At 45.5% G+C, this 288,358-nt stretch overlaps 2 protein-coding genes across 2 annotated transcripts in view; one reads left to right on the top strand and one right to left on the bottom strand.

The window, feature by feature from the left end:
* opn5 (opsin 5) overlaps positions 1 to 5,230 on the top strand; it is a 17,503-nt gene extending 12,273 nt beyond the window's left edge. The window contains 5 exon segments of the mRNA XM_070884201.1: positions 1,467 to 1,635; positions 1,723 to 2,056; positions 3,673 to 3,716; positions 5,099 to 5,154; positions 5,157 to 5,230. Coding sequence (XP_070740302.1) covers positions 1,467 to 1,635; positions 1,723 to 2,056; positions 3,673 to 3,716; positions 5,099 to 5,154; positions 5,157 to 5,230 — 677 coding nt within the window.
* Positions 5,231 to 81,449: 76,219 nt separating this feature from the next.
* ptchd4 (patched domain containing 4) lies at positions 81,450 to 209,967 on the bottom strand. Its single transcript, XM_070884434.1, has 3 exons — positions 209,359 to 209,967; positions 197,272 to 197,749; positions 81,450 to 83,086 (listed from the first exon to the last, which is right to left on the bottom strand). Exons 1-3 carry the CDS (start codon positions 209,965 to 209,967, stop codon positions 81,450 to 81,452), a joined length of 2,724 nt encoding a protein of 907 aa, XP_070740535.1.
* Positions 209,968 to 288,358: the final 78,391 nt, after the last annotated feature.

Here is a 288,358-nt window from a genome sequence, read left to right as displayed (position 1 = left end):
GCCGCGTCTCACTCTGACGTTCACCCAGGTAGCGCTCCCGATCCTGCCCCGAGAGGAAGTGGAGCGCGCGACATTGTGTACTACATCCTATCAGGGGCGGTAAGCCCAATTTTGCTTCCAGGTCGGTGCAGAATGTCTGGCCTCAGAAAGGTTACCGTCCTCAGTTAGGGCGATATGCAATTTCGGCCCCTAAGCCTCTATTTATGAAGCCCAGGATCCCATATGCTTTTTTAACCGCTTTCTCAACCAGCCCTGCTACCTTTAAGGATTTGTGCACATATACCCCCAGGTCTGTTACCCCTCTCTCTGTTCCTGCACCCCCGTTAGAATTGTACCCTTTAGTTTAGATTGCCTCTCCTTCCTACAAAAATGTACCACTTTGTACTTCTCTGCATTAAATTTCATCTGCCACGTCTCCGCCCATTCAGCCTGTCGACATCCTCTTGAAGTCTATCACTATCCTCCTCACTGTTCACTATACTTCCAAGTTTCATATCATCTGCAAATTTTGAAATTGCGTCCTGAACCCCCACATCCAAGTCATTAATATATATCAAGAAAAACAGTAGTCCTAGTACTGACCTCTGGGGATACCTTGTATACCTTGTATACCTTCCTCCAGTCTGAAAAAAACCGTTCACCACTACTCTCTGTTTCGTGTCACTTAGCCAATTTCATATTCATGCTGCCACTGTCCCTTTTATTCCATGGGCTTCAGCTTTGCAGGCAAGCCTATTATGTGGCACTTTATCAATAACTGTATTAAAAAAAGAAAGTTACAGTAAAGAAAAAAAAGTAAGACGTTCAAACCACAAACAGAAAATGCAGGAAACCCTCAGCATCTGCGGAGAGAAGAGACCCGTTAGTGTTTCGGGTGTGAAGCCATCTTCACAGTGTGGTCAAAAGTCCCACCCACAAGGTGTCGGGCATTAAATGCACCTGGGATTCAATCTTTTATAACTTTAAACCACTTCTTTCACAGAAACAATGTTTGTCTCGCTCCCTATTAAGTTTAATGACATCATAGGCAACAATTTCTGCTTTGGTGGAAAGCTGACATAAAGCCATTGACTGGGTTTTGTATCTGCCTGACTTCTCTGTCACTGATCTCAGTATATTTTCTGGCACAAGGCTTAGTTGGATAACTTTGGTTGGCTCCAGGAGGGATTCCCATCTGCACTCGCAAGGAAAATGTCCGATTGTGGTCTTAGTTGCCTACAGTGGTAGAATGGGGCTGACTGCCAATTTGGGAAGAAAATTAATGAAATTGCTAAAAATGTTTTTTTTAATAAAGGTTTTTTTAACGGTCTGTTTATTCAAAACTTTGAAAGGAGCATTTCAGAATTTCAAAGGTTTTAATATAGGGCCTTAATTACTTTGCTGTCCAATACAACAGTAAATAAGTCATATGTATCATATCCTGATTTACTAAATATTAATTGTACGGGTATGTTTTTCAATTGGAGGAAAACCCTTCCTGATCAGTTCTTGTTTTGCTCATCGATGGCTCTTTGGTTGGATTGGCTGCCGCTGGCACGGATGGCCTGGGTTTTTCTTTGGATGTGGGAGTCTAATTACAATAATGTTTGTAAGTCTGGACAGATACCTAAAAATTTGCCATTTAAGATATGATAAGTAACACATAAGTTTAGATTTATGCAAACACAATCCAGTCATCAGCTTTTAAAATAACTATTGTAAATTATTTTAATACTTTTGCAGGTGTTTGGCTTCAAAGGCGCATACCTTCATGGGTTTCGGTTTCATCTGGCTTTATGCTGCATTTTGGGCGACTATTCCCCTAGTTGGATGGGGAGACTTTGTGCCTGAGCCTTTTGGTACATCGTGCACTCTGAACTGGTGGTTTGCACAGACCTCTGTGGGTGGACAGGTCTTTATTCTGCGCATACTATTCTTTTGCCTTGTGCTTCCAACGGCCATAATAGTATTTTCCTACATAAAAATCATAGCCAAAGTAAAATCATCTGCCAAAGAAGTTGCACAATTCAACTCAAAAATTCAAAGTAACCATTTTCTGGAAATAAAACTTACAAAGGTAACTAGTATTTTGTATATTTATCTAGTGATTTATGTTTCAATTAAAATGCTAAAGATACAATAAAAACAAAAAGAAAGTACAGTAATATCGGAATGTCAGAGTGGCACCTTTCCACAATGTAATAGGGCTGCAATTCTGGTCAAGGATAATTGTACAACACTTCTTAAAATCAAAGTTATTGCTTCCCCAGCTTGCCGATCGATTGCCTTTGAGAATCCAGCATTTGAGCAAATGTGGGCCACACTTCCTCTAGGAATTGATCCTGACATCCAATTGCACCTGGATCATACTTAGCATTGGGTGCACCGGAAGTGGAACTGGCAGTATACCTAATGTATGGCATCATCCCAACTGTCCCACTTCCTTTGATGAAATCCATATGGAGAGGTGCAGCTGTAAGATGCACCCACCTCCACTTCTGGCAGAATGCGCTGTCATTGAACGGTGAAGATCCAGGCCCAGCCCAAATTCCAGTCCACTCTGAATGTGCTGCTGTTGCACTAAACTTTCACCATCCCCAGTCCAGGAAGTGTGTACCAGGAATTTACACAATGTGGTTGATTATGTGCACTTCAATAAAGTTTCTTAAACGTTCATGGACACAGAACTTTCCCTCAGAAGATTAAATCAATGAACCAGAACCCATAATGGGTGGATTGTACACGGTCTTTTGAAAGTAAGGGTTGTTGAATCAAAGAGTCCTTCCTTGTTCCATGCTATCATCGTTTTCCTAAAATATTCATAGTGATACTTGAATGACAAGGAATAACAGAGGTTTAATTTTAATCTACATAAAGTACAAATATATTGATACTCGCTCCCTGAAGCACAGCTGAAAACAGAAGTGACATCATATAATGTAACACCTGTTTTTAAATATTTAGAAAGCTTATTTTTGATTAATAAAAGATCATATTAGTGACAATACATGTGATTGTGGTTTTCATTTTAACAGGGTTGGGTCATGCCGGGTTAAACTCACTGATCCACCAAAATCAAAATGTTTCTAGTCGCACTAACTCAATGAAAGTTACAATACTTAGTGGTTAGGATTTCATATCAACATGTCTGTTACTAATATTGAACAAGGTTTCAACTGTCAAGGTCCAAATCCCAGATTTCAGCAATTCCAATGCCGCTGTGCCAGTCGGCATTATACTGAGTGGCCTTTCCTGATCAGTTTTCCACGTTCCATTAAATCTCATAATGAAGATGTATAAGGACCAACCCCACCCTCCCACGCATCCAGCAACACTTGCAGGGATTGCATGGCAGAAAATCGCAGGTCCACAGTTTGTGACTTCATCTATTGAATAATGCTTGTATGCAACTTCCTGCATTCACACCCTGGTGGAAGAATGTGAGTTCTGAATCAGCCCTTTAAATTCTGACATGAAATGAGGCAATTGAAATGCTTCAGGGTAAAATTTCTTGCACCAGAATTCAAAGCTAGGTGTTTAGTTGTGAACCTGCTATTTCAAATCTATCTCTCTGTCAGCTAATTTCAGCCTTAAGTAGTGTTCTGATATTTTCTATGAAGTATTGAAATCTTATTTACTTATAGTGTACATCTGTGACTGCTAATAAACTTGTTTTTCTTTATTCCACACTAGGTGGCGATGTTAATATGCGCAGGATTCTTGATTGCTTGGATTCCATGGGCCCAAGTTTCCACATGATTCGCGCCTAATTTTTAGGAGCAACTGGTGGAGAACGGACTATCTTAGAAATTGCAATTCTCCACATTTTTTTTTCTGCAGTTCTAGTCAGGTAGAACAGTTCTACTTTGGAACAGAATTTTTTCTTCAAAAGGGGGCGTGTCCGGCCACTGACGCCTGATTTGAAAGTTTCCACAGTGAAAACGTACTCCAAACTAAAGTAGAATGGAGCAAGTGAAGATTTTTGTAGAACTGAAAAAACCTGTTCTACACATTAAAAAATCAGGCGCAGGTTACAAATTAGGCGTCCAGAACGAGGTGGGGGGGAGAGGGGGGGGAAGGGAAGTCATTAAATTCTATAATAAATCCTTATTTATACTTATACAAATCTTATACAAATAAATCCAACCTGAATAAACATTTATAAGCAAAGAAAAGATTAAATAAACCATCTTCCTACCTGTGTGAAAGTGCTTCAGGCAGGCCTTTCGGGACCGAAGGCTGAACGGGCCGGCCCGAGACTTCGGGCAGGGCCCATCCCCAGCACCAGATTTACAGGTAGGTGGCGTTGGGTTGGGTCGGGTCGGGTCGGTTCGGTTCGGGTCGGGGGGGGGGAGGGAGGGAGAGAGAGAGAGAGAGGGGAGGGAGAGAGAGAGAGAGAGAGAGGGAGGGAGGGAGTGGGGGGAGGTCAGGTCGGATCCAGTCCGGGAGCGGGAGTTGGGTCGGGTCGGGTCCAGTGGGGGGGGGAGGTCGGGTCGGGTCGGGTCGGGGGGCGGGAGCGCGGGTCGGGTCGGGTCCAATCGGGGGGGCGGGAAGCGGAAACAGGAGTGCGGGTCGGGTCGGGTCGGGTCCAATCGGGGAGGCGGGGAGCGGGAACAGGAGCGCGGGTCTGGTCGGGTCCAGTCGGGGAGGCGGGGAGTGGGAACAGGAGCGCGGGTCGGGTCGGGTCCAGTCGGGGGGGAGGGGGGGCGGAGCGGGTGTCGGGTGTCGGGTCTGGTCCGGAGGCAGTGGGGGGGGGGGGGAGCGGGTGTCGGGTCTGGTCCGGAGGCGGGGGGGGCAGGGAACGGGTGTCGGGTCTGGTCCGGAGGCGGGGGGGGCAGGGAGCAGGTGTCGGTTCTGGTCCGGAGGCAAGGGGGGGGCGGGGAGTGGGTGTCGGGTCTGGTCGGGGGGGGGGAAGCAAGAGCTGGCTTATTCACGTAGCCCCAGTGAGGCCATTCGGCCAGGGCTAGGGGCTGCGTGCTGCTGCACTGAGCCGAGGGCCAGAGGACCTGCAGGGAGGTGGAGAATACGGAGGATTTTTTTAGGCGCACTTTGTGGCGCGAAAAACGGGAGTCCAGGTCGGGACTGCGCCGTTCTAGGCGCGTGTGGAAACTTGGGCCTTATATGCTGTTGTTTCAGTCTGGTCAGCCACCGGTACTCCTGACTCAGTGCCAGTTAAAGTTCTTTAGTACCAGCCTTGTTTTCAAAGTCTACATCAATGTATAATCCTATCATATATCAGGTCATTGACTAGATGTGGCTTTGTAAAGATTTGTTCCTGCTTCAGATCATCACATCCAAAGTCGTCACTCCAGAATTCTCGGTAAATATCTCATTGAGACAATGATATTTGGGCTTATTGGACCAGAGTTTGATTGAGTGGGGCATCTCGCTGCGTGCCCTGTTAGTTAGACTTGTCCATGCATGTTTAGGTTTTAACTGGTGTGGCGAGGACAAAAAGGCAGCTGAGACCTTGGGGAACAACAGGACAAACATTGTATCTCCTTAATCAATGAGATTAAAGGATTGAGAAATTAGCAGAAGAAGGACTGAGATGGAGGGTGAATTAGAGTGGGTGAATTCAATGTCAAATCAGGTACAGAAAGAGAAATAGAGGCCGGAAATTTTACCTTGGAGTCGGTTGGGTGCATGCGGGCCACGTAGCGGGTCGGGAACCCGATGTCCAGGGCAACTTGTATTTAATGGCTCCAATTGAAAGACTCATGCGCGTTTCCTGGCCTATTAAATGGTGCGGGTCTGAAGACGTCATCGATAACGCGTTGCCAGCAGTCTTGCACGGAACTCATTTGAAGGTTGCTAGAGGAGGGTGGAACCTGACAAACAAAGACCTGAGTACTGTTATAAAGTTGCAAGGATGGATAGCCAAAGGCAGAGGGCTGCACCACGCTTTTCAGACTCATCCCTGCATACTCAGGTGGAGGCAGTCAGAGCAAGCAGGGAGGCCCTTTCCCTGCTGTTAGGCAAAGGAGACCTACCCAAGAGACCAAAAGAGCCTGGCTGGATAGAGCTGAGGAGATCAGCAGCAGGGATGTGGTGAGGAGGACCTGGATCCAGTGCAGGAAATGATTCAATGATCTCATGAGGTCAGAAAAGATGAATCCTGATGTGCCTGTCAACACATTCCCATCACTCTGCCTTCCCAAGCCTACATCATTCCTCATACCAACCTACCTTTCACACCCACCCATCCCTCTCTCTCTCTATGTATATACTCATGTCTCCATTTGACTAATCATCGCTCACACTCACCCTCATCATAATGCAATCATAGTAAGTAACAGCACAGAAGGAGGCCATTTGGCAATGGCACCCCACTCCCTCATAGTCACCCTCAACAGGTGTAAGAGGGAGAGGGAGAGAGGGGAACGTCCTAGCAACCTGGTGGCAGAATTACATCACATACAGCCACATGGCGTACAACAGTCACTCATATAGTGACTGATGTCAGCAGCCAATGATATGTCATCATGTGCATAATGGTTATCCATTCTTATTATAATACTTCTAATTCATCTCTTTACTTTCCCACAGGTCCATAAAATGCCCCTCTGCCACTGTCCAGCTGCAGGAGGAAGACGACTCCTCAGAGGAGTCTCCAGTCTCTGAGGGAGCACCGTCAGCAGACATAAGTGCAGCCAGCACCAGCGCAGATATGCACACCTCGGTGGGTCCAGTGCGAGATAGAGTAGTGTTGTCACCTGGTGTCTCACAATTCAGAAGTGAGCAAGACAGATGGTGATGACAGGGACAGCAGTGGAGAATCCTCGCCAGAGGGCGCAGGATGCTCCAAGCTCTGCTGAGCTACATGCAGACGCTGAGCCTCGGGAACCATCGAGAAAGAAGGTGATCCTCGAGGGGCAGCAACAATTGTATGAGGCTCTGGCAGCTTTTGCAGCCATGATGGAAGTGGCTTTGTCACTTGGACTGAATGGTGAGACATTACTTAACCTTGAGCACTGGGACTTTGGGTGAGAGGAATGGCTTGATCATTGCAAGGATGCTTTATGGTGTTGTTTGAGGGGTCAACTTGGCACAGCATGTGACAGCTATGTGGCTGCATTGGAGCAAATTAAGTAAATCTGGCCATGATGAGGCCATCCCGGGCCTCCTGGGCAGCAATGTGCGCCACTGCTGATGACATCTCCACCTCAGATACCTCCTCCTCATCTTCCACTTCCTCCTCCTCCTGTTCTGATGATGAGGCTGTGATGCTGTGCTCCTTGCTCCATATACAGCTCCAATCCTCTCTGCTACGCTATGTTGTGCAGTGCGCAGGAGGCAACAATGATTCTGGAGACCCTGGCTGGTGCATACTGAAGGGTTCCTCCAGGTCTGTCAAGGCATCTGAAGTGCATCCTCAGCATGCCTATTGTTTGCTCTATGGCACATCTGGTAGAGATGTGACTCTCATTATAATGCTGCTGGGCCTCAGTACTTGGCATCCTTAAGGGTGTCATGTGCCACATCCTCAGTCTCCAAGCAGCCAGCCGATAAGTCTGTTTGGATGTGCAAAGAGCAGAGGGAGGGTGGACTGGCGAGCATGAAAGAGTCATGACAGCTGCCAGGAAATCTGGCATACATGCATGATCATCGTTTTATGGTTGCAGACGAGCTGCACATAGAAGTTCTTGTGGTTCACAAATACTTTTGGGTGATGTGGGGGTGACTTCATGGCCACATGTGTGCAGCTGATGATGTCCTGCCCTGTGGGATGTCAGCCAGAGCCACAAAGCCGAGCACCCACTGAATAACACTGGCGTCATCCGTGGCAAAATTGTTATAATTATCTGACTTGTGAAACATGGCATCAGTCACCTGGGTGATGCATCTGTGGGCAGCCGACTGTGAGATCCTGTAAATGTCTCCTGCAGATCCCTGGAAGAAGCCTGTGGCGAAGAAATTGAGGGTGGTGGTGGCTTTGACAGCCACTGGTAGGGAGTGTCCAACAGGTCATCTAGGCAGCAGATCTCGTTGCAGAAAGCTACAAATGTCTGCGACGACCTGGCGCGATAGCCTGAGCCTCCTGAAGCACTGCTGCTTAGTCATGTTGAGGAAGCTCATCCTCTGGCTATGTTGGGGGAATTGCCTGCGGCACGCTGCAGCCCAATGGTTGCCCCCTCCTGTGAAGCATCATGTCATTGAGGAAAAGGCTGTTGTTGTGGTTGCCGCTGCTGATGCTGTTGCTGGGGCTCATCTTGGTCTGATTCTGAGGACCAAGGTGAGACAGTGTAAGCGGCAACCATGCTGATGTAGTAGATGGCAGGTAAAGCGGAGATCACATGCCTCAATGTTGTGATAGTGAGGAACAATGTGGTGCGAGTAGCTTCCAAGGTTTCAAAAATGACCTGCAAACTGCTCACACGCAAATCTGTGGATGAAATGGAATGAGCAAGAGCCTTTCCATGAGGCAAGTAATGAGGTGTAATTGAGTATTTATGTGCTTTTCCCAGCTGCCAATGAATGAACTCACCAATGACCACTGGTCTTCCACCTCCCCTTCACGTGCAAGGTACCCGAACTCCGTGAAACACGTGCTCCTGGAGTTAAAGTCAAAAGCTGGCATTAAAATCACTAGAAGGGTCTCTCGACAAGCACATAATGATTCCAAAGAGGTCGCCGCCCACCCCTCTGCTGATCAGGTCCGTGTCGCGCCTTCACATCTGCCCGAGTTGAATATGCGAGGCGGTGGGATGGCACCAGAATTCCGACGAGCTCGCTATTTCCAGGATTTTTACTGCAGTCCGCCATTAAACCCGCACCATCGGCAATGGAAAAATTCCGGCCAAAGAAAGGGAAGAAAGATTAGATTAAGAGAAAGAAAAAATGATAGAAAGGAAAAGTAAGAAAGAAATTGCATTTTAAAGTCTGACATTTTTAAAATCTCTTAAAACAATTCATAACCTAAATGAATGAGACTCCAAACTTATAATTGTTCACTTTCTGGGCCAGAAAGGTTGATTGGCAGTCATTAACACTTATCGCATTGTTATAAGGATACTTATGCTGTTAATTACAAGACTTAACTTTCTGTGGTGAGTTTAATGGGCAATTAAGATGCAAATTATGCAAATTCATGAAAATTACAGGGCAATTAAGAGCGAGATGCCATTTTCACAAAGAAATTTCTAGCAATTTGGAATTCATGGTGTATCTCTTCCATATGTTGCTCGCCAATTTATGCGTTAATAATTGCATGCGTCATTCACATGCCGTTATTTTTCAGCAAAATCTGAGTCTATTAGTTTTAATCATACAAATGTCAAAGTTAAAAGGTATTGAAAATATATAAATAAGTATTCCTAAAAGACAAATATTATCCCCTTTTGTGATATGTCTTAAAACAATATGAATGTTTCATGAGTAAGGAATTAGGAGCATCTTTTTCTTCTTCTTCTTAGTCGGAGTCGAGGATGATTTGCTTCCACAGTAATATAAGTTCTCAGGTGACTGACGATTCCAATGTGGGATCTACAGTCTCTGTCACACGTGGGGCAGAGGGTGGTTGGAGGGACGGATGGCTGATGTGCCTGGGTTGTCATGCGCTCCTTTGCACTTGGCTTCCATGTATTCCCGGCGAAGAGACTCGAGGTGTTCGGTACCTTCCCGGATGCTTCTCCTCCACTTTGAGTGGTCTTGGCCCAGGGATTCCCAGATGTCGGTGGAGATGTTGCACTTTTTCAAGGAGGCTTTGATGGTGTCCTTGAAATGTTTCCTCTGCCCACCTGGGACTCACTTGTTGTGTCAGAGCTCGAAGTAGAGCGCTTGTTTGGGGAGTCTAGTATCAGGCATGCGGACGATGTGGCCCGTCCATCAGAGTTAATCAAGCGTGATCAATGCTTCGATGCTGGGGATATTGACCTGAGTGAGAACACTGACGTTGGTGTGCCTATGGATTTTTAGGATCTTGTGGAGGCAGCGTTGGTGGTACTTCTCCAGTGCTTTCAGGTGCCTGCTATACATAGTCCATGTCTCTGAAACATATAGGAGGGCAGGTATCACTACTGCTCTGTAGACCATGAGCTTGGTGCCGGATTTGAGGTCCTGGTCTTCAAACACCCTATTCCTCAGACTACCGACGGCTGCACTGGCACACTGAAGGCAGTGTTGGATTTCGTCATTGACGTCTGCCCTTGTTGACAGTAGGTTCCCGAGCTATGGAAAATGGTCCATATTGATAATCAGGGGCAGTACTGTGTGGCGGGGGCAGGTTGGTAGAGAATTTTTGTCTTATGGATATTTAGTGTAAAGCCCATACTCTTGTACGCTTTGGTGAAGGTGTTGACGATGGTTTGGAGTTCGACCTCCGAGTATGCGCAAAAGCAAGCATCGTCTGCATACTGTAATTCAATGACAGAGGACGGGACAACCTTGGAACTGGACTGGAGGCGACGGAAGTTGAACAATTTCCCGTTTGTTCTGTAGATTCGCTCCACTCCAGCAGGGAGCATTGAGGGTGAGATGGAGCATTGCAGCAAGGAAGATCGAGAAGAGCGTTGGTGCGATGATACAGCCTTGCTTGACCTCAGTCTGCATGTGTATTGGGCCTGTGGTGGATCCGTTGGTCAGTATCATGGCTTGCATGTGATGGTGACAAACTTTTGGAGGCAGCCAAAACGGAGGAGGATGCTCCATAGTCCCTCATGGTTGACAGTGTCGAAGGCCTTTGTGAGGTCAAAGAAGGCCACTTTACCCTACTAGTGAATGTGGTACGATTGCTTTTTGACCCAATGGGGTAGATTTTAATCTTTACCACCTAGGTGTAAAACATCACTTGGAGTGGAGCACAGAAAGAAATAGCTAGCAGGCAGAATTGCACGCTGGTAATATTGAAATTAGTGGAAGGAAAGTCTGGTGGATCATATAATGAGTGTGCAAACCTCCCTACCAGAGTTCTCTTACTCCGGAAGGTAAGGTGTGGGACTGTTGTTGAATGGGGAGTTTGGGTTCCTTTCACTAGTACCGTAGTCAGATGAGTGGAACACGGACCGCCCTGTCAGAAAGGAGCTGTCTGGGTTACCTTCTCTCTTCCACTTCCTCCTATTCCGCTTCCTCCTCCTTCTCCTCAGCTGGTCGCATTATGTCTGGTGGCAAGGGTTGTGCCCTCATGACGGCCAGGTTGTGGAGCACGTAGTAGACCACAACAAGTTTTGAGTCATGCTCAGGTGAGTACTGCAGGGCTCCTCCAGAAGTGCTTTTTAAGGAGTTCAATGGGCTGCTTTATCAGATACCGTGTGACAGCATGGCTTTTGTTATATGCATGCTGCTCATGTGTGCGTGGGTTACACATTGGAGTCAGGAGCCACGTGGTCAGCGAATAGCCCGTGTTGCTCGGTAACCACCCTCTGGTCTGTTGTGATGGCTCAAAGACTGATAGTACAGCGGACTGCCGCAATATGAAGGCATCATGACTGCTGCCAGGATACCGAGCATTAACTTGCATGGTGAGTATGGCCGCACACCAGCTGGACATTGAGGGAATGGAATCCTTGCCAGTTGCAGTACATCTCTGAATTGAGTTGCGCCGGTAAAGTGACGGTTGTGCAGTCAATGGCCCTCTGCACTATGGGGAAGCCCACTATCCTGGTGAAGCTGCGTTCTCGCTCCACCTGCTTCTCTCTCTGACAATAGAGAAGGAAATGCATTCAGCTCTCCTGGCATACAGAGCCTCACTCACCTCCCTTACACAGGAGTGGACGGCAAATTGGAAGATGTTACAGATGGCACCTGGATGGAGCCCGACAGAAAGAAGTTCAAGGCCACGGTCACCTTCACAGCCACTGGCAATGCCGTCTTCGCCCTGGTGTGCAGGTGGCAGATTTCAGTGAGCTCCTCCTTAGTAAAACAGAGACACTGCACACACTGTCCCTCGCTGAGGCTGAGATAGGAGAATTTCTTCCTGAAGTCCAGATATGGCCACCTGCTGAGAGTCCTTTCCCCTCTCCCCTCCTCCTCCTGCCTCTTCTAGTAGCTTGTCCTGCTCTGTGTCGCCTCCTCTCATTCTCCCTGTCATGCTTCAGGCCAAGGGGGAATCAAACTACTGCACCCATGTCTAGGAGTAACTGGCCTGAGCACACCTCTTACAAGTCAGCACCAAGCCCTTGAGCACGTGCCACACCACTCCTTGTAGGCGTTAGGCAACTTTAAAGAACATTTCCATATTTGACATAATGTCATTCCACATTTACACCACTTGGTGGCAACAGAGAGGATTTTTCTCTCAACTCTGGAACCTTGTTATAAGAAATCGGAGCAGGAGTAGGCCATACGGCCCTTCGAGCCTGCTCCGCCATTTAATATGATCATGGCTGATCCGATCATGGACTCAGGTCCACTTACCTGCCTGCTCCCCATAACCCCTTAATCCCTTATCGGTTAAGAAACTGTCTATTTCTATCTTAAATTTATTCAATGTCCTGGCTTCCACAACTCTTAGCAGCGAATTCCACAGATTTACAACCCTCTGAGAGGGTTGGGCTCATTTCACGTAAGGCAGCATTTGAATTAAGTTTTTGATTGTTAAGTGGAATTTCTATTGCTGAATTTGTCATTTATTAACTTACTTTTGCTTTTTTCAACCCCATGACTCCATTCACAAACCCTTTGTAGATAATTTGCCCTCCTTTGCTGCCCTTTAACCCTTGTCCCTACATCTCCAACTGGTCACACCAACCTCGACCTTGGTTTCTGCTCTCTATCTTAGCTTTGTCTTTCCCTCGCTGAACTCCCTCTGTGGTCTGAAGCTCATCCAGTTTCTGCCCTTCACCAGTAAACTCCTTTTAAAGTATGAGTGGGTGGAATTCAGTAATGGGCTCCCCTGTGATAGAGGGGGAAGCCTTGTTATATAATACAATTCCAGTTTTAAATAATGACCCTCTCTAATGACAATGGGAACCCCTTTAAAGAATCTCATCTCCTCCCACTTTGAAAGCAAGTTCCTGGTGAAGAGTAGCAACCAGCCTTTGAATTACAAGCAGGTTTCATTCACCAGCAGAGTCCAGTCTAACTTTAAAAAAAACCTGTTGTTGAATATAAAAATTGCCCCCAGGATTTACCAACTGGGAAACCTCTGTTATTTATATTGAAAAGGTTTAATTAACAGGGTCTTCCTCAAATCTGCAGCTGTGAACAAAAGTAATATTCTTCATCCTCCCAACCAGGTTCCCATTCCTCCCTCACTCTTTCCTTCTCCTTTCTACTGCCTCCTGCTCCGAGCGCCCATTTCTTTCCATTGCTTGCCCTTTTGCTCTGTCTGTTACTGCCTCAATCACCCACATCCTAACTTTTCCCTCCCTCCCTTTCACCCATACATTTCCACCTCTCACTCTTTCTCCCACTGTATCCTGCTCCTCACTGCATCTCTCCTCAACCAGTTGTGCATATTCACCATCAGAAAATATTACCTGCGTCATATATCCCTCCCCCAGACTGCGACCCACTAGCCTATAGCACTGCCTCTGCTCTTTGCCCGCCTGACATCCCTTTCCTTTTTTCCTTCGATAGCTACCACCTTCTGCCACAAACATAGGAAGGTAGGAACAAGTTTAGGCCATTCAGCTCTTTGTGCATGCTCTGCCGTTTGATTTGATCAAACACCCACTCTTTCCCACTGCTTATCTCTTTCATCTCCCTCCTATTGCCCCCTGCTACAGTCATCCCAAGCACCCATGCTTTTTTGCCACTCACCCTCACCCTTTCCTTGTTCTCCTCCCCCTTCTACCTACATTCATTCCTGACCATCATTCAAAGACATCACCAGAAAATGTAGTCTCGGGGCCTGATCCCTTCCCTGCCCATGAACTACAGATCAAAAGGTATCCAGGATCTACTGGCCTGCACCACTGGCCAGATGCCTCTCCACCCATCGCCACACTTGTTCCAAAAAACTACCTACAAAGGCTACCTACAAAAGCGACCATCAAACTCACACTATGCAAAACGACAGAGACGGAAGACCTAAAAACACACAGAGAACAATAATAACACAAGAAAAATAGATACAGAAGGAAAACAAGACAGAGAGCCAGAAAACAATAGGAAGAGAAAGAACTAAAAGAGAAAAGAGGTACAATCCAAAGAGGAGTGTAAAAGAGAAGCTCCAGTACAGAAACAGGTAGCACAGCAAACATATCCTCCTATTTATCATGAGCAATGCCACAGAAGATCTTTTAACATGATGTCAACATAGAATAATAGGTCCTGAAATTCCTGATGGCCTACTCAGTCCGCACAAGTGCAACACAAGTACAAACCTGCCCATCCTAGTTTCAAGCTCGATACCTGGCCCCAAGACTCGGGAACTGGCACATTAGTGATGTCTGTCCCAAAGCACCAGCCGGAATGTCAGCGGTGTCATGTCACTTCAAAGGTGGAGAGAATGCTCAGCATGACCTCAAAGAAAATTCTCCTCTGCAGATCTTCTGTTTCTATTGGTGCAATTTGGGAAAATAATTGATCCCCTCTTGGGCCTCTTAGCTGCCAGCCACAGCTCAGTTGGTAGCACTCTCGTCTCTGAGTCACAAAGTTGTGGGTTCATTTCTGGGACTTGAGCACAAAAATCTAGGCTGACACTCCTGTGCAGTACTGAGGGAGTGCTGCATTGTCGGAGGTACCGACTTTCAGATGAGACGTTAAACCGAGGCTCTGTCTGCTTTTTAAGGTAAACACAATCTACAGGCCTACAGACCAAGAGCTGGAAACTGGGATTAGGCTGGATAGCTCGTTTTCGGGGGGCATAGACACAATGGGCCAAATAGCCTCTTTCTCATCGAACCATTGAGTCATTATGGCACAGATGGAGGCCATTCAGCCCATCGAGTCCATGCTGGTTGTCTGTAGAGCAATCTAGTGAGTCTCAATCCGACGCTCTATCCCCGTATTGTGCTGTACATTTCTATGATTCGATGAACTCAGTACCTTATCCTACCTAGTTTCTACAATAAAGTCACTCGAACTTACTGGTTAAACTGACATTTTTGAAAAAAGTAAATGGGAATAAACAAACAAAAAATGGTTTATTATAATCTATATATTAAAAATCTTTTGTGAAAAACCACTTCCTGATCATCTACTTCCTGCTGTCATGATTGTTGTTACATTTTTAATATACAACAATGAAACTGCCTATACAATAATTTAATTTATCAGCTTTTCCAGCTGAGAGCTGTCTTAAGTCCCTTAAGCAAAGACCTACATTTATATAGCATCTTTCACGACCTCAGGACGTCCCAAATTGCTTTACAGCCAATGAAGTACTTTTTGAAGTGTAGTTACTGTTGTGATATAGTAAATGCAGCAGCCAATTTGAGCACAACAAACTCCCACAAACAGCAATGTGATAATGGCCAGATAATCTTTTTTTTTGTAATGTTGATTGAGGGATTAACATTGGCCAGAACACCAGGATAATTCCCCTGCTCTTCTTTGAAATAGTGCCATGGGATCTTTTACGTCCACCTGAGGGCAGACGGGACCTCGGTTTAACGTCTCATCCAAAAGACAGCACCTCCGACAGTGCAGCACTCCCTCAGCACTGCACTGGAGTGTCAGCCCAGATTTATGTGCTCAAGTCCCTGGAGTGCAACTTGAACCCAAAACCTTCTGACTCAGAGGCAAGTGTGCTGCCTGCTGAGCCACAGCTGACACTAAGATGAATGTATGAGTACCCAAGATGAATGCATAATTACTTTTTCTGCATCCAAATTTCTCTGGCTGCAGCACTTGATCAGATTTACTGACTGCAAAGCTAGTTATTGAGGGTTTGGACTAGTGCCTGAAAGCATGGTTCATAGTCTATTGCAATGGGCAGGAGAACATTGGTGTAACCTTACATATAAGATGAGACGTTCATACATCAAATGCCCAGTTTCCTCAAGTGTTGATTATAAAGCAAGACCTTAACAGCTCAAGTCAATAATTCCACAATGTCAACAATTTCATATAGTTCCAAAAGGGCCCCAGCTGCAGCAGGCTAGGGTAGCACATTTATATCACACTACTGTCTTTCCAAAAATGCAGGAACATACTGACTGTACCTTATTGTTATGCATTCCTCCGTTTACAATGTCTTGTCCTAAATAAATTGCAAGATCTTTTACTTTTTAAACCTCCAGCTGGTATGTGGCCACCAGCACAGAATCATTAAAGGTCAGTGCCCATTTCCCAGCGAGAAATCCGCAGTGCCACCATTGTTTGAAGGGAAAGAAAGATTTTGGTTCTTTGCAGACCTTGCGTACCAGCTGTAGAGATGGCTAAAGACAATTTCATGCCGAGTGCAGGTATAACAAGGCCAGCACAAGGATTATCATTGAGTAGGGATTGAAATCCTGAAGCAGTGCTTCCAACGTTTAGATCCATTAATGGGGGAGGGGGTGGGCATTGAGTACAACCCCTACAGACTCCCCAGAATGATCCATAACTGCACAACTTTGCTTTTGAAAGGGGTCTCACCACAGAGCCAGCAGTGTAGGGAGCTAGGCTGGTGCAGCAAGCACTTACAGTTGATTTCTTCCAATAGGTCCAGAAGATAGCCTTTAAAAAGCTTTACATTCAGATCTGCTTACTAGCCTTTCACATCCTAATGTTTACTACAATTTTCCATCTATATCATCAGTTACCACAGCAATTGGTTTGGTGCTGCTCTCTCCTGAGCACCCTAACAGTGTGTTCAGTGAATGCTGTCAGTGTAATTTTACACAGTGCTTTTCCCTGGTACTCTCTATGAATGTGCCATAGAACAACTAGTATTTTGCTCTTCAGTGACTCCCAAATGGAAGGAGTCGTTGTGCTAACTGGCTGTGTGGTTCTTCTGAGAAATGGGATTGTGATGGCATGATGACCACAGGAATGTAAAAGACAGGAAAGACCTTTGTGGTCCAACTGACTGGTCCAAATGTCTAGAAAATAATTTCCGATATGTGTCTTAACTCTCCAGCTACTTGTCCAATTCTCTCTTGAATTTGTTGATAGAGTCAGCCCTCACTGCCTCCCGCAGCAGTCGATACCATACTTTCATCACCCTCTGCCTAAAGTAGTTAAATCTAACCATTTTACCTTCTCTCTTCTAAGGTTGAGACTATGTCCTCTTGTGGAATCTGTGACTATGTTAAACATTTTGGCCTTGAATTTCTGTGGCGTTTCTCCTGATCGCCTGCCATGCCTTCCAAACTGTTGGACGAATCTCCTATTGGCACTGTGTCAAAAACGTTGCTGGAATATAAATAAACAATGCCTGTACCATCAATATTGGCAATAAACGTTATAAGTTAGTAGACCATTGTGCTCCCCAATTCTCCAATGGCAAATTTCTGCCACAATTTGCTGGGAAACTAATTAGAGCACGTTGCAGTGCACATAGTGGCAAATCTGAAGTGGCGCGGCCAATGAACAATGTATTAATCCTGCTGCCAAACTGACTTGCACCAGAGGATGAAGGAGCTGAAGAAAGAACACCGTTACTGGTTTATTTAACAACAACCAGCAGAATTATACAAGACTATTAAAAATCTAGTTTTGCTGTCATGCTGGACAATGAACATAAGAACATAAGAAATAGGAGCAGGAGTAGGCCATACGGCCCCTTGAGCCTGCTCCGCTATTTAATACGCTCATGGCTGATCTGATCACGGACTCAGGTCCACTTCCCTGCCGGCTCCCCATAACCCCTTATTCCCTTATCATTTAAGAAACTGTCTATCTCTGTCTTAAATTTATTCAGTGTCCCAGCTTCCACAGGTCTCTGAGGCAGCGAATTCCACAGATTCACAATCCTCTGAGAGAAAAAGATGAGGATTTTACTGCACTCGCCATTTCATTATTTTTTTCATTTTAATAATTTCCTGCTGTTTTACTGGCCGGTCTTGTCACCTGAGATGGTCACTAATTTTTGAAATATGTAAAGCACAGAAAGATCCTTATTCTCTGTATATGCGATGCAAGATATTGCACTTTTAAGCAGGCATCTCACGGTCTTACTGTTTTCTTTACACCCTATCTAAATAGAAGCCAAATATTGCGTGTGTATTTGCAATCAAGGCAACTAACACATACAATTATAATCAAAATAAGTAAATGTGACAAGATGTTGATGAACCTTCTCCTTCTACAATTTTGTGCTGATGATGCTGCCATGATAATGTTCTGTAGGGAATTCCAGGATTTAGACCGAGCAATAAGAACATAAGAACATAAGAATTTGGAATAGGAGTAGGCCATCTAGCCCCTCGAGCCTGCTCCGCCATTCAACAAGATCATGGCTGATCTGGCCGTGGACTCAGCTCCACTTTCCCGCCCGCTCCCCATAACACTTAATTCCCTTATTGGTTAAAAATCTATCTATCTGTGATTTGAATACATTCAATGAGCTAGCCTCAATTGCTTCCTTGGGCAGAGAATTCCACAGATTCACAACCCTCTGGGAGAAGAAATTCCTTCTCAACTCGGTTTTAAATTGGCTCCCCCGTATTTTGAGGCTGTGCCCCCTAGTTCTAGTCTCCCTGACCAGTGGAAACAACCTCTCTGCCTCTATCTTGTCTATCCCTTTCATTATTTTAAATGTTTCGAAAGATCACCCCTCATCCTTCTGAACTCCAATGAGTAAAGACCCAGTCTACTCAATCTATCATCATAAGGTAACCCCCTCATCTCCGGAATCAGCCTAGTGAATCGTCTCTGTACCCCCTCCAAAGCTAGTATATCCTTCCTTAAATAAGGTGATCAAAACTGCACGCAGTACTCCAGGTGCGGCCTCACCAATACCCTATACAGTTTCAGCAGGACCTCCCTGCTTTTGTACTCCATCCCTCTCGCAATGAAGGCCAACATTCCATTCGCCTTCCTGATTACCTGCTGCACCTGCAAATTAACTTTTTGGGATTCATGCACAAGGACCCCCAGGTCCCTCTGCACCGCAGCATGTTGTAATTTCTCCCCATTCAAATAATATTCCCTTTTACTGTTTTTTTTTCCCAAGGTGGATGACCTCACATTTTCCGACATTGTATTCCATCTGCCAAACCTTAGCCCATTCGCTTAACCTATCTAAATCTCTTTGCAGCCTCTCTGTGTCCTCTACACAACCCGCTTTCCCACTAATCTTTGTGTCATCTGCAAATTTTGTTACACTACACTCTGTCCCCTCTTCCAGGTCATCTATATATATTGTAAACAGTTGTGGTCCCAGCACCGATCCCTGTGGCACACCACTAACCACCGATTGCCAAACTGAAAAGGACCCATTTATCCCAACTCTCTGCTTTCTGTTAGTTAGCCAATTCTCTATCCATGCTAATACATTTCCTCTGACTCTGCGTACCTTTATCTTCTGCAGTAACCTTTTGTGTGGCACCTTATCGAATGCCTTTTGGAAATCCAAATACACCACATCCATCAGTACACCTCTATCCACCATGCTCGTTATATCCTCAAAGAATTCCAGTAAATTAGTTAAACATGATTTCCCCTTCATGAATCCATGTTGCGTCTGCTTGATTGCACTCTTCCTATCTTGATGTCCCGCTATTTCTTCCTTAATGATAGCTTCAAGCATTTTCCCCACTACAGATGTTAAACTAACCGGCCTATAGTTACCTGCCTTTTGTCTGCCCCCTTTTTTAAACAGAGGTGTTACATTAGCTGGTTTCCAATCCGCTGGTACCTCCCCAGAGTCCAGAGAATTTTGGTAGATTATAACGAATGCATCTGCTATAACTCCCGCCATCTCTTTTAATACCCTGGGATGCATTTCATCAGGACCAGGGGACTTGTCTACCTTGAGTCCCATTAGCCTGTCCAGCACTACCTCCCTAGTGATAGTGATTGTCTCAAGGTCCTCCCTTCTCACATTCCCATGACCAGCAATTTTTGGCATGGTTTTTGTGTCTTCCACTGTGAAGACCGAAGCAAAATAATTGTTTAAGGTCTCAGCCATTTCCACATTTCCCATTATTAAATCCCCCTTCTCATCTTCTAAGGGACCAACATTTACTTTAGTCACTCTTTTCCGTTTTATATATCGGTAAAAGCTTTTAGAATCTGTTTTTATGTTTTGCGCAAGTTTACTTTCGTAATCTATCTTTCCTTTCTTTATTGTTTTCTTAGTCATTCTTTGCTGTCGTTTAAAATGTTCCCAATCTTCTAGTTTCCCACTAACCTTGGCCACCTTATATGCATTGGTTTTTAATTTGATACTCTCCTTTATTTCCTTGGTTATCCACGGCTGGTTATCCCTTCTCTTACTATCCTTCTTTTTCACTGGAATATATTTTTGTTGAGTACTATGAAAGAGCTCCTTAAAAGTCCTCCACTGTGCAACCGTTTAATCTGTGTTCCCAGTCTACTTTAGCCAACTCTGCCCTCATCCCACTGTAGTCCCCTTTGTTTAAGCATAGTACGCTCGTTTGAGACACTACTTCCTCACCCTCAATCTGTATTACATATTCAACCATATTGCACATGACCAGATCTAAGATAGCTTGCTCCCTTGTAGGTTCTGTAACATACTGTTCTAAGAAACAATCCCATATGCATTCTATGAATTCCTCCTCAAGGCTATCCCATGTGATTTGATTTGACCAATCGATATGTAGGTTAAAATCCCCCATGATTACTGCTGTTCCTTTTTCACATGCCTCCATTATTCCCTTGATTATTGTCTGCCCCACCGTGAAGTTATTATTTGGGGGCCTATTAACTACGCCCACCAGTGACTTTTTCCCCTTACTATCTTTAATCTCCACCCACAATGGTGATGAATATGTGCAGGTCAGGTTAGTGTGTCACTTGCATCTTGTCCTTCTTGGTGGCAGAGGTCGCAGGACTAGGAGTTGACGTTGTAGTAACTTTGGTGAATTGCTGCAGTGGATCTTATAGATAATGCAGAGCTGGTCTCCAGTCGTTTTGGTTAATCCTTGCCACTGGACCTAGACCTGTGTGGTGGCTGGTGTGCAATGGCCACCACACATTAAAAAAATTCACGCACAGGCGTAGTCCATCCTTCAACATGTAGTTCGGGGCCTGGAATATTTAGGTCTTTCATTGCAACACCTGTGAACACATCCCTTTTCGGTGTGGAAGCAAGTCATCCTCGATACGAGGGACCATCTAAGAATAGATAATGCATACTGCAGCGACAATTTGCTGGTGGTAGAAGGGATTGATATTGAATCCAGTGGCCAGAGGCCTTATTTAGTGGACTACTTTATCCTGGGTTATGTCCATCTTTGAGTGATGTGGGTTCATAATATTCCAAATGCTGACTTGAGCCTTGTTGATGGTGGAGAGGTTTTGAGAAATTAGGAGGTAAGTCAGCCATTCCAGCCTTTTTCCTGCTCTAGTGGCCATGTTATTGATTTTGATGGTCCAGTTAAATTTGTAGTCATTGGTGATCCCAAAGGATATTGGTGTTGCTGTCAAGGGAGATCAAGGTCAAGGGAGGCGGTTTGGTCTTTTGTTACAGTTGGTTATTGTGGAGCCATTTCTGTGTTACATGCCACTTGTTTGAATTGTTCTGTTGTAGGCTGGCATGAACTGCTTCATTATCAGTGGAGTTGTGAATGGAGCTGAACACCCCACAATCATCAGTAAACAGCCACACTCCTGATATAAAAATGGAAGGAGGATCATTGATAAAGTAACTGAAGATAGTTAGGTAAGGATGCTGCCCTGAGGAACTCTTGCAATCATGCCCTGGGACTGTGATGATTGGCCTCCAACAACCACAATCATTTTATGTGTCAGGTATGACTCCAATTGCTGAAGGGCTTTACCTTGACCCCACTGACCTCATTTTTGCTAGGGCCTCTTGGCTCGATACCTGGTCAAATGCTGTTCTGATGTCCAGAACAGTTACTTTTGCTCTTTTCTGGCCTTTAGTCCCAATCTTCATGCCTAGATCAAGACTGTGATGAGGTTTGGAGCAGAGTGGTTCTGACAGAACTTCAACAGAGTGCTAGCAAGCAGATTATTGCTGAGTAGATGTTTCTTGATGGTGCTGCTGATGACTCCTCCCATCACTTTGCTGATTGGACGGAGACTGTCAGAATGATAATTGGTTGGGTTAGATTTTCCCTGCTTATTGTACCTAGCACAAACCTGGGCTAATTCCTGTAACTCTACTGGAGTAGCTTGGCCGGAGGACAGCTAGGTCTGGTTTATTCGTGACTGATTCTCCCCTGTGCTTATGATGAGTTTCACTGGAAACACATCTTCACTGCAGATGCCACTGATTTTGTGACATGTTACATTACTTATTGGCACTGAATTATAGGAAACTCTACATAGCTACAAAAATACAGAATTGCTTTATTTTTTGTCACACGATATAACAGAAACGATGTAAGCAATGCGCAGTAAACCTTCATTAATATGAAACATAAATTTCTGGGCTCATGATTTTTGATTGCCTCCATTCAGAATTGTACAATGATGACTACTGAAAATGTTGGATAAATGATCACTTGCAACAATGTGACAGAAGTGTTAGCTTAAAGTACCACAATGTAATGCCATGTAAAAAAAATAGTTATCAGTACTGAAGGTATACTGAAAATGTTTAGCCCCTGTCCTGTTGAATGAACAAGGACTCCACATGTTGAGCACAGGAAATGCAACTAATGCAAGATTGTAAGAACTGAAACATAACATTTTAATCGTAGTTTCATGAAACATTACTTTTCCCCTCATTGTTGACTTTATTTTGTTTTAGAGCCGTCTCAGTGACTGGAGGTGGCGGTTACTTAGATGTGAATGAGACAAAGCTAGAAAACTGAAATTGAACTGAACTCATTCTGTAAAAGCTTTCCCGATTTCCACCTTAACAGTTGATAATCAGCTTTTTCTGGAGAGATTCCAATGCACGAAGACTATAAACAGAAAATAAACATGTCTTGAATGGTAATTATAGCAGTTTGTAGTTATCAATATAGAAAACAACTTTTGCTTTTCCCTGTACCTATCTTGGTAAAATCATCCAAAACCAATGATGCAGTGCTATTTTTAGTAGAATTTTAACATAAATGTTTTTTGGCAAATCATATCTAAACACTGTAACATTAAATGACTACTAATTCAATATTTTAAATTGCAACTCTCATGCATAGTAATAAACAAGCTTGCTTACTTGTTTTGCTTTAAGTATACAGACTAAGATGTGTTATTTTTCACACACATTTAGTATGTGAAATTTCTTATGTCAATAAAGATTGTGGTGTTCCAGGCAAGAACTATTTGTGGTTGATGTAACTGGTATTTTCTTCATCTTACGTTTAATAGCCATCATTAAGTAAAGATATTTGAAACATATTGCCTGTTTTGTGGTAGTATCTAGGATTGTGCAATAAAAAATGATTTAATATTAATTTACTTCCAATGTACAAGTAATGTTTTATACACAGTCACATTGCAAAATAAAAAAGTAGTAGTAAACAAAGTATTTAATTGCTGATTATAAGAGTGATAAGCTGTCATGGTTATGAACATTGTTGCTGTATAAAAAGTATCTTCAAAATATTTTTTCTTAAGAATAAAATATATTCTGAATAAATGTCAGTGTTAGTATAAATATTAACACATATGTTGATTGCTTTTTTCCTACTTTTAACTTCACCATTCCTACCACTTATCACCAAAATCTCTCCTTCACTTGTGCCATGTAGTTACTTCTTCCCAAAGTGGGTGCTGCTCCACAACTCTATGTGGCAGCCCAGCCAAAAATGGAGAAATATGTAGCCAGTTACGGCAAGCAAGCTGAGTTGACTATGGGGGGTGCTAACAGGGCACAAACGACTTTTCACCCAGGTGTGGCGATGCTAACGACTCCAGTGAAATTCCGCAGGAGTTTAGCAGTGGCGGTAACTGGCGACATCATCACCGTGTGCAGTGACCCATTTTTACCACGAAGTGAAAATTCAGGTGCGCTCCCTGAAGCTGTGCTGGGTGATGCCAGCGACAGCTTCAGGGACCGTGTACTGGGCTATAGGCCGCTCGCGGAGCGAAAATTAAAGGGGAGGTGGTGATTTCAAAAAAAAAATCAGCCGACGTACCGGTTGCAGCCTGCTGCATGTTGGATCGCGCGGTCTGTGCCGTGATCTTGCAGCTCGGTACTCAGCTTGAGTGCTGGGCTGATGCCACGGCACTCCCTCCCCGGTGGTCCAGGTAGAGATCTGCAGAGTTGGCAGCTTGGCCCACCTCTTTAATGGGCCCAAGTTTCGACAGGAGTTGCTCCTATATTTTTAGAGCAACTAGTTTTTTGTGGAGTATCTTAAACATCGCAATTCTCCACGTTTAGTTTGCTCCAGTTTCAGTGAGTTAGTTCAGTTTCTTTTTAGTTCAGTTTTTTTTTCAAAAGGGGGCGTTACCAGCCACTTATGCCTGTTTTGGCCATTTAAGCAAGTTTAGATAGATAAAAGTTACTCCAAACTAACAAGCCAGCATATGTGTCCACTTTTGTATGCTCAGAAAAACCTTGTGTAGACTTAAGAAATGAGCGCAGGCAGTCAGAGATGGTGGGGTGGGACGGTGAGGTGGGGGGGGGGGGGGGGGGGGGGAGTTAGAGGATTTTCCAAAGCATTAAACACTTCACATTTAATAATAATAAATGATAAATAAATCAATAAATAAAACATTTTAAGTTCCTGCCTCACCTACTGTAGCACGCAGTGCCTATCCGTTCGAGCCGTTCGGCCAGGGGCTCGGGGCGGGAGAGCAATAAGCAGCAGGCTGGGCTGCAGGAGGGAACTTAAAGGGGCTGCAGGAGAGGAAGAGGGAGACAGAAGTGACATCACTGAAGGGGGGAGGGGGAGAGAACAAAAGACCTTTGGGTGTGGTCCATATATCTTGTGGAGAGGGAGAAGTGCTGTGCTGCCATTTTTCACCATTAACCTTTGAAAGTTTAAGTTGTACTTCAAGTATGGGTGCTGCATTATCAACGCTATGGATTTTGCAATGGTTCTGCATCATTGTGCTATGTAGGAGAGAATTGATAAGAGCTCATCGCATCAGGAACATCATAGCCCATAAGCTGCTGGGTAGGAGGCCTTACCCAACTCGGCAATATCGAGTCAAGCGTTCGTACTTGGACTTGAGTGAGGCAAATTGTGTCAAAAGGCTGCGTTTCCGCAGAGAAGCTGCCCTTGAGATCTGTGAGTTGCTGAGACCAGATTTACAGCCGAAAACCAGAAGGTGTACTGCCTTGTCTGTTGAAGTGAAGGTTACAGCTGCACTTTCCTTTTTTGCCTCGGGATCATTTCAAGCTACAACTGGAGATGTGTGCACTATCTCTCAACGTGCAATACATGTCTGCATTCACCGGGTCACGGCTGCACTGTACGTGCGGAGGAATGACTTCATCAAGTTCCCAATGACCATCCAAGCAATGAATGACAGGGCTGTGGGCTTCTCAAGGATTGCTGGCTTCCCAAAGGTACAGGGCTGCATTGATTGTACTCACATCGCCTTTCGAGCACCTGTGGAGGATGCCGAACAGTTCAGGAATAGAAAAGGCTTCCACTCCATTAATGTGCAGCTCGTGTGTGACAACATGCAGTGCATCATGTCAGTCGATGCAAGATACCCTGGCAGCACCCATGAAGCATTCATCCTACGCGACAGCGTTATATCTGACATGTTTGAGCAACAACTAGAAGGGCAGAGCTGGCAACTGGGAGACAAAGGGTACGGCCTGGCCACCTGGTTCATGACGTCCCGAAGTGTAACTCGGACGGAAGCTGACCATCAATACAACATGTCGCACATTGCGACGCGCAGCATCATAGAGAGGACCATTGGCATCTTGAAACAGCATTTCTGATGGCTGGACCATTCCAGAGGCCACTTGCAATATTCCCCCGAGATTGTCGGTCAGTTCACTGTTGTGTGCTGCATGCTGCATAATTTAGCCATCATGAGGCAGCAGCAGCTGATAGTGGAACAAGAAGACCCACTTGCGGTGAGAGTGCTCGATGATAATGATTCGGATGATGACGACGATGAGGAAGCCATGCAAGTGCTTGAGGCCGGAGCACGATGTCGGAGGAGGGCGGGCCATCGTGCTCCTTTAACGATTGCTCGAGCCTTGCGCCAGCAGCTCATCCATGAATGCTTCACTGATGCCTGAGGGCTCAGCGACAACTGTTCCGCATGGACATGTTTATTTTTATCCGTTCCTAAATGTTGTGTTCTGCTAATGGAACATGATTCAATTTTAATGTAAAATATATTTTATTGAAAACTTTACAATGTATTTCACTTTAGTGTACTAAAATAATTCTTGTATTAAAATTTACTTTAATATGACTCTTTAAGATCACTGTAGAATTTACCAATATATCGCAAAGATTCCTGGTACCTTTCCCCTGCAGAGGAGAAGAATCCCTTTCTGGACTTTTAAAATGGAAGGAAAAACTTCGGGATACAAATGAGTTTAAAGGGGGAGACGAGGCCTGCAGGGGATAAAAGGGGATGCATTCATGGAGACTGCCCCCCCCCCCCCACAGTGTTTGGACTCATAGGAAAGGGAATTTAATTTGGAACTATCTACCAGAAAGTTTGAAATCCTAAAGTGCACATGGAAGAAACTACGAACTTTAATCGAATTTGGGATTTTTAAAAGAATGCTGAGTGTTGAGTCTGCTAGAAAAGGGGTGGGGTCAATCTCTAAAGGGCCAGTTTGGACATTGAATCAAATTGTCTGGGAACTGTTTACCCTTGAAACTTGCCCCGAGAAAACATTAGCATTTAAACAATCGACCATGGAAGAAACATTATCACCCCACCACCCAGAGGACCCAAATGTCACATACATATTCCAAAACCTTTTCAACAGGCATAGAAATAGCTGGCTCAGGCCAGACTAGCACAATGGATGAGAGCTCATCAACTTCAAAAAGCCTATTAACGCCAGATTAAAACCACTTAATCAAGTTTCAGTTAGCTAGGCTGCAAAATCGAAACAAAGAGCTGGGCCAGATCTGGTGGGAGATAAGGAAACCTTTTTGGGGTATATCTATTCCCAGTTTTACCAGGAAAAGACACAGACTCGAACACAGACACAGACACAAGCAGCCGGAGCTGGGGAGTGAAGAAATGGAGTAGTGAAGGAAACTACTAGAACTCTTCAAGAACTGACCGAGCACGAGGCCCACGAAACAGAAGGTTGTCAGCAACCAAATTGACAACCCCTCTACAATCTACTTCTGATCGACCCAACGGGTGAGAAATTAACAAAAAGGACTAACTAAAACTATTCCTAACCAAAGAAAGTGGGTACTTACCCCATACATCCAAAATGCAACTTACCGCATCAATGGATGCACCCCAACCGAAGACTTCGCAGTCCGAAGTCCTCTCCTCCGTCCGGGGTATGACTCGCCTAGAAGGCCAAGTGCAGCGAGCCCCGAAACTGCGATTCACCGGCAACTGCCAAAAAGGATTGGTGAGCATAGCCCCTGAACCCCCAGACCTATAACTTAGTTAGTTAGGGGAATTGGGAGGGGGGAGGTTGGGATAACTTGTGTAGATGTATCTGCATTCTCCTCTTTACCCCATTTAGAGTTTAAGCTGTATTCTTTTCCCCACAGGCTGTAATTTGACATTTTATTCAATGTGTTGTACCCCTCAGTGTATATTGGTGTTAATATTCTGCGTATGTTATTAAAGGTGTGCCTTTTACTTCTTTTTAGACACAATAAAGCCATACCTGCTTCCTACCTTGAAACCGATTGTCTGTCCAAGTCTGTCACAGTCCCTTCATAATTCCAGTGTCTAGAACCAAGGGTGTGGGAGCGATTCGGAACCACTCAAATAAGGTCAGAAGGGAAAGCTGACCCCCTGAAAACCACCCCTTACATAATGGTGACGCAGATGGGACACTGGTACAAGGGACGTGATAAGAGAGACACTGGTTTCAGGAAGAGAAGCAAAATGGAAGAGGGGATTTCCTCGTATGTGTTTAAGAGGGTAAATGTGGCTAAGGAGTGGGTACTCGATCTATTGTATGCTGAGCGTCCAGAAGATGCTGCAGCTCAATGGACCGAGAGCAAGGACCATAAAAAGTCGATAGAGAAGGCCATTTGGCTAATTTGCCTTCAGCGACAGATCCGGCTTCTAGATGAGGAGAATGAGAAATTAAAGGAAGTATTGAGACAGGCAGAAGAGAGGTCCAGCGCAAGGGCCACAGTCGGGGAAAGGCTGTGGACAGGGGTGGGACAGTTAAAGGAAAGTAGAGAGCTCACTAAAGAAAGGCACAAAACCCAACTGGACCTTTTACAGTGTCAGATTATTGAAGCCAAGAATAGCGAACTGGCGTTGCGGGAAGAGAATTCCTGCCTCGCCAAACAAGTTAAAGAGTACGGGGAGAGGGTGAGAGACATTCGGGTAGCCTATAAGGTAGCCATTACCAGGGAATTTGAGGCAGGAGACCACGGTCCCTGCCAGCAGCAGACCCAAAACTTGAACCTTGCTCTATCCCAGGCTAAAGGCATGGTGTGCCTGATAAACCCGGGTTTAGCCCAGGAACACCTGGTAGAGCAAGGAGAAACCCCTCAGTCACCGCCTGCAGCTCCCGGGAACGGCCCGGAGCAGCAGGGGTGTCAGCCAGAGTGCGAGGCAGGCAAGGATTGCGAACTATCAACACCGGCGGCCCCGAGTTTTAACTCGGCTTGGCAGCAGGGGGAAGCGGGCGAGCCAATACAAGAAGGGCCGGAACCAGGGCCAATGCACCCGGTCCGGCAGCAGAAGTTTGGCCCGCCTGACGCTAATGGGGCAGCAGGATCCCTAGAAAGCAACTTCGTAGTCCCCCACGACACCCAAAAACTGAGGGCTATGATAGGCCACCTAAGTAAGCTCACCCAACAGGGGGATCCCTCGGTACACTTCCTGGAAGTGGAACACACAGGGGATATTAACGGGTGTGATGATTCGGAGCAGGCTAAGCTGTTGCTCTTCTCACTAGACACCAAGCTGTGCCATTCCCTCTCTGCAGACAGCAGAAAGGGGCGAAACACGTACGCTACGGTCAAGGAGGAGGTTCTAGAGGCCATGGGTATGAACGATGGGAGTCCTTTCTCCCGAGTGGAGAAGACAGTACAGCTCCATGGGGAGACTCCACAGGCTTTCGCCGACAGGTTGTGGCCAGTCTACGAAAGGGCCTGTAGTGGGGTTCTTGACCGGGCCCACCTGACCCCTAATGAGCTGGCTCACTGGCTCCGCAGCCTGGTGCCAAACAGCTTACCTGGAGTAAAGGCAAAAGCCGAGGTCTTGTTCGATCCAAGAGATCCCAGAACCACTGAGGAGACAGTGGTCAGACAGTTGACTCTTGCTTACCAGAACGGTGGAGGGACAGAGGAGCCCTCCTCTAAAGGGAGGGTCCATGAGATTAAACCCAGCCAAGGCAAGAGAGAGTGGCATCAGGAAGGTGGGAACCCTCCCCACAAAGAGGGCAAGTGTTTTGGGTGTGGGAAAAGTGGGCACTGGAGGAAGGACTGTCGGAACCCCTGGAAAGAGACTAAGGGAAAGGCCACTCCAGCCCCAGCCCGTAAGGCCGGGGCAGGAACACCCGACTCATATGAGACACTCGTAGCCGCCCTACAAACACTCATAAACGGACAGGGAGCAGTAGCTATCGCAGCCGGTGCAGTAGCCGGTACGGTAAAACCCTCTGCTCCAACCCATCCAGATGCATGACTAGAGCCAGCGCAGCCTGTGTACCTGTGTTCCCTAGAGTACGATGCCTGGAAGAGACCGTGCGTTACGATGGAGGTGGAGAAAGTGAAATGGACCTACCTGCTAGATACCGGTGCTTCCAGCACCCTTGTATATGCAGATAACCCAGCTACCTCACCTTTATCGAACGGGGTCCCGTACAGTCTAGTGGGGTTCACAGGCAATGAGCAAACTGGTTCGTTTTCCATCCCGCTCACCATTCAGTTAGGGACACTCAAAACCAAATGGAAATGTGTTCTGATGAAATGGGAGCAGAAGGGAAAAGGGATCCTAGGGGCTGATTTTATCATTGGCCACCAGATCCTAGTGGATCTCAGGAACCACTGTCTATGGGGCGCCATAGGGACAGACAGGGAAGGTGAGGTGGCGGTGATCCCAGTAAAAGGGGCCAAGGGAACGTTGTGTACCGTGAAGCCAAAGGAGGATTACGACTTGGAATTACTGGTCATTAACACCCCAGTGGAGTACCAGGCGTATGTACGGGCACACCTTGCAGCATTCGCTACCCACAAACATGACTGTGGTAGGGTAACAGGGGTGGAAGTTAGTATAAAAGGGGACCCCATGACCTGACCACAGAAGCAATATAACTTCCCCAGGGAGGCAGAGGCAGACCTGACAACGGCGCTGGGATCACTGGTAGAGCAAGGGGTGTTAAGACCGATAGCTACCCATGTGAACTCTACACTGTGGCTGGTTAAGAAACCAGACAACTCATGGACTATCAAGTACTAAATAAGAATATCCCTGCCTGTGCACCGATTGTAGCAGCCGTAGCGGACCTAATAGAGAATATTCCAGCATCCGCGACCATTTTCACGTGCTGGACATTTCAAATGGGTTCTGGTCCATTCCTTTAAAACAGGAGGACCAGTACAAGTTCGCCTTTACCTTCAAGGGCCAACAATACACGTGGAACTGTCTTCCCCAAGGTTTCCACAACAGCCCCAGCATTTTTCACCAATGCATGGCGAACTGTTTAAAGGGCTTTAGCAGACCCCAGCAGTTGGTGTAGTATGTGGATGACCTGCTCCTGTTTACCGATCAAGGGGAGGAACATGGCCCACTGCTGGTCGAGCTGCTGGAGCTGCTAAAAGAAGAAGGGTTTAAAGTAAACCCCAAGAAGGCACAGATCGGCCAGAAGGAAGTCAAATTCCTGGGGCTGACTGTGCGCACTGGGGAAAGGGCCATAGACAAGGCTAGAAGGGAGGCAGTACAGGAGTTACCAGCCCCCAACACAGTGACAGGGGTAAGATCCTTTCTAGGACTGCAGAGATTTTATTGAGGGTTATGCAACCACCGCAGCCCCTCTGCTCAGGCTCCTACACAAGGGTGTAGAGTGGGACTGGGATCAGGGTTGCGAGGCAGCATTTAATCAGCTCAAGAAGGACTTGCAGACCGCGCCAGCCTTAGGAGCGAAAAAATGTAGGAAAGGAGTTTTTCCTGGAGGTGGCAGCCAGCAGGGACAGTTTGAGCTCAATGCTGCTTCAAGAGCGGCACGGCTAGCTGAGACCGGTGGTTTACTCCTCCAGGATCCTTACAGATGTGGAGAAGGGATACTCCAACTGTGAGAGACACCTCCTAGCCACACATTGGGCAGTGAAAAGATCCTTGATCTTCACGGGAGGGTCTCCTCTAACACTCCTAACCCACCACACACCTACTCAGATGCTCCTAGATGGGAGGATTAAGGATGGGATGGTGAGCAGTGCCCGCATTGCTCGCTGGACCCTGCTCGTCTCCCAGATGGACCTCAGAGTAAAAGGCCCCAGCGAGCCAAGGCTCACAGTCAAACTAATCTACCCAGGGAAAGCCCACAGGTGCTCCATAGAAGGGGTATGGGAGGTGAACATTGGCCTTCGGGCTGGGTTACACCCTACAGGCCGGGACATCTACGTGGATGGGTCCAGCACGGTGTCTGCTGGCGAGCGACTCACCGGGTGCGGAGTCTATGACCCAAGGGCAGGTATTGCCCTGGCAATCAAGCTCCCCAGCACCATGAGCGCCCAGCATGCTGAACTGTCCGCCATAATGTACGTGGTGACCCACCCCGAGGAATTCCCTACCCCGTACACGATTTGCTCGGACAGTATATTCACCTACAATTCGTGTACGGAGTACCTGGCTAACTGGTCCCATCGCGGATACACGTCCGCTGACGGGAGACCCCTGGCAATCAAGCCCCTGCTGGAGAAAATCATGACAGCGGTGGGGGAAGAAGGAAAGGTCTACATACATAAGGTGAAGGCCCATTCAAAAACCGAACCCCGTGCAGAGGGAAACCAACAGGCTGACAAACTGGCCAAAGAAGGTGCCCGCACGGGAAAGTTCTGGGACCCCTATGACACCGGCCGCATAGCACCGGTCAAGAATAAGAACAGGGCAGCAGAGAGTACAGGGATAGCTTAGGCCCCGGACTTAAAAACAGTTCAGGCACAGGACCCGGTCCTGAAAGCTGTCCTGACTGCGCTAGCTAGAGGAGAGAGAGTAGAAGGTCCGTACGGCACAGCAGCCATTACCGTTAAGGAAGGCATGCTGTTTAAAGAGGGACAATGGGTCGTGCCACAGCAGCACCAGAGGGAATTCCTAAAACTGGCCCATGAGGGTCCAGGAGCGGGACACCCCGGGCCTGAGACCACCTGGCAACGGGTGGAACAGGCAGGATGGGAGCCGGGACTCAGGGAGGACGTCCGCGAGTTCTGTGCGAACTGCCTGGTGTGTGCTGCGAACAACCCTGACCACCAGAAAAGGAAGGTGTCCCTGGGACACGTCAGGAGGGTAGAGGGACCATGCCAGTCAATCCAAATTGATGACATCGGGCCCCTACCCACTGCCCATGGAGGCTACAAATACTAGCTAGTCCTGGTGGACGTGTTCTCAAAATGGGTTGAAGCCTTCCCCTGCCGAACAGCCACCGCACTAGGGACAGCTAAGATTCTAGTGAGGGAAGTGTTCTCCTGGTGGGGACTCCCACAGTATGTGGAGTCGGACCAGGGCAGCCATTTCACCGGGCAGGTAATGCAGGCAACCCTTAAGGTGCTCGGCATTGAGGGGAAATGGCACATTGCCCACAATCCACAGTCATCTGGTATTGTGGAGCGTTTAAACCGCACCATTAAAGAAAGGCTGCGGAAGGAAACGGGAGACTCACCCCAAAAGTGGGTGGAGGTCTTACCGTTGGTCCTAATGGGGATCCGAGCCAGCCAGTCAAAGAGCACGGGGTATTCCCCATACGAGCTCATGACTGGCCGGATCATGCGGACCCCCACCCGTGTCCTAGCCCCGGTGTTCACAGAAGGTCAGCTCAGAGAGGTGAACCGGGACCAGTTTGTCAGGAACCTGTTTGAACACCTCAGACAGATTCACTGGCAGGCTGCTAGTAACATGGGCAGACAGCATCAGGGGAACCAATTGCTGCTAGATCCCATCAAACACCACGAATGGGAGATAGGGGACCAGGTCATGGTGAGGAACTGTGCTCGGGTAGGAGGTTTTGAAGCATTATATATAGGGCCATACAGCATTGTCGACAAGGCAAGCCTGATGGTCTATGCCATAAAGCTGCCCCGCCGTACTAAGTGGTTCCACATCAACCAGTGCAAGCTGTACAACCCAGGGTCAGCCAAGCACAGAGGGCAGCCGGGAGGGGTGAACCGTCCTCAGGACGGGGACTCTCCGTTGGCCGCCCCCCGAGGGTGCACAGGGAATGTGGCAGGCTCAGAAACCGTGCCCATAGGGGCGGTGAATTGCAGTACTGGAGGGGCTATCCCACCCATCGTTTGGGATTAGGACGCACCCCCAGTAACCCAAGCCCTGAGAAGGACCCTCCGTACACCTCGGCCAAAGATACCGTGGTCACCGGCATCTGAGCCTCAGCGATTCTACCCAAGGAGAAGGGCAGCCCGACAGGGAAGGCCAAAGGTCAGAAGTACAAAGGCCGCTCAGAGTCGGGACCCCCAGCCAGCCGCCTCCAGCGGTGAGGGTCTCACAGGAGCAGTAGCAACGAGCTGTCCTCGAGACAAGGGTCTCCAGCTCACCGGCTGCGGGGAAACCCTAGCATCCAGGCGGCTATCAGGCTGCAGAAGGCATGGGCCTGACAGGGATTAACCAGGCCCCCCCGGAGACGGGTGTCGGTTGTACATAGCTCTAATTTTTAGTTTAAGACAGCTGACTGCACCGTTTTACATTTTAAGTTTAGTTTAGAATTAAGGTTAATGTTGCAGTAATGTTTAGGTGATTGTTTTGAGTTTTGTCTTGTGTGTCAGCCAGCCTGAGAGCAGTTCTCAAGGGCAGGGCGGTGTGTTCTGTGTGTTTTACAGGAGTGGAAAGGAGGGAAAGAACCAAGATGAGAAGGATCCTGTGTCTGCTCGCCCTGGCAGGGGTAAGCATCAGGGACCGAGGTGACGTGGAGGAATCCCGCAATAATGGATGCTTGGGAGGGAGGGTACCAATGGTGACTACCGGAGGTGGCACACAGAGGGTGGAGGAGATTGCTGTTTATTCCCACGAGGGACGGTGGCCAGGGTGGCTGGGGTCTAACTCCACCCGATACTCCAGCCAGGACGGGTTCACCTACGGGGAGGCTTCCATCCCATGCCCTGTACAGGCCGTTGCGGCGCGGGTTAGTGTGACCGAGGAAAAACGGGTATGCCTTACCTGTAAAGGGCAGATTCCTCTGGATAGGTGGTGGTGACTCAGAAAACTGAGCAGTGACATGGGAGACTTCACTGCCGATTGGGAACGGCTGGGGAACGATACCTACCGACTATCACGGGGACACAGGGGTGAGTGAGTGTGTGTTGGGATAAGTGGTGGGAATCGGAACAAGGGATCTATGTCTGCATGTGGGGGTCAGAGAGGGTCTGTCCCGCAGGCATGTCGATCGCCTTTGCCAGAAGATGGCAAGATAACAGGGAAGGGATGGGATGGGACACAAGTCTGTTTGCATGTGAGGTCCTATATGCCCCGGTCCCAGTTAATGCCACTGAACTGCTAGCACGCCCCAAAAAACCCCTGCCTACAATCCCGATTGGACGTACAGTAAATGATAGGTGTCCTACCACCGCCGAGGGACCAGGGAATGGGCTAGTCCTCATCCCAACCGACAAGGTACTCTACCAGGGGGTACACTACGCTGCAGCTTCAGTCATCCTAAACCTAACTGAGGTGCATTTACCTGTGCCCCAAGGAAACAGAACTACTATACCAAGCATTGCTTCGAGACATGTTTAAAACATTTTACAAGTTAGACTTTGGCAACGTAGATAAAGCAGACTTATATACATTCTATGCCAAAATCGACAAGGGTACCGGGAGACACAGGAGGGGATCCTGGAATGACATTTTCACAGCATATAACATGGGATCCTTAGTGGTGAATAGTCTAGATGACATGGAACTACAGCCACAAATAAATACTCGAAAGAACCAGCGACGTAAAATCCTAAAAGGGGAAAACACACTGGTGGGCTCGGAACTACATGAGTATCAGGCAATGACAGTTCATTTAAAAGAAATCAGAAGAATTAGAAAGACACGCTAAAACGATAAATGCACTCATACGGGAGGACAGGAATGCTTCAGATCAGGCTGCACAGAATGAGGTGTGCGTGCTGTACGGGGCATGGTTGCTGGGTGTGGGTCGCAGCAACCTGGAGGATTTAAAACTTGGTTTAGTCCCCTCCTGGATCAGCAACAAGCACCTCGCAGCCCTCCACCCGTTTAGCAATTCGCTGAACCCGTGTCAACTCCGTCTAGCTTCGGAAGCCTACCCTATCCCAGTGGACTGTGGGCATTCCAATCACACTATCATGGGGATAGTAGTGAGGATGCCGGTCATGGGTGGGACAGCCTGACCCGCACCAGTATACAGGGTGGAGAATATTGGGGTCATAAGAACATAAGAACATATGTTCTTATGTCACCTTGGTCACCTTACTTAAGGAAGGATATACTAGCTTTGGAGGGGGTACAGAGACGATTCACTAGGCTGATTCCGGAGATGAGGGGGTTACTTTATGATGATAGATTGAGTAGACTGGGTCTTTACTCGTTGGAGTTCAGAAGGATGAGGGGTGATCTTATAGAAACATTTAAAATCATGAAAGGGATGGACAAGATAGAGGCAGAGAGGTTGTTTCCACTGGTCGGGGAGACTAGAACTAGGGGGCACAGCCTCAAAATACGGGGAGCCAATTTAAAACCGAGTTGAGAAGGAATTTCTTCTCTCAGAGGGTTGTGAATCTGTGGAATTCTCTGCCCAAGGAAGCAGTTGAGGCTAGCTCATTGAATGTATTCAAGTCACAGATAGATAGATTTTTAACCAATAAGGGAATTAAGGGTTACGGGGAGCGGGCGGGTAAGTGGAGCTGAGTCCACGGCCAGATCAGCCATGATCTTGTTGAATGGCGGGGCGGGCTCGAGGGGCTAGATGGCCTACTCCTGTTCCTAATTCTTATGTTCTTATGTTCTTATGAAAGCAGTTTTTGCTTTAAACCTGAGGCAGAAGTCCGGGTGGCCCAATTCCTGAACCCTCCACTATTCACTTCACTGTAACAGAAAACTTTACCAACTTACAAAACTATGTCACATATTTCAGTTATGCAATTCCTCCTCTACCCGAACATCTTATCTCTTTGTTGAAATCTGTGGAAGTATCGCAAAAACATTTCTACACACTAGAGCAAAAGACAACTGTAATACAGAGTGAGATTTCAGACATCACAGTTCCATCCTGGTGGGACATTCTCAACAATATAGAAGTCCCTCCTTGGATTAGGATAGTCTCCCATCTTTTAGTGGTTTGCCAGCTTGAAATAATTCTGTATTTAAGGTGTTCTAAGTGTAAGGGGAGAAAGCAAAAGTGACGATCCAGACATTACCGGGTGATGGACAAACCTCAGGCGCCCAATTGATGTTGTTTAATTTTAATCTATGTTCTTCCTTCTGTAATGTGGTTGTACGTTGCCTACATGCTGGTGAATATAATGTAATTGAAATGAAATGTAACTGTGCTGAAATGCAATTGTAGTGATTGAATCCCCCCTCCAAGCTGGGAGGGTGTAAATGTAAAAAGTTTGTACCTGTAAAGGGAAAAGTGTGTAACTATGGTGATGTTGCACAAGTATAATGCATATTTTGGGTATTAGTTTAGTTAATTTACAGGGAAGGTTATCTCTTGGGAGTCAGGAACTTTGCTCACCTGGAAGATGATGCCATAAGTGGTATGGTATCACAGGGGGGAGTATAGAATTTACCAATATTTTGCAAAGATTCCTGGTACCTTTCCCCTGCAGAGGAGAAGAATCCCTTTCTGGACTTTTAAAATGGAAGGAAAAACTTTGGGATACAAATGAGTTTTAAAGGGGGAGACGCGATCTGCAGGGGATAAAAGGGGATGCATTCATGGAAATCCCCCCCCCCCCCACCAAGTGTTTGGACTCATAGGAAAGGGAATTTAATTTGGAACTATCTACCAGAAAGTTTGAAATCCGAAAGTGCACATGGAAGAAACTACGAACTTTAATCGAATTTGGGATTTTTAAAAGGTGAATGTTGGGTCTGCAAGAAATGGGTGGGGTCAGTCTCTAAAGGGCCAGTTTGGACATTGGAGCTAATCAAATTATCTGGGAACTGTTTACCCTCGAAACTTTCCCCTAGAAAACATTAGCATTTAAACAATCGACCATGGAAGAAACATTATCACCCCACCCAGAGGACCCAAATGTTACATACATATTCCAAAACCTTTTCAACAGGCATAGAAATATCTGGCTCAGGCCAGACTAGCACAATGGACGAGAGCTCATCAACTTCGAAAAGCCTATTAATGCCAGATTAAAACCACTTAATCAAGTTTCAGTTAGCTGGGCTGCAAAATCGAAACAAAGAGCTGGGCAAGATTTGGTGGGAGATAAGGAAGCCTTTTTGGGGTATATCTATTCCCAGTTTTACCAGGAAAAGACACAGACACAAGCAGCCGGAGCTGGGGAGTGAAGAAATGGAGCAGTGAAGGAAACTACTACAACTCATGAAGAACTGACCGAGCACGAGGCCCACGAAATGGAAGGCTGTCAGCAACCAAATTGACAACCACTCTACAATCTACTTCTGAACGACCCAACGGGGGAGAAATTAACAAAAAAGACAAACTAAAATTATTCCTAACCAAAGAAAGTGGGTACTTACCCCATACATCCAAAACGCAACTTACCGCATCAACGGACGCACCCCAACCGAAGACTACGCAGTCCGAAGTCGTCTCCTCCGTCCGTGGTACGGCTCACCTAGAAGGCCAAGTGCAGTGAACCCCGAAACCGTAATTCACCGGCAACTGCCAAAAGGGATTGGTGAGCATAGCCCCTGAACCCCCAGAGCTATAACTTAGTTAGTTAGGGGAATTGGGAGGGGGGAGGCTGGGATAACTTGTGTAAATGTATCTGCATTCTCCTCTTTACCCCATTTAGAGTTTAAGCTGTATTCTTTTCCCCACAGGCTGTAATTTGACATTTTATTCAATGTGTTGTACCCCTCAGTATGTATTAGTGGTAATATTCTGTGTGTGTTAGTAAAGGTGTGCCTTTTACTTCTTTTTAGACACAATAAAGCCATACCTGCTTCCTACCTTGTCTGTCCAAGTCTGTCACAGTCCCTTCATAATTCCAGTGTCTTGGACCAAGAGTGTGGGAGCGATTTGGAACCGCTCATATAAGGTCAGAAGGGAAAGCTGACCCCCTGAAAATCACTCCTTACATCACTTAAAAACTTTAAGATCACTTATAAACTTGTAAAGTTACAAAACTTACAAAACAATTTCAATTTGAAAAAACTTACACTCTATAATCACTTAAACTTTAAGGTCACTTTTTAGTTGTAAATTTAAATAACGTACAAAATGTGAGAACATTTACATTCTAAGATCACTTAAAAACCCTAAGATCACTTATAAAGTTGTAAACTTACAAAACAATTTCAAATTGAAAACAGTAACAACAGTTACATCAAAGACAACAACAATAACAGCAAAGAAAGGCTGCACCCATCTCTCATCACATCTCGGTGAATGTGCACTTCTTCATGGGGGTGGTATTTGATTGGCCGGGCTGTGTGCCTTTATTGCAGCAGCTACCTCACACAGGCCCTCCCTGACGGCCTGTGCCGTCACTTGCATGCCCTCCCTGACGGCCTGTGCCATCATTTGCACTGCCTCTGACATTTCCTCCTTCATTTCCTGTGTCATTACTGCTGTTACTCCTGACAGTCCTGTTACCTCATCACCCACCGCACTGGCGGTGTGCACGAGTGATTGGGTAAGGTCATTAGTCCCCACACCCAATGCTATAACCTCAACCACATCTGTTGCACACTACATCTTAGGAGAGTGTGGTCAGATTCTCCTTCCCCTAGGCATGGGTCTGCCTCGCGGAACCCCTCCAGTGGGAGGCGCAGGCTGGGAGAGCGGGGCCCTGGGTGTTACAAGCGGCACCCCTTCAGTCGGAAGCGCAGGCTGGGACAGTGGGGCCCTGGGTCTTCCAAGCTGCATTCCAACACCACCACCACCAGCACCACCACTGGGACCCGCAACCTCGGAATCTGTGAAACCATGGAATGTCGCATCAGAACTTAAAGCACTAAGCAAGGATGGGGAGCTGACGAAACAACGGAATGTTGGACCAGAACCAATGCAAGTGTTTGGTGAACTGACGTCCTGTAATATGGACTGATCCATATTACGATCAACATTCTCCCCTGAACACATACCAGTGACCCCCCCACCCCCCCACCCCCTCCCAGCATTGGTCTGGATCGTCCACATCTGAATCTTCTTCTGCATCTTCAGGATATTCAGGATTGGCATCATGTTCTGCAAAATATAACAGAACAGTCAAATGGTTAGCAGCACAGGAGGGGGTAGGATGGCTGGCATGAGTAGTCTCACACGTAGCAGGCCAGGCAGCAGGTTGATTTGAAGGACCACAATGCATCTTCAGGACTTACCCTCTCCCTCGCGTGTGGGCCCAGCTTGTGCAGTACGGATTATTTTTCTCCAGGTACGACTCATCAAAGCAGTGACCCTCTCTTCCAAGGGTGTCAGTTGGTGCAGATTTGGCGGACCTCCTCCTGTTCGAGTTCTTTCCCTTTTGTTGTGGGCCAATTTCTTCTGCAAAGATTAAAATCTAACTTTTTAGAGAGGGTGTCTTTCTGCAGGGTGGGACAGATACAGGTGGTCACATTTATAATTGTAATTCCATTGAAAAATGAAAATATTATTTACACTAACTACTTGACCAAGGTCGTGCCATTTTTTTTTACACTGGCTTCGAGATCTCTTGGTATACACCAATGCACAGTAATCTTCTGCAATTAGGTTCCAGCGTTTCTTCATTTCTTTGGGTGCCAGTTTTGTGCGACCTCTGTTGTTCGTATCCAGCTCCTGCCATTTCTTCTCAATGACATTAACTAGTATCTCCACTTCATCATGCAAGAAATTCTTCGTCCTTGGTGCACGTTGTTGCATTGCTGTATTGAATTGACACTCAGTGATTTTTCAAAACACACAGTCCTTACTTTGCATGCACCTATGCAGCACTCCTTCTGGAAGTTTAGCAGCAACACAGAGCACTCACTGATTCCAGCAGCTGATTTCTTCTACAGTATTGCTAACAGCATGCCTTCAGGCACAACAAATCAATCAGAAGGCTTTCCACTACTCCATGCACCCAAAAATCACTTTGCAGCCTTTCCCTTTAAAAATGGCCGATTGCCAATGTTTGTGAACCATTGCGCATGCGCGCACGCTCCAATGTGCATGTGCAATGCTGCCGGCACTCAGAGCCCTAGCCCCGCCCCCCTGCTGACTGTGTTGACACAGCACATCCATAGCTCCTGCTGCGCTGCAACGAGTCCGATGGAGGCCTAATGAATGTCGAGAATACCACGGTAAGAATTAGGCGTACATTTTATTCCAGAAACTTCGCACGCCTCTCGGAGGCGCGCTGTTCTAAGGATCAATTGAAAGTTGGGCCCAATGTTTTCTCCCACCTTGCTCGTGCCCCACAGAGCAAGTGGAGCATGTTATTTTTCACTCTACTTGCTCTCGGGGGCGGTATTCTGAATTTAGATCGCAGGGCGGGACTTCTGCGCCTGGGGCAGGAAATCCCATCTCGCGGATGTTACCGCCCCCAAACGGAGTGCTACGCAATTTCCCCCCCTTAGTCTCATCACCATTCAGGAGGCTGTCAGGTGCACTGTCACTAGAGTTGTGCTTTGACAACTTGCAATAATTGAGACTAATTGATTGTTATTTCACCTTCACTTTATAAAATACTTTGTTATTAATGGCCCAAAGGTTTCTGCAAAAATAACGATGAGGCTAATGGCGCTCGCTGTTATATATGTACAAATACCATTGCGAGGGAAGGGCAGATACGCGATTAAATGCAGGAATCCAAAAGATGTTGTTCAAGCTGCACCGCTCCATCGTTAGCTTCACGAAAACCAAATCTCGCTGTCTGGCTCCCCATTCAAATGTATTGAGTGGCATGAGGTTTCTGTACTTGCACGGTAGATATGAAGTAAACTTGCCACAGGAAGTTAAGTCAAGCTATTTCAAGTCAAAAAACTTTTTTATGACACGATAAGTGTTAATTACTGCCAGTCACTCTCTCTGGTATTGAAAATTAACTATTACAGGTGTGGAGTCACATTCAGCTTTTAATTGTGGTTAAAGATTTAAAAGGAAATTTGAAATTAATTAAAAAAAACCTTTTTCCTACTGTCTCTTTTCTCTCTGTTAACCATAAAATCATAAAATCATAGAATGGTTACAGCACAGAAGGAGGCCATTTAGCCCATCCAGCCCATGCCGGCTCTCTGCAAGAGCACTTCAGCTAGTCCCTCTCCCTAGACCTTGCGCCGCAGCCATGCAATTTTTTTTCCTTCAGGTATTTATCCAATTCCCTTTTGAAAGTCATGACTGAATCTGCCTCCACCATTCTTTCAGGCAATGCATTCCAGATCATAATCACTCGCTGCATAAAAAAGTTGTTCCTCATGTTGCCTTTGGTTCTTCTGTCAATCACCTTAAATCTGTGTCCTCTGGTTCTCGACTCTTCCGCCAATGGGAACAGTTTATCTCTATCTACTCTGTCTCGACCCTTCATGATTTTGAACACCACTATCAAATCTCTGCACAACCTTCTCTGCTCTCGGAGAACAACCCCAGCTTCTCCAGTCTTTCCACATAACTGAGGTCCCTCATCCCTGGAAGCATTCTTATAAACCTTTTCTGCAGCCTTCCTAAAGTGTGATGCCTATAATTGGACACATTACTATAGTTGAGGCCGAACCAGTGTTTATAAAGGTTCATCATAACGTCCTTGCTTTTGTACTCTATGCCTCTATTTATAAAGCCCAGGATCCTGTATGCTTTTTTAACACTTTTCTCAACTTGCCCTGCCACCTACAAAGATTTGTGCACATATACCCCAGGTCTCTCTGTTCCTGTACCCCCTTTAGAATTGTACCCTTTAGTTTATATTGCCTCAACTCGTTCTTCCTTCAAAATGTAACATTTAGCACTTTTCTGCGTTAAATTTCATCTGCCACGTGTCCGCCCATTCCATCAGCCTGTCTATGTCCTCTTGAAGTCTTGTGTCATTTGAAAATTTTGAAATTGTGCCCTGTACACATCATCAACCCTCATCAATCCTCTCTGTTACTGTTAATTTAATCAAGTTAATTAAACATGATTTGCCTTTAACAAATCCGTGCTGGCTTTCCTTAATTAATCCACACTTGTCCAAGTGTCTGTTAATTTTATCGTTTCTAATAATTTCCCCACTGCCGAGGTTAAACTGACTGGGCTGTAGGTGCTGGGTTTATCCTCACACCCTTTTGTGAACATTTTCAATTCTCCAGTCTTCTGGCAGCACCCCCAGAACTAAGGAAGTTTGGAAGGTTATGACCTGTACGTCTGCAATTTCCACCTTTCCCTCAGCAACCTAGAATGCATCCCTGGTACTTTATCTACTTTAAGTACAGCCAACCTTTCTGGTACCTCCTCTTTATCAATTTTAATCCAGTATCTCAACTACCTCTTCTTTCACTATGACTTTGGCAGCATCTTCTTCCTTGGTAAAGATAGATGCAAAGTATTCATTTAGTACCTCAGCCATGCCTCTGCCTCCATGCATAGGTCTCCTTTTTGGTCTTTAATCAGCTCAACCACTCCTCTTACTACCCATTTATTATTTATATGCCCATAGAAGACTTTTGGATTCCTTTTTATGTTAGCTGCCAGTCTATTCTCATATTCTCTTTGTCCCTCTTATTTCATTTTTTACTTCTCCTCTGAACTTTCTATATTCAGCCTGGTTCTCACTTGTGTTCTCAACCTGACATCTGTGCTACACCCCCCACCCCCCCTACCGCCACCATCCCCCCTGCCCTTTTACTGCTTCATCTTACTCTCTATCTCTTTCATTATCTGGCTTTGGTTGCCCTACCTTTTCCTCTCATGGGAATGTACATCGACTATATCCGAACTATCTCCTCTTTAACAGTAGTCCATTGTTCAATTACAGTTTTGACTGCCAATCTTTGATTCCGATTTATCCGGGCCAGATCTCTTCTCAGCCCACTGAAAATGACCCTTTCCAAATTAAGTATTCTTACTCTAGATTGCTCCTTCTACTTTTCCATAGCTAATCTAAACCTTATGATACTATGATCACTGTTCCCTAAATGTTCCCCTACTGACATTTGCTTCATTTGACCCACCTCATTCCCCAGAAAAAGATCCAGCAATGCTTCCTTCCTCGTTGGGCCAAAAACATACTGATCAAAAAAGTTCTCCTGAACACACTTCAGAAATCCCTCTCTGCCCTTTACACTATTAGTATCCCAGTCTATATTAGGACAGTTGAAGTCCCACATTTTTAACTGTGCTATGGTTCTTGCACCGCTCTGTAATTTCCCTGCAAATTTACTTCTCTATATCCTTCCCACTAGTTGCTGGCCTATAGAATACACCTATTAGTGTAATGGCACCTCTATTTTTTATTAACTCTAAACAAATATATTCTGTCCTTGACCCCTCCAGGACATCTCTCTCCAGCACCGTAACATTCTCCTTAACCAATACTGCTAACCCACCTCCTTTCTTTCCTTCCCTGTCTTTCCTGAATGCCTTATATCCAGGAATATTTAGTACCCAATCCTGCCCTTTTTTGAGCCAGATCTCTGTTATTGCCACAAAATCATATTCCCATGTAGCTATTTGCGCCTGCAGCTTGTTGGACAGCTTTCTTGCTTTTTTTTGTTTTGTTGCTTTAAACGTCAGATTACACACACACTCAGTTGTAGTAATGGCAGGATCAGGTCTTTATTAGAACTTCATACTACACAAAAACCAGTATGAAAGTACTGAGACATACACTTCACAAAACCAGTGCATGCTCCCTGCTTGTGAGAAACACACTCCAATTCTCGTGTCTCTGCCTGCTCTCGAGACTCACACATTCCATTTTCCAGTGTGTCTCTGCTAAAACAATGTTCACTCACATCTCTGATACAAAATCAGGTCATTGAACTTTATATTCCATACATACTATCAATAAATCATGGTACATCAAAAGTACATACAAATACTAACAGAATGGCAATGTAAACTAAACAACCAGCTACCCAGTGACCTGAAATTGCCGCAATCGACTCTTGCCATGAATTATATTACTATAACACACAGGTGACCAAATTGACACAATCGAATGGCATCTGTTTCTGTGGAGACATTCTCTACTTTGATCTCAACTTTAATGTACAATCCATGCTCATCAGAAATGATGCTTAAACATTTAACCCAGCATATGTCATCTCAGACTGCATCGAAAACGATGTATTCCAGAAATATGGGCTTTCTCTCCCACACAGCTCACCAAATTTATTTACCACACTTCATGCATTTACACACTTGCACTGTAAACCTCTCTTTGACCTTCTTGTATTCTCTCTTAGTCTGATCCCACCTTATACCATACTATTTCTCAGTCTCTCCCAATCCTTTGTGCACCTTGTTTTTCCTTTTTAATGCTATATCCGGCTGCCCATCCCACTGCCAAATTAGTTTTAACCTTCCCCAATAGCACTAGGAAATCCCCCCGCGATAACATTGGTCCCAGTTCTGTTGAGGTGCATCCTGTCTGGCCCGACAAGGTCCCACCTCCCCAGAACTGGTCCCAATGTCCTAGGAATCTAAAGTCCTCCATCCTGAACCATCTCTTAAACCACACATTCATCTGCTCTATCCTCTTATTTCTATACTCACTAGCTTGTGGCACTGGGAGCAAACCAGAGATTACTATCTTTCTGCTTATTAATCACTTCCCCAGTTTCCTAAGATCTGCTTGCAGGACTTCATCCCCCTTTCTACTTAGGTTGTTGATACTGATATGGTCCACAATCTCTGACTGTTCAGCCTCCCCTCTCAAAATGTTCTGCAGCCGCTCAGTGACATCCTTAACCCTGGCACCAGGGAGGCAATATACCATCCTGGAATCACGTCTGCGGCCCCAACTATTGAATACCCTATTATTGATTTCACGAGCTTCCTCCTCCCCGCCCCCGTACAGCTGAGCCACCCATGGAGCCATGGACTTGGCTCTGGCTGTACTCCTCAGAGGAACCATCGCCCTCGCCAGTATTTAGAACTGAATACCGGTTAGAGAGTGAGATGCATGCAGGGAACACCTGCTCTACCTGCCTGGTCCTCCTTGTCTGTCTGACAGTCACCAATTCCCTCTCTGTCTGCGCAATCTTACGCTGCGTGGTGACTGTGGGAGCGCAGTCCCGCATTTCTGAACTCTTTGCTTCAGCACGCGGTCTGAAGTTTGGATTAAGAAAACAGGAAGTTTGAAGTTTGGATTAAAAAACAAGAAGATTGGAAGTTTGGATCGAAAAGAGACTGTTAGTCAATGTGGTGCCTTCCAGCCATTGAGATGAGTGACTGGTCATGTCTGGATGTTAAATATTTGAGTATCTTGTTACGGTGGGAATAATGGAAATTCATGACTAAATGATTTGATGATGTCTGTATGTTAAGTATTTGAGTGTAACTTTGTTACTATGCGAGGAAACAATTCTGTAGGTTAAGTATTTGATTGTACCTTTGTTACTATTTAATGACATCTGCAGGTTAAACAATTAATGTTAAGTATTTGAGTACCTTGTTACGGTGGGAATAATAGTCTGTATGTTCAACGATTCAGAAAGCAGTTAGTCATGATTGTCTAAATGCAAAGAATAAGAGTTCAAAGGCTTTTTAGATATAAAAGATGGAACTGGCTTTTGTCACACAGACACTTATGGACTGTAGAGACACTTGGACTGTAGAGACACCGAAATCTCAAAAGGTGTGTAACTTCTTAAAGAGCTGCCTTTGCAAGCAGAATTGTTGGCTTGTGAATGTCTGAATATCTAAATAAAGATCCGCCCTTTATGACAACTGAGTGTGTGCGGGTAATTCGATGTTAAAAGCAACGAAGCGAAATGAGCAAGACAGCCGTTTACAACAGTGACCACCTCCTAAAAAATGCTATTCATGTAGCTCTCAACCTCAAAGACACACCGCAGTGACGCCATCTGCTGCTCACGCTCTGAAACCCAGAGCTTGAGCTCCCCCAGCTGACGACACTTCCTGCAGATGTGGTTGTCCAGGACAGGTGAAGCGTCCTGGAGTTCTCACATTGCACAAGATATACATTCCACGGGGCTGAGGTGCCCTGCCATACCTCTATTTCATAGACTATTCATTAGCTTAACAGAAATAAACTCAGGATTAAAAAAAATAATCTCCAGCTACTCACCAATCAGCTTTTTCATTTGTGCTGACATCACTTTATTTTTTTTTACCTCACTCCCTGACGCTCGCACTCCCTTCACGCTTCGGGCTCTGGGCTCTATCTCATTCTGGCCACTCCTCTCGCTTTCCAATCCAATCTTTCTTTCACTCTGTTCATTTCTCTTTCTGTCCCTGATTTGACATTGAATTCACCCACTCTAACTTACACTTCCTCCTCAGTCTTTGCGCAGTTTATTTCAGAATCCTTCAATCTGATTGATTAAGGAGATACACAGTTGCTGCCCTGTTCACTCAGGAGCCCTGTAGAGGATGCCACAATGTTTCCATCTCGCAATTCTAGAAACTTGCTGTGCAAAATATCATTGACATTAAACGGGCAAGGGGAAGTGGGCGCCGTTCATTGACCTGCCACAGCAATTTTCAGGCCAATATCTTTTTGTTTCTTATGATTGTTATTATTGGTTCAACATTCCAGTCTGAATTTTGCTGAGTGGCTGTCAGACCTTCGAACTATTGATTTACTCCACTGATTGAAAGAACAATGAAGATCCTGAGGCTAGGCAACTTTTCTGCATTTTTAAAAAATTATTTGTTCATGGGATTTGGGCGTTGCTGGCAAGGCCAACATTTATTGCCCATCCCTAATTGCCCTTGAGATGGTGATGGCCTTCTTGAACTGGTGATGGCCTTGTTGAACTAATGATGTCCGTGTGGTGAAGGTATTCCCACGGTGAGTGAGTTCCAAGATTTTGACCCAGCGATGATGAAGGAATGGTGACAAATTTCCAACTTAGGATGGTGTATAACTTGAAGGGGAACTTGGAGTGGTGGTATTTCCATACCCCTGGTGTACTTGGCCTTCTTGATGGTAGAGGTTGTGGGGTTGGGAGGTGCTGTCGAAGAAGCCTTGGCGAGTTGCTGCAGTGCATCTTGTAAATGGTACAATCTACAGCCATAGTGCACCGGTGGTGGAGGGAGTGAGCATTTATGGTGGTGTATGGGGTGCCAATTAAATGGATTGCTTTGTCCTGGATGGTCTAGAGCTTCTTGAGAGTTGTTGGACTTATACTCATCCAGAGGAGTGGAGATTATTTCATCACACTCCTGACTTGTGCCTTGCAGATGGTGGAATGCCTTTGGGGAGTCAGAAGGTGAGATACTCCCTGTAGCATACCCAGCCTCTGACCTGCTCTTGTAGCCACAGTATTTATGTGGCTGGGCTAATTACATTTTTAGTCAATGGTGACCCCCGGAAGTTGATGGTGGGAGATTTGGTGATGGTAGTGCCATTGAATGTCAAGAGGTGGTGGTTCGACTCTCTCTTGTGGCAGACAGTCATTACCTGGCACTTATGTGGCATGAATGTTATCAGCCCAAGCCTGAATGTCATCCAGGTTTTGCTGCATGTGGGCATGGACTGCTTCATTATCTAAGGAGTTGCAAATGGAACTGAATACTGTACAATCATCAGCAAACATCCTCCCTTCTGACCTTATGATGAAAGGAAGCCATTGATGAAGCAACTGAAGATGGTTGGACACTGTCCTGAGGAACTCCTGCAGCAATATCCTGGGTGTTCTACATGAGCAAAAAGGGTCAAGGCTGAAACATTGCTTTCTGCAGAAGAAAAATACATCCAAGGCAGCAAGCCACGGGAGGGGGCCCAACAGTGGTCATAGATTTGAGCAGCCTAGAGGAGCGTGCCTTGGCATTGGTGGGTGACCACCGCCATGCCACAACAAAGGGTGATGCAGATCCCGCGCTAGAGCACGTTAAGGTTATACTAATCTCCGGTGTGCGTGATGCTCATGTCATGAAAGGTCATGCAATTTTAAGTCAAAATCGTTTTAATGCACACTTTGTTGGCCATTATTGGCGTGCCCATGTAGCGATGGAACTCCTTGATGGCAAACTGTGAGATTGAATGGCTCACATGTCATCTTGACCAACCCCACCCCCCCAGTTATAGACTGAAATGCTGTCCTCTACTTGCAGGTGGTGAGTCAGACCTAGGTTGCGATCTGCTGCAGACCATGGCTGGGATAGCTGCCAGCATTGCCACCTTTGCTCAGCAAAGTACTGACAGCATGGAGCGGCTCATTAGTGCGGTGGAACGCAACAATGAGTCTGTTGAGGTGATGAGGCAACATAGAAACATAGAAAATAGGTGCAGGAGTAGGCCATTCGGCCCTTCAAGCCTGCACCACGATTCAATATGATCATTCACCTCAGTACCCCTTTCCCGCTTTCTCTCCATACCCCTTGATCCCTTTAGCCGTAAGGGCCATATCTAACTCCCTCTTGAATATATCCAATGAATTGGCATCAACGACTCTCTGCGGCAGAGAATTCCACAGGTTAACAACTCTCTGACTGAAGAAGTTTCTCCTAATCTCACTTCTAAATGGCCTACCCCTTATCCTAAGACTGTGTCCCCTGGTTCTGAACTTCCCCAACATTGGGAACATTCTTCCCACATCTAACCTGTCCCGTCCTGTCAGAATCTTATATGTTTCTATGAGATCCCCTCTCTCCTTCTAAACTCCAGTGTATAAAGGCCCAGTTGATCCAGTCTCTCCTCATATGTCAGTCCAGTCATCCCTGGAATCAGTCTGGTGAACCTTCGCTGCACTCCCTCAATAGCAAGAATGTCCTTCCTCAGATTAGGAGACCAAAACTGAACACAATATTCCAGGTCAGGCCTGACCAAGACCCTGTACAACTGCAGTAAGACCTCCCTGCTCCTATACTCAAATCCCCTAGCTATGAAGGCCAACATGCCATTTGCCTTCTTCACTGCCTGCTGTACCTGCATGCCAACTTTCAATGACTGACGAACCATGACACCCAGGTCTCGTTGCACCGCCCCTTTTCCTAATCTGCCACCATTCAGATAATATTCTGCCTTTGTGTTTTTGCCATCAAAGTGGATAACCTCACATTTATCCATATTATACTGCATCTGCCCACTCAGCTAACCTGTTCAAATCACCCTGCAGCCTCTTAGCATCCTCCTCACAGCTCACACCGCCACCCAGTTTAGTGTCATCTGCAAACTTGGAGATATTACACTCAACTCCTGCATCCAAATCATTAATATATATTGTAAAGAGCTGGTATCCCAGCACTGAGCCCTGCGGCACTCCACTAGTCACTGCCTCCCATTCCGAAAAGGACCCATTTATCCCGACTCTCTGCTTCCTGTCTGCCAACCAATTCTCTATCCACACCAGTACATTACCCCCAATACCATGTGCTTTGATTTTGCACACCAATCTCTTATGTGGGACCTTGTCAAAAGCGTTTTGAAAGTCCATATACACCACATCCACTGGTTCTCCCTTGTCCACTCTGCTAGTTACATCCTCAAAAAATTCCAGAAGATTTGTCAAGCATGATTTCCCTTTCACAAATCCATGCTGACTTGGACCGATCCTGTCACTGCTTACCAAATACGTTGCTATTTCATCCTTAAAAATTGATTCCAACATTTTCCCCACTACTGATGTCAGGCTAACCGGTCTATAATTCCCGTTTTCTCTCTCCCTCCTTTTTTAAAAAGTGGTGTTACATTAGCTACCCTCCAGTCCATAGGAACTGACCCAGTCGATCGACTGTTGGAAAATGATCACCAATGCATCCACTATTTCTAGGGCCACCTCCTAAGTACTCTGGGATGCAGACAATCAGGCCCCGGGGATTTGTCGGCCTTCAATCCCATTAATTTCCCCAACACAATTTCCCGCCTAATAGGGATATCCTTCAGTTCCTCCTTCTCACTAGACCCTCGACCCCGAGTACATCCAGAAGGTCATTTGTGTTTTCCTTCGTGAAGACAGAACTAAAGTATTTGTTCAAATTGGTCTGACATTTCTTTGTTCCCCATTATTAATTCACCTGAGTCTGACTGCAAGGGACCTATGTTTGTCTTCACTAATCTTTTTCTCTTCACATATCTATAGGAGCTTTTGCAGTCAGTTTTTATGTTCCCGGCAAGCTTCCTCTCATACTCTATTTTCCCCCTTTGTCCTCCTCTGCTGAATTGAAAATTTCTCCCAGTCCTGAGGTTTGTTGCTTTTTCTGGCCAATTTATATACCTCTTCCTTGGATCTAACACTATCGATAATTTCCCTTGTTAGGCAGGGTTGAGCCACCTTCCCTGTTTTATTTTGACTCCAGACAGGGATGTACAACTGTTGAAGTTCATCCATGTGATCTATAAATGTTTGCCATTGCCCATCCACAGTCAATCCCTTAAGTATCATTCGCCAATCTATCCTAGCCAATTCCCGCCTCATACCTTCAAAGTTAGCCTTCTTTAAATTCTGGACCATGGTCTCTGAATTAACTGTTTCATTCTCCATCCTAATGCAGAATTCCACCATATTATGGTCACTCTTCCCCAAGGGGCCTCGCACAACAAGATTGCTAATTAGTCCCTTCTTATTACACATCACCCAGTCTAGGATGGCCAGCTCGCTAGTTGTTTCCTCAACATATTGGTCAAGAAAACCATCCCTAATAATTCCAGGAAATCCTCCTCCACCGCATTGCTGCCAGTTTGGTTAGCCCAATCTATATATAAATTAAAGTCGCCCATGATAACTGCTGTACTTTTATTGCACACATCCCTTATTTCTTTTTTAATGCTGTCCCCAACCTCACTACTACTGTTTGGTGGCCTGTACATAACTCCCACCAGCATTTTCTGCCCTTTGGTATTTTGCAGCTCCACCCATACCGATTCCACATCATCCAAGCCAATGTCTTTCCTTACTATTGCATTAATTTCCTCTTTAACCAGCAACGCCACCCCGCCTCCTTTTCCTCTCTGTCTATCCTTCCTAAATGTTGAATACCCCTGGATGTTGAGTTCCCAGCCTTGATCACCCTGGAGCCATGTCTCTGTGATGCCAATTACATCATATCCATTAACTGCTATCTGCGCAGTTAATTCGTCCACCTTATTCCGAATACTCCTCGTATTGAGGCACACAGCCTCAATGCAAGTGATGGCTTCTGGGCAGGTCATGCAAGCCCCAGGCTCCACACCCTCAAAACACACAGATCCCGAGGAGCCAGAGATGCCGGCGCCTTCAATCATGCCCCCTACCTTCTCGCCAAGATGGCCACATCTGCAGAGATTCGGCTGCCCTCCTGCATAAACTGATCAAGCAGAGGCGGTGAGGGGCAGGGGTGCAGCACGCCCTGTTGAAGGCGGAGCGAAGAAGAGGGCGATGGGCCTCACATCGAGGGGGGGAATAGAGGTGGTGGTGGCGGGTAGATGGGTGTGTGTTGGTGGTGCATATGTTTGTTAATTTTATGATATTCTGTCACTTTTGGAATGCTGCACTTTTCAATAAAGTCACATTGTTCACCCACTCTTGATCAGTGTCTCATATTTACATAATGTGTGATGCCTTCTGAGAAAAACACAGCTCTCCCTCAGGTGTTCTGATGTATGAGGAATATCTTGCTCTCCACATAAGATTGTACTGTATAATGGGTCCTGCCATCATGCCATCTCAACACGACAAGTAAGGGTTACCAATGCAGGAAGGCTTTCATTCAATGAGAGTCCAAACTGGGAGGGTAAGCCCTGCCTGGTCTCTGAAAGCAGTCGTGTGAGTTAGAAACATAGAAACATATAAAATAGGTGCAGGAGCAGGCCATTCAGCCCTTCTAGCCTGCACCGCCATTCAATGAGTTCATGGCTGAACATGAAACTTCAGTACCCCCTTCCTGCTTTCTCGCCATAACCCTTGATCCCCCGAGTAGTAAGGACTTCATCTAACTCCCTTTTGAATATATTTAGTGAATTGGCCTCAACTACTTTCTGTGGTAGAGAATTCCACAGGTTCACCACTCTCTGGGTGAAGAAGTTTCTCCTCATCTCGGTCCCAAATGGCTTACCCCCTATCCTCAGACTGTGACCCCTGGTTCTGGACCTCCCCAACATTGGGAACATTCTTTCTGCATCTAACCTGTCTAAACCCGTCAGAATTTTAAACGTTTCTATGAGGTCCCCTCTCATTCTTCTGAACTCCAGTGAATACAATCCCAATTGATCCAATCTTTCTTGATAGGTCAGTCCCGCCATCCCGGGAATCAGTCTGGTGAACCTTCGCTGCACTCCCTCAATAGCAAGAATGTCCTTCCTCAAGTTAGGAGACCAAAACTGTACACAATACTCCAGGTGTGGCCTCACCAAGGCCCTGTACAACTGTAGCAACACCTCCCTGCCCCTGTATTCAAATCCCCTCGCTATGAAGGCCAACATGCCATTTGCTTTCTTAACCGCCTGCTGTACCTGCATGCCAACCTTCAATGACTGATGTACCATGACACCCAGGTCTCGTTGCACCTTCCCTTTTCCTAATCTGTCACCATTCAGATAATAGTCTGTCTCTCTGTTTTTACCACCAAAGTGGATAACCTCACATTTATCCACATTATACTTCATCTGCCATGCATTTGCCCACTCACCTAACCTATCCAAGTCACTCTGCAGCCTAATAGCATCCTCCTCGCAGCTCACACTGCCACCCAACTTAGTATCATCCGCAAATTTGGAGATACTGCATTTAATCCCCTCGTCTAAATCATTAATGTACAATGTAAACAGCTCTGGACCACTGTGAGCTTTGGAGCTGGCTGTCAATGAATGGATTAAATTATACATTGCTAAGTTCTTGATTACTCAGGCAGGCAGGATCTAATTCCACATTCCAGACAAACTGTTGGGTGTGTCTTGTCCTCGAAGGGGACCAATCAGAACTTTGGTGTTACAAATAGTTACAGCCAAAATATAAAAAGGAACTGCCAGTCATATAATATTGAACTAATCATACAGCATTGTTAAAGTTTGTAATATTTCCCATAATAATTAAAATTGCAGCATTGTACTGAGTTAAGTTTGATTCAAAAATTTGAACCTCCTGGCTGCACAATAAGGTGAGTAAAAGTGGTTAAACTTACTTTTTGGGTGTCAACCTCCAGCGATTCCTTTAAGGGCTACTGATTTGGCTACTGAGCATCTGAAGAAACTGCACAATGTGTGCTGCAGTAATTCGCAGACGAATCTCTCACCGGGACCAGAAACAAGCAACAGCCCTATTGGTACAGTATGTCAGTTTCGGGTACGCATTCTGGACACCGACTGAACAGCCCTAACCAATATGATGAGTGGCGCGCTTCCAGTGCAGAACGAGCATGTGGATGTGGTGTATTTGGACTTCCAGAAGGCATTTGACAAGGTGCCTGTAAAAGATTACTGTACAAGATAAAAGTTCATGGGGTTGGGGGTAATATATTAGCATGGATAGAGAATTGGCTAACTAACAGAAAACAGAGAGTCGGGATAAATGGTTCATTCTCTGATTGGCAACCAGTAACTAGTGGGGTGCCGCGGGGATCAGTGCTGGGACCCCAACTATTTACAATCTATATTACGACTTGGAAGAAGGAACTGAGTGTAACGTAGCCAAGTTTGCTGATGATAAAAAGATGGGAGGAAAAGCAATATGTGAGGAGGACACAAAAAAGCTGCAAAAGGACATAGACAGGCTAAGTTATGAGTAGGCAAAAATTTGGCAGATGGAGTATAATGTTGGAAAGTGCGAGTTCATGCACTTTGGCAGAAAAAATCAAAGAGCAAGTTATTAGTTAAATGGAGAAAGATTGCAAAGTGCTGCAGTACAGCGGGACCTGGGGGTACTTGTGCATGAAACACAAAAGGATACTATGCAGGTAAAGCAAGTGATCAGGAAGGCCAATGGAATCTTGGTCTTTATTGCAAAAGGGATGGAGTATAAAAGCAGAGAAGTCTGGCGACAGCTATACAGGGCATTGGTGAGACCACATCTGGAATACTGCATGCAGTTTTGGTTTCTATATTTATGAAAGGATATACTTGCTTTGGAGTCAGTTCAGAGAAGGTTCACTAGGTTGATTCCAGAGATGAGGGGGTTGACTTATGAGGAAAGGTTGAGTAGGTTGGGCCTCTACTCATTGGAATTCAGAAGAATGAGAGGTGATCTTATCGAAACGTATAAGATTATGAGGGGGCTTGACAAGGTGGATGTAGAGAGGATGTTTCCACTGATGGGGAGACTAGAACTAGAGGGCATGATCTTAGAATAAGGGGCCGCCCATTTAAAACTGAGATGAAGAGAAATTTCTTCTCTCAGAGGGTTGTAAATCTGTGGAATTCGCTGCCTCAGAGAGCTGTGGAAGCTAGGACATTGAATAAATTTAAGACAGAAATAGACAGTTTCTTAAACGATAAGGGGATAAGGGGTTATGGGGAGCGGGCAGGGAGGTGGAGCTGAGTCCATGATCAGACCAGTCATGATCTTACTGAATGGCGAAGCAGGCTAGAAGGGCCGTATGACCTACTCCTGTTCCTATTTCTTAAGTTCTAAAACACCCGCCATATCCAAACCCTAGGTGCCCATTTTACACCTGTAAAACTGATGTAACACCATTGAATTTCTAGATTGGTTAGCTTCGGTGGATTTCAGTTCTGGCAATGCAATTTCACCACAATTTATATTAAGTTCAGCCATCTTCTCAAAGGAGTTAATGTTGATCCCATTGCTGGAGTTGATCTGTTGAGGGTTTCATGGAAGTGCTCAACTCTCCTGTTTATAACTTCTGCTTTGGTGACAAGAAAACTTTGCTTGTTTTTGACAGGATCTTCGCTGTGGTATGTCAGGTCTCTTGCAAGTTTCTTTGTGGCCTGATGGAGTCATAAAAACATAGAAACATAGAAAATAGGTGCAGGAGTAGGCCATTCAGCCCTTCTAGCCTGCACCACCATTCAATGAGTTCATGGCTGAACATGCAACTTCAGTACCCCCTTCCTGCTTTCTCGCCATACCCCTTGATCCCCCTAGTAGTAAGGACTTCATCTAACTCCCTTTTGAATATATTTAGTGAATTGGCCTCAACAACTTTCTGTGGTAGAGAATTCCACGGGTTCACCAATCTCTGGGTGAAGAAGTTTCTCCTCATCTCGGTCCTAAATGGCTTACCCCTTATCCTTAGACTGTGATCCCTGGTTCTGGACATCCCCAACATTGGAACATTCTTCCTGCATCCAACCTGTCTAAACCCGTCAGAATTTTAAACGTTTCTATGAGGTCCCCTCTCATTCTTCTGAACTCCAGTGAATACAAGCCCAGTTGATCCAGTCTTTCTTGATAGGTCAGTCCCACCATCCCGGGAATCAGTCTGGTGAACCTTTGCTGCACTCCCTCAATAGCAAGAATGTCCTTCCTCAAGTTAGGAGACCAGAACTGTACACAATACTCCAGGTGTGGCCTCACCAAGGTCCTGTACAACTGTAGCAACACCTCCCTGCCCCTGTACTCAAATCCCCTCGCTATGAAGGCCAACATGCCATTTGATTTCTTAACCGCCTGCTGTACCTGCATGCCAACCTTCAATGACTGATGTACCATGACACCCAGGTCTCGTTGCACCTCCCCTTTTCCTAATCTGTCACCATTCAGATAATAGTCTGTCTCTCTGTTTTTAACCACCAAAGTGGATAACCTCACATTAATCCACATTATACTTCATCTGCCATGCATTTGCCCACTCACCTAACCTATCCAAGTCACTCTGCAGCCTCATAGCATCCTCCTCGCAGCTCACACTGCCACCCAACTTAGTGTCATCCGCAAATTTGGAGATACTACATTTAATCCCCTCGTCTAAATCATTAATGTACAGTGTAAACAGTTGGGGCCCCAGCACAGAAACTTGCGGTACCCCACTAGTCACTGCCTGCCATTCTGAAAAGTACCCATTTACTCCTACTCTTTGCTTCCTGTCTGACAACCAGTTCTCAATCCACGTCAGCACACTACCCCCAATCCCATGTGCTTTAACTTTGCACATTAATCTCTTGTGTGGGACCTTGTCGAAAGCCTTCTGAAAGTCCAAATATACCACATCAACTGGTTCTCCCTTGTCCACTCTACTGGAAACATCCTCAAAAAATTCCAGAAGTTTCGTCAAGCATGATTTCCCTTTCACAAATCCATGCTGACTTGGACCTATCATGTCACCTCTTTCCAAATGCGCTGCTATGTCATCCTTAATAATTGATTCCATCATTTTACCCACTACTGAGGTCAGGCTGACCGGTCTATAAATCCCTGTTTTCTCTTTCCCTCCTTTTTTAAAAAGTGGGGTTACATTGGCTACCCTCCACTCGATAGGAACTGATCCAGAGTCAATGGAATGTAGGAAAATGACTGTCAATGCACCCGCTATTTCCAAGGCCACCTCCTTAAGTACTCTGGGATGCAGTCCATCAGGCCCTGGGGATTTATCGGCCTTCAATCCCATCAATTTCCCCAACACAATTTCCCGACTAATAAGGATTTCCCTCAGTTCCTCCTCCTTACTAGACCCTCTGACCTCTTTTATAGCCGGAAGGTTGTTTGTGTCCTCCTTAGTGAATACCAAACCAAAGTACTTGTTCAATTGGTCTGCCTTTTCTTTGTTCCCCATTATGACTTCCCCTGATTCTGACTGCAGGGGACCTACGTTTGTCTTTACTAACCTTTTTCTCTTTACATATCTATGGAAACTTTTGCAATCCGTCTTAATGTTCCCTGCAAGCTTCTTCTCGTACTCCATTTTCCCTGCCCTAATCAAACCCTTTGTCCTCCTCTGCTGAGTTCTAAATTTCTCCCAGTCCCTGGGTTCGCTGCTATTTCTGGCCAATTTGTATGCCACTTCCTTAGCTTTAATACTATCCCTGATTTCCCTTGGTAGCCACGGTTGAGCCACCTTCCCTTTTTTATTTTTACGCCAGACAGGAATGTACAATTGTTGTAGTTCATCCATGCGGTCTCTAAATGTCTGCCATTGCCCATCCACAGTCAACCCCTTAAGTATCATTCGCCAATCTATCCTAGCCAATTCCCGCCTCATACCTTCAAAGTTAGCCTTCTTTAAGTTCTGGACCATGGTCTCTGAATTAACTGTTTCATTCTCCATCCTAATGCAGAATTCCACCATATTATGGTCACTCTTCCCCAAGGGGCCTCACACAACGAGATTGCTAATTAATCCTCTCTCATTACACAACACCCAGTCTAAGATGGCCTCCCCCCTAGTTGGTTCCTCGACATATTGGTCTCGAAAACCATACCTTATGCACTCCAGGAAATCCTCCTCCACTGTATTGCTTCCAGTTTGGCTAGCCCAATCTATGTGCATATTAAAGTCACCCATTATAACTGCTGCACCTTTATTGCATGCACCCCTAATTTCCTGTTTGATGCCCTCCCCAACATCACTACTACTGTTTGGAGGTCTGTACACAACTCCCACTAATGTTTTTTGCCCTTTGGTGTTCTGCAGCTCTACCCACATAGAGTCCTTATACCTTCCCATGCTGCAGACATTTCTGCCTCTTGAATTTTTTTTATCAATGTCATTTCTTTTGTTTTTGCATGTGGAGCATTTAACTGTCCTGTCATTTTTGTTGAATTCGTATTGTTTCCATTTTATATTGGCTGAGAAATCCAAGTCGGTCTTCCTGCTGGCGAACGACAGAAAAAGGGAGTAAAGATGCGTACCTACCTTCTCCTGCTGCACCCTTGAGAAATCCAGGTCCTGAGGTCTCCTCTCCCTGCGCATCGGAGCGCGTGCACGTCAGGATGTCCGTAAGCTGGAGCTGGAGTCACATGGCTCTGGGCAACCAATCCAGGTACAGTATTTTCTCATTCATTATAGTGGAAACTCCGTAAGTTGGAGTTCTCATTATTATGATTGAGAAACAGCCCCCAAAAACAAAAATAATTAAAAAAATAGAAAAAAATACACTACATATTTAAGATTAACTTAAATTAAAGTTATTAATGTCTTATAAAAAAAATATACTTTTCCGACTTCTTAAAAAGTTTTTAAAATTACGGTTTAACATAAATTGGCTGTAGTGGGCAGGGTTTTTAATAATAAATTGTGTTTTTAAAATCTTATTTTGTTATGTTTTTGTGTGTTTTAAACTCTTACTTCTGTAAAAGTAGGCTATGTGCCTGCTTTTATCAGGCGCAAGATTTTTCAGGACATCCGCTGGGCAAGATATGGGTAAATACCACAATTTTTCCCATTTGAATGTCCTGGGTGTGGAGATAGAGGATCTGTCAAGTCAGAGCTTTTGCAATGCCTTCCTGGGTCCATACACATTCCGTACAGACCCGGGGAGGCCACAGTTTCTAGGCCATCATATGGATCAGATGCATTAAACAGAATGAGTTTGTCCTTTGTCCATTCAGCAATTGCATGCCAAGTGTTAGTACTAAGCCACCCTTGATTTTGCCTTTAATATGGTCCACTACCAATTTGGTGACCTCAATGTAGATTTTCTTCACAGCCCATGCATCCTCCATATTGTCAAACATGTTTTCCATTTCCAAAGAATCAAACCATTTTCATAGCTGCAATTTAAATTCTGCATTGAAAACCGGATCTTTCAATCGAACAAAGTTGATTCTCTGAGCTGCCTTCTACTTTTAGAAACATAGAAACATAGAAAATAGGTGCAGGTGTAGGCTATTCGGCCCTTCGAGCCTGCACCACCATCCAATAAGATCATGGCTGATCATTCGCCTCAGTACCCTTTTCCTGCTTTCTCTCCATACCCCTTGATCCCTTTAGCCGTAAGGGCCATATCGAACTCCCTCTTGAATATATCCAATGAACTGACATTAACAACTCTCTGCGGCAGAGAATTCCACAGGTTACCAACTCTCTGACTGAAGAAGTTTCTACTCATCTCGGTCCTAAATGGCTTACTCTTTGTCCTTAGAGTGCAACCCCTGGTTCTGGACTTCCCCAACATCGGGAACATTCTTCCTGCATCTAACTTGTCCAGTCCAATCAGAATTTTATATGTTTCTATGAGATCCTCTTTCATCCTTCAAAACTCCAGTGAATACAGGCCCAATCGATCCAGTCTCTCCTCAGATGTCAGTCCTGCCATCCGGGAATCAGGCTAGTGAAGCTTCTCTGCACTCCCTCAATAGAAAGAACGTCCTTCCTCAGATTAGGAGACCAAAACTGAGCACAATATTCCAGGTGAGGGCCTCACCAAGGCCCTATACAACTGCAGTAAGACCTCTCTGCTCCTATACTCAAATCCCCTAACTATGAAGGCCAACATGCCATTTGCCTTCTTCACCGCCTGCTGTACCTGCATACCAACTTTCAGTGACTGACGTACCATGACACCCAGGTCTCGTTGCACCTCCCCTTTTCCTAATCTGCCGCCATTCAGATAATATTCTGCCTTCGTGTTTTTGCCCCCAAAGTGGATAACCTCACATTTATCCACATTATACTGCATCTGCCATGCATATGCCCGCTCACCTAACCTGTCCAAGTCACCCTGCAGCCTCTTAGCATCCTCCTCATAGCTCACACCGACACCCAGCTTAATGTCATCTGCAAACTTGGAGATATTACACTCAATTCCTTCATCTAAATCATTGATGTATATTGTAAATAGCTGGGGTCCCAGCACTGAGCCCTGCGGCACCCCACTGGTCACTGCTTGCCATTCTGAAAAGGACCCGTTTATCCCGACTCTCTGCTTCCTATCTGCCAACCAGTTCTCTATCCACAACAATACATTACCCCCAATACCATGTGCTTTAATTTTGCACACCAATCTCTTGTGTGGGACCTTGTCAAAAGCCTTTTGAAAGTCTAACTACACCACATCCACTGGTTCTCCCTTGTCCACTCTACTAGTTACATCCTCAAAAAATTCTAGAAGATTTGTCAAGCATGATTTCCCTTTCATAAATCCATGCTGACTTGGACTGATCCTGTCACTGTTTTCAAAATACGCTGCTATTTCATCTTTAATAATTGATTCCAACATTTTCCCCACTACTGATGTCAGGCTAACCAGTCTATAATTCCCTGTTTTCTTTCTCCCTCCTTTTTAAAAAAGTGGTGTTACATTAGCTACCCTCCAGTCCATAGGAACTGATCCAGAGTCGATAGACTGTTGGAAAATGATCATCAATGCATCCACTATTTCCAGGGCCGCTTCCTTAAGTACTCTGCGATGCAGACTATCAGGCCTTGGGAATTATCGGCCTTCAATCCCATCAATTTCCCTAACACAATTTCCTGACTAATAAGGATTTCCTTCAATTCCTCCTTCTCACTAGACCTTCGGTCCCCTAGTATTTCCGAATGGTTATTTGTGTCTTCCTTCGTGAAGACAGAACCAAAGTATTTGTTCAATTGGTCTGCCATTTCTTTGCTCCCCATCATAAATTCACCAGATTCTGACTGCAAGGGACCTACGTTTGTCTTCACTAATCTTTTTCTCTTCACATATCTATAGAAGCTTTTGCAGTCAGTTTTTATGTTTCCTGCAAGCTTCCTCTCATACTCTATTTTCCCCCTCCTAATTAAATCATTAGTCCTCCTCTGCTGAATTCTAAATTTCTCCCAGTCCTCAGGCTTGCTGGATTTTCTGGCCAATTTATATACCTCTTCCTTGGATTTAACACTATCCCTAATTTCCCTTGTGAGCCACGGTTGAACCACCTTCCCCATTTTATTTTTACTCCAGACAGGGATGTACAATTGTTGAAGTTCATGCATGTGATCTTTAAATGTTTGCCACTGGCTATCCACCATCAACCCTTTAAGTATCATACGCCAGTCTATTCTAGCCAATTCACGTCTCACACCATCGAAGTTACCTTTCCTTAAGTTCAGGACTCTAGTCTCTGAATTAACTGTGTCACTCTCCATCTTAATAAAGAATTCTACCATGTTATGGTCACTCTTCCCCAAGGGGCCTCGCACAACAAGATTGAGAATTAGTCCTTTCTCATTACACATCACCCCGTCTAGGATGGCCAGCTCTCTAATTGATTCCTTGATATATTGGTCTAGAAAACCATCCCTAGTACACTCCAGGAAATCCTCCTGCACCGTATTGCTACCAGTTTGGTTAGCCCAATATATATGTAGATTAAAGTCGCCCATGATAACTGCTGTACCTTTATTGCACGCATCCCTAATTTCTTGTTTGATGTTGTCCCCAACCTCACAACTACTGTTTGGTGGTCTGTACACAATTCCCACTAGTGTTTTCTGTCCTTTAGTATTCCACAGCTCTACCGATACAGATTCCACATCATCCAAGCTAATGTCCTTCCTTACTATTGCGTTAATTTCCTCTTTAACCAGTAATGCTACCCCACCTCCTTTTCCTTTCTGTCTATCCTTCCTGAATGTTGAATACCCCTGGATGTTGAGTTCCCAGCCTTGGTCATCCTGGAGCCATGTCTCCGTAATCCCAATTATATCATATTCATTAATAGCTGGCTGCGCAGTTAATTCGTCCACTTTATTACGAATATTCCTCGCATTGAGGCACAGAGCCTTCAGGCATGTGTTTTTAATCCCATTTTGTCCCTTTAGAATTTTGCTGTAATGTGGCCCTTTTTGATTTTTGCCTTGGGTTTCTCTGCCCTCCACTTTTACATTTCCTCTTTCTATCTTTTGCTTCTGCCCCTATTTTACTTCCCTCTGTCTCCCTGCAATAGGTTTCCATCCCCCTGCCTTATTAGTTTACCCCTTCCCCAACAGCGCTCGTAAACACTCCCCCTAGGACATTGGTTCCTGTCCTGCCCAGGTGCAGATCATCCGGTTTGTACTGGTCCCACCTCCTCCAGAACCGGTTCCAATGTTCCAGGAATTTGAATCCCTCCCTCCTGCACCAGTCCTCAAGCCACATATTCATCTTAGCAATCCTGCAATTCCTACGCTGACTAGCACGTGACAGTAGTAACAATCCTGAGATTACTACCTTTGAGGTCCTGCTTTTTAATTTAACTTCTAGCTCCCTAAATTCAGCTTGTAGGACCTCATCCCATTTTTTACCTATATCTTTGGTACCTATATGTACCATGACAACTGACTGTTCACCCTCCCCCTCCAAAATGTCCTGCAGCCACTCCAAGACATCCTTGACCCTTGCACCAGGGAGGCAACATACCTTCTTGGAGTCTCGATTGCAGCCGCAGAAACGCCTATCTATTCCCCTTACAATAGAATCCCCTACCACTATAGCTCTCCCACTCTTTTTACTGCCCTCCTGTGCAGCAGAGCCACCCATGGTACCTTGAACTTGGCTGCTGCCACCCTCCCCTGATGAGTCATCCCCCCCAACAGCACCCAAGGTGGTGTATCCGTTTTGGAGGGGGATGACCACAGGGGACTCCTGCACTACCTTCCTTCCACTGCCTGCTGGTCACCGATTTCCTATCTGCCTGAGTAACCTTTACCTGCGGTGTGACCAGCTCACTAAATGTGCTATTCACGATATCCTCAGCATCGCGGATGCTCCAGAGTGAATTGATGCGCAGCTCCAGTGCCGCAATGCAGTCTGTCAGGAGCTGCAGCAGGATACACTTCCTGCACATGTAGTCGTCAGGGACACTGGGTGCGTCCCTGACTTCCCAAATAGCACAGGAGGAGCATGACATGGGTCTGGACTCTCCTTCCATGACTTAACCCTTAAATTATCTTAATTTGGCAACAGTGTCAGAGGTTACCTACTGATAAGGAAATAAAATAAATTAAAAAAAATTATATTAGCTTGTTCAATTTGATTTTTGTGGCAACAATGCCTAGTTGGTGATCACTGGTAATCTCAGCACCACAAAAACCCAAACATTGCATAAAGAGGATATCAACGATTTATGGATGTAGAAATGATCAATTTAAGTCCTTATGTTGTTATCTGGTTATGTTCAGAATGCTTGGTGAATGTTTTATGGGTAAAGAGGGTGAATTTTATAATCAAGCAGTTAAGTGGACATAGGTCTATGAGTATTTCACCATTTTCATTTCTCATACCAATTCTGTGTTCCCAAAACTTCAAAAATATTCTCAATTGAGGATCCAACTTTGGTGTTCAAGTTCAAAATTGTGGAGCCTGCAGCAAATAACAATGAATCCCAACATTTGCAAAGGCTCCCATTGTCTTTTATGTTTTATGTTTTCATACCTCTAATGCATTTAAATGCTAACGGCATTGCCCGACAAAAATCTCCCACCTGCCGCAGGTCCCTCTGTTGCTCACTTCTGGTTCAGCTCCAGTGAGAAACTAGCATTTAGGAAAATGGTGGGCACATGGGTTTAGGACTTCTGATTGTGTGAAGGACAAACACCAAGAGACTGGTTGGGCTGAATGGCCTGTTTTTATGTTATAATTTCTATGGAGTTCTATGCAATATTCCCTGCAACAAATCGTACTTTGTAAACTAGTCTCATTTTCTTGGCACTGCAAGTCAGCCAATTCAAATGGCATTTGAGAATTCTTTACTGCCTTTCCTTGGTACAGCTGCCACTTCCACTTTTAAGACCATTCTATTTATGCTGGTGAAGTAACTGATATTATTATTGGAATGGAAGGTTTCATACTTTACTCTTCCCCTTCTGTTAGGTATAATACTGCATCTTGATTCAATCATAGTATCATAGAAATGCACCACATAAGTTTACAGGACAGAAGGAGGCAATTCAACCAACGTGGTAGTTTTTCAACTTGCCATAAAACTGACATTGCAGCTCAATTGTCCATAATAGAAATCGCCTGATTTTCATTCCTAGTGAAAACACTGGAAATGATCATTGGACAGGTTCCAAAGCGGGCAGCCGATTGACAACCTCAGTTTTATGCCGTACCCAGTATCTTGACCAGTCTGAAAGCATCCTGAGCCAACTTTGTCTCTATTCACAATTTCTATAAATCTCTCATTAGACCTCCTAAGCATTACACCTCCTTTTGTTGAAAGGAGGCATCACCTGATGTCTTCCTCGGCCCCTCTTGCAGTCATTATATCTGTTTTTTTGCTAAAGTTATCTCTCTGTAAAACATGTAATCATACAGCATAGAAGGAGGCTATTTGGCCCATCGTGACTATACCAGCTCTTTGAAAGAGCAATCCAATTAGACCTACTTCCCATAGCCCTGCAATGTTGCCCCTTCAAGTATTTATCCAATTCACTTTTGAAAGTTACCATAGAACCTGCTTTTACCACCCTTTCAGGCAGTGCATCTCAGATTGTGACAACTCACTGCATATACAAATCTCTCCTCATTTCACCCTGTTTTTTTTTGCCCATTATCTTAAATCGGTGTCTTCTGGTTTTATAGTCAGGAAGGGGCCTCACCATTATTTAAATGTTGTGGTCCAATGACATATTTTTGACACCAATGCAATTTTTACTCTGGATCGCAGCTACGATGCTCAGTGCTGAGCTGACGGTGAAACCTAGAGGATGGCAGGATCTTGGCCGGAAGAGGTCCAGGTAAGTTGGAAAATTTACATTTTTTAAAGGTTTCTTTGTGAGCCAGCAGGAGCAGGAGTGCTCCACAAGTAAATTTTGGACCTTCCCGTCCCGCCGTTAGCCCATCCCCACCCCCAACCCCAACCGCCCTTCCCCTGCCGCGATTCCCATCAGACACCAACAGATGATATTCTTTAGTGCTGAGGGCTGTTCTCTCATGACCTGGCAGTGGCCTCCTGCCACCCAAAATCTCACTCCCACCTGCTGTGGGAGACTTGGCTCCATTTTGAAGATGAGGCCTGGGAGTTATAATCTACCAGGTCTCACACTGACATGGCCATCAGAGCTTCCCACTCAAACAGGCCCATGCATATTCCAGCTGAGTTAAAATCGGGCCTAGTCACCATCGTTTGCCTTGGTCACAAACGTACTTATATTTATTGATACTATTAAGGTCAGTCGGCCTTGGAATTTTCTTGTCTTATTCCATCTAAGATTTAAACATACTGTCCTAAGGTGCTCTTCTTGATCCCTATATCACCACTGTGTTGAAATCAAGATGAATAAGTCCCGATTTTAACCTAACCTACTCAGCAGAAATTAGTCAGATTAGTTCAGACGCTCTTTTAAATCCAGGCTAATTACATGCTCCCTTTACGTCTCGGGAGTGGAAAATCGGACAGATTGTGCAACAGGTGTCCAACCTAAACCTGCCATGTTCCCATCGGGCGGGTTAGGTTAAAATTGTCGCTATTGTCTCCTCCTGTAACTCATTCTTCAGCAGGACCACAAAAGTGGAACTCTTACCTCCCTCAGTCTTTCCGTCCTCCTGCAATCTTCAGGCTTGGTGTTATCGATTCTCTACTTCCTGATTTACCTGTCTTTGCTTTTAGTCTTTTCAACCTTGATTGTGACCTGATTTATGGGTTCTTCACCTTGGTTTCTCAATGTCCATTTAAAAAAAATTCCATGATAGAATAAAACAAATATTATTGACTCCAAAGAACAGAGACTGATTGGTTGATATATAATTTTATTGGTTGGAAGTGTGAAAAGAGAGAAATAAATTGCAGAGTGTAAGTTGAACGGTGGAATTAAGCTACCAAAAGAAAAATAATGAAAGTTATCATTTTTGAAGTTTAACAGTAAAACAAGAAAATTAATTAAAACAATACTTTCCTACTAAACTATTTTGTGACAAAAGCATCTTATTACAATGTTTGTTGCAGCCATTAATGAAAATATTTCATATCCATGGCTTTCCTTATTCTGTTTTTGTGTGCTGTAAATCTGCTTAGCACCTATCACCATACTAAATTTCTACTTTCCAAGCAGTTCAATAAGTTACTTGACAAGTTGAAGTTGAAAAAAAATCTTTAATCTGGCAGCTGAAAGTGGAAAATTCATAGCCTGTAACCTTCTGCATATTTGGGCAAAATACTTGTAAATGGGACCCTCACTACACAGTTGCAACTGCAGTTGCAAACCCATCAGACCCAAAGCCCTATTAGAATTAACATGTTACCACCCGCTTGGAATTAACAACTCACCCTTACATGGCTGCCGCATCTAACTGCCACTGAAATGGAGGGCATCGGTCACAGAGGAGGATGTGATATGCTTACAGGACAAACCATTCCCACACTTTACACATCATTTTTTTATGTCTCCTATACCAGTATGTGCAGTTTGTTATTGTGGCAGCTTAATTGTACATACTCAACACCAGAAAGTCCATCATTTTCAAAGTACTGTAGTGAGTGCCAACACTGCAAGTAAAATGTTACGGTAAATATTATAGGCACTAGCTTCAAAGATATCGGTAGGAAAATGAAATGTTATGGTGTGTTAATTAATCTTGTGTAATGTAACTGCTTTACCCGCCTGAACTGTGACCTTGTTGTTTATTCACCTTATGTGAATCATTTTATTCACTTCATTGATAAGTGTAAGAATTTGAAAATTTCAACTGCCAAATATGTGTATGCTGACGAAGCAGGCCTAGAGGTTTAAGTGTCAACTGTTTCAAATTATGAATACAGAATAAAATGAACGAATGTACTGTAACATCAGCTTTTTATGTATTGAGAATATATTTTGCAGCTAATAATATTATAATATTAACACTAATTTTTGGGGGCAGATTTCCTCTTTTAAGCATGGGTGTTAAATAATTGTCTGGGCTGAGAGGAAAATTGGATGGGAAACATCACACAGCCGTAACGGAGCCCATCTGATTTTTCATCCATTTTGATTCTTTAACATCCAAGTGCAACTGGGGAAAATCTCCCGCATCAGTGTGTACTCTTAAGGCATAAATACCCCATGGGTAAAATGGTCCAACTGTGGCTAACAAGAGAATTTAAAGATAGTATTAGATCAAAGGAAGAGGCTTATAATGTTACCAAAAAGAATAGTAAGCCTGGGGATTGGGAGGATTTTTAGAATTCAGCAAAGGAGGACTAAGAATCGATAAAGAGAGGGTAAAGAGAATATGAGAGTAAACTAGCAAGAGACATAAAAACAGATTGTAAAAGTTTCTTTCGGTATGTAAAAAGGAAGAGATTAGCAAAAATAAATGTGGGTCCGTTACAGGCAGGGACAGGAGAGATTATCATGGGGAATAAGGAAGTAGCAGAGACATTAAACAAATGCTTTGTGTCTGTCTTCACGGAAGAGGATACAAAAAACATTCCAGAAATAGTGGGGAACCAAGGGTCTAGTGAGAATGAGAATTTAAAGAAATTAGTATTAGTAAAGAAATAGTACTGGAGAAATCAATGGCATTAAAAGCCAACAAATTGCTGGACCTGATGGCCCACACCCAAGGGATTTAAAAGAGGTGGCTGCAGACATAATGGATACATTGGTTTTGATCTTCCAGAATTCCCTAGATTGTAGTATGGTTCCCGAAAGTTGGAAAGTAGCAAATGCAACCCCGCTATTCAAGAAAGGAGGGAAAGAGAAAACAGGGAACTATAGACCAGTTAGTCCTAAATCAGTGGTAGGGAAAATGCTAGAATCTATTATTACGGACATGATAACAGGACACTTAGAAAATCATAATGTGATTGGGCAGAGTCAACATGGATTTATTAAAGGGAAATTGTGTTTGAAAAATCGAATAGAGTTTTTGAGGTTGTAACTAGCAGGGTAGATAAAGGGAACCAGTGGATGTAGTAATTTGGATTTTCATTAAGCATTCAGTAAGGTGCCACATAAGGAGTTATCACACAAAATTATGGCTCATCTGATTGGGAGTAATATATTAGCATGGATTGAGGACAGAAAACAGAGTGTAGGAATAAACGGGTCATTTTTGGGTTGGTAGGCTGTAACTAGTGGAGTGCCACAAGGATCAGTGTTGGGGCCTCAGCTATTTACAATCTGTATCACTGACTTAAATGAGGGGATCGAATGTAATATATCCATGTTTGCTGACGATACAAAGTTAGGTGGGAAAGTAAGTTGTGAGGAGGACACAAAGAGTCTGCAAAGAGATATAGACAGGTTAAATGAATGGGCAAGAATACTGCAGATAGAATATAATGTGGAGAAATGTGAAGTTATCCAGTTTGGTAGGAAAAATAGAAAAGCAGAATAATCTTTAAATGGTGAGAGATTGAGAAATGTTGGTATTCAGAGGGACCCGAATGTCCTTGTACACGAATCACTGAAAACAAACATGCAGGTTCAGCAAGCAATTAGGAAAGCAAATGGTATGTTAGCCTTTATTACAAAAGGATTTGAGTATAAGAGTAAAGAAGTCTTACAGCAATTATATAGGGCCTTGGTGAGACCACACCTAGAGTACTGTGTACAGTTTTGGTCTCGTTACCTAAGGAAGGATATAGTTGTCTTAAAGGAAGTGCAACAAAGGTTCACCAGACTGATTCCTGGGATGGGGATTGTCTTACGTGGAGAGATTGAGGAGACTAAGCCTATATTTCCTATAGTTTAGAAGAATGAGAGGTGATCTCATTGAAACAAATAAAATTCTTAAGGGACCTGACAGGGTAGATGCTAGGAGGATGTTTCCCCTGGCTGGGGAGTCCAGATCCAGGGGTCACTGTCTCAGAATAAGGAGTCAGCTATTTAAGATGAGATGAGGAGCAATGTCTTCACTCAAAGCATTGTGAATCTTTGGAATTCTCTACCCCAGAGGGCTGTGGATACTCAATCGTTGAGTATATTCAACAACAACAACTTGTATTTATATAGTAAAATGTCCCAAGGTGCTTCACAGCAGTGTTATAAAACAAAAGAGAAAATTAGGGCAGGTGACTGAAAGCTTGATCAAAAAGATAGGTTTTAAGGTGCATTTTAAAGGAAGAAAAAGAGGTAGAGAGGTGGTGAGGTTTAGGGAGGGAATTCCAGAGCTAGGGCCTAGGCAGCTGAAGGCACGGCCATCAATGGTTGAGCGATTAAAATCAGGTATGTTGAAGCGGCCAGAATTAAAGGAGCACAGATATCTCAGGGGGTTGTGGGGCAGGAGGAGATTGCAGAGATAGGGAGGGGCGAGGCCATGGAGGGATTGGAAAAGAAGGATGATAATTTTAAAATTGAGGCGTTGCATAACCGGGAGCCAGTGATTGGTGAATGGGACTTGGTGTGAGTTAGGATATGGGCAGCTGAGTTTTAGATATTGACATTGAAGACAGAGATCGATAGAATTTTGGATATTAAGGGAACATAGAAACATAGAAACATAGAAAATAGGTGCAGGAGCAGGCCATTCAGCCCTTCTAGCCTGCACCGCCATTCAATGAGTTCATGGCTGAACATGAAACTTCAGTACCCCCTTCCTGCTTTCACGCCATACCCCTTGATCCCCCGAGTAGTAAGGACTTCATCTAACTCACTTTTGAATATATTTAGTGAATTGGCCTCAACTACTTTCTGTGGTAGAGAATTCCACAGCTTCACCACTCTCTGGGTGAAGAAGTTTCTCCTTATCTCGGTCCTAAATGGCTTACCCCTTATCCTTAGACTGTGACCCCTGGTTCTGGACTTCCCCAACATTGGGAACATTCTTCCTGCATCCAACCTGTCCAAACCCATCAGAATTTTAAACATTTCTATGAGGTCCCCTCTCACTCTTCTGAACTCCAGTGAATACAAGCCCAGTTGATCCAGTCTTTCTTGATAGGTCAGTCCCGCCATCCCGGGAATCAGTCTGGTGAATCTTCGCTGCACTCCCTCAATAGCAAGAATGTCCTTCCTCAAGTTAGGAGACCAAAACTGTACACAATACTCCAGGTGTGGCCTCACCAAGGCCCTGTACAACTGTAGCAACACCTCCCTGCCCCTGTACTCAAATCCCCTCGCTATGAAGGCCAACATGCCATTTGATTTCTTAACCGCCTGCTGTACCTGCATGCCAACCTTCAATGACTGATGTACCATGACACCCAGGTCTCGTTGCACCTTCCCTTTTCCTAATCTGTCACCATTCAGATAATAGTCTGTCTCTCTGTTTTTAACCACCAAAGTGGATAACCTCACATTTATCCACATTATACTTCATCTGCCATGCATTTGCCCACTCACCTAACCTATCCAAGTCACTCTGCAGCCTCATAGCATCCTCCTCGCAGCTCACACTGCCACCCAACTTAGTGTCATCCGCAAATTTGGAGATACTACATTTAATCCCCTCGTCTAAATCATTAATGTACAATGTAAACAGCTGGGGCCCCAGCACAGAACCCTGCGGTATCCCACTAGTCACTGCCTGCCATTCCGAAAAGTACCCATTTACTCCTACTCTTTGCTTCCTGTCTGACAACCAGTTCTCAATCCACGTCAGCACACTACCCCCAATCCCATGTGTTTTAACTTTGCACATTAATCTCCTGTGTGGGACCTTGTCGAAAGCCTTCTGAAAGTCCAAATATACCACATCAACTGGTACTCCTTTGTCCACTTTATTGGAAACATCCTCAAAAAATTCCAGAAGATTTGTCAAGCATGATCTCCCTTTCACAAATCCATGCTGACTTGGACCTATCATGTCACCATTTTCCAAATGCGCTGCTATGACATCCTTAATAATTGATTCCATCATTTTACCCACTACTGAGGTCAAGCTGACCGGTCTATAATTCCCTGTTTTCTCTCTCCCTCCTTTTTTAAAAAGTGGGGTTACATTGGCTACCCTCCACTCGATAGGAACTGATCCAGAGTCAATGGAATGTTGGAAAATGACTGTCAATGCATCCGCTATTTCCAAGGCCACCTCCTTAAGTAGTCTGGGATGCAGTCCATCAGGCCCTGGGGATTTATCGGCCTTCAATCCCATCAATTTCTCCAACACAATTTCCCGACTAATAAAGATTTCCCTCAGTTCCTCCTCCTTACTAGACCCTCTGACCCCTTTTATATCCGGAAGGTTGTTTGTATCCTCCTTAGTGAATACTGAACCAAAGTACTTGTTCAATTGGTCTGCCATTTCTTTGTTCCCCGTTATGACTTCCCCTGATTCTGACTGCAGGGGACCTACGTTTGTCTTTACTAACCTTTTTCTCTTTACATACCTATAGAAACTTTTGCAATCCGCCTTAATGTTCCCTGCAAGCTTCTTCTCGTACTCCATTTTCCCTGCCCTAATCAAACCCTTTGTCCTCCTCTGCTGAGTTCTAAATTTCTCCCAGTCCCCAGGTTCGCTGCTATTTCTGGCCAATTTGTATGCCATTTCCGTGGCTTTAATACTATCCCTGATTTCCCTAGATAGCCACGATTGAGCCACCTTCCCTTTTTTATTTTTACGCCAGACAGGGATGTACAATTGTTGTAATTCATCCATGGGGTCTCTAAATGTCTGCCATTGCCCATCCACAGTCAACCCCTTAAGTATCATTAGCCAATTTATCTTAGCCAATTCCTGCCTCATACCTTCAAAGTTAGCCTTCTTTAAGTTCTGGACCATGGTCTCTGAATTAACTGTTTCATTCTCCATCCTAATGCAGAATTCCACCATATTATGGTCACTCTTTCCCAAGGGGCCTCGCACAATGAGATTGCTAATTAATCCTCTCTCATTACACAACACCCAGTCTAAGATGGCCTCCCCCCTAGTTGGTTCCTCGACATATTGGTCTAGAAAACCATCCCTTATGCACTCCAGGAAATCCTCCTCCACCGTATTGCTTCCAGTTTGGCTAGCCCAATCTATGTGCATATTAAAGTCACTCATTATAACTGCTGCACCTTTATTGCATGCACTCCTAATTTCCTGTTTGATGCCCTCCCCAACATCACTACTACTGTTTGGAGGTCTGTACACAACTCCCACTAACGATTTTTGCCGTTTAGTGTTCTGCAGCTCTACCCATATAGATTCCACATCATCCAAGCTAATGTCTTTCCTAACTATTGCATTAATCTCCTCTTTAACCAGCAATGCTACCCCACTTCCTTTTCCTTTTATTCTATCCTTCCTGAATGTTGAATACCCCTGGATGTTGAGTTCCCAGCCCTGATCATCCTGGAGCCACGTCTCCGTAATCCCAATCACATCATATTTGTTAACATCTATTTGCACAGTTAATTCATCCACCTTATTGCGGATACTCCTTGCATTCAGACACAAAGCCTTCAGACTTGTTTTTTTAACACCCTTTGTCCTTTTAGAATTTTGCTGTACAGTGGCCCTTTTTGTTCTTTGCCTTGGGTTTCTCTGCCCTCCACTTTTCCTCATCTCCTTTCTGTCTTTTGCTTTTGGCTCATTTTTGTCTCCCTCTGTCTCCCTGCATGGGTTCCCATCCCCCTGCAATATTAGTTTAACTCCTCCCCAACAGCACTAGCAAACACTCCCCCTAGGACATTGGTTCCGGTCCTGCCCAGGTGCAGACCGTCTGGTTTGTACTGGTCCCACCTCCCCCAGAACCGGTTCCAATGCCCCAAGAATTTGAATCCCTCCCTGCTGCACCACTGCTCAAGCCATGTATTCATCTGCGCTATCCTGCGATTCCTACTCTGACTAGCACGTGGCACTGGTAGCAATCCTGAGATTACTACTTTTGAGGTCCTACTTTTTAATTTAGCTCCTAGCTCCTTAAATTCTTTTCGTAGGACCTCATCCCTTTTTTTTACCTATGTCGTAGGTAAGCCATGATGTTATTGAATGGTGGATCAGGCTCTATGGGATGAATGGTCTACTCTTGCTCCTATTTCTTATGTTCTTATGTTCTTAATTCTCAATATAGCACTTTGAAAATTGCAAACTTTCTAATACTGAGGTTGGACTCTTGGGCCAGTGTGATAATTAAATTCTTTACTTCAGTGGCAATCAGGTTGGCATGACAGAAAGAGTTTCACAGAATGACCAGGCCTGGTCTGAAAGCTGGGTTGGATTGCAAGAGCAATGGTATCATCCCCCACTATCCACTATGCACTAATTATGATCTCTGAGAGAATTCCGGTGCATATATCTCTTTCATTTCAAACATTAATGCCAGGTCTAATTACATTTACTCATCAGAGAGTTCTTTAACATTACAAATCATGAAATCAACCATATTTTCCTCAAACGTTGATTATGAATATTGTAGTACTAGATATTGAGTTTTCATTCCATTTACAATTAAGGATGACATTTCGCAGCAGTTCACTAATATGAAACTTTTTTTTCAACTTTACACCCAGAGGAAAATATGGGCCAGTGCCCACCTTTAATTTACTAATTATATTAATATGGCACATAGGATATTCTTATATTCATTGTTTTATGTTTAGATTGAGGTCCACTGATAATGAGGTATTACTATAGTTTCAGATTGCTGATTGATTCCAAACAATTTAAGTAGCTAACGTCATTAGAGTCTAAAGTTTGTCCAGTATTGTCAAATTATTAAATAATGAAATTGCTGGTGTTAGTATTCAGATTATAGAACCCATTAATCAATAATAATAGATTTTTCTTTGATAGATATTTCCCTGTCATGCTAAAATTGTCAATAATACTTATATTGCAGGTTGATATTGCTATGAAATAATAATTACATTGACAGACCACTGCTTTACATACGAAAAGATTCACACTTTCATAAAAGTTTAGAAAAATATTATGAAACAGATTGATAGAACTTTACAAATATACTAACATGCATATGTGAAAGGTAATACTGTTGCCAGTCTTAGCACAGGTGCAGAAAACATTACTGAGATTCAGACCAAAAAGAGTTTCAGACAGGGTGTCATTTAAAAAAATGATAGATACATGAAGGTAAGCAAGGATTTCCTGAAAGATAACCTATTGTACCAAAAGGATACGTGGGTGATGAAATGAGGATGTTTTTTTTGGTAAAACCACTACTTGCTACTTGTTATTTAGTCGGTTTATACTAGTTCTTAATCAAATTAGTAATAGTTCCTGCAGTAACTTAGGCAAGAAATTTGTGACTGTTGGAAGCGCTACACATGTGGTATAATGTAATATTCAGTATTTACTCCCAGCAATCTATCCTTCAGGTGCTATGCAAAAGGTGATACTAGTAATATCATGACTATTTTATTTGTTATATTGGTTTTTTAGCAATTATTTAATAGTATATACAGTTAGTTATTGAATATCAATGCAGTTATGATTGCTGTATTTTGCAGAAGATTGTTTCTCAGGAATTTCTCAAACAAATCTCATGACAGTGGTACTAGTAACAACACTGACATCGTTTATCTTGTTCTAAACGACAGACAGTTACCCTTTTCTTGGGAAGGATCTTGCAGATCAGAGGCAATTTAAAGTAAAGATGTTAACTTGGCTCACCCAGTAGAAACGGGATGGTGGTGGGGTTAAAAATGCTGTACATCGTTACTGCTCTGCTGCTATATTTATGGTACATGGGTGAATCAGATGGGAGCCTCATTGCTGTATGCAAATTGGGGTCCTATAATGTACATAGGACTCCTAGAGGGACAACTGGGTTAAGCGTGCACCATGCATTCCCCGCCCAAATAAACCATGCGGGCAAGAGGGAATGGTCCTAAAACTGTAAGGAAATAATTATTTTTGTGGGGAAAGTAGATGCAGCTCTGGGCTCCACAAGAATAATGTAGGCCGCCGTGGCTCTGGCCTCTTTCCACCACCACACCACCACACTACCACAGCCCTCCCCAATTGTTCTCCCCACCCCCACCGCCCTCTGTTGGTCAGTTTGACCTTCAGGCTGCCCAGATCTGATGAGTTGCAGCAGGACGACTGTTCCGGGCATGCAGCTCGCCACTGGCATGGTAATGAGTTCTGGTCCTCTAAATGGACCTGGTGCCTGCCTGTTCCATGCTTGGAGTTAAAATTTACCACAAGATCTCTTTTTTAGTGGCTTATTGTTACAACAAACATTACATTCTAGCTCGAAGAATAACAAAAATGTTGCTGTTTCTGGACAAGATCTCAGTGCATAATTGTGCACACATGCAGTGCCGCAGAGTGGCAAGATAACTAGTGAAGGACAGGTTCATATCGCTAATGACAGACAATGCTACTGATATCACTAATATCACCATTAAAAATGTGTACAGCTCTTGAGGAAATGTTTTGCTGGGGAAAGAGTACAAAATACAATGTACAGAGTGTATTTATCCATTGTTAGTCACATATGTGTTTTAAAATAAAAAGTATATTTAAAACAGTAACATATTGCTGTATTTGCCCTAATTAACTTATATAATTATGTAAAAGTGAACTAACTATGAAACCAGCTATTGATTTATAGATTTGAATATTGTATCTGTCTACATTAATCAGTGCTCATTAAATATTCATTAAATTCATACATTTGGAGTAGCTTTCTTTTAATATGCTGTATGCTATAAAGCTACTTAACACACTTCTAGATCCATAAAATGTGAAATTTAAACATATTTATTTTAAGGATTATCATATTATATGGTAAGGTTTCTCAAGATCAGTCATAACCATCTGACTTTCATTATTCTCTTCACTGTACCAGTCTTTGAAAGAGTATTTTGTTTCAAAAACAAATACAACTTACATCAATTCTTTCAGAAGTAATATTTCAAAAGCAGTATGTAAAATTTAATTCATAGTGTGTTAATAGAGCACATCTTCATTTTGGTTGATACAACGAGTGCCTCCTGCCAGTCAAACCAGGTAGAACGGTAAACACAACATTGAGCAATTGTATCTGTGTTTGTAACTGTACTGTCAGTCTGGAGTAAAACGTATGGAAATTTTAAGAGCTTATCTAACAGTAGCCAAAAAGGAAGGGTTCCTAGTTCCTACCGACAACCCCAGTGCTAATAATCACTATTGTACATTGGAGCCAAAGGCACAAACAAAAATCTTCTGCTCACTCTATGAAAATGTCTTAAGACAGGTAACGACAGAAAAATCTGAAAATTCCAACGCAAAATAAAGATGGCTGCTTTGCTTTTGTCTATACTGAAAATAGAAAACTGAACATGTTGGTGCTTGAGGGAGAAATGTTGGCCAGACCACCAGGAGAACACCCAGCTCTTCTGCAAATAGTGCCACAGCATCTTTAAATTCCACATCAGTAGTCAGACTTAGTTTAATACTTCATCCAAAAGACAGCAGCTCCAGCAATGCAGCATTGCACTGGCAGCCTAGATTGCGTGTCTAAGTCCTAGAGTGGGCCTTGAAACCTCAGCCTTTTAATCTCAGAGTTGTAAGTGCTCCCATGGAGCCAAACTAACACTTAAGTTTTAGGTCAATAGTCTCTCAATGCTCATATTGGGCCCAAATTTGGCCCACTCATTTTTTCGACACACTCACGTGAGATGCGGCAACTTTCTAGGATAAGAACAGCGCCAAAAAGTTGTCTCTGCATTCTGGCTGCTCTGTGGCCTCTCCCATGGCTTGGCGCGACGTGGCAATTCAATTAAGGGGCGGAGCTAGGGCCTTGTACTCAAAAGAGTGCCGGCAGTTCAACGCGTGCGCAGTAGCTCCTCTGCAGCGTGGGACCCGATGTCCCGCCCCTATCCCAGGCCGAATGGCCTCACGAGAGAAGTCAGCAGTCCCTCGGAGGAGAAGTCAGCAATCCCTCGGAGGAGAAGTCAGCAGTCCCTCGGAGGAGAAGTCCACCAGTCCTTCGGAGTTGACTCCTGCAGCCTCTGTGTTCTGCGAGCTCAGCCTGCTGTGTGTTGTGTGTGGCCAGTTCCCTGCACTCTCTCTCCCACCCGGGCATCCTACCCACCCGCACCTATCCCCGGCCGAGTGGCCTCTCGCACTGGCAGGCCCACTGACCTCCCGGGCCGAGTTATGAAGGTAGGACTTAAGTGTTGTTTTTATTTATTTATTTATTATTATTGATGGTTTTTATGCTTCTTGAATGTTGTTGTGAAGGTGATAAGTGCTTTGCAAGATCCTCTCCGCTTCTCTCCCAACCCCCGCCCCCCCCGCCCCCCCATCTCTGGCTACCTGCGCTGATTTCTTAACTCTCCGCAAGGGTTTTCTGTGCGGCCATAAGTGGCCACATACACTGGCCTAAGTTAGTTTGGAGCAACTATTAGCTGTTCAAACTGGCTTAAATGGCCAAAACAAGCATAGGTGGCTGGTAACGCCCCCTTTTGAAAAAAAACTAAACTAAAAAAAAACCTAATTAACTCACTTACACTGGCGCAAATTAAATGTGCAGAATGGGGATTTTTAAGATACTCCAGAAAAATCATGTTGCTCCAAAAGAAAAGGAGAAACTCCTGGGCAAATTTGGACCCATTAAGAGGGGAATACTCAAACAAAAGATGTGTGATCAACATAATTCCATCACTAATGATACTGGAACAGAGTTTTGGCAGAGAGGAGACTTCTTAGAATTAGCTCACAAGATATATATATCAGACCAGTCAAAAACAATCCATGAAAAGTGACAGCGGGACATCGTCCCTTATTGAAACCTGGTCAGTATTGAATTATTCCATGAGAATGAAGAAAACAGGTAACAAAGACTGCCCAGATTAAACTACATTAAAACAGATCAACAATAACAACAGTTGGTATTTGCATAGAACCTTTAACATACTTCTATGGCAATTCACGAAACTGTAAGGAAAACATGGACACCCAGCCAAATAAGGAGGTAATAGGATGGGTCACCAAAATAACTTTAAAGGAAAGTCTTAAAGGGTGAGAGGGAGGTTAAGAGTAGGATGACCTTAGGGAGAGAACTCCTGGGTGTGGAACCTAGGTGGCTGCCAATGGTGGAACAAAGGGAAGATGGAATGCACAAGAGCCTGGAGTCAGAGAAACAGAGAGTTTGGGGTAGGGGGTTGTAGTGTTGGAGGAGGGTACAGAGACAAGGAGGGGTAAATCATGGAGGGATTCAAACTAGAGGATGAGAATTTTAAATTTGAAAAGTTGGGGTACTAGCAGGTAAAGTAGGTCAATGAGGACTTAAGTAATAAGTGAGTGGAAATTGGTAAGGAATAGGATATGAGCGGCATACTAAAATTTACAAAGGGTGGAGATTGGGTGGCCAGCATTAGAATAGACAAATCTGAAGGTGAAGTATGCATGGGAGAGGGTTTCAGCAGCAGATGGGCTGAGGTAGAGTGAAAATGTTGGTTGATAAATGACTGTGGGCCAGGCCCTTTCCCGTCACCCACATTGGACATCTTAGGAGTAAGTCACTGTGTTTGCCTTTTAGACAATTGATGCTTTCTCTTCTTTCCAACTTCAAGATATCATGAATGAATGAATTTTCTTAAATTGTGCAGGGATTATTTAATGTGTCTTCCTGGTATGTTTGTTTCTTCTGCATTGTGAACAACTCTATTCTTGTTGCACACGTGCTCTACTACTCATCAATTTGAATTTGTCACCGAGAGTGAAGAGAGAAGTTAGAAAACATGTCTTTACACAGAGAGTTATTAGAGCATGGAATGTGGTTGAGGCAGAGACCATTGTATATTTTTAAAGGAAAAGTGAATAAACATTTAAAGCAGAGTGTGGGGAGAGCAGAGCAACAGGATTAATCTTAGAGTGTTTCAGCAAAGAGCTGATACAGACATGATGGGATAAATGGCCTATTTCTGTATTATAAACTTCTATAATTTTATAAAATGGGTATGTTACAAAAGTGGGAATAGGCAGACTTTATGATGGAGAGGATATGGGGTCAGAGTCAGCTGAGGGCACAAACAGTTTGGTTCAGCTTAAGACAATGACTGGGGAATGGGATGAAGTCAATGGCAGGGGTTTGGAATTTGTGATGAGGTCAAAGATGGTAGCTTTGATCTTCCCAACGTTTAGCTGGAGGAAATCGCAGCTCATCCAACAATGGTTGTCAGACAAGTAGTCCGGCATCACAGAGGTAGTGGAAAAGTTGAGAAAGGTGATGGAGAAGTAAAGTTAGGTGACATTGGTGAACATGCGGAAGCTGGTCCCATGTCCGTGGATGATATCGCCATGGGCAGCTTGTATATGATGAGGAGAAAGGGGCCAAAGATAGATCCTTGGGAGCCTCCTGAGGTGACAGTACAGGAGTTTGAAGAGAAGCTTTTGCTATGATTGGAAAGGTATGAGTGGAATTAAATGAGCGCAGATCTACAGAGTTGGAAAACAGAGAAGAGACAATGGAGATGGATGTGGTTGACTGTGTCAAAGGCTGCAGAGAGGTGAAAAAGAATAAGGAGGGATAATGAACCATGGAGAATGTAATTTGTGACTTTGATTAAGGCTGTTTTGGTGCTATCGGAGGGGTGGAAATTTGATTAGAGAGATTCAAACAGGAAGTTTCAAGAGAGATGGACATGGATCTGGGAGGCAATAAATTTTTCAAGAAAATTGGAAAGCAAAATTTCACTATCAATCTTCACTTTTTAAGGGATTGACAGATTTAGAAATACAGATGCATAGTTTATGAGCAAAGAGAGAATGAAATATGTGTCTTGAAATGATCTACTGTCAACATGACAAAAATATTTCAATGCTGAGATTATTTCCTATAGTGGAACTGGAATGGACACTTAAAAAAAAAATAACTGAAAGATTCAACTAAAGCATAGACAGCAATTACACACATTGTGACCGGAAGCATTGACTTATAGTGAAGCACATAACCCTGCTTCACATGGATTCAATAATGAAAGATCAGAGGTCCAGTTTTCGTTATATATAAGTAATAATTTAATTATATTTTAATCATTTGCATGGTAAGCAGTTTGTGATGTTGTATAAGTGCAATTTCACCATGTCAGAGTTCAGTATAAGATGATTATCACTGTTTTAGTAATATTACCACTACAGTAGTAATATTATCTATTGTAAGTTAACTCTTAGTCATTTTACTTGCATTTCTTAAAGCAATTGTTGTGAACAAAGCGGAAATGCTAGGAATACTCAGCAGGATAGAACAGATGAAGTAAGGCTACATGTGTGGATCCTTCATCAAAAACAAAAAGAGAACCCATGAGTTGATATTTCTGGTTTGGACTCTTTGCCTAAAACAATGCAGAACAAATGGACCTTTTGATGAAGGTTCCACACCTGAAACATTAACTTATCCGTTTCTCCCCACCAGATGCTGTCTGACCTGCTGAGCATTGCCAGCATTTTCAGCTTTGATTTCAGATTTCCACTATCTGCAACATTTTGCTTTTAGCAATTGTTACTATTTTTTTTTAGGTTTCTTTAATATTTGGAATATACCTGCATGGATTTTTAGATTATTATTTTCAAAGGGATCACATCTTATTTTTGCAAAACTCATTAAATAATAAGCAAAAGATACTGCAAAAATTGTTTGTGGAGATCTCTTCTGAAACAAGATGTATGAATTTAATGAGATTTATAGTACCCTTGCTGAAAAATAATGAATGCACAATTAGAAATCTATGGTTTTAGTTTTTCAAAAATCTGCACGAAAATAATGGCTGATTTCCTCTTACACGGACCTCATGTGTATCAAGTACACTTACAATTCTTAACTGCCCTTTGGCTTAGTTACAAGAGGGAAGAAAGTGCTTTTATTGTTGCCTACTATCTTCAGCATTAATTCTCCAAAATTACCATTTAATCCTAATTCTATCGAAGATACAGCACACCTTTATGGAAAAAAATGTCTGTGCATAAGGCTTTTTATTGTGAATATTTTCTGATAACTAGCTTTTTGCCATTAACAATTCTTCGTGATGGTCCATTTGTGAGACGTTCATGCAAAGACATATCTTTCTTATACAACTCTTCCCAATTGTCCATTATTTCTGCGTTCCAGTTCAAAGAAGGAAACTACCAAAGAAAGAAGGTGGTAAGAAATAGTACATTGCCATTTTTTCTTAAACCTTCAAATCATGATTGACAATTTACTAATTAATTTCAGTATTTCACTTTCAATGCACCCTTAGTGTTATGTGGAACAGGTTTGTTCTTTTGAAATCTTTTCTTGATTGCCTGTTTAATGACAGAACATTTCAAATTACCCATGCTTCCTTAGTTCTAGCCTACTGGCCAGCACAAGCTGTCAGGGTTGAAGTAAGCTCAGACCTTACCAGGGAGCCAAACCACCTGTTCTGTTCTGATGCAGATCTTTCCAGTGATATTTTACTCAGGTGTTCAAACTGTGGTGACGTGATCAACCATTCCTGAATTATCTCGTATCTCCACACATTCAATCTCCTCTTTCCTTTCAGCACGTTTCTTTTTCTTGTGTCTTTTCTTGGATGGAGGAAAAAATGTTAGAAAGACAGGTAATATAACAAAACAATGTAGCAGTGTACAGATGGCTGTGAGAAGTAAGCATTTAAACAGTGTGAAGGTCAAATTTGAAGGCACAAAAACCAGGGGCATTAACCCTAAAAGAAAACAAATATTACTCTGCAAGATGGCTGCTCCATTCCATTCTAAAGAGTTTTTGATACATTCAGTCCTGGTGCGTTCTTTTTCTAATACAAATGTAAAAAGCAGAGGTGCACAGTGGTCTATGGCATAGTTCAAAGAGTAGATAAGGCACAAGACTGAGATGTTGTCCATATCTACTTTCCATAGTGTCATCAGTCCAACCACACCAAACTCCATTGATGTTACGCTAAGTATCACCCAAACATTACCCAATGCATTGATAACCAGAAAAACAGTCAGCACTAGAATGATCAAGGCGCTAACACTGGAGTTTAGGATTGGTGAAGTGATGGAGGAGCTATATCGATCCATGAAAACAAAGGTTGGATTGAACACTATATACTTTATCCTAGAAATGAGGGAATGTTTCCGTAATGTTTCCAGTAGATCAATCATTTCTTCTTGCATATTCTCTGCAGATCTGGCCACCATGTACACACGGGAGGCAATGATGTCTACTTCTTCTGACGTCTTTGAAAAAATGATATCATCCATATAGTTTTGAAATTCCGGTTGTTTCAAAAATGAGTTAGCTAGAATGTTGATGAAATCACTTTTGGTTAGTACTGTAACATTCAATTTTTTCAAATACTGTAAGTAATGCTCAATCCATGAGATTCTGATGAAACCCCTGCTGATTACTCGCAAGTCTTCCTGTATTGTTATATTCCAGTATTCTACTGGCTCATAAATATAAAAACCTATGACTGGGCTGTAGTTGCTGAAGTATTTTTGCTGGGTTATTGTAAAGGAAATACTTTGTGAGTCACTTGCAAGCATATTAACGAGATTTGATCCATTACTGATTTGTAAACATCCCATAAAGGAAAATGACACATAAATCAGGTACAGTAACACAACAAAAGGCTTGACGTATGTATTAATGATCCATTCAGTGTAGTGCTCCCTCAAAAAACGCTGAATGAAATGTTTTTGATATGGATCACATTCATGAGAACTGGACTGCTGAAATCCATCATTCATCATAGTTTTAAACCAGACAGGCCTGGAAGCTAAGTATTCAGGTGAAGGAATTCGACAGCAAAATATACTGTGGTAACGGTTCTGTTCCAGTTGTCCAGCAAAGACCAAGCATGAACCATAAAAGGAAAAAACATAGAAGTAGTTCACTAGAACAGTGACACACATGTTCTGACAGAAGATTTTAACAGATTCAACATTCGTGAATGGACTTGCACCCATACCGAAGGTGATGATGTAGAGTGAACTAGTCATTGTGTAGGACACCATCACATCAGAATATGCAGCTGCTATTCTTTCCTTAAATGGCTGATCTTCTTTTGTTCTCCGCCATCCAGCTAGAAGCTCAAATACTCCCTTAGTTCCATGGCCTTATAGAAAGTAGAAGATAAAGCTGTTAGCATATAACAATGCAGTGTGTACACATACTTCTAGTGACTTCGTAAATATTAGTGTTAGTTGCTTAACTTAACAATGTTTCACATCAGTATGTGCCTTATCCAGATACACAAGGCTTAGTCAGGAATAACTGAACTACATTAAATATGAAGGATGCAAAATTCACGAGAATCCCCCCCAGTGTTTGGGCTCATTCGAAAGGAAATTTAATTTGGGACTATCTACTGAAAAGTTTGAAATCCTAAAGTGCCTATGGAAGAAACTACAAACTTTAATCGAATTTTGGACTTTTACAAGACAAATTCAAGCCTGTGGGTGGGCCTGGGGAACAAAAGAAGCCCACTTGATTATTAGAATTGTTTGGATGTTGAGACTAAGTTAACTTGTCTGGAGGAATGTACATTCAAAAACCCTTCTCCAAAGAGACATTTACATTACAACAATAACTCAGAGCTGGCTAGCCATCAAACCAAATGTAGAAAAGCCATCTTCAACATGAATAAGAACAAAGGGCCCACTACAGCCTGTATAAGAAAAACTAAGCACAAAAGGACATTTCTATTACCAAGCTAATATTTCCATCAGGAAACAAATTTAGAAGAAGCAACACAACCAAGACATATTAGCTTTAACGAGCCCGCCAAAATATTACAAAAAAAAGTCAAGCCCGCCAAATTTAAACAAAGAATTCTGAACTGATTTGGCGTGAAGATTAGAACAGCTCAAACCGTATAACTGGCCCCTGTTTTTAACAGAGGTTAGGTGTTTGGGTTGCTACAGGGTTGCTAGGTAGCTACAAGGTTGCTACTACCTCAGGAGACACGGGATGCCATATTGCTCATGCTATACTACGACTATGCCATCAAGACAGGGAGAGAAACCAACGCGACAGTTGTAAACTAACTTCTCCAGCCTCGAAGTCCTGAAGTCCTGAAGGAAGAACATCACCATCGCGGCAGCAACCGGGCACAGCCAACGCGGTACCAACGAAAAACCATCGCGATTGACCAAACTCGAAACAAAATTTCAACGGGAAGAAACCGAAGAATCGAAAGTTTCCACTCTACAATCTAAGGCCTGACTACCAACAGGTGAAAATGTTACCTAAAGAGACTTTGAACTTATTTCTAACGAAGAAAACCAGGTACTTACCCCATAGATCCAAAACGTGCCTTACCGCGTCAGTGGATTCAACCCAACTGAAGATTGCGCAGTAAGAAATCTTCTCCGACGTTCGGGGTATAGCAAGCAGAACCTACAGAATTCAACGAACCCCGAAATCGTGAACTACCGCTAACTGACCAGAAAGGATTGGTAAGCATAGTCCCTGCCTGCCCTGGAGTCTAACCTAGCTAGGATTAGATATTGCGAGGTGGGAGGTGTAATTTTTACTGTAACCCTCTTTGAATGCCTAATGTATTGTTCGTTATTAGAGTGATTATAAGTTTGACATTGTATTTTCTTGTCTGCAATAAAGTCAAAGTTCTTTTGCACCAAACCAGTTGTCCTTTGTACTTTATCACATCCCCCAAATAAACCCAGAGTCTAGAACCCAAGGGAGTGGGAGCGATTCGAACTGCTCAAGTGGGTCAGAGGTGAACCTGACTCCCGGGACCACCCCTTACAAAATGGCAACCGCGGTAGGATTCTGGTACAAGGAGTGTGATGCAGAGAGTGCTGGATTGGGGCAAAGAACCAAGATGGAAGAGAGGATTTCCTCCTATGTGTATAAGAAAGTGAATGTCACTAAGGAATGGGTGCTTAGTCTATTGCGTGCTGAGCGTCCAGCTGGTGCTGCAGCCCAGTGGACAGCAAGCAAGGATCAAAAAAAGAAGCAGTAGAGAAGGCAATTTGGTTAGTCTGTCTACAGCGACAGGTCCAACTCCTAGATAAAACCAATGAGACACGACAGGCAGAGTTATGGGAATGCGCAGAGAACTATCAGGAAAGGGTTATGGAAGAAGAAAGATTATGGGGAGAACCCTGTAAGCTAAAACAGGAAAGGACCCAGATAATGGAAAGGTTTAAAAACAGTCAGGACTATTTCAATGTCAGGTTACTGAGGCCAAAAGTAATGAAAAGTCACTGCAGGAGGAAAGCATTCGCCTCACCCGACAAGTAAAAGAACTCCAGGAAAGATTAAAAGATGTGCAGGCAGCGTATAAAGTAGCTAGCTCTAATGGGTTTGAATCGGGAGACCACGGTCCCTGCCAGCAGCAAATTAAAAGTTTAAACCTCGCTCTGTCCAAGGCAAAAGGCATGGTATGCCTAATAAGCCCAGGTACGCCCCAGGTAAACCTGGAAGAGAAGGAGGAAACTGTTCGACCACCACCTGTAGCACCGGTGACTGTACTGGTGCAGCAGCAGGAGGGGCAAACAAGCTGTGAGGCAGACAGGGATAGCCAATCACCACCTGTAGCACCTAGTTTCAGCTTGGCTTGGCCGCAGGGAGGAGAGGGAGGTGAGCCAGAACAGGGAGAGCCAGAACCAGGGCCAATGTGCCCGGTCTGGCAACAGAAGTTTGGCCCGTCCACCATTGGCGGTGGTCCAGGGCCCCTGGAAAGTCAGTTTGTGGTTCCCCACACTCCCCAACAGCTTAGGGCTATGATAAGCCACCTGGGAAAGCTAACTCCAAAGGGAGACCCCTCGGTTCACTTGATGGAAGTGGAACAGGCCGGGGATATTAATGGGTGCGATGATGCAGAAATAGCAAAAATGCTCCTCCTATCCCTGGACAGCAAGCTGTACCAGTCCCTCTCTACTGAGAGCAAAAAGGGACAGAGAACTCTTGCTGCCATCCAGAAAGACATTTTAGAAGCTATGGGCTGCAATGACGGGAGACCCTTCTCCAGAGCAGAGAGAACGGTGCAGCTCGCAGGGGAAACCCCACAGGCTTTCGCAGACTGACTGTGGCCTGTGTAGCAAAGCGCCTGTAGTGGGGACATTGACAGAGATCACTTAAGCCCGGACGAGTTAGCACACTGGCTCCGAAGCCTAGTAGCTAACAGTTTACCCCAATAAGAACCAAGGCTGAGGCCTGGTTCGACCCAAGAGATCCCCAAGCCACCGAACAGGGAGTGCTTAGGCAACTGACCCGAGCTTACCGGAGTGGCAGAGGGACAGAAGAGTTCCCACAAAAGGGAAGGGTTCACGAAATCCGACCTAGCCAAGATAAGAAGGAATGGCAGCACGAGGGGGGGCAGGTACGTTTTGCCCTGATACAAAACGTACCTGCTTCGGGTGCGGAAAAAGTGGGCACTGGAGAAAGGATTGTAGAAATCCTTGGAAGAGTAGCGCAGGAATGAGTTCTCCAGCCCCGGTCAAAAGGGCCGAGACAGATAAGCCAGTCCCTCCCCACTCATTCGATACCTTCCTAACCGCACTCCGAACCATGTTAGATGGCCCTGGGAAGGTAACCACTGCCATTGGTACCGAAATCCCATCTGCCCCCTCCCAACCAAAACCGTGACTAGGATAGGCGCAGCCTCTCATAGAAACATAGAAAATAGGTGCAGGAGTAGGCCATTCGGCCCTTCGCGCCTGCACCACCATTCAATAAGATCATGGCTGATCATTCCCTCAGTACCCCTTTCCTGCTTTCTCTCCATACCCCTTGATCCCTTTAGCCTTAAGGGCCATATCTAACTCCCTCTTGAATATATCCAATGAACTGGCATTAACAACTCTCTGTGGTAGAGAATTCCACGGGTTAACAACTCTCTGAGTGAAGAAGTTTCTCCTCATCTCAGTCCTAAATGGCCTACCCCTTATCCTAAGACTGTGTCCCCTGGTTCTGGAATTCCCCAGCATCAGGAACATTCTTCCCGCATCTAACCTGTCTAGTCCCGTCAGAATCTTACACGTTTCTATGAGATCCCCTCTCATCCTTCTAAAATCCAGTGAATAAAGGCCCAGTTGATCCAGTCTCTCCTCATATGTCAGTCCTGCCATCCCGGGAATCAGTCTGATGAACCTTCGCTGCACTCCCTCAACAGCAAGAATGTCCTTCCTCAGATTAGGAGACCAAAACTGAACACAATATTCCAGGTGAGGCCTCACCAAGGCCCTGTACAACTGCAGTAAGACCTCCCTGCTCCGATACTCAAATCCCCTAGCTTTACCATTTGCCTTCTTCACCGGCTGTTGTACCTGCATGCCAACTTTCAATGACTGATGAACCATGACACCCAGGTCTCATTGCACCTCACCCTTTCCTAATCTGCAGTCATTCAGATAATATTCTGCCTTCATGTTTTTGCCCCCAAAGTGGATAACTTCACATTTATCCACATTATACTGCATCTGCCATGCATTTGCCCACTCACCTGATCTGCTCAAGTCACCCTGCAGCCTTTTAGCATCCTCCTCACAGTTCACACTGCCACCCAGTTTAGTGTCATCTGCAAACATCTGTCCACTTGTGTTCCCTCGAGTATGATGCGTAGGGGAGACCGACCATTCAGATGGAAGTGGAAATGGTGAAAGGGACTTACCTGCTGGACAGCGGTGCCTCAAGCACCCTTGTCTAAGTAGCTAGCCCTGCCACCTCACCTCTGTCTAACGTGGTCCCCGACAGCTTGGTGGGTTTTGTAAAGTCCTGACCCTGCAGTACAGACTTACACGAGGCACATGCTGAAGTCAAGGTCATTCTGGACCTGCACGTTTATTTCACAACTCTCGAGTGCCGCACTTGACTGAGACCTGTCTTTATATACCTGTGTGGAACAGGTATGCAGTGTCTCCTGCAAGTGCACCCCTGGTGGTAAAGTATGCTTTTGGTTTCAGGTCATATCTAGTTACAGTCATGTATAGCATGGTAAGATACAGTTATATACAGTAGTGTGAGATACATGACATCACCCTCCCCCAAGGTCTTATTGTCTTTATAGGTTCAGTCTCTCAGGTGGTCTACGCTCTCGCGTGGAGCGTCTTAGTTGTGGTTCAGTTGTTTGCCTTGGTGCCTGTTTTTCTTTCGGTGTGATTGCTGGTATCTCGCCTGGGCTGTCTGTTTCATTCAGTATGATTGCTGGTATCTCGCCTGGGCTGTCTGTTGAGACTGCCCTTTCCTCAGGTTGTTCCCTCTGTCTGTCCACCAGGTGTGGTGTGATTTCCACATTGTAGTCTGCCTCTGGTTCTGCAGTGTTGTTGGTGAATCTACTTTTTACTTGGTCTACATGACTCCGGCAGGTTTGCCCATTGTTCATTTGTACAACCAGTAGCCTGTTTCCTTCCTTGCCTGTTACTGTCCCTGCAAGCCATCTGGGACCCCTGCCATAGTTTAGCACAAACACTTTGTCCCCGATCTCATTCCACCTCCCTCTCGAATTTCGGTCATGGTACTCAGTTAGCTTCCAGCGCTTTGCCTCAACAATTTCATGTATGTCTGGGAGGATTAACGAGAGCCTAGTCTTTAAGGTCCGTTTCATCAATAGTTATGCGGGGGGAACCCTAGTCAATGAATGTGGACGAGATCTGTATGCCAGCAGCAGTCGCGACAGACAGCTCTGCAGCGTGGGACCTTGGATTTTTAGCATGCTTTGTTTAACGATTTGCACTGCTCTCTCTGCCTGGCCATTGAAGGCCGGATTGAACGGTGCCGCCTTAACGTGATTTATGCCGTGGTCAACGATAAAATCTTGAAATTCTGCACTGGTGAAGCATGGACCATTATCACTGACCAATATGTCAAGAATTCCATGCGTTGCAAACATGGTTCTAAGGCTCTCCACAGTGGTGGAGGTGGTGCTCGAGTTTAAAATGGTGCTCTCGATCCACTTTGAAAATGCATCGATAACTACGAGGAACATTTTGCCCATGAATGGGCACGCATAGTTTACATGCACCCGCGACCACGGTTTGGTGGGCCAGAGCCAGGGGCTTAGGAGGGCCTCCCTGGGGGTATTACTGAGTTGGGCACAAATGGTGCACCGCCGGATGCAGAGCTCCAAGTCCGCGTCAATGCCAGGTCACCAGACGTGGAATCTGGCTATGGCGTTTATAAGAACGATCCCCGGGTGCTCGCGGTGGAGCTCCCGGACAAATGCCTCTCTGCCTCGCAAGGGCAAAACTACTCGGCTGCCCCACATCAGGCAGTCTGCCTGTAGTGATAGTTCATGCATGCGCCAATGGAAAGGTTTGATCTCCTCAGGGCAGGCATCGCGAGCCTCTGCCCAGTCACTAGTTAAAACACATCTTTTGACTAAGGATAATGTGGGGTCGCTGGTCGTCCAGGCTCTGATTTGGCATAAGAACATAAGAATTAGGAACAGGAGTAGGCCATCTAGCCCCTCGAGCCTGCTCCGTCATTCAAAAAGATTATGGCTGATCTGGCCGTGGACTCAGCTCCACTTACCCGCCCGCTCACCATAACCCTTAATTCCCTTATTGGTTAAAAATCTATCGATCTGTGATTTGAATACATTCAATGAGCTAGCCTCAACTGCTTCCCTGGGCAGAGAATCCCACAGATTCACAACCCTCTGGGAGAAGAAATTCCTTCTCAACTTGGTTTTAAATTGGCTCCCCCGTATTTTGAGGCTGTGCCCCCTAGTTCGAGTCTCCCCGACCAGTGGAAACAACCTCTCTGCCTCTATCTTGTCTATCCCTTTCATTATTTTAAATGTTTCTATAAGATCACCCCTCATCCTTCAGAACTCCAATGAGTAAAGACCCAGTCTACTCAATCTATCATCATAAGGTAACCCCCTCATCTCCGGAATCAGCCTAGTGAATTGTCTCTGTACCCCCTCCAAGGCTAGTATATCCTTCCTTAAGTAAGGTGACCAAAACTGCACGCAGTACTCCAGGTGCGGCCTCACCAATACCCTGTACAGTTGCAGCAGGACCTCCCTGCTTTTGTACTCCATCCCTCTCACAATGAAGGCCAACATTCCATTCACCTTCCTGATTACCTGCTGCACCTGCAAACTAACTTTTTGGGATTCATGCACAAGGACCCCCAGGTCCCTCTGCACCGCAGCATGTTGTAATTTCTCCCCATTCAAATAATATTCCCTTTTACTGTTTTTTTTCCCAAGGTGGATGACCTCACATTTTCCGACATTGTATTCCATCTGCCAAACCTTAGCCCATTCGCTTAACCTATCTAAATCTCTTTTCAGTCTCTCTGTGTCCTCTACACAACCCGCTTTCCCACTAATCTTTGTGTCATCTGCAAATTTTGTTACACTACACTCTGTCCACTCCTCCAGGTCATCTATGTATATTGTAAACAGTTGTGGTCCCAGCACCGATCCCTGTGGCACACCACTAACCAGCGATTTCCAACCTGAAAAGGACCCATTTATCCCAACGCTCTGCTTTCTGTTACCAAGCCAATTCTCTATCTATGCTAATACATTTCCGCTGACTCCGCGTACCTTTATCTTCTGCAGTAACCTTTTGTGTGGCACCTTATCGAATGCCTTTTGGAATTCTAAATACACCACATCCATCGGTACACCTCTATCCACCATGCTCGTTATTTCCTCAAAGAATTCCAGTAAATTAATTAAACATGATTTCCCCTTCATGAATCCATGTTGCGTCTGCTTGATTGCACTATTCCTATCTAGATGTCCCGCTATTTCTTCCTTAATGATAGCTTCAAGCATTTTCCCCACTACAGATGTTAAACCAACCGGCCTATAGTTACCTGCCTTTTGTCTGCCCCCTTTTTTAAACAGAGGTGTTACATTAGCTGCTTTCCAATCCGCTGGTACCTCCCCAGAGTCCAGAGAATTTTGGTAGATTATAACGAATGCATCTGCTATAACTTCTGCCATCTCTTTGAATACCCTAGGATGCATTTCATCAGGACCAGGGGACTTGTCTACCTTGAGTCCCATTCTCCTGTCCAGCACTACCTCCCTCATGATAGTGATTGTCTCAAGGTCCTCCCTTCCCACATTCCCATGACCAGCAATTTTTGGCATGGTTTTTGTGTCTTCCACTGTGAGGACTGAAGCAAAATAATTGTTTAAGGTCTCAGCCATTTCCACATTTCCCATTACTAAATCCCCCTTCTCATCTTCTAAGGGACCAACATTTACTTTAGTCACTCTTTTTCTTTTTTATATCAGTAAAAGCTTTTACTATCTGTTTTTATGTTTTGCGCAAGTTTACTTTCGTAATCTATCTTTCCTTTCTTTATTGCTTTCTTAGTCATTCTTTGCTGTCGTTTAAAAGTTTCCCAATCTTCTAGTTTCCCACTAACCTTGGCCACCTTATACGCATTGGTTTTTAATTTGATACTCTCCTTTATTTCCTTGGTTATCCACGGCTGGTAATCCCTTCTCTTACCGCCCTTCTTTTTCACTGGAATATATTTTTGTTGTAGCACTATGAAAGAGCTCCTTAAAAGTCCTCCACTGTTCCTCAATTGTGGCACCATTTAGTCTATGTTCCCAGTCTACTTTAGCTAACTCTGCCCTCATCCCACTGTAGTCCCCTTTGTTTAAGCATAGTATGCTCGTTTGAGACACTACCTCCTCACCCTCAATCTGTATTACAAATTCAACCATACTGTGATCACTCATTCCGAGAGGATCTTTTACTAGGAGATCCTTTATTATTCCTGTCTCATTACACAGGACCAGATCTAAGATAGCTTGCTCCCTTGTAGGTTCTGTAACATACTGTTCTAAGAAACAATCCCGTATGCATTCTATGAATTCCTCCTCCAGGCTACCCCATGTGATTTGATTTGACCAATTGATATGTAGGTTAAAATCCCCCATGATTACTGCCATTCCTTTTTCACATGCCTCTATTATTCCCTTGATTATTGTCCACCCCACCGTGAAGTTATTATTTGGGGGCCTATAAACTACGCCCACCAGTGACTTTTTCCCCTTACTATCTCTAATCTCCACCCACAATGATTCAACATTTTGTTGATTAGAGCCAATATCATCTCTCACAACTGCCCTGATATCATCCTTTATTAACAGAGCTACCCCACCTCCTTTCCCTTCTTGTCTATCCTTCCGAATTTTCAGATACCCCTGTATGTTTAGTTCCCAGTCTTGGCCACCCTGCAACCACGTTTCTGTAATGGCCACCAAATCATACCCATTTGTAATGATTTGTGCCGTCAACTCATTTACTTTATTTCGAATGCTGCGTGCGTTTAGGTAGAGTGTTTTAATCGTAGCTTTTAAACCATGATTTTTAGTTTTGACCCCTCCTACAGCCCTTTATCTTCATACATATTGTCCCTTCCTATCACCTTGTGATTTACACTTACCCCAGTGCTACTCTGCTCTGTTGCCTCCTGCCTTTTGCATTCTTTCTTGGTGTCCTGTTCATCTGCGCTCTCACCCACTCTAACTAGCTCAGAGCCCTCTCCTGGGTTCCGAATATTCCTCGCATTGAGGCACCGAGCTTTCAGACTTGCCTTTTTATTACACTTTGACCCTTTAGAATTTTGCTGTAGGTTGGCCCTTTTTGTTTTTTGCCTTGGGTTTCTCTGCCCTCCACTTTTACTCATCTCCTTTCTGTCCTTTGCTTCTGTCTCCATTTTGTTTCCCTCTGTCTCCCTGCATTGGTTCCCATCCCCCTGCCACATTAGTTTAACTCCTCCCCAACAACACTAGCAAACATTCCCCCGAGGACATTGGTTCCGGTCCTGCCCAGGTGCAGACCATCCGGTTTGTACTGGGCCCACCTCCCCCAGAACCGGTTCCAATGAGCCGTCATGGGCGAACCTGTGGATTCAAAGGCATTGATTGCCATGACCATCTCACAGTCCTGTTCGTCGGACCCTTCCGTGGTCACCAGGGATAGCCTGCTAAGCATGTCTGTGCCTGGTTTGTGCCTTATTGTGTAGTCGTTAGACACCAGCATGAGTGCCCACCGAGGCGTTGGCGTTGATTGCCTTGCACTCGGATATTAGGGACGTGACGGGTTTGTGGTCAGTTTCTAACGCGAACTTGGCCCCGAAAAGATATTGGTGCATCTTTTTAACACGCACGCGAGCGCCTCCTTCTCAACCATACCGTACCCGCGCTCTGCCCGCGAAAGTGACCTGGAGGCATAAGCAATGGGTTGTAATTTACCCGCATCATTGACATGCTGTAAAACGCACCCGACCCCATACGCTGACGCATCACATGTAAGAACGAGCTTTTTAGCTGGGTCAAAAAAGGCTAACACACTGTTGGAACATAGAAGGTTGCGTGCCTTATTGAAGACGCGTTCTTGGGCGTCCCCCCAAAACCAATCGCCCCCCTTTCTGAGTAGCACGTGGAGAGGCTCCAGCAGCATGCTCAAGTTCTGCATAAAGTTCCCAAAGCAATTGAGTAGCCCGAGAAAGGCGCGCAGTTCCGAGACATTCTGGGGCCTTGGTGCCAGACGAATTGCTTCGGTTTTGGATTCTGTTGGGTGGATTCCATCAGTGGCAATCCTTCTGCCCAAAAATTCAACCTCGGGCGCGAGAAACAGACACTTGGATTTCTTAACTCTTAGGCCTACCGGATCCAACCGACTTAGTACTTCCTCCAAATTGCGGAGATGGGAGTCGATGTCCCTGCCCGTGATGAGTATGTCATCTTGAAACACAACCGTCCCCGGGATGGACTTGAGCCGACTCTCCATGTTGTGCTGGAATATAGCAGCTGCCGACCTGATGCCGAATGGGCATCGATTGTACATAAAAAGGCCTCGATGTGTGTTGATGGTGGTGAGTAGCTTAGACTCTTTGGCTAGTTCTTGCACCATATACGCAGATGTGAGATCTAGTTTCGAGAAAAGTTTTCCTCCAGCCAATGTGGCAAATAGGTCCTCTGCTCTGGGCAGTGGGTATTGGTCCTGTCGGAAGACTCTGTTTGTGGTAGACTTGTGATTTCCACAGATTCGTACGGATCCATCAGGCTTCATGACGGGGATGATGGGACTTGCCCAGTCGCTAAATTCCACGGGTGAGATAATGCCTTCCTGCAGAAGCTGGTCGAGTTCGTGTTCAATCTTTTCCCTCATCACATAAGACACAGCTCTAGCCTTGTGATGGACCGGTCTGGCATCCTGTGTGATGTAGATTTTAACTTTGGCCCCTTTGAAGGTGCCCACACCTGGCTGAAAGAGATATTCAAAATGACTTAGAACTGTTGAGCAGGAGGTCCGTTCCTCTGACGACATGGCATGAACATCATCCCATTTCCAATTTAGTTTTGCCAGCCAGCTTCTCCCCAACAGTGTTGGGAGATCTCCGGGGACAATCCACAGGGGAAGTCGGTTCACCGTTCCTTTGTGTGTGACTGAGAGCATGGCACTGTCAAGGACTGGGATGATTTCTTTGGAATAGGTCCTTAGTTTGGTGTCGATCCTTGTGAGTTTTGGTCTGTTGCTTTTGTGCGGCCACAGCTGTTCAAATTGTTGGACGCGCATGAGAGATTGACTCGCTCCCATGTCCAATTCCATGTTGACGGGTATTCCGTTGAGTAGGACCCTCATCATTATTGGAGGCGTCTTGTCGTAAGAACAGTGGACATTGATCATGTTGACCCGCTGTACCTCGGCATCCCGGGCACTGTCCCCACCGTCTTCTGGTCCGCTTTCCGACCCTTCTGATTCGTAAAGCAGCCGAGCTGCTGTTTTTCTGCACATACGAGCCAGATGCCCTGTACAGTTGCAGTTTCTGCAAACAGCATGCTGAAATCGACATCCCCTTGTTGAGTGCCTTCTCCCACATCTCCAGCACAGACCGCGTCCATTGTTTCCGAAGGATGAGCTGCGTCTGGCTGATCTCTCTTGAGCTTCTCTCAGTCTATAGTTGATTGCTCGCATTGTGGGTTGATGAGGTGTGAACGGCCGTTCATGTGGCCCTTGATGGCTTCTGGCACCACTGCCTGCTGTTGAAGGCCTGCTCTTCTGCCTTTGTCTGTGTGTGGGGGTAGCGGCATGTTTCATGCTGTGAACCCCTTGTTCCGATGTTTCGTTAGTTGTCGTACCCGCAGTATAGATCAACCTCGTTTCTTCTTCTCCTGCCAAGAATGTCTGTGCGAACAGTGCTGCTGCCTCTAGGGTCAAGTTCTTGGTCTCGATAAGTTTTCGGAATATGCCTGCGTGGCCTATTCCTTCAATAAAAAAGTTTCTCAGTACTTCTCTCCTTAGGTCATCGGAGAACTCACATAAACTAGCCAGCCTCCGAAGTTCCGCCACAAAGTAAGGTATGCTCTGGCCCTCACAGCATCTGTAGTTGTAGAACCTGTGTCTGGCCATGTGTAGGCTGCTCGTTGGCTTCAGGTGGTCTCTCACCAGTGTGCTCAACTCCTCAAACGACTTGCTTGCTGGTTTCTCGGGTGCCAGCAAGTCCTTCATTAAGGCGTATGTTTTCGAGCCACAGCTGGTCAAGAGATGGGCTCTTCTCTTGTCTGCCTTATCGTTGCCCAACCAGTCTTTGGTTACAAAGCTTTGCTGGAGCCTTTCTATTGTCCTCCCAATTGTCTCCAGCATTGTATTTCTCATCTCAGCCATTGGTAGCCATTCTGTGGATTCTGTGAGCCCGTAACTCGTCGCCACTGTAAAGTCCTGACCCTGCAGTGCAGACTTACACGAGGCGCATGCTGAAGTCAAGATCACTCAGGACCTGCACCTTTATTTCACAGCTCTCGAGTGCCGCACTTGCCTGAGACCTGCCTTTATATACCTGTGTGGAACAGGTATGCAGTGTCTCCTGCAAGTGCACCCCTGGTGGTTAAATATGCTTGTGGTTACAGGTCATATCTAGTTACAGTCATGTATAGCATGGTAAGATACAGTTATATACAGTAGTGTGAGATACATGACAGGTTTCACATGCATCGAACAGACTGACTCATTCTCCGTTCCGCTCTCATTTAGGTACACTCCACACTAAGGGGACTTGTGTCCTGATGAAGTGGGAGCAGGAAGGAAGAGGGATCCTGGGGGCTGACTTAGAAACATAGAAACATAGAAAATAGGTGCAGGAGTAGGCCATTCGGCCCTTCGAGCCTGCACCACCATTCAATATCATGGCTGGTCATTCCCTCAGTATCCCTTTCCTGCTTTCTCTCCATACCCCTTGATCCCCTTAGCCATAAGGGCAATACCTAACTCCCTCTTGAATATATCCAATGAACTGGCATCAACAACTCTCTGCGGCAGGGAATTCCACAGATTAACAACTCTCTGAGTGAAGAAGTTTCTCCTCATCTCAGTCCTAAATGGCCTACCCCTTATTCTAAGACTGTGTCCCCTGGTTCTGGACTTCCCCAACATCGGGAGCATTCTACCCGCATCTAACCTGTCCCGTCCTGTCAGAATCTTACACGTTTCTATGAGATCCCCTCTCATCCTTCTAAACTCTAATGTATAAAGGCCCAGTTGATCCCATCTCTCGTCATATGTCAGTCCTGCCATCCCGGGAATCAGTCTGGTGAACCTTCGCTGCACTCCCTCAATAGCAATAACATCCTTCCTCAGATTAGGAGGCCAAAACTGAACACAATATTCCAGGTGAGGCCTCACCAAGGCCCTTTACAACTGCAGTAAGACCTCCCTGCGCCTATACTCAAATCCCCTAGCTATGAAGGCCAACATACCATCATTGGCCACGGGATCCAAGTGGATTTAAGAAACCACTGTCTTTGGGGGTCTGTACGGGACAGGAGAGTAAGGTGATGGTTATCCCGGGAAAACAGGGAAAAAGGACGGTGTGCACCATGAAGCCAAAGGAGGTTTATGACCTTGAATCACTGGTCAGTAACACTCCGATAGAGTACCAAGAATATGTGAGGGAAAACCTTGAAGCTTTTGCCTCTCACAAACACGACTGTGGGAGAATAAACGGGGTCAAGGTTAGCATAGGTGGGGACCCCATGACCCAACCACAGAAACAGTACAACTTCCCCAGGGAGGCAGAAGCAGACATGGAAACAGCCTTGGGTTCTCTGGTTAAACAGTGGGTACTGAGACCAATAGCTCCCCATGTGAATTCTCCATTGTGGCCGGTTAAGAAACCAGAGAACTCCTGGAGGGTCACGGTGGACTATCGAGTACTCAACCATAACATCCCCGCCTGTGCACCCACCGTTGTTGCTGTCGCCAACCTCATTGGAAGTATCCCAGCCTCCGCGACCACCTTCACGGTGCTGGATATTTCCAACGGGTTCTGGTCCATACCTTTAAGAAGGGAAGATCAGCACAAGTTTGCTTTTACCTTTAAAGGACAGCAATACACTTGGAACTGTCTCCCTCAGGGCTTTCACAACAGCCCCAGTATTTTCCATCAGTGTATGGTCAACTGTTTAAAGAGCTTCAGCAGACCCCAGCAGCTTGTACAGTATGTGGATGACCTGCTCCTGTTCACCGATGAGTGGGAGGAGCATGGTCCACTGCTAGTTGAACTTCTGGAGCTGCTGAAAGAAGAAGGGTTAAAAGTAAACCCCAAGAAGGCACAGATCGGCCTGAAGGAAGTAAAGTTCCTGGGACTGGCTGTGCGCGCTAGGAAAAGAGCCATTGACAAAGCTAGAAGGGAAGCAGTGCAGAAGTTACCCGCCCCCAACACAATAACAGGAGTAAGATCTTTTCTAGGGCTAACCGGGTACTGCAGAGATTTCAGAGATTTCATTGAGGATTATGCAGCCACCGCAGCCCCTCTGCTCCGACTCCTACACAAGGGAGTGGAATGGGAATGGGACAAAGGTTGCGAGGCAGCATTCATCCAACTCAAGAAAGACTTGCAGACCGCGCCAGCTCTAGGGGCCATTGATGGGGGTAAAGAGTTTTTCCTGGAGGTAGCAGCCAGTGGGGACAGCCTGAGCGCAGTAATGCTGCAAGAGTGACATGGCTGGCTGAGGCCAGTGGTCTACTCCTCCAGGATACTCATGGATGTGAAGAAGGGATACTCCAATTGTGAGCGGCACCTCCTAGCCACTCACTGGGCTGTGAAAAGGTCACTGATCTTCACAGCAGGGTCCCCTATCACACTCCTTACCCACCATATGCCCACCCAAATGCTCCTGGACAGGAGAATCAAGGACGGGACAGTGAGCAGTGCCTGCATTGCTCGTTGGACCTGGCTCATCTCTCAAATGGACCTAAGGGTAAAGGATCTCTGTGAGCCAAGACTCGCAGCCAACATGATTTATCCAGGGACAGCCCACCGGTGTTCCGTAGAAGGGGTATGGGAAATTAACATTGACTTTCGGGCTAGGTTACATCCCAGGCTAGGTTACACCCCACAAGCCAAGAGATCTATGTGGACGGTTCAAGCACAGTACCTGCGGGTGAACGACTCACAAGCTGCGGAGTTTATGACCCCGAGGCAAGCATTGCCGTGGCGATTAAACTCCCCAGTACTATGACCGCCCAGCACGCTGAACTGTCTGTGGTGGTGTACGTGGTCACACACCCCGAAGAATTCCCGACCCCATACACGATTTGCTCGGACAGTATGTTCCCATGCAATTCATTTACGGAGTACCTGGCTATTTGGTTCTGTTGCGGATATACATTTGCAGACGGGAGACCCCTGGCAATTAAGCCCCTACTGAAAAAGATCATGAAAGCCATAGGGGAGGAAGGGAATATCTATATACATAAAGTGAAGGCACATTCCACCACTGAACCCCGTAGCGAGGGAAACCAGCAGGCTGACATATTGGCCAAGCAAGGTGCCTGCACGGGCAAGCTCTGGGATCCGTACAACCCAGGACCCATTGCAGCAGTCAGGGGCAGGATGGGGATGGCAGGGAAGGTAGGGATAGCTTTGCCCTCGGACCTAAAAACGGTCCAGACCCAAGACCCTGTCCTCAAAACTGTCCTGAACATGCTAGCTAAAGGGGAAAGGATTGACAGCCCATACGGCACCGCAGCAATTGTCATTAAAGAAGGCATGCTGTTCAGGGGGGAACAATGGGTAGTACTGCAACAACACCGGAGAGAATTCCTCCAGCTGGCCCCGAGGGTCCAGGAGCAGGACACCCCGGACCTGAGACCACTTGGCAATGAGTGGAACAGGCAGGGTGGTGGCCAGGACTCAGGGAAGAATTCCGCGAGTTCTGTGCTAGCTGTCTGGTGTGCGCAGCCAACAACCCCGACCCCCAGAAAAGAAAGGTGTCGATGGGACATATCAGGAGGGTAGAGGGACCCTGACAGTCGATCTAAATCGATTACATCGGGCCCCTACCCACTGCCCAGGGAGGCTACAAGTACTGCCTAGTATTGGTGGATGTATTCACCAGATAAGTGGAAGCCTTCCCATGCTGAACAGCTACTGCCCTGGGAACAGCTAGGATTCTGGTCAGAAAAGTGTTCTTCCGATGGGGAGTACCACAATACGTGGAGTCCGACCAAGGGAGTCTCTTCACCGGGCAGGTGATGCAGGAGACCCTTAAGGTGCTCGGCATCAAAGGAAAATGGCATGTCGCCCACAACCCACAATCATCGGGCCTGTGGAGCGTTTAAACTGCACCATCAAGGAAAGGCTGCGCAAAGATACAGGGGACTCACCCAAGGGGTTGGTAGAGGTCCTACCACTGGTCCTCTTGGGGATTCAGGCCAGCCAGTCAAAGAGCACGGGGTACTCCCCGTGCGAGCTCATGACCGGCAGAGCCATGCGAACCCCCACCCATGTGTTTGCCCCAGTACTCACGGATGGTCAGCTTAGGGAAGCGAACCGGGACAGCTTTGTCAGGAATCTGTTTGAACACCTTAAACAGATTCACTGGCAGGCTACTAACAACATGGGAAAACAGCATCGGAGCAACCAACTGCTGCTAGAACACCGCAAGCACCACGAGTGGGAGATAGGGGACCAGGTCATGGTGAGGAACTACGCTACAGTAGGGGTCTTTGAAGCACTGTACATGGGACCGTACCACATTGTCGACAAGGAAAGCCCCATGGTCTATATTGTGTTCCTAACACAGATGAGACTGCACACAGGGGGGTTAAAGTAACAGTGACCTCAGTCTTTATTAAGACACTCCAGAGTGAGGAACAGACCTTTGGGGCCGGCTTATATACAGTGCTCCCAGGGGATGCTGGGAGCCCTTTGGACTTCACCGCTCCCTGGTGGCGGAATATGGGAGTACATGCTTTACAGATACACAACATCACTCCCCCCCCCAAAGTCAAAGTGAAAACTATTTACAAGGTGAGGCGGTCAGGAGCCTTTATTTCCTTGGTGGACCGCCTCGGTACAAATGTCTGTTCTGGTGTGTTGGCTTTGCTCTCGCTGCGCTGGCGTGTTGTTGGCCTTGCAGGGCTGCTGGATGAGCCTGGCCTTGCTGGGCTGTTGGGCGTGATGGGTTCGATTTCCTGGTCCGGGGTGGTGTTGTTGATCCTTTGGGTGTGTGTTGTGGGCTCGAAAAGCGGTGTCTGCTGTGGGTTGTTCAGGGCAGTCTGTGAACCGCAGCCTCGCTTGGTCCAGGTGCTTTCTGCAAATTTGTCCATTGTCTAGTTTGACTACAAACACCCTACTCCCTTCTTTAGCTATCACTGTGCCCGTGATCCATTTGGGACCATGTCCATAGTTTAGCACATACACAGGGTCATTCAGATCAATTTCCCGTGACACAGTGGCGTGACCATCGTTTACATTTTGTTGCTGCCGCCTGCTCTCTACCTGATCATGCAGGTTGGGGTGAACCAGCGAGAGTCTGGTTTTTAAGTGTCCTTTTCATGAGTAGCTCAGCCGGGGGTACCCCTGTGAGTGAGTGGGGTCTCGTGTGGTAGCTGAGCAGTACTCGGGACAGACGGGTTTGGAGTGAGCTTTCTGTGACTCGTTTGAGGCTCTGTTTGATTGTTTGTACTGCCTGCTCTGCCTGCCCATTGAAGGCTGGTTCAAACGGGGCCGAGGTGACATGTTTGATCCCATTGTGGGTCATGAATTCTTTAAATTTGGCACTGCTGAAACATGGCCCTTTGTCACTGATTAGTATGTCAGGCAGGCCGTGGGTGGCAAACATGGCCCTCAGGTTTTCAATGGTGGTGGTGGCGGTGCTTCCCGAAATTATTTCACATTCAACCCATTTTGAAAAAGCATCCACCATCACCAGGAACATTTTACCGAGAAACGGGCCCGCATAGTCGACCTGGATCCTCTCACCATGGTCTGGAGGGCCAGGACCACAAACTTAGTGGTGCCTCTCTGGGCGCGTTGCTCAACTGAGCACACACGTTGCATTGCCATACACAGGACTCTAAGTCAGAGTCGATACCGGGCCACCACACGTGGGATCTGGCTATCGCTTTCATCATTACTTTACCCGGGTATGTGCTGTGGAGACCAGAGATGAACGTCTCCCTGCACTACGCGGTTACCCCACAACAGGCAGTCTGCCTGAATGGAAAGCTTGTCCTTTCGCCACTGGAACGGCTTGATTAGCTCTTGCATTTCAACAGGGGTGCTGGCCCAGCTCCCATGCAGTACACAGTTTTTTTTACTAGGGACAGCAGAGGATCTTGGCTGGTCCAAGTCCTAATCTGGCGGGCTGTGACAGGTGACTTATCATTTTCAAACGCTTCCATGACTTTCAACAAGTCTGTGGGCTGTGCCATCATCAACAAGTTTGCAGGCTGCGCCATTTCCACCCCCGTGGTGGGCAATGGTAGCCGACTGAGTGCATCCGCACAGTTCTCGGTGCCTGGCCTGTGGCGGATGGTATAGTTATATGCTGATAGCGCGAGTGCCCACCTTTTTATGCGGGCTGAGGTATTCGTATTTATCCCCTCGTTTTCAGCGAGCAGGGATATGAGGGGCTTGTGATCGGTTTCCAGCTCAAATTTGAGGCCAAACAGGTACTGATGCATTTTCTTTACCCTGAACACACAGGCTAATGCCTCTTTCTCAATAATGCTGTAGGCCCTCTCGGCCTTAGACAAGCTCCTGGAGGCATAGGCGACAGGTTGCAACTTCCCCGCAACGTTAGCTTGTTGTAATACACACCCGACTCCGTACGACGACGTGTCACATGCTAACACAAGTCTTTTACACGGGTTATACAATACAAGCAGCTTGTTGCAGCATAAAATGTTTCTGGATTTCTCAAAGGCAATGACTTGGTTTTTTCCTGATACCCAGCTCTCACCTTTATGCAATAACACATGTAGGGGCTCTAAGAGGGTGCTTAACCCCGGTAGGAAGTTACCAAAAGAGTTGAGGAGTCCCAGGAACGACCGCAGCTCTGTGACGTTCTGTAGCCTGGGTGCATTCCGATAGCCTCTGTCTTGGCGACTGTGGGCCGAATCTTTCTCCCCAAAAACTCCACTTCTGTTGCCATGAAGACTCATTTCGACCTCTTCAGCCGCAGCCCTACGCGATCCAGTCGCTGGAGGACCTCCTCCAGGTTTTGTAGGTGCTCGAGGGTGTCCCAACCCGTGACCAATATGTCGTTCTGAAAAACCACCGTGCGTGGTACCGACTTGAGTAGGTTCTCCATGTTTCTCTGGAAGATCGCTGCAGCCGACCGAATTCCAAATGGGCATCTGTTGTAGATGAACAGTCCCTTGTGCGTGTTGATGCAGGTTGTAGTGTCTCTGCACCTTGTTACAAATTCACATGAGGCATGGATATCAGACACGGTTACTCTGTGACCTTCACTTTATTGCTGGCGTAAGCCACCGGTTGGAGTCGGCCGTCATCGTTACCCTGCTGCAAAACACACCAAACCCCGTAGGATGACACATCGCATGTTAAAACCAGTTTTTTTACAGGGGTCATACAAAGTCAACAGTTTGTTGGAACACAGCAGGTTCCTCGCCTTATTGAAAGCCTGTTCTTGACAATCCCCCCAAGACCATTCACAACCTTTACGGAGGAGCATGTGTAACGGCTCCAACAATGTGCTTAAGTTCGGAAGGAAGTTCCCAAAATAGTTCAAGAGTCCCAGGAATGATCGCAACTCCGACGTGTTGCCGGGCCTGGGCGCCCGCCGAATTGCCTCAGTTTTTGATTCAGTGGGCCGGATCCTGTCTGCGGCAACCCTCCTGCCCAGGAACTCGACCTCTGGGGCCAGAAACACGCACTTGGCCTTTTTCAGCCGCAGGCCTACCCGTTCCAATCGGCGTAGCACCTCCTCCAGGTTGCGGAGGTGTTCCTCAGTGTCTCAACCCATTATAAGGATGTCGTCTTGGAACACGATCATTCCAGGGATGGACTTGAGCAAGCTTTCCATGTTTCGCTGAAAGATAGCCACTGCCGAACGAATGCCAAACGGGCACCTATTGCAAACAAATAATCTTTTATGTGTCGTGATGGTGGTCAGAAACTTGGATTCTTCAGCCAGTTGCTGAGTCATGTAGGCCGAAGTGAGGTCCAGCTTCATGAACAGCTTACCACCTGGCAGCGTAGCAAAAAGGTCCTCCGCTCTTGGGAGCGGGTATTGGTCTTGCAGCGACACTCGGTTGATGGTGGCTTTGTAGTCGCCACAAATCCTAACCGAGCCTTCTGCTTTGAGGACGGGAATAATGGGACTTGCCCAGTTGCTGAATTCAACGGGCAAAATTATGCCCTCTCTGAGCAGCGTGTCCAGTTCACTTTCAATTTTCTCACGCATCACGTACGGCACCGCTCTGGCTTTGTGGTGCACTGGTCTGGCGTCTGGAGTGATGTGTATCACTACTTTGGTGCCTTTGAACGTTCCGACACCGGCTTGAAAGAATGACTCGAATTTTTGAAATACCTGCGAGCATTAACTTTGCTCCACGGATGAAATAATGTGCACATCACCCCATTTCCAATTTATCTCAGCTAGCCAACTCCTCCCCAAGAGCGCGGGGCCATTTCCCGGAACAATCCAGAGTGGCAGCCGGTTCTGTGATCCATTGTGCATTACCATCAAGTTTGCACTGCTCAGCACTGGGATTATCTCTTTGGTGTACGTCCGTAGCTGCGTCTCAATGTGTTCCAATTTGTGCCTGCTAGCTGTGTGGCCATAGTCTCTCAAATTGTTGGGCGCTCATGAGGGACTGACTAGCTTCGGTATCCAGCTCCATGTGCACCGGAATGCCATTCAATAAGACTTTCATCATCATGGGTGGCGTTTTGGTGTATGAGCTGTGGACGTCGGCTACATGAACTCTCTGAACTTCAGCATCCATGGTTGCTCCCCAGGCCTCATCCTGCATTTCAGACCTCTCATCTGGTTCGTCTGTCTCGCAGACTACCTTGCTACTGCCTTTTTGCACATCCTGGCCAGGTGTTCCTTGACATTACAAATCCTACAGGTGTAAAGTTGGAACCTGCCAATTTTTGCAGTGTGTCTGCTCCCACATCTCCAACATGAGCTGAGATTGCTGTTAACAAAAGGACTATTCCCAGGCATTCCTCTCTGATGGCCCGTTTGGCTGTTTCGAATCACTCTGATCGAGGGTGTTAATTGTCTCATCACAGGATGCACTGTTCCTCGTGATGACATGAATTGCCAATCCCCTTTCCATTGTCCCTGTTGCAGGCCCGCCCTGGAGCTAATTGCAGCCTGGACGGTGTTGAATTGCCCTTGCCTGCCTGCCTGGGTGGTGTCGAATTGCCCTTGCCTGCCTGTGGGGTTCTGTGTCCTTTTTACAACATTAACTCCCTGGTTCATCACAATATTGAAACCAGGACTGTGTGCGTAAATTAGCTTGGTCTCCTCTTCCCCTGCCATGAAGGTCTGAGCTATCAACGCTGCCCCTTCTAAAGTCAAATCCTTAGTCTTTATGAGCTTCCTGAAAATGCCGGCATGATTAATGCCCTCGATGAAAAAGTCCCTTAACATCTCCCCCCTGCAGGCATCGGAGAATTTACAGAGACTGGCCAGACGCCGCAGTTCCGCCACGAGGTCCGAGATGTTTTGACCCTCCCGACGCCGGTGAGAGTAGAACCGCTGCCGGGCCCATGTGTACGCTACTTGCCGGCTTGAGATGCTCACTGATCAGCTGGCTGAGCTCTTCGAAGGACTTGTCCGCTGGCTTTTGGGGTGCGAGCAGGTCTTTCATCAGCACATACGTCTGTGGACCACAGCTGGTCAGTCGAAGCGCCCTCCGCTTGTCAGCCGCAGCCTCTTCCAGCCAGTCCTTTGTGACAAAGCTCTGCTGGAGTCTTTCCACAAAGTCGTCCCAGTCCTCACCCACACAGTAGCGTTCCTCTGTGCCACCGGTGGCCATCCTCGTGGTTCGGTGATTCCCGATTCTCGTCGCCAGATGTAGTGTCTCTGCACCTTGTTACAAACTCACACGAGGCATGGATATCAGACACGGTCACTCTGTGACCTTCACTTTATTTCCAGGACTGAAGAGTGCTGATCCTGGTTGGGACCTCCCCTTTTATACCTGGAAGCCCAGGTGAGGAGCTCACTCCCTGTGGTCAGGGTGTGCATTACAAGGGTACAAGTACAGTATGCATGAGTTACAGTTGCATACTTATAGTCATTGCAAGATGATGAAATACATGACTGAGGTGAGGCCCTTCAAAGACTCCTCCAGCTCCTGCGTCATGTAGGCCGAAGTCAGGTCGAGCTTGGTGAACGTCTTGCCTCCTGCCAGCGTCGCAAATAAGTCATCTGCCTTAGTTAGCGGGTATTGGTCCTGTAGCGAGAAACGATTAATAGTTACTTTATAATCTCCACAAATCCTGACCATGCCATCACTTTTGAGTACTGGAACAATCGGGCTGGCCCACTCACTGAATTCTACTGGGGAGATGATGCCCTCGCGTTGCAGCCTGTCCAGCTCGATTTCCACTCTCTCCCTCATCATGTGAGGTACGGCTCGCGCCTTGTGGTGAATGGGTCATGCCTCTGGGACCAAGTGGATCCGCACCTTCGCCCCGGAAAAGTTTCCAATGCCTGGCTCAAAAAGGGAAGGAAATTTGTTATGAACCTGGGTACATGAGGCCTCATCGACATGTGATAGCGCTCAGATGTCATCCCAGTTCCAGCGGATTTTGCCCAAACAGCTCCTTCCAAGCAGTGTGGGGCCAAAGCCCAGGACAATCCAAAGTGGCAGTTCATGCACCGTGCCCTCATAGGTGACCTTGACCATGGCGCTGCCCAGGACAGTGATAAGCTCTTTGGTGTACGTCCTCAGTTTCATGTGGATGGGGCTCAGGGCTGATCTGAGTGCTTTGTTGCACCACAGTCTCTCAACCATCTTTTTACTCATGATGGATTGGCTAGCACCAGTGTCCAGTTCCATGGCTACGGGTAAGCCATTCAATTTTACATTTAGCATTATAGGTGGACATTTCATCGAAAATGTGTGCACCCCGTGTACTTCAGCATCTGCCTCCTCTCTCTGAGGCTCAAAATTGCTTTGATCCACCATGGACCGATTTTCCTCTGCCACATGGTGGTTAGCAGGTTTTGCAGAGCTTGCAGCTCATCTGCAAGCTCGTTGGAGGTGCCCCATTGTTCCACAGCTCTTGCAAACATATCCTTTGAAGCGGCATGAATAGGCTGAATGGAAGCCTCCACAAAGCCAACATGGTGTGAACTGCCTTGCATTCATCCTTTGTTGCGGACTCTGTGTCATCTGGGTCACCTGAGGCCTGCTGGCAGTTGCAGACTCGTGGTTACTGCCCTGTACATTTCTGCTCGCAAACACAGTTCCAGTTAATTTATGAACATTGCTAGCACTTGTGTGCTGAGAGATTTGTTTGGTGTTATCACTGGTGGACATAAATGCCTGTGCTATCGCAATGGCCTTACTGAGGGTCGGTGTCTCTACAGTCAAAAGTTTTTACTGAACTTGAAGTTGTGTTTGACTGTATACCGTTATTTTACTGTGAAAACCGAGTAAAAGAGGGGCATCGTACCCCCTCTATGCTGTAACCGAATTATAGTGATTGTAAAAGGGCAAAGTGTGTTAGAAAGACAAACCTGAAGGCTCTGTGCCTCAATGCAAGGAGTATTCAGAATAAGGTGGATGAATTAACTGCGCAGATAGCAGTTAACGGGTATGATGTAATTGGCATCACGGAGACATGGTTCCAGGGTGACCAAGGCTGGGAACTCAACATCCAGTGGTATTCAACATTTAGGAAGGATAGACAGAAAGGAAAAGGAGGTGGGGTGGCATTGCTAGTTAAAGAGGAAATTAATGCAATAGTAAGAAAGGACATTAGCTTGGATGATGTGGAATCGGTATGGGTGGAGCTACGGAATACCAAGGGGCAGCAAACGCTAGTGGGCATTGTGTACAGACGATCAAACAGTAGTGGTAAGGTTGGGGACAGCATCAAACAAGAAATTAGGGATGCATGCAATAACGATACAGCTGTTATCATGGGTGACTTTAATCTACATATTGATTGGGCTAACCAAACTGGTAGCAATGCGGTGGAGGAGGATTTCCTGGAGTGCATTAGGGATGGTTTTCTAGACCAATATGTTGAGGAACCAACTAGGGAGCTGGCCATCCTAGACTGGGTGATGTGTAATGAGAAAGGACTAATTAGCAATCTTGTTGTGTGAGGCCCCTTAGGGAAGAGTGACCATAACATGGTAGAATTCTTTATTAAGATGGAGAGTGAGACAGTTAATTCAGAAACTAGGGTCCTGAAATTAAGGAAATGTAACTTCAATGGTTTGAGGTGTGAATTGGCTAGAATAGACTGGCAAATGATACTTAAAGGGTTGACGGTGAATAGGCAATGGCAAACATTTAAGGGTCACATGGATGAACTTCAGCAATTGTATATCCCTGTCTGGAGTAAAAATAAAATGGGGAAGGTGGCTCAACCGTGGCTAACAAGGGAAATTAAGGATAGTGTTAAATCCAAGGAAGAGGCATATAAATTGCCCAGAAAAAGCAACAAACCTGAGGATTGGGAGAAATTTAGAATTCAGCAGAGGAGGACAAAGGGTTTAATTAAGAGGGGGAAAATAGAGTACGAGAGGAAGCTTGCCGGGAACATAAAAACTGACTGCAAAAGCTTCTATAGATATGTGAAGAGAAAAAGATTAGTGAAGACAAGTCCCTTGCAGTCAGATTCAGGTGAATTTATAATGGGGAACAAAGAAATGATAGACCAATTGAACAAATACTTTGGTTCTGTATTCACGAAGGAAGACAAAAATAACCTTCCGGAAAGGGACCGAGGGTCTAGTGAGAAGGAGGAACTGAAGGATATCCTTAGTAGGTGGGAAATTGTGTGAGGGAAATTGATGGGATTGAAGGCCAATAAATCCCCGGGGCCTAATACTCTGCATCCCAGAGTACTTAAGGAAGTGACCCTAGAAATATTGGATGCATTGGTGATCATTTTCCAACAGTCTATCGACTCTGGATCAGTTCCTATGGACTGGAGGGTAGCTAATGTAACACCACTTTTTAAAAAGGGAGGGAGAGAGAAAGCGGGCAATTATAGACCGGTTAGCCTGACATCAGTAGTGGGTAAAATGTTGGAATCAATTATTAAGAATGAAATAGCAGTGCATTTGGAAAGCAGTGACAGGAACGGTCCAAGTCAGCATTGATTTATGAAGGGGAAATCATGCTTGACAAATCTGCTGGAATTTTTTGAGGATGTAACTAGTAGAGTGGACAAGGGAGAACCAGTGGATGTGGTGCATTTGGACTTTCAAAATGCTTTTGACAAGGTCCCACGCAAGAGATTGGTGTGCAAAATCAAAGCACATGGTACTGGGGGTAATGTACTGGCATGGATAGAGAACTGGTTGGCAGACAGGAAGCAGAGAGTCGGGATAAATGGGTCCTTTTCAGAATGGCAGGCAGTGACTAGTGGAGTGCCGCAGGGCTCAGTGCTGGGACCGCAGCTCTTTACAATATACATCAATAATTTGGATGAAGGAATTGAGTGTAATATCTCCAAGTTTGCAGATGACACTAAACTGGGTGGTGGTGTCAGTTGTGAGGGGGATGCTAGGAGGCTGCAGGGTGAGTTGGACAGGTTAGGTGAGTGGGCAAATGCATGGCAGATGCAGTATAATGTGGATAAATGTGAGGTTATCCACTTTGGGGGTAAAAACACGAAGACAGAATATTATCTGAACGGTGGCAGATTAGGAAAAGGGGAGGTACAACAAGACCTGGGTGTCATGGTTCATCAGTCATTGAAAGTTGGCATACAGGTATAGCAGGTGGTGAAGAAGGCAAATGGTATGTTGGCCTTCATAGCGAGGGGATTTGAGTATAGCAGCAGGGAGGTTTTACTGCAGTTGTACAGGGCCTTGGTGAGGCCTCACCTGGAATATTGTGTTCAGTTTTGGTCTCCTAGTCTGAGGAAAGACAGTCTTGCTGTTGAGGGAGTGCAGCGAAGGTTCACAGACTGATTCCCGGGATGGCAGGACTGACATATGAGGAGAGACTGGATCAACTGATCCTTTATACATTGGAGTTTAGAAGGATGAGAGGGGATCTCACAGAAACATATAAGATTCTAACGGGACGGGACAGGTTAGATGCGGGTAGAATGTTCCCGATGTTGGGGAAGTCCAGAACCAGGGGACACAGTCTTAGAATAAAGGGTAGGCCACTTAGGATTGAGATGAGGAGAAACTTCTTCACTCAGAGAGTTGTTAACCTGTGGAATTCCCTGCCGCAGAGAGTTGTTGATGCCAGTTAATTGGATATATTCATGGGGGAGTTAGATATGGCCCTTACAGCTAAGGGGATCAAGGGGTATGGAGAGAAAGCAGGAAAAGGATACTGAGGGAATGATCAGCCATGATCTTATTGAATGGTGGTGCAGGCCAAAGGGCCGAATGGTCTATTCCTGTACCTATTTTCTATGTTTCTATGTTTCTATGTTTATTTGCCTGTAAATTGCATTGCATTTCAAAGGGGGATGCACGTTAATGTTTAGCTAGGAAGGTTGACTCTCGGGATCAGGAATTTTGCTTCCCTTGTTTGACAGTCAAGTGTGTGGTGTGTCAACAGGGGGGACTGAAGGATGCAAAATTCACGAGAACCCCCTCAGTGTTTGGGCTCATTCGAAAGGAAATTTAATTTGGGACTATCTACTGAAAAGTTTGAAATCCTAAAGTGCTTATGGAAGAAACTACTAACTTTAATCGAATTTTGGACTTTTACAAGACAAATTCAAGCCTGTGGGTGGGCCTGGGGAACAAAAGAAGCCCACTTGATTATAGAATTGTTTGGGTGTTGAGACTAAGTTAACTTGTCTGGAGCAATGGACACTCGAAAACCCTTCTCCACAAGAGACAGTTACATTACAACAATAACTCAGAGATGGCTAGCCATCAAACCAAACGGAGAAAAGCCATCTTCAACATAAATAAGAGCAAAGGGCCCACTACAGCCTGTATGCAAAAAACAAAGCACAAAAGGACATTGCAATTATCAAGCTAATATTTCCATCAGGAAACAAATTTAGAAGAAGCAGCATACCCAAGACATATTAGCTTTAACAAGTCCGCCAAAATATTACAAAAAAAAATCAGGCCCGCCTAATTTAAACAAAGAATTCTGAACTGATTTGGCGCGAAGATTAGAACAGCTCAAACCGTATAACTGGCAGCGGTTTTTAACAGAGGTTAGGTGTTTGGGTTGCGACAGGGTTGCTAGGAAGCTACAATGTTGCTATTACCTCAGGAGACATGGGATGCCATATTGCCCGTGCTATACTACGACTATGCCATCAAGACAGGGAGAGAAACCAACGCGACAGTTGTAAACTAACCTCTCCAGCCTCGAAGTCCTGAAGTCCTGAAGGAAGGAAGAACATCACCATTGTGGCAGCAACCGACCACAGCCAACGTGGTACCAACGAATAATCACTGCGATCGACCAAACTTGAAACAAAACTTCAACGGGAAGAAACCGAAGAATCGAAAGTTTCCACTCTACAACCTAAAGCCTGACTACCAACAGGTGAAAATGTTACCTAAAGAGACTTTGAACCTATTTCTAACGAAGAAAACCGGGTACTTACCCCATAGATCCAAAACGCGCCTTACCGCATCAGCGGACTCAACCCAAATGAAGATTGCGCAGTAAGAAGTCTTCTCCGACGTTCAGGTTATGGCAAGCAGAACCTACAGAATTCAATGAACCCCGAAACCCTGAACTACCGCTAACTGACCAGAAAGGATTGGTAAGCATAGTCCCTGCCTGCCCTGGAGTCTAACCTAGCTAGGATTAGGTATTGGGAAGTGGGAGGTGTATTTTTTACTGTAACCCCCTTTGAATGTGTAATGTATTGTTCTTTATTAGAGTGATTATAAGTTTGACACTGTATTTTCTTGTCTGCAATAAAGTCAAAGTTCTTTTGCACCAAACCAGTTGTCCTTTGCACTTTATCACATCTCCCAAATAAATCCAGAGTCTAGAACTCAAGGGAGTGGGAGCGATTCGAACCGTTCAAGTAGGTCAGAGGTGAACCTGACCCCCGGGACCACCCCTTTACAAATAATCTAATTCTTCCAAATCATTTTAGGTTAATGTATGTACAAAATTAATTGCTTATTTTGTAGTATCATATATGGAAACATATGGTGGGAAACTGGGATGAAATTGTTATCATGTAACACAATGGAATGTGCAGATTCCTCTTCAGCAGAACAGGGACCAATCTTAAATGAAGTTATCTTTTCCCAGGTTTTTGTGAAGGAAAACTGCTCATACACAAGGTAACACACACAATAATGCATCATATCTTTATCTCTACAACATTAAAGGGAAGATTTTATAAACTTGAACTTCCAATACAGAGCTTTACATGTCAGGAGCGCATATTGAGAATTTAAAAGGAGGGGAGGTTCATTCATTTTATTGGCTGGGATTTCCTGCGAGGCCCATTGATGTCCTCACCAGAATTCCTGATTTGCACTCCCAGTATACAGGAGTGCAGATTCATGAAATTTATACTTATGCTACAAACAATCTCTTTCTATAATATATTAAAATGATGAATGGTGTCAAAATCACCAACATACTGCACCTGTCAATGTAACGTTATGAAAAAATGGTACCTTGAATGAATCCTCAGACTCAGCAGAGAAAATGTCAGCAGATGCTTTCTTTTCTGATAAAAACAGCCAACAGAATCCAGTTTTTGAAGTCCACAGAGGAAAATGTGGCTGTCTCCTCTCTGCTGAGCAAATTTCCTGGACACCCCTCCACCCCATCCACCCACACACATACACACACTGAGCAAGCTTTTGACATCCTCCCCCGTCCACTGAGCACGTTTTAGGTTTCTACTCCCAAATTCTCTCCAGAAAGTTTGCTCCCTGCCTAGCAAATTTCCAGCCTCCACCCACCTCCATTGAGTAACGTTTCATCCCCTGCTGAGCAAGTTGGAGGGCACTGAAGAAATGGTCAAAAAATGTTTTAAAATAGATATTTCTACTTCCTTAATCACCCCTCCTTTTCCCCCACCTCTTCTCCCTTCCACACTCCTTCCTTCCTTGCCTCCCTCTCTCCCTTCCCCCCATACTTTCCTCCCTTCTTTCCTCCTACCTTATCCTCCTACTCTATTACCTCCCCACCCCCTCGCCCCCCACCCCCCAGAATATGTGGGGTAGGGGTAGGAAGACTGGAACTCGGCCCAAAAATGTTTAAGATAGAAGAGTCACTGACATGTAAGGCCAAGAGAAAAGCTCAATTTTATCTTAAAAATAGAGTTGGCCCATGGTATGGCTGGGGGCTGATGGAACAGTTAGAAGGGAATGGAGCGAAAAGTTGAATATCAGTGGGAATAGTTTGGCTGGGAAATGGAGAAAAGGAGTTTTTAAAATCTAAAATTTAAAAAAAATACTCAATGACAGCAGCTGATATAGCTGTGCATAAGGAGCCCTGGAACCAGCAGGCTCCAAATGGTATTATAGAGGGGCGTTACAGATAAATCTTAAAATTAAGCTGGATATTACTATTAGAGTATCACTCATTGGTATGACAGAAAAACTAGAACAGATCAGCATAACAGCTGAATGTGGACATTTAAAGGGAATTCTCATTGGAAATGTTCACACAGCATTTTTTAAGAATTCACAATTCTATTAGTAAGTATTCTAATCTATTATAGATATATAAGGGTCTAATTAATGCATTTCTGGAGATATTTCTCATGTATCTTTCCCTAATGATAACACCAAAGATTAGCACATAACATTATAATTGTCATTTGACAATCTTTGTGATAATTAGCACTTAGTCACACATGCAATAAGCTGTCTGTACAACAACTATCAATAGACAAAACTTGTATGACAATGACAAATTACCCCTCTAGCAGAACCCATTCTAGAACAATGAAAATGGCTGGATCCCAAGAGTTACAAATGATGGTATGTATGGTGCTGGAGGCCTAGAAATTCAATGGTGTTTTCAGTGTAATTTCAACTTTTTGTGGCAGCAAAATGTGACAGAAGACGTTTACACTGGTTTTCTGCCACAAAATCATTCCCCCTGAATCCTCTTGATGGCTCTTCCAGCGATGTGCCTGCCAAGTTCTAAGTGAGCTCATTTGAATATCTTGCAATGAGGCCATTAGCGCTGCAGTTCCAAGTTTCCTGATTTTACACTCGCAAAGCATTCCTGGTAATGTAGACCTAAGAGCTACTAAGTTGCGTGTTTGTGGGGAGAAATTAGACCCCTATCTGCCATCTACTGCCTGAGGACCTGCAGCCAAGGTTATCTTCATGCACTGCTCTCTCTATGGCTGTGAAGGCGACCACTGTAATCAACTTTTATGGCACAGGCTCATTTCAGGCAGCTATGTAGATTTTTATAATACCAGCAGTGCAGGCATGCTTTTGTCTAGTCATTGACGCACTTTATGAAGTTGGGAGTTGAGAAATTCATCACCATTGGCATCATAGGAAGGCAGTAGCAAGATAGGGCCACCCGGTTTAATAGGGTTGCTGGTTTTTCCAAGCTCCAGGGTGCAATAGATGGTGCCCACATTGTTTGGCTTACTCCTGCTCCTATTTCTTTCTTATGTTTTCTGAGCTCATACGGAAATCTCCTCAGCAGATAGGTCTTCCACTCCCTGGATGTACATATTATGTGTGACAACATGTGGAGGATCCCATATCAGTGAAAGATATACTGGATATTGTCATAACGTTTTCATCCTTTGAAATTAAGTCCTACAAGATTTCTTAAGGGAAGAAAATTATGTCAATGGATGGCATGTGGGTGACATAGCCTACTCCCTGCTCCCATGATTAATGATCCCACTAAGAGTGGCCCAGACTGCCAAAGAGGAACACTACAACAAGATATATGCCTGTATAAGAGTTGTTATTGAGAGAACCATTGAGGTCTTAAAGGCACACCCTTGCTATCTTGACAGGTCAGGACTGGAGGGCATTTTAATGTGCTTCAGCTTATATGTCATGCATAATTCTAGCCTATTGTGTTTTGCACAACTTCAGCATACAAAGAAGCCTGGATTTGGATATTGCTGGGGAGGTGACATGAGCTGCTTTGGATGCAGAACAATATGGAGGCGAGCATCACAATGACCTCCATTCAAATAACTCCTCAGTGATTGCTGCAAGAGGCAACAGAGCGCAATACCTTGCTCAAGTTTTCTCTTCTGCTTAACAGTCTGGCCTAGAAATTCATCTCGGGCGGTGGCACAAAACAGGTGGTATCAGATTGGTAACCATTATATGCAGCGCCTGATATTCAGTTTCATTGACTGCATTGGAACTGAATATCAGGCAGCTCGTACAACGGGTGGCCGATGCAATATCACCTGTTTGGCATCATCGCCCGAGATTAATTTCTAGGCCTCTGCCTTCAGACACCTGTGCTTACCTCTTCTCTCCAAACTTCAAATAGAGGAACAATCCAACATCCAGTACCCATCCTAGAACATGACAACAAGCTCCAGTGAAAACAAGCCAATCTACTCTTTCCTAATAATGTCCTTTCCCTGGGTGGCGTGAGCAACTTTTTGGGTAGATCTCCTGTCATGGACATCCAGCACTCTGTGTCTCCTCTGCTCCTTTTCCATCGAGCAGATTTGTAGGTCGGGCTCCGTTAAATTGTAGTATGTTTTATGACTCAGTGCCATGCACTTGTCCCTTGTTTAGCTGACTCAATCAGGTTGCCCTGTATTAGGCACTCTTGTAAAGTGGCACAAAAAGTCAAGAGACATCCAGTCAAGCTAGTTGACAATCAATTCACTGAGCCAAGCACAATTCCTTACTTATGTAACTGTATTAGTGTTTAATTCACTGCCACTTCTCTTTTAGGAATGCCCACCTTGAAGAACATAAGAACATAAGAACATAACAAATAGGAGCAGGAGTAGGCCGTACGACCCCTCGAGCCTGCTCCACCATTTAATACGATCATGGCTGATCCGATCATGGACTCAGGTCCACTTCCCTGCCTGCTCCCCATAACCCCTTAATCTCTTGTCGGTTAAGAAACTGTCTATCTCTGTCTTAAATTTATTCAATGTCCCGGCTTCCACAGCTCTCTAAGGCAGTGAATTCCACGGATATACAACCCTCTGAGAGAAGATAATTCCTCCTCATCTCAGTTTTAAATGGGCGGCCCATATTCTAAGATTATGCCCCCTAGTTCTAGTCGCCCCTATCAGTGGAAACATCTTCCCTGCATCCACCTTGTTAAGCAAACCCCCTCATAATCTTAAACGTTTCAATAAGATCCCCTCTCGTTCTTCTGAATTCCAATGAGTAGAGGCCCAATCTACTCAACCTTTCCTCACAAGTCAACCCCCTCATCTCCGGAATCAACTTAGTGAACCTTCTCTGAACTGTCTCCAAAGCAAGTATATCCTTTCTAAAATATTGAAACCAAAACTGTACGCAGTATTCCAGGTGTGGCCTCACCAATATCTGAATAACTGTAGCAAGATTTCCCTGCTTTTATACTCCATCCCATTTGCAATAAAGGCCAAGATTCCATTGGCCTTCCTGATCACTTGCTGTACCTGCATACTAACCTTTTGTGTTTCATGTACAATTACCTCCAGGTCCTGCTGTACTGCAGCACTTTGCAATTTTTCTCCATTTAAATAATAACTTGCTCTTTGATTTTTTTCTGCCAAAGTGCATGACCTCACGCTTTCCAACATTATACTCCATGTGTCAAATTTTTGCCCACTCACTTAGCCTGTCTATGTCCTTTTGCAGATTTTTTGTGTCCTCCTCACATATTGCTTTTCCTCCCATCTTTGTATTGTCAGCAAACTTGGCTACATTACACTCGATCCTTTCTTCCAAGTCGTTAATATAGATTGTAAATAGTTGGGGTCCCAGTACTGATCCCTGCGGCACCCCACTAGTTACTGATTGCCAACCCGAGAATGAACCATTTATCCCAACTCTCTGTTTTCTGTTAGTTAGCTAATCCTCTATCCATGCTAATATATTACCCCCAACCTCGTGAACTTTTATCTTGTGCAGTAACTTTTTATGTGGTACCTTGTCAAATACCTTCTGGAAGTCCAAATACACCACATCCACTGGTTCCCCTTTATCCACCCTGTTCGTTACATCCTCAAAGAACTCCAGCAAATTTGTCAAACATGACTTCCCCTTCATAAGTCCATGCTGACTCTGCCTGACCAAATTTTGCTTTTCCAAATGTCCTGCTGCTGCTTCTTTAATAATGGACTCCAACATTTTCCCAACCACAGATGTTAGGCTAACTGGTCTATAGTTTCCTGCTTTTTGTCTGCCTCTTTTTTAAATAGGGGCGTTACATTTGCAGTTTTCCAATCTGCTGGGACCTCCATGGAATCCAGGAAATTTTGGTAAATTGCAACCAATGCATCCACTATCCCTGCCGTTACTTCTCTTAAGACCCTAGGATGCAAGTTCAGCTCTTCCCTCAGATGGGATTTCCGTTTGTCTCTCCAGTTCTGACGAAGGGTCATCGACCTGAAACGTTAATTCTGCTTTCTCTCTACAGATGCTACCTGACCTGCTGAGATTTCCAGCATTTTCTGTTTTTATTACTTACCTACTGCTTCCCTCAGCTGCTGCTGCAATCTTCAGCCCAAAGAGACTTTTTAAAGCCTGCACTCTAATATCAATGCACCCCAGCACATTACTTTTGTTTTACATGAGTTTTATGCCAATCGCTCTCCTAATGGATATGCAAATGAGCAAACCCAGGAAATTCTCATGTAATACCTCTCCAGACCATAGCATTGGTCTAGAAATCCCGGCCTCCCCGGATCCGTACAGAGTGTGTATGGACCCGGGAGGGCATCGGAAAAGCCGGTTTTCAGCGCACAATGCGCATGCGCTGAAAACCGGCTTTTCCGATCTGTCAAGCTCTGACTTAACAGATCATCCGTATCTCCACAACCAGGACATTCACATGGGCAAGATTGTGGTATTTACCAGCGAATGTCCTGAAAACTCTTGTGCCTGAAAGAAGCAGGTGCATAGCCTACTTTTACAGGCATGAGCGTTTTTAAAACATACAAAAACATAGTAAAATTAAATTTTTAAAAATATATTTCAATGTTAAAAACACTGCCCACTAAGGTAAGTTTATTTTAAACCATAGATAAAAAACTTTTTAAAAAATCAGAAAAATATATATTTTTTATGTCATTTATTAACTTTAATTTAAATTAATCTTAAATATGTGGTGTATTTTTTCTATTTTTTATTTGTGTTTGGGTGTTTGGGGGACGGGGGGTGTTTCTCAATCATAATAATGAGAACTCCAACTTAGGAGTTCCCATTATTAAGAATGAGAAAATACTGTACCTGGATTGGCTGCCCAGAGCCTTGTGACTCCAGCTCCAGCTGACGGACATCCCGACGTGCATGCACTCCGATGCACAGGGAAAGTAGGCCTCAGGACCGGGATCACTGGTGGGTGCAGCAGGATAAGGTAGGTGTGGATCTTATTTCCCTTCTTCTGTCGAGCGCCCGTGGGAACCAGAGGATCGGGATGGAAGGCTGTTATCTTTTGATAAATGTTTTATATCATTCTAAAACCAGTGCTGCTGGTTACTTGATTTATTTCCATTATATTTCAATAGTTTGGCATAAAGACTGCTGGCTTTCCTCAGCTTTGTGAAATAGTAATCTAAAGTAACTGGCATCAACTAAAACCTGCATATTTAGAGGTTTTTTAGCTTTGTCCTGTGTAACCACTCCCTCAACACAGTAATACACATCCTGAACATCAGTTCAGATTTGTATACCAAAAGAAAATAATGGAAATACATCCATACTAATTCTACACAGCATGTGCCATTCGGTGCATTTGTTTGATATATTACAAATAAACGACTACTATTGCCTGCTACAACTCATCCATTATGAGACTTAATCAATAAATAACATATGAAAAGTTAAATCTTTTGCCTGTTCCAAGTTGCTGCCATAAATTAACCAGACTTTGTTTTAATTTAGACAAATGCTAGTAAATGAATGATAAATCTCTTTATAGTCTTACACTAGCCCCTGCTAAATTAAAGGTTGTTATGAGACAAAGCAGCTCATATATTAGCCATCTGTATTCGCCATATTCATGAAACTACTGAAGAATGTGAAGTACATCAGCATTTTAGTCACGTTCAGTTCTGGCACAAACTCAAGCACTGCAGTGCAGGAGGATAACTGCACATTCCTTGTGTGTCAGTTTATTGTGACCAAGACTGGGTGAATTCCCAGTTAAGTTTACCCCAGAAGAAGGCAGATCATGCTTCTACTACTACTATTTTCTTGCCAAGATCCATCCAAGGACATTTTACTTGATCAGCAATTGAGGACCAGCGAAAATTATCTCAACTATTTTAAAATAGCAGCCTAACAGACTATCATCATTGGGAGCTACTGTAGTATTTTAATTCTAACAGCCATTTTATAGTGCTTTTATAGTGGTGGTCTGCGAGGGACTATGGAGCATCCTCCTCCATTTGTCACCATCCTCCGCTTGCTCCACAACAACGTGTAAGCCATGATCCTGACCAACGGATCCACCATAGACGCAATCCACGTCTGGACTGGGGTCAAGCAGGGCTGCGTCATTGCGCCAACCCTCTTCTCGATCTTCCTCGCTGCAATGCTCCACCTTACACTCAACAAGCTCCCCGCTGGAGTGGAACTAAACTATAGAACCAGTGGGAACTTGTTCAACCTCCGTCGTCTCCAGGCCAGATCCAAGACCGTCCCATCCTCTGTCGTCGAACTACAGTACGCGGACGATGCATACGTCGGCGCACAATCAGAGGCTGAACTCCAAGTCATCGTCAACATCTTTACCGAGGCGTACGAAAGCATGAGCCTTACACTAAACATCCGTAAGACAAAGGTCCTCCAGCAATCTGGCCCCACCACACAGCACTGCCCCCCAGTCATCAAGATCCACAGAGCGGCCCTGGACAACGTGGACCACCTTCCATATCTTGGGAGCCTATTATCAGCAAGGGCAGACATCAACGACGAGGTTCAACACCGCCTCCAGTGCACCAGCGCAGCCTTCGGTCGCCTGAGCAAGAGATTGTTCGAAGATGAGGCTATCAAATCTAGCACCAAGCTTATGGTCTACAGGGCTGTAGTGATAGCCATCCTCCTGTATGGCTCAGAGATGTGGACCACATACAGTAGACACCTCAAATCACTGGAGAAATACCACCAACGATGTCTCTGCAAGATCCTGCAAATCCCCTGGGAGGACAACATCAGTGTTCTTGATCAGGCCAACATCCCCAGCATTGAGGCACTGACCACACTCGACCAGCTCCGTTGGGTGGGCCACATTGTTCGCATGCCTGACACAAGACTCTCAAAGCAAGCGCTCTACTCGGAATTCCTACACGGCAAGCGAGCCTCAGGTGGACAGAGGAAATGTTTCAAGAACACCCTCAAAGCCTCCTTGATAAAATGCAACATCCCCACCAAAACCTGGGAGTCCCTGGCCAAAGCCCTAAGTGGAGGAAGAGCATCCAGGAGGGCGCTGAGCACCTCGAGTCTCATCGCCAAGAGCATGCAGAAAACAAGCGCAGGCAGCGGAAGGAGCGTGCGGCAAACCAAACTCCCCATCCATCCTTTCCTTCAACGACTGTCTGTCCCACCTGTGACAGAGACTATAATTCCCGTATTGGACCGTTGAGTCCCCTGAGAACTCACTTTTAGAGTGGAAGCAAGTCTTCCTCGATTTCAAGGGACTGCCAATGATAATGATATGTGCAAGCATTTAATTTAATTTCATCCCTTGATCCAAGACGAGATGACGGAGGGGCCCCCATTTTTCCCTTACTTGCCACCACCCTGATTTTGATAGTGCAAAGTCATTGTGCAAAGCAACTGCACTATCCACATCAGAGTTGTGATAGATCAGCTGTGCCGAGATTGACTGCACATGCACATTTTCATCTCGAAAGTCTTTTTCTCCCACAATATCAATTTAACATTGATTTTAATGTCAAAAATGTATGCAATGCTACAAGTTAGAGGGCTGCTACATAATGAGGGAATAAATGGAGATAGTTAGAGGCAAAAGGGAGATGAACGAACAACTAGAGCTCTAGGACTCAGAGAAGGATTGAATGAGTATTAGTCAGGACATGGAGAAGGACTGTGAAAAGACAAGTCTGAAGCTTAAACAAACCTTATGGAAGAAACTAACTTGATAGGCCAAATAGCTTTTTCTTGTTCCATTTTTCCATACATTTTTAATTTCCTTTTACTTGTCACTCCATCAAACAGGAATAAAAGGGGAGAAATTCAACGCACGGCTACGTGTTTTGCACCTGAAAAATGGGTGACTAGCAGTTGAATGTCGGGGGCAAACCTTTTCTTGGCTGGTATTGGACATAATAAATGGTCCATGGAAAGAGATGGTATGGTTGGCCAAATACTTTTTCATTATCAAATGACCTCTACTGGAACATCATCTGCGTGTGTGTAGAATCAAGCTCCACTGTGTTGGTCTGCACGACTCTGGCAGAAGCCGAGTTGCAGGTAGCTCGCCACCCCCACCAACCCACCCTGCCCCGCACCCCCTCCTCTCTCCACCTCCCCACCTCACTCCGAACCCCCTCCTCTCTCCACCTCCCCACCTCGCTCCGCACCCCCTCCTCTCTCCACCTCACCACCTCGCCCCACATCCTCTCCTCACTCCACCTTCCCCCCCGCCATGCACCCCCTCCTCTCTCCACCTCCCCACCTCGCCCCGCATCCCCTCCTCTCTCCACCTATCCCAACCCCCCACCCGCCCTGCACCCCTCTCTCCATCTCCCCAACTCGCCCCACACCCCCTCCTCTCTCCACCTCCTCACCTCGTCCCGCATCCCCTCCTCACTCCACCTTCCCCCCCGCCCTGCACCCCCTCCTCTCTCCACCTCCCCACCTTGCCCCGCATGCCCTCCTCGCTCCACCTCCCCCAACACCTCCCGTCCCGCATCCCCTCCTCTCTCCACCTGTCCCAACCCCCCACCCGCCCTGCATCCCCTCCTCACTCCACCTCCCCCCCCACCACCCCCTCCCCGCTCCACCTCCCCCCTGCCCTGCACCCCCTCCTCGTTCCACCTTCCCCCCCCACCCTGTACCCCCTCCTCACTCCACCTCCCCCCCACTAACCCCTCCTCACTCCACCTCCCCACCTCGCTCTGCATCCCCTCCTCGCTCCACCATACCCCTCCACCTCATCAGCTGCCAGTGTTTGGGGAATTAGATACAAAATGAATTGATATATCGTTCCCTGAAGCACAAGGCTGCGGGTTTAATTCCATACCCGCCTGATCTTGGCAATGCATTGTGATGAATTGCAACTGACCCGCTGTCATCATGAAAATATGTTTGTTTAACTTAAAGCTCTATTCTCAAGTCTTAGCACTTGCAAATGTCTAGCTTCCACCAACCATTCTAATCCTTGTCCCTTTTCTCTTTCTTTTAGATCCTTCACGACAGCAAGTCGGCTCCTGCACAGTAAGACATCCTCCCATGTACACACCGTCACTTGCTATATGTCTCCCAGATACCAGCTCTGACATTGACATGCTGCATGGGTTAGGTAGTGAGTCCGAGGACTTGTCACATGGTGAAACACCCAGTACAAGTGAACAGTAGCAAAACAGCGCAGGAGACAGCTCACCGGAGAGTGAGGCCCTCTCCTAGCTCTACTGAAGAGGACAGAGATGTGGACAATGAACCCAGATATGAAACGAAAACTGCTGGCTTCACAAGCAATTATACCAGATATTGGAAGGCATGATGCCAAGTAGATTCAGTTCTATGGCTGACAGGGTGGAGAAATCTACTTCCAGTCTTTATGAAGTAATTTCTCATGGCATCAGCACTCTCTGGTCTACCCAGGAGTGTGTGATCACCTCCAAGGATGCTGCAGCCGGGCCCTGATAACAGAGCCATGTGTGCATGTTTTGCAACTTTGGAGGAAGCTCAAATAGTTGCTAATATGTCATTACTATACAGTACAAACGCACACGAGTCCCATACTTGAGAGAAGGTCACTCTGTGACCAGTAACCTTTATTAGCCAGCACTGAAGTGAAGAAGGTGGGTGGAGCTTCCCCTTTTATACCTGAAAGTTCAGGTTTGGAGTGTCTCCCACAAGTTCACCCCCTCGTGGTCAGTGTTCTCACGGTGTACAACTTAGATCAACTTATACATGGGTTACAATGACAGTTGAATACATGACATCACCTCCCCCCCAAAGTCTTATTGGGATCACAGGTTAAGTCTCTCTGGTGGTTTACGCTCCCTTGTAGAGCGCCTGAGTTGGGGCTCCGGTTGTGGGCGCTGGCCTGCGTGTCTGCTGTTTGCGGTGCCTCAGGCCTGTCCGGACTGCCCACAGTGACTGGGCTCTCCTCCACTTGGTTCCGGTGTTCAGTCACCTGTGGAGGAGTGAACTCTACATTGTGTTCTTCCTCTGCTTCTTCTATGGGGTTGCTGAACCTCCTTTTTGTTTGATCCACGTGTTTGCGGCAGATTTGTCCATTGGTAAGTTTAACTACCAGAATCCTATTCCACTCTTTGGCAATCACAGTGCCTGCGAGTCATTTGGGCCCTGCAGCGTAGTTGAGGACAAAGACAGGGTCATTGACATCAATACATCGCAGCCTCGTCTTTCCCGTCATGGTAGTCACATTGTGACCGGCGCCTGCTCTCAACAATTTCTATCATGGTGGGGTGTATAAGGGATAACTGGGTTTTGAGCATCCTTTTCATTAGCAGCTCTGCGGGTGGAACCCCTGTGAGCGAGTGTGGTCAGGATCCATTGGCCAACAGGAGACGTGATAAGCGGCCTTGTAGGGAACCCCCTTGGGTTCTGAGCATCCCCTGTTTGATTTTCAGCATTGCTCGTTCCGCCTGGCCGTTTGAGGCCGGCTTGAACGGTGCCGTTCTGACATGGTTGATACCATTTCCTGCCACGAAGTCCTGGAATTCAATGCTTGTAAAGCACTGGCTATTGTCGCTGATCAAGACGTCCGGTAGACTATGGGCGGTGAACATTGCCCGTAGACTTCCTACCATGACAGAGGATGTGCTTGAATTGAGAATGTCACACTCGATCCATTTGGAGTAGGCGTCTACGACAACCAAAAACATTTTCCCCATGAAAGGACCTGCGTAGTCCACTTGGATGCGTGACCATGGCTTGGCGAGCCAGGACCAGGGACTAAGAGGGGCTTCCCTGGGCGCATTGCCCAGCTGGGCACACATGTTGCACCTGCGAACACAAAGTTCCAGGTCTGCATCTATCCCTGGCCACCAAACGTGTGACCTGGCAATTGCCTTCATCATGACAATGCCCGGGTGCTCATTGTGGAGTTCACGGATGAACATCTCTCTGCTCATCTGGGGCATAAATACTCGATTTCCCCATAATAGTCAATCGGCCTGAATCGAGAGTTCATCCTTGCACCTGTGAAATGGTTTAAATTCCTTAGGGCATGCCCCGTACGTGGCTGCCCAGTCCCCATTCAGGACACATTTCTTGACTAAAGACATCTGCAGGTCTCTATTTGTCCAGACTTTGATCGGACCGGCTGTCACGGGTGAGTCTTCGCTTTCGAAAGCTTCAACAGCCATGACCATCTCAGCAGCATGCTCGCTTGCGCCCTCGGTGGTGGCTAGTGGGAGCCTGCTGAGTGCATCGGCGCAGTTTTCAGTGCCCGGTCTGTGCCGAATTGTATAGTCATAGGCGGCTAACGTGAGTGCCCACCTCTGTATGCGGGCCAATGCATTTGTATTTATGGCCTTGTTGTCGGCCAAAAGGGACGTTAGGGGTTTTTGATCTGTCTCCAGCTCAAATTTCCTGCCAAACAGGTACTGGTGCATTTTTCTTACTGCATATACACATGCAAGCGCTTCCTTTTCTACCATCCCGTAGCCTGTTTCTGCCTGGGACAGACTTCTGGAGGCATAAGCTACTGGGTGTAACTGACCCTTGGCATTAACATGCTGCAACACACACCCGACCCCATAGGACGATGCATCGCATGTTAAAACAAGTTTCTTACATGGGTCATATAGCGTTAACAGATTGTTGGAGCATAACAAATTGCGTGCTCTATCAAAAGCCCTTTCCTGGCTGTCCCCCCAGACCAATTTGCGACCTTTACATTTAGCGGCTCTAACAGCGTGCTCAATTTGGGAAGAAAGTTACCAAAATAGTTGAGGAGCCCCAGGAACGAACGCAGCTCTGTCGTGTTGCGGGTTCTGGGTGCTCTCTGGATCGCTTCCGTTTTGGACACAGTAGGTCTGATCCCATCTGCTGCTACCCTCATCCCCAGGAATTCTACCTCTGGAGCTAGGAAGACGCACTTCGCCTTTTTCAGTCGCAGACCTACCCGGTCCAGTCTGTGTAGCACCTCCTCCAGGTTGTGGAGCTGTTCTGCAGTATCGCAACCCGTGATGAGGATGTCGGCATGAAAAACCATGTCCTTGGAATCGACTTGAAGAGGCTTTCCATGTTTCGTTGAAAGATCGCGACGGCTGAGCGAATCCCGAATGGACATCTGTTGTACTCAAACAACCCCTTGTGTGTCGTATTGGTGGTCAGCTTCTTCGACTCACTCGCCAGCTCCTGGGTCATGTAAGCTGAGGTCAGGTCCAATTTTGAAAAAAGTTTGCCACCGGATCGTGTTGCAAAGAGCTCCTCCGCTCTCAGTAGCGAGTACTGGTCTTGGAGTGACACCCGATTGATGGTGGCCTTGTAACCACCACATATCCTGACCAACCCATCCGCCTTGAGCACCGGCACAATCAGGCTCGCCCAGTCACTGAATTCGACTGGCGAGATGATGCCTTCCCTCAGCAGGCAGTCCAATTCGCCTTCTATTTTTTCCTGCATCACGTACGGCACCGCTCTGGCCTTGTGGTGTACTGGCCTGGCGTCCGGGTTTATGTGAATCACTACCTTGGGCTCCATGAAAGTGCCAATGCCGGGTTGAAATAGTGAGTCAAATTTGTCCAGGACTTGTGAGCATGATACTCGCTCCACAGAAGAAATTGCATTGACATCGCCCCATTTTCAGTTCATGACAGCAAGCCAACTCCTCCCCAGTAGTGCGGTATCGTTCCCCGGGACAATCCAGAGTGGCAACCTGTTCTCCAAGTCTTTGTGGGTCACGACTACCTTGGCGCTGCCTAGCACCGGAATGATCTGCTTTGTGCAAGTCCGTAGCTGTGCATCAATCGGCAATAATTTTGGCCTCCTGGCCTTGGACGCCCACAACTTGTCGAACTGTTTGATACTCATCAGGGACTGGCTGGCCCTCATGTCTAGCTCCATTGATACTGGGATGCCATTGAGGAGCACTTTCATCATTATCAGTGGCGTCCTGGTGTATGAAATGTATATGTGCTCCACATGAACTCGCTGAACTTCAGCTTCCAGCGATTTCCCCCAGTGTCATTTGGCCTTGTAGGGCTTACATTGGGCCCATCCTCCTCGTACATCAACCTGGCTGCAGGCTTCCTGCACATATGCACCAAGTGACCGCTGACGTTGCAGTTTCTGCAGGTATATTGCTGATACCTGCAAGCTCTGGCTGGGTGTTTGCCTCCACACCTCCAACATGAGCCGTTGCTGGAAACAAAAGGTCCATTACCAGTCAATCGTCTCTGACTGTCTCTGTAACTGTCCTTAAGCGCACCATTAACAGGCGTTGATGGCCCCATTACTTGCCTCATTGTCCCTTGCGATGGCATGAATCGCCGTTCAGCTAGCCATTGTCTCTGTTGAATTCCCCCTTTGGGTTCGACTACATGCTCGGGCATGTCCGATTGCCCCTGTCTGCCTGGAGAACTGTGTGCCGCGTTAACAATGTTGACTCCCTGTCCATTTGCTGCATTTAAGCCAAGATTTTTGTCAAACATCATTCTGGTCTCTTCCTCCCCTGAGATAAATGTCTGGGCCATCAAAGCCGCCGTTTCCAGGGTCACGTCTTTGGTTTCCTGAAAACCCCAGCGTACCTGATGCCCTCAATAAAAAAGTCTCGCAGCATCTCCGCTCTGCATGCATCTGAGAACTTACATAGGCTCGCCAGTCGCTAGAGGTCTGCCACGAAGTCTGGAACGCTTTGCCCTTCTCGCCGCCGGTGCGTGTAAAACCGGTGTCTCACCATGTGCCTGCTGCTCGCCGGTTTAAAGTGTTCCCCGATCAACTTATTGAGCTCTTCAAAAGTCTTGTCTGCCGTCTTTTCTGGCGCTAGAAGGTCCTTCATCAGAGAGTACATTCTGGATCCACAAACCGTCAGGAGATGAGCCCTGCGTTTGTCGGCCGAATCCTGTCCCAGCCATTCCTTTGTGATGAAACTTTGCTGTAGTCTCTCAATAAAATCGGCCCAATCATCACCAACACAGTATCTCTCATCTGTGCTGCTAGTGGCCATGCTCGCATGGTTTAAATCCCAGTTCCCCATCGCCAATAATATGTCCTTACTATACAGTACAAATGCACACGAGGCCCATACTTGAGAGAAGGTCACTCTGTGACCAGTAGTAACCTTTATTAGCCAGCACTGAAGTGAAGAAGGTGGGTGGAGCTTCCCTTTTTATACCTGAAAGTCCAGGTTAGGAGTGTCTCCCACAAGTTCAACACCGAGTGGTCAGTGTTCTCACGGTGTACAACTTAGGTCAGTTTATACATGGGTTACAATGACAGTTGAATACATGACAGTTGCCATGCTGATACTAGGCTCCAGCTTGGAGAGTCAGGTGTCCTCGTTCGACAGATTGGTGGACCGAATAGATAGGGGCTTTCAAGGAGTCACACATCGTCTGCAATATGCTCTGCCACAGATTCGTCGCAGTGATGAGCTCCAGCCCCATGGGAATGGCAGTGGCGTGATGGGAGCAATACGTGTTGCCCTCTCTCAGGGTGTCATCATGTCTACTCCTTTGTAACCTCATCAACTAATACCAGCCATGGCGCCTGCAAGTCTGCTGGGCCAGTCTGTTGCTGGGCCTTCACAGGCTCAAGCATCCAGAAGTCATGGGCCACGAGCATCTCAAAAGTCCCAACATGAGGAACAGAAGCCTTCTACCAACCTATTTGATGCTACTAGAGGAGTACTTCATAGGAGTAGTAGAGTTAGTACAACTCCTTTTGAAGAAAAATACTTAGGTGAGAAATGAATGGAAGGCAATAATTCTGTTTGTCATTAAATTAATCACCATCATCACATTTGGCACTTTGGTTTGCAGTGTATTTTGATAGCAGCTTCTGAGTCTGCATTGTCCGAATGTCATTGGTACAGAAGTCGGTGGAATGGTTTCAATGTTCTTTAACACTGCAGAGAGGATGAAGAGAGTGGTGAAGAATGCAACAAGTAGGGGGGCTCTGCAGGTTCTCAGGGTCAGGTCATTAGCTGTATTTTGAGTGGTAGCCTATTCTATTGATAAATACTGCTAGCTGGTGTTCCGGTTCGCTGAAGGCTACACGTGTTCAGTTAATGATGCCCTGTATGCAGGAAGCTAGCCGCTGCAGCAATCCCCACGTTCTGTCCTGTTGAGGTCAGTGGGGAAAGTGGTGAACAGGGTGTTGGTGTTAATGCAGCAATATACTGCAGACTGAAAGATGTGTCTGATGTACCCTGTAGGAGACTGACAGGAGCCAATAGCAAAGAAGTTAAGGTCTGTGGTGACATGGAGATTCAGTGGCAATGCATGGCCCCCTGGGCTAGCAGACAGCAGGTTCTTTTACAGGAGGTTGCAGTGGTCTACGACAGACTGCCCGGAGAAGTGCAGCCTCCTCCTGCTCTGCTCCTCACACATGTCCAAAAAAGAGACTCTTGGCTTGTACACCCGCTGTGCTGAGGATGTCCTTCTACAAATAGCCCACTGCTGTCCCCGCCACCTCACCTGTCTTCTGATTGACCCAGCTGCTGCTGCTCCTCCTCCATCCAGAATAAAATAGCAATAATTACACCCATAATACATGGATAAATCTTACTGAATAAGGTAAAAAGCATGTAAAAGAAGCTAGTTCTGACGAAGGGTCGTCGATCCGAAACGTTAACTCTGTTTTTCTTTTCAAAGATGCTGCCTGACCCACTGAGATTTCCAGCATGTTCTGTTTTTATTTCAGATTCCAGCATCCACAGTATTTTGCTTTTGTATTAATGTAAAAGAAGCGACCTGGCAGTGGGAACCATTCCAGGCAAACCAGATAGCAAAACGTTCCAATGATCCAATGCGTTGCAGCTGAGTGCCCCTTTTTATACCGCTCAGTATTTCTCACAAACCAATCCTGCGAGTCTGGGACTGTGTGGAACTTCTGTGATAGTCAGTTGACATCATGTTGGGTCCGGATGATGTCATTAGAGCACGCCTTTGACATGTTAATGAGGCTCCTACCTGCAAACGGTGGACCCCTCTCTCAAATTAAAAAATGACATGACTAAAATGGCGGTTGGGAAAATAGCGGGAAGCACCTGACTGCCATATTACCTCCCACACCCCCTGCCATTCTCCCGCCGTTTCCCACAGATAGGCACAGTTAAAATTGGATCTTCGAAGATGCCCTAAGCCTTAAAGGTCAGATGAGAAATAAATTGTCAGTTACATCCTAGTAACTTGACACAATGTAAAACAAGTCTTCTCTGGGAAAGATAAATAGAATTACTCAAACTGACAGCATCAACAAACACATGCTGATAAACCAACAGTTCCTTAACAGATTCAAACTCAAAAGTTTACCACACTACTGCAACATAACAGTTAAATATTTTGCCTCAATTAAAAATGTTACATGTAAAATTCATAATGCCCAACTGAATTTAATGAACTGATGGATATCATCAGGCTGATTTTCATAGAAATATAGAAATATAGAAAATAGGTGCAGAAGTAGGCCATTCGGCCCTTCGAGTCAGTATCACCATTCAATATGATCATGGCTGACCATGCAACTTCAGTACCCCATTCCTGCTTTCTCTCCATACCCCTTGATCCCTTTAGCCGTAAGGGCCACATCTAACTCCCTTTTGAATATATCTAACAAACTGGCCTCAACAACTTACTGTGGTAGAGAATTCCACAGGTTCACAATTCTCTGAGTGAAGACATTTCTCCTCATCTCGGTCCTAAATGGCTTACCCCTTAGCCTTAGACTGTGATCCCTGGTTCTGGACTTTCCCAACATCGGGAACATTCTTCCTGCATCTAACCTGTCCAATCCCATCAGAATTTTATATGTTTCTATGAGATCCCCTCTCATTCTTCTAAATTCCAGTGAATATAAGCCTAATCGATACAGTCTTTCTTCATATGTCAGTCCTGTTATCCAGGGAATCAGTCTGGTGAATCTTCACTGCACTCCCTCAATAGCAAGAATGTCCTTCCTCAGTTTAGGAGATCAAAACTGTACACAATATTCAAGGTGTGGCCTCACTAAGGCCCTGTACAACTGCAGTAAGACCTCCTTGCTCCTATATTCAAATCCTCTCGCTGTGAAGGCCAACATGCCATTTGCCTTCTTCACCGCCTGCTGTACCTGCATGCCAACCTTCAATGACTGATGTACCATGCACCCAGGTCTCATTGTACCACCCCTTTTCCTAATCTGTCATCATTCAGATAATATTCTGCTGTCCTGTTTTTGCCACCAAAGTGGATAACCTCACGTTTATCTACATTATATTGCATCTGCCATGCACTTGCCCACTCACCTAACGTGTTCAAGTCACCCAGCAGCCTCTTAGCGTCCTCCTCACAGCTCAAACTGCCACCCAGCTGAGTGTCATCTGCAAACTTGGAGATATTACATTCAATTCCTTCGTCTAAGTCATTAATATATATTGTAAATAGCTGGGGTCCCAGCACTAAACCTTGCGGTACCCCTTAAGTCACTGCCTGCCATTTTGAATAGGACTCGTTTATTCCTACTCTTTGCTTCCTGTCTGCCAACCAGTTCTCTATCCATATCAGTATATTATCCCCAAAACCATGTGCTTTAATTTTGCACACTAATCTCCTGTGTGACACCTTGTCAAAAGCCTTTTGAAAGTCCAAATACACCACATCCACTGGTTCTCCCTTGTCCACTCTACTAGTTACATCCTCAAAAAATTCTAGAAGATTTGTCAAGCATAATTTCACTTTCATAATTCCATGCTGACTTGGACCGATCCTGTCACTGCTTTCCAAATGTGCTGCTATTACATCTTTAATAACTGATTCCAACATTTTCCCCACTACTGATGCCAGTCTAACCAGTCTATAATTCCCTGTTTTCTCTCTCCCTCCTTTTTAAAAAAGTGTTCCATTAGCTACCCTCCAATCCATAGGAACTGATCTACAGTCTATAGAATGTTGAAAAATGACCACCAATGCATCCACTATTTCTAGGGCCACTTCCTTAAGTACTCTGTGATGCAGACTATCAGGCCCTGGGGATTTATCAACCTTCAATCCCATCAATTTCTCTAACACAATATCCTGACTAATAAGGACTTCCTTCAGTTCCTCCTTCTCACTAGACCCTCGGTCCCCTAGTATTTCCGGAAGGTTATTTGTATCTTCCTTCGTGAAGACAGAACCAAAGTATTTGTTCAATTGGTCTGCCATTTTTTTGTTCCCCATTACCAGTTTGGTTAGCCAAATCTATATGTAGATTAAAGTCACCCATGATAACTGCTGTACCTTTATTGCGTGCATCCCTAATTTCCAGTTTGATACCATCCCTCACCTCACTACTAGTGTTTGGTGGTCAGTACACAACTCCCATGAGCGTTTTCTGCCCCTTTGGTGTTCCGTAGCTCTACCCACACAGATTCCACATCATCCAAGCTAATGTCCTTTCTTACTATTGCATTAATCTCCTCTTTAACCAGTGACGCTAGCCCACCTTCTTTTCCTTTCTGTCTATCCTTCCTGAATATTGAATACCCCTGGATGTTGAGTTTCCAACCTTGGTCACCCTGGAGCCATATCTCTGTAATCCCAATGACATCATATCCGTTAACAGCTATCTGCGCAGTTAATTCATCCACCTTATTACAAATGCTCCTCACATTGAGCCACAGAGCCTTCAGGCATGTTTTGCTAACACTCTTTGTCCTTTTAGAATTATGTTGTCATGTGGCCCTTTTTAATTTTGCCCTTGATTTCTCTGCCCTCCACTTTTCCTTATCTCCTTTCTACCTTTTGCTTCTGCTCCAATTTTATTTCCCTCTGTCTCCCTGCATAGATTCCCATCCCCCTGCCATATTACTTTAAATCCTCCCCAACAGCACTAGCAAACACTCCCCCTAGGACATCAGTTCCGGTCTTGCCAGGTGTAGACCTCCCACAGAACCGCTTCCAATGTCCCAGGAATTTGAATCCCTCCCTCTTGCACCATTCCTCAAGCCACATATTCTTCTTAACTCTTCTGCTATTTCTACTCTGACTCGCACGTGGCACTGGTAGCAATCCTGAGATTACTACCTTTGAGGTCCTACTTTTTAATTTAACTCCTAGCTCCCTAAATTCAGCTTGTAGGACCTCATCCCATTTTCTACCTATGTCTTTGGTACCTATATGCACCATGACAATTGGCTGTTCGCCCTCCTCCTCCAGAATGCCCTGCAGCCACTCTGAGTCATCCTTGCCCCTTGCACCAGGGAGGCAACATACCATCCTGGAGCCTCATTTGCAGCCGCAGAAACGTCTATCTATTCCCCTTACAATAGAATCTCCTACACTATAGCTCTCCCACTCTTTTTCCTGTCCTCCTGTGCAGCAGAGCCACTCATGGTGCCATAAACTTGGCTGCTGCTGCCTTCCCCTGATGAGCCATCTCCTCCAAAATTATCCAAAGTGGTATATCTGTTTTGGAGGGAGATGGCCGCTGGGGACTCCTGCACTACCTTCCTACTCCTGCTCTGCCTGATGGTCACCCATTCCCTATCTGCCTTTGTAACCTTTACCTGCGGTGTGACCAACTCACTAAACGTGCTATTCACGACATCGTCAGCATCGCAGATGCTCCAGAGTGAATCCATGCGCAGCTCCAGTGCCACAATGTGGTCTGACAGGAGCTGCAGCTGGATACACTTCCTGCACACATAGTAGTCAGGGACACTGGAAGTGTCCCAGATTTCCCACATAGCACAGGAGGAGCATGACATGGGTCTGGGCTCTCCTGTCATGACTTAACCCTTAAATTAACTTAATTTGGCAACAATGCCAAAGGTTTCTTGGCACTGGTCACTAGACCGGCAACATGGACCTATCATGGGTTTTCTGCACCCAATTTTGCTGAGTTTAGCATGGTCTGGACACAAGCCCGCACTCTGGCAGTACCTTGCACTGGGAATTAGGGGTGGCATCAGGGGCAGTCCTGGACTCAGTGCCTTAAGGCAGCAGGCTCAATGCCACTTCCCGGCGAAGCAATGACATCTGCACCACGGCAGCCAGCTAATTATTGAAATTAAGGTTTTATGGTTCTTTGTTGGCCAGGAGGAGCAGGAGTGCTCCTTCAGACCCCACAAGGAAACCTTGGGCCTCTCCTGCCCTAGACTTCACTCCCTTCCCCCAACTATGATCGCCTACAGATTCCTCCCACCTACTTACCTGATTGCCAGGAAATGTTCCCTCTGGTACCCAGTGGAAGCCTCCCGCCTCCCAAAATCCGACTCCTGCCCGCCAGCCAGGTATTGATGCTGGTTGGGTTCACTTGGAAGCTCATTCCTGGAAATTGAGGCCTGGGAGTTAAAATGATTGAAAGCACTGTGCAATCAGGACCACCTGGCTGTTTGTTGCTGGCTGTCCTATCCCCTGTCTTCTCCTTGTGCAGCAAAAATCCTAACTGACCTCCAAGGTACTAAAGAGATCAATATGCAGGCAAAGCAACACTAATCTTCTGTAGAAGCACACAAAATGGCCTCATCAACATGGTATCCACCTTGGGGGTGCATTCCTGCAGCTCCTACCATCACGTATACAGTAGCAGTGATTATTTGGAGTAGGTTTGGGGCAGAAGTTGAAGGAAATGGGAAGGAGGGGTTGGTCATGCCCCCTTGACCCTATTATATGAAGTGGATCAGGCTCCCATTGGTCTTGAAAAGGCACTGGAGCTTTTTTTTGGGGAGGGAGGGGGATAATTCAGGTACAGAATTTTTGCAAAGGATTTGAGGAACAACCAATTTAACTCTATTTACCACCTCAAATCCACTCAAACCCAGTGATAATTTAGAGGACTATCCAGGTCTACATGCAGCAGTGCGGTTCCCCTGCCTCCCTCTGATGCAGGATTCTGTAGTCTCCAGTTGGAGCTGTTTGAAGTGAAATGAATATTGATGTTACATGAGCCACTTTACAGGTTCTGGTCTGGATTCTCCTCTGAGTTACTGTCTGTTTCGGGGCAGGTTTGGGGCAGTAAACAAAGGCGATTGTGTTCTTAAAGGCTACTGCCTCATACCTCCCACAGAAAGGCAGCATCTGAATTCTCTTCCCCAAAAAAACACCAATTGACTTTAAAGTCCTCCACTTTTAAATAGGAACAAGCGGGCTTCTTTTTCTGTCCCAAATCCACCCCAAATAATTACTGCTAATACATCAATAACAACAATTTATATTAATATAGCGCCTTTCATGTAATAAAATGTCCAAAGGAGTGTTATCAAAAACATTTTTGGATGCAAAGCCATATAAGGAGATGTTAGAGCAAATGGCCAAAAGATTGATCAAACAGGTAGGTTTTAAGAAGCGTCTTAAAAGAGGAAGGTTAAGTGGAGAGGCGAGGAGATTTAGGGAGGGACTTCTAGAGCTTAGGACCTAGCAGCTGAAGGCACGACCGCCAATGGTGTAGCAATTAAAATCTGAGATATTCAAAAGGCCAGAATAGGTGGCGTGCAGAAGTCTAAGGGATTATAGGGCTGGAGGAGATTACAGAGATGAGGAGGGGCGATTTGAAAACAAAGATAAGAATTTCGAAATTGAGGCGTTGCTTAACTGAGAGTCAAGGTCAGCGAGCACAGGGATGATGGGTGAGCGGGACTTGGTGTGAGTTAGGTCATAGGTGGCAGAGTTTTGGATGACCTCAATTTTATGGAAGGTAGAACTAGGGTGGCCACCCAGGAGTGCATTGGAATAGTCAAGTCTCAAGGTGATAAAGACACAAATAAAGGTTTTGGCAGCAGATAAGTTGAGGAAAAGGCAGAGATGGGCGCTATTGCGATGGTGGAAATGGGTGGTCTTAGTGATAGAAGGATATGAGATAGGAAGCTCAATTCGTGATCAAATATGACACCGAGGTGGCGAACAGGTTTGATCAACCTTGGACGGTTGCCAGGGAGAGAGATTGAATCAGTGGAAAGGGAATGGAGTTTGTGGTATGAACCGAAACCAATGGCCCATAATGTGCGGTCAGCGGCGAAGCAAAGACGTTTGCTGCTGGCCCCAAAGAAAGCTGCCCACTGAGATCTCGTGATCTCTGTGGTGAGAAGTTTGGCATTTTGATGTGCAGTTGAGATCAGTGCAGTGTAGTGGGAATTCCATAGCACAAACTGCTGTGACAACAAGCTGTTTAAGCAGCCAATTCCAATGCAGAATCCTTACAGACAGGAAACCAGGAAGTGAAGAAGTTGCTTTTATCCTGACTTTTAAAAAATGTTAGAGAGAGCAAAGCATGGGGCTCTCAGAAGGGGAAAAGGAAAACCTGAAATAAATATGAACAAACTTTTAAAATATTCAATTATTTTTTTAAGTTTCTTAAAAATTGTAATTTTTATTACAATGGAAAAATTTGACATTCCACAAAATCAAAACCAGTTTTTTAGGGCCATAACAATTGTTTTAGCTGTCATATGCTGTTAAAACCCCAGTTACACCAGTTCCAAGTAATTGTTCATTTGCTGTTATTACTCACCGCAAATTCCAGGCTAATGGCTTTGGTCTTCCCGATATTTAATTGGAGGAAATTTCTATCATCCAGAGTTGGATGTCAGACAAGCAGTGTGATAATATAGAGATGGTGAAGGGATTGAGAGAGGTGGAGGAGTGGTAGAGTTGGCAATCACCAGTGTACATGTGAAAACTCATGCTGTGTCATCGGATGATGTCAGGTAGATGAGAAATAGGAGAGGGCCAAGGAGAAATCCTTGGGGGACACCAGAGATGACAATGCAGGATTGAGAAGGCATTGCAGGTGATTCTATGGCTACGGCTGAAAAGATAGGAATGGAACCAGGCGAGTGGAGTCCCATCCAGCTGGATGTTGGTGGGGAGGCGTTGGAGCACAATTTTGTGGTCAACCATGTCAAAAACTGCAGACATATTGAGAAAGATAGCTTATCTGTGTCGCAGTCAATAAGGATGTTTTTTTTGATCTTGGTAAGGGCCATTTCAGAACTGTGGCGGGGGTGGAAGCCTGATTGGAGGGATTCAAACAAGGAGTTCTGGGAAAGATGGGCATGGATTTGGGATGCGACAACATGTTCAAGAACTTGGGAGAGGAAAAGGAGGTTGGAGATGGGACAATAGTTTACAAGGACGGAAGAGTCAAGGGTTGTTTTTTTGAGGAGAGGGATGATGACGGCAGATTTGAAGGAAAGGGGAACAATTCTGGAGGAGAGAGAACCGTTAACAATGTCAGCTAACATGGGAGCCAGAAATGGAAGTTGGGTGATCAGCAAGTTAGTAGGAATAGTCCGACTGCGGCAACTACAGGGGAATCTCCCTGCTATCAGCCACTGGGAAAGTTGTCGCTCGAGTTCTCCTCAATCGTCTTCTCCCTGTGGTCGAGGAGCTCCTCCCGGAATCTCAGTGCAGATTTCGTCCCCTACAGGGCACAACAGACATGATCTTTGCAGCGCGACAGTTGCAGGAAAAATGCAGGGAGCAGTGCCAGCCCTTATACATGGCCTTTTTCAATCTTACAAAGGCCTTTGACACTGTCAACCGTGAGGGTCTATGGAGCATCCTCCTCCATTTCGGATGCTCCCAAAAGCTTGTCAACATCCTTCACCTGCTTCACAATGACATAATGGCCATGATCCTTACCAATGGATCCATTACAGACCAAATCCACATCCGGACCGGGGTCAAACAGGGCTGTGTCATTGCTCCAACCCTCTTCTCAATCTTCCTCGCCGCCATGCTCCACCTCACAAACAACAAGCTCCCCGCTGGAGTGGAATTAAACTACAGAACCAGTGGGAAGCTGTTTGACCTACGCCACCTCCAGGCCAGGTACAAGATCACCCCAACCTCTGTCGTTGAGCTGCAGTATGCGGACGACGCCTGCGTCTGTGCACATTCTGAGGCTGAACTCCAGGATATAGTCAATGTATTCACTGAGGCATATGAAAGCATGGGCCTTACTCTTAACATCCGTAAGACAAAGGTCCTTCACCAGACTGTCACCGCTGCACAGCACTGCCATCCAATCATCAAGATCCACGGAGCGGCCCTGGACAACGTGGACCATTTCCCATATATCGGGAGACTCATCAACAAAGGCAGACATTGATGTGGAGATTCAGCATTGCCTCCAGTGCACCAGTGCAGTCTTCGGCCATCTGAGGAAAAGAGTGTTTGAAGACCAGGCCTAAAATCCACCACCAAACTCATGGTCGACAGGGCTGTAGTAATACCCGCCCTCCTGTATGGGTCTGAGGCATGGACGATGTACAGAAGGCACCTCAAGTCGCTGGAGATATATCACCAACGATGTCTCCGCAAGATCCTGCAAATCCCCTGGGAGGACAGGCGCACCAACATTAGTGTCCTCGACCAGGCTAACATCCCCAGTATTGAAGCACTGACCACACTCGATCAGCTTCGCTGGGCAGGCCGCATAGTTTGCATGCCAGTTACGAGACTCCCTAAGCAAATGCTTTATGCAGAGCTCCTTCATGGTAAACGAGCCAAAGGAGGACAGCGGAAACGTTATAAGGACACCCTCAAAGCCTCCCTGGTAAAGTACGACATCACTACTGATACCTGGGAGACCCTGGCCGAAGATCGCCCAAGGTGGAGAAAGTCCATCCGGGAGGGCGTTGAGCTCTTCGAATCTCAACGCAAAGAGCATGAAGAGGCCAAGCGCAGGCAGCGGAAGGAGTGTGCGGCAAACCAGCCCCACCGACTCCTTCCCTCGGTGAATGTCTGTTCCACCTGTAACAGTGTCTGTGACTCTCGTATCGGACTGTTCAGCCATCAAAGCTCACTTTGGGAGTGGAAGCAAGTCTTCCACGATTCCGAGGGACTGCCTATGATGATGATGATGAAGAACAGGATCAAGAGAGCAGGAGCTTTGAAGCATAGAAACATAGAAAATAGGTGCAGGAGTAGGCTATTCAGCCCTTTGGACCTGCACCACCATTCAATATGATTATGATAAAGCAAGAGGGGAGATAGGGGATAAACTGGAGAAATATGCAAATTTAGGGTTAGACCAGGGTGCAACGGAGAGGAAGTAAGGCCCAGTGGGCTAGGGAAAGGGAGGGAAGTTGAATGGATGATGTCAATCATTTTAACAAAGAAGTCCATGAGCTCCTCACATTTACTGTTGGAAGTGAGGGAGGAGGAGACAGCGAAAGGTGGTTTGAGAAGACAGTTAGTGGTGGAGAAGAGAGGTGTTATCTTTTTCATCCTGGATGATTTTAGAATAGTAGGCAGTTTTAGCGATGGAGAGCAGGAACCAAGAGCCATATCTGGTGATGGGTGGTTAGACCAGTTGTCTGTCAAAGACGTTCAATGGAGATGAGAGGTATATCAGGAGGAATGACTAGGGTGAGAGAGTGTAATGAATTTAGTGGGCACAAGTGCATCAAAGATGGTGGAGAGGGTAAGATTTAGCAAGTCAGGAGCTACAGAAATGTCATGAAGAATTGTAGGCCAAAGGCTAGATAGTTAGGAATTAGAAAGTGCAGTGGTAAGGGACTTAAGGGAGAGTTTTTCCAGCGGTGGACACAAAAGGAAGTGGGGTTGGGAGGGGAAAGAGGAATATAGGTAGAGAGTGATATAAGGAAATTATTGGAGATTGCCTTATAGTTACGGTGGGGATAGTGAGGCCACATGAGATGATAAGATCGAGGGGGTGGCATATATATGGTTTACATGAAGGGAGAGATTAAGGGAGGAAAGGAGGGCAGTGAACTCAGAGGAGAGGGAGCAAGAAGATTTGAGGTGTAGGTTGAAATCACCTAGGATGGGAAGTCACGGTACAGAGGCAGAGAGAGGAAAGCAGAAAAGATATCTCAGTGAGAACATTGGCATGGTATTTGGGTGGGCGGTACAGAACAAGGATTTTTAAAAGAATGATGTGAGTGGTGGAACAAGATGAGATGCTCGAAAGAGGAGAAGTTGCCGGAGGTGTAGAGAGACAGACCGAGTGTGATTTAGAGATAAGGGCCACACCACCACTGCAGCGGTTTGGGATGGAATATGGTGGAATGTATAACCAGGTGGGGAAGCTTTATGAAAGGAAAAGGTGTCATTAGCCCTCAACCATGTCTCCGTCAGTGGCATGTTGTCAATTTGATCGTCCACAATAAGGTCATGGATGACAAAGTCCTTATTTACTAGTGAACCTACATTTTGAAGGGAAATGCGGAGAGGGACAATGATACCTAATTTACTGGCAGAGTCCAAAGGGGTCGAGCTGGGAGCGACTGTGAGGAGGTTGGTGAGATTAGATCGTAGCAGGTGCTTATGGCGGGGAGGGCAGCGAAAGAGTATGATAGGGCCATTTGGTTGCTGTTAGCTAGGAGGCAGCGACGAGTGCCTCGGTGGTCCTTTCGAATGATGCCAAGAGAGACACTGTGGGATTACCTAGGAGGGAGTCAAGCCTTAAGCAGCACAGGAGAGTAGGAGCGATGATGAGTAATACAGTATAGGTATTATTAGTACGGGTAGAGTACCTGAAGGAGGAGAAAGAAAAGGAGACATGAAGGCACAGGGGAGTGTAAAAAGAAAAAAAGAAGTGATGGACTCGGGTCCGGATAAGCAGTCAAAACATGCACATGAATAGACATGAGGATTAAATGATTAAATGCTACATTATAAAGCATGATTTGAATTAGTCTGTAAAGGTTTATGTAATCAGTCACCCACAGATGTCAACAGCTGAGACAATGATTTAAAGTATTTCTTGAGGCCGACTCGATTAGAAACAGTTATTGTGAGTTGTCAATGGCCATGAGTTGGTCAAAGGATGCAGCCAAAAATCGCCGTTCCAATCAACGTTGTTCCAACTGTCAATAAGGTGAAAATGTAATAATGCGACAGTCTCAAAAAATTTTGAAGCAAGTTTCTCAGAAACAAACCAAAAATTCCTCAACATTCACAGAAGAATGCAGAAATCGACAGTAAGCGGAGGGCAGATCAATGTCAATAGTGGTCAGTTTCAAAGTGAGGTAGCAACAGCCGAGGTGAAAGCAATCACCGACAGACAAACAAAACAATTGATAGATCAAGTTGTTCTTTTTCTTCTGGATCTCCTTGAACCTAGCAAACCCTTTCCCGGAGGTATGTGTGGTGGGCTGGGGGAGCCTGGCCATGATCAACTCCCGACACCATTCTGCCTTTGAAATCCAAAGTAACCTTTTTGGCGGAGCCCAGCACATTAATGCAAAAGGCAAGGCTAAAACGTTTGCAACCATCTTCAGCCCGAAGTGCCGAGTGGATGATCCATATCGGCCTTCTCCTGAGGTCCATATGATCACAGAAGCCAGTCTTCAGTCAATTCGATTCACTCCACATGATATCAAGAAGCTGAGCGCGTTGGATACAGCGAAGGCTATGGGCCCCGACAACAGCCCGGTTGTTGTGCTGAAGACTTGTGCTCCACAACTAGCTGCTCCTCTAGCCAAGCTGTTCCAGTACAGTTATGACACTGGCATCTACCCAACAATGCCCAGGTACGTCCTGTCCACAAAAAGCAGGACAAATCCAATCCAGCCAAATACCACCACATCAATCTTCATTCAATCATCAGCAAAGTGATGGAAGGTGTCGTCAACACTGCTATCCAATGGCACTTACTCACCAATCATCATCATCATCATCCAACATAACCTGCTCACCGATACCCAGTTTGGATTTGGCCAGGACCACTCGGCTCCAGACATCATTGCAGCCTTGGTCCAAACATGGACTAAGGAGCTGAATTCTCGAGGTGAGGTGAGAGTGACTGCCCGTGACATCAAGGCAGCATTTGACCAGTGTGGCATGAAGGAGCCCTAGTAAAATTAAAGTCAATGGGCATCAGGGGGAAAACTCTCTACTGGCTGGAGTCATACCTAGCAAAAAGCAAGATGGTTGTAGTGGTTGGAAGTCAATCATTGCTGCAGGAGTTCCTCAGGGCAGTGTCTTAGGCCCAACCAGCTTCAGCTGCTTCATCAATGATCTACCATCCATCATCAGGTCAGAAGTGGGGATGTTCGTAGATGACTGCACAGTGTTCAGTTCCATGTGCAACTCCTCAGATAATGGAGCACTCCATGCCCACATGCAGCAAGACCTGGATGACATTCAGGCTTGGGCTGATAAGTGGCAAGTAACGTTTGTGCCATAGAGTCTAACTACCACCCCTTGACTTTCAATGGCATTACCATCGCCAAATCCCCTACCATCATCATTCTGGGGGTCACCATTGACCAGAAACCTAACTGGACCAGCCACATAAATACTGTGGCAACAAGAGCAGGTCAGAGGCTACGTATTCTGTGGCATGTGCCTCACCTCCTGACTCCCCAAATGCTTTCCACTATCTACAAGGCTCAAGTCAGGAGTGTGATGGAATACTCTCCACTTGCCTGGATGAGTGCAGCTCCAACAACACTCAAGAAGCTCGACACCATCCAGGACAAAGCAGCCCACTTGATTAGCACCCCATCCACTACCTTAAACATTCACGCCCTCCACCACTGGCGCACTGTGGCTGCAGTGTGTAGCGTCTACAAGATGCACTGCAGCAACTCACCAAGGTTTCGTCGACAGCACCTCCCAAACCCACGACCTCTATCACCTAGAAGGACAAAGACAGCAGGCGCCTGTGAACACAACCACCTTCACATTTCCCTCCAAGTCACACACCATCCTAACTTGGAAATATATCGCCGTTCCTTCATCGTCGCTGAGTCAAAATTCTGGAACTCCCTTCCTAGCCGCACTGTGGGAGTACCTTCGCTACACGGACTGCAGCGGTTCAAGAAGACGGCTCACCACCCTCTGCTCAAGGGCAATTAGGGATGGGCAATAAATGTTGGTGTAGCCAGCAACGTCTACATACCCATGAATAAGTAAAAAATAAGAGCTAAAACAAGGCATCCGTGATGTGAATACTGAAATGAAAAGCCCACTTTGTATGCTGTTATTGAAGTTGTCTCTTTGTTTGTATAGTGATCTTTTTAGTACTTTGGGGATTGAGTCAGGACTCTGTTCAAAGTATTGCTTTGCAGTATTAATTGGAATACCTTTATTTTGATGTTCTGAAAAGTTGAATGAACACATAGAAGAGTCTAGGTCGGAGGATCTTAAAGACAGGCATCGCTTGTGGTATCTTTTTGCTACATATAAACACTCATTCAACTGGGTCTACATACCAAGGGTCTACATACTTAGGCATATCCACATCCTAAGCAGGGTGCACAAGGACAGGGAGGGGAACAGGAGAGTCAGCAGCCTGCTGCCAGAGCAAGAAGAACCCAAATTAACATTCTAAAAATATAGATTGATTCGCCAAATAAAGTCACTTTACACTTGTACGTTCTCCCCTACAGTCTCTTACAATGAGAGGAATTTTAACCCACAAACATTTTTAAAATCTCAAACCCAAACCCAACCCACCTCAAACCTGGCCACTGCCAGTTTTAATGGAGTTGGGATTGGTTCAGACAACCGACCTGCTCCCAGGAGGTGGGTTGCACATTTAATTATTTTAATGGGGCAGCTGCCTCAGATTTTATCTCCATTTTAACATTAACCTTGGCCGGCCAGGTTTCCCGGGCCTTGGGAAACCTGGCAGCTAAAGGGAGGCAAGGCTGCTGTGTGGAAGAAGTAAATGCCTTTCCAGCACTGCTTGTGGCCAGGAGGAGCAGGAGTGCTTTCTCCCAGCCCCCAAAGCTAACCTGTTCACCCCCACCCTTCCTCATGATTGAAAACCCCCACGTTATCACCAACCTCTCACATGATCACACCCACCCATGATCACCGAACCTCACACACTATGATTGAACCCACCCCTCATGATTACTGAACCCCTCTGCCCCCCCGACTCTGCCTCCAGTCTGTCTCCGACCTCCCACGATTACCCCCAACACTACAAGCCACTTTGTACCCAACCAGCCTCCCCCAACCCCAGCAGCAAACCCTTACCTGCTCCTGAGCTGTGTCCTCTGCTGCAGCATTCCCCGCCCAACATGGAATCAAGTCTGTCAATCAGGCTTGCTTCCGGGGTGGGGGGGGTTGGGGGGGCGGGGGGTGGGGAGGATACTTAAAAAAAAAACATGCATGCTGTGGAGTCAAAACCCAGACTTCCGGGTTTCCTGACCAGAATTTGGAAATCCTGCCCCAGTAAATATCGGAGCCAAAGTAATTCACCTTTCAAGATTTCTGCCAGGTCCTTCACAAGCCAGAATTAAATGGAATGATAATTGAGCGGCTTCGACAACAGGTGGGAGAAGTGTTCCACCAGATTGCTGCCCGAGGGCTGAACTCAGAAACTAAGCCCAATGATTGTGTTGCTTGTCTCTCCACAGAAAAAATCTCCTCCATGATCTGAACAGAAAAATGCATCAAAAGTAATCTCAAGAATACATAGGAAAAATTCATCCAAAATAATTGACCTAAAAAGGTCATTGTGGAATAAACATTATGTAAAATTTGCTCCCAAACATCAGAAGGTTCAGTGGGAGTAAACGCTAAGGGCATACAGTCCAGAATGGAAAAGATAAATTGGAGAGTTTCTATTAGAGAATGGGCAGTGATTGGGACCTAAAGGTTTGGTTGCTGTAGGTCTGAATCTTGCCGGTGGAACCAATTCCGTTGGGTGGGAAATTTACCCTAATATATCTGTAAATCTTTTCCACATTTGCTTCATTCATATCATCACTTTCACGGTAGTTTAGGAGTATTAATATATATATGGTTCATTTGTCTTGTAATATTTAAGAGAGGGCATGTATCTGTAACATTTAATTTCCTTGTGATTTAGCCAGGTCATCCGAGTCCACACTGATCTCATAGCATGTCTTTTTCATCTAACCTTAAAGGTTTTTCTCAGTGCCACATGCCAGATCATTGATCCATGTCCCTCCAGTTAGAAAACTAGCAACAGAATGAGAGCGGCCTTCAATTTTTCTGCAAGGTACGGAGTGTTATTTTTGGTAACCATATGGCCACATCTGCCGTGTAGCCAGTCCCATGGCCTTTATGAATCACAAATGGTTCTAACCCATCAAGGTATAGGCGGTCAGTGACAGCTTCATTGCAGACCTACAATGAATGTGAATGTTTTGTTCTGCTCATACCTTATTTTGTACCATCGGAAGAAAACTCTCTGGATACAGTAATGAAATTTAATTCCCGCAAAGTGGTGACAGTACGGGCATAGTTTCCTCATTAGGTATTGGGCGTAAAGCATAACCTGGGCAGAGCACATCAAGGAAAATGGGCAAGGAGAAAGCCAGTCAGGGCAATCCGGGCATTGCAGGCCCATTCCTGAGTACAAGATGCTTGGACTACTTACTGGAGTGATTAACACCACTGCACCCAAGAAAATATCGAAGGCAGAGCTGCACTTCCTGAAAATCCCATGGAAGCACCTGCAATACAGCATTTGGAAAGGGAGGTGTTCTGCAATGTTTTCCAGTCACCTGTACTATTATTCACCAAAATGTTCTGTGCAGTGATTTCCTCATAGGCCGTAAAGAAATACAACCCTTTAATCAGCGCTCACAGCTTTTTAAAAGTTGAAGCTGCTCATAATTTCAAAACTCCTGCTGTCAGCAAATTCCTATTGGGATGCCCAATTAGGTGAGAGTTCATATAAATATTTAACTAGGCCAAACTGCAAGCTCAGCACCACCCCCCCACCTACCCTCCTCCCCACCGGGTACTTCAGTGTCTGAGAGTACAAACTATTTCCAAATTTTCTCGCTGGAACTGAAAGTGTACACCCTCTCCCTCTTCCCTATCCAAGCAACTTCTTGCGACAATTAACATTGTAATCTCTAGCTCACCATTAGCAACACCATGGCATATCTATTATTGTTTATAATTTTTCAATTTAATTTCAGATTGATTTTCTCCCCTCTTTCGATCTCCCCTCCTCATGCAACATTCCCTGATTGAAAGGGTGGGCAGATGATCGGGTGCTCAGTTTCTGCTGATGTCACTCTGCAACTGGCTACTTGAGTTAGAAAGGAGCAGCTTTAGTTTCTTTTGCTTTTATGTTTTCTTCCCACTAGCCCAATTTGTAACAATGAGCTGAAGCCAATGTCCCTTTGCTTCAATGGTGTAGTATGCTGAGCTTTTTATTGCTCTTGGAGAAGTAAAGATTGGAAAGAGATATGATGGGTTGCGTATGGTGGGGGGTGGGGGTTAAACAAGTATTAAGGAGTTTGATTCCATTGTACAAAGATTTGTTTTGATTTTGATTTGATCACAGCCAACTTTACTCAGGGAAAACATTTACAGTATAACTTTATATTCCAAGGACTGTGATACAAATGGGTATGATCTGATAGCCATTACAGAGAAGTGGTTGCAAGGTGACCAGGACTGGGAACTAAATATTCAGGAGTATTTAACAATTCGGAAGGACAGACAAAAAGGAAAAGGAAATGGGCTAGCACTGTTAATAAAGAATGAGAGCAGTGCAGTAGTGAGAAATGATATTGGCTCAGATGATCAAGATGTTGAATCAGTTTGGTGGAGCTAAGGAATAATAAATGGAAAAAGTCGCTGGTGGGCATAATCTATAGGCCCCCTAACAGTAGCTACACTGTTGGACGGAGTATAAATCAAGAAATAATGGAGGCTTGTAATACAGGAACAGCAATAATCATGGGCGATTTTAACCTTCATATTGATTGGACAAAGCAAATTGGCCAGGGTAGCCTTGAGAAAGAGTTCATAGAGTGTATCCTGGATAATTTCCTTGAACAGTACATTGCAGAACCAACCAGGGAGCAGGCTTTCTTAGATCTAGTACTGTGTAATGAGGCAGGATTAATAAATGATCTCGTAGTAAAGGATCCTCTTGGAATGAGTGACCACAACATGGTTGAATTTCAATTTCAGTTGGAGGGTGAGAAAGTTGGATCTCAAACCAGGGTCCTAAGCTTAAATAAAGGAGACTACAAAGGTATGAGGGCGAGTTGGCTAAAGCGGACTGGGAAAATAGATTAAAGTATGGGACGGTTGATGAGCAGTGGCAGACATTTAAAGAGATATTTCATAACTCGCAACAAAAATATATCCCAATGAGAAGGAAAGACTAAGAGAAGGGATAACCATCTGTGGCTAACTAAGGAAATAAGGGATGGTATCAAATTGAAAACAAAGGCATACAAAGTGGCCAAGACTAGTGGGAGGCCAGAGGACTGGAAAACTTTTAAAAGCCAGCAAAGAACGACTAAAAAAATGATAGAGGGAAGATAGATTATGAAGGTAAACTAGCACGAAATATAAAAACAGATATTAAGAGTTTCTACAGGTACATAAAAAGGAAAAGAGTGGCTAAAGTAAATGTTGGTCCCCTAGAGGATGAAACTGGGGAGTTAATAATGGAGAACAGGGAAATGGCAGAGATGTTGAACAAATATTTTGTATTGGTCTTTATGGTAGAAGACACTAAAAACATCCCAATAGTGGATAATCAAGGAGCTATAGGGGGGGAGGAACTTAATATAATCACTATCACGAATGAAGTAGTACTTGATAAAATAATGGGACTAAAGGTGGACAAGTCCCCTGGACCTGATGGCTTATATCCTAGGGTCTTAAAAGAAGTAGCTGCAGGGATAGTGGATGCATTGGTTGTAATCTACCAAAATTCCCTGGATTCTGGGGTGGTCCCAGCAGATTGGAAAACCGCAAATGTAATGCCCCTACTTAAAAAAGGAGGCAGACAAAAAGCAGGAAACTATAGACCAGTTAGCCTAACACCTGTGGTTGGGAAAATGCTGGAGTCCATTATTAAAGGAGCAGTAGCGGGACATTTGGAAAAGCATGATTCAGTCAAGCAGAGTCAGCATGGTTTTATGAAAAGGAAAACATGTTTGACAAATTTGCTGGAGTTCTTTGAGGATGTAATGAGCAGGGTGGATAAGGAGGAAAAAGTGGATGTGGTGTATTTGGATTTCCAGAAGGCATTCGATAAGGTGCCACATAAGAGGGTACTGCACAAGATAAAAGCTCACGGGGTTGGGGGCTAATATATTAGCATGGATAGAGAGTTGGCTAAATAACAGAAAACAGAGAGTCGAGATAAATGGGTAGTTTTCCGATTGTCAAACAGTGACTAGTGGGATGCCTCAGGGATTGGTGCTGGGTCCTCAACTATTTACAATCTATATTAATGACTTGGATGAAGGGACCGAGTGTAATATAGCCAAGTTTGCTGATGATACAAAGATGGGTGGGAAAGCAAAAAATCTGCAAAGGGATATAGACAGGCTAAGTGAGTGGGCAAAAATTTGGCAGATGGAGTATAATGTGAGAAAATGTGAGGCAGAAAAAATAGAAAAGCAAATTATAATTTAAATGGAGAAAAATTGCAAAGTGCTGCAGTACAGAGGGACCTGGGAGTCCTTGCTCGTGAAACACAAAAAGTGAGTATGCAGGTACAGCAAGTAATCAGGAAGGCAAATGGAATGTTGGCCTTTATTGCAATGGGGATAGAGTATAAAAGCAGAGAAGTCCTGCTACAACTGTACAGGGTATTGGCGAGGCCACACCTCAAGTACTGTGTGCAGATTTGGTCTCTGTATTTAAGGAAGGATATAATTGCATTCGAGGCTCATTTGGTTGATTCTGGAGATGGGGAAGTTGACTTTTAAAGATAGGTTGAGTAGGTTGGGCCTATACACATTGGAATTCAGAAGAATGAGAGATGATCTTATTGAAACATATAAGATAATGAGGGGGTTCGACAAGGTGGATGCAGAGAGGATATTTCCACTCATAGGGGAAATTAAAACTAGGGAACTATGGGTTAGAACCTCCACTTTTGTGGTTGGGCGATATTTCCGGCGTGGGCATTAAAAAAGGATTTTCAGATCGCCGGCTTCTCACCCATTCTCAAAGCACCTCGTCTCCACTTTTGAAAATGGGCGTTACCACAAGCGATATAAAATGGGCAGTAGTGTTAAATTTTTTTGACCTTCTGCCGTAAAGTGTGGCCGTCCTTAGCAATGGCATGGCAACGCTCGATTCCCACGATTCAGAAGGTCAAGGGTCATCATGACATGCGCAGAAGAGGAGACAGAGAGAGAGGGAGCTCAGAGGACTGAAGGCGTGTCTGGGTGTGGTGTGGCTGCTTTGAGAGGAAGGAGGGAGACCTTAGAACTTCACAGCAAGTAGGCAAACAAAAAGTAGCTGTTACCAGCCACATTGTTGCCTGAATTTGGCCTATAATGGAGAGAGAGGAGGAGGCATCACAACACACTGTGGAGACTGACGCTGGAGAGAGCAGGGAGGTGGGAGAGGAGCACATTGGAGGGTGCAAAAGAGCCAGGAGGTTCTCGGATGAGGCAAATGCTTCCCTCCTGCAGGAGGTCGAGTCACACTGGGGTGATTTGACACAGGGAGGGCGTGGGAAGCCCACCCCAAAGGCATACCAGAAGATATGGACCGAGATAGCAGCGGTGGTCTCATTGGCAACCAATGAGGTGCATGAGGGCAACCAATGCCACAAATGATGGAATGACCTTGTGGGATCCACAAGAGTAAGTATTACATTTATTTACATGTATTTACGTATTTATATAATTTGATTTGTAACAGTCATGAGTGACTATCATCAGATGTGAGGTCTTTTACTTTTACTGGGAATGTTTTACTCAAAGCCTACAGTCATGGTATACGTCTTTAGGTAAAGAATGGTAATTTTCATAATAATCATGATTACATCTGTCGGTTATGTGTTGTATCAGTGTCTGTGACAGTACCTAGCAATGATATTATGCAATGCCATGTCATCCATGTCGTCCTGTCACCTTTTACAGAAGAAGCTATCGACAATGAGGTCCATGCAGAGGCGAACGGGATGGGGGCCATCAGTCCCCAGCGACATCACTGACATTGAGGAGCGTGTGCTCGCACTCGTGGGGAAGCACACCCGGACAGCCACGGACGCATCTGCAGACCCTGAAGTGATGCCACGTGAGTAAAGCTTACACCATTGCATGATGTAAAGTCAATAGATGCCACACCCACTCATATCCGAACAATCATATATGATAGATGATTTCTAAAATTGTCATAGAAATAATGCTGGCCTAATGAAAATCATTGGAATGCAAACGTGTTGATGGTCATGAAATGTGATGTCTGCGATGATTTTGAGAGCGGTGGTGCTTTAGTCGTGGATATGCTGTGTGTAGAGCAGGACTCACCTTATGACCCTAGCACCCTCTTCTCCTCTAATAACCTCATTTGTGTTTTGCAGCTCAGCCAGCAGCGCGTCCCAAGGCAAGACCACAGAGGCCAGAAGGTGGGGGCGCAGGGTAGGAGTCGGCGGACCATCCTACATCTGGTGCTGAGGAGCTCCGATTCTCGCTCGTCAATCCGCTGGGTCTGTTCTTCATGGATGAGAGCACGGGCTTCGAGGAACCTGCATTGCATGGACCAGAAGCCATTCCACCCCAAGGCCATCTAGTGGTCATCCAGTTATTCCTGCCTCCACTCTGGATGTACCGGCCTCAAGCACCTCACCACAGGGCACCCCATTTGTCCCAGGACGGCGCCGACCCCGCGGAGGTCCCGTGGACGCGGCAGGTCTGTTTCACGGAGCGCCACACGACAGCGGAGAGATGGTACAGTTGTCCAGGAGGACTGTAGACATAGGTGATCAGCTCATTGAAGCATTGGGGGGCATATCCTGACAGCTGGCCACCGTGACCGAGTACATTCCGCGGATGGGGGGGACCCTGGATGTAATAGCCAGGGACACTGCTGCCACAGGCCTCCCAATAGTCCCCGAGCGTGGCACTCCACCCCTAGCTTCTGTACCACCTCTGCAAACAACAGATGAGAGCAAGGACCAAGATCCTTCTTCTGCATCAGAGAATGTTGCCCCCTCAGCACCCCCCGCTCCTGTACCCGTGAAACGACCGTGGAGCGAGGATGGGAAGGCGTAGAGGTGGGGAGAAGAAGGGAAGGGGGGAATGAAAGTGAGGTGCATATCCGCAGGTGGTGGCTGTGTTATATCTCCATCTGGGTGTATGCAATTTGTTGCAATGTATGGGGACTGGGGACCACGCTCCTGCTTTGCCTTTGTATTCTGTGTTGCTGGACATGTTGAACACATGATTTATGTCAATGGTGGAAAAAGTGGGGTGTGGGCAGGGGTTGGGTGCTATTGCCTGTGATATTTATGATTTCAGACTAATGTTGGTATAAATTTTTTGTTATTGAACATAACCTTGTTGTGCATTGTCTCAGATAGCTGCACCGTTACACACTGGTGACTCCTTAACATGAAAGGATTAAATACAATTTACCATCAATTAAAGTAAACGTTAACTGGCACCAAGGTGATGGGCACCATTGATGTTTGTTGTCACACAAACAGCAGTGTGTCAGCTTTGTCACTCACATCAACGCTCTTTCAGACAAATCGTTCAAATATCAGCTCCTCACGTAAAAGTGGGGTTTTAAAAATGCCAGCCATTCCGCTGATGTTCGTTCAGAACAGTTCCACTTTTTGTGGGCAGTTTTTTGGGCAAGCAATATTGTGGGCGATATATGTGCGAGGTGGTGAAATTGACGCTGGGCGATCTCATGGCCGCTAGTTTCGGTAAATCTGCTCTTCACGACAAAAAAAAGGGGGCGTGCGGTATTATTGAATCTCGGCGTTAAATCAGTGCAGAAATTAACGCTGGGCGATATTATGGGTGTTGATTTTGCCCATTCTGATGATTCCATCCAAAAAAAGTGGGTGGCGGTAATATTTTTTCCTGGCGCTAAGCACATGGGGAAAGTAACGCTCGCCGATAAGTTCCCGAAAAATGCCCATCAGTTTCCATTTTGTGGCAAAATGGGCAATATCTGGGCGTTAAATGTCATTTCAGCGGTAAAATGGGTGTTAAGTGGGTGTTAAGCATGCAAAAACAGTGCAGGTTCTAGCCCATAGTCTCAGAATAAGGGGCCATCCATTTAAAACTGAGATGAGGAGAAATTTCTTCTCTCAAAGGGTTGTAAAGCTATGGAATTCTCTGCCCCAGAGAACCATGGACGGGGTCACTGAATATATTTAAGGTGGAGATAGACAGATTTTTGGGTGATAAGGGAGTAAAGGTTTATGGGGAATGGGCATGGAAATGGAGCTGAGTCCATGATCAGATCAGCCATGGTCTTATTGAATGGCAGAACAGGCTCGAGGGGCCAAATGGCCTACTCCTGCTCCTATGTTCTTATGTTCTTATGTTTTGAATGAATCTTTGACTTTTATTGTTTAAGATTAAGGACTGAAGAAACAATCACTTCAATCATGCATCTTTTCTGTGAGCCGCAGTTTTTGTGGAATAACCTGTCAGATGGAACTATTTCTGAATAGCCGTGTTGCCAGATTCCCTCAGGTATAGTACAAGATGATTAATGAAGTCAGTATTCATGTGGTGTACTCACAGATCCCTAGATCATAAAAAGAAACTCTCTCCAGTCCTGTAACTGCACTTGTTCCTATTTGAAGATTATTATGCACCAAGCCAACAGCTCTATTCCTTATAAGCCTGAGTCTTACCCAATATGTATGCAACAGACTTGGACTTTATATACCATATGAATCCATAACTACTACTCAAATTGCCAAATCCTCATACATCAGCCTGAACCACGAACAATTGGGGCAGAAATTCCGACGTCCCAGGCCCGTACGAAGTTTCTACGGACCTGGGAAGGCATCGGAAAAGCCGGTTTTCAGCGCAATGTGCATGCGCTGAAAATGGGCTTTTCTGATCTGTCAAGCTGGAGCTTGACAGATGACCCGCATCTCGGGAGCGAGGACATTTGTACGGGTAAGATTGCGGTATTTACCCATATCTTGCCTGGCAAATGTCCTCAAAACTCTTGCGCATGAAAGAAGCAGGCGCATAGCCTTCTTTTACAGGCAAAATAGTTTAAAAATCTATCAAAAACATGATTAAAATAAAATTTAAAAAAAAACATATTTATGTTAAAACCCTGCCCACTCAGGTAATGTTATTTTAAACCCTAACCTGAACTTTTTTAAAAAATCGACAATTTTTTTTCTTTAAAAAACGTGTATCACAATTTTTAAATTTCTATTAGTGTATTGTGTGAGGTGTTTTTTAAATGTTTTATGTAGTGTTTGTGCATTTTGGGGTTTTTCTCATTCATTGTAATAGGAGATTTGTAACTTATGAATCTCCTATTACTATGAATGAGAAAATACTTACCTGTGATTGGGTGCCAGGCCCACGTCGACTCCTGCGGACGTCCCGACGTGAACGCACTGCGACGCGAGGCCTCCGGACCGGGATCTTCAGTGGGCCTTGCAGCTTTAGGTAAGTGCGCATTTTATTTCTAATCTACAGTGCTTTGTCTGTGGGAAGTCCTCTAGAAGAATTTCTGGGCCATAAATATTGATCATTGTATCAATGGCTGTTGAAATTAAAGGCACAGCTAATCAAACTGTGATTTTAAATAGCCACTAAATATTGACAACTCCCAGTGCAATTTATCAATATATCTGACAACAGAAATCCAGTGAATTCCTTTTGATGGTTCAATATACCCTACAGCATAGCAGTGAGTCATACTGAATAGATGCTAGATTTGATCAATAGTCTGTGCTGAATTTACAATTCTCTGACGGGATACAGTTGATAAAGTAACTTGCATTTTTTTCTTCCAAAACTAGCCAATATTCCTGCTGCTCGTCAATGTCCAAGTATGCTTGCTGGAAAAGTGAAAAGTATGGAGGCTGGGTGTGTTTTAGACTGAGCGTGGCTGCTATGGTCTCCACAACCAAATAATCCACCCAAACACAGGATCTATAGTCATAATAAATAGGAATTTATTGATGTTGTGCAGCCGACAGTTAGCCTCATCTGCCAGCAGTGCGTGTCCAAAGTTTACAAGCCTGCTGCGCACGATTTACCCACCATTCATTTAAATCATCAGCAAATCACTTTCAGTGCATTTCAGGGGAGTTCTCCCCAGTGTCCTAGCCAATATTTTCCCTTTAACCAAGACCTGAAACAGATAATCTGGTCATTATCGCATTGCTGTTGGAGGCACCTTGCTGTGCACAAATTGACTGCTGTGTTTCCTACTTTACAACAGCGACTTCACTTCAAAAGCATTTAATTGGCTGTAAAGCATTATGGAAGGACCCAGGATCGTGAATGGCACTCTATGAATTCAAGTTCTTTCTTTCTTTCTTTCTTTCTTTTCTGAATTTCTGAATTTCTGCTGATCGTGGGCAAGGCTCCCTGCTAGCAGTGTAAAGTCAGAAGTTGGATTTTTTTCGTCAGACACAAAAGGGCTTAGGCCTCTAAGTTCTACTACCATTCAGGCAATGAGTCCAGAGCTTTAATAGTAGGCCAGGATCTGGTAAAGGCCTGTGCAACTCATCAATATATCTGACCCCAGAGCCAGCGTAATTCCGGCAGATGTTCAGTTTACTCAAAACAGTGAAGATTCTGCCTAACTTCCACCAAAGTTATGGTGATGCAGCAGGAAAAGCTCAGAGGAAATATGGCTCCTAAAATATATAGATAAAGTTGCCTTTCTCAGTGGAACTCAGGGAGTTGGATGTTGATGGAAAGAAGTGTGAGCTCAGTATCCAATTCTGAAAGAGATGGCCTTGAAAATAAACAAAAATAGCAGAGTGTTCCAACGCAACATTTTAGGACCCTTGTTTATGCCTGTTAAATGATGAGGGGCATAGAAGGATGAAGGAAAATTGAAGAAGGTAGAGATTTTAGTGAAGTAGTGAAAGTACCTAGGTAGTGGTCCACCAGCAAAAGTAGATATAAACGAGGTGCAGAGATATGTTGTTGCAAGTGTTTTTGGCAAACCAAGGAAAATAATCAGTGATATATATGATATGAAAAGAAGGGTGTATAAGAATTGGGGGAGAACCTTGAATTGTACCCAAAATGGGCACAAAGTTGATGGAGCGACTGTTCCATGTGGCAGTCCATGCCAGCCTCAGGCCCGAGCCAATTTTGGCTTTGGGCCTCATTTAAATGGGCGCGTCCAAATTTCTCAGCCAATGACTTCAGTTAATTCACATGGCAACACTTCCCTCAGACTCAGTGCTACATGAGCTGTCATGGAATAAGTCAGAAACTTTCTGGGCAACATGAGTGGAGCATAGGAGTTAAGGGTTTCCACCTATATTTCTGGGTTTGAATTGACCCTCTATATTCATGAGCAAGGCCGTGACACCAGCACCTGGCTTCACCACTTCCACAGCAGTGGGGACTGCCTGGCCCTAGTCACTTTCTGTCACATCTGCAGTCATTAGAGCAGGTTGGATGTCATCCTGAGAAACAAAAACATCATCCATGCCCAATTACAGCCATGTTTTGCTGCTGGGTATCGATTGGCATGAGAGCAGACCTGAGGGCAGTGAAGCCTTGTTTCATGGTTCTGTCTATCTGATCTACAACTCAGTTGAACCGGAGGAAAGAGCTTCTTCACATTGGAGCCCAAGGCCTCTATGGCAGCAGTTAAAGCATTCATGAGATTTGCTACGACAGACTTCAGCACTTCTGCTGGGGGCCTTTGCTGTAGATGTCCTTGGATTTGGCACATGTTTCCTAGAAGACTACACTGCTACAAGTCAATCCTTGACAGTTGCACTGTTGTAGGTAGTGTACTTCTCTACATCAACCCTGATCTATTACAAATGAGCTGGCACTGTACTCAATGACCGTGTTCAGAAAGCATCCTTTTTTGACCACAGACCTTTCTTTCTGACCAGTAATTTACTGCTTTGCATCCCATCTTCTTGCACCTTGTAACATTTAAATTTACTGCATTATCCCTCTGTGATTTGAATTGTTCACAGGGTGCAGGCTAGCTCAGTGAGCTGTTCAGTCAGCATGGGATGCGTTCCCATCTGTTCAACGGCTTACCCGTGTCCATGAGTTCACAAAATGGTTAGCTCGCTGGACCAGCTGACTCCAGGGAGGGAGGGACAACTTATCATCTTCAGCATCTAGGAGCAAGATCAAGATGGTAAAGGTCGCGGGTTTGGGAGGTGCTGCCGATGAAGCCTTGGCAAGTTGCTGCAGTGCATCTTGTAGACGGTATATACTGCAGCCACTGTACGGCAGTGATCGAGGGAGTGAATGTTTAAGGTGGTGGATGGGGCGCCAATCAAGCGGGCTGCTTTGTCCTGGATGGTGTCTTGAGTGTTGTTGGTGCTGCACTCATCCAGGCAAGTGGAGAGTATTCCATCATGCTCCCGACTTGTGCCTTGTAGCTAGTGGAAAGGCTTTGGGCAGTCAGGAGGTGAGACACTTGCCACAGAATACCCAGCCACAGTATTTATGTGGCTGGTCAAGTTAAGTTTCTGGTCAATGGTGACCCCCCCCAGGATGTTGATGGTGGGGAATTTGGTGATGGTAATGCCGTTAAATGTCAAGGGGAGGCAGTTAGACTCTCGCTTGTTAGCAATAGTCATTGCCTGACACTTGAGTGGAGCAAATATTATGTGCCACTTATCAGCCCAAGTGTGAATGTCATCCAGGTCTTGCTGCATGCGGGCATGACCTGCTTCATTATCTGAGGAGTTGCGAATGACACTGAACACTGCAGTCATCAGCGAAGATCCCCACTTCTGACCGTATGATGGAGCGAAGGTCTTTGATCAAGTAGTTGAAGATGGTTGGGCCTTGGACACTGGCCTGAGGAACTCCTGACACAGTGTTCTGGGCTGAGATGATTGGCCTCCAACAACCGCAACGATTTTCATTTGCGCTTGGTATGACTCCAGCCAGTGGAAATGTTTCCCCCTGATTCCCATTGACTTAAATTTTACTAGGGTCCCTTGATGCTGCCTTGATGTCAAGGGCAGCCATTCTCACCTCACATCTGGAATTCAGCTATTTTGTCCATGTTTGGAACAAGTCTGTAAAGAGGTCTGGAGCCAAGTGGTCCTGCCAGAACATCGGTGAGCAGGTTATTGGTGAGTAAATGCTTCTTGATAGCACTGTCGATGACACTTTCCATCATTTTGCTGATGATTGAGAGTAGACTGATGGTTGGATTGGCTTTGTTCTACTTTTTGTGCACTGGATATACCTGGGAAGTTTTCCACATTGTCGGGTAGATGCTAGTGTTGGAGTTGTACTGGAACAGTTTGGCTAGAGATGCAGCTTCAGCATAATAGCTGGGGTGTTGTCGGGGCACATAGCCAGATTCCAAAGTGTGTTTTCATGAACATATCCTTGGTCCTCTAGGAGTTCTTCTGGCTTGCTCTTTCAAATATCAATAGCGCAAGATGAAAGCATTTTGGCTGTTGCCAGGGTATCTTGCTATCACTAGCATTATATGTTTGTGGTGGTTCAAGGCCACGTGCATGTTGATCAGATTAAATCCTTTTTCATTCATATATGCCAAGGGTTGTTTTTGATGCTTTGTGGCAACATAGATGCCCTCAATAATGTCCTACATTCTTGAGAACCCATCCCCTTGATAGAAGTACAGGCTATCTCCAGTTGTTGTCTCTTTTATAATGCGAAAGTGACAAATGTGTTTCCCTTGGTAAATAAAGCTGTAGTGATCTGTTGGTGCATCAAAGTATGATCAGCTGGCTAATCTGGCAAACTTCATCAGTAGTAGCTTGAAATGAGGTAATAGCATAAAAATTCAACACAGTAGTAGGAGAGATGGGGACAATACCACAGTGATGGACGAAAGTAATGATAATGGTAATGGCATTGGTAACGGTAAGGAGCCACCACACATAAACGGGGTTTCCACCACACTTCTGGCAAAGTTCTGGTTGCAGAGCAGGAGTGGCTGCGAGGAAATTCTCAGCCTATAGTTTAGAAATTGTTAGTGGCAATATTAGCAAACATTCTCTCAGTAATTTTCTATTACATTCCTCTGTTTGCTAGTTTAGTCAAAGCTTATTTAAAATAAACGAGTTATTGTTTTGATTAAAATAATACTGTACCAGAAGAATACCATATAAATGCATTAAACATTTGGCCAGTAATAGCGCTGACTGTAATATATAGAAAACCCCAAATTATTGATGATCTTAAATAGTTACTTTAAAATAATAAAGCTATACTTCCCATTAATTAAATAAATGGAAACCAGAGCCTAGTGAATTATAGCATTACTGAAAGTGCTTGAACATTACTAAAAGGACCCTTTTAGGGTAATTCTAGACAATGAGATAGTAGTAATTGCATTACTGAGAGATGAGGTTTGCCTTCTGATCCCGAGTGACATGTAGTCTATTAAGCCAGTCCCCTCAGTCAAGCTCTCCAGATAATTACTACTTTATCATTACATTGGACTACAGCTATTAGAGTGACATCAAAGCACAAGTACACATTATTACTGGCCCCATCCTTCCAAATATATATTGACTTGCACTTTTGAAACAATAGAACATCTTTCAAACCTTCTACTGCTGTCTCGATATATAAAACTAATTTCCCGACATTGGATCTGGATGTTCCTAGTGGAATGTTAATAAGTAATAAAAATTTGTCATTATAAAAGAATTATCTTTCTCGTGTTATATCACTGTTTTCAGATTCACAAATGATGTGCATTCTTTGGAACTTCCAGTCCCTCAAACATTAATACTCACAAAATATTGCACAAAAGATAGATAAACTTTGACATCTAGCAATATGGATGAATCGACAATGACACATTCATAAAACAATCAGATTCAAACTTTGGCTCAGCACTGTAAATATATATTAGACGCAATACATGAAGTGAATTTTAAATAAAAGGTGTGAGAGATGGATCAGGGTGAGGTGCTCGAAGGAGAAGAAGATGCCAGAGGATGAGAGAAGACAGGCAAATTGCCACTTAGAGATAAGAGCCACTCCATCATCTTGACGGTTTGGGCATGGACAATGGTGAAACGTTTAGCCAGGCAGGGAGGCTTCTATAAGTAGGAGGAAGTTGCCATCCATAAATCATGTTTCTGTCAGTGCTGATCATCCACATTGAGCTCATGTGCCTTGTTCATGAGTAAGTGGACATTGTGGAGTGAGTTAATGAAAGGGAAATAATTTGGAGAGGTGAGTCGTGGGTTGGGGTTAGATGTTGCACACAAGACACCAACACAAAGAGGAAGCACACTGTGAAAAGATGATAAAATCATTGACACATGATGCAGAGTAGGATCATAAATTCATTACACTCTCTTTGAACTTTGTCCAGAGACATTATTTCACATTGTGTGAAATAATGGAGCGGCACAGCAAAGGTGAGTTAGTTTGGGAAGTGCAGAGGACATTGCTGCCGAAAGTGCTTTGGTTACATGTGGACAGAAGGTGTTTCTTAAAGGTACAGCTTTCACACCAGTCTTCCTGGTTGCACCGAGGTTTCAGAACCTATAACCTCATGGTCAGTGTCTATCCCCTGCTCTGATCTTGATTCTGGATTGCCCTCCTCTTCGATGGGTAGACTGCTTTGTATAGAAAGTGATGAAGCAAGCAGCAGGAATAGATTACCTTGTAGGTCCTGGAAACTATATTATAAAGCACTCCCTGCTCTGTTCAGACATCTGAAATGCTTCTTCAATGCCCCAGTGTTATGCTCAGTAAGTTGTCTGCATAGACTTTGTTGCATTTACTTTCTGCCTCTGTCTGTAGCTACTGAAGGGTTGTAATTAAGCTCGGGCTGAAGGTTGTGATGGTCTCCAGGGAGCCATCTCCCTTTGCTTTCATACTGATGATGGGGGTAAAAGGAAAGCATCATAGGTGCTACCTGGGAAATGGACACTGATCTGCATGATATGGTACTATTGGTCACTGGCCAGCTATACATTGATGGAGTCAGACCCTTTCTGGTCAAGTATTGGAGCGAGAGGCCGACATGGCCATATGAGTGCCATCAAAAACACCCCTGTACTCTCAGAAAGCCAAGTAAAAGTTGTTCCATCTGCTATGCTGCCTTGGCTGGAGAATGCTTGAAACTACTGCAGCAATGAAATGGAAGTGTACAGAGCTATACAAATCCACAGAGCTTCAAATTGCTGCTCTCTATCACTCAATTGCTGTCACTGTGCTTTACATCAACAGATCTCAGACCTTGTTCTATTACTCAGTTGATCACACCAGCTATTAAAAGTAAAATCATTTTGTTCAGTTTTAGAGTGCAAGTATATTTGAATGTACATCATGTATGCGCTCAATCTGTTTTCCTTTTGCTTAAGCCTCAAAGGTCTCATTTTCTGAATCCAATTTTCCAACAATTGAAAAAAACGTCATGGGGAGTGTGCTTGTGATTTCTCAATATGTGCTCTCAACAGGTAAGGCCACACAAATCAGTTTGTACATTCAGAAAATTGCCCTTAAGTGCTACCCCAGCTGAGGGAGTATCAGTGGTGCGGAGTGGGAGGGCGAGATGGAGGGGGCACTGTTCAAACATCTGGTGAAGTGTTTGGGATACAGAATACCCAGGGGTAGAAATTGGGCAGTGCCTGAAACTAGGCGCAATTCCGAGCACTCGAACGGAAAAGCCCAAGGACCAAAAAGAGACATTTAGAAATTGGACCTCATACCTCATCATCATAATACCAGTAAGCTGTGGACACAAGTCGAGTGTCCCGATGCAGCTCACCAATCGGGGTCGAACCAATTTTGATTGGCACTGAGTCCCTTGGACCAGTGATCGAGATGATACGAGCAGTTCTTTTGTGGTGCTAGGAGGAGCACTCATGCTAGTTCCAACTCTCAAAATACCTCAAAGTTTTATGGCTTTTTTTGTGAGCGGCCCCTCAAGGACTGCTGGCGAGGCCACATGAGACCTGAAATATGAGTTGAAGCTTACGCAGTTCAAGCTTTGACTTGTCTAACCAATTTGAGGAATCAGAATTAGAAATGGGAGTATGAAATTAGATCTGTGCTCACTTCAGGCAGCCGCCAGAGCCACCTAAATAAAATGCTCTGAGCAATTTATCAGTGGCCCGAACGCCCATGCAGATCTGTCGCAGGCCTCTGCCCTGCTAATTTGGTCATTGTTGCACCTGTTTAATGCCCGTAAAACAGATGCAACAATGTCAAAATTGTATCCACCATCTGGATCTGTGGCAACTCCGAGGTGCCTGCTTCAGTGAAAGGAGTCTCCTTTCCTTGAATGTATGGAGACAACTTTTAAGGGACAGCATCTATAATCACCTGTGTGGGACTATGCGAAGCTACAGAATTGCAGTTGACACCAATGGAGCTGCATGTTCCTGTGCCTCTTCACATTTGTCATTCTTGAAATGAATGTTCTCATGGGTCAGAGCCATAGCATGGTCAGGGCAGTGCGTGGAAGTTTGTCCCAATCAGTGTTGGCCCTTTGTCCTCCAGTGGTGAAACCACCCTGGAGGAAGGTTCAGCCCTATAGGAGTAATGTTACAAGTTCAGATTGGCTACATGGCAGTCCTTTGGTTCTGAGATCTGGCCCATGATACCAGCTTGAAACCCCAGGTAGACTCTACTTCTGCTGATGGTTGGCATTGTACATTGTTCCAAAAGGGCGACGGCTTCGAGGAGGGCGACTGGATGACATTACCAAAACCCAGGTCACCGATTGGATCATGGGCAGGAACTTCGGCGGGGCTTAGGTACAGCAGAGGTGCAGCAAATCATCGGGATGGAGGTGCGACGAATGACCGGGGCAGAAGAGCGGAGAGAGATCAGGGCCCAGGCGAGACGAGAGTTCAGGACCCAGAGGAGGTGAGGGTCCAGGGGCAGCACGGGCCAGCCCACATTGCGATATGTGCGCGCACTAGGTCCGTGCAGCAGAGCTGATCTCCAGTCATCTTGGTTAATCCTTGCCACTGGACCAAGACCTAGCTCTGTCAAGCCCGTGTGGTGGCTGGTGTGCAACGGCCACCACATGTTAAAAAAATCCATGCACAGGCATCTTCCACCCTTCAACATGTAGTTCGTGATCTGGAATATCAGGTTCTTCACTGAAACACCTGTGAACTCATCCCTTTTTGGTGTGGAAGCAAGTCATCCTCGATGGGACTGCCTAAGAGAGAGAGGTCTGTTGTCCCTATGCTAAGCCCCCAAGAGCTAGGAATAAAGGAATTCTCGATGTAAGGAATCCCTGCCCCGGCCCTACTTTCTCATGCCAATGGCCTTTAGGGCAGGCATAATAATTATGCTGAAGTTATAAACCCTTCATTGTGGACTTAATCATGCATCAATTCCTTGGCGTGTCCTGGCTACCAACTTCCATCAAGAGACCCAACAAAGGGAATGGGGGCTAAATTAGATGACACCTGAAAAAGGGCACGGGTATCGCAATGCACGATTAGCCCGCACCTGTTGAGTCCGATGCAGGCAGAACACAAGCTTTGTGCTGCTGCTAATTTAAATTATTTTAGCATGCAGCCCAGCGCCATACATGCTGTTGAGTGGTTGCATGCCTGGGCAGGGGACCAATCTTGTGACAGGGTAGCACCAGTTAAAGCTAGCCTGCACTACATAAAGTCAGCCTGCACCTCTTAATGGGGAGGTGCATTCTGCTTGGAGCAGGTGTTGAAAGTAGCTGGAGAAGAGAGTCTGACATGCAAAAGCTCTGAATTATGATGCAACAGGAGGAGAACTATGATGCAACAGTTGCTCCAAGGTTCTCAGATGCTACACTGGAAGCCTAGGCGGAGGAGGTGGACAAGAGGAAAAAGGTCCTCTATCCACAGGGGGCCAGGAGACCCTCCAGACAAACTGTGCCAAGGCAGTGGGAGCAGGTAGCCATGGCGGTCAATGCCAGAAGTCAAGCCCCGAGGACCTGGATGCAATGCCGCAAAAAGTTCAATAATCTCACATGAGTGGTCAAGGTCAATGAATTCACCTTCTAATGCCATGTGCTACCAACTGCACCAGTAGCCTCACACAATGCTCAATGCACTGCACCCCCATCACTCACCTACTAACAATCTCAATCAAACAAAATTCTGTCATGTATGTACATTTTGTTTGTAGCCACCAGATGATGTCATTGTTGGAAGCCACTGAGCAGCACGCACATGGTGCTGCTCAGGTATAAAAGGCCAGCCATTTTGAGAGCCAGGCACTTTGGGCCAAAATAAAGCAGAGCCAGGGTTGTAGCTTGCTTAGTTAAACAGTATTCAGTTTGAACGTTTATTGCATACTTAACATTTGGCGACGAGAATACAACAACCTTTGTTTGCAAAATGAGCACGATTGGATTTTTAGAGCAATTCGTGGAGGGAGAAGATTGGGCAGACTTTGTGAACTGTTTGGGCATTTGAAGATGAATTCACTGACCTTGACCACTCGTGTGAGATCATTGAACTTCTTGGCCAACAAAATGAAGGGGGTCGACGATGCAGATCAGCGCCGGGCCGTGTTCCTCACTGTGTGCGGTTCAAAGATCTACGGTCTGATAAAGAATCTACTCATGCCCAGTGATCCAATGGAGAAAACGTACGAGGAGTTGATACGGGAGCACCTCAAGCCAGACGAAGGCATCATCATCTCGAGATACAGGTTTTATACACACATTCGATTGGAGGGCCAGAGCACGATGGAATTCGTTGCCAACCTGAGACGTCTAGCGGGGCTGTGCAAGTTAGGAATGGTGTTGGCAGACATGCTGCGGGACTTCTTTGTTATCGGTATCAACCATGAGGTGATCCTGCGCAAAGTTCTGGCGTTGGAGGAGTTGGATTTAAAAAGGGCAATCCAGATCGCTCAATCATGTATGACGACGGACAGGAGTCAACGCAAATAGCAGTGAAGAACCGAACCTCGGCAAGTACTGTAAATGCAATTGATTCGCCGTTCGGCAGAGCAGCACATGGCAGGGCCTATCCAGCTGTGTTCGCGAAACCTGTGGCTGCCCAAAGTTCGCCAGCATGAATGTATCCAACTTCTCCATGTTGGTGTTGTGGGGGAAATCATCGATACCAGCAGTGCCGATTTAAGCAATATAGTTGCAAAGGCTGTCTGAGAGTGGGGCATCTCCAGCGCAGATGAGCAAGCGAGCTGCGACACACCACGTGGAGGATGAGAGTCAGACTAGCGCGGATCCGGAGACGAAATCCGAGATGCCAGAGGAGGAAGTATATGGACTGTACTCCTTCATAACCAAAAGTAAACCAATTTTGATTAACGTGAAGTTTAACAGGATACCGGTATCGATGGAATTGGACACAGGGGCGAGTCAATCGATCATGAACGAGAGGGCATTTAATAAGCTGTGGGATACTAAGACTGTGAGGCTCAGGCTGAGCCCTGTTAATGCCAAGCCTCGCACGCTCAACAAAGAACTGATAAAGGTGATTGGCAGTGCACAAATTAATGTGTCATATAACGGTGCAGTTCACGAGTTACCGCTGTGGATTGTTCCAGGCAATGGTCCAACGTGCTCAGCAGGAGCTGGTTGGAGAAAATTAGATGTGACTGGAACGACATAAAGGTGTTGTCATCGGAGGAAGACACATGTGCCCAAGTATTGAGCAAGTTCCCCTTGCTGTTCGAACCGGGTATCGGCAACTTCATGGGAGCCAAGGTGCAGATCCACGTGGACTCAGATGCAAGACCCGTCCATCATAAAGCTCAGGATAAGGGAGGTCAAAATTGAACTTGACAGACTCCAGCATCAAGGGATCATATCACCGGTTGAATTTAATCAATGGGCCAGCCCCATTGTTCCTGTGCTGAAAAGTGATGGCACAGTCAGAATCTGTGGAGACTACAAGGCTACGATCAACAGGGTTTCGGAGCAAGATCGGTACCCGTTACCGAAGGCTGATGACTTGTTTGCAACGCTAGCCGGAGGGAAGTCGTTCACAAAACTGGACTTGACGTTGGCCTATATGATACAGGAGTTGGTCGAGATGTTGAAGAGACTTACGTGCATTAACACGCACAAAGGACTTTATTTACCACAGGTGCCCTTTTGGAATTCGCTCGGCTGCAACAATATTCCAGAGGAATATGGAAAGTCTACTGAAGTCCATTCCCAGAACTGTCGTGTTCCAAGATGACATTCTGATCACCGGCCGTGACTCCAAGGAACATCTGAACAACCTGGAAGAGGTCCTACTGCGTTTGAATAGAGTGGGACTCAGACTGAAATGCTCGAAGTGCGTCTTCATGGCACCGGAGGTCGAATTCCTCAGGAGATAAATCGCCGCTGATGGCATCAGACCTACTGACATGAAAACTAAGGCCATCAAGAATACACCCAAGCTGCAGAATGTAATTTCCTACCTAAATTGAGCACCTTATTAGAACCACTGCACATGCTATTGAGAAAAGGCAACAACTGGGTGTGGGGCGCATCGCAAGACAGAGCTTTCGAGAAAGCTACCAATCTGCTTTGCTCGAACAAGCTGCTGATACATTATGACCCATATAAGCATTTCGTTTTGGCCTGTGCCGCATCGTCATATGGAATTGGTTGCGTACTCCAACAAGCCATGAGTCGGGGAAATTTCAACCTGTCGCGTATGTATCAAAAGTTTGTCCAAAGCAGCAAGAGCCTACAGCATGGTAGGAAAAGAAGCTTTAGCGTGTGTGTACGGTGTTAAAAAGATGTATCAATACCTGTTCGGTCTGAGGTTTGAATTAGAGACTGATCACAAGCCGGTCATTTTATTGTTTTCTGAGAGCAAAGGTATCAATACCAACGCTTCATCCTGCATCCAAAGGTGGCCGCTGACATTATCTGCCCATGATTATGTCATTCGCCACAGACCTGGCACAGAGAATTGTTCCGATGCTTTGAGCCAGTTGCTGTTGCCCACACCGGAGGTGGAAATGCCACAACCAGCGGATCTAATGTTAATCATGGAGGCTTTTGAGAGTGAAGGACCCCTGTCACGGCTCAACAAGTTAAGACCTGGACCAACCAGGACCCGATTTTATCAGTGGTAAAAGGTTGCTTCCTCAAAGAGGATTGGTCTGCCATACTTAAGCAAATGTGCGAGGAGGCCAAACCGTACATTCGTCACAAGGACAAATTGTCTATTCAAGCAGATTGCATATTGTAGGGCAATCGCGTTGTAATGCCCAAGAAAGGGAGAGAGAAGTTCGTGCGTGAGTTACACAGCACACATCCAGGTATAGTGATGATGAAGGCCATTGCCAAGTCCCATGTATGGTGGCCAGGAATTGATTCTGATCTGGAAGCATGCGTGCATCAGTTCAACACTTGCATGCAGCTCAGCAAAGCACCAGCGGAATCGCCGCTGAGTTTGTGGTCGTGGCCATCCAAACCTTGGTCCAGGATCCATGTAGATTTTGTAGGTCCCTTCCTGGGCAAGATGTTTTTAGTGGTGGTGGATGCTTATTTGAAGTGGATAGAATGCATAATCATGTCATCCAGCACGTCCACAGCAACCATAGAGAATCTCAATGTCATGTTCGCGACATATGGTCTGCCTGACATAGTGGTGAGCGACAATGTGTCGTGCTTTGCCAGTCAGGAGTTTCAGGAGTTTGTGAAACTTAATGGCATAAAACATGTAAGGTCAGCACCGTTCAAGCCTGCGTCCAACGGGCAAGCTGAACGTGCAGTACAAATTATCAAGCAAAGCATGAGGAGAGTAACCCAAGGGTCACTGCAGACCCGCTTGTCCTGCATACTGCTTACAGGACAAGACCCCACACACTCACAGGGGTCTCATCTGTTGAACTCATGATGAAAAGAGATCTTAAGACCAAGCTATCTCTGCTACACCCGGATTTAAATAATCATGTTGAATACAGAAGACAAAGTCAACAAGGGTACCACGATCGTGCAACTATGTCACGCGAGATTTCTGTCAATGATACTCTATGAACTATGGTCAGGGTCCCAAATGGATCGCTGGTATGGTCATGGCCAAGGAGGGCAACAGGGTATTCGTTATTGAGCTCAAGAATGGGCAAACTTGCAGGAAACACATGGATCAGACAAAACTGAGGCACACAGACGAGCCAGAACAGTCGGACGAAGAAACCATCGACGACCAACCAACCTACCAGCAGTCTTCAGAGGACTCAAGTGAACCCGGAATTTCCATCACGGAATTGTTCAATAAAAATGGACTTGCAATTCCTGACATGGCCACTACCACTCCCAAAAAGTCAGTCATCCGGTCATCAGCCACAACAGACCCCGCACACTCACCCAAGGCTGGAATCGAACTGAGACAGTCAACCCGGGAGCACAAAGCACTGGACCATCTCAACCCATGAAAGACTGTGATAAGATCTCAGAGGGGGATATTGTCATGTATGTACATTCTGTAAGTAGCCACCAGATGGCGGCATTGTTGTAGGCCACTGAACAGCATGCACATGGTGCTGCTCAAGTATAAAAGGCCAGCCATTTTGAAAGTCAGGGCACTTTGGGCCTAAATAAAGCAGAGCCAAGGTTCTACCTTGCTTAGTTAAACAGGACTCAGTTTGAACCTTTATTGCCTACTTAACAAATTCAAACCTCACATTCATGGCTTCACCTCCCTCTTACACACTTAGCACTGCTGCAAGCCTCACAGTTTGCATACACTGTCAGCTATTCAGTTAGGACAGGAACATCACCCGAACACATTGCACCACAGACACTGACACACTTCCATCTTTCTTGCAGGAAAAGATGGCGCATAACTGATGGAAGCAGGAACTAACTGGTGGGGACAGCCACGGCTGCATGACATTACCCCGATGGAAAATACAGTTGTCACCATCATTGGAGCAGCCATCGCTGAGTCCATGGCCAGCAGCAGGGATGAAACATTCGAAGATATGTTCATACTTCATCCTCTTTCTCGCAACCTACATCCCCCTCATCCTACAATCGCTTCTGAGTTACAAGCTGCAGAAGTTGTAAGCAGCATCTCTTGCTTTCCACACCTCTTCCCCTCATCACAATTCTACCCTTGTGCCTTTGTCCTTTCAGATACCCAAAAACTGCAACCTGGCTAGGCAGCTATGGAGGAGCAAGAACTGGAAGAGGAAGAAGACAGTGATAACGAAGACACAGCATTATCACTCGATTTCACACTCGCAGCCACCAGCTCAGATACTGACACTGTGTGCTTTAAAGGATAGCTTAGAGGCGAGATCTGCACATGGTGAGATACCAGGCATGAGTAGCCTGCAGCCAGGGCAGGGGGCAATGGTAGCCCAGGTGCCAGCTCCTCAGAGGGTGAGGTCGCGCATGAATTCTACTGCAGAGGCCGCAGATGGGCACTTCGATGGGGCAGCCTACAGAAGAAGACTGATGGGTGCACACAGTGAAATGCTTGGTGCATTGGCAGGCCTGCCAGAATGCTTGCATGCAATGTCAACGAGTATGGAGGAGTCCAACACCAACTTGGCACAGGGCTTTGCGCAGAGATTGAAGCCCATCCTTTCCAGCATAGAAGTGGTGACCAACTCCATTAGTATACTTGAGGACCTAACCAGATTCAGCATCTGATGGCCGATGTCTCAGCTTCCATTGCAGCACAAACAGAATTCACCCAGTGTTTGGGTGCTACAGTGGAAGCTCAGACTTCTGTCACACAAGCTCAGCTAGCTGCCATGAAAGCTCAGACGGCTGCCAACATGGCTATGCTTACCAGTGTTCAAAGGAGCTTGAAGGGTCCAACAACAGTCCAACAATCTGTCCTCTAACAGGATTGCTGAGGTGCCAACCTGGGATATGGCTGTCATGTATGTAACCTTTATGTAACAAAACTGCAATACTGTATATACATAAGAAATGCACACCTTGACCACAGTGGGTGAACTTGTGGGAGACACTCCTCAGCTGGTCATCCAGGTATATAAAGGGAGGTCCCACGCAGGGTCATCACTTCTTGGTTCTGTGAATAAAGGTTCAGGTCATGGAGTGACCTTGTCCATAGAAAGTGCCTCGTGTGGATTTGTGGTATTGTGTAAGGATTTTACATTGGCGACGAGAAACGGGAATCAACGACCCACGAGACTGTCCACCGGCAGCACAGATGAATGGTACTGTGCTGGTGAAGACTGGGATGATTTCATTGAGAGGCTCCAGCAGAGTTTTGTCACGAAGGACTGGCTGGGAGACGAAGCGGCCGACAAGCGAAGGGCTCATCTGCTGACCAGCTGTGGACCCAAGACTTATGCGCTCATGAAAGACCTGCTAGCACCTGAGAAGCCGTTGAAGAGCTCAGCAAACTAATCGGCGAGCACCTCAAACCGGCGAGCAGCGTACACATGACCCGACACAGGTTCTATACCCACCGACGTTGGGAAGAACAGAGCATACCGGATTTCGTTGCGGACCTCCGGTGCTTGGCCAGCCTCTGTAAGTTCACAGATGCCTGCAGCGGGGAGATGCTAAGGGATTTCTTTACTGAGGGCTTCGGTCATGCTGGGATTTTCAGAAAGTTAATTGAGACCAAGGACTTGACCGTGGAAGCGGCAGCGTTGATGGCTCAGACGTTTATGGCGGGGGAGGAGGAAATCAAGATAATATACGCACGCAATTCTGCCTCCAACGTGGCGATGGATCAGGGAGTCAATATCATAATGCGACACAGAGCACCACAGGCAGGCAAGGGCAGTTCAACACATCCCAGGCAGCAGTAGACCCAAGAGTAAGTCTCCAACAGAGACAATGGCAGACTGAACGGACATTTACACCCCCGCAGTGGACAATGCGGCCCGGGATGGGGCCATTGACACCCACTAACAGGGTGCTCAAGAGCAGTCAAAGGGACAATCAGCGAGGAATGCCTTGTAATAGCTCATTTGTTCACAACAATGGGAATCTCAGTTCATGCTGAAGGTGTGGGGGCAGACATGCTGCCAGGACTTGCAGAATTCAACAGTTCGTCTGCAGAAATTGTAACCTCAGTAGCCATTTAGCCAGAATGTGCAGAAAGCATGTAACCAGGCTAATATACAAGGCAGATGAACCAGATGAGGGGTCTGCGAGGCAGGGTGATGCTTGGGGCAAATCAATGGACGCTGAAGTTCAGTGGGTTCATGTGGCAAACATTCACAGCTCATATACCAAAAAGCCTCCTATGATGATGAAAGGCCCCCGTGTCCAGCATCTCTGTATGCATGGAGCTAGACACGGGGGCCAGCCAGTCACTCATGAGTGTTCAACAATTCGAAAAGCTGTGGCCACTCAAAGCCAGCAGACCCAAACTAGAACGGATTGAGACGCAATTACGGACGTACACCAAAGAAATCATTCCAGTGCTAGTCAGTGCAATGTTGGCGGTCACACACAATGGATCGGTGAACCGGCTGCCACTCTGGATTGTCCCGGGCAATGGTTCCGCACTGTTGGGGAGGAGCTGGTTAGCTGAGATGAACTGGAAATGGGGGAATGTGCACGCCATGTCATCTGTGGAGCGAAGTTCAGGCTCACAGGTTCTACAGCAATTTGAGTCACTATTTCAACATGGCGTTGGGACGTTCAAAGGTACCAAAGTAGTAATACGCATCACCCCGGATGCCAGACCAGTGCATCACAAAGCCAGAGCTGTGCCGTATGTGATGCGGGAGAAAATTGAGAGCGAGTTAGACCGCTGAGAGAGGGCATCATGTCGCCTGTTGAATTCAGCGACTGGGCGAGCCCCATTGTTCGCGTCCTAAAAGCAGATGGCTCGGTCAGGATCTGTGGCGACTACAAGGCCACTATCAACAGGGTGTCCCTACAAGACCAATACCCGCTCCCGAGAGTAGAGAACCTTTTTGCCACGCTGGCAGGCGGCAAGCTGTTCACCAAGTTGGATCTCACTTCAGCCTACATGACCCAAGAACTGGCCGACGTATCTAAACTGCTGACCACCATCACCACGCACAAGGGACTGTTTGTTTACAACAGGTGTCCGTTTGGCATTCGATCAGTGGCCGCGATTTTTCAAAGAAACATGGAAAGCCTGCTCAAATCCATTCCTGGAACAATCATATTTCAGGACGACATCCTCATCACCGGTCGTGACACCAAGGAACACCTCCACAACCTGGAGGAGGTGCTAAGCCGACTGGACCGAGTAGGCCTGCGACTCAAGAAGTCTAAGTGTGTGTTTTTGGCTCCCTAGGTCGAGCTTCTGGGCAGGAGGATTGCTGCAGACGGGATTTGGCCCACCAAATCCAAAACGGAGGCATTTTGACGAGCGCCCAGGCCCTGCAAGACATCGGAGTTGCGTTCATTTCTGGGACTCTTGAACTATTTCGGGAACTTCCAGCCGAACTTAAGCACATTGTTGGAGCCGCTACAATGGTTTTGGGGGGACTGTCAGGAAAGGGCTTTCAATCGGGCGCGGAACCTACTTTGTTCAAATAAGTTGTTGACCCTGTACGACCCCCGTAACAAATTGGTTCTGACATGTGATGCATCGTCCTATGGGGTTGGGTGTGTGTTGAAGCAGGGTAACGCTGAGGGCCAACTACAACCTGTGGCTTATACCTCCAGGTCGCTCCCTCATGCTGAACGGGGATATGGGATGGTTGAGAAAGAAGCACTCGCATGTGTCTATGGGGTGAAAAAGATGCATCAGTACCTTTTTGGCAGGAGGTTCGAATTAGAAACGGACCATAAGCCGTTAACATCCCTGCTGTCAGACAGCAAGGCTGTCAATGCCAATGCGTCAGCTCGCATACAGCGATGGGCTCTCATGCTCGCTGCGTGTGACTACACCATCCGGCACCGGCCTGGCACCGAAAACTGCGTTAATGCGCTCAGTAGTCTTCCACTGGCCACCACTGAGGGGGCAGCGGAGCAAAGCGCTGAGATGGTCATGGCTGTCGATGCCTTTGACAGCGCAGGCTCTCCCATCACAGCCCACCAGACCAAAATCTGGACCAACAAAGATCCCCTCCTATTCTTGATTAAGAAATGTGTCCTGACTGGGGATTGGGCGCCCGCACACAGAGCATGCCCTGAGGAGGTCAGACTGTTTCACAGACGGATGGATGAGCTCTCCATCCAAGCCGATTGCCTACTATGGGGCAGCCGGGTAGTCATGCCCCAGAGGGGCAGGGAAGCATTCATCAGGGAACTCCACAGCGAGCACCAGGCATCGTGCTGATGAAGGCCATTGCCCGGTCACATGTGTGGTGGCCGAGAATTGATTCAGACCTGGAACACTGCGTTCGCGGTGCACGACGTGTGCCCAGCTAGGTAATGCCCCCAAGGAGGCCCCGCTCAGCCTGTGGCCCTGGCCCACCAGGCCATGGTCACGTATTCACTTAAACTACGCGGGCCCGTTCATGGGAAAAATGTTTCTCATTGTGGTTGATGCATACTCAAAATGGATCGAGTGCATCATTTTGAATTCGTGCATGACATCCACCACCGTGGAGTCTGCACGCGGTCTTTGCGGCCCACGGTTTGCCGGACATCCTTGTTAGCAATAATGGCCCATGTTTCACAAGCTACGAATTCCGTGAGTTCATGTCGGGTAATGGCTTTAACCATGTCAGGACAGCACCATTCAAGCCGGCCTCCAATGGCCAGGCGGAACGTGCGGTCCAAATCATAAAACAAGGAATGCTCGGATTCAAGGACCCTCCCTTCAATGCCGCCTATCGCACCTCCTGCTGGCCTACAGGTCCCCACTGCACTCGCTCACGGGGGTTCCGCCGCGGAGCTACTCATGAAACGAACACTCAAAACTCGGCTGTCCCTCATTCATCCAGTCCTGTCCGACATTGTTGAGGGCAAGCGCCAGTCCCAAAACGAGTACCATGACCGAAATTCAAGGGGGAGATGTATAGAAATTGGTGACCCCGTATTTGTTCTCAATCACGCCGTGGAGCCCAAATGGCTTGAGGGTACTGTAATAGACAAAGAGGGGAATAGGATCATAGTGGTTAAACGTAACAATGGGCAGATATGCCGCAAGCATCTGGACCAAGTAAAAAAAAAGGTTCAGCATGGACACTGAGGAACCTGAGGAAGATCATGAGATGGTATTCACACCACCACCAGTGAACGAGCAACAAGAACATTCAGCAGCATGCACAGACCCTGCGGTCAGCCTGGACAGGCCGGAATCACCACAGGTGACAGACACGCACACCAAGGCTCAACAACCAGAGACCCAACTGCGGCGCTCCACGAGAGAGCGCAGACCACCCGAGAGACTTAACCTATGATCCCAATAAGATGTTGAGGGGGAGGTGATGTCATGTATGTAACCTTTATGTAACAACACTGCAATACTGTATATACGTAAGAAATGCACACCTTGACCACAGGGAGTGAACTTGTGGGAGACACTCCTCAGCTGGTCATCCAGGTCTATAAAGGGAGGTCCCACGCAGGGTCATCACTTCTTGGTCCTGTGAATAAAGGTTCAGGTCATGGAGTGACCTTGTCCATAGAATGTGCCTCGTGTGGATTTGTGGTATTGTGTAAGGACTTTACAATGGCAGTGGCACCATGGAGCATGAACCTGCTGTTCTCTCTCAGGATGATTTGTCCTACCACCCCTGCCACTCCTCCAATACCTTGCTGTTGTTTGTCAGCCAGCCCAGACTGCTGCTGACCATGCCGAAATGTTACAGTCCGAAGCTGGGCCTTCTGGGCGCAGAGCTGCTCAAGTTCGACTTGCAAGTCCATCTGCAGCCTCCTCCACTGAAAGTCAGCAGCCTTCCACCAGCCATCCTGCAGCCATTGGGGTAGCACTGCATAGGAGCACTAGGACAGTCAAAGGCACACAGAAGACAGGCACTCAGGGAATGCACAAGGGTGATTAGTTTATGTTTGTATTCAAATAACATGATTTATGGGGAGAAATTCAGTAGGGTCCTGCTTGGGGCATTAACTTTTTAAATTTTGAAAATTTAGCGCCAGGCACAAAGGAATTTTAACTTCTAAATTGGGGTTTAGCGCCCCAGGAAGGAAGGGGGCAGTAAATCAAGCATTAATGACCTCAGTCGGGTGCTACAGGGGCGCTAACACCAGAGCACAACCGAATTTCAGGTAACTTGCATTCAGCAATCATCCTTCAATCCTTCACACTGGTTCATTCCAGCTTTTAAAGGGAGGGTTCTATCAAGCTGCAGCTGCTCATTTTTACCAGTCCTGCATTTGAAGGAGACCTGAGAGGAACTTCAAGAACTTTTTGCTATAGCTGCTACTATTCCAGCTTTAAGGGAGAGAGCTCATCATTTCAGTGATGTTGCATTGGAGGTATTAGTGGGGGGCAGTCGAACAAAGGAGGGAAGTGCTGTTCCCAGCAAATGAAAGGAGGCCATTGCCCCTCGTCTTCAGGGCAATGTGGAGGGAAGTGGCAGAGGAGGTGTCGGCCAGCACCATTGTTCAATGAACCCTCACACAGTGCCGTAAGAAATTCAACGACCTCAGTCGGGTGGTCAGGTGAGTACATGCTTCAATATCTATATACCAGCCTCTGAACCTCTTTCTGTGCACACCGCATAAACCCCCACCAAACATCTGCAACTACTCAAACTCACATCTTCATTTCACGTCTTGCCTACACTCGCAACTATTCAAAGAAGGCAGGCTTATTTCCCTGACTCATAGTTAGACTCTGACTTACACACATCCTTTCTTTTGCAGGCAAAGATGGCACACAATAGGACAGGCGGGATGAACCGCAGTTCCAGCAGCTGTCAGACCTGGGGGAGCGAATGCTGCGACTCATTGGGCAACAGATGGTGGGCGCTGTGGCCGTCGGTGATGTCTACCCTGCTGGGGACAACAACGGTATCTTTATCCCCTCTCTTTTGCTCACCTCACTTCTCCCTCACACCAGAAGGCTTTATCATTTTCCAGCTCGGGATACTGTCTGCCTTCCTTGCTCCATTCTTGCCCACCTGCCCTCACCTTACCACAAGTCTTCTGCCTTTTATGCTTTCAGATAATCAGCAACCAGATGAGCAGCCTATGCCTGAGCCCCCCAATGAGAGTGAGGAAGGAGAAGAGGAGTAGGACCAAAGCACCTCGTCACTGCATCTCTCAGCCACAGGCATCAGCTCAGAGAATGGCACTACGCATTCGTTAGAGGTTAGCTTATTCGAGGGGTCTGCACTGGGTAAAGCACTGGGGCCTAGCGGGCTGCAGCAAGGCTAGGGGGAAAGGATAGCTTAGGAGCCAGCTCCCCGGAGGGAGAGTCTGCGTGCAAATTCTGCTGCACAGGACTCAGATGAGGACCTCGATGAGGACGCGTTCACAACAAGGGCAATGGCCATGCACTCTGACATGATAGGTGCAATGGCATGGGTGTCTGAGAGTCTCTCGGCAATGGTAAGGAGCATGGAGGAATCCGCTTCCAAAATTGCACGGAGCCCTGCACACACCATGGAGCCTACCATTTCCAGTCTGCTCTCACAGAGAGACCGTGGGGACCCAGACCTCATGACGCATGTCATGGGCGATGTCGCAACTTCCATTGCAGCACAGGCAGAAGCCACGCAATGTCTCAGTGCTGTAATGCAGACAATGGTTGCTGGAATGGAAGCTCAGGCTGCTCTCATGCAGTCTCAGCTGCATGCCATGCGAGCTCTGACTGCTGCCATCATCGCTAGGTCCACCACAGTTGCCTGGGGATCTCACGGTGTCACAGCAGGCCACAATCTATGCTCCAGCAGATTGGTGGAGATGCTGAGGTGCTGCCCCAGAGGAGTGGCAGTGGGTCAGTGGAGCAGGAACCTGCTGTCCTCTCTCAGGAAGATAGCATTCCTGAGCCCACCATTGACACTCCACCATTGCACTTGCCGCTTTCTGTCATCCAGCCAGCCCAGACTGCCGCCGCCCAGCCTGAGGTGGTGCTGTCTACAGCTGGACCTTCCAGGCCCAGAGCTGGTCGAGGGAGTCCTGCAAGGCCATCTGTAGTATCTGGCTCTGACACATAGCAGCCTTCCACCAGCCGTGCTGCAGCCACAGGGGACGCATTATGAAGGAACACGAGAATAGATAACGCTAGTTATTAAGTATCGAATAACTCCACGAGTCTAAGTACGGTGAGCTAGTTCAGGCATGACCTTACTCCAGTTTATTTATTCTCAAAATGAGGATTCATCATGGCTGCCAACATTATATACATGGCTTGCACGTGTCTGCCAGTGACCATTAGGACTCCGACAGTCGCGCCCTCCGGTGGCAGGTAAAATCCAGTTAACATACATAACATAATTCCCCCCAAAGTCCTTGGTACAGGTTGTATGTAAAGTTAAGACGGTCTGGGGCCTTCTGCTCCCTGGTTGATCTTCTCAGTTCGAACCAAAGCTTGGGTGAGTTAGTAGAACTATTGCTGCATTGCAGAGCAGCCGGTCTGACAGGACTGTTGGGGATGATAGGTTCATCTTCCTGCTTGACACAAGAATCAACTGATGGTTGGATGTGTGTTGGTTGGTCGATGATAATGTCCTCTTCATTTGTTCTGGGTTGTCTGTGAATTGCAGTTTGATTTTGTCGATGTGCCTCTTGCACGTTTGGCCATTTAACAGTTTGACTACAAACACCCTGTTCCCCTCCTGGGCCAAAACCGTGCCAGCAACCCACTTTGGACCATGACCATAATTCAGGACAAAAACAGGGTCATGAACAGCAATGTCACGTGATACGGCTGCGCGATCGTGGTACCATTGTTGCCATTGCCTTCTGGTTTCGACATGATCATTGAGATCCGGGTGTACAAGGGAGAGCCTGGTTTTGAAGCCTCTCTTCATTAACAGCTCGGCAGGAGGGACCCCGGTTACAAGTGAGGTCTCGTCTGGTAACTGAGCAGAATGCGAGACAAGCAGATCTATAGAGAGCCGTGAGTCATGCGTTTTAGGCTCTGCTTAATGGTTTGGACAGCCCGCTTCACTTGACTGTTAGACGCGGGTTTGAAAGGGGCAGACCTGACATGCTTGATGCCATTACAGGTCATAAACTCGTGGAACTCCGAACTGGTGAAACACGGTCCGTTGTCACTGACAAGGACGTCAGGCAGGCCATGGGTGGTGAACATGGCCCGGAGGCTTTCAATAGTGGCTGTGGACGTGCTGGATGACATGATTACGCATTCAATCCATTTGGAGAAAGCATCCACTACCACGAAAAACATTTTGCCGAGAAAGGGGCCGGCAAAGTCTATGTGGATCCTTGACCACGGTTTGGATGGCCATGACCACAGATTCAGCGGAGCCTCCACAGGTGCATTATTCAGTTTCATGCAAGTGTTGCATTGATGCATGAATGACTCCAAGTCCGAGTCAATGCCGAGCCACCAAACGTGAGACCTGGCAATGGCCTTCATCATGACAATGCCTGGGTGGGTACTGTGCAAATCTCGCACAAAAGTTTCCCTGCCCTTTTTTGGCATAATAACATGATTATCCCACAACAGACAATCAGACTGAATAGACAATTTATCTTTGCGGCGGCTATAAAGGCTCAATTTCATCCTGCATTTCCCTGGGAACGGCAGACCAATTTCCATTTGGGCCATTGCCTGGAACGATCCACAACGATAAATCTTCACAGCTCATCGTACGATACCTTTACTGCCACGCTGCCAATGACTGGTATGAGCTCTTTGGTGTAGGTATGCAGCTTCACATTGATTGGGCTCAGGTTGGGTCTTTTTGCCTTAGTGTCCCACAACTTTTCGAAAGCCCTTTGGCTCATTATTGACTGACTCGCACCCGTGTCCAATTCCATGGATACTGGAACCCCATTTAATTTAACTTCCAACATTATCAGAGGACTTTTGGTAAAAGAATGTACCCCATACACTTCTTCACCCTGTACCTCGGGTTGAGTTGCCTGTGTCGCTTGATCCACGCTGGATCGATCATCCTCAGCCACATGGTGTGTCGCAGCACGCCCACTCGGTTGCGGACACATTAGCTGAAGGTGCCCCACTGTTGCACAGCCTCTGCACACATATTGCTTGAATCGGCATTGATGGACCCGATGATAGTCCCTGGAATGCCAACAAGGCGAGATTTGATTCACCCCGATGACAGACTTTGAGCAGTTACAGGTCGTACGAACGCGGATGAGTAGGCCCTGCCATGTGCAGCTCTGCCTGCCGACGATATTATTTTATGCATAGTACTTGGCGGTGAATTTCGATGCTGGGAAGATATCAGTTTCGAGTTTTCATCCGTGGACATGCATGCCTGGGCGATCGTCATGGCCCTGCTCAGGTCTAGAGATTTAGCAGCCAGCAGCTTTCAAAGGATAACCTCGTGGCCAATGCCAAGCATGAAAAAGTCCCGCAGCATTTCCTCCAACACAACTATGAAGTTGCACGGCCCAGCGAGATGTCTCAGGTCGGTGACAAATTCTACCACATCCTGGCCCTCAGATCGATTTTGCGTATAGAAACGATACCTCGCCATGATGATGTTTTCCTTTGGTTTAAAGTGGTTCCGAACCAGCAATTCATCATAAATCTTATCCATTGGTCAAGTTGGTGAGAGTAGATTCTTGATAAGGCCATAAATTTTTGACCCACTAAGAGTGAGGAGAACCGCCCTGCGCTTAATTGCGTTATCGGTTCCTTCCAATCCATTGGCTACGAAGTACTGGTCGAGGCGATCAGTGAAATCCTCCCAGTCTTCCTCTTCCATGAATCTCTCCAAAATTCTAACAGACATGGTTGCGTGAAAGTTCGTATTTTTAACTCGTCGCCAATTGTTAAGTATCGAATAACTCCACCAGGCTAAGTATGGTGAGCTAGTTCAGGCATGACCATACTCCACTTTATTTATTCTCAAATTGAGGATTCAACATAGCTGCCAACATTATATACACAGCTTGCACGTGTCTGCCAGTGACCATTAGGACTCTGACAGTCGCGTCCTCTGGTGACAGGTAAAACCCAGTTAACATACATAACACTAGTGTTAAGAGGGGATATAAGGTTTTGCACAAGGGTGATTCATAAATTTAATTGTTGTTGATAATTGTGGTGAATGTTATGAGATAAAATTTTAATTGAAATGTTGCATATTTGGTGCCATTTCTCATTTAAGTGTTGGGGCTCTGCTATGGAATGGGAAATTGATGTGTTGATGGGGACATGCAGAGATACCGGGAAGTGGGCTGGGATTCCTTGGAACCGAAGTCTTATGAGGCGGTCGCGGACCGTCCTTGCAGAATGCAGTTTGAATGGCTGCCTCCTCCATCGATGCTGCTGCTGATCCTCCTCCTCCTCATCCTCCTCCTGCTCCTGCTCCTCCTTGTCCTCCTCCTCCTCCTCCTCCTGAGGTGGTGGAACTATGCCTGGTGGCAATGGCTGCGCCTCCTGATGGCCAAGTTGTGCAGCTTTCAGCAGAAGACGACGAATAGGGACACCTGTTCAGGTGAGTACTGGAGGACTCCTCACGAGCGGTCAAGGCAGCAGAACCGTTGCTTAGCACTCCGATGGTTGGCTCAGTGATGTTCCTGGTGATGACATGGCTCTCATTATATGAGTGCTGAGCAGGAGTGTTGGGGTTGTAGAGGGGAGTCATGATACAGGTGGAGAGTGGGTAACTCTTCTCTCCGACCAGCCAGCCGTGAGTTTTCACACAGGTCTGGTGCAGGGTGAAGGCATCGTGGTTTCTGCAAGGATAGCCGGCAATGACGGTGAAGATTTGGCGTGTGTGGTCGCACAGCAACTGCACAGTGAGTGATAGCCTTTGTGTTTACGGAATGCCTCAGGATTGTTATGGGGTGCCCACAAAGCGACATGGGTGCAGTCAATGGCTCCCTACACCATGGGGGAAGCACACACTCATGGCAAAGCCACATTCATGCTCATGCTGCTTCTCTCGGGTCATGGGGAAGAAAATATATTCCCTTCTCCTTCTGTACAGAGTACCTGTGACATCACGGATGCAGCAATGAACAGCAAACAAGGAGATTTTGGAGATGTCTCCTGTTGCACACTGGAAGGATCCACTGGCATAGAAATTGAACACGATGGTAACTGTTGTATATGCAGACTATGAATGCACTCTCTGTGTAGTCACTGTGTGGTTGCATAAGATGGAGACTTGTTTACCTGATGTACTATCAATAAGGTTTACACTGTGTATGTACATGCTGGCACCACTGGAGGGTGCAACTGGTGGAGACCGGGGGTTTCCTGCCCTGGTGGCAGGGCCCAGTATAAAAGGCTGCACACCATGCTTGTGCCTCACTCTGGAGCTTGGAATAAAGGACCAAGGTCACTACAGTTTGAGTACAACACATTGCCTCGTGGAGTCATTCATAAGTCCATCACAGACATAATAACTGGTGATGAGAATAAGGACTTTCACATGATCATGGCTACCTTTGGCACACTAAAAGACTTCACAGAGGGTGATGATTGGGATGCCTTCACGGAAAGGCTCAAGCAATATTTCATGGCAAACGACCTGGCAGAGGAGACGGACACGTTGGCGGAGAAGCGCAAGGGAATACTGCTAACCAGTTGTGGGCCCGAGGTCTATTGCCTCATCAGGGACTTGCTGGCACCCATGAAGGCCAAGGATAAGATTATACGATGAGCTGACTGAACTAATTCCCGACCAACTAAAACCAAAAGAGAGGATCCTCATGGCCAGGCACAGATTCTACACTCACCGCAGACCTGAGGGGCAGGAGATTGCAAAATATGCTGCCGACCTCAGGACACTTGCTGCACCATGTGATTTTGGCACGCACCTCAATGAAGCATTGCGAGATATCTCTTTATGGGAATTTACCACGAGGGCCTCCTTCATAAGCTATTATCTGCCGACACCACAGTCAACCTGCAGAAGGCCTTCAGCATTGGTCAGGCGTTCATGACCTCGACCTGCAGCACCAAGCAAATTATTCATCGTGTGGACTCAAACCCGGCAAGTACTGTTTACAGAATGGTGCCTTTCACAGGCAAGGCTGTAGAACGTGGCTCTGCCCAGGGCAGAGAGCATAGACCTCAGGGTTCCAGAACTCAGAATCCGCTGAGGGGTGCTAATCGAGTAGCACCATGCTGGTGTTGCAGAGGAAACCATAGGGCTCACCAGTGTCAGTTTGCTGAGTATGTATGCAAAGCCTGTAACACGAAGAGCCACCTCCAGTGTACCTGTAAAAGAAATACGACTCACCGTCTAGCAGAGGAGTCGGTAGATGACTTTGAATCCAGCGGGAAGTATGATGATTTGGCCAGAGAGGCAGCTCAGCCCCAAGAAGAAGTGTATGGAGTGTATATCTGCACCACAGATTGTCCTCCAGTGAAGATGGAAGTCGAGATAAACGGCGTTCCAGTTTTCATGGAAGTGGACACGGGAGCGAGCCAGTCAGTGATGAGCCAGGATGCCTTTGAGAGGCTATGGAACGAAAAACGACCTGAGCTGGTTCCAGTACAGGAAAAGTTGTGCACCTACACCAAGGAACTGATCCCAGTCTTTGGTAGTGCGGATGTAAGTATAATCCATAATGGCGTGGTACACAAGTTACCTCTGTGGATTGTTGAGGGTGTTGGTCCAATGCTACTCAGAAGAAGGTGGATGGGGAAAATCCAGTGGAAATGGGAAGACCTCTTCACTCCAGCAATTGATGTCCCCCATGCTCAAAGGCAGAACAAAACCTCACCTTCGCTTGAGCCAGGCACAGAAAACAGACCAGCGCAGCACCTGAGGCACAGACCGTCCATCACGACTGCGTGGCAATGATACGACCGGAACGAACTAAAAGTACCTTCCCGGCTCCAGTGGCAGGACTCCTGGGTAGGAAGATCGAATTCACAGGCAGTCTTCCAGCTTTTGTGGCAGAATCGCGGGAGAGAAGGATCAAGGCAGTCAACCTCGAGGACAGAGGCAAGATGGCGTCCCTGCTGCAGCGAGGAGCAGTGTGGCTGAAAAGAAAGATGGCCACGGCAATATCATGAGGTGCAACGCTGAGGGACCAACACGTGGTGTCTAACAAAGGATTTGATTGGGGTAAAGCCAGCAGGAGTCTTTTAAAGGAGACCTGCAACCAACTGAACTTAGAGACATTGTATGCACTGCAATCAATGTAACGAACCGATTAAGATTGTGAACAAAATGTTGTTGCGAATTGTCGGGAATAGAATGTCCCCAAAAGTAGCAAGCGAGCAAATTCAGGAGGGTGAAGGAACTGATCCTGATACCCTGCCCCAGGTCTATCCCACGCTGCAGGCACCCAATGGCACTACTTGCCACGGACCCGGAAATGAAAACGACACCAATACACACAGTCAGCCGCCGTTGTCCACCACCCGGGTGGAGACGGTGCACCCCCCAGACCCAGTCACTACCTCGGCCATGTCCGGGAGCGAAAGGTCAGAAACAACGAGTTCCCCAAACGGGACCTGGAACAGCCAGGTTCCCAACAGTGTTCGAGAGCAGGCAGAAGACTCTGCAGCCCTCAAAGGAGGACAGGGAGGCCACACACATCTGTGACTTTGCCCACAACTAGGCAACGGCAAAGGCCCTGAGTCCTGGCTAGGTGAGCGAACCAAGCCCACCTCGCTAGCAGGGGGCGCAGCGCTGCCATCAGATGACTAGGACCCTGTCCGATTATTCTGGAACTTGCGTCCTCCCATACCTGTACTGCTACCTCAGTATTGACCATGACTGAACCATGAATGCAGTTTACCCAATCCTGGTGCACAACCATAAAACGTAACAAATGTAAGTCACTGAACCAAGGTGTCACGATACAAACTGTGTTTGTACTTGCACTGTATCCAATCCTGTATGTTAATGTAACGGGCCAGTTGCATGATCTTGCTGTGTGGGGAGGGGGGAATGGATATATGTAACCATGGACACACACATGGATCACACCTAGAAACCACTGGAACCTCCACTGCATCATCGAACCATCCAATCTGGTAACCACCCCCCAACGTTGTGGCAAAAGGACTTGGGGGTTAACAGGGAGAGCGCCAAGCCAAAGCACAGCCAAGATGCAAGGGCTATTGGCACTTAAGTCTGGGGAGAGCTAAGCCAGAGCACATAGTGCAAAGGTAATTGGCACAAAGGACTTGGGGGAGAGTGATGCTGTATCTGCAGACTATGGATGTACTCTCTGTGTAGTTGCACAAAATGGAGACTTGTTTACCTGATGTACTATCAATAAGGTTTACACTGTGTATGTACATGCTGGCACCACTAGAGGGTGCAACTGGTGGAGACCGGGGGTTTCCTGCCCTGGTGGCAGGGCCCAGTATAAAAGGCTGCCCACCATGCTTGTGCCTCACTCTTGAGTTTGGAATAAAGGACCAAGGTCACTACAGTTTGAGTACAACACATTGCCTCGTGGAGTCATTCATAAGTACATCACAGACATAATAGTAACCTTCACTGTCACTGAGAGAGCCGTCCTCACCCTGGTCTGAGGCTCAACGTCTGGTTGCAGGAGGTAGCAGAGCTCTGTGACCATATCCTTGCTGAAGCGCAGCCTTCGAACACACTCTTCCTCAGTGAAATTGTTGTAGGAGAACTGTTGCCAGAATATCCTGGGAGGGTAAGGCCTCCTGTTGACAGTCCTGTTGGCCTTCCTCCTTCTGGTCACATTTTGCTTACTTTCTCTCTGCCTAAGTTGCCTCCGAAGTGACGTCAGAGCGCGAGGTCCAGTGCCAACACAGCCTGCATGAAATGATGTAGCCGTTATATAACAGCTGTGTCAGCTATGGCTTAGTGTGTGGCACTCTTGCCTCTGAGTTAGAAGGTTGTGGGTTCAAGGACCACTCCACAAACTTGAGCACAAAAAAAAAATCCAGGCTGACACACCAGTGCAGTGATGAGGAAGTGCTGCACTGTTGAAGGTGCCGTCTTTCGGATGAGACATTAAACCGAGATCCTGTCTGCTCTCTCAAATGGACGTAAAAGATCCCGTGGCACTATTTCGAAGAAGAGCAGGGGAGTTATCCGCGGTGTCCTGGCCAATATTTATCCCTCAATCAACATAACAAAAACAGATTGTCTGGTCATTATCACATTACTGATTGTGGGAGTTTGCTTGTGTGCAATTTGGCTGCCGCATTTCCTACATTACAACAGTGACTACACTATAAAAGTACTCCGTTGACTGTAAAGCACTTTGAGACATCCGGTGGTCGTGAAAGGCGCTATATAAATCAACAGGCGGATTTTTGGCTTTCTTTTTTTTTTGGCAAAAACTGTCGCGATATGTTAAACTTACCGTTTTCGCTGCGCTTCTGTTTTTAGGCCGAAATTTCGGATTTTACGGCATCGCTAAGGGGGGCATTGCACGAGGATTCGCAGAGCAAACACGCGAGTTTCGCCAAATTTAGTCTGGGGCCGGGAGCGCCGGGAGGGGGAAAAAAATTCCAAAAAACATTCCAAAAACATTTACAAGATCCTTAACTATCTAATCGCCGCAAAAAAAAAACTTTAACTTACTTTTTTGCAGATTTTCATACTTACCACTGCTGGCAGGGCAGGTATTCTGGGCACAGCGTATGGGTCGTGAGAGTGCCGAAAGTTGGACGCAAACGCAATCGGTGTCGTTGCACGTCGGCGCACCTTTCTCCAGCAGTACTTGAAAGCACCGCCGCAAACGTACCCGAGGATCCCGCCCAGGCTTTCGCTGCGGAGGGTCAAATCACGGCAAAAACCCGGTCGCAAGCTTCTCGAAAATCCAGCCCCAAGTCTTTTTTATATATAAATGATGGACTCTCATATCTGCCTTGAATGAAAGTTAGGAATCTTTAACAGCCAGAACACTCCTTCCACTGCAAATCAGTGAAATCTGTCAAAACGCCTGTCTGCCTATGTGGAACTAAGCAGCAACCATTACTGGCCAACTAAATCTTTACCCGATGCTGGCGCCTTTAAATAGCGCTCCTCCAGCCGACATCTGACTGAAACATGACAGCTTCTGTCGTTGTCAGCGTTAGGCATTAATACAGGGGGTGAGGTCCAATTTTTCTTCTGAAGTGGTAATGGGGCGCTGTGCATGACGATGACCTCAGCGTTGCCGGGAGCTGCCGAGCGGGGTGCTACGTGTTAGCGTCGTCTCAAAACCCCGCTGAATTTAGTGGGAGGTTCTGTTCTTGCCACACCCGGGCGAAAACTCATTTGCACGCCGCTACACGAGAGGCTCAAAGTAGCCCAATTTCTACCCCTTAATTTATAAATTTGGTTTGGATTGTTTATTTTGTGTTGACATTTATTTTTGCATTGTGGCGAAGCAGACGATGTGATGATCAGTGACAGTGGGAAGGTAAGGTGTGGGGGACTGTGAATGTGGAATTGGGGTTGTGTTTACTGGTATCACAGCCGGATGAGTCGGTCACAGACACCCCGGCCAGAAAGGGGCTGTCAGGGTGTTCTCCTGCCTTCCTCTTCCTTCTCCTTCTTTTCCTCTTCCTATTTCTCCTACTCCTCCTCCTGCTCCTCAGCTGGTCACACCATGGCTGGTGGCAAGAGATGTGCCCTTATGTTGACAAGATTGTGCAGCATGCAGCAGATGACCATGAATCAACAGCTGGTCTGGTGAGCACTGCAGGGTTCCTCCAGAGTACCCCAGGCATCGGAAGCATTGCTTCAGCACACCAATGTCTGCTTAATGATATTTTGTGTGGCAGCATGGCTTTCATTATATGAATGCTGCCCACATTCGCATAGGTTGCGCACCGGAGTCATGAGCTATGTTGTTAATGGAGACACCTAGTCGTCCAGTAGTCACCCTCTGGTTTGTCGTGGTGGCTCAAATGCAGATGGGACAGCGGACTGCCTCAGAATGAAGACATCGTGATTGCTGCCAGGATACCAGGCATTCACCTGCATGATGCGCTGGAATGGTCGCACACCAGCTGGACATTAAGGGAGTGGAATCCCTTTTGTTTCCTTTTATTCATTCATGGGATGTGGGTGTTGCTGGCAAGGCTAGTATTTATTGCCCTCGAGAGGGTTGCGGTAGATCTCAGAGTTGATATGCGGTTTCGCAAAGCGATATGTGTGCAGTCAAGGGCACCCTGCACCATGGGGAAGCCTGTAATCCTTGTGAAGTCATGTTCTCGCTCTGCCTGCTGTTCTCTGGTCAGAAAAGGAAATGTATTTAGTTCTTTTCAAATAAACAGAGCCTCAATTAGCTCCCTTGTGCAACAGTGGATGGCAACTGGGAGATGTTGTAAATATCTCCTGTTCCAGCCTGGAAGAAGCCCAACATATAAAGGTTCATGGCCACAGAGACCTTCATGGCCATGAGCAATGCAGTCATCGCCTTGCTCTGAGGTTGTGGTTGTGGCTGCAACACCTGGCAGATTTCAGTGAAAACGCCCTTGATGAAGCACAGACCTCTGACAAACTGTTCCTTGCTGAGATTCAGGTAGGAGTATTGCTCCCTGAACATCCTAGGTGGATATGGCCTCCTGTTGAGAGCCCTTCTCCCTTCCTCTTCCTCCCTCTTCCAGCAGCTTGTCCTGCTCTGTGTCACCTCTGCTCATTCTCCCGGTCATACTGTGAGCCAAAGGGAATGCCTACTCATGCACCCACACCACTCCCGATAGACTTTAGCAACTTGAAATAACTGTACAAACCACCAAACACTTCTACAAACTCAACAACAGCCAATAGAAATCAATCAGCAACTAACCTGTAAGTAGTTGATGATCCCATTAAATAATGCTGGTGGGGTGTCCTTTCTGCTACTGAACGCGTGTTCAGCTGTGTGAGCTTAAAAGAGGGTGTTGACTGGAGTGTTTAGCTCAAAAATGGCATCGATGGGGTCAAATTAGTGTTGTACTCTGATGGATGTCACAATCTGCCTACTCTGCATACCTCCCCCGCACGCTCACTGTGCCCGTGCTAATGAGCTGCCCAAGATGGCATATAGCGCAGCCCCCATCAGAAGCACACACTCGCGCCGCGGACACCATTTTAGAATATAAACGGCACTTGTAGCATTTAAACAACGGGCGCTATTTAGATGAATTTCGAGAACATGGGAGCATTTCAAAATAATCATCTCATCTGGAAGTTCAGCTGATGCTACAAATTCCAAGATCAAATGTCATCATAACACCCAAAATGGAATGTGTAATTTTATATGAGCAATTAACAGCAGGAAAGGGACACATTTACTTTTTCCCAACTGAGAGTAAAATCTTAAAAATCACTATTTCAACATTCCTTACTGTGTATCCAAATTGATTTGATTTAGTCTTTTATGAACTCCAAAATGATAAGAAATGCAGGAGTTGGTGAGACTTAGTCAGGATGTTACTTGAAATGCTGAAGAATGTAACTTTCTGAAGCCATTATAAAATTTTAATTGCTTTAAATGTTTTTAAATACGTGCAGTACAACAACACAAATTTTCTCCTACCACTTTTGTGACGTTGTTTATATAAAGGTTTCGATGGCTCTTTTTGAAGAATTGCCAAAAGGCAAATACTAGGATCTGTGATAGTCATTAAGTGTGGTTACTATCTAAGACATTAGCAGAGCCACTGTTAATGTGCAGCAGAAGACAATTATCACCATAATTATATATTTGTATTTTTATGCATGGAGAAGAGATGGTGACAGGTTAAATTCTCAGCAATTTTGCAGTTACAGTAAGAAGCACAGCTTTCAAAGCTGCTGCACAAATTCTAGTTGAGTGAAACTGTTGACTTAAGACTGGCCAATGCCTGTACACAGTTGCTTTTACCTACATATCTGCATATAAAATGAGAGAATAAAAACAGAAAAAGCTGGAAATCTCAGCGGGTCAGGCAGCATCTTTGGAAAGGAAGCGGATTTAATGTTTTGGGTTGATGACCCTTTGTCAGAACGGGAGAGTGTTCGTAAAGAACAGATCCTTAACAAACACTGAAAGGGGGAGGGGAAGAAACGACAAAAAGGAAAGTCTGTGATAGGGTGGAAGACAGGAGAAATGAGACACACAAAAGGGATGTTGGCCCAAATTGAAATGGTAATGCCAGGAGTTAGAAAAACATTAGTCAAGATAGGCTGTGAATGGCAACAAGTAGATGTTGCAGGAACCAGGATACCCATGGAAATCGACACTGGTGCATCCGTAACGTAGTACCGGAATTGCGGTATCTCGACAAGTTGAGTAATTTTCCACTGGAGAAATCAAAGATAGAGCTGCGCGGCTACTCCGGAGAGCAAATCCCTGTGGTAGGACGTATCACCGTACCAGTGAAATACAAATATCAGTTTCAGAGCTTGCCTCTCTTAATAGAAGTTGGTTGGGATCACTGAAGCTGGATAGGAATGAGGTTTTTCATGCTGAAATGAGATTTGCATCGACGGATGATGTCATCAAACAGTATCCGAAGGTGTTCCATGAAACAGGCAGTCTGATCTAAGGTTTCAAGGTGAGTGTCAGAGTAGACCAGTTTACTGCAAGCCACATCCCATACCTTACGTACTTAAGGAGAAAGTTGAAGAAGAACTCAAAAGACTCGAAACTGAGAATATTATCTCTAAGGTAGATCTTAGTAATTGGGCTATATCCATTGTTGTTGTACTTAAGTCAGATGGTAATGCTGACATTGGCTGAGTGGCGCAATAGTGCCATCCCCATCATAAGTTACACCCAATAGGGAAGAAGTGTTCTATTTTTCATACATTGTTGAACTGCTAGTCACAATTGAAGAGATTGGTAGAGCAACCAAGCGTGACCCAATTATGTCAAAGGTGTATGATTACATAGCAAATGGCTGGCTAAACCAGGTAACAGAGGAAGATATTCATCCATACTTCGTTCATAGGAATGAATTATCTGCATAACGGTTTAGATAAAGATATAGGGGCCGAAATTCATCACCTCACTGCCCGTTGCCACCGACTGCCGTCCACTCCCGCTGACATTCCTCATCAAGATCCACCCAGTGCCACTTTGGAGGTGGCCTGGAACGGGCTGGAGCGGGTGGGAGGGGAGAGCCGCTGGGAACCGCCCGCTGATGTCAGTGGTCAGCTGAGTGGTGTAACTGACCTCCCGCCCACCGAGCTTCCAGATTCCTGCGTGCGGGAGTTGGCGGGACTCGGCAGCAGAACGGGGGTGGAGCATTGACTGGAGGCTAGTCAGTTCCCGATGATAAGTAGGAAGACTCTGAAAAAAAGGTAAGTGAACATTTAAAAAAAAATTTCAACAGCGACTTACCTGGATGGGGTCCCCTGAAGGTCTTCAGATAGTTTTTTAATTTTTTAACGTTGGGCCCGACTCCATCCTCGGCGGCACTTGGGTGGCAAGCGCCTCTGCCACCGAGAATGGGACCTTCCGCCTGCTGCCGCCCAGATTGGTGGTGTACATCATTGATTTGCTGCCCGTCGACCTTCGAGGGACCTCGGCGATGAATATCCCGCCAAAAGTAGTGTCCGGTACCTCGGTGGCCATTGGCGTCACTTTAGCCGGCACTTGGGCAGGCGGAAGCCTTGATGAAAATCGACCTCATAGAGTACATCTTTAGTCAGTGTACAACATGTCAATCTAAGCAAGAAAGTACCATCAGTACCATTACAGCCATGTAGATTTTGCTGAGCTGGAAGGTCAACAATTGTTAATTGTGGTTGATAGATGTGTTTCCAATGCGGAAAATAACAACAAGCAAAACACTAGACAATTTGTGAAGATTGTTTACTTCATATGGCTGCCCAGAAGAAATTGTGTCTGATAATGGGTCGCAATTTTGTTCAGAAGAATTTGCACAGCTCATGAGCAGAAATGGTGTGAAACATAACAAAGTTCCACCGTACCACCCTGCTTCAAATGGTGCAGCAGAGTGCACAGTACAAATTGTAAAACGTGCCCTCATCAAGCAAATGTTGGGTTCAAATCCAAAGAAACGTCAGTTGTCGTTGGATCACAAGTGGCCACATTTTCTAATTACTTGTCATAATACTCATAAAATTATTGGTAGAACACCAGAAGAATTGTTTCTCAAACGACAGCCACAAACCAGGTTCCCATTGTTCTGGCAGAATCAGTAGAAGAGAAGCAAATAAGACAGAAAGAGAATCATGGTGGAGGTAGAGTAAGAGAGAAGTCCGAAATTGAATCAGAAGGTGTGAGCGAAGAACCATCAACATAAATGGTTAAAGTTGTTACCAGGAAGAATAGTGTTCCTCGCACACATTTGATCAAGATGTTTGATCATGGAAATGTTAGGTTTCTTTACATTGATCATATTTTACCTACAGATGTGGAAGGAGTTGAAAATTGGAATGATTTGATTATTTCTGATGAGTCAGATGGTCTTGTTACAAGTAGAGTACCAATAACAAATCCTACATATGTTGTACTAGAAACATGTCCAAGGGAAAGTCAGAATTTAGGTCTGAGTCTGAGTCAGGCAGACAAACAGTCTGAAGTTGTAGAGAGTTCAAATATAGATCAAGGGTTACCCTTGGAGAAAAACTCTCCTCAGGCTCAGCCTAGAATGAGTCTAAGTTCCACAACAAGTTTGGAAGGTTCTGTTCAAGAGTGAAGGTATCCTCTTCGAAACAGAAAACCAGTCGTTAAGTTTGATTTGTAAATATTGCAAAATAAGTCCATTATGGCCGAAATTCAGCCTCCCGAAAAGGTCTCTTACCGCCGATTTGGAGTCTAATGGCCGCCACCAGCTAAATTCACCTTGGTGCTTTTTTGCCAATCCCCACTTCTGCCCTGCTGCTGCTGAACCCTCCTAAGTGCGTCATCAAAATGCGCACTGCCGATCTCCCGCACCTCCATCAAATTTCAGCTATAAAAATATTCGGGCCACCAGTGCCCCAGACAGCTTTTTCTGTCAGTGCACTGTGTTTTTAGTGTGTGCAACATGGCTGTGTGATGACTATTCAAGTGGAGTGTGCACTGCCGTGGCCGTCACTTTTTTTTGTCGGCCAACTGCCAAGTCGGCCTGACAATTATGGGCCCGGGTTCAGCCGGGCCACCAACAGTCAGCCTGCAACCCCTTTTTGGGTGCCAGGCCACTGGCCCGTCCTTAACCCTCCCTGGTGGCCCAGTGGACCTAGCTAAAATAATCACAGAGCTCGCAGTGGTTCTCCCCTTTAACTGAAGGGGAGAGACGTGGTGATGCACACGCATCATGACATCATCAGCGCCAGGCTGATGACTGACAGCAGTGGAGACTCTGTCCCGTCTTCACTTCCGCCCCTCTAGAGTGCTCACCGCTGCAATTCTGCTCCCATTATGACCGACTTCCGGTACGCTCCAAAAAAAATAACAAAGAGCTGAATTTCATGCACGAGGCCACCTCATCCATAGTGGTAATGAGAACACATCTGAAGCGATAGGTGCGACTCGTTTCAGGCGGTGCTAAATTTCTACTCCCGTATCTTTTGTTGTTAATAACCATGCAAGTCTTGTGTAATGATTATTTTGTTATGATTAATTCTTCATTAAGGAGGGAGAAGTGAAATAAAGCAACACATAAGAAAAGAGGAAATAGGAGCAGGAGTAGGCCATACAGCCCCTCAAGCCTGCTCTGCCATTTAATATGATCATTGCTGATCCAATCATGGACTCTGGTCCACTTCCCTGCCTGCTAGTGGACTACTGCTCCATCTACTGGACTACTGTGGTAATGTAACTAATCACATGACAAGTTTTCTATCGAACCATCTTGTGTGTAGTATGCTTAGTGATGTCATAAAGAATATATCACAGCAACGAACCATGATCTCAGGGAGAATCCAACGTAAACCTGCTATCACCCAGAAAAGCTGGAAGAAGTTGAAAAATCCACCAACACCACTTAAAAAAAAGTACACACTACCTCGGGGTTTATCACATTGCTGTTTGTGGAGCCTTGGGGATGAAATTCCCCTGTTGTGCACCTCCCGTTAACTCCTCCGGGGGCAGTAATGGGGTACAAATCTGTTTTCATCTGGGGAGAGAGTGGGCGCTACCAGCTCCCGCAAAATTGCAAGGGAGTTATTGGAGGCCCTGACACGGTAGAGCCCCAGCCACTAGTAGCGTCCTGGGCCTACGCGCAACTGCCGATGAAAACTTAGTGCCCGTGGCAGAAACTGGCCAGCGCTCCGCGTGGCTGCCAGCTAAAAAAAGAGCTATCCAGCCGAATCCCAATTTCCAGCTCTTGGTCCGTAGCCTTGTCGGTTACAACATTTCAAGTGCACATCCAAGTACTTTTTAAATGTGATGAAGGTTTCTGCCTCGACCACCCTTTCAGGCGGTGAGTTAGAATCATAGAATGGTTACAGCACAGAAGGAGGCCATTTGACACCTCTTTGCAAGAGCACCTCAGCTCATCTCACTCCCCCGCCCTATCCCCGTAGAGGGTGGTAGGGAGTCCCAGACCCCTCCACTCTCTGGGTGAAAAAAGTTCTCCTCAACTCTCCTCTAATCCTTCTACCAATTACTTTAAATCTATGCCCACTGATTATTGATTTCTCTGCTAAGGGAAATAGGTCCTTCCAATCCAATCTATCTAGGCCCCTCATACTTTTGTACACCTCAATTAAATCTCCCCTCAGCTTAATCTGTTCCAAAGAAAACAACCCCAGTCTATCCAATCTTTCCTTATAACTAAAATTCTCTAGAATTGCTCTAGAAATTCATCAGATAACTTGAATTGCAACTGTTATGTGTACATTTGAATTAAACTGTCCAACTGTTAAACTACCATTAACTATTACATTTAAACAGTCCTATGTAACCTGAGCTTTTCCCCTGTCCATTCACGAGTGCACTTTGGCTGCCGCTCCGGACCCGAGCCAGTCAATACTTCTCCACTTTTTTCCCTCTTTCCTTTTCTCTTTATCCCTCCCTGACCGTTTTCTCCTGTCATCATGCCTCCTTTCATCTTTCCTCTCTCGGATACTCTGCCCTCCCAAAACCCTAGCCCATTCCCTCATTACCCCAGCCTACCTACACTCCTGCCACTGTCCCAGGCTTGACTCCCTCCTAGTCAAGCCTACAGCTTCCCGCTGAGCCTCTCTTGGCATCCAACGAAGTGCCCATCGAGGCCTTCGTCGCTACCTCCTTCTGAACAGCAACCCCAACTGTTCTATCCTACTCTCTCGCCGACCTTCCCGCCCAGCGCACCCACTGGGGACTAAACTTGCCAATCTCCTCCCCGACCATCTCACCGCCCCCCCAGAGCTGACCCCGTGGACACAGGGAGTGGGGCAGCCATCACTGACCCTCTTCTCCAGAACGTTTGTTCACTTGCGAACAAGGGACTTCCCATCCATGAGCTTATTGTGGATGATGACATTGACATCATGGCCCTGACTGAAACCTGGTTGAAGGGTAATGACATCTTACCCTTAAATGAAGCCACCTCTGTCTTTTTCCTTCCTTCCCCAGCCCACCGGCCCAAACTTCCTCTAAGGAAGCCCCCTGCCCTTGCCCTAACCTCAAATCTGTCTCCAGTTTCTCTCTGATCTCCCTTCATGACCTTTCCGAGCTCATCCTGTCCATGAGACCCACTTCCTGCTCCCTTGACCCTATTCCCATGTTAGCTGACATTGTTAACGGTACTGTGCCACTCTCCCTCAAATCTTCTGACATCACTCCTCTCCTCAAAAAAATAACCCTCGACCCCTCTGTCCTTTCAAACTACCGACCCATCGCCAATCGCCCTTTCCTCTCCAAAGTCCTTGAACGTGTTGTCACCTCCCAAATCCATGCCCATCTTTCCCACAATTCCATTTTTGAATCCCTCGAATCTGGTTTCCGCCCCTGCCACAGTACCAAAACGGCTCTCATCAAACTCACAAATTACATCCTTTGTGACTGTGACAAAGGCAAACTATCCCTCTTTGTCCTTCTTGACTTGTCTGCAGCCTTTGACACGGTTGACCACTCCATGCTTCTCCAACGCCTCTCCAACGTCATCCAGCTAGGTGGGACTGCACTTGCCTGGTTCCATTCTTATCTATCTAATCGTAGCCAGAGAATCACCTGCATCGGCTTCTCTTCCCGCTCTCGCATCGTTACCTTTGGTGTTCCCAAGGATCGATCCTTGGCCCCCTCCAATTTCTCATCTCCTTGTTGCCCCTTGACAACATCATCCAAAAACACAGTGTCAGTTTCCACATGTACGCTGATGACATCCAGCTCTACCTCACTACCACTTCTCTCGACCACTCCATGGTCACTAAATTGTCAGACTGCTTTTCCGACATACAGTTTTAGATGATCAGAAATTTTCTCCAATTTAATGTTGGGAAGACCGAAGTCATTGTTTTTGGTCCCCACCACAAACTCTGTTCCCTAGCCACTGACTCCATTTCTCTCCGCAACTCCTGTCTGAGGCTGAACCAGACTGTTTGCAACCTTGGTGTCATATTTGACCCTGAAATTAGCTTTCGACCACATATCCGCAGCATAACTAAGACCACCTATTTCCACTTCCGCAACATCGCCAATCTCCGCCCTTGCCTCGGCTCATCCGCTGCTGAAGTCCTCGTTTATGCCTTTGTTACCTCTAGGCTCGACTATTCCAATGCACTCCTGGCTAGCCTCCTACATTCTACCCTATGTAAACTAGAGGTGATCCAAAACTCGGCTGCCCGTGTCCTAACTCGCACCAAGTCCTGTTCACCCATCACTCTTTTGATTGCTGATCTACATTGGCTCCTGGTTAAGCATCACCTCAGCTTCAAAATTCTCATCCTTATTTTAAAATCCCTCCATGGCCTTGCCCCTCCCTATCTCTGTAATCTCCTCCAGCTCCACAACCCCCCGAGGTATCTGCGCTACTCTAATTCTACCCTCTTGAGCATCCCTGATTATAATTGTTCAACCATTGGTCGCCGTGCCTTCTGTTGCCTAGACTCAAAGATCTGGAACTCCCTCCCTAAACCTCTCATTCCTCCTTCAAGGCGCTCCTTAAAACTCTTTGACCAAGCTTTTGGTTACTAGCGCTAATTGCTACTTATGCGTCTCGGTGTCAAATTTTTAATCTCATATTACTCCTGTGAAGCGCCTTGGGATATTTCACTGTTAAAAGCGCTATATAAATACAAGTTGTTGTTGTTTTTGCATTACATTATTTATTAAATCAAGCAATAAACCAATGGATCACGCTGAACTCGTATCAATTTGAAGCAGGATTGCTACCTTTTCACAAATCCAGATTAGGACTGTAAACATGTTGCAAGCCACAAAAATGCATAAGTCATTAGAGTTGAACTTTGAGCTTTTCACCAGCAGGAGGATACTCTTCTAAACTCGCTCACTCTGAATAGGTGACTGGAGTTTCAGTTTTGAGAGTATATGAATTTAACAGGATTTGAAGCCAGTCCTGCAAAATAAAATGTCAATGTTCATCCTACCAGCTGTGAAATGGGTTTGTATTTCCATAGCATCTGGAGTGCCCTGTTCAGACCTACATGTAGATTAGTACAGGTGACAAGAGTTATCATATTCTTGAAATAGGGTTTCAAAAAGTCTAATCTTGTTACAGTGCAGTTAATTTATATAACATTGACTTTCAAGGATTAATGAATTATCACAACATCCATTCAATTCTGTGTTTTAATTGCTGCAATTTTTGCACAGAACTGTCAACATGAAAATGTCTCATGAAATGCAGCAATAGCCTAAAGTATATTTTTTCTATTTAAAACAAATATGATACACATGATTCCCCCAACCCCAATGCTGTAGTAAACCTTTACAGTGATGCCAAAGGGCTGATAATATGAATAACAAACTGCCGCAGATTGAATACAATCTAGGTGAGATTCTACAACAATGTGTATTTTTTTCTATTTATTAGGTAATCATTTGAATGTTTTTTTTAAACTGAAATCCAATTAGTAAACCTTTGGGTTTTTTTGTACATAAAAATGATTCAAGGTATTTTCACATCATTCAATATTAATAATGGAACCACTTCACTACAAGAGGAAAATTACTATACTTGCTAGAAGCATACTGTAAAGCCACAAAAATAAGTAATTTATGATAATTGGCTGATGCTGGATAAAGGTTCTGGGTTGTAAAAGGCAGGAGGACAGTCTTTAGAACTTTGCGATGATTCCAGATCAATATTAAAGACACTTCTCAGAATAATGTCACATGTCGAGTGATCATTGTTGATAGCTAAAATGAATAATTGTAAAGAAAATGAGCACAACTGCATTTCCATGCACCCTAAATTGATTTGAAAAAATGCCAACTCTGTCAAGGAGATGAAGAAAAGACACAATTATGTAGAGTGGGATGTCGTGATGTCCATACATCAGGACTTTGAGATCAGGCAGCAGATCCTCCAGAAGTACTGCTGGTCCAGATTCACTCATGCAAGCAAAGTCTGTGTATTTTCCTTGCTCTAAGGTACTGGCTGTGAAAATGGATCACGTGTGGGGTGTTATTGTCCTGTAGAATTCTATAAATTGAGTGAAACTATAACAGTGATCTTCCAACTGTTCATAAGTCATTGGTGATGTTTGCTCTTATTTACTAAACTCAATTGCTTTGCTGAGCTAATAAGAGTGAATGAGCCCTATAAAATAAGATTTTCTGCAATGAAATATGCTCAGCCTAATTTTGTATGCATTGCTTTTTGGGTATCTATAGGGAATTTGTAAATTCCCTACTGCAGATAGCTGACAAGTAGGAATGCTCCATAATTCAGACATAGAGATTTTCTTTCGTTGCAATGGAGATCCTCGAAGAATATCAGCTGCAATATTCTTTCATATACATTATGACAGTTTTATATAGAAAGGAATATAATTTAATTTTAAAGAAGGATGTGATTTCATTCTCTGCTCTTCCCATAGTTCTGACTTGTAAAAATAATAGCAATTATTCCAATACACCATGGGGCTAAGGGACTAGACTACTTAAAAGCTAGATCTAGAGTCCATTTGGAAGAATGGGTGGGAGCAGTGCATTGAAACAATTACTGTGTTTCTTTCGAGTGGTCTTGAATAGCTAACTTAAATATATAATTTTATTTTCAGTGAGCCTTGCATGTTGCGGCTAACATACGTAAGAAGAGCATAAGAACATAGAAATTAGGAGCAGGAGTAGGCCATCTGGCCCCTCGAGCCTGCTCTGCCATTCAATAAAATCATAGCTGATCTTCGACCTCAACTCAACTTTCCCACCCAATCTCCATATCCCTTGATTCCCCTAGAGACAAAAAATCTATCTATCTCAGCCTTGAATATACTCAAAGACTCAGCATCCACAGCCCATTAGGGTAGAGTATTTCAAAGATTCACAAAACTCTGAGTGAAGAAATTCCTCCTCATCTAAGTCTGACCCCTTAGCCTTAGACTATAACCCCTAGTTCTAGATTCTCCAGCAAGGGGAAACAAGCTCTGGGAGGATTTGCAAGCTAGTACTGCTTTACTGGAAGTTGATGAATGGCCAAAAGGCAATGTGGCTTTCAAAATGAATTATTTTGTTCATTAATTGCCCCAAATAAAAACTAGAGTTTTGACCTGCCAAGAATTAAATTTCATTCCTATTTTAAATAGAAATGAGCACAGGACACACAATTAGGATTCAGAGTTTAGATAAATAAAACTAGGGTTTAACTGGCCTTATAAGTATACCACTTGGCAAGTTGTTATGAATTTGGCAAACTTCTTATTTTTATTGATGGGTAGAAAATAAAATTACTGCTGGCAACAAAACCTGTTGAATATTTTTGTCTAGTGATAGTCAGTTGGGAAAATCTAAGAGCAGTATCCCTGGTTACCACAAGGAAGAAAATCTATTCCGATGAATTTTAAATCTCAGTAGAATCCAGTGAAGCTATTACTGTGGAAATGGAATCTTCTCTCATTAAGTATCCGATGCTCCATTTGCCTACAGATGGGAGGGGTGAAATTTGCCAGAGGCGGGAGCACAAAGTGGGCAATAGTGAATCGGCAGCCTGTGGAACAAGAATTGTAGATTGGCGATTCATTATCACCCAAGGCAAATTCCATCCCCCAGGTACTCTGTGATCCTTAAAATGGAATCATTATCAATTGATTTCTGTGTATATTCTGTGCTTTCTACTTAATCTGAACATTCCGAATGCAGAAGCCTACATAATAAAAAACAGTTGTGACTTTTTCTCCAAACTTTACACATTTCTCCAGCAGCCTTCTTACTTAGTCAGTGATTTTGTAATCACACAGGAAAAAAAAAGCAGCATTGAGACAGTTGGTCTCATTAGTTTCATTAGTTTGATAAACTATTACTTTGACTATTGCATGGTGAAGCTTTCAGATTAGATTTTTAATTGAGTTGGTTTTACATTTTAGAATTAATAAAGTACAGGAAAATTCCAGTTATGATCTGCATAGATCAGCTATTAATCATTCTCATTGCCTAATCTTTTTTTTGTCAGTGTGTTATCTATCTAAATGTTATCTAATTTTATCTAAATCTATCTAAATGTTAATCTGCATCTAGTCAAGTAATAAAACATTTAAGTTTTTCTGTACAATGCATATATTCAAATATTCATGGAGATAGCCAACATTAAAAAAAAAACAACAGTACATTTAACATAGCTTTGTAAAGTTTGCATCGTATCAATTATTAAGGTGATATAAGCTTCACAAAGGTATTCTTGAAAACGCACATACTAAAACTACAGTTTATTAAAGAGAGAGGTTTTGGAGTAATAATTACCCATGGCAAAGAAAGGGATTCCCAGTAGAGTGGAGTTGTATTTGCCATCAGTGCTGATGAATATCCCTGCTGCAGTGACAGTGGAAAGGCAGATTGTGATAACTCCTAGCAGTCCTAGGAAGGGTTTGCTGCGGAGGCAGTCCCTCATTGCAGTGGTGAGAGTGGCAGCAATCAGAACCAACACTAGGCTCACCACCACCTCAGTCCTGGCCACAGCATTGGTCTTATAGAAGTCCTTCCACAGACCAGAAGATGTCAGGGGGTACAGCTGCAGATCACTGTGCTCCTGTTGAAATTTAAGCGTGAGCTGGCAGAATTCAGTTTCCCATTTCTCTGCAACATCTTGTAAGGCAGACCCATAGCTTTGCAGGTAGTAGGTGATCTGTACTGCACGGGCTGATTTAACCTGGTGTTCTCTACTGTTGGGGATGAAGATCACTCCTCCAAGCTGATGTCCGATAAAAGTCACCCTGCCGTCCTTTAATGATAAAATGATTATGTTCATATTAACTTTCAGTTCACAAAAAAGTTTGTACAATTTTTCATTATATATATTAGGGCTAAGTTATGCAGTATTGTATCACTAATAAAAACTGATACGCATTTACTGTTGTCATGCTGAGATAAAAATAAATAATCAGAATAATTCCTGTCCTTTAGAAAGATGATCAATTCTGACTATGGGGTACAGTAGCAGATCAGTGAGCCTAGAATTTACACACTGTTTTTTGGCATCGAATTAGTATAATCTGGGTGAGTGAGGAATTTAGGGAGGAACTCCCTTCCTATGGGATTCTTTCCCATTCAGGCCTCATTGATAAATTCTGATGGGAGGAGGAAAGAAGTTATCTCCCCACCCAGCCACCATCATGACTCCACTTTCACTGGTGGAATGCCAAGCTACCCAGAAATCTCACCTGTTCTGTCCAGTGTATAGTCAATAGTAAATATGCCTGCATGAAGCAGGCATGCAATGACTGTTAATGAGCTCTGCAAATACAAATCCCAACTGGAATCGATCTTAGGCAGATTAAATGTCATTAGGGAATTGGTAGGCGATTAAAGGGACAGCAATGCCCCAATGCCACCATTAAAATAACAGGTAAATAGATGTTATACAAACAAATCAATCATTTGTCTGTGAATATTTCACTAACAGTTATTTCCAAGTTTTAGTAAAAGTAATATGCTGGATATGTTGGAAATATATGTAATATGATATGAAATACAATACAATGATTTTGAGTGTCATAGTTATGAACCACTAATGTAACAAATATTACCAATGAAGTTGTAGATACCTATGGAGTTGTAGTAAATATGCAGTTGTGCTGATACAGCACATTTTCAAGACTAACAAGAATGTTCTCAGTTATAGATTTTTTATAATTGGGTTAATAAAAGTGCTGTGGCATACAAGCACAAAATTAACTTTAAATTTTGTAGTGACCTTCTCAATGAAGCTTTTCCACATCTCACCCAAACTGTTTTATTGAGGGTGTTGTCAGATTAACCAATTGGTAAGCTCAAAATTGTCAGTCATGTATTATCCTGCTCAGAAAAATGAACACTTCTAGAGAATTGACTGGAAAGGCGTTGTGTTCCCTGTTGTTTGATTCCTAGGAGGTATGGACCCAAAACTTAATTCTGGCACTAGGTAGCACTAAATTAGCAATCTCACTCAATGAGGGCACAGGATTGCTGTTGTGAGAAATTAAACAGTGATGCATGAGGTGGTGCTTTTCTGAGGATGGGGTAGAGGCACAATTATGTATGTCAACAATCGTCATTTTGATAATTAATGTTTCAACTCATATGTCAGTTTGTTCGTGTTTTAGAAGAAAATTCAGCTTTCTCACGAGGATTTGTTGGTGTTATTATCAATCGATCAGATTATTTGAAAGGCATGACTGAAGGCTATTAGAACCCAATCAAGTAGATGTTGCAGTGATAAAATATTTTTGTCTAAGATATAGCATGCTAATTTTTGTCTAGGTACATAAGGGGTTAAGAAACAGTTTTATTTACATAAATAAAAAGTAACAGTTTAAATTGATGCAACTTTTACAGATTTTAGTCAATATATCTGTGCTTAATGTCCATGGGAGAGATCAAACCATTCAATTCAAATACAAACCTCTTGTAGGATTATTCAAACATGTGTTTGATTGACAGTGTATAAAATTTAAAGAGATTGTCAAAAACTTTCAAAAAGAGATAGTCAAGCTAGATGGTGAAAAAAGAAAGGGAAGGAACTGTTACATACGAACATTGCTTATATCATTGCTTAGCACAGCAGTTTTGAACTACTTATTATTTTCTAGTACTCTAGAAACTTACTAACTACAGTAAAAATATATGTTGTACTACTATTCACTTGTTCTTTTACTGTTTAATACATCTCTTGACAGTTAACATCTAAGAAGAAGTCTAGTGTAGTGTTATTCTGCTGCTTTCCGAAGTCAAGGAGGATCATGTGATAAAACCAGTAGCTGAAATAAATGGATGCAGGCTCTCGATTTGATCTCTGGGCATGCTATGAAATTATAGTATCATATTTGGGCAAATGAAAGCACTCCCTGAGGGCTCACCTACACAACGCCTGAGACACAGAAGCCAAAAACAAATATATTTTAAAGTAAAAAGAATAAAGAAACAAAAAAAAGGTAATTATTTTCTCCCTTTGTTGGCTGTAAACAAACTCAAGATTAAGGTTTAACAAAGCGATATATAATAAATAAACTACTAAAATCCTATTTTAAAAACTTTTAATTTTTTTGGCCTGGTTCTTGCTTTAGGCAGAATTGCAATTTATATTAAGAGATAAAGTGGGTGCTCCCGGGCATGAATGCTTTAACTGGATTTATTTGAGTATTCCCATCACTGCACTTGTGGAATTGCCAAGGTTTGGAAGTACAATAGGGAGTAGGTTTGGGGTGGTGATGAGTTTAATTTGATTTTTTTAAATATACTAATTTCATATTTCAGATTTTGCAACAATCTATTGTCATGATATGTAATGTGGATTCTTGGCCTACTTGTGGGTGAGTTTTAGCATCTGGTTATATAATCTTTAACTTTAAAAGCTGTTCTCAATTTCTTTACATGTTTGTGGTGGAGCTTAATTTATTACTGTGCAACTCTAGAGAGTCCATACAGTGGTCAACATCCAAAGGGAACTGTAATTAATGATTGATAACTGCACGGGAACTTGCAAACCTCAAACTGGAGGCTGTCAGTCAGATCCACCTGAGCAAACTGAATCTAGCTCCCTGCGTCTGTTCCTGCAAATCATGCATTCGTCAACTTTAGTTTTTTTTAGTGATTACAGTATAGTCATGTTCAGTACAAAAATGTAACCTTTCTCATAGAATCATGAAAGCATTATAGGTTAGAAATTACTGTTAGCAATTATAGTAGTCAAACATTTAACACATTCATATGACATTCCTCTGACCACTACTTTAATAGAGGCACTGTTGTGTCTCAGGATTTTTAACTATTTGGCTAGAAGAGGTTTTTGGTTTAAGCTACAGTATGATTATAATATTAAGTTACATTTAAAATTCTACGGATGTTTCAATGTCATATCTATCAGCTTTGGCTCAGTGTTGCACTCTTCCCTCTACGTCAGAAGGTTTAATCCCCACTCCAGAGACTTGAGTACATAATCTAGGTGAACACTTCATTTTCTACAGAGTGAGTGTTGGAGGTGCCATCTTTCAAATAAGATATTAATCCAAGGCCCTGACTGCCCCCTTATGTGGAAGTGAAAGATTCCATGGCACTATTGAAGAAGAGGAAGAAAGTCCTCCCAGTGTCCTGGCCAACATTTATCCCTCAACCAACATCACTAAAATAACGAAGACCAGAGGATCACATGAAATTGGTCTTCAGGCTTTATCTTAATATTCTGGGTGAGCTGCTTGCGTCTGTCGCATCTCTGCAGGCAGGTCATCCGACAGAAGCTAAATCAACATCACTAAAACAGATTATTTAGTCATTATCACATTGGTGATTGTGGGAGCTTGCTGTGCACAAATTTGAAAAGTACTTCATTGACTGTAAAGCGCTTTGAGATGTCCGGTGGCCATAAAAGGCGCTATATAAATGTAAGTCTTTTTTCTTTTCCTCATTAGCATATACAAGGAGCTTAATGCCTGTTTTCGGCATCCATCCCTATTGCCTGAAAAGTGAACTGCCCAATTTCTGGTCAGGTGATTTTCAGGCATCCTTGGAATGTAGGACATTGTGTCGCTGTAATATATTGTCACATGGTTTGTCACATGGTTTGGTAAGAACATGCTTAGTTTGCTCTGGCCTAATAAAGAAAGCACATGGACTAGCAACTCATCGTGTCTTTGTCCTTCATTTGTTCTATTCACAAAGAGGATGGAATCCCAAAGCCATTTTTAGCAGTCATGGAAGTACACCGTGTTCAATCTTCGAGTGGACAAATATAAGGTGAATTTGTGACACCTAATCTGAATTTTTGCGATGTTTTACCATTAATGCTCATGCAGAATCGTCTGTGCTTCGCCTTTACGTGTATTTATACACAGCAACAGTGGTGCTGATTCTCGCAAGTACACAAGTAGCATGCTGTGAGTCATTGTTCGGGATTGGGACAGTTAAGGCCGCATCTGCTGGATTCATCGGAAGCCTCGGCATGTATGACCGAGCTCGCGAAGCATTCAGTTCTTACTTGAGCGGAAGGAGATTTTTTTAAAGGTCAATAACATTATTGAGACCGAAGATGCCGATGAGAATGTTCAAGCTCAAAATAAAGTAATTTGTGAATGGAAGAAAGCAATTTTTCCAACGGAGATTGGGCCAGATGTCTATGGAACATTGAAAAACCTACTCGGGCCAGGGAAAGCGAAGGATGCGTCGTTTGAAGACATTGTCGAGAAAGTCAAGGACCATTTCAACCAAAACCCTTTAGAAATAGCAGAGAGCTATAAGTTTGGTACCAGAAACCAAAGTGAAACTATCAGTGAGTACACTGTAGCTCTTAAGAACCTGTCTTTGCATTGTAACTTCAGCACATTTTTGGATCATGTGTTGCGCAAAAAGTTTGTGTGTGGACTGCTGGATAAACGAAAACAGTTCAAGTTACTGAACACTCCGAAGCTAACATTTGACATAGCATGGAAAATTGCCCTATCTATGGAGATGGCATCTAAGAATGATAGGGAGCTCCGTCCAACTCAAATGACTAGTGCAGCTGAGGATTATAGTCACAAAACCACCGCCAAACCTAAAGCTGTGAGACCGAATCGGTGAGAGCAATTCAGTGGAGTGTTATCGCTGCAATGGAAATCGCTCACCATTGCCAATACAGAAATGCAAAGTGTTTTCACTGCCAGATGCAAGGCCATATTTCAACAGCTTGCAGGAAGTAAGACCATTCTAGTGGCAATGCAAAGCAACGACAACAAAGGGAGAAGCTCACAATATTGAAGTGAACACACCTGATGAAGAATTAGGCATCTACAGTATCTTTGCCACTGGTGGCAACACTGGCAGTCATGAGAAAGACTTCTGTACAATACGTTTGTTCAACAAGCAATATATTGATGTGTGTATCGACATGGCGGCAGACTGCTCTATCATCAGTAAGGACACATATGAGAGTAAGTTTGGTCAAGTACCACTTACAAAGAGTACCGTAGAGTTAAAAATATACTCCAGAGAAATCCTAGAGACATGTGGACAAATGGAAAGTACAGTTTAATACAATGGCCAGTCAGTAAAGCAAGCTACAAAAACAGGCCTACCCTCGTGGGCAAAGACTGATTGAGAAAGTTAAAACTAGACTAAGCGTCTTCAGTGTAGATGCTTCAAAGAAGCGACTCAATACAATGCTGAACATGTACGAAAGCATGTTCATGAATAGTTATGAGGGCATTACTGGGTATGACCCGCATATTCGCATCAAGTCCAGCATGAAGCCTGTCTATTGTAAGGCAAGCCCAATCCCCTATGCATTGAAAAGTCAGGTGGAGGAAGAGCTAGCGAAGCTGAGAATGGAGTGCTAGTAAAAACTGACAAAATTGAATGAACTACCCCGATTGTGGTGGTGCCCAAAGCAAAAAAAAACTGTATGCGGTGACTACAGAGGGGAAGCTGAACAATCATATGAGGGAGAAGGGAATTGATAGTTACTCTGATAGATTTTGATGAGGAAAGATGAGGCGCGAGTGGAGCATAAATGCCGCCATGGTCTGGTTGGGCCGAATGGCCTGTTTCTGTACCATATATCCTATGTAATAGGAGGGACTGGTGACTGAACCCAAGAAACTATCTCGTCCAGATCCATGTATTTTAAATTAAATAATAATGTTCCAAGTGATGGCCAAGAGCAATTTCTAGCCTCATGTTCTAAGGTTTTTAAAATAGAAAACATTTGAAATGTACAACATGCTGATTAGCATTTAAAAGAGGAAAGGTGTGTTAATATTTATTTTATGTTGTTCAATTAGCATATTCTTAATCCAGGTAACATTCCTTCTGCTTCTGGGTTTGGGACAGGAGAACCATGTGGTAGAATTAACTGTAATTTGAGATGTATGCTGTAAAAGGTTTCAGTTTACATTAATGGACAGGAAATCATGGGCACTCACAATTTTGAGAGTAGTCCGAGCCTCGTTGAGGGAAATAGTTAAGAGAGGGTGGGGGAAATTGGTTGAAGGTAAGGGACCTTTGGCCTCTTGTGGACAGCAACTGGGAGTGGGAAAGGGTTAATGGTCAAATGGCTGTAGTGGAGCGAGGGGGTGGGGAGGATCCAAGGGCTGAGTGGGCCATTGGAAGAGGTGGGGTAGTAATGAGTGAGGAAGCAGTAGCAAAGAGGAAAGTGAAGGGGCAGTCAGCATGATGGGAGCAAGGAGGAAAGTAGAACCACAAGTGATTGGGGAAGGGGTTGGAAATGAGCTACATAGGGTCATATTTCCCCTATTTTGTTACATGGAAGTAAACCATATTTTCTCTGCCCAGCAGTGGTTATTGAAATATATGAAAAATAAGAATTCACTTGTTCAAATGGATAGCTAAATGGGTGGCATCTGGGATTAACATCCTTCAATGAATTCACCTGGATCTGAGAGGTAATGCAAAATATAAATGACAGCAAGTTTAAAATATTCTTTCCCTTAACTTATGGTAATCATCACTCACCCCAGCCCGCCCTAAATATAGCCTGCAGCCTTTGCTGTCTCCTTTCCCTGCCACACCACCCATCACCTTGAAAGAAGAAAGAAGAAGAGATCAGAGAAGCAAAAACAGTTAAAAAGAAAGAAACAAGAAACAGAAGCACAAGAGGACAGAGAGAATCAGCAACATGTAGACTTTAGAGACGGGTAAGAGAGTGACAATATTCGCTGACTTACCGTGCGCAATGTCCTGGGAGATTGACTAGTATTAGAATAATAATGGTGTGTACCTCGTGTTTGTTTGCAAGAATGAAAGCTTTGCAACTTGGAACAGTCACCAATATGATTCATGCAGGTAACTCAGTTCTGATTGTCCTAAGTTAAGGGAAAGAATGGTTTAAATTTACTGTCATTTGTATTTTGTATTCCCGCTCAGATCCAGGTGATCCTATTGAATGAATTGAAGGATACTAATCCCAGATGCCACCCATCTAACCATTTGAACAAGTGAATTCTTATTTTTCTTTTTTGCATATTTAAATAATCACTGCTGGGCAGGGAAAATATAGTTTGCTTCCATATAACAAAATAAAAGAAATGTTATAAGTAATCACTGTTAATGGATTTAACACTTATTGAAACACAAACTATTTATTTATGTCATTTTAGGAGAAAAGTCCTGCTGAAAAAACATTTCTTTTGATGGGAGTTTGTAGGACAACAGCTAAAAATCCTATCAAAGTTTTCAAAAGCGGATGATATTGTGTTGCTGATGATATGTTGGCCCTGTTCTGTCCTCAGCATCAAAGACTTACAACACACAAAATCTACTTATGACTGAAAAACTGAAAGAAAGGCCTGAAATATCAATCTGAACCTGGTCTATGTTTGCCAGCCTATACAATATTGTAAATGTGGAGGATACTGAATGGAGATTGATAACATCAGTTCATCCAGAAAACTTCCGAAGCGCAACATAATATGCATCTAATATGTTCTAATTAGTATCCACTTTATCCCACAGTATATTATTCTAATAAACACTTGTCACAATCAGCTTGCTAATGGATGAATGGAAAGAATGTTAATACATTTATGAACTATAATAAAATAATGTTAATTCTGAGCAGTTATAGAGTGGACTCACATTACTGACTAGACTAAATTAATTCTGTTTACTAGAAGTCATTAGAGAGGAGACTGCATCCTATCAGTCTATGCTGGATTCAAACATAGACCCGGAACTTTAGAGTATAGTTCCAACCCACTACACCACTGAGTCAACTGCAATAACTTGCATTTATATAGCACTTTTAATCTCCAAAAAGCCCCATGGTGTTTCACAGAGTTTCAATGAAAGCAATTGGATGCCAAGCTAAAGGAGGACAGATTAGGAAGGGTGACCAAAGGCTTGGCCGATGGGGGCAATTTAGGAAGGTCTTATAGGAGCAGAGGAAAGTAGAGGAGTTTAATTACATAATTCTAGAGCATTGGGCCTCAAGCAGTTGAAGACACCTACCATTTGAGGCCAAGAGAGTCAGAGGAACGAAGATTTGGGGGTTACAGGGCTGTAGGAGGTTATTGAGATATCGAGGGATGATGCCAGGCAAGGATTTAAATGCAACAAGAATTTTCAATTTGAGGTATTGGGGACCGGAAGCTGCAGAATTTAAAGGCAAGGGCCAAAGCCATTTGCTTCTGTCTTCTGAATGTTTCACTGAAGGAAATTGCAGCTTATCCAAGAATGGATGTTAGACAATCAGTCTGACAGCACAAAGGCGGTGAAGGAGTTTAGAGAGGTGGTGGAGAGGTAGAGATGGGTGTCATCAGCATACATGTGGAAGTTGACCCTGGACCTACAGATCAATTTGCCAAGGTGCAGAATTAGATGAAGAAGAGGAGGCTAAGAATGGATCCTTGGGTGATTCTGGCACTAAAAGCACAGGGATGGGTGGAGATGACATTGCAGGAGATGCTTTGGTTATGAAGAGTGCAACCAAAAAAGAGCAGTCCCACGGAGCTGGGCAACAGAGAAAGGCTATTGAAGGAGGATGGTGTGGTTGACCATGGTGAATGCTGAAAAGATCGAGGACAATGCAGCTGGATCCTAAATATTCTTCAGTTTATTCTTGTTTCTTTTGTTCCCTTAGTTTTAACACTGATGGTTAATGACTGTAGTTAGGTTAGCTGGTTTGCAGGAGGTATTACACCTGGCATTGTGTGGAAAATGATTGAAAGCACTCAATTGGAAAGATAAGATTGCTGAAGTGCTCTTGATAAGTGGCTGACTGTGTATCTGCTCATATTAATTCACCTCCCTCACGCGGATGGGCTCAGTATCTCCTACAAGCCAGTGCACCAATGACATCATCCCAATTACTGTTTGAACACAGCTTTTTGATAGAAAATGCAATAAGTTAATCATGGTCCTATGTAGCTAATTTTGATTTTTTGGCATTTCCATTCACTCTTAACTGTTGCTATTGAAAAAGATCCTGTGGGACAACTCAACTGTTTTTTTGATGAGACTAGTAGTTCTGGTAAAAAATCTATGCTATTCTTTTACTTGCTGTAATTTTTCACCTTTACACCCTGCCTGGAAGAATATTTGGCAAAATTTGCGTGATGTTTCATGTGTGCACTACAGTGCCTTTTATTTTACTGCTATGAACCTTACTAGAATTGCATTAATGCTATTCATTCTAATGTGTGTAACTTTTCACAGATATGCAAATTGTCTCCAACTTGCAGTAGTAATGAACGTCTTTCATGCTGAACTAAAATAACACTTTTATTATCTATTATGTTTCAGGTAGCAGTATGTTTAAATTGACAAGCAATCCTGTACATGGGCATGTAACCCAAAACATGCCTACTGGTAATTCATGCACTGAACACATGTTCCTGATAGCATCTTTATATACACACAAGTTTGCCCAATAACACATTCACCCACCACCAAGATGTGCAATAATGGTCTCACGCACACAGCACAAAGAAATTCTTGATAGCCCCTTCAAGCATTGCATGGAAGCACTCAAGTCCTTTCATTTAATTTGATATTCTTTTTTCACAACTTCTGCATGCACCACAGCTGTTAAAACTAATGTATGTAATATAATAACTGATCATGCTTTCTAGTGAGTTAGTTTCTAAGTCAGTGGTATCACGCTGTCCAAAGCACCATCTGCTCAGTCGACTGCAGGCACTCCTTGTTTTCTATTGATTGCAGGCTTATTTCCCAGGACCCTTAAACAGGACAAGAACTGTTTTAACATCCTGAATGGAAAAAACTCACACTGAAGAGCTCTTGCAAGAATTTATGAGGAGCTGTCTCAATGTGAGCAATGATATTAGCCTTGATCTGAAGCCATTCCCCTGTTGTGTACAGCATAAAATTAAACATAAAAACGGTTCCAAACATTATTTGTCAATGCAATAAAATCATCAACATCTTATCAACACATTCCTCCATAAAATGCACATTCAGCAATGTGATACAATACTATATTTTGGGGATTATTTGACACATGCATGACTACTGAATGTGAAATACATTTTAAATAAGTAACGGCAAGTACACACTGTAACTCTCGAAGTGTAGGGCTCCCTATTTCATTAACTGTTGTTATTAAACTAGTAAGTTTTTAACACACTTGTCCCTACTAACTGATCTTCATTCTTTCATATTTTACATGAGTACATGGCAACAGTTTGAAGGTTGCTCATGTCATCCCACTAGTATCCTAATATTCTACTCGTCCAACCTGAGGCCTGCGTGTAGGTATAGAGATTCTGATCGGCTGTTTCTTATCACTATCCTTACATGACAGTGCAGATAAATCACTGCAAAACATTTTAAAGCTAATATTTACTTTTTGATCATGTTCTGATAAATACAATATTAACATATTCAAAGGGCAGTCCAAGCAATTAGCACAAGCTGATACTTTAAAAGGCCCAGTTAAAACTTCATGCATTTCAGCTGCATCAGACCCTTATAGCGGCCCTGATGATCCTTCCAACATGCCGGTACTGTGCCGTGCGAGGAACAGAGAATCTGCACATAAAGTTCAGAGCTATCTGAGCTTTAGTGAATGAAATAAAATAATTTATTTGCATTCCAAAGCATGAACACGAGCTGTTGAATTTTAGGGAAAGGATAATTACATTATTAAACATCAAATTAGGAATTAAACTCTATAAACAAGGAGGGTCAGGCAGCATCTGTGGAGCGAGAAACAGAGTTAACGTTTCGGCTTGTCGAAGGGTCTGCTTCTCTCTCCGCAGATGCTGCCTGGCCCGTTGAGATTTCCAGCGTTTTCTATTTTTATTTCAGATTCCAGTATCCGCAGTATTTTGCTTTTCTATCAACATGGATATCGACGTGAAGTCATTTTTTTAAATATCCATCTGGTACTGTTTATTCTGACTAATGAGTTTCTGCAACACATTAAGCTGCAAGGATAGAAAAGGGGGAGACCCTAGGTTATAAGCTGCACCTCTCAGTACTCGCTCCCTCACACCTTTCATTTCTTCTTGGGTAGCCTGGTGTCCTAAATCATTCCTGTGAGACTTGCATTCTTAAAAGTATCACAAACTTCTCGTTCAGTTTTACAATTAACACATTTTAGAATGATCTTATTTACTTGAGGACTGTTTTAGAATCGACGAGAGAATTACTTTTCTTTGCCAATGAGAGAAATAATTTCGTGACTGAAAAGTAAACCAAAACATCCCATGAATTTTCATAATCATATCTACAAATGGAGCAACGGAAAAGCCCCGCGGTGTGGCTGTGTGCATGTTTCAAAGCAATCTCGCCAATCCTGGCGCGTTCTACATAAAGCAGCACCGAAATGTAGAGAATTAATCTAATAAATAAATAGCTGTTTGTTTAACTACAATCTTTAAAAACATAAACGTTAGCTTTCACCTTTAATTTAGTATTAGGGTAGCGCAGTGACTTCCTCGGTCCTGTATTATTAGACAGTGCGGCTTGACTAAGATCCTCCAACACTTCGATGATATCGTCAAGCGCGCACCTCTTGTCGCGGTTCCGCAACATACAAATATGAGAGAACGAATAACTGAAGCCCGACCCGTTGACTCGCATCTCCAGCACGGCTTTGTGCATCTGCAAGATCTGATCGGCTCTCTCCAGGATGTCAGCTCCCGAAAGGGAGGTGATCACCACCCTGCCGTATCTGCCCGGGGTATGCAGGTCCGAGTACAGGTTGTTCTTGGACTGGTTGATGGAGAAAAGACTGTTCACCAGGGTCCTCTCGATCTTGGCCAGGCTGTGCTTGGGCGCCACCAGCAACTCCAGGTCAGTTTCACGCTGAAATTTATTAAGGAAGGTCGCCCCGAACAGAATGGACAGGATGGAGGGTACTGTCAGGAAAAAGACGGGATGCCTGCTGACGAATAATCCCAACCAGTAGAAACATCCCTTCAGCCCTGAGTGCACGACTTGTCGCAGCATCCTCCTCCAGCGCTTGCAGATCCCCCAGCCCTGGATCTTTCTGTAAAGCTCATCTGACATCTGGCTTTCCCCTTTTACATGTCAATCCACACCAATCTCTTTTGGGTATTACTCTGGAAACACTGCAGCAATTCACAGCAGACGGCCAACTATTGATCACTCGGGGCTGTTTTTTTCTTGTTGAAGGCCAGCCCTCGTTTCGCCATTGAGCGGCAATAGTTGTATTATTTTCACCGCATCGCCCTCCATACATGTGTGCATTAGGGAGCAGTATAGGACTGTTGGAAGTGCTGTATAGGCGTACTCTAATTTATGGACCTACTGGAACCAAGTGTGTGATTCTGAATGGGGGAGGACACCAAATGTCTATTTATAGAGCCTTCCACACAGCGCTGGATCCCGATTGAATGGAGCACAGGCACTGAGCTCGAATCGTTCAAATCACCAGCAAAATTTTGGTGCAATTGCCTAAACTCGCACCGATGGATTTCTGATTTAAAATTGCTCAAGTTGCAGTTTCTGTCCCCCCCACCCCGTGTACGGTCGCGGGCCCGGCGAAGTCTTGTTAAGGATTTGTATAATAGGTGAATCTTTGAAACAGAGAGAAATTAAAACGCCTTCTGATTGTCTGCTTCCCATCACTTGGTCCCTGCAACCGTGAACCAGAAATCAAAGGATGCAGAAATCGCTTTGAGTTCGGTCTTTATCATTCTCTCTCTCTCTCTCTCTGTATTAGTGGTTTAACCCACTCGGCAGTTTTTTTAACAGTAACTACAGTATTTCCTACAGCGTGTCTGTTTATAGCTAAACACAGTAGGTACAGTTGCACGAGATTTTATCAATCTTTTTGTATTCTCTATTTCGACCTTTTCACTTGCCTTCATATGAAGTATGGATATTATTAATAGGAGTGAATGATCTCAATTATCTAATGGATAGAATATATTCAATTCATTATCAAGATTGTTTGAAATAAGTAACACAATTAAAAAAATTACTCTTGAATTAAGCAATTTAATTATTTTGTAATGAAGGTGATGAAAGATACATCAATGCTATTGCTCGAAAAATAATCCCCTTAATTCCCAGTCGCTGGTGAGTTAGTTGCTCTCAGCTCCAACAGCAACTGAGAGGCAACCTGTGCTGTGAGTATCGCAGACCAAGGATGGCTAAAGAAAATATCCACGATACCTTCCACTGATCGCTTTCCAGTTACCTTTGCTGGAAAGTGCATGTTAATAGGTGTTGAGTGAGGGCAGGATCAGGTTTGGCTTCAAAGCTTTCCAGTGAGCAAATGCTCATGACCACTCATTTGGCTCCAAATTTCCTCAGAGCCTGGCGTTCAGTCCCAATATAAAATGACTGGGAACGCAGCCGAGGGGGCAGCAAATCGGGCAGTACCTGGGAACGCTTGGTCACTGTCCAGAAGAGCTCCCATGGGGAATTATTGCGGGGGGGGGGCTGGTGTGGCTGAAAGTTAAGTCCACCCCATACAAGGTCTATTACTTCAGGAGGTGGGCTGGTGGGATGGCTCCCACACACTTCTTGAGTGCCCAGAGATTTGGATGGTAGCAAGATCCTAGCATCTAGGCCCATGGAAGGAATGCAAGTGGGGCCCATTGGTCTCCAGGCTGACATTGTTAAGGGTTCTCTCTCCTCAGGTAGTGTGCCACTCTCCCTCAAATCTGCCGTCATCACCCCTCTCCTCAAAAAAACAATCCATGACCCCTCCATCCTTGCAGCCTCCCTTTCCACTCCAAAGTTTTTGACTGTTTTGTCGCCTCCCAAATCCGTACCCATCTTTCCCGCAATTCCATGTTTGAATCCCTCCAATCAGGTTTCCGCCCCACCACAGTACCGAAACGACTCTCATTAAAGTCACAAATGACATCCTTTGTCACTGTGACAAAGGCAAATTATCCCTCCTCATCCTTCTCGACCTGTCTGCAGCCTTTGACACAGTTGACCATTGCATCCTCCTCCAAAGCCTCTCCACCATTGTCCAGCTGGATGGGGCTGTGCTCGCCTGGTTCCATTCTCTTCCCGCCCTCGCATCGTTACTTCTGTTGTCTCCCAAGGATCTCGCCTTAGCCCCCTCCTATTTCTCATCTACATGGTGGCTCTCAGCGACATCATCTGAAAACACAGCGTCAGTTTCCACATGTACGCTGATGACACCCAGCTCTACCTCACTACTACTTCTCTCAACCTCTTCCTGGTCTCTAAATTGTCAGACTGCTTGTCTGACATCCAGTTCTGGATGAGCAGAAATTTTCTCCAATTGAATATTGGGAAGACCGAAGCCGTTGTTTTCGGTCTCCAACACAAACTCTGTTCCCTAGCCACTGACTCAATCCCTCTCGTCAACTTCTGTCTGAGGCTGAACCACACTGTTCACAACCTTGGTGTCATATTTGACCCTGAAATGTGCTTTTGACTACATATCCGCAACATAACTAAGACCACCTACTTCCACCTCCGTAGTATCACCCGTCTCCGCCCTTGCCTCAGCTCATCCGCTGTTGAAACCCTCATCCATGCCTTTTAACATCTAGACTTGACTATTCCAACTTGCCTCCCACATTCTACCCTACGTAAACTGGAGGTGATCCAAAACTCAGCTGCCTGTGTCTTAACGCGCACTAAGTCCCGCTCACCCATCACCCTTGTGCTCATTGACCTATATTGGCTTCTGGTTAAGCAACACCTTAATTTCAAAATTCTCATCCTTGTTTTCAAATTCCTCCATGGTCTTGCCCCTCCCTATCTCTCTAATCTCCTTCAGCCCCACAACCCCCTGAGATATCTGTGCTCTTCTAATTCTTCACTCTTGCGCATCCCTGATTATAATCGCTCAACCATTGGCGGCCGTGCCTTTTGTTGCCTCGGCCCTAAGCTCTGGAATTCCCTGCCTAAACCTCTCTGCCTCTCTACCTCTCTTTCCTCCTTTAAGATGCTCTTTAAAACCTACCTCTTTATCCAAGCTTTGGTCACCTGGCCTAATTTCTCCTTATGTGGTTTGGTGTCAAATGTTTTATCTCATAATACTCCTGTGAAGCGCCTTGGGACATTTTACTATGTTAAAGCTGCTATATAAATACAAGTTGTTGTTGTTGGAGAACCCCAGAATTCAGTTTTTCCCATCCATCCGCTTACAAAGGGAGCCAATTAACTGCATTGCTGCATGCTGGGTATGTCTCCACAATCATCAGCAGGCCCCTAGAACCTCAACCAAGTAGAATGCTTCATCTTTGAGCCCATCTAATGGGGCTGAAAATCCTGAGACTCACCCAGCAATCTTACATGCAGCTGTGCACTGCTGACCTCTGCTCCTGATCCCATCAAAATATCTGGGGTCAAGGCAGGGTCAACCAATTTAAATATTGCCAGTGGGGGTCCTCTGCCAGTAATAGGCCCAACTTTGGTGCCATTAAAGGGAGAGGGGGCCTTTCAGCAACATCCCCATGTGGTCATCCAGCATCGCATCTTCCTTTCTCCCTCCACCCTCTGCCTTTAATGGCACCAAAGTTGGGCCTATTACTGGCAGAGGACCCCCACTGGCAATATTTAAATTGGTTGACCCTGCCTTGACCCCAGATATTTTGATGGGTTCAGGAGCAGAGGTCAGCAGTGCACAGCTGCATGTAAGATTGCTGGGTGAGTCTCAGGATTTTCAGCCCCATTAGATGGGCTCAAAGATGAAGCATTCTACTTGGTTGAGGTTCTAGGGGCCTGCTGATGATTGTGGAGACATACCCAGCAACTGCCAATAACAGCAGCAGAGCCAACGACAAAGGGAATAAAATTAGCAAAACAAAAATCACAAAAAGATTTCTGTGTGAAAAAACTGCATCTCTACTCTCCAACAGACCCCTACAAGCACATAGTGAGTATGTTGAAATTAGAGAATTTAGAGTAGGTTAATAATGAGAGTAGAATAAGGAAAGAGCAGAGATCAGAAGGATTGGTATTGTTTGGAGAACTGTATCGAGAAATGGAGGCAAATGACTTAAAATAAAGTATACAAATGCAAAGAGCATTAAAAAAAAGTTATACGGTGTGGGGAAAGGTGAAGGGAGTGAGGCTAAATGGATAACTTATTCAGAGAACTGGTGGAAGCACGATGGTCCAAGTAGTCTACTCTTGCATTGTAAAATTCTGTGATTACACGAGTCTATGAAACACCTCTCTACCTTGGGCTCCATGTATGCCTCCAGATCAAGTTACAGCACAAGAGAACTGAAGAGTGAGAGTTAGGCCACTACATAGCAATAGAAGAATAGATATGGACTGCAGATCCTCACAATGATCATCTACTGCAATAGATGAGAGGGCCAGCTGACGATCGTAAATCGAGTGTAATGCCCCACAATTGCTTTACAAATTCTACCCCTCCTGGCTGATGAGAGGGCTATGTTTAGAAAAGTGCACTGTTACACATGCTATGGTTAGGTTCCCACATCCTGGGCAGGGATTTGGGGAGGTACAGAGAACACAATGACATACGTGTAGACACAGGCCTGTACCTATGGCCCAAACACTGGATAATGAGTCATCGGAAATAGGCAAGCTATTGCAACTATCACTGCTGGCTGCAAGTTGCGAAATATTGCAACCCTCACCACAACAAACATGTGGACGAAACACTTGAGACATAAGCATGTCAGAATGGATATATAGTGAAACTGCCAGATCTCTGGAAGTACCCTTTCCTGGAAATCTACACAATCCAGACATCCCTGTCTATACAACCTAGCTGCTTCCAGGAAGATAAGAGTGAACTAATACTGAACATAGTCGCAAGCTATCAAGGATTTCCTTCTATTTGATTGAGCCACCTACATAGGATAATGAACCAGCCCTGAGACCCCTCAGAAAAGACAAACATGAAGGATACCACCAAATTTCCCAATGCAAATAGTTCCCAGAATAAACGTAATTGCACCAACATCCTTGATGTATTTTGATGCTTTTCCTAAACCTCCAAACATTTACTCAAAATGACAACATGGCCAAATTTGAAGGAATCATAAATGTGAATCATTGTTAGCTTGGCTCAGTGGTAACACTCTCACTTCTGAATCAGAAGGTCATGAGGTCAAGCCCCACTCCAGAGATTTACAAGGATTACACTTCAGTGCTGCACTGTTAGTGGTGCAGTCTTTTGGATGAGACGTTAAGCCGTGGCCTCGCCTGCCCTCTCAAGTGCTTTAACAATTTTGAATAATAGCAAATACGCAACTTTTTTTTTACATAATACAACATTTTGTTATACTTCAGCAGTCAGTTACAAAACGTATGATGGACTCATGATGTCAGAACATTAAAGTAGTTCTTAAACCCAGGAAGTAAAGATCAGTTTTATTAGAGCCGTTGTAAACTGACTTTCCAAATCCAAAGTGATCTCAGGAGTGATTTGCTCTCAGTTCACTTCGTGCAGTGTAAATACATCCTAACTGTTATGTATTTAACCGTTGGCAATCTGTATCACACCACCACCAGAGGGCCCACCTGTTGGAGTCCCAAGGGATCCCAGCATCCCTTGGGAGCATGGTATATAAGCAGGCCCCCCCACGCTATAGCTGCATTCTGGAGTCTAATTAAAGGAGCATACAGTACTCAGTTTCATCCTTTATTATGAGCGAAACAATTGGCGACGAGGTAATGAATAACCACGCAAAAATGCAAAGAACTTTTGGTATCCTGGAGAAGGGGACGATTGGGAGGCCTTTGTGGAGAGACTCAACCAATACTTCTTGGCCAACAAGCTGGAAGGGGACGAGAACGCTGCCAAACGAAGGGCGATCCTCCTTACTGTCTGTGGGGCAACAACCTATGGCCTCATGAAGAATCTTCTAGCTCCGGTAAAACCAACAACCAAATCCTATGAAGAATTGTGTACGCTGGTCCGGGAGCACCTAAATCGGAAGGAAAGCGTTTTGATGGCGAGGTATCGGTTCTACACATGTCAACGGTCAGAGGGCCAGGAAGTGGCGAGCTACGTCGCCGAACTAAGGCGCCTTGCAAGACATTGTGAATTTGATGGATTCCTAGAACAGATGTTGAGAGACTTTTTTGTGCTTGGCATTGGCCATGAGGTAATCCTTCGCAAACTATTGACTTTTGAAACACCGAATCTGAGCAAAGCCATAATGGTAGCCCAGGCATTTATGTCCACCAGCGATAACACCAAACAAATTTCACAGCACAAAGAGGTTTCGGCCAGTACTGTGCAAAAAGTAACATAGTTTTTGAGCAGTAATATACATGGTAGAACGTACACGCCGGCTGCTGCACGACCTCAGATGACGCAGAGTCCGCCATCAGTCATTAATGTGAGGCAGTTAACACCTTGTTGGCGTTGTGGAAGTGATCATCGGGCCCATCAATGCCACTTCAAGCACTATGCGTGCAACGGCTGCAGAACAATGGGACACCTCCAGCAAATGTGCAGGTGAGCTGCAAACCCTGCAAACCACCACGTTGCAGAGGAAGAGCGATCCATGGTGGATCAGGCTGAACTAGAGACTTGAACTGAGGAGGCAGAAGTGTATGGGATACACACCTTCACCACGAAATGTCCACCGATCATGTGAAAAGTCGAACTTGATGGAATTCCAGTATCCATGGAACTGGACACGGGTAAGAGTCAGTCCATAATGAGCAAAAAGGTCTTTGACAGGTTGTGGTGCAACAAGGCACACAGTCCCAAGCTTAGCCCCGTTCATACCAAGCTAAGAACTTACACCAAAGAACTGATCCCAGTAATTGGCAGCGCAGAAGTCAAAGTCTCCTATGATGGAGCAGTACACGAACTCCCACTATGGATTGTGCCAGGGGATGGCCCCACACTGTTCGGCAGAAGCTGGCTGGGAAAAATCCGCTGGAACTGGGACAACATCTGAGTGCTTTCATCCGTTGACGATGCCTCATGTACCTAGGTTCTGAGCAGATTTCCATCGTTGTTCGAGCCAGGCATTGGAAGTTTCTCAGTGGCGAAAGTGCAAATCCATTTGATTCCAGGTACACGACCTATCCACCACAAGGCACGGGCAGTACCGCATATGATGCGAGAGAAAGTGGAAATTGAGCTGGACAGGCTGCAGTGAGAAGGCATCATTGCGCCGGTGGAATTCAATGAGTAGCCCAGTCCGATTGTTCCAGTACTCAAAGGTGACGGCACGGTCAGAATTTGTGGGGATTATAAAGTAACGATTAACCGCTTTTCGCTACAGGACCAGTACCGCTACCCAAGGCAGACGACCTATTTGCGACCTTGGCTGGAGGAAAGACATTCATAAAATTGGACCTGACCTCGGCCGACATGACGCAAGAGCTGGAGGAATCTTCGAAAGGCTTCACTTGCATCAACATGCATAAAGGTCTGTTCGTCTATAACAGATGCCCGTTTGGGATTCGTTCAGCCGCGGCAATTTTCCAATGAACATAAGAACATAAGAATTAGGAACAGGAGTAGGCCATCTAGCCCCTCGAGTCTGCTCCGCCATTCAACAAGATCATGGCTGATCTAGCCGTGGACTCAGCTCCACTTACCCGCCCGCTCCCCGTAACCCTTAATTCCCTTATTGGTTAAAAATCTATCTATCTGTGACTTGAATACATTCAACGAGCTAGCCTCAACTGCTTCCTTGTGCAGAGAATTCCACAGATTCACAACCCTCTGGGAGAAGAAATTTCTTTTCAACTCGGTTTTAAATTGGCTACCCCGTATTTTGAGGCTGTGCCCCCTAGTTCTAGTCTCCCTGACCAGTGGAAACAACCTCTCTGCCTCTATCTTGTCCATCTCTTTCATTATTTTAAATGTTTCTTTAAGATCATCCCTCATCCTTCTGAACTCCAACGAGTAAAGACTCAGTCTACTCAATCTATCATCATAAGGTCACCCCCTCATCTCCGGAATCAGCCTAGTGAATCATCTCTGCTCCCCCTCCAAAGTAAGGTGACCAAAACTGCACACAGTACTCCAGGTGCGGCCTCACCAATACCCTATACAGTTGCAGCAGGACCTCCCTGCTTTTGTACTCCATCCCTCTCGCAATGAAGGCCAACATTCCATTCGCCTTCCTGATTACCTGCTGCACCTGCAAACTAACTTTTTGGGATTCATGCACAAGGAAACCAAATTTTAATTTGATTTTACGTTTTAAAGTTTAATTTGTTTTAATTGCCGGTGCTTTTAGTGTCCCCCTCCCCTTTTATAGGGGGCACTGGAAAAAAAATTTGATTTTAGCGCCCCCCCAAAAAAAAAAAAAAGGAAAAAAAAAAAAGGGGCCTTGAAATTGTCTGCTGTGTCACCCAGGCGGGTGGCACGGTTTAATGTTTATGTTTATTTTCAGGTAAACTCAAAAGAGTTTCATGCACAAGGACCCCCAGGTCCCTCTGCACCTCAGCATGTTGTAATTTCTCCCCATTCAAATAATATTCCCTTTTACTGTTTTTATTCCCCCCCAAGGTGGATGACCTCACACTTTCCGACATTGTATTCCATCTGCCAAACCTTAGCCCTTTCGCTTAACCTATCCAAATCTCTTTGCAGCCTCTGAGTCCTCTACACAACCCGCTTTCCCACTAATCTTTGTGTCATCTGCAAATTTTGTTACACTACACTCTATCCCCTCTTCCAGGTCATCTATGTATATTGTAAACAGTTGTGGTTCCAGCACCGATCCCTGCGGCACACCACTAACCACCGATTTCCAACCCGAAAAGGACCCATTTATCTCGACTCTCTGCTTTCTGTTCGCCAGCCAATTCTCGATCCATGCTAATACATTTCCTCTGACTCCGCATACCTCTATCTTCTGCAGTAACCTTTTGTGTGGCATCTTATCGAATGCCTTTTGGAAATCTAACTGCACCACATCCATCGGTACCCCTCTATCCACCATGCTCGTTATATCCTCAAAGAATTCCAGTAAATTAGTTAAACATGATTTCCCCTTCATGAATCCATGCTGCGTCTGCTTGATTGCACTATTCCTATCTAGATGTCCCGCTATTTCTTCCTTAATGATGGTTTCAAGCATTTTCCCCACTACAGATGTTAAACTAATCGGCCTATAGTTACCTGCCTTTTGTCTGCCCCCTTTTTTTAAACAGAGGCGTTACATTAGCTGCTTTCCAATCTGCTGGTACCTCCCCAGAGTCTAGAGAATTTTGGTAGATTATAACGAATGCATCTGCTATAACTTCCGCCATCTCTTTTAATACCCTGGGATGAATTTCATCAGGACCAGGGGACTTGTCTACCTTGAGTCCCATTAGCCTGTCCAGCACTACCCCTATAGTGATAGTGATTGTCTCAAGGTCCTCCCTTCCCACATTCCTGTGACCAGCAATTTTTGGTATGGTTTTTGTGTCTTCCACTGTGAAGACCGAAGCAAAATAATTGTTTAAGGTCTCAGCCATTTCCACATTTCCCATTATTAAATCCCCCTTCTCATCTTCTAAGGGACTAACATTTACTTTAGTCACTCTTTTCCGTTTTATATATCTGTAAAAGCTTTTACTATCTGTTTTTATGTTTTGCGCAAGTTTACCTTGTGGAACATGGAACGTGGAGAGCCTGCTAAAGTCGATTCCACGCACCATGGTTTTTCAGGACGATATACTGGTCACAGGTTGGGACACCATCGAACAACTGAAGAATCTGGAAGAGTTTCTAAGTCGGCTAGATCGCGTGGGACTCAGGTTGAATCGCTCAAAGTGTATCTTCCTGGTGCCAGAGGTTAAGTTCTTAGGGAGAAGAATCGTGGCAGACAGCATCAGAACCACTGACGCCAAGACGGAGGCCATCAAGATCGCGCCAAGACCACAGAACATGACGGAGCTGTGGTCATTCCTGGGACTCCTCAACTATTTTGTTAATTTCCTACCAGGGTTAAGCGCCTTGCTAGAACCTCTACATGCGCAACTGCACATGGGAGACAACTGGGTATGGGGGAATTCACAAGAGGCTGCCTTTGAGAAAGCCAGAAATCTGTTATGTTCAAACAAACTGCTTGTTCTGTATAACCCATGTAAACGATTAGTGCTAGCTTGCGATGCGTCGTCATACAGGGTCGGGTGTCTGTTACAACAGGCTAACGAATCGGGAATTTTGCAACTGGTCGCCTATGCGTCCAAGAGTCTGTCCAAGGCCGAAAGGGCCTATAGCATGATTGAAAAAGAAGCTCTGGCATGCGTTTATGGGGAGAGAAGAATGCACCAGTATTTGTTTGGTCTCATGTTTGAGGTAGAAACTGACCATTAACCGCTCATATCGCTATTTTCAGAGAGCAAAGGGATTAACACCAATGCCTCTGCCCGCATCAAAAGATGGGCACTCACACTGTCGGCATACAACTATGTAATCCGCCACAGACTGGGCATAGAGAACTGCGTTGATGCTCTCACTCGGCTACCGTTGCCCACCACCGGGGTGGAAATGGCATAGCCTGCAAACTTGCTCTTGGTGATGGATGCATTCGAGAACGAGAAGTCACCCATTACGGCCCGCCAGATCAGGACCTGGACCAGCCAGGATCCTTTACTGTCCCTGGTAAAAAACTGTGTCCTCCATGGGAGCTGGTCCAGCATCCCAGCGGAGATGCAGGAAGAGATTAAGCCGTTCCACAGGCGCAAAGACGAAATGTCTTTACAAGCAGACTATCTTTTGTGGGGTAATCGCGTGGTCTTGCCCAAGAAAGGCAGAGAAACGTTCATACACAACCTGCACAGCACCCACCCAGGCATTGTAATGATGAAAGCCATAGCCAGATCCCATGTGTGGTGGCCCAGCATCGACTCATATTTAGAGTCATGCGTGCACCAATGCAACACCTGCTCTCAACTGAGCAATGCACCCAGAGAGGCACCGCTAAGTTTGTGGTCGTGGCCCTCCAAACCGTGGTCTAGGATCCACGTTGACTATGCGGGCCCATTTCTAGGCAAAATGCTCTTGGTTGTTGTGGATGCTTATTCAAAAGGGGTTGAATGTGTAATAATGTCAGAAAGCGCGTCCACCGCCACCATCGAGAGCCTACGAGCCATGTTTGCCACACACGGCCTGCCTGATGTCCTTGTCAGCAACAATGGGCCATGTTTCACCAGTGCTGAATTCAAGGAACTCATGTCCCGCAATGGGATCAAGCACGTCACATCTGACCCGTTAACGCATGCATCCAATGGCCAGGCAGAAAGGGCAATTCAAACCATCAAGCAAAGAATGAAACATGTGTCGGAAGACTCCCTGCAGACCCGACTGTCCCGAGTTCTGCTCAGCTACCGCACCAGACCCCACTCACTCACCGGGGTTCTCCAAGCTGAGTTGCTCATGAAAAGAGCGCTCAAAACAAGGCTCTCTTTTGTCCACCCTGACCTCCATGATCACGCCAAGGGCAGGCGGTATCAACAAAGCATGTATCATGATCACGCAAATTTGTCACGCGATATTGAGGTCAATAACCCTGTGTTTATATTCAATTATGGACATGGTCCCAAATGGCTCGCTGGCATGGTCATAGCCAAAGGAGGGAGTAGGGTGTTTCAGGTCAAATTGACTAATGGACTAACATGCAGAAAGCATTTGAAACAAACCAAATTGTGGTTCACTAACAGCTACGAGCAACCCGAAGAGGACACCCCAACTTCGACCCCCCAACACACACACAAGTGGCAAAGGTTGACCACGAAGCAGAATTGACCATCCCCGGCAGCCCGGCAAGGCCAGCTGCCCAGCAGCCCAGTGAAGAACCAACGAACTCACCCACACCTGCATTTATAGCGAGACGATCGACAAGAGAGCGAAGAGCCCCAGATCGTCTCACTCTGTAAATAAGTGTACAATTGACTTTACGAGGGAGTGATATTATGTATTTAACCCCTTGTAACCTGTATCACACCACCACCAGAGGGCCCACCTGTTGGAGTCCCAAGGGATTCCCAGCATCCCTTGGGAGCACAGTATATAAGCAGACCCTCCACACTGTAGCTGCACTCTGGAGTCTAATTAAAGGAGCTAAGGTCACACTTACTCATTGCATACAGTACTCAGTTTCATCCTTTATTATGAGCATAACATTAAAATTGCTGTCCTTGACCATTGCGTGATTGATACTGGTACTGGCTGCTCAAAATGTGAAAATGTTCTGTTTCCCATGTTCCACATTAAAAAAGCACAAAACAATCAGATTATTTTTAAATTGTTCAAATTGGTATGTTAAATTTGTTGTTTTGAACATTCGCCAGTTTTGATGAAGCATCATCGACCCGAAACATGAACTCTGTTTCTCTCCACAGATGCCGCTGAGATTTCCAGCATTTTCTGTTTTTATTTCAGATTCAAGCATCCGCACTATTTTGTTTTTGCATTAGTGTTTAATTCACTGCCACTTCTCTTCTAGGAATGTACACCTTGAAGAAGTTCTGCTTTTCCCTCAGATGGGATTTCCATTTGTCTCTTTTACCTTGTTAATCTTCATTGCTTTCTGTTTCCCTTCTCGTGGTTGATCAAGTATCTGCCAAGACTCGCTTTCACAGCCACATCTCTTTCCTCAGTAAATGTCTCCACCTCCGACTTAATCCACATGGATTCCAACTGAAATTCCATCCTTCATGTTTTGGATCCACCCAGGATTACAGAGATCTCTGAGATATTCAACGGTCCTTAAACCAGTGCTCTCACCGCATCCTAGCATCCACACTCAACGCAATGCGTTGCCACATATATGCTCTCGACCTCTCTTTTCAGCAGCACTGACTCACTCTATCTCTAAGCTGTCCTGGTCCATAGCTCCATTTAATCCTTCGCCTCATCCGGTGCTTTAACAAAAAACATTTTTCCTCCTTTCAGGTGACAAAGATCGTAAGGTCCAACAACTCTCGGACATCAACGCCATTTCGGAACCTTCTTCCCCTTAACTTCCCTCTGATCCCATCTCTTCTTTCAATCTCAACCCCTGCCGTGTTTCCACTATTCCCTCTGACCTTCCCCTCTCTGACACCAAACGATGAGTTCTCAGCAATGACCTGAGATTCATTTAAGGAAGTGGCCCTAGAAATAGTGGATGCATTGGTGATCATTTTCCAACAGTCTATCGATTCTGGATCAGTTCCTATGGACTGGAGGGTAGCTAATGTAATACCACTTTTTTTAAAAAGGAGGGAGAGAGAAAACAGGTGATTATAGACCAGTTAGCCTGACATCAGTCATGGGGAAAATGTTGGAATCAATTATTAAAGATGAAACAGCAGCGCATTTGGAAAGCAGTGACAGGATCAGTCCAAGTCAACATGATTTATGAAAAAGAAATCATGCTTGACAAATCTTCTAGAATTTTTTGAGGATGTACCAATAGTAGAGTGGATAAGGGAGAACCAGTGGATGTGGTGTATTTGGACTTTCAAAAGGCTTTTGACAAGGTCCCACACAGGTGATTGGTGTGCAAAATTAAAGCACATGGTATTGGGGATAATGTACTGACTTGGGTAGAGAACTGGTTGGCAGACACGAAGCAGAGAGTCAGGATAAACGGGTCCTTTTCAGAATAGCAGGCAGTGACTAGTGGGGTGCCGCAGAGCTCAGTGCTGGGACCCCAGCTATTTACAATATACATAAATGATTTAGATGAAGGAATTGAGTGTAATATATCCAAGTTTGCAGATGACACTAAGCTGGGTGGTGGTGTAAGCTGTGAGGAAGACGCTAAAAGACTACAGGGTGACTTGGACAGGTTAGGTGAGTGGGGAAATGCATGGCAGATGCAGTATAATGTGGATAAATGTGAAGTTATCCACTTTGGGGGAAAAAACACGAAGGCAGAATATTATCTGAATGGCGGCAGATTAGGAAAAGGGGGAGTGCAACGAGACCTGGGTGTCATGGTACATCAGTTATTGAAAGCTGGCATGCAGGTACAGCAGGCGGGGAAGAAGGCAAATGGTATGTTGGCCTTATAGCTAGGGAACTTGAGTATAGGAGCAGGGAGGTCTTACTGCAGTTGTATAGGGCCTTGGTGAGGCCTCACCTGGAATATTGTGTTCAGTTTTGGTCTTCTAGTCTGAGGAAGGACATTCTTGCTATTGAGGGAGTGCAGCGAAGGTACACCAGACTGATGGCAGGACTGACATATGACAAGAGACTGGATCAACTGGGCCTGTATTCACTGGAGTTTAGAAGGATGAGAGGGTAGCTCATAGCAACATATAAAATTCTGACGGGACTGGACAGGTTAGATGAAGGAAGAATGTTCCCGATATTGGGGAAATCCAGAACCAGAGGACTCAGTCTAAGGATAAGAGGTAAGCCATTTAGGACTGAGATGAGGAGAAACTTCTTCACTCAGAGAGTTGTTAACCTGTGGAATTCCCTACAGCAGAGAGTCGTTGATGCCAGTTCATTTGATATATTCAAGAGGGAGTTACATGTGGCCCTTATGGCTAAAGGGATCAAAGGGTATGGAGAGAAAGCAGGAAGGGTGTACTAAGGTGAATGATCAGCCATGATCTTGTTTGAATGCTGGTGCAGGCTCGAAGGGCCGAATGGCCTACTCCTGCATCTATTTTCTATGTTTCTATGTTTCTATCCCGTTGCGCCCCACCTCAATGAATTTTGAGCTTGGCACGATGCTGAGCTCTTTTTCCGCCAACTCCGCGTCCGTGCCCACTTCTTTGGCCAAGTGTCTTCCACCTGCACAGCTGACCCTTTCTCCCATTTTCAGAATTCTCACTCTACCTGGACTCCTCCCTCTGGCCTCTTATCCTGTCTAGATTTCTTCATTGCAAACTGCCGACGGGACATCGGCCGTCTCAGCTTCTGTGCTCCCCTCACTCACTCCATCCTACCTCCCTCTGAACTTACATAAGAATGGAAGAGCATATGAAATAGGAACAGGAGTAGGCCATATGGCCCCTCGAGCCTGCTCCACCATTTAATAAGATCATGGCTGATCTGATCATGGACTCAGCTTCACCTCCCTGCCTGCTCCCCATAACCCCTTATCTCCTTATCGTTTAAGAAACTGTCTATTTCTATCTTAAATTTATTCCTTGTCCCAGCTTCCACAGCTCTCTGAGGCAGCAAATTCACAGATATACAACCCTCTGAGAGAAGAAATTTCTCCTCATCTCAGTTTTAAATGGGCGGTCCTTTATTCTAAAATCATGCCCTCTAGTTCTAATCTCCCCCATCAGTGGAAACATCCTCTCTGCATCCACCTTGTCAAGCCTCCTCATAATCTTATACGTTTCGATAAGATCACCTCTCATTCTTCTGAATTCCAATGAGTAAGACCCAACTTACTCAACCTTTCCTCATAAGTCAACCCCCTCATCCCCGGAATCAACCTAGTGAACCTTCTCTGAACTGCCTCCAAAGCAAGTATATCCTTTCCTAAATATGGAAACCAAAACTGCATGCAGTATCCCAGGTGTGGCCTCACCAATACCTTATATAGCTGTAGCAAGACTTCCCTGCTTTTATACTCTATCCCCTTTGCAATGAAGGCCAAAATACCATTGGCCTTCCTGATCACTTGCTGTACCTGCATACTATCCTTTCGTGTTTCATGCACAAGTACCCCCAGGTCCCGCTGTACTGCGGCACTTTGCAATCTTTCTCCATTTAAATAATAACTTGCTCTTTGATTTTTTTTCTGCCAAAGTGCATGACCTCACACTTCCCAACATTATACTCCATGTGTCAAATTTTTGCTCACTCACTTAGCCTGTCTATGTCCTTTTGCAGATTTTTTGCGTCTTCCTTACACATTGCTTTTCCTCCCATCTTTGTATCATCAGCAAACTTGGCTACGTTACACTCAGTCCCTTCTTCCAAGTCATTAATATAGATTGTAAATAGTTGGGGTCCCAGCACTGATCCCTGCGGTACCCCACTAGTTATTGGTTGCCAACCAGAGAATGAACCATTTATCCCAACTCTCTGTTCTCTGTTATTTAGCTAATCCTCTATCCATGCTAATATATTACCCCCAACCCCGTGAACTTTTACCTTGTGCAGTAACCTTTTATGTGGCACCTTGTCAAATGCCTTCTGGAAGTCCAAATACACCACATTCACTGGTTCCTCTTTATCCACCCTATTCGTTACATCCTCAAAGAATTCCAGCAAATTTGTCAAACTTGACTTCCTCTTCATAAATCCATGCTGACTCTGCATGACCGAATTTTGCTTTTCCAAATGTCCTGCTATTGCTTTTTTAATAATGGACTCCAACATTTTCCCAACCACAGATGTTAGGCTAACTGGTCTATAGTTTCCTTCTTTTTGTCTGCCTCCTTTTTTAAATAGAAGCATTACATTTGCAGTGTTACAATCTGCTGGGACCTTTACCAGGGAACTTTGGTAAATTACAAGCAATGCATCCACAATCCCTGCCGTTACTTCTCTTAAGACCCTCGGATGCAAGCCATCAGGTCCAGGGGATTTATCTGCTTTTAGTCCCATGAGCTTACTGAGTACCACTTCCTTAGTGATTGTGTTTGTGTTAAGTTCCTCCCCCCCTATAGTCCCTAGACTATCCACTGTCAGAATATTGTTAGTGTGCTCTACCGTAAAGACTGATACAAAATATTTGTTCAGAGTTTCTGCCATCTCCATGTTCCCCACTACAAATTCCCCGGTCACGTCCTCTAAGGGACCAACATTTACTTTAGCCACTCTTTTCATTTTTATATACCTATAGAAACTCTTGCTATCTGTTTTTATATTTTGTGCTAGTTTACTTTCATAGTCTATCTTCCCTTTCTTAATCATTTTTTTAGTCATTCTTTGCTGGCTTTTAAAAGCTTCCCAGTCTTCTGTCCTCCCACTAGTTTTGGCCACTTTGTATGCCCTTGTGTTTAATTGGATACCATTCTTTATTTCTTTAATTAACCACGGATGGCTACCTTTCCTCTCACACCCTTTCCTCCTCACTGGAATATATTTTTCTTAAGAGTTGTGAAATATCTCCTTAAATGTACATCACTGTCAACCGTCCTACACTTTAATCTATTTTCCAACTCTGCCCTCAGATCCACTCACTCAGATCCAACCCCAACCTTGTTATCAAACATGCTGACAAGGGGGCGCTGTTGTAGTTTGACGAACCGACCTCTACCTTACAGAGAATGATTGGCAACTCTCTGACACTTCCTCCTACCTTCCCCTGGACCATGACTCCTCTACTAAATATCAAGCCATCATTTCCCAGACCGTCACTGACCTCATCTCTGGAGATCTTCCAAACGCATTGCTCTCCAACCCCGCACAGCCCTCTTCTATCTCTTTCCCAAGATTCACAAACAGGATTGCCCCAGTAGACCCACCGTTTCAGCCGGTTCTTGCTCCATGGAATTTATTTCTTCCTATCTCAACTCTATTTTTTCTCCCCTTGTCCACTCTCTTCCCACTTACATCCTCGACTCCTCAACGCCCTCTGCCATTTTAACAGTTTCCAGTTTCCTGGCCCCAATTGTCTCCTTTTCACCATGGGCGTCCAATCCCTCTACACTTCCATCCCCTATCAAGTTGGTCTGAAGGCATTCCGCTTCTTCCTCGAGCAGAGGCCAAACCAGTCCCCATCCACCACCACTCTCCTCCGCCTAGCTGAACTTGTTCTCACATTGAACAACTTCTCCTTTAACTCGACTCACATCCTCCAAATTAAAGGTGTTGCTTTGGGAACCCACATAGGTCCCAACTATGCCTGTCTTTTCGTGAGGTATGTGAAACATTCTTTGTTCCAGTCCTACTTGGGTCCCTTCCCTCACCTGTTTTCCCAATACATTGATGACTATATCTGGGCCGTTGCATGTTCTCACCCTGAACTAGAACATTTCATTATCTTTGCATCCAATTTCCACCCTTCCCTCACCTTCACATGGTCCATTTCCAACTCTTCCCTTCCCTTCGTTGACTTCTCTGTCTCCATTTCTGGGGATAGACTATTGACAAACATTCACTATAAGCCAATGCCTCCCACAGCTACCTGGACTACACTTCCTCCCACCCCGTATCCTATAAGGACTCCATTCCATTCTCCCAGTTTCACCGTCTCCGTCGCATCTGCTCTGACGACGCCACCTTCGACACTAGTGCCTCTGATATGTCTTCCTTTTTCCTCAACCAAGGATTCCCCTCCGACATGGTTAACATGGCCCTCAACCATGTTGGTTCTATTTCCCGCACCTCTGCTCTCACCCTTTCCCCTCCCTCTCAGACCACAACAGGGCTCCCCTTGATAAGAACATAAGAACATAAGAATTTGGAACAGGAGTAGGCCATCTAGCCGCTCAAGCCTGCTCCACCACTCAACAAGATCATGGCTGATCTGGCCTTGGACTCAGCTCCACTTACCCGCCCGCTCCCCATAACCCTTAATTCCCTTATTGGTTAAAAATCTATCTATCTCTAATTTGAATACATTCAATGAGCTAGCCTCAACTGCTTCCCTGGGCAGAGAATTCCACAGATTCACAACCCTCTGGGAGAAGAAATTCCTTCTCAACTCGGTTTTAAATTGGCTCCCCCGTATTTTGATCTCACCTTTCATCCCACCAGCCCCCACATTCAACGGATCATCCTCTGCCATTTCCGCCACCTCCAGTGTGATCCCAGCACCAATCACATCTTCCCATCCCCCCCCCCTCAGCATTCTGAAGAAACCGCTCCCTCTGCAACACCTTGATCCATTCCACAGTCACCCCTAGCAGCCCCTCCCCTTCCCATGGCACCTTCCCGTGCAAGCATAGGAGATGCAACACTTACCCTTTTATCTCTTCCCTCCCCACTGTCCAGGGCCCCAAAAATACTCCTTCCAGGTGAAACAGCAATTTACTTGTACTTCTTTCAATTTAGTATACTGTATTCGCTGCTCACAATGTGGTCTCCTCTACAGTGAGGAGACCAAATGCAGATTGGGTGACCGCTTTGCGGAACACCTCTGTTCAGTCCGTAAGCGCGACCCCGAGCTTTTGGTCGCCTGTCACTTTAATTCTCCACTCCATTCCCACTCTGACCTCTCTGTCCTCGGCCTCCTGCACTGTTCCAACGAAGCTCAATGCAAGCTCGAGGAATAGCATCTCATCTTTCGTTTAGCACTTTACAGCCTTCTGGACTCAACATCGAGTTCAACAATTTCAGACCTTAACCTCTGCAAATATTTTGCTCTTATGTATTTTTTCTCTCTCTGTGTTTCCCACAGCAGCTGGTAATTATCCTGCCATTCACACCCTATGTAAACTAAGCTTTTTCTAACTTCTGCCATTACCATCTCAAGTCGGCCCATCATCCCATGTGTCTGCCTAATCTCTCCTGTCTTCCATCCTACCATAGACCTTCCCTTTTGTGCTTTCTCCCCCCCCTCCCCCTTTCAGTGCTCCTTAAGAATCTGTTCTTTCGAATATTCGCCAGTTCTGATGAAGGCTCATCGATCCGAAACATTAACTCTGCACAGATTCTCTCCACTGAGATTTCGAGCATTTTCTGTTTTTATTTCAGGTTCCAGCATCCGCAGTATTTTGCTTTTGTATTAGTGTTAAATTGTGACATTTTGTACTATGCATACAGATGACTAGATCTTTCAAACTATTCCCATTTTCTGAATGATCCGTATTTCTACAACTGTTCATAAGTACATAGGCAATAGGAGCAGGAGTAGGCTATTTGGCCCCTCGATACTGCTCCGCCACTTAATAAGATCATGGCTGAACTGATCTTGGGCTCAGCTCCACTTCCCTGCCCGCTCCCCATAACTCTTATCATTCAAAAATCTGTCTATCTCCACCTTAAATATATTCAATGACCCTCTCTGGGATAAAGAATTCCAAAGATTCACGACCTTCTGAAAGTAGAAATTCCTCCTCATTTCTGTTTTAAATGGGCGAGCCCTTATTCTGAAATTATGCCCCCTAGTTCTAGATTCCCCCACGAGGGGAAACATCCTTTCTGCATCTACCCTGTCAAGCCCCCTCAAAATCTTATAGTTTCAATAAGATCACCTCTCATTCTTCTAAACTCCAATGAGTATAGGCCCAACCTGCTCAACTTTTCTTCATAAGGCAACTTCTTCATCTTAGGAATCAACCTTGTGAACCTTCTCTGAACTGCCTCCGATGCAAATATATCCTTCCTTAAATAAGGAGACCAAAACTGTACACAGTACTCCAGGTGTGGTCTCACCAACGCTCTGTACAGTTGTAGCAGGATTTCCCTACTTTTATACTCCATCCCTCTTGCAACAAAGGTCAACATTCCATCTGCCTTCCGAATTACTTGCTGTACCTGCATGCTAACCTTTTGTGTTTCATGTACAAGGACCCCCAGATCCCTCTGTACCTCAGCATTTTGTAATCTCTCCCCATTTAAATAATAATTTGATTTTTTATTTTTCCCACCAAAGTGGATAACCTCATATTTTCCCACATTATAATCCATCTGCCAAATTTTTGCCCACTCACTTAGCCTATCTATATCCCATTGCAGATTCTTTGCATCCTCCTCACAAATTGCTTTCCCATCTATCTTTGGATCATCAGCAAAATTTGGCTACATTACACTCGGTTCCTTCATCCAAGTCATTACTATAGATTGTAAGTACTTGAGGCCCCAGCACCAGTGGCATCCCACTAGTTACAGTTTGCCAACCTGAAAATTACCCATTTATCCTGACTCTCTGTTTTCTGTTAGTTAGCTAATCCTCTATCCATGATAATATATTACTCCCAACCCCGTAAGCTCTTATCTTGTGTAGTAATCTTTTATGTGGCACTTTATCGAATGCCTTCCGGAAATCCAAATACATGACATCTGCTGGTTCCCCTTTTCCACCCTGCTCGATACATTCTCAAAGAACTCCAGCAAATTTGTCAAACATGATTTATCTTTCATAAAACCATGCTGACTCTGCTTGACTCTATTATGATTTTCCAAATGTCCTGCGACTACTTCCTTAATAAAAAATGAAAATGCTGGAAATTTCCACGAGTCACACAGCATCTGTGGAGAGAAAACAGAGTCATCATTTCAGGTCGATGACTCTTCATCAGACTGGAGAGTGTTCAGAAAGAACAGATTCTTAACAAGCCCTTTTAAAGGGGGAGGGGAAGAAAGAACAAAAGGCAAGGTCTGTTATAGGGTGGAAGACAGGAGAGATTAGAGACAAAAAGGGATGATGGCCCAAATTCAAATGGTAATGACAGGAGTTAGAAAAACATTAGTCAAGATAGGGTATGAATGGCGGGATAATGTCCAACGACCATTAGAGACAAGGAGAAAAAAGAAAGAAAGAAACAGGCTCTGGGTGAGAAGGGGGAGAAAGGGAGCCAAAAATTGGCAGCGACTATGCTGTGAAATTGTTGAATTCTGGGTTGAGTCCAGAAGGCTGTAAAGTGCCTAAATGAAAATGAGGTTCTGTTCCTCGAGTTTGCGTTGAGCTTTGTTGGAACAGTGTAGGAAACCGAGGACGGAGAGGTCAGAGTGGGAGTGGAGTGGAGAATTAAAGTGACAGGCGACCTGAAGCTCTGGGTCACCCTTGCGGACTGAACGAAGGTGCTCTGCAAAGCAGTCACCCAATCTATGCTTGGTCTCCTCAATGTAGAGGAGACCACATTGTGAGCAGCGAATACAGTTTACTAAATTGAAAGAAGTACAAGTAAATCGCTGTTTCACCTGGAAGGAGTATTTGCGGCCCTGGATAGTAGGAAAGGAGGAGGTAAAAGGATAGGTGTTGCATCTCCTGTGCTTGCACGAAAGGTGCTGTGGGAAGGGGAGGGGGCTGCTGGGGGTGATTGTAGAATGGACCAGGGTGTCGCAGAGGGAACGGTCCCTTTGGAATGCTGAGAGGGGAGGAGAGGGGAAGATGTGATTGCTGGTGGGATCGTGCTGGAGATGGCGGAAATGGCGGAGGATAATCCCTTGAACGTCGAGCCTGGTAGGGTGCAAGGTGAGGACAAGGGGAACCTGTCATGGTTCTGAGAGGGAGGGGAAGGGGTGAGAACAGAGGTGTGGGAAATGGAATGAACACGGTTGAGGGCCATGTTAACCATGACGGAGGGGAATCCTCTGTTGAGGAAAAAGGAAGACATGCCAGAGGCACTAGTGTGAAAGGTGGCGTCGTCAGACCAAATGCGATGGAGACGGAGAAACTGGGAGAATGGAATGGAGTCCTTACAGGATGCGGGATGGGAGGAAGTGTAGTCCAGGTAGCTGTGGGAGTCAGTGATCTTATAGTGGATACTGGTCAAAAGCCTATCCCCAGAGCTGGAGACAGAGAAGTCGATGAAGAGAAGAGAAGAGTCAGAGATAGACCATGTGAAGGTGAGGGAAAGGTGGAAATTGGATGCAAAGTGAATAAAATTTTCAAGTTCAGGGCGAAAACGGGAAACATCACCGATACAGTCATCCATATACCGGAAAAAGAGGTGAGGGAGAAGACCTGAGTAGGACTGGAACAAAGAATTCTCCACATATACCACGAAAAGACAGGCATAGCTACGACCCATGCAGGTTCCCATAGCAACACCTTTCATTTCGAGGAAGTCAGTGGCGCTAAAGGAGAAGTTGTTCAATGTGAGAACAAGTTCAGCCAGGCAGAGGAGGATGATGGTGGATGGGGACCTGGTTGCGCCTCTGCTCGAGGAAGAAGTGGAGCATCCTCAGGCCATCATGGTGGGGGATGGAAGCGTAGAGGGATTTGATGTCCAGTGAAAAGGAGATGGTTGGGGCCAGGAAACTGGAAACTGTTAAAGTGACGGAGGGCGTTGGAGGAGTCGCGGATGTAAGTGGGAAGAGAGTGGACAAGGGAAGAAAAAATAGAGTTGAGATAGGAAGAAATAAATTCTGTGGAGCAAGAACCGGCTGAAATGATGGGTCTACCGGGGCAGTCGTGTTTGTAGATTTTGGGAAGGAGGTAGAAGCGGGCTGTGTGGGGTTAGGGAATGATGAGGTTGGTGGCTGTGGAGGGAATTTCTCCAGAGGAGATGAGGTCATTGACGCTCTGGGAAATTATGGCTTGATGTTCACTAGTGGGGTCATGGTCCAGGGGGAGGTAGGAGGAGGTGATCAGCCTTTGCAAGTTAGAGGTTGGTTCACCTAACATCAACAGCGCCACCCTTGTCAGCAGGTTTGATGACAAGGTTGGGTTGGATCTGAGTGAGTGGAGTGCTGCAAGTTCAGAGGGAAGTAGGTTGGAGTGAGTGAGGGGAGCAGAGAAAATGAGATGGCCGATGTCCTGTCGACAGGTTACAATGAAGAAGTCTAGAGAGGGTAAGAGGCCAGAGGGATGGGTCCAGGTAGAGCGAGAATTTTGAAAACTGGAGAAAGGGTCAGCTGTGCAGGAGGAAGACTCCTGGCCGAAGAAGTGGACACAGAGGTGAAGGTGGCAGAAACAGAGCTCAGCATCGTGCCGAGCTCGAAATTCATTGAGGTGGGATGATGCTCAGGCTTTTGCTAAGGATTGATCGTTCGGGATCAGAGACGGGAAGGTCAGAGGGGATAGTGAAAATTCAGCAGGGGTTGAGATTGGAAGAAGGAATGGGATCAGAGGGAAGTGTGGGAGAAGAAGGTTCCGGGGGTGGGGTTGGTGGGGGGGGGGGCGGGGGGGCAGCGATGGTGTCCAAGAGTTGTTGAAGTTCGCAATGCTTGACACATGAAAGGAAGGAAAAAAGCTTTTGGTTAAAGCGCTGGATGAGGCGAAGGATTAAATGGAGCTGCGGACCACGACAGCTTAGAGATACAATGAGTCGGTGCTGCTGAAGAGAGAGTGTGCATGTGGCGGCACATAATGTTGAGTGCAGATCCCAGGATGCGGCGAGAGCAGTGGATTGAGGAACGTTGAATATCTCGGAGATATCTGTAATACTTCCTTAATAATGGACTACAGCATTTTCCCAATGTCAGATGTTAGGCTATCATCATCATAGGCAGTCCCTTGGAATCGAGGAAGACTTGCTTCCACTCCCAAAGTGAGTTCTTTGATGGCTGAACAGTCCGATACAAGAGCCACAGACCCTGTTACAGGTGAGACAGACATATGTTGGGGGAAGGAGTCGGTGGGGCTGGTTTGCCGCACGCTCCTTCCGCTGTCTGCGCTTGACCTCTTCATGCTCTTTGCGTTGAGACTCGAAGAGCTCAACGTCCTCCCGGATGTACTTTCTCCACCTCGGGCGGTCTTCGGCCAGGGTCTCCCAGGTGTCAGTAGTGATGTCGCACTTTACCAGGGAGGCTTTGAGGGTGTCCTTATAACATTTCCGCTGTCCTCCTTTGGCTCGTTTACCATGAAGGAGCTCCACATAAAGCATTTGCTTCGGGAGTCTCGTATCTGGCATGCGAACTATGTGACCTGCCCAGCGAAGCTGATCGAGTGTGGTCAGTGCTTCAATACTGGAGATGTTAGCCTGGTTGAGGACACTGATGTTGGTGCGCCTGTCCTCCCAGGGGATTTGCAGGATCTTGCGGATACATCGTTGGTGATATATCTCCAAATACTTGAGGTGCCTTCTATACATTGTCCATGCCTCAGATCCATACAGGAGGGCAGGTATTAATACAGCCCTGTCGACCATGAGTTTCGTGGTAGATTTGATGAAAATGATCAGGAGATCGAAGAACTAATAGATCGCAAGCGCAAAGCATGTCTGAGCCTCAAGTAACAACCCAACTCGGGAGCTGCAAAACAACATTACAGACGGCTCAAGGCTCAGGTCCAACAAAAAACCCGGGACCTAAAGAACAGGTGGTGGATGGAGAAAGCACAGGAGATACAACAACTGGCTGACAGCCATGATATGCGAGGATTCTTCGCTGCAGTCAAGGCCACCTACGGTCCAAACTCCCAAGGCCCCACCCCACTCCTGGCCAAGAACAGGGAAACATTCATCAAGGATACCGAGGCTGTCAGGGCCAGCTGGAAGGAGCACTTTGAAGATCTCCTCAATCGAGACTCTGCCTTTGACTCGAGTGTTCTTGACTCCATCTCGCAGCATGCGACCCTCCACCAACTCAGTGAAACTCCAACGTTGCACGAGGTAGGCAAATCCATAAAACAGCTCAAGAATAACAAGGCTACGGGTGCGGATAGAATCCCTGCTGAGGCGCTAAAGTATGGCGGAGCGGCGCTGTTAACGCGGATACATGACCTCATCCCTCTCATCTGGAGGGAGGAGAGCATGCCAGGAGATCTCAGAGATGCAGTGATTGTGACCATTTTTTAAAAAGGGGACAAGTCCAACTGTTAGGCTAACCGGTCTATAGTTTCCTGCTTTCTGTCTCCCTCCTTTCTTAAATGGGGGCGTTACATTTGCGGTTTTCCAATCCTCTGGGACCTCTCTTGAATCCAGGGAATTTTGGTAGATTACAACCAATGCATCCACTTTCTCTGCAACCACTTCTTTTAGGATGCTAGGATGCAAGCCATCAGATCCAGGGGACATGTCCACCTTTAGTCCCATTAGTTTGCCTAGTACTTTTTATCTAGTGATAGTGATTATTTTAAGTTCCCCCTTTCAATAGTCCCTTGATCATCAATTATTGGGATGCTTTTAGTGTCTTCTACCGTGAAGACTGATACAAAATATTTGTTCAAAGTCTCTGCCATTTCCCAGTTTCCCATTATTAATTCCCCAGTCTCATCTTCTAAGGGACCAACATTTACTTTAGCTACTATCTTTCTTTTTATATAGCTTTAGAAGCTCTTACTGTCTGTTTTTATATTTCTTGCTAGTTTACTCTCATAAGCTATTTTCTCTCTATTATTTTTTTAATTGTGTTTTACTGGTTTCTAAAAATTTCCCAATCCTCTGGTCTTCCACTAATCTTTGCAACATTGTATGCCTTTTTTTCAATTTGATACCATTCTTTACTTCCTTAGTTATCCACGGATGGTTCATCCTTCTCTTAGAATCTTTCACTGAAGGCACACATGCAAAAAATTAAAATTCCCCTGCTTATCCTTAGCAAAGAAGGCTTTTTCTCAGCACTGAAGAAAGCAAAGCAACTGTGTTAGCTCTCCAGGTCCCCTGAACGATACAATTTTTGGCACCATCTTTACTGATGAACATGCGACAAACATAAACTGATTATGATACTAAATGATCTTTCAGTTATGCAAAATTTGATTATAGTTTACTTGCGCTTTCATGATTCTATGCTAATTTTCATAATTATGCTGCATATAGAGAAAGTGGTTGGTCTAAAAATATTTTTTACTTGTTGAAAGAAATGAAATTGTGGCATGATTAACAGACTGACACATGCAATGCGATTTGTATGCAACTCCAATAGGATCACACAACTCAGGATTAATTGGTACTAAATTATGACTTTTATAATGGATATGGATATAGACAACTATTTCTTTCAAAATGGCTACTCAGATATATACTTTTGGAAAGTAAAGTCACTTTGGCTTTACCTGAGGTGGTCTACTGGAGCTCGGGGTGAGATATTTTGTGGGAGCAGAGTTGAGGAAACATTACTCTGTATCTATTCTGAAATTATATCTTCCATTGGCCCCCAAAAGTAGAACCCCCTAATTCTGACATTATTCACCCTAGTGCATATGATCAAGTGCTCAGAATTAAATATTTGATTGGTCACACTTCTGTTAGTGTCAGATAGCTGAAGGTTTTGCAATGTTGTCCCAAAGATGCAAAAATATTGATGCTATGCCAAAGGAGTGTGTCAGAAAATATTCAATCCTTTTATTTATAAACTTCATTGAGTCATTTGGGGGAAATATGACGGCTTTTTCAGAATCAATTTGTAGCTATTTTATATTTTAATCCATAGAAGGCTTTTTTTGCTGTGTATGTTTGATTTAACAAGTGGAAAGTTACCAGTTTGCTTTCATTGCAGGTCAGAGCTGTCAGGAAATTATACTCACCTGCCCCAGATAAGCAGGCAGTTGTTAATGTAAAACCATGCTTTTTTCTGGCAGGCATTTAATCCCAAGAGAACTCCTATAATTGCACTGAAACAAACATTCTAAAATAAGATAACACAGTACAAAATGCATATTCTCAAGTACAATGCTCATTTAATTAGTATGTGCCAGTTTCTATTTCTATTCAGAAGCAGTTTTATAATATGCTTTGATTTTCCTTCCACCCAATTGATGTGCATAGTCTTTGTAAGCTCTTGGGAAATGCATCCTCTTCTGCTGTTGTGTTTCTTTTATAAGGAACAAACTGCTCTTCAAAACTCAAAGTTGTTTTTCACCAAATGCTATAGCTCAACTACTCCAGCAATGTTATGATAATAGCATGAGGAATTTTATCTCTGAAATTTTATTTTTTATTTTTGACTTCCTTGGAAACATTGGGGTTGAATATAGTGATCCCACTCCACTGCCATAGCTATGGAAATTGAGTCCCACTAGCATCCTCCAATCTTTATCCCATTGGAGTTCCTGAAGTCAGGCAATTTAAATATTCCTGGTGGGTACCTGTGCCAGTATTGGTGCATCTTGAGTCCCTGCAAGGGGAAGGGTGTGCAGGGAATTCAGCATTGGTCAGCCACTATTCAGGAAAGTTGGAAGGTCCAGTTGCAGTATCTGTTTAAAATAGAAGTCAGCACCCATAATAAGCAGACCGCTTTCACCAGGGCAGCATTTTCTCTTCTAGGGTGTTCAAGGCCAGGAACATTCCTGTTGGTCACGCTGTTCCATTGTACTGAACCCAGTAATCTTTCTGGTGTCTGGTTTGTTCAGGGCAGAGAAGGTGGGAGCAGTGGGAATTCCAGCAGCTCATGGCATCCTGCCAGCTCCACCTCTTTTTTCAAAAGTCAGGCTTTCAGGAGCACTCATTTGCTGAGGAAATTCCTGCTCTCAGGGTGGTGACCCAGCATTACTGGCCCGACACCATTTCTTTCTTCCACCTGTCTTTACCTGTCACAATGACCACACAGATCCCAAGGAACAGGTTGGATATGACACAAACAATCGGGCAACACATGACAGCTTTGGAATCAAGGGTGTAGATAGACAGATAGTTTTGCAGAAGTGGACCACAGAGGAAAGGTAATGAAGGAGACGTGAGGAGAACAAGGAAAGATAGACTGCTGCATTCATACATATGGGATTTTGCTGGCGACATTGACCGCTATGAAGTTGCTGCTATCGACAGGACAAAAACTCGACTAGAAGGACTACGATAGGGAATGATTAGAAAGCACAAAATTGGGTGGCAATGATGCATTTGAGGACCTTAGAAAGGAAGGGGAAGTTGGAAATCTAATGCACATAGGCTGCACCACGTCTGGATGGGATGGGATGGGCTAGATGAACCAGTTAGTCATCTTTATTTTTTGGATGTTAGCATGATGATGTTCCCATGGTATTTCTTCTTTTGTTCTTCTTGGTGGTAGAGGTCATGAGGATGGGAGATGCTGTTGCAGTAAACTTGGCGAGTTAGGGGTGCGTGCAATAAAGGTGCAGCAGTTATAATGGGTGACTTTAATATGCACATAGATTGGGCTAACCAAACTGGAAGCAATACGGTGGAGGAGGATTTTCTGGAGTGCATAAGGGATGGTTTTTTAGACCAATATGTCGAGGAACCAACTAGGGGGGAGGCCATCTTAGACTGGGTGTTATGTAATGAGAAAGGATTAATTAGCAATCTCGTTGTGCGAGGCCCCTTGGGGAAGAGTGACCATAATATGGTGGAATTCTGCATTAGGATGGAGAATGAAACAGTTAATTCAGAGACCATGGTCCAGAACTTAAAGAAGGCTAACTTTGAAGGTATGAGGCGTGAATTGGCTGAGATGGATTGGCGAATGATACTTAAGGGGTTGACTGTGGATGGGCAATGGCAGACATTTAGAGACCGCATGGATGAACTACAACAATTGTACATTCCTGTCTGGCATAGAAATAAAAAAGGGAAGGTGGCTCAACCGTGGCTATCAAGGGAAATCAGGGATAGTATTAAAGCCAAGGAAGTGGCATACAAATTGGCCAGAAATAGCAGCGAACCTGGGGACTGGGAGAAATTTAGAACTCAGCAGAGGAGGACAAAGGGTTTGATTAGGGCAGGGAAAATGGAGTATGAGAAGAAGCTTGCAGGGAACATTAAGACGGATTGCAAAAGTTTCTATAGATATGTAAAGAGAAAAAGGTTAGTAAAGACAAATGTAGGTCCCCTGCAGTCAGAATCAGGGGAAGTCATAACGGGGAACAAAGAAATGGCGGACCAATTGAACAAGTACTTTGGTTCGGTATTCACGAAGGAGGACACGAACAACCTTCCGGTTATAAAAGGGGTCGGGGGGTCTAGTAAGGAGGAGGAACTGAGGGAAATCCTTATTAGCCGGGAAATTGTGTTGGGGAAATTGATGGGATTGAAGGCCGATAAATCCCCAGGGCCTGATGGACTGCATCCCAGAGTACTTAAGGAGGTGGCCTTGGAAATAGTGGATGCGTTGACAGTCATTTTCCAACATTCCATTGACTCTGGATCAGTTCCTATGGAGTGGAGGGCAGCCAATGTAACCCCACTTTTTAAAAAAGGAGGGAGAGAGAAAACAGGGAATTATAGACCGGTCAGCCTGACATCGGTAGTGGGTAAAATGATGGAATCAATTATTAAGGATGTCATAGCAGTGCATTTGGAAAGAGGTGACATGATAGGTCCAAGTCAGCATGGATTTGTGAAAGGGAAATCATGCTTGACAAATCTTCTGGAATTTTTTGAGGATGTTTCCAGTAGAGTGGATAAGGGAGAACCAGTTGATGTGGTATATTTGGACTTTCAGAAGGCGTTCGACAAGGTCCCACACAAGAGATTGATGTGCAAAGTTAGAGCACATGGGATTGGGGGTAGTGTACTGACATGGATTGAGAACTGGTTGTCAGACAGGAAGCAAAGAGTAGGAGTAAATGGGTACTTTTCAGAATGGCAGGCAGTGACTAGTGGGGTACCGCAAGGTTCTGTGCTGGGGCCCCAGCTGTTTACACTGTACATTAATGATTTAGATGAGGGGATTAAATGTAGTATCTCCAAATTTGCGGATGACACTAAGTTGGGTGGCAGTGTGAGCTGCGAGGAGGATGCTGTGAGGCTGCAGAGCGACTTGGATAGGTTGGGTGAGTGGGCAAATGCATGGCAGATGAAGTATAATGTGGATAAATGTGAGGTTATCCACTTTGGTGGTAAAAACAGAGAGACAGACTATTATCTGAATGGTGACAGATTAGGAAAAGGGGAGGTGCAAAGAGACCTGGGTGTCATGGTACATCAGTCATTGAAGGTTGGCATGCAGGTGCAGCAGGCGGTTAAGAAAGCAAATGGCATGTTGGCCTTCATAGCAAGGGGATTTGAGTACAGGGGCAGGGAGGTGTTGCTACAGTTGTACAGGGCATTGGTGAGGCCACACCTGGAGTATTGTGTACAGTTTTGGTCTCCTAACCTGAGGAAGGACATTCTTGCTATTGAGGGAGTGCAGCGAAGGTTCACCAGACTGATTCCCGGGATGGCGGGACTGACCTATCAAGAAAGACTGGATCAACTGGGCTTGTATTCACTGGAGTTCAGAAGAATGAAAGGGGACCTCATAGAAACATATAAAATTCTGACAGGGTTAGACAGGTTAGATGCAGGAAGAATGTTCCCAATGTTGGGGAAGTCCAGAACCAGGGGTCACAGTCTAAGGATAAGGGGTAAGCCATTTAGGACCAAGATGCGGAGGAACTTCTTCACCCAGAGAGTGGTGAACCTGTGGAATTCTCTACCACAGAAAGTTGTTGAGGCCAATTCACTAAATATATTCAAAAAGGAGTTAGATGAGGTCCTTACTGCTAGGGGGATCAAGGGGTATGGCGAGAAAGCAGGAATGGGGTACTGAAGTTGAATGTTCAGCCATGAACTCATTGAATGGCGGTGCAGGCTAGAAGGGCCGAATGGCCTACTCCTGCACCTATTTTCTATGTTTCTATGTTTCTATGTTTCTATTTAATAGATAGTACATACTGCAGCCACAAAGTGTCGGTGCTGGAGGAGGTGTATATGATTTGAACAGCAAGGGTGCCAAAGTCAAGTGTTGCAATCCTATGTTTGCATTGAAAGCAAGGTTTCAGATCTCTAGTACAAAGATCGGAAAAAGTTCACAAAAGTAACTGAGAACACATTTTTAGTGATTCAAAGGCTGGTCTTTAATAAAAAGAGTCTCAGCACATGACTTCAATTTTATTAGCATTCAACACTGCAATATTTCATATTTAATCCTTTTTTGAGTGAGTTTCACACATAGCAAAATGAGAGATGTCAGTGAAATTAAATGAAATATTTTGCAATTTTGCGAGCCCAGTATCTCCCTCTCCCCACTGGAGAATCAGAGACTTCGGTCCTGAAATTCTGCTGGGTTTCACCTGGACATCTGTCATAACTCTAGCAGGAAAGCAGGGGAACCCCCAGAGAAATGGCGTAAAGGATTGAAAATAGCCAACAATGCGAATCAGCTATGCAAATAATTCCCTTCAGAAATTTGAGTTAACATTTGTCAAACACAGCTTCTGGTCCAAAATATTATCTTTCATGTAATTCACTTTCCAGATGCACTAAAAAATATTTGTATCACGGATTGCTATCCTTTTGTTTGTTGAGTGCCAGCATTGTTAATCAAAGTGATGCAATCTGGTGTCTTTGTTTTTGGCTCCTTGATCAACTGAGAAACTGGGAAGCATTACAAAATTGGTGTCACCACGACCGAGTGCAGGCATGTAACAAACAATAATACGCAGTTTAAAATATCAATTCTTCATACATAAATCATAATGTGTTCAAAAACAATGTATTAGTAATATAATTTGTAGCAGATGATCAAGGTTAATGACAAACTTTAAAACTGCTGATAATTATTTATAACGGTCAGTTTGTTCCCTACTAATCAATTGCTGATTGCTAAATAATAGTGATTAAATTACTATTATTAATCATTCCATGTGCATGAATTCACATATCGACATCGCATAGTGCACTTGCTGTTGTGGTCGAGCACTGCACCTACCCCAGTCCAAAAATAATGACACAACATAGATTGATATCACCTCCTAAAAACTCCATGGTACATGGTATAAAATAATGCATATGTGAGGTAAATCTCAAGGCCATACTCTGAGTTTGGAATTCTGATGACGGTTCTGTTTATACCCAAGACGTCACTGGCTCAGTGGGTAAATGTACTGCCTGATAATTGTACCACAGCAATGGAGACCAGGAAGGTCCCAGGTTTGATGCCTGGATTGTGCAGTGTTAGTTGATCTCAGTTGGGGCAATGGCTTTTGAACTACATTGTCCTCAGCATTCCTGCCTTAGGAAAAGGAAAAAGTAGCTGGAGTTGCTACTCCTGGTCGTTATCTATATGTCAAAACGTTGGGTGAATAAGCTGCTGCACGGTTGCCATGTGTAACAAAAACAGAACTATTTCTGACTAGTTTTGATTTACTTGTTGTCCCTTTAAATCCATTTATAGTACATAAAGGGGTAGATTTCCAAGGGGGTTCCCAGTCTCCCACCATGACTTTGGTGGAAGGTTATGGGAAACCCCAGAGAAATAGCATAAACAGCCACTAATGCCTCACACACAATGAATTATCGTGTAGCATAGTGACTATAATTATGTAGATAGTAGTTTTGAACTCAACCAAGATCCCACTGTGTGCTCATGAGATAAATGACCACTTTGTGTTGGTTGGGGAATCATGTTAGTTAGTTCACTTGGAAAACGTCCTCCTCTTTTGCAAGTAGTTCATGGGATCTTTAATGTTCACTGCCAAACATGGAGGGGAGAGGGAAATTTGTATGTACAGGAAAGCCTGATTGATATTGGGCCTCATTTTATTAAGTCCTGTGAGCTACGGATGCATACCGTGAATGCCCAGGCAGCTCGCCAGTGAAGTGGAGGTCAATTTTGCACCGCTGGCTCTCTGGTAGGTCCTTGGAAGAATGGGAAGGGATCAGGAGGAGGGGGGGTCTGCGTCAGGCCACTTCTGTTCCACCTGGCTCCACAAAAAGGTAAGTTTAAAAAACAAAAACTTACCTGGTGTTCATTGACCTCCGGCGTTCCCTTTAAGGACCGTTGCTTAGGACACTGTAGAATTGGAAAAACTAATCAAGGCTTATGCGGTTTGTATCAATTTCAGATAGGGGTCATATTAGCATATTCAAGGAGTCTAAAGCCTGTCTTGGGCTGCTGCTATGGAAGCCTCTAGAATGCCTGAACCAAAATGGTAGTGGAGATGTTTCCAATCTGTTTGGGTGGCACCCTAAATTGGACCTTTGTGCTCCAATCTTGTGCCTGGAAAATTGTTACAAGGCGTTATTCCGCCCCCATGATCTCAATTGAATAACTTATCTGAACATCAGCATTTCTGATAATACAGTGCTCACTCAGTATACTGCAATGCAGCATCCGCTGTAATTTTTTGCTCAGATCTAGGGTAGGGCTTGAGCCGACAACCTTCTGATCAGAGCTGTATCAACTGAGCCAAACTGAGACCTATTTTTAGAATATTTTTTTTTTGATTCTACAGTTGAGTGAGAGAAAAAGACAAGGACAGTCGACCCTCAAATTTTCAACGATATCTGTTGCCATTCTAAAAACATAAGATATAGGAGCAGGAGTAGTCCATACGATCCCTCGAGCCTGCTCCACCATTCAATAAGATCATGGCTGAATTTCCACATCAACTTCACTTTGCCACCAGATCCCCCATATCCCTTGATTCCCATAGTGTCCAAAAATCTAACGATCTCAGTCTTGAATATACTCAATGACCGACCTCTGGGGTAGAAAATTCAAAAGATTCACAACCTAGATCATTCACTTCAGCCACCTCCTCCACTTCTACTTCAGTCATGATCTTATCAATTTGATCCATTTCAGTCACAAAAATCCAATAATCCAATAATCCAATAATCTCAAAAATCCAGCTACTCTGCACACCGACTTCCTAACAACAACTCCTCTCTCTCTCTTCTGTGCATGTGCAGATGACCCCTGACCTCCCGAATCGTGGGAAAAGTTCATCACAAAAAAACCCACGCATGCGCAGAATGGCCGTTGCCATGGACGCTGGCCTTGCACAATGGAATAAATCGCTAATGCCCATTTCACATCGCTACTGATAACGCCCAAATTAAAAAAGTGGAAACTAGCAGGTTTTAAAATCAGCGATATTCCGGCTATCCCGAAATAAAATATTATCGCTAATGCCGGAAATATCGCCCAGACCACAATGCAAAGTCTAGCCCTATGATTGAAGAAATTCCTCCTCATTTCAGTCTTAAATGGCCGGCCCCTTACCCTGAGACTATGCCCACTAGTTCTAGACTCTCCAGCCAAGGGAAACAATCTCTCATCTGTCCTGTCAAACCCACTCAAAATCTTATATGTTTCAATGAGATCACCTTTCATTCTTTTAAACTGCAGAGAGTATGGGCCCAATCTACTCAATCTCTCCTTATAGGACAGAGCTCTCATCCCAGGAATCAATCTAGCGAACCTTCATTGCACTCCCTCCAATAAGGAGACCAAGGGCTCAATTTTCCCAGTGATCTGCGCCATTTTTTTGGTGCATGCCGCGTTTTTTGGCTTAGATTAAAATATCCAAGTTTCCTCAAAGTTTCTGCGCCAGTGTAACTCAGTTAGGTATGATTTTTTTAGGTTTGATTTTTTTCTGTGTCATGGGGCGTAACCAGATGTTTGCGCCAGTTTTTCACATTTATGCAAGTTTGGCCAAATTACACTTTTCCTAGGACGGCGTATATGACCACTCCCATAAAAACCTCCTGAGCACTTAAGAAAAACCAACCCACATTAAAAAAATTGGCGCAGATAGGCACCATTGTTTTTATGCGAAGTTTTGGAGGGAGTCAAGAACACGTTAAATATGCATCATGAAGCTTAATTTTTTCAAACTTAAAACATGGAAAATGGAAGGTTAATGCGATTCTTTAATTTTGGATTTTTTTCAAAGTGCCACGCCATCATCCAACGTCTCCAAACCGGGCTCGAGGATCGGAGCGTCGGCTGGCAGAATCGTCCCTCGCTCGGACACAGGGGCTCGGGGCTTGACTTCAAAAGAAGCCCAAGGGAGTGGGGGGGTGTGGAAGCCGAACTGAAGGGATGAGAATCCTTGCACTGTGCAGCAGTATCAAAAGAAGCCCGGGTGAGGGGCGGTGGGCGGGTGAGGTGCGGTGGGTGGAGGGACGGGGAAAGGGGTGTTTGCCAAGCCCCTGTGTCTCTGTGAGGGAGCGATTCTGTCAGCCGACACTCGAGCCCGATGAGGAGACATTCGGTCAGTGGTGGGGAGGCACTTTGAAAACAATCTAAAATTAAAGAATTGCATTCGACTTCATTGCCCCAAATGTCCTCATTTGAATGCCAAGCTTCCCGTTCTGCATGCGCAGACCTGGGTGTGGTCCCTACTCGGGTATCAACCTTGGGGAGAGAGAGAACAAAGAAGCTTTAACTCATTGTCCTTCTGTTTTGAACTCCTTGCAAAGGTACAATTTAATCATGGGGGCAATACTGACAATACCATACCTCGTGCAAGCCCTCTGTATGGTGGTGCTGCGGAGGAGACGATTGATTCGACGTCATCGCATGAGGAACCTCAGAGCATGTAGGATGATGGGCAGGAGGCCTTACCTACAACGGGTATATCGAGACAGATGTTCATAACTGCACCCGAGTGATGCAGACTGTGTGAGAATGCTGCGTTTCTGCAAAAAAGTTGTAATCGAGATCTGTGTGTTAGTAAAAGCAGACCTGCAACCTAGAAGCATCAGGAGGACTGCTTTGTCAGTTGAAGTGAAGGTTACAGCTGCACTTTCATTCTATGGTTCTGGATCATTCCAGACCACAACTGAGGATGTGTGTGCCATTTCTCAACATGAAACACATATCTGCATTTGGCAGATGACTGTTGCACTATATGCCAAGAGAAATGACTACATAAAGTTTCCCCTAACTGCTCAGGCAATGCATGAAAGAGCTGTGGGCTTCTCCAGGATTGCTGGCTTCGCAAAGACCCACATCGCCTTGCGAGCACCTTTGGAGGATTCCGAGATGTACAGGAACAGAAAAGGCTTCCACTCTGTTAATGTGCAGCTCATGAGTGACGACATGCATTGCACCATGTCAGTTGATGCAAGATACCCTAGGAGCATCCATGATGTGTTCATCCGATGTGAGAGCATTATATCTGTCATGTTTCAGCAACAGCCAGAAAGGCAGAGCTGGCTGCTGGGAAACAAAGGGTACGGCTTCGCCGCCTGGCTCATGATGCCCGTATGCGTAACCCAGACGGAAGCTGACCGGGAACACAACATGTCGCACATTGCGATGCGCAGCATAATAGAGAGGACCATTGGCAGCTTGAAACAACATTTCCGATGCCTGGACCATTCCGGAGGCTACTAGCAATACTCCCGCGAGATTGTCGGTCAGTTCACCATTGCATGCCTTAGTCATCATGAGGCAGCAGCAGCTGATAGAAGACCCACTTGAGGTGAGAGTGGCTGATGATGATGAGGAAGATACAGATGACAAGGAGGAGGAGGAGGACGAGGAAGCCATGCAACTACCTGAACCCGGAGCACAACAGCGGAGGAGGGTGGGCTGTCGTGTCCCTTTAACGATTGCTCGAGTCTTGCGCCAGCAGCTTATTTGTGAATGCTTTGCTGCCTGAAGGCTCAGCGGCAACTATTCCAAATGGACCATGTTTACTGTTTGGACCTGTTCCGTAATGTTGTGTTGTGTTAATGGAACAAATAATGGAAATGATTCTTCTTTACTTCAAAAATAAATTAAAATATATTTTATTCAAAAGTTTAACAGATATTTACATTGGAGTTTAGAAGGATGGGAGGGATCTCATAGAAACATATAAGATTCTGATGGGACGGGACAGGTTAGATACGGGAAGAATGTTCCCGATGTTGGGGAAGTCCAGAACCAGGGGACACAGTCTTAGGATACGGGGTGGGCCATTTAGAACTGAGATGAGGAGAAACTTCTTCACTCAGAGAGTTGTTAACCTGTGGAATTCACTGCCGCAGAGAGTTGTTGATGCCAGTTCATTGGATATATTCAAGAGGGAGTTAGATATGGCCCTTACAGCTAAGGGGACCAAGGGAGATGGAGAGAAAGCAGGAAAGGGGTACTGCGGGAATGATCAGCCCATGATCTTATTGAATTGCCGAATGGCCTACTCCTGCATCTATTTTCTATGTTTCTATGTTTCTATTTGTTTGTACTTAACTTTAATAAAAATATTCTTGTATCAAACTTTAAAGTTTTCAGTTAAGATCAATTACAAACTTTAAGATCATTTACAAACTTTTAAACTTATAAATTTACATAACTTACAAAAAATGTTTAATTTGAGAACAGTTACAACAGTAACAACAACAACAGCAGTAAAGAAAGGCTGCACCCATCTCTCCTCCACCTTATTCTAAGACCGCCCGCTGCGCTTGGTCTTGTTGACTCCACCCCTGCCCGAAGGCGACGGCGCAGCGTTTCTTGGTTTGATACCAAGCTTATTCTTGCGAACATCTTAGGTAATGCACACTTCTTGATGGGGGTTGGTGGGAGCAGGCGGTAATGTGGAAGGCCCAGCTTGGGCCTCTTCAAAGGCTGGTCTGGCGATTGGAGTGGGAGTGGCAGTTGATTCTGTCAATGGGCCGGGGTCTGAGCGTGTTCCCTTATTGCAGCAGCTAACTCCAACATTCCCTCCATCATGTGCCCTGACAGTGTCTCAACTACCTCCAACATTCCCTCCCTCATATTCACCGACAGTATATCAGCTACCTGCGACATTCCCTCCCTCATGTTGACCAACAGTGTTTCAACTACCTGCAACATTCCCTCCCTCATGTTCATTGACAGTACATCAGCTACCTGCGACATTCCCTCCCTCATGTGCACTGACATTGTATTGGCTGCCTGTGACATTCCCTCCCTCATGTGCCTGGGCAGTGTTCCCATTTCTCGTGAGAGTGTTGTTACTTCTCCCGACAGTCCCGATACCTCATCACTCACCCCACTGTTGGTGTCCAAGAGTGATCGTGTGAGATCAATGCTCTCCACACTCATTGCCATCATTTGAACCACATCTGTTAGATCCTGCACCTCAGGAGAGCGCTGTCGAGGTCTCCTTCTCCTCTTCACCCAGGGCGTGCCTCGCTGCATCCCACTGGAATCCCCAGCCTCGGATTGTGAGAAACCATGTAATGTTCCAACACTCGTACCACTCAGGAAAGGGCCCGGCACCTCAATGGGCGTCACCTGCACCTCCTCCAGAGTGAGTGCAACAGTGTAGACTTCATCCATCACCTCCCCCTCCCCTCACCCCCAGGCTCTTGGTCTGGAAGGTGAGATTGGAAGATGTTCTCCTCTTCAGGCTCGTCCGCGTCTGAATCTTCTTCTGCATCGGCTTCAGCCTCGTCAGGGTTGCCCTCAAGTTCTGCAAAATATAACAGAACAGACAAATGCTTAGCAGCAGAGGAGGGGACAGGGTGGCATGAGTAGGCTCACACAGCTCAGGCAGCAGGCTCATTTGAAGGACCACGATGAATGATAGCACATTGCATCAACTGAAGCGTAGCTGACGGAGACATCCCCATGAACCAAAGCATGGCTAGCCTGCGCAGTACTTAACATTTAGCAAAGGCAGACTGTGGAATTTGCAGGACATTTTCTCTCCCTCGAGTGTGGGCCCAGCTTGCGCAGTGGTGGTTGCTTTTCTCCAGGCAGGACCCATCAAAGCAGCGACCCTCTCTTGCATGGATATCAGTGGGTGCAGATTTGCCAGGCCTCCTCCTGTTCAAGTTCTTTCCCTTTTGTTGTGTTCCACCGTCCTCTGCAAAGATGAAAATATAACATTTTAGAGAGGGTGTCTTTCTGCTGGATGGGACATACAGATGTTCATGTTTACAATTGCAATTCCAGTGAATAAATGAAAATATTACTTATATTAACTACTTGACCAAGGTCCTGCCACTTATTTTTGCACTGGTCTCCAGACCTCGGGGTGGTCACCATTGCACAGTAATCTGCTGCAAGTTGGTTCCAGCGTTTCTTCATTTCTTTTGGTGAAACTTTTATGTGACCTCTGCTGGTGTCCAGCTCATGCCATCTGCCCTCAATTATAGTAACTAGTGCCTCCACTTCATCTTGTCAGAAATCTTTGGTCCTTGAGCCATGTTGCATATTGTATTGCAGCTCCGATTTTTCCACTGATATATAACTGGCTCTTTAAAAATGGTCGAATGCAGACCGAGAGGTGTACTGGGCATGCGTGCCCATAGCAGTCACGTCAAAAACGTCCTTTTCTTTCGTGCATGCACAGAATGGGGGGGGGGGGGCATCGTTTCTCGGTGCAGGCATTAGGCTCCACCCCCCGAAGCTAAAGGATAGGCTGCATGGCACCAATTTTAAAAAATAGAATGGGGAAACTTGCTAGTTATTTTTTTGGAGTAGTCGGGGCCAAAAAATGGCATTGGGGAAAATTGAGCCCCAAATCTGTGCACAGTACTCCAGGTGTGGTCTCACCAAAGCCCTCTATAATTGTAATAAGACTTCCGTACTCTTATACTCCAACCCCCTTGCATAAAGGCTAACATGGCATTTGCATAACTTTGATATTATCTCTGCTGATACAAAAATGGCTTAAATTAAGGTATTAATATTTGTTCAATCTCTATATTACACTGCCAAATAAATCAGTTTTAAAGACATGCCCTCTTCCCCTTAGTTTACTGTAGAGCTTAGCACTTTTATCTAAAGATGTTAAATGGCAAGAGTCCATTCAGATCTCCTTGATCTGCCATGATCTGTGTTTTTCTTTATTAATAGCATAATGTTGGTGTTTGTGCTGATACAAGTAAAAAAAATATATTTTTTAAGAGTTTGCCCAAAGTACTTTGCTACTCTCGTAGTTTGTAATTCAGTCCAAATTTCAGTCATTACAGGAAGCATATTCATTCATTTTCAAGGTTAGGAGATGTAGACATCACATTCCCCTATAGTTCAGACATTTTATCCAATGAGTACTTATGTTATTCAAGATAGGCAGGTTCCAGTTTAATCCCCAGTCTGATTTTAGTTGGGGCTGTGCAATTACTTTTAGCATTGCTGGATTAGGGAGGTTTCTTACTCATGATCTCTATCTGCCATTCCCAGAGGTAGGGAGAAAACGGAATTGAGGTCTACAATGAGGCCTCTCTGGTTGAATAGCTTGCTGACGCTCACTACTAAGGCTCCCACATGCATAACACCCACTTGGGTGAAGTACATAGGGCAACTAGCACCTCCATACCCCAGAGAGAAATCAACCATGAGAGGAGAGGAGGGGAGGGACATTAAAGAAATAAAGTAAATAACATCTCTCTTTTATCTGTTGGATTTTCAGACAATCTTGCTTCTTGTTAATGTCTCCAAGTATTTTGTTTAAAGGCTAACTTATTCTTATTGTATTCTGTAACACCATCTGCAACTATTGATGCAAGTGCTTTCTCAATCCTCTGCCAATATTTTGCCTTTTTGGCATTTAATATCATTATCATCTGCTATATTGCCAAGCCCAAGCCTCCAAGCAACACTGGCCATCTGTTCCAAGTTTATTTGTTTCACTTGTGTTATCATTTATATATTTGTAATCACTTCAGTTGTATTTGATACTTGAAAGAAACTTCCAAACATTTTTAATATTTATAGCTTTTTGGATTTTTTTTTGTACAACCATGAGATTTCCAAACACCTTAGTAATGAATAAATTTGACTTTGGCATTCGACAATTTTTAACAAGTATTCACACCTACCGTTGCAGTTGTAACTTGAGTGTTATTATTATTTTCTAAGAACTTAGAAGGGAAATTAGAATTTAAAAAGGTTTTGGATTCAATGATTGGAATATCTGAACTGTTTTTTAATCCTCAATGATTTCGAAGGAAAAAGTGTCCAAAACCAGGTTGGATTCATCAACGTAGCGCTATTTTAAAGTAATATATAAATTTGGGCCTTGAAATTATGCTGTGTGAGTATAAGCATATGAATATAAGCAAATTAATTTCTTTGTCCACAGTTTTAATAGTACGATTAACCCTCAAAGGTTCCAGATGAGTCAAAAGCGAACAATTCAAGCATCTGCAGGCTAATATTTACATAGTGTTTGTATTTACATGACTTGTATATTAAAAAAAAATCTTTCTACTACAATGTAGAATCTCAACCCAGTTGGTTTAAACTCATGGGTTATGAAATTCAGAGGTGTAGCGCCGGCCATTAAGGCTGGATTTGTTGAAAAAATATTGTCCGCCTTGCTTCTGCCAGTGCTTCTTAAAGGGACACACACATCTTTCAGGTAAGTTTCGATTTCAGAGTTTGGACTGTTTATTTCATATTTAATTCGAGTAGTGGCTTGGTGCAATATATTAAAAAGTTGTTAATGTGTGCAGGGAGTACTGCTGGATGCTTGTAAGGCCTTGGATGTTAAAGGAAGGACTCTGAGAACACCACTTGCTCACAGTGCTGGGGGCTCCAGTCTCCCTTGGGCTTCAACATCACATGTAGATGAATCAGAGGCAGCAAAGGGGACAAGCTACTCACAGAGGGAAGAGGAGGAAGCAGAAGAGGAGAAAGCAGAAGGAAGGAGGCAACCCTGACAGCCCCTTTCTGGCCAGTATATCCAGGATCGATCATCTACCTGCGATACCAGTGACCACAACCCCAAGTCTGCTTTCGCCATTTGTCCCACACCTTACCTTCCCTCTGTTACTGACCATCACAGTGTCCTCTTGGCCACAATGCTGAAATAAAAGCCACCACAAAGCAAACTTTCCAATCCAACTTTATCTATATATGCATCCAATATTACATCAAAAAATCAACTCATCACCTTTGTGTATTCCCCTAGTGACTATCTTGTGTGTGCCTTTGCCTATCCTTGTGATGTTATACAGTGCTATCCCAGTGGCTGCAGCATGGCTGATGGAAGGCTGCTGACTTTCAGTGGGGGACACTGCAGTTGACCTTGCAGGACGACATTAAGGAGCTGGTGGCTGGGAGTGTCAAATCGAGTGACGGTGTTTCTTCTTCTTCTTCACTCTCCTCTCCCTCTTCTTGGTCAACCACTGGTTGGGCAGGCTGGGTTTCTTGGTTGTCTAAAATGAGGAAGGCACAAGTGTAGGGTTGTGGTGAGAGGAGGGCGGGAAAGCAAGAGGTGCATTCTTACACCATGTGCAGCCTATAAATCAGAAGATGTTGAGGGGGAAGTGGGATGTAAGAAGGAGGATAATGTATGAAAATACCAGCCATGTCCCTACGAAGAATGGTCTCCTTCAAGGGGGTGAGGTGAAGCTAGGACTGTGGGATGTGGCTCGTGTTTGGTACAGGTTATTGGTAGGTGAGTGATGGGGGGGGTGGGGGGGGTGGTCGTTCATTGAGCAGCATGTGAAGCTAGTGATACAGCTGGAAGGAGACTGCTTTTGAAGATATAATCAGTGACCTTAACCACTTGTATGAGGTCATGAAGCATCTTTGTGCACTGGAGCCAGGTGGTGGGGGAAAACACGGCTGGCAGTGACAGCCTGGGTGATCTGGTTACACATCATTCTTTCTGGAGGGCCTCCTGGCCCCTGTGGGTAGAGGACCTTTCATACAGTGTTGACCTCCTGCACAAAGCTGGAGTGTTGCGTGCAAGACCCTGGGAGCCATGTGTGTTAGTGATGAAGCATTTTTACCTTTTGATCATGCAGACAGCAGTTGAGCTTTAAGGGCCAGAGACTGCCTAGTTTTGAATGATTGATTTCCTTTTCAGAAGGCAGTTCACATTTAAGGTCTCGAGACAGCCTTCAAAATTGCCAGCTTTCCTTTAAGGAATTGCAGCGGCAGTCCAGCGACGCGACCTTGGGCCTCCTGTTGATCGCACAGCCTGTTAGTAGTGCGATAGTTGCAGGGCTGTGCGCTAAAATCATTTAAATTAGCAGGCAGCACCAAATGCACACACTGTCTGCACTTTGTAAACGGACGCAAACAAATCTCTAGCCACGGTGCCACTGCCGATTTTCGGGCCTGATCGAATTTTCCAGCCATAGAGGCAAAAAGGAAATCCACAGATGCTGTTAATCTGCAGTAAAAACTGAAAATTCAGCCGCCTGAGGAAAAGAGTGTTCGAAGACAAGGATCTCAAACCCGGCACCAAGATCATGGTCTACAGAGCAGTAGTGATGCCCGCCCTCCTCTATGCTTCAGAGACATGGACTATGTACAGTAGGCACCTCAAAGCACTTGAGAAGTACCACCAACAATGGGTCCATCACAGACCCAATCCACGTCCGGACTGGTGTCAAACAGGGCTGCGTCATTCCCCCAACCATCTTCTCAATCTTCCTTGCTGCCATGCTCCACCTCACAGTCAACAAGCCCCTCGCTGGAGTGGAACTAAACTATAGAACCAGTGGGAACCTGTTCAACCTTCTCCATCTCCAGGCCAGCTCCAAGACCACTGTCGTTGAGTTACAGTACGTGGACGACGCCTGCATTTGCGCACAAACAGAGACTGAACTCCAGGACATAGTCGACGTTTTTACTGAGGTGTATGAAAGCATGGGCCTTACACTAAACATTCGTAAGACAAAGGTCCTCCACGAGACTTTCCTCGCCGCACAGCACTGCCCCCCAGTCATCAAGATCCACGGCATGGCACTGGACAACGTGGACCATTTCCCAAACCTCGGGAGCCTCTTATCAACGAGAGCAGGCATTGATGACGAGATTCAACACCGCCTCCAGTGCGCCAGTGCAGCCTTCGGTCGCCTGAGGAAAAGAGTGTTTGAAGACCAGACCCTCAAAGCTGCCACTAAGCTCTGGTCTACAGGGCTGTAGTAATACCTGCCCTCCTGTATGGCTCCGAGACATGGATCATGTACAGCAGACATCGCAAGTCGCTGGAGAGATACCACCAGCGATGTCTCTGCAAGATCCTACAAATCCCCTGGGACGACAGGCACACCAACATCAGCATCCTCGGCCAGGCCAACACCCCCAGCATTGAAGCACTGACCACACTTGATCAGCTCCGCTGGGCAGGCCACATTATTCGCATGCCTGACACAAGACTCCCGAAGCAAGCGCTCTACTCAGAATTCCTTCGCGGCAAACGAGCCGAAGGCGTCAGAGAAAATGTTACAAAGACACCCTCAAAGCCTCCCTGATAAAATGCAACAACCTCACTGACACCTGGGAGTCCCTGGCCAAAGACCGCCCTAAGTGGAGGAAGTGCATCTGGGAGGGCGCTGAGCATTCAGAAAACAAGCGCAGGCAGCGGAAAGAGCATGTGGCAAACCAGTCCCACCCACCCCTTCCCTCAACAACTATCTGCACCACCTGTGACAGAGTCTGTGGTTATCGTATTGGACTGTTCAGCCACCTACGAACTCATGTTAAGAGTGGAAGCAAGGCCTCCTCGATTCCAAGGGACTGCCTATGATATGCTTCAGAGACATGGACTATGTACAGTAGGCACCTCAAAGCACTGGAGAAGTACCACCAACGCTGCCTCCACAAAATCCTGCAAATTAATTGGCAGGATAGGCGCACCAATGTCAGTGTTCTCTCTCAGGCCAACATACCAAGCATCGAAACATAGAAACAAAGAAACATAGAAAATAGGTGCAGGAGTAGGCCATTCAGCCCTTCGAGCCTGCACCACCATTCAGTAAGATCATGGCTGATCATTCCCTCAGTACCCGTTTCCTGTTTTCTCTCCATACCCCTTGATCACTTTAGCCATAAGGGCCATATCTAACTCCCTTTTGAATATATCCAATCAACAACTCTTTGCGGCAGGGAATTCCACAGGTTAACAACTCTCTGAGTGAAGAGGTTCCTCCTCATCTCAGTCCTAAATGGCCTACCCCTTATCCTAAGACTGTGTCCCCTGGTACTGGACTTCCCCAACATCGGGAACATTCTTCCCGCATCTAACCTATCCAGTCGCGTCAGAATCTTATAGTTTCTATGAGATCCCCTCTCATCCTTCTAAAATCCAGTGTATAAAGGCCCAGTTGATCCAGTCTCTCCTCAGGTGTCAGTCCAGCCATCCCTGGAATCAGTCTTTTGAACCTTCGCTGCACTCCCTCAATAGCAAGTACATCCTTCCTCAGATTAGGAGACCAAAACTGAACACAATATTCCAGGTGAGGTCTCACCAAGGCCCTGTACAACTGCAGTAAGACCTCCCTGCTCCTATACTCAAATCCCATAGCTATGAAGGCCAACATATCATTTGCCTTCTTCACCGCCTGCTGTACCTGCATGCCAACTTTCAATGACTGATGAACCATGACACCCAGATCTCGTTGCACCTCCCCTTTTCCAAATCTGCCGCCATTCAGATAATATTCTGTCTTCGTGTTTTGCCCCCAAATTGGATAACCTCACATTTATCCACATTATATTGCATCTGCCATGCATTTTCCCACTCACCTAACCTGTTCAAGTCACCTTGCAGCCTCTTAGCGTCCTCCTTACACCTCACACCGCCACCCAGTTTAGTGTCATCTGCAAATTTGAAGATATTACACTCAATTACTTCATCTAAATCATTAATGTATATTGCAAAGAGCTGGGGTCCCAGCACAGAGCCCTGTGGTACCCCACTAATCACTGCCTGCCATTCTGAAAAGGACCCGTTTGTCCCGACTCTTTGCTTCCTGTCTGCCAACCAGTTCTCTATCCACGTCAGTACATTACCCCCAATACCATGTGCTTTGATTTTGCACAACAATCTCTTGTGTGGGACCTAGTCAAAAGCCTTTTGAAAGTCCAAATACACCACATCCACTGGTTCGCCCTTGTCCACTTTGCTAGTTACATCCTCAAAATATTCCAGAAGATTCGTCAAACATGATTTCCCTTTCATAAATCCATGCTGACTTGGACTGATCCTGTCACTGCTTTCCAAATGCGCTGCTATTTCATCCTTAATGATTGATTCCAACATTTTCCCCACTACTGATGTCAGGCTAACTGGTCTATAATTATCCGTTTTCTCTCTCCCTCCTTTTTTAAAAAGTGGTGTTACATTAGCTACCCGCAGTCCATATGAACTGATCCAGAGTCGATAGACTGTAGGAAAATGATCACCAATGCATCCACTATTTCTAGGGCCACTTCCTTAAGTACTCTGGGATGCAGACTATCAGGCCCCGGGGATTTATCGGCCTTCAATCCTATCAATTTCCCAACACAATTTCCCACCTACTAAGGATATCCTTCAGTTCCTCCTTCTCACTCGACCCTATGTCCCTTAGCACATCTGGAAGGTTATTTGTGTCTTCCTTCGTGAAGACAGAACCTAAATATTTGTTCAATTGGTCTGCCATTTCTTTGTTCCCCATTATAAATTCACCTGAATCCGACCTCAAAAGACCTACATTTGTCTTCACTAATCTTCTTCTCTTCACATATCTATAGGAGCTTTTGCAGTCAGTTTTTATGTTCCCTGCTGGCTTCCTCTCATACTCTATTTTCCCCTCTTAATTAAACCTTTAGTCCTCCTCTGCTGAGTTCTAAATTTCTCCCAGTCCTCAGGTTTGCTGCTTTTTCTGGCCAATTTATATGCCTCTTTCTTGGATTTACCACTATCCTTAATTTCCCTTGTTAGCCACGGTTGAGCCACCTTCCCCGTTTTACTTTTACTCAAGACAGGGATGTATAATTGTTGAAGTTCATCCATGTGATCCTTAAATGTTTGCCATTGCCTATCCACCTCAACCCTTTAAGTATCATTTGCCAGTGTATTCTAGCCAATTCATGTCTCATACCGTCGAAGTTACCTTTCCCGAAGTTCAGGAACCTAGTCTTTGAATTAACTGTGTCACTCTCCATCTGAATAAAGAATTCTACCATGTTACGGTTACTTTTCCCCAAGGGGCCTCGCACAAGAAGATTGCTAATTAGTCCCTTCTCATTACACATCACCCAGTCCAGGATGGCCAGTCGCCCATGATAACTGCTGTACCTTTATTGCACACATCCCTTATTTCGTGTTTGATGCCGTCCCCAACCTCACTACTGCTGTTTTGTGGTCTGTACACAACTCCCAGTAATGCTTTCTGCCGTTTGGTACTCCGCAGCTCCACCCATACCGATTCTACATCATTCAAGCTAATGTCCCTCCTTACTATTACATTAATTTCCTTTTTAACCAGCAACGCCGCCCCGCCTCCTTTTCCTTTCTGTCTATCCTTCCTGAATGTTGAATACCCCTGGATGTTGAGTTCCCAGCCTTGGTCACCCTGGAGCCATGTCACCATGATGCCAATTACATCATAACCGGTAACTGCTATCTGCGCAATTAATTCGTCCACCTTATTCCGAATTCTCCTCGCATTGAGGCACAGAGCCTTCTGGTTTGTATTTTTAACACACTTTGCCCCTTTAGAATTTTGCTGTAATGTGCCCATTTTTGTTTTTTGCCTTGGGTTTCTCTGCCCTCCACTTTTACGATTCTCCTTTCTATCTTTTGCTTCTGCCTCCATTTTATTTCCCACTGTTTCCCTGCGTAGGTTCCCATCCCCCTGCATATTAGTTTATACCCTCCCCAACAGCACTAGCAAACACTCCCCCTCGGACATTGGTTCCGATCCTGCCCAGGTGCAGACTGTCCGGTTTGTACTGGTCCCACCTCCCCCAGAACCGGTTCCAATATCCCAGGAATCTGAATCCCTCCCTTCTGCACAACTCCTCAAGCCACATATTCATCTGAGCTCTCCTGCGATTCCTACTGTGACTAGCACGTGGCACTGGTAGCAATCCTGAGATTACTACTTTTGAGGTCCTACATTTTAATTTAGCTCCTAGCTCCCTAAATTCGTCTTGTAGGACCTCATCCCATTTTTTACCTGTATCGTTGGTACCGATATGCACCATGATGACTGGCTGTTCACCCTCCCTTTTCAGAATGTCCTGCACCTGCTCCGAGACATCCTTGACCTTTGCACCAGGGAGGCAACATACCATCCTGGAGTCTCGGTTGAGGCCGCAGAAACGCCTATCTATTCCCCTTACAATCGAATCCCCTATCACTATAGCTCTTCCACTCTTTTTCCTGCGCTCCTGTGCAGCAGAGCCATCCACGGTGCTTTGACTTGGCTGCTGCTGTCCTCCCCTGATGAGTCATCCCCCTCAACAGTACCCAAAGCGGTGTATCTGTTTTGCAGAGGGATGACCGCAGGGGACCCCTGCACTATCTTCCTTGCACTGCTCTTCCTGTTGGTCACCCATTTCCTATCCAGCTGTGTACCCTTTACCTGCAGAAAGACCAACTCGCTAAACATGCTATTTACGACATCCTCAGCATCGCGCATGCTCCAGAGTGAATCCACCCACAGCTCCAGTGCTGTAATGCAGTCTCTCAGGTGTTGCAGGCAGATGCACTTCCCGCACACGTAGTCGTCAGGGACACTGGGAGCATACCTGACTTCCCACATATTACAGTAGGAGCATAACACGTGTCTGAGCTCTCCTGCCATGACTTAACCCTTAGATTAACTTAATTTGGCAACAACAATGCAAAAGGTTACTTACTGATAAAGAAAATAAAAATAAAAACTACTCACCAATTACCAGCCAATCACTTACCCCCTTGACTGTGATGTCACCTTTCGATTTCTTTCTACTTCGTTTTTGCCTTCACTCACTGCTGCAGCTGCACCGGCTGGGCCTTTATAGGCCGCAAGCCTCCTCCACGTCCCGCTGCTCCCATGAACTCTCGCTCCCCGAACTCCGAGTGTGGGCCTTTAAAAGCCGCAAGCCTCCTCCACGTCCCGCTGCTCCCGTGAACTCTCGCTCCCCGGACTCCGAGTGTGGGCCTTTATAGGCCTCTAGCCTCCTCCACGTCCCGCTGCTCCCCTGAACTCTCGCTCCCCGGACTCCGAGTGTGGGCCTTTATAGGCCGCTAGCTTCCTCCACGTCCCGCTGCTCCCATGAACTCTCGCTCCTCAGACTCCAAGTGTGGGGCTTTATAGGCCGCTAGCCTCCTCCATGTCCCGCTGCTCCCGTGAACTCTCACTCCTCGGACTCCAAGTGTGGGGCTTTATAGGCCGCTAGCCTCCTCCACGTCCCGCTGCTCCCGTGAACTCTCGCTCCTCAGACTCCAAGTGTGGGGCTTTATAGGCCGCTAGCCTCCTCGACGTCCCGCTGCCCCCATGAACTCTCGCTCCTCAGACGCCGAGTGTGGGCCTTTATAGGCCACTAGCCTCCTCCACGTCCCGCTGCTCCCGTAAACTCTCGGTCCCCGGACTCCAAGTGTGGGGCTTTATAGGCCGCTAGCCTCCTCCACGTCCTGCTGCTCCCGTGAACTCTCACTCCTCAGACTCCGAGTGTGGGGCTTTATAGGCCGCTAGCCTCCTCCACGTCCCGCTGCTCCCGTGAACTCTCGCTCCTCAGACTCTGAGTGTGGGCCTTTATAGGCCGGTAGCCTCCTCAACGTCCCGCTGCTCCCGTGAACTCTCGCTCCTCAGACTCCGAGTGTGGGTCTTTATAGGCCGCTAGCTTCCTCGACGTCCCGCTGCTCCCGGTATTGATGACACACAATCAGCTCCAATGGATGAGACACATTACCCGATACTCGACTCCCGAAGCAAGCACTCTACTCCGCATGGCAAGCGAGTCCCAGGAGGGCAGAGAAAACGCTTCAAGGCACCCTGAAATCCTCTTTTAAAAAATGTAACATCTACACCTACTATTGGGAATCCCTGCCCCAAGACCGCTCAAAGTGGAGGAGAAGCATCTGAGAAGGCGCCAAACACTTCGAGTCTCTTCACCGGGTGCACGTGGAAGCCAAGTACAAACAGCGGAAGTTGTGTCCAACAAATTAAGCACCCCACCCATCATCATCCTCATAGGTGGTCGCTCGAACGAGGATGACTTGTTTCCACAAGAATTCACAGGTGTTTCAATGAAGGGCCCGATGTTCCAATCCTGAACTCCAATTGAAGATGCCTGTGCGTGGATTTTTTTAACGTGTGGTGACCGTTGCACATCAGCCACCACACGGGCTTGACAGATCTAGGCCATTATCCAGTGGCAAGGGTTAACCAGGATGACTGGAGACTTGCTCTGCTGCACGGACCTAGTGCGCACACACATCGCAGTGTGGGCTGGCCCGTGCTGCCCCTGCGCCTTCGGCTCTTCTGGGCCCCATACCCTCATTTGCCGCACCTCTGCCTCGAAGAGTGATGGGTTGATGTCTAGAGAACGGAGTTTGTGGCAGGGACCAAAGACAATGGCTTCAGTCTTCCCAAGATTTAATCGTAGATAATTTCTGCAAATCCAATATTAAATGTCAGACAAGCAGCATGACAAATTGGAGACAGTGGAGGGGTTGAAAGAGGTGGTGGTGAGGTAGTGCTGGGTGTCGTCAGTGTACGCGTGGAACCTCACATTGTGTTTTTCTATGATGTTGGTGAGGGGCCGCATATAGATGAGAAATAGGTGAGGCCAAAGATAGAACCTTGGGACACTTCAGAGGTTATGGTGCGGGAGCGGGAAGAGAAGCCATTGCAGATGATTCTCTGGCTATGACTGGACAGATAGCAATGGAACAGGCAAGAGCAGACATGCCCAGCTGGACAACAGAAGAGAGGATGGTTTGGTCAACCATGTCTGAGGCTGCAGCCGGTAAAAAAGGGAGGAGGGATAGTTTACCACAGGCACAGTCATATAGGATGTAATTTGTGATTTCAGTGCTGGGGAGGGGCGGAAATCTGATTGGAGGGTACAGCTAGTGTGAGCCAGAGACAGAGGGAGTCAAAGCCCAAGTGGTCTGTGGCTGTTTACACAGTGCAGGCGGTGCAAAGGCTGAGGCCAGTGGGCTCGTTTGATGGCCACTGCCTTGCTCGCCTTGCCGGGATATTGGCAGTTATTGAAAACAGTCAGATTGGTCTGGAATTTACCAGCAGTCAAACTGCACATAACTGGAGCTGCCATGGTTGCAACAGAAGCTGAATTTGATAAATCAAAGGATAAGTTGAAGACTTTGAAGAACGACCCTGGAAATGAAGTAAAATTGCAGATATATGTATTGTTTAAACAGGCTGCACACGATCCTTGCAATTTACCAAATCCAAGCATGTTGGACTTTATCAACAAGGTAAAATGGGAGGCTTGGAAGGCGCTTGGAAAAACATCCAAGGAGGAGGCGAGACAAAAGTATGTTGACCTCATAGGAAAATTGGCTTCTGCAGAGGTCCCCACCCAATGTGAATTCACCACCACAGGAGATGTAAAGTCATCATTTCAGGCACTAAATGTCACAACTGAAAACAACATCATCACTATTCTTCTAAACAGGCCAGCTAAAAAAAATGCTATTTCCATTACAGTTAGATTAATATTATTCATTAGTTTATTGAATTTCAATAGGAGATAATGGTTATATCATTGTCTTAATCTTTTGTTACATCCATGGATATCCGGTGTATTGCAGAAGGTCAGTCAGTAATAATGGAATGTATATTTGAAGCACCCATCCACCCGTCCCTCCAACCACCCCCTTCCCCACCTGTGACAGAGTCTGTAGATTCCGCATTGGTCTCATCAGTCACCTTAGAACTCATATTAGTGTGGAAGCAAGTCATCCTCGACTCCAGAGGACTGTCTAAAGAGAAGGACCACTTTCCATACCTCGGGAGCCTATTATCAGCAAGGGCAGACATCGACGGCGAGATTCAACACCACCTCCAGTGCATCAATGCAGCCTTTGGCCGCCTGAGGAAAAGAGTGTTCGAAGATCAGGCCCTCAAATCTGCCACCAAGCTCATGGTCTACAGGACTGTAGTGATACCCGCCCTCTTGTATGGCTTAGAGACATGGACCATATACAGTAGATATACAAATCTCCTGGGAGGACAGACGCACCAATGTTAGCGTCCTTGACCAGGCCAACATCCCCAGCATCGAAGCACTGACCACACTCGACCAGCTCTGTTGGGCGACCACATTGTTCGCATGCCTGACACAAGCAAGCACTCTACTCGGAACTCCTACACGGCAAGAGAGCCCAAGGTGGGCAGAGGAAATGTTTCAAGGACACCCTCAAAGCCTCTTTGATAAAATGCAACATCACCACCTGGGAGTCCCTGGCCAAAGACCGCCCTAAGTGGAGGAAGTGCATCCGGGAGGGCGCTGAGCACCTCGAATCTCATTGCCGAGAGCATGCAGAAACCAAGCGCAGGCAGCGGAAGGAGCGTGCGGCAAACCTGTCCCACCCACCCTTTCCTTCAATGACTGCCTGTCCCACCTGTGACAGAAACTGTAATTCCCGTATGGGACTGTTCAGTCGCCTAAGACCTCACTTTTAAAGTGGAAGCAAGTCTTCCTCGATTTTGAGGGATTGCCTATGATGACGATGAAGAAGAAGAGCTTTTATTATAAACGTTGACATAAAAGTGTGTCACTGTGGCTCAGTGGGTAGCACACCTGCCTCTGAGTCAGAAGGTTGTGAGTTCAAGTCCCACTCCAGGAACTTGAGCACATAAATCTAAGCTGACACTCCAGTGCTGCACTGTAGGAGGTGCTGTCTTTCGGATGAGGGGCCCCAACTCCTCTCTCCGGTGGATGTAAATGATCCATGGCACTATTTCGAAGAAGAGCAGTGGAGTTATCCTGATGTCCTGGCCAATATTTATCCCTCAATCAACATAACAAAAACAGATTATCTGGTCGTTATCACATTGCTGTTTGTGGGAATTTGCTGTGTGCAGGTTGGCTGCTGCGTTTCCCACATTACAACAGTGACTACACTCCAAAAGTACTTAATTGGCTGTAAAGTGCTTTTGAGATGTCGGGTGGTCGTGAAAGGAGCTATATAAATGCAATTCTTTCTTTATATCGGAATTTATAACAGGAAAAGTTGACGGGAAGTGCGCACAGACTTAAGGGCCCAGAATTTGCCGACAATGATGAGATCGTCGATGCACACTGTACATTGGACCTACAAATATTAGGGTAGAATGTATGGTTTTGAAATAGGGACTAAATTAGTCTATGCGTCCTGGTCCGATTATTCCCCATCCTCTAACTCCACTTCACTTGAAGATAACACTGGGGGGGAGAAATTCGGTAGCTTAGCGCCTACCATTAGCACTTGGAAGTGCTAACAGGGCACTAAGGTGTTTACGACCGGGCGTGGTGAATGCAGCGATGCCCACAAACCTCAGTGCTGGATTAGTGCTGGCACTTACTTGTAGAGCCTGGGTCTCTAGCACCTCGCAGATCGTGATGTCATAAAGTGCTCAGTGCCCCGTAATTGCCCTAGATGTAAAATCAACTCTCGCCCCCTGCCTTAGAGCTGCACATGAACAACAGCAAGAAGAGGAGGCGCTATCCATTCGGATGGCCGCTGTAGGAGTGGTATTTCAAGGGATCAAAAAAGGGTTCATTTTAGTCGCCAATCAATGCTGCCATGTCAGGCTCACATAGGGAAACAGCCGTTTTCAGTGTGTTAAGCATTTCTAACTTTCAGGAGTGTTCTGCCTGCTAAAAATTTGTCGCTTTCATTCTGCTGAGCTTTCAAAGTCCTACACTTGCATGTGTTAATGGGGGCTGTACTGGTACTCGACCGCGTCCTCCAGCATCAACATCAGAGGCAGCGGAGGCAGAGAGAAAGACTGTAAAATATGGCCAGAGCGAGGAGGGCCAACAGGACTCTCAACAGGAGGCCTTACCCTTCCCACAGTATTCCGGGAACACTTCCCTTACATCAAGTTAACTGAGGAGCAGTGTCTTGGAAGACTCTGCTTCACTAAGGACATGGTTACAGAGCTCTGCCACCTCCTGCAACCAGACCTGCAGCCCCAGACCAGGGTAACTGTGGCTCTCTCAGTGGCAGTCAAGGTCGCCGTCGCCTCAATTTCTATGCCAGCAGATCCTTCCAGTCTGCAACAGGAGACATATCTAACATATCGCAGTTCGCCGTCCTTTGCTGCATCTGCGACGTCACAAATGCTCTTTACAGAATAAGAAGGGACTACATTTCCTTCCCCATCACCAGAGAGAAGCAGGATGAGCGCGCTTGTGGCTTTGTCAGGATAGCGGGATTCCCCAATGCCATTGACTGCATTCACATCACTTAGCAGGCATGGCATAACAATCCTCAGGCATTCCGTAATTGCAAAGGCTACCACTCACTGAATATGCAGTTGGTGTGCGACCACAGACATTGAATCCTTACCGTCAATGCCCACTATCCTGGCAACAGCCACGATGCCTTCATCCTGCAGCAGACCGGTGTGCCAGCACTCTTCCAGCCACCACATCAAGCTCACAGCTAGCTGGTTGGAGACAAGGGCTATCCGCTCTCCACCTGGGTCATGAACCCCCTACTCAATCCCAACACTCCCGCCCAGCACTCATATAATGAGAGCCAAGCTGCCACCAGGAACATCATTGACGGGGGTGCTGCCTTGACTACTCAGGAGGAGCCCCCCACTACCCAGTTGTGGAGGTGTCCCTTTTCATTGTGGTGTGCTGCATGCTGCACAACTTGGCCATCATGAGACCGACTCATTGTTACCAGGCATAGCAGGACCACCTCGGAAGAGGATGAGGATGAAGAGGGGGAACAGGAAGAGGAAAAGCAGCGAGGGAGGAGGCAGCCACTCAAACGGCCTTCTGGAAGGGCAGTCCATGACCACCTCATCAGACTGCGCTTCCAATAAATTCAGTCCGACATATTGGTTGCTCACCATGTCCCCATTATTCCATCCATTTTGCATGCCATATCACAGTGCAAAGCTGAAATTAGAGACAGTGCCAAATCTGCAACATTCCATTAATAAATTTATCAAAATTCAGTAAAGACATATATACAACAACAATATTAACTAATCACCCTTGTGCAACTCCTTACTTCCCCTCTTTACAATGCCTTTTCCTAATCTACTGCTCCTAGGTAGTGTGTCCCCAGTGGTGCAGCAGGGCTGATGGATGGCTGCTGATTGTCAGGGCCAGAGACTACAGATGGCCTTGCAGGACGCTCTCGACCAGCTCTGGGTCTGGATGGCCCGGCTGTACACTGCACCACCTCAGCTGAGTGGCGGCAGTCTGGGCTGGCAGTCATCCTGAGAGAGGATAGCAGGTTTCTGCTCCACTGACCCACTGCCATTTCCCCGGCGCAGCATCTCAGCATCTGTACCAATCTGCTGGAGCAGAGATTGGTGGCTTGCTGCGACACCATGAGATCCCCGGTCAAAGGTGGTGGACCTCATGACAATGGCAGCAGTCAGAGCTTACCTGGTATCAAGCTGAGACTGCATGAGAGTACTTTGAGACTAGATTCCACCAAGCATTGACTGCATGACAGCACTAAGACGTTGCGTGCCATCAAGCTGAGACTGTATGAGAGCAGTCTGAGAGTTGATGCCACCAACCATTGTCTACATTACAGCACTAAGATGTTGTGTGGTTCCGCCTGTGCTGAAATAGAAGTTGCCACATCGTCTATGACACACATCATGAGGTTTGGGGCCCCATGGTTTCTCTAGGCATCCGCTATCCTTTGCAGAGTGGAAATGATGGGCTCCATGGTGTGTGCAAATCTCTGTGCAATGTTGGAGGTGGATTCCTCCATGCTCCTTTCCATTGCCGAGAGGCTGTCGGGCACCCTTGCCATTGCTCCTATGATCTCCATGTGCATGCACATTCCCCTTCTTGTTAACGCTTCCCCATCGAGGTCCTCATCCGAGTCCTGTGCATCAGAACTCGCGTGCAAACTGTCCCTCTGGGGAGCTGGCTCCTGAGCTATCCTTTTCCCGTGGCCTTGCTGCAGCCCACTCGTCCCTGGTGCATCACCCAGTGCAGACTCCTCTGCTAACCTTGCCTCTAAAGAACGCGTAGTGCCAGTATCTGAGGTGGTGCCTGCGGGTGAAACATGCAGTGACACGGTGCTTTGCTTCTCCTTCTCTTCTCCCGCCTCTCTCTCAATGGGAGTCTCAGGGACAGGCTGCTCATCTCGCTGCTGATTACCTGAAAGCATAAAGGCACAAGACTCATGTTAAGATGAGGGCAGAGTGGCAGGAACGGAGCAAAGAATGCAGACAGTATCAGGATCTGGAAAGTGGAAAAGGCTTGTGGTTTGAGGGGGAAGTGGGATGAGAGAAGGAGAGGGGATGAACATACCCCCAAGGGGGTCGACGTTGCCAACGGCCATGGTGCCCACCACCTGGTGCCCAATGAGTCTCAGCAGTCACTCCTCCAGGTCTGTAAGGTGCTGGATGTCCACATCATCCCCGCCTGTTCTTTGCTCCTCCCTCCTATTGTGGGCCATCTTGGCCTGCAAGAGAAAGGAAAGTGTGTGAGTGAGAGTGCAGCTGTGTGTTTGGGAGATGCACCTGCCATAGTTGAATAGCTGTGATTATAGGCAAGGCATGAGATGTGGATGTGAGTTTTAGTAGATGGAGATGCTTGGTGGGTGAGTGGTGGGGGTGTGATGGTTTGTGCAGTGTGTACAGACTGAGGTTCAGATGTTGGTATGTAGGACCAGGTGAAGCATGTATTCACCCTGACCACCAGAGTGAGGTCGTTGAATTTCTTGCAGCACTGTGTCAGGCTCCTCACAACCACAGTGCTGGCAGAGATCTCCTGGGCCACTTCCCTTCACATAGCCCTGAAGACCTGGGGCAATGGCCTCCTGCCAATGGCTGGGAACAGTACTGCCCTCCTTCACTCCAGTCCTGCAACCAGTCCCAGGGAGAGAGCTCGCCATTTCAGTGATCAGGCATTGGTAGCACCAATGCCTGATCACTGAAATAGCGAGCTCTCTCCGTGCGACTGGGGTCAGCCATGAGAATAACAGTAGCTTGTAGGTTGCCTTCAGAGCCAGCATTGTTGAGAATGAGGTTGTACTGAATGATGGAACCTCCCATTTAAGAGCTGAAAGGAGCCAGTGTGAAATTCATTATTGCTCTGCTGGTAGAGCCCCTGTAGCACCTGAGTGAGATCATTAGTGCTTGATTTAGCGCTCCAGTTCTTTCTTGGAGCGCTAACAAGCAATTTACCGGGAGGTCAGAATGATTAGTGCTACTTCTTCAACTTTTCAAAATTTTGGTGCTCTACTGAATTTCTAGCCCTTGGTCTTGATTCTCAGTATGCATTACAAAAGGAGATTGACCAGTATACTCTGAATCTATCCTTGCACACCACAGCATGAGAACGATACCAAATAGTCTTTTTTCCACAATGGAACAATCTCTACTTAATTCTGATATATTGTTGCAGTAAAATATTTTAAATATTTTAAATATTTTACACAGATGGTGAAAAAAGGATTAACATTCATTTTTCCTAATGTCAATTCAGTTCCTTCATCCTGTATAAGTCTTACAGCCAATTCTTTCAATAATAACTTTGCATTTTCAATTTAATCAAAATATTTACATGGGTTGAAATAAATTGTGAAAGTCATTGAAGACGACACTTGCTCACCCACACTTTGAGTGAAACTGCAAGTGTATTGTGCGGTACAATTAGCAGCAAATCCAATAAAATAGAGAAATGGTTAAAACTCTACTTTGATACATGTTTTTTTAAGCCAAGAGGTTCTGTAGTGTTAACACTGAAAGCCAGAGGAGGTCAGGGTAGTGAATAAACAAATAAACAAGAGCAAGCCATAAAAAGCTTCCTTACCTTCTTTGCGACAATGGCAGGTAAACTCCTAAAATACAACAAATAGTTACGGCTTCGATAGACTTTCAAGTTCCAGGACAACCTTGAGGATCCCAAATTGGAACTATTAAATTGTAAATTGGATGTGTTTTACTGATTACACTACCCCAAAACAAAAACCCAGCAATTTATCAGTGACTCGACAGAAGTTATTTAATTTCCTGAGGGAAGATTATACAAAAGTTCTTCTTGTCCCTAAACGTAGTCTCCCTCCCAATGTAAAGCACCTAGCACATTTTACTACATTAAAGACACTATATAAATGTTTATTGTTGTTGCTGCTGGAAAGAAAATGAAACAATTAGCAGATACTTTTAAGTTGAATTCAAATTTTCAAACTGCCGTGGTAGGATTTGGACTCGTGTTTTCTGGATTACTAGTCCAGTAATATAACTACACTACTGAACCTAATTTTGCTAATGTGCCCTGCAAACAAATAGCAAACCCTGTCTTATATTTAATTTTAGCCACTGGATTACTTCTCACACAGAGTGCCGAAAATGTGAAACTCGCTGGCATGTGGAGTGGTTGAAGCAGATAGCATTGATCTATGTAAGGGGAGGCTTGATCCATACATGAGGGAGGAGGGAATAGAGTGATATAGGGGCAGGGTGGGAAGAGCTAATTATAGTAGGAGGGAGACTCTTGTGGTGTATAAACACCAGCATAGACCAGTTGGGCCAAATGGCCTGTTTCTCGGTTGCAAATTGTAGATAATTGTAAGACCCTACTTTGGTCTTTCAAATAATAGGACACTATATCAAAGCCCTGATTTAACCTAACCCACCCGGTTGGAATGGGGTGGGCTCAGGTTGGATGCCCATTTTACACCCAGTGCGGTTTTGCTCCCTATTGAAGTCAATGTAGAGTAAAATTGGACAAGGTGCAAAAACGAGTGTCCAACCCAAAGCTGCCTCATTCCTTCCGGGTGGGTTAGGTTAAAATTGGGCCCTAAATCGTGCTGTTTAAAATATCAGGCACATTTACCCATAGGTTAAAATAGCAGACCGAGGAATGTTATGCAAATGCACGATGCACTCATCTTTAGGTTTATATAAATGCTTTGCTTTTTAATTTCTGCTTTCAATTGTGATTTATAGAGCACCCATATTACTTTGCCATTTTATGTACAAGATGGATGGTTGACCAGGTTCAGGCAGGTTCACCCCTTAACACATTTGTATTTTGCTAATTATTTCTACATGTTGTTCCATTATTAGGAATGTTTCATACTGATAATAACAGTAGGTTTTAAAAATAGGAAAAATTAACGGCAGAGCTGACTGTCAAACAAATACAAAAGTCAGTTCAATGGCTGATAATGATGTTTTTATTTTGCAGGCTTCTCTTCATTGAATTTAAATCCTATTCCAGCTCCAGGAGCTCAATCAAGAATTTGCATGCTTATCAGATTTAACCCCTGTAGTCCAGTCCTTCCTGCATATCAATATATTCTTAATATTGTTGCAACCTTCAATTATCCAAGTAATCTAGCACAGCAGTCCCTTGCCAAGAGGCAGGTCATCTGTGATTTAAATATCATACTGTCGTCATCTGCTTCCCTCATCCAGTTTAACTTCATGAATAGGACAGTGTATAAATAACCATTAATTTATTAAAATTAGCACTGCTTATCACTAATGCTTTTCTATCCCTTATTTTCTTCCAGCTTTTCTATAGTGCTGTTTAGCCTGTTAAATCTTCAATGCTTCTGGAGTCTTTATGGCTGTTCACTGCTGAAATTAAAGGGTGCATTTGTTAGTTTTTAAGAAGCATGTTATCTGGCATATCATCAATGCTGAAAGTAATTTTTTAGGCGTGAACTGAACTAAAATAAGCTGTCCATCCACTTGGGAACTATAGTGTAGTGGTTATGCTACTGGATTTGTAATCTAGAGGCCTGGACTAATAATTTGGAGAATGTAAGTTTAAATCCCACCATGGTAATTTGAGAATTTTGAATTCAGTTCAAAAACAAAATTGGAAATAAAACAAAATCAGTCGGATTGTCATAAAGATACCCAACTGGTTCACTAATGTTGTTTAACAAAGGAAACTGGCTGTCGTTAGCAGGTCCACACCAATGTGGTTGGGAGTCATTTTGACTTTGAATGATACTGGATCAGCCATTTTCTCAGGGCAAATTAGATGGGCAGTAAATGCTGGCTGAGTAGTCCTTCATCCAGCTTGCCATCGCACTGGAACAGATTTTCAGTGTTGGACTGGAGCTGCTCACAGGTTACCTGGTATTAGTGTAGAGGATGCTCTGGTGGATATTACACTTTATCTGCACATTGACTGTGTAATAGCTGTTTCTATTTCTGTCGAGCACAGCAAATCTGATGGTGTCTGGATTGCCAGATTTACACAAATAATATTTCCTATATTCCGTAGGAAATGAGAAAATTCCAAAAAGTCTTGATGTCTGGAAGGCTGCTGCTGATACTTAAAGGATAATTTTAAATTTTGATGTTAATACATCATTGTACACCCTGCCCATTTTCCTTGGAAATTACCAAGCTGCATTAACGAGGTGCAGCCTTAGCACTGTCTCAGTGATGCTGTGGACAAAATATCAGCTTCCATGCCAGCCAAGAATGACGCTGATGCATAAGAATTTGTAGCATCTTTCAGAGCAATAGAGCTCTGTGACAGTGGATTGCCCCTCCAACTCAGGTCTCACAAGGTGGTTCAACTCTGCAACCACCTCCCTCAGATGTTGCATGCAGTGCTCTGCAGCCAGTATTAGGTAGTTGGCAATGAGGCTGGAGACATGATCACATTGGTGACTGTTACCAGGGGCTGTCAGTGTTCTACACCGTCTGTTCTCCCTTTCAGCCTTGTGCCTTCCAGCCCTGTGCATTAAATACAAACATAGAAACACAGAAATATAGAAACATAGAAAATAGGTGCAGGAGTAGGCCATTCGGCCCTTCGAGCCTGCACCACCATTCAATATGATCATGTCTGATCATCACATCAGTATCCCTTTCCTGCTTTCTATCCATACCCCTTGATCCCTTTAGCCGCAAGGGCCATATCTAACTCCCTCTTGAATATATCCAATGAACTGGCATCAACAACTCTCTGCGGCAGGGAATTCCACAGGTTAACAACTCTCTGAGTGAAGAAGTTTCTCCCCATCTCAGTTTTAAATGGCCTACCCCTTATCCTTAGACTATGTCCCTTGGTTATGGACTTCCTTAACAATGGGAACATTCTTCCTGCATCTAACCTGTCCAGTCCCGTCAAAATTATATATATTGCTATGAGATCCCATCTCATCCTTCTAAACTCCAGTGAATACAGGCCCAGTCGATCCACTCTCTCCTCATATGTCAGTCCTGCCATCCCGAGAATCAGTCTGGTGAACCTTCGCTGCACTCCCTCAATAGCAAGAACATCCTTCCTCAGATTAGGAGATCAAAACTGAAAACAATATTCCAGGTGAGGCCTCACCAAGGCCCTGTACAACTGTAGTAAGACCTCCCTGCTCCTATACTCAAATCCCCTAGCTACGAAGGCCAACATGCCATTGTCTTCTTCACCGCCTGCTGTACCTGCATACTAACTTTCAATGACTGATGTACCATGACACCCAGGCCTTGTTGCACCTCCCCTTTTACTAATCTGCCGCCATTCAGATAATATTCTGCCTTTGTGTTTTTGCCACCAAAGTGGATAACCTCACATTTATCCACATTATACTGCATCTGCCATGCATTTGCCCACTCACCTAACCTGCCCAAGGCACCCTGCAGCCTCTTAACATCCTCCTCACAGCTCACACCACCACTCAGCTTAGTGTCATCTGCAAACTTGGAGATATTACACTTAATCCCTTCATCTAAATCATTGACGTATATTGTAAATAGCTGGGGTTCCAGCACTAAACCCTGCAGCATCCCACTAATCACTGCCTGCCATTCTGAAAAGAACCCATTTATCCTGACTCTCTGCTTCCTGTCTGCCAACCAGTTCTCTATCCACGTCAATACATTACCCCAATACGATGTGCTTTAATTTTGCACACCAATGTCTTGTGTGGGCCCTTGTCAAAAGCCTTTTGAAAGTCCAAATACACCACATCCACTGGTTCTCCCCTGTCCACTCTACTAGTTACCTCCACAAAAAATTCTAGAAGTTTTGTCAAGCATGATTTCCCTTTCATAAATCCATGCTGACTTGGATCGATCCAGTCACCGCTTTCCAAATGCACTGCTATTTTATCTTTAATAATTGATTCCAACATTTTCCCCACTACTGATGTCAGGCTAGCCGGTCTCTCATTCCCTCTTTTCTCTCTCCCTCCTTTCTTAAAAAGTGTTGTTACATTAGCTACCCTCCAGTCCATAGGAACTGATCCAGAGTCGATAGACTGCTGGAAAATGATCACCAATGCATCCACTATTTCTAGGGCCACTTCCTTAAGTACTCTGGGATGCAGACTATCAGGCCCTGGGGATTTATCGGCCTTCAATCCCATCAATTTCCCGACAACACATTTTCCTGACCAATAAGGATTTCCTTCAGTTCCTCCTTTTCACTAGACCCTCGGTTCCCGAGTATTTCTGGAAGGTTATTTGTGTCTTCCCTCGTGAAGACAGAACCAAAGTATTTGTTCAATTGGTCTGCCATTTCTTTGTTCCTCATTATAATTTCACCTGATTCTGACTGCAAGGGACCTACGTTTGTCTTCACTTATCTTTTTCTCTTCACATATCTACAGAAGCTTTTGCAGTCAGTTTTTATGTTCCCAGCAAACTTCCTCTCACACTATTTTCCCCGTCCGAATTCAACCCTTTGTCCTCCTCTGCTGAATTCTAATTTCTCCTAGTCCTCAGGTTTTCTGTTTTTTCTGGCCAATTTATATGCCTCTTCCTTGGATTTACCATTATCCTCAATTTCCCTTGTTAGCCACGATTGAGTCACCTTCCCCATTTTATTTTTACTCCAGATTAGGATGTACAATTGTTGAAGTCATCCATGTGATCTTTAAATGTTTGCCATTGCCTATCTACCATCAACCCTTTAAGTATCGTTCACCAGTCTATTCTAGCTAATTCACGTCTCATATCATCGAAGTTACCTTTCCCTAAGTTCAGGACCACAGGCTCTGAGTTAACTGTGTCACTCTCCATCCAATAAAGAATTCTACCATGTTATGGTCGCTTTTCCCCAAGGGTCCTCGCACAACATGATTGGCAATTAGTCCTTTCACCTTACACATCACTCAGTCTAGGATGGACAGCCCTCTAGTTGGTTCCTCGACATATTGGTCTAGAAAACCATCCCTAATACACTCCAGGAAATCCTCCTCCACTGTATTGCTACCAGTTTTTAGCCCAATCTATATGTAGATTAAAGTTGCCCATGGTAACTGCTGTACCCTTATTGCATGCATCCCTAATTTCTTGTTTGATACTGTCCCCAACCTCGCTACTACTGTTTGGTGGTCTGTACACAAATCCCACTAGCATTTTCTGCTCTTTGGTGTTCTGCAGCTCTACCTATATCGATTCCCCATCATCCAGACTAATGTCCTTCCTTACTATTGCGTTAATTTTCTCTTTAACCAGCAACGCTACCCCACCTCCTTTTCCTTTCTGTCTATCCTTCCTGAATGTTGAATACTCCTGGATGTTGAGTTCCCAGCCTTGGTCACCCTGGAGCCATGTCTCCATAATGCCACTTATATCATATTCGTTAATAGCTGCCTGCGCAGTTAATTTGTCCACCTTATTACAAATACACCTTGCATTGAGGCACAGAGACTTCACGCTTGTCTTTTTAACACACTTTGCCCCTTGAGAATTTTGCTGTAATGTTGCCCTTTTTGATTTTTGCCTTGGGTTTCTCTGCCCTCCACTTTTACTTTTCTCCTTTCTATCTTTTGCTTTCGCCCCCATTCTACTTCCCTCTGTCTCCCTCCCTGCATAGGTTCCTATCCCCCCGCCATATTAGTTTAACCCCTTCCCAACAGCACTAGCAAACACTCCCCCTAGGTCATTGGTTCTGGCCCTGTCCAGGTGCAGACCGTCTGGTTTGTACAGGTCCCACCTCCCCCAGAACCGGTTCCAATGTCCCAGGAATTTGAATCCCTCCCTCTTGTACCATTCCTCAAGCCACGTATTCACCTTAGCTATTCTGCAATTCCTACTCTGATTATCATGTGGCACTGGTAGCAATCCTGAGATTACTACCTTTGAGGTCCTACATTTGCCAAGCTGCTCATTCTGCAAGCTGTATAGCAGTTGTTGCACCTCTGCCATTTCTACTTCAGTTTAAAGTGCGGGCTAACAAGATCAGTCTTTTAGTACAGCTCAGCAGAGCTCAGTACCACAGAATAATGACAACAACAACTTGCATTTATATAGTGCCTTTCATGTAGTAAAACATCCCAAAGTACTTCACAGGAACAATGATCAAACAAAATTTGACACCGAGCCACATAAGGAGAAATTAGGATTGGTGACCAAAAGCTTGGTCAAAGAGCTAGGTTTTAAGGAGCTTCTAAATGGAGGAGAGAGAAGTAGAGAGGCGGAGAGGTTTAAGGAGGGAAGTCCACAGCTGAGGGCCTAGTCAGCTGAAAGCACTGCCACCAATGCTGGAGCGAAGAAAATCAAGGATGCGCAATAGGCCAGAATTGGAGGAATGCCTAGATTTCGCAGGGTTGTAGGTCTGGAAGATATTATAGAGATAGGGAGGTGTGAGGCCATGGAGGGGTTTGAAAACAAGGATGAAAAAATTAAAATGTTAAAATCAAGGTGTTAGCAGAATGGGAGTCAATGTCGGTCAGCGAACACATGGGTGATGGGTGAACGGGACTTAACAAGGCCTTAAGTGACCTCAATTAGTATACACCAGCAAAGGAAATTGGGGCAAAGCTTTTGGAAACAGAGGAGCAGACCAATTTCCGGATGCCAAGGCAGTAATTGCTGCTAATTCAAATTTCCTTGCTTTTGACCAAGTTCAGCACTAAGAGCAATGGTTGTTAGCTTGAAGTTGGAGAGAAGAAGAGTAAAAAGCTGTGCAGAGCATTTTAGGTTTAATTTAAAGGATGGCACAAAGACTACACAGATCAGTTATTTGTGTTTATAGAGAATATTTCACTGGTTCCTTTTGTCACAGATGCCATAACTTATTTATGTTTGTGGCGCTCGAGTTACCACGAAAGTAAATTGCCTAGTCATTAATCTCATTGATGTCTGTGAGACCTTAGTGCACGCAACTTGGCTGCTGCATTTGCTGACATTGCAACAGTACCGACACCAAAGGTACTTTATCGGCTGTAAAGTGCTTTGGGACATCCTGATGTCTCAAAGCTTTATAAATGCATGTTCTTCTTTCTTATCAGTGCCTTGTATTTGTGCTAGAGGTTTGGCTCATCTCTGTCACTTTTGAGCTGGCCTTCCCCATGAAATAATTTGCAGACACCCTGACCCCAAGTTTAACCCAACCGATGGGAACATGGTGGCTGAGTGTTTAAAACCACAAAAACCAACTGCCCTCTTGTTCTTGCAAGAAGCCCATCAACCACCATTTTAACTCTGGAGCCGATTCAGATCAGAAATGTACCCTCCAAAAACATGCAAGTGCCTCATGAATAAATTCAAATCGAGGTCCAAAGACATCATTTGGACACCAACACATTTTAAATTGGATGGTTCAAACCCGCTGAGTAAAACTTGGCCGCATTGACTTCACAAACTGACTGACATGACTGGAAGCTAAATTTAAAGGGCCATTCAGCTGCAGATATTTAGATCATTAGGATCTGTGTTCTATTGTGAGTTGTGCATTTCCAAGCCAGTTCTGAGCTTTCAGTTTGTGTCTTTCTGATTTTTTTCCCCCCTTAGCTATCCTCATTAAGCACTCACTGCTTATCATGGGTGCTATATGATATGTCCTTACTATACAGTATAAATGCACATGAGGTCCATACTTGAGAGAAGGTCACTCTGTGACCAGTTACCTTTATTACCAAGACTTCAAGTGATGAAGGTGGGTGGAGCTTCCCCTTTTATACCTGAAAGTCCAGATTAGGAGTGTCTCCCACAAGTTCACCCCCTTGTGGTCAATGTTCTCAAGGTGTATAACTTAGGTCAGCTTATACATGGGTTACAATGATAGTTGAATACATGACAGCACCTCCCCGCCAGAAGTCTTATTGGGATCACAGGTTAAGTCTCTCTGGTGATTTAGGCTCCCTTGTAGAGCGCCTGAGTTGGGGCTCCGGGTGTTGGGTGCTAGCCTGAGTGTCTGCTGTTTGCGGTGCCTCAGGCCTGTCCGGACTGCCCACAGTGACTGGGCTCTCCTCCACTTGGTTCCGGTGTTCAGTCACCTGTAGTGGAGTAAACTCTACATCGTGTCCTTCCTCTGCTTCTTCTATAGGGTTGCTGAACCTCCTTTTAGTTTGATCCACATGTTTGCGGCAGATTTGTCCATTGGTAAGTTTAACTACCAAAACCCTATTCCCCTCATTGGCAATCACAGTGCCTGCAAGCTATTGGGGCCCTGCAGTGTAATTAAGGACAAAAACAGGGTCATTGACATCAATACATCGTGCCCTCGCATTCCTCTCATGGTAGTCACATTGTGACTGACGCCTGCTCGCAACAATTTCTTTCATGGTAGGGTGTATAAGGGATAACCTGGTTTTGAGCATCCTTTTCATTAGCAGCTCTGCGGGTGGAACCCCTGTGAGCGAGTGTTGTCGGTATCAATTGGCCAACAGGAGGCGTGATAAGTGGCTTTGTAGGGAACCCCCTTGGATTCTGAGCATCTCCTGTTTGATTATCTGCACTGCTCATTCCGCCTGGCCATTTGAGGCCGGCTTGAATGGTGTCGTTCTGAAATGGTTGATTCCATTGCCTGCCATGAAGTCCTGGAATTTAGTGCTTGTGAAGCACGGGCCATTGTCGCTGACCAAGACATCTGGTAGACCATGGGCGGCGAACAATGCCCGTAGACTTTCTACCATGGCAGAAGATGTGCTTGAATTTAAAATGGCACACTCAATCCATTTGGAGTAGGCGTCGACTACAACCAAAAACATTTTTCCCATGAAAGAACCTGCGTAGTCCACATGGATGCGTGACCATGGCTTGGCTGGCCAGGACCAGGGGCTAAGGGGAGCTTCCCTGGATGCATTGCCAAGCTGAGCACACGTGTTGCACCTGCAAACACAAAGTTCCAGGTCTGCATCTATCCCTGGCCACCAAACGTGTGACCTGGCAATTGCCTTCATCATGACAATGCCTGGGTGCTCATTGTGAAGTTCTCTGATAAACACCTCTCTGCCCATCTGGGGCATGACTACTCGGTTTCTCCACAGTAGGCAATCGGCCTGAATCAAGAGTTCATCCTTGCACCTATGAAACGATTAAAATTCCTCAGGGCATGCCCCGTACGTGGCTGCCCAGTCCCCATTCAGGACACATTTCTTAACTAAAGACAGTAATGAGTCTTTATTTGTCCAGACTTTAATTTGACGGGCTGTCACAGGTGAGCCTTCGCTTTTGAAAGCTTCAACAGCCATGACCATCTGAGCATCATGCTCAGTTGCCCCCTCAGTGATGGCTAGTGGGAGCCTGCTGAGTGCATCGGCGCAGTTTTCAGTGCCCGGTCTGTGCCAAATTGTGTAGTCATAGGTGGCTAACGCAAGTGCCCACCTCTGTATGCGGGCTGATGCATTTGCATTTATGGCCTTGTTGTCGGCCAAAAGGGACGTTAGGGGTTTGTGATCTGTCTCCAGCTCAAATTTCCTGCCAAACAGCTCCTGGTGCATTTTTCATACTGCATATACACATGCTAGCGCTTCCTTTTCTACCATCCCATAGCCCCTTTCTGCCTGGGACAGACTTCTGGAGGCATAAGCTACCGGCTGTAACTGACCATTGGCATTCACATGCTGCAACACACACCCGATCCCATAGGACGACGCATCGCACATTAAAACAAGTTTCTTACATGGGTCATATAACGTTAACAGTTTGTTGGAGCATAACAAATTGCGTACTCTATCAAAAGCCCTTTCCTGGCTGTCCCCCCAGACCCAATCACAACCTTTGCGTAGGCGCATGTGTAGCGGCTCTAACAGCGTGCTCAATTTGGGAAGAAAGTTGCCAAAATAGTTCAGGAGCCCCAGGAGCGAACGCAGCTCTGTCGTGTTATGGGGTCTGGGTGCTCTCTGGATCGCTTCCGTTTTGGACGCAGTAGGTCTGATCCCGTCTGCTGCTACCCTCCTCCCCAGGAATTCTAACTCTGAGGCTAAGAAGACGCACTTCGCCTTTTTCAGTCGCAGCCCTAACCGGTCCAGTCTGCGTAGCACCTCCTCCAGGTTGTGGAGGTTTCTTCAGTATTGTAACCCGTGATGAGGATGTCGTCTTGAAAAACCACCGTCCTTGGAATCGACTTGAGGAGGCTTTCCATATTTCACTGAACAATCGCGGCGGCCGAACGAATCCCTAACGGACATCTGTTGTACTCAAACAACCCCTTATGTGCCGTTATGGTGGTCAGCTTCTTCGACTCACTCGCCAGCTCCTGGGTCATGTAAGCTGAGGTCAGGTCCAATTTTGAAAAAAGTTTGCCACCGGATAGCGTCGCAAAGAGCTCCTCCGCTCTTGGTAGCGGGTACTGGTCTTGGAGTGACACCCAATTGATGATGGCCTTGTAATCGCCACACATTCTGACCAACCCATCTGCCTTGAGCACTGGCACCATCGGGCTCGCCCAGTCACTGAATTCGACTTGCGAGATGATGCCTTCCCTCAGCAGGCGGTCCAATTCGCATTCTATCTTTTCCCGCATCACATACGGCTCCGCTCTGGCCTTGTGGTATACTGGCCTGGCGTCCGGGTTTATGTGAATCACTACCTTGGCCCCCATGAAAGTGCCGATGCCGAGTTGAAATAATGAGTCAAATTTGTCCAGGACCTGTAAGCATGATACTCGCTCCACAGAAGAAATTGCATTGACATCGCCCCATTTCCAGTTCATGACAGCAAGCCAACTCCTCCCCAGTGGTGCGGGACCGTCCCCCGGGACAATCCAGTGTGGCAACCTGTTCTCCGAATTTTTGTGGGTCACGACTACCGTGGCGCTGCCTAGCACTGGAATGATCTCCTTTGTATATGTCCGTAGCTGTGCGTCAATCGGCAATAATTTTGGCCTCGTGGCCTTGGACACCCACAACCTTTCAAACTGTTTGATACTCATCAGGGACTGGCTGGCCCCCGTGTCTAGCTCCATTAATACTGGGATGCCATTGAGGAGCACTTTCATCATTATCGGTGGCGTCCTGATATATGAACTGTATATGTGCTCCACATGAACTCGCTGAACTTCAGCTTCCAGCGATGTCCCCCAGTATTCATTTGGCCTCGTAGGGCTTACATCAGGCCCGTCCTCCTCGTACATCAACCTGGCTGCAGTCTTCCTGCACATACGCGCCAAGTGACCGCTGACGTTGCAGTTTCTGCAGATATATTGCTGATACCTGCAAGCTCTGGCTGGGTGTTTGTCTCCACACCTCCAGCATGAGCTGGAGGCCCTGATGTTGGAAACAAAAGGTCCATTACCAGTCGAGATCGTCTCTGATTGTCTCTGTAACTATCCTTAAGCGCACCATTAACAGGTGTTGATGGCCCCATTACTGGCCGCATTGTCCATTGCGATGGCATGAATCGCCGTTCAGCTAGCCATTGTCTCTGTTGAATTCCTCCTTTGGGTTCGACTACATGCTGGGGCATGTCCGATTGCCCTTGTCTGCCTGGAGAACTGTGTGCTGCGTTAACAATGTTGACGCCCTGGTCGTTTGCCGCATTTGAGCCAAGATTTTTGTCATACATCATTCTGATCTCTTCTTCTCCTGAGAAAAATGTCTGGGCTATCAGGGCCGCTGCTTCCAAGGTCAAGTCTTTGGTCTCAATCAGTTTCCTGAAAACCCCAGCGTGCCCGATGCCCTCAATAAAAAAGTCTCGTAGCATCTCCGCTCTGCATGCATCTGGGAACTTACATAGGCTCGCCAGTCACTGGAGATCTGCCACGAAGTCTGGAACATTTTGCCCTTCTCGCCGCTGATGCATGTAAAACCAGTTTCTCGCCATGTGCATGCTGCTCGGCGGTTTAAGGTGTTCCCTGATCAACTTACTGAGCTCTTCGAACGTCTTGTCCGCTGGCTTCTCTGGCGCTCGAAGGTCCTTCATCAGGGAGTACATTCTGGATCCACAAACCATCAGGAGACGAGCCCTGCGTTTGTCGACCGAATCCTGTCCCAACCATTCTTTAGTGACAAAATTTGCTGTAGTCTCTCAATAAAATCATCCCAATCATCACCAACACAGTACCTCTCTTCTGTGCTGCAAGTGGCCATGCTCGCGTGGTTTAAATCCCAGTTTCTCGTCGCCAATGATATGTCCCTACTATACAGTATAAATGCACATGGGGCCCATACTTGAGAGAAGGTCACTCTGTGACCAGTCACCTTTACCACCAAGACCTCAAGTGATGAAGGTGGGTGGAGCTTCCCCTTTTATGCCTGAAAGTCCAGGTTAGGAGCGTCTCCCACAAGTTCACCCCTTGTGGTCAATGTTCTCAAGGTGTACAACTTAGGTCAGCTTATACATGGGTTACAATGACAGTTGAATACATGACACTATATTTCCTTCAGTCCTTTGGATAGATGAACATTTGGAGGAAGACAAGTAACATCAGCCTGATAAAGTAGCAACTGGGCCCTGGGCCTGTTAGAAGACAGCAGGTGAGGGTGCTGCTTGGAGAAGGCCTTACCCAGCCCACAGCATCTATACGCCAAGAGTAACTTTCTTGGATATTTCTGAGGAGTTGTGCAGGAGGGGGCTGTTCTTCACCAGGTTCGCTGTCACTGAACCATGCACCCTGTTGCAGATTAGATCTGCTGCCTGCTGGAACAGGGGACCATGCATTGTTACACGAATAAACAGTCAATTTAATTTCCTTGAAATAGATTTTAAAATGTGTAATAATATTGAGCTGTATAGAATAGGGGGGAATTATCCTGTGCTGGTCATAAGTAGAAAGATAATAATCCTGTATTGTATGGAAGTAGAGAGGGTAATAATCTATATGATAGAGAAGTAGAAAGGGTAATAATGTTGGATTGCAAGGAAATAGAGGGAGTAATGTTGTATTATACTGAAGTGGAAGAGGTAATAATGCACTGTGTGGAAGTAGAGGCGAGAGTAATCAAGAAATATACAAAGAGAGGGGGTAATAATCCAGTCCTGTGTGTGCAATTAGCATCATTTTTGCCTTTTCCCATTTAGAATTAGAGGTCTAATGTTACAAAAACTCTCTCCTGTCAGATGACGCTCCCTACCAGAGCGAGCATTCATGTAATCAGCCCCTGTATGTGTAAATGGTGCAGGACCGATTACTGTAAAGAATATGGTGGGCAAGAGCAAATCAACACATGTCCTCAGCAGATGGATCACTACTTTATATTTAGTAGCATTCACTTCATGAATTAATTATCATTATTTTACTCAGCGAGATGTTATGATCTGTAATGCACTGCCTGAAAGGGTGGTGGAAGCAGGTTCAATCGTAACTTTCAAAAAGGAATTGGATAAATAATTAAAAAGGAAAAAAAATGCAGGGCAATGGGGAAAGAGCCTGGACTAATTAGTAGCTCTTTCAGAGAGCTGGTACAGGCACGATGGGCTGAAAGGCCTCCTTCTGTGCTGCACGATTCTTTAAACTTATGGGATTGAAGGGTTAAAGGGGCAGCGGCTGCATGAATACGAAATTGGCTGAGGAACAGAAAGTCGAGAGCAGCGGTAAACGGTTGTTTTTCAGACTGGAGGGAGGTATACAGTGGTGTTTTCCAAGAATTGGTTCTAGGACCACTGCTTTTCTTGATATATATTAATGACTTTGACATGAGTGTACAGGGCATAATTTAAAAGTTTGCAGATGACACAAAACTCAAAAATGTAGTAAACAGTGAGGAGGATAGTAAGGGACTTCAGGAGGACAGAGACAGACTGGTGAAATGGGCAGACACATGGCCGATGACATTTAATGCAGTGAAGTATGAAGTAATCCATTTTCGTAGGAAGAATGAGGAGAGACAATATAAAGTAAATGGTACAATGTTAAAGGGAACTGAGAGACCTGGAGGTGTATATAGACAAATCTTTGAAGGGCAAGTTGGGAATGTTGTTAAGAATGCATACAGGACCTTTGGCTTTTTAAGCAAAACAAACAAAAGCAAGTAAGTTATGCTAAACCTTATAAACACTGGTTTGGGCCAGCTGGAGTACGGGGGCAATTTTAACTGCAAAGAGTGAGTGGCTTTGGGAGCGGGTGGGTAGTAAGTGTTGAAATTGACAGCGCGTCGGGAAGCTGGCTCCAACCGGCTACCAATTGAAAGCAATTAATAGCTGGTTAAGAGATAGCTAATAGGTTATTAACTGGGTTTTCAACTTTCACTGTGGGTCCACAGGTGTCCCGAGTTTCCTGGACCTGGCCAGTGAAAGCAAGGCGAGAGCACAGCGGCGACTGAGGGACCTGAGCAAATTACAGGCAAAGAGAGACCTCACACCTGCTTCCTTGCCTCAGTGAAAGGCTTTTGCTCAGGGAACTTGTTCTGAGAGTTTGCTTTCACTACTTTGCAAGTGATTTCTACAACTTTAGAGGTGGTTTCTACTACTTTGGAGAGACTTTCATTACATTGGAAGTCACTGTCACTGCTTTGGAGGTTTGTGTTTCTGATCTCCACTTTAAATCTGTCATGTATCAGATCAGGGTGGGTGCCGTTTATGTTGCTTCACTTTGGACCAAGATGAGGACCAGACGAGCACCAGCACCAACAGCACCAGCAGCATCACACATTGCTGCCCGGGATGGACTCTTCATGGCAACATTTAGTTAGGTTGCACCTCTGGTACCGATCTGGCAGCCACATGCTGAACATACCTGCTCCCCCCACCCCTCCACTCCACCCCCAAGCACAAAACAGTCCTGAAATCAACAAAACATCCCTTTCACAGACACCCATCGCTCACATTCAAGGGCTCAATTTTCCCCGGTCATTTGCGTGGTATTTTGGCGCGCGCCATTTTTTCTGGTGTATTTATTTTTTTCCAAGTTTCCCCCTATGATCTGCACTGGCATAACTGACTTAGTTACGATTTTTCTAGGCCAGTTTTTTTTACGTCATAGTGACAATGCCATACCTTGTGCAAGCCTTCTGCATCATGGTGCTATGTAGGAGATAATTGATTCGACTTCATCGCATCAGGAACATCAGAGCCCATAGAGTGCTAGGCAGGAGGCCTTACCCACCTTGGGTATATCGAGAAAGGTGTTCGTACCTCTACCTGAGTGATGCAGACTGTGTCAGAAGGCTGAGTTTCCACAAAGAAGTTGTAAGTGAGATCTATGAGTTGGTCATAGCAGACCTGCAACCTAGAAGCATCAGGAGGACTGCTTTGTCAGTTGAAGTGAAGGTTACAGCTGCACTTTCATTCTATGCCTCCAGATCGTTTCAAGCTACAACCGGGGATGTGTGCGCCATCTCTCAACATGCAATACATGTCTCCAATCGCCAGGTCACGGCTACACTGTACGGGCGTAGGAATGACTTCATAAAGTTTCCTATGACCATCCAAGCGATCCATGACAGGGCTGTGGGCTTCTCCAGGATTGTTGGCTTCCCAAAGGTACAGGGCTGCATTGATTGTACCCACATCGCCTTGCGAGCACCTTTAAAGGATGCCGAGATGTACAGGAACAGAAAAGGCTTCCACTCCATTAATGTGCAGCTCGTGTGTGACGACATGCATCACATCATGTCAGTCGATGCAAGATACCCTAGGAGCACCCATGATGCGTTCATTCTATGCAACAGCATTATATCTGCCATGTTTGAGCAGCAGCCAGAAGGGCAAAGCTGGCGACTGGGAAACAAAGGGTACAGCCTCGCCACCTGTCACATGACGCCCCTATGCGTAACCAGGACAGAAGCTGACCGTCAATATAACATGTCATACATTGCGACACACAGCATCATTGACATATTGAAACAGCATTTCCCATGCCTGGACCATTCCGGAGGCTACTTACAATACTTCCCTGAGATTGTCTGTTAGTTCACTGTTGTGTGCTGCATGCTGCAGAACTTAGCCATCATGAGGCAGCAGCACCTGGTAGTGGAAGACCCACCTGTGGTGAGAGTGGCTGATGATAATGATGTGGAAGATGCAAATGACGAGCAAGAGAAGGACAAGGAAGAGTAGGAGGAGGAGGACGACGAGGATGAGGAAGCCATGCAAGTGCCTGAGGCTGGAGCATGACAGCAGAGGAGGGCGGGCCATCGTGCTCCTTTAACGATTGCTCGAGCCTTGCTGTATTGTATGGGGTTAATCACATAGGGTTAATTATGATATTTAGTCATTCACAGTGTGTCTCTGTTCCATGCTTCATGGATAGAAAGAGAGAGAAAGCGACCTTGGGATGCACATCAGCTTGTTATGAGACGGTCTGCGGCTCGAGGTCTCATGCTTTGTGGACAAGCACCTGGGGCCTTACAGATTAGGAGTTGGCCATAAGCCACATGCGCCCATGTTTTGTTCAATAGTATGTTTATTTGATAGTATAAAGGTACGGCACTGTCCCGTAGCTCTTTGAACTTCACCTTGGACCGTGATTCACGAGCGGTGCCGGGACCCCCAATGCTCCAGACCAGCCGTCGCTGCGGAGTTCCCGACGGGCGGAAGGCCGTGAGCATTGTTGCATCTTATCATACTTCTCTTTTCTTCGTAAACTGTATTATTAATGTTTCTTTTCTCTCAGTAAACGGTGTTTTATTCTTTACTTCATTTGTCTTGTCTCTTATTTAACATTCATCCAGATCCCGAACCTGGGTCTATTATTATTGATCCAAAACACTTGCGCCAGCAGCTCATCCGTGAATGCTTCATTGATGCCTGAGGGCTCAGCGACAACTATTCCACATGGACATGTTTACTGTTTGGACCTGTTCCGTAATGTTGTGTTGTGTTCATGGAACATGGTTCAGTCTTAATGTAAAATATATTTTATTCAAAAGTTTACAATGTACTTAACTTAACTTTAATAAAATTATTCTTGTATCAAACTTTACTTTAATATCACTCTTTAAGATCACTTAAAAACTTTAAGATCACTTATAAACTTGTAAATTTACATAACTTACAAAAAACTTTTAATTTGAGAACAGTTACAACAGTAAGAATAATACTAACAACAACAGCAGCAAAGAAAGTCTGCACCCATCTCTCCTCCACCTTATTCGAAGACCGCCCGCTGCATTTGGTCTTGTTGACTCCAGCCCTGCCCACAGGCAGTGGCGCAGTGTTTCTGAGCTTGATACCAAGCTTATTCTTTCTAACATCTCGGGTAATGCACACCTCTTGAGGGTAGGGGACGTCAGCATCAGGCGGCAGGTTGGAGGGCCCAGGCGGCAAGTTGGAGGGCCCGACTTTGCGCTCTTCAGAAGCTGGTGTGGGGATTGGAGTGGGAGTGACAGTTTATTCTGTCAATGGACGCGGGGTCTGGGCATGTTCCTTTATTGCAGCAGTTAACTCCAACATGGCTGTCTCTCATGCGCCCTGACAGTGTCTCAACGACCTGCAACATGCCCTCCCTCATGGTCAGTGACGTGGTTTGCACTACCTCTGATATTCCCTCTCTCATGGTCACTATTCCCTCACTGATGGTCCCGGATATCGTTCCCATTTCTCATGTCATTGCTGTTACTGCTCCTGACAGTCCCGCTACCTCATCACTCACCCCACTGTTGGCATCCAGGAGTGGTCGGGTAAGGACAATGCTCTACGCACTCAATTACATCATCTGAAACACATCTATTAGATCCTGCACCTCAGGAGAGCGCAGTCAAGCTCTCCTTCCCCTCCTCCCCATGGGTGTGGCTTGCACCACAACACTGGGGCCCGCAGCCTGGGATGGTGGGGCCCTGGGTGTGCCTTGCTGCACCACACCACTGGGACCCGCAACCTCAGAAGGTGTGAAACCATGGACTGTCCCACCAACACTCAAACCACGAGTCACGGAAGGGACTGTCCCCTCTGTGAGCGGCAACTCCTCCAAAGTCAGGACACCAGTGGGAGCTTCACCCAGCTCCATCCCCTCCCCGTCACCCCCACATTCTTGGTCTGGAGGGTTGGATTGGAAGATGTTTTCCTCTTCAGGCTCATCCTCATCTGAATCTTCTTCTGCATTGTTAGGGTTGGCCTCAAGTTCTGCAAAATATAACAGAACAGTCAAATAGTTAGCAGCAGAGGAGGGGGCAGGGTGGGTGGCATGAGTAGGCTCACACATCGCAGACCAGGCAGCAGGTTGATTTGAAGGGCCACGATGAATTTTCAGGACTTACCCTCTCCCTCGAGTGTGGGCCCAGCTTGTGCAGTACTGATAGCTTTTTTCCTGGCAGGATCCATCAAAGCAGCGACCCTCTCTTCCAAGGGTGTCAGTGGGTGCAGATTTGCCGGGCCTCCTCCTGTTCGAGTTCTTTCCCTTTTATTATGTGCCACCTTCCTCTACAAAGATGAAAATGCAACTTTTTAGAGAGGGTGTCTTTCTGCTGGGTGGGACACATACAGCTGGTCACATTTACAATTGCAATTGCAAATCCATTGAATAAATGAAAATATTACTTACACGAACTACTTGACCAAGGTCCTGCCATTTCTTTTTACACTGGCCTCCAGATCTCGTGGTGGTCATCACTGCACAGTAATATTCTGCAACTTGGTTCCAGCGTTTCTTCATTTCTTTGGGTGGAACATTTATGTGACCTCTGCTGGTATCCAGCTCCTGCCATCTGTTCTTAATCACAGTAACTAGTGCCTCCACTTCTTCCTGTAAGAAATTCTTGGTCCTTGCACTGCGTTGCATCTTGTATTGCTGCAACTGCGATTTTTCCAATGCTCTTACACAGCACTCAACGTTCTCACACACTCAACTGGCTCTTTAGAAATGGCCGATTGCCAAATCCAAGCATGCGCATCCATTGGAATGACGTCAAAAATGTAACTATTTTTCCTGCGCATGCGCAGAAGGTGCGGCTTTGTTTTTTGGCGCAGACAGCAGGCTCCACCCCCCGAGGTGACTGGACACGCTGTGTGGTGCCAAATTCGAATTATACATCGGGTAAACTTTGGCAAAATATTTCTGGCGCATTTCGGGCCTAGAAAAATGGGCGTAACTCTGGCAATATGCCAGAAAATGGGCTTGGGGAAAATTGAGCCCTAAGACTGTCTTACCATTTATCAGAACTGAGAATCCAGTTGATAGGATGTAGGCAAAAATGGGCAAGACTGGGAGGTGTTGCAAATAATTCATTTTTTACGTGCATCAAAACTTATATAGTAACTTATTATTGTGACATGTCTAACACACACATGTGCAACTAATAATCTTTCATCTTCCTATTCCTGTAACTCCTACGATGTGCAACACCTCTGGCTTCAGCAGAGGTAGAGGCAGGCTGCTCACTTCCCTGCTTTGATTGCTCAGATACTCTTGGCCGATGTCCTCTGGGTTTTGGAGCCTGTGGGGAAACCCGCCAAAAAGCGCTCCACTTGCACCTGTGCAGAGACAGACTCCGCCATTGGGAAAAAAGGCAGCATGTGGGGCACTGACTGAGGTGGTGGAGGAGGGGGGGTGGGGCTGGGGGGCAATGGGTGAGAAGTGGAAACACTTTGAGCAGAGTCCCAATTTTATGTCCCCTTTTGCCATCATCCCTCCCATTGCTCACACGCATTTCCCTGCTAGCGATATGCTGGAGAGCACTTTGCTGCACATCAGTGGGGTGCTGCACAGCCAAGGCTAGGTTTTTATCAATCCTAGTTAAGGTGGCTTTCAGAGTGTGCAAGCTGTTGGTTAGGACCTGAAGGCACTCATTTGACTGCTGTGTTTGATGCTCCATGCAGGTGGCCAATTTTTCTACGGATGAACACATCATAGCTAAGGCCTGTGGCATCATGCTTGAGATGGACTCCTCCATTCTCTCTGCAAGTATGCACACCGTGGCTGGAAATCCTGCCAAAGTCTTATGCATTTTTTGCTGCTTCTCCAGGATCATCCTCTTTGTCGATGGGCCCTGAGGTTCAGCATTTGCGTCCAGATGAGCAGTCCGATGAGGACTCTCCACTGCTGTACCTGTCTCCACCATCTGCTCTTGCTTATGTGGGATCTGTGAGTCACAGCTGTCTGTCTTGATAGTCCCATCGACACGTGTGTATCTGCGCTGGTGCATGATGTGCTTACATCATGTGACAGTGCAGCCTTAGAGTTAGTGATCTCCCTTGAGGAGTCTTCCTCCTCCAACTCTACCGGCTCTTAGACACTTGATGGGCCTGTGGGAGATTAAAGACATGAATCAGTACTGTCATGGTAAGAATGATTTAAGGCAACATTATGCACATGGTCATTTTTTTGGCTGCTGACCAACGTTCCCTGCAAGCTGAGTTTTGTTCTGCACGGCCTGTTTCTTTTAGTGTGCGGTCCCTTTAAATTTCCACACAAGCGTGGCAATGTTCCCTCCAAGTTGCGCGGCCACGTGGCCGTGGAGCTCTCTGTTGGTCCACTAAAGGGGCAGCGCACTCCACAAAAAATTAGGGGAGTACTGAGAATTGAGAAGTCGATGAGTGGCCAGCGCGGAAC

Source organism: Pristiophorus japonicus, chromosome 7, assembly GCF_044704955.1.
Source record: "Pristiophorus japonicus isolate sPriJap1 chromosome 7, sPriJap1.hap1, whole genome shotgun sequence".
In the NCBI taxonomy this organism is placed as follows: Eukaryota; Metazoa; Chordata; class Chondrichthyes; family Pristiophoridae; genus Pristiophorus; species Pristiophorus japonicus.
This window is presented reverse-complemented; position numbering and strand designations above follow the sequence as displayed.

Coding starts and splice junctions, on each gene's coding strand:
- ptchd4 (XM_070884434.1), bottom strand. CDS start 209,967: ATGTCAGATGAGCTTTACAGAAAGATCCAGGGCTGGGGGATCTGCAAG. Junction 197,750..209,358: donor ACCCTAATACTAAATTAAAG/GTGAAAGCTAAC, acceptor TTATCATTAAAG/GACGGCAGGGTGACTTTTAT. Junction 83,087..197,271: donor AATCCCTTTCTTTGCCATGG/GTAATTATTACT, acceptor ACTTTCTATAAG/GCCATGGAACTAAGGGAGTA.